At 44.4% G+C, this 279,690-nt stretch overlaps 5 protein-coding genes, 1 long non-coding RNA gene and 1 pseudogene across 25 annotated transcripts; 6 read left to right on the top strand and 1 right to left on the bottom strand.

Moving 5' to 3' along the window:
• Nucleotides 1-6,941: 6,941 nt before the first annotated feature.
• ABHD6 (abhydrolase domain containing 6, acylglycerol lipase) lies at nt 6,942-61,502 on the top strand. Of its 3 annotated transcripts, XM_007984771.3 has the most exons (10): nt 6,942-7,343; nt 18,747-18,810; nt 25,399-25,542; nt 36,360-36,516; nt 38,493-38,606; nt 40,124-40,256; nt 44,160-44,317; nt 54,662-54,716; nt 54,930-55,030; nt 60,365-61,502. In XM_007984771.3, the coding sequence occupies exons 3-10, from the start codon at nt 25,424-25,426 to the stop codon at nt 60,539-60,541; spliced, it is 1,014 nt and encodes a 337-aa protein (XP_007982962.2). In that variant the 5' UTR covers nt 6,942-7,343; nt 18,747-18,810; nt 25,399-25,423; the 3' UTR covers nt 60,542-61,502. The 3 variants fall into 3 exon arrangements, with proteins under 3 accessions (XP_007982962.2, XP_007982961.2, XP_007982966.2); XM_007984770.3 differs by lacking the exon at nt 18,747-18,810; XM_007984775.3 differs by lacking the exons at nt 6,942-7,343; nt 18,747-18,810; nt 25,399-25,542 and adding an exon at nt 27,254-27,448.
• An 11,370-nt stretch (nt 61,503-72,872) lies between these two features.
• On the top strand, nt 72,873-85,331 carry RPP14 (ribonuclease P/MRP subunit p14). Of its 6 annotated transcripts, none has more exons than XM_073009993.1 (7): nt 72,873-73,040; nt 74,778-74,868; nt 77,257-77,354; nt 77,460-77,544; nt 82,839-82,915; nt 83,244-83,322; nt 83,758-85,331. In XM_073009993.1, exons 3-7 carry the CDS (start codon nt 77,278-77,280, stop codon nt 83,812-83,814), a joined length of 375 nt encoding a protein of 124 aa, XP_072866094.1. In that variant the 5' UTR covers nt 72,873-73,040; nt 74,778-74,868; nt 77,257-77,277; the 3' UTR covers nt 83,815-85,331. The 6 variants fall into 6 exon arrangements, with proteins under 6 accessions (XP_072866094.1, XP_072866095.1, XP_072866093.1 ...); XM_038003733.2 differs by lacking the exon at nt 72,873-73,040 and adding an exon at nt 73,151-73,260; XM_038003734.2 differs by lacking the exon at nt 72,873-73,040 and adding an exon at nt 73,151-73,260 and having other exon boundaries at nt 77,238-77,354.
• On the top strand, nt 83,932-85,941 carry HTD2 (hydroxyacyl-thioester dehydratase type 2). The gene has a single exon (XM_073009991.1). It carries the CDS (start codon nt 83,932-83,934, stop codon nt 84,436-84,438), a length of 507 nt encoding a protein of 168 aa, XP_072866092.1. The 3' UTR covers nt 84,439-85,941.
• An 11,597-nt stretch (nt 85,942-97,538) lies between these two features.
• On the top strand, nt 97,539-103,075 carry LOC140709846 (uncharacterized). Its single transcript, XR_012090614.1, has 2 exons — nt 97,539-99,122; nt 101,565-103,075. It is a non-coding gene; the product is annotated as an uncharacterized lncRNA (long non-coding RNA).
• A 2,477-nt stretch (nt 103,076-105,552) lies between these two features.
• On the top strand, nt 105,553-202,269 carry PXK (PX domain containing serine/threonine kinase like). Of its 13 annotated transcripts, none has more exons than XM_038003728.2 (19): nt 105,553-105,751; nt 141,376-141,426; nt 144,930-144,977; nt 157,148-157,334; nt 165,107-165,184; nt 165,670-165,743; nt 166,293-166,367; nt 169,695-169,799; nt 170,355-170,456; nt 171,736-171,897; nt 172,301-172,418; nt 174,008-174,086; nt 178,671-178,719; nt 184,125-184,202; nt 184,730-184,816; nt 185,298-185,367; nt 188,107-188,166; nt 196,119-196,148; nt 200,997-202,269. In XM_038003728.2, exons 1-18 carry the CDS (start codon nt 105,650-105,652, stop codon nt 196,133-196,135), a joined length of 1,542 nt encoding a protein of 513 aa, XP_037859656.1. In that variant the 5' UTR covers nt 105,553-105,649; the 3' UTR covers nt 196,136-196,148; nt 200,997-202,269. The 13 variants fall into 13 exon arrangements, with proteins under 13 accessions (XP_037859656.1, XP_007982974.1, XP_007982973.1 ...); XM_007984783.3 differs by having other exon boundaries at nt 196,116-196,148; XM_007984782.3 differs by having other exon boundaries at nt 188,104-188,166.
• A 1,589-nt stretch (nt 202,270-203,858) lies between these two features.
• Nucleotides 203,859-210,309, bottom strand: PDHB (pyruvate dehydrogenase E1 subunit beta). Its single transcript, XM_007984787.3, has 10 exons — nt 210,191-210,309; nt 210,054-210,107; nt 208,041-208,148; nt 207,895-207,957; nt 207,757-207,792; nt 206,840-207,125; nt 206,328-206,438; nt 205,899-205,990; nt 204,679-204,820; nt 203,859-204,401 (listed from the first exon to the last, which is right to left on the bottom strand). The coding sequence occupies exons 1-10, from the start codon at nt 210,230-210,232 to the stop codon at nt 204,256-204,258; spliced, it is 1,080 nt and encodes a 359-aa protein (XP_007982978.1). The 5' UTR covers nt 210,233-210,309; the 3' UTR covers nt 203,859-204,255.
• A 27,808-nt stretch (nt 210,310-238,117) lies between these two features.
• On the top strand, nt 238,118-238,268 carry LOC119626123 (U2 spliceosomal RNA; annotated as a pseudogene).
• The last annotated feature ends 41,422 nt before the right edge of the window (nt 238,269-279,690 follow it).

Here is a 279,690-nt window from a genome sequence, read left to right as displayed (position 1 = left end):
ACATAAGTATGTAGTTTGAGAAATTTGCACAAGTGAATACACTTGGATAACTACCACCCCAGATAAAGATACAGAATAATTACGGGCACCTCAGATACCTGCCTCAAGCCCCCTTCCAGTCATTTTCCCCCAAAGGCAACCACTTCTAATTTTTAACATCTTAGAGTAGTTGTTCTGTTTTTGAACTTTATCGAGTGAGCTCATACAGTATCTGCTCTTTTGTGTCTGGCTTCTTTCACTAAGCTCGTATGTGGTGAATTATGATCTATGAGAATTCTGGGTGGTTTACAGAGAGCATCCTTCTTTGTACATGATGGTAGTGACGGCACGCCAGCATCTGGCACTGCCATAGCTCATTTGAGGGTCCCCACTAAACATGGAGCTTTCAGGTTCAGCTCCACAAAGTTACAGCTGGCCAAGTTTAGTCTCCCAATATTGTTTATGGGTACGATAAACATTTGTTCTCAGGACAACACTGCATTTCACATTTATTTGTTGCTCACTGTCCCCTACTCTTATTTTGATACATGTCAGCCCAACAACATATGAAAAAGTCTATTTTATCCAGAATAGAGATGAGTTGAGAAGGCTGCATCTGGTCTACCATATGCTGAGATACAATTTGGATTTTTTTTTTTTTTTTTTTTTTTTTTGAGATGAAGTCTTGCTCTGTCGCCAGGCTGGAGTGCAGTGGCACTATCTCGGCTCGCTGCAACCTCCGACTCCCTGGTTCAAGGGATTCTCCCACCTCAGCCTCCCGAGTAGCTGGGATCATAGGCACACACCACCATGTCCAGCTAATTTTTTGTATTTTTAGTAGAGATGGGGTTTCACCATGTTGGCCAGGATGGTCTCAATCTCCTGACCTCGTGATCTGCCCACCTCAGCCTCCCAAAGTGCTGGGATTACAGGTGTGAGCCACTGTGCCCAGCCTTCAATTCGGATTTTAAAAGTTTAAAGGTGGGATGGTTAAATTTCACCATAATGTTTTTGGCATATTCCAAATTATTGTAACAGTTTTGAATCTCAATTTTCTCCCTAGCTTTGTTTAATTTAAAATTTAATGAGAAGTCTGAATTTGTGTTCATCTCAATTTAAAAAAAAAATTTCAAGAAGAAAGAACTAGAACATTTTATTAGAAAATTGCTTCCAGGCAGGACATGGTGGTTCAGGCCTGTAATCCCAGTACTTTGGGAAGCTGAGGGAGGAGGATGGCTTGAGGCAAGCAGCTCAAGACCAGCCTGGGCAACATAATGAGATGAAGGAAAGAAAGAGAGAGAGAGAGAGAGAAAGAGAGAATGAGAGAGAGAGGAAGGAATGAAGGAAGGAACGAAGGGAGGGAGGGAGGGAGGGAGGGAGGAAGGAAGAAAAAAATTGCTTCCAGTCTCATTTTGTCAGATTAAACAAAATTGGGCCACTGTTGTTTAACCTTCTATGACTCCACCAAACTGTGATATTTCAAAGTCTAAATTACTTCATCTTCTCCATAAACAGATTATAAAATGTTTTGTTCAAAGCCTACTACAGTCAAGATTCTGTATGCAATTTTCTGCAACGGTCTCCAGGTCTATTTATGCTAGTAACTGTGAAACATTATTCCTTTGGTGTGATTATTCACAGTGAACCCAAAAGAGCTCTTGTACTTACCTCTTTTGTTTTAGTTTAATAATCAGACATAGAACTTTGCTAAAAATCAACACCATACCTCTTGGTCTCGAGATCTGTGTATCAGTCTTTCTCCTTTATTTGAAATGGGGCTCTCACCCATTAAAATCTTCTAGCATAATTTCTCAAAGATCACTGAATATGTTTCTTGAGATCACATTTAAATATCCTGTTAGTATCTTGGGCAGTAATTTCTCTTGATCTGGTAATTTGAACTAATTTAAATTTTTGTGTGCTCTTTCTCCGTCTTTTCTTCTTATCCTGAGCTCAGTTTCCCTCTTTGTGATATTTTTGCCTGATCAAATCGTTCTCCATGATCAAGATGATGTAAAATAGGAAACTGGTCGTTTGGCTTTCCCTCTGCCATCTGTTAACATTCCATATGCTCCGTTCCTTTTGCATTCATCTTTTTTATCCTAATTTGGATTTACATTAACCTTTTCTGTCTTTAGCAGTGAAGTCCCAATCATTCTGGGTGTTAGTATCCCTCACCTCTTATTAAAGGTCCAGGTTAATCTTTTGGAAATTTTCCATCGCCTTCTGTCTTAGTCCATTTTATGTTGCTATAAAGGAATACTTGAGATTGGGTAATTATTAAGAAATAAGATTAGGCCGGGCATGGTGGCTCACACCTGTAATCCCAACACTTTGGGAGGCCGAGGCAGGAGGATCACCTGAGGTCAGGAGTTTGAGACCAGCCTGGCCAACTGGTAAAACTCTGCCTCTACTAAAAATACAAAAATTAGGTGGGTGTGGTGACATGTGCCTGTAATCCCAGATACTCAGGAGGCTGAGACAGGAGCATTGCTTGAACCCAGGAGGCATAGGTAGCAGTGAGCCAGGACTGTGCCACTGCACTCCAGCCTGGGCAACAGAGCAAGACTCTGCCAAAAAGAAAGAGAGAGAGAGAGAGAGAGGGAGAGAGAGAGAGAGAGGAGGGGAGGAGAGGAGAGGAGAGGAGAGGAGAGGAGAGGAGAGGAGAGAAGGGGAGAAAAGGAAGGTTTATTTGGCTTATAATTCTGCTGGCTAGAAGGATCAAGACTGTCCATCTGGTGAGGGCCTCAGGATGTTTCCTTTCATACTGGACGTTGAAGTAGAGTGTGCATGTGTAGCGATCACACAGTAGAAGAGGAAGCAAGAGAGAGAGAGTGGGGAGTTGCCAGGCTATTTTTATATACCCACTAGCTCTCATGGGAAATAATAGCGTGAGAACTCATTTACTCACCACCCCTCCCTGTCAGAGAGCATTCATCTATTCATGAGTGATCTGTCCCTGCGACCCAAGCACCTGGCATTAAGCTCCACCTCCAATATTGGGGATCACATTTCTACATGAGATTTGTGGAGATCAACAAACCATATTCAGACTACAGCATCTTCCCACTTCTCTTCAGGTGCTTGGCAAGCCTGAGCTAATCAGAGTGCTGCAGGTGCAGTGATACTGCTCTCTCAAAGTCCTCCCTTTCCTTCCCATCCAGGACACTTTCCGGCCTAGTGCTATGCTCAACTGGCATTTTCAGCGAATGAATCAATATAGTAGGAATTACAATCTTAGAACTTCCTAATTAGTGAGTCCTTTCTATGATTATATACTACATATGACATGTGTTGACATATGTTGACTTGCTGCCTTGTGGTATGTCCTTATTACTTAACTCTTGCATGGATGTTCTTTTTTTCAGGTGTATATAATTTAGACTGTTCTCCTTAAAGGAAGGAGTAAAATTTTGTCTACCACAGCTTGGGTCCTATGCATAAGTAAATGCTTGTAAACATTTAATTCACAAATAAATGAATAAGCAATATTTTAAGGCATTTGGAAATAAGTATTTTTAGCCTAAAAATGTTATTTCATAAAATGCTGGGTACAAGTTTTTAAGGTGAGATTTTGTTGTATTCTCCTTATTTAATTCCATTACTTGTCATGGCAGCAGGTGGCTGAATGGTTAGAATATAGATTTTGTGCTCAGACATACAAAACTTTGTTTGAATTCTGGCAGTATCACTGACTAGCTGTGTGACCTTGGTGATATGGTTTGAATGTTTGTCCCCTCCAAATCTCATGTTGAAATGTGATTCCCAGTATTGGGGGTGGGCTTAATGGGGGTGTTTGGGTCAAGGCAGGTCCCTTGTGAATAGATTAATGCCCTTTGGTGGGGAGGGGTGGTGGGTGAGTGAGTTCTCATTCTATTATTTCCCAGAAGAGCTGGTTGTTAAAAAGAGCCTGGCAGGTGATTGGATCACAGGGGCAGATGCCTCATGAACTCCTGACTTCAGATGATCCTCCTGCCTCGGCCTCCCAAAGTGCTGGGATTACAGGTGTGAGCCACCGTGCCCAGCCTAAACTTATTTCTTAATAATTATCCAATCTGAGGTATTCCTGGGGAGATGAAAGTGGAAAAGGAGTTCACAACTCTGTGAGTTGAGAATTGCCTAAATAAATAAACGTATCCACATGTATAATGTGCTACAGGAGTGTTGACAATGGAAAAATTAATTTTTCCTGGATAGTCAGGTAAGGCTGCTAGGAGGTAGTGATGTTGGAGTTCCAGATTGGGCAGAGGGCTCAGTGGTTGGCTCAGAGTTGTCACACAGCAAATGCCTGAGGAATAGATGGTATGAATGACTCATACGCTCAGGGGCGCTGCCCAGCTGGTGTCTGTGTACACATGGTATCTTGTGTTTTTCACTTTTGTCCTACACACATTTCCATGTGCTGACATGGCTTTTGTGTGATTCCATCATAGCTTGTGTGTGATTCCCTGATTAAATAGCTTCTAATATTTCATTATTATAAATAGACTCTAAGTCCTTGAGGGCAAGAAGTGTGTCTCTGTTCATCCAGACAGTACCTAGTATATAGTAGGTTCTCAGTAATGTTTGATATATAAATGAATGAGTGAACTATTTTGACTGCTGGCCCTGCCATGTGCTGGCTGTGGGATCTTGAGTGAGTTCATTAACCCCTCTGCACCTCGGTGTGTCTGTAAAGTGGGTTAGTATATCTCACAGGTGAGCATATTTCACTACGTGTTGTGAGGACTAAGTGATTTGATGCCCTGTGGCTGAAGGTAGTAGGTGTGCATTAAACAATGGCACCCTTCAGCTCTGATAGCTGTGCTGCTGCATCTGGGAGACATGTACAGGCTTCATGGCAGAGTGAATCCTGGAGTGTTCCGCTGCAACTGCTGGCAGAAGAAAGGTTTCAAAACTCTTTCTTAATGCTAGGGTGAGACCTGTCCACTGATAAGGAGTTTCTATTTGGGATGACTAAAGGCACCATCTGGAAAGTACCAGGCCCCTGGGACTGCTCCCTGGCCTCCTACCTAGGCCCTGATTCCTCAGCATCACCGACTCAGGGAGGGGCCGGAGTTGAGTTCCCTTATCTCCTCTTGCCGCCTTCACTGTAAAACTGGAGCTAATAAGGCTTCTCTCCTGTCAGTCATCCAGTGGAGTGGAGATAAGTCACCCAGAATGTGAATCCCACGTGGGGCTCAAAAAGGTGTTTCTAAATATAAAACTCTGAGGGGAAAAAACCCCTCAGGATATAGAAATTCCAGACCCCCAGGGTCACGGGCTGTGAGTTAAATAAAAAACCCACCAAACTGATGAATTACCCATTTTTAAGGTTTTGGAGAGGGAAAATGAAAAGACTAAAGAGCAATTGTTTTAAACTTTATACCAGGTAAAGTGTATTGATGGCTTCTAGGCTGCGGCCTTCCATCAATTTCATTGTCTATTTAGTTGTTCATCCGCTGGACTCCTGTTTTGGTGAATGTTCCTGAGCCCAAGATGCTAATCCAATAGGCGGCCAGTAGTGACTGAAGGACATTTAATCCCCACATTTCGTGCTACCTCTATGGACCTGTTCTGGGGATGTTGGTGGACTGCTGGCTTGCAAAGGTTCTGCTTCGGCCATGAGGAGAGATAAAGCCAGAGAGGTGGGACTAAGCAACCCACTCTTTGGTGAGTAAATTGCCACTGAAATTTGGGGGCCATTCCCTGAAGTGAATCACATGCAGTCCTTGAAGTCTGAGTGATAAGGCAGCCAACAATTTAAAGGAAAATGCTCCAGCCCAAGTCAGGGGGACTGTCCCAAACTCCAGATGAATTCCAGCTGCCCTGCAGAGCAGGGTTTACAGGCATGGGGCTCACTAGTGGCTTCAGAGATGCCCTTTTGCCTCATCTCTGGGATTTCTTGACCGTGTCCTATTCTTAAAACCAAGAACCTGCCCCACTCAGCCAGGCTCCACCAGTGTTGAGGCCTTGGCAGGCTGAGGCCCAAAGGCTGCCTTTGTGGTGGATTTAAACGGCCAAGGGAATCCTGCTGGGCCCTGGCCCCTTAATGTCTGGAATGGCAGGCAGACAAGCAGGCCAAGCACTCAGTGCAGCAGGAAGACCTGGGTGCCACTGAGGCCCCTAACAGGTGTAGTAAATATCTGTTAAATGAACGAATATACGTTTTGATGAAAGAAGCCCACAGTGCAGTATGAGCCCAAAGAGGGCTTACTGAAGGCTTCCTGGAGGAAGTGGCAGCTAAACTGAGACATGAAAAACAGGGAAGAGTAGCCAGGCCAAGCTGGGGTTTAACTGTCCCTAAAAGAAAGAAATGACCATAGCAGGGGTTTAACTAGAGGTGCCCGAAGGCCTTTCCAGACGCCCATTTCTCCCGCATAGCTTTGGAGTCAGACGATCCTGAGTTGGAATTCCCAGTTCTGTCCTTACAGACTGACGTCCCGCACTACCCGACACCGGCGACTGTCTCCAAGCACCGAAAGCCAGGGGGGGAGCACGAGCGCCTACAGTGTTCCTTGGGGTGGAATCCTCGCAGTGTCTAGAGGATCTGGGGGCTCCTGCGCCCCCATTTCTTCCATTTCCTAGACTATCCAGGGCAAGTCCCTCACCTCCCTGAGCATCGGTATCTTCTGAGAAAAGAAGCCGACCCCAGTGCCTACCTCATAGGATTACGTGAGACAACCGATGTCAAGCAGTGTTGCTTTGCTGCCTGAGAACCCCCGCCTGTCCCTTTCTCTCTGATGCCTTTCGGGGCAGAGATCCAGAGACCCCCTGCCTGAGTCACTTTGGCGAGTTTAACGCCCAGCCGCGCCAGGCACACAGTAGGTGCTCCATAAGTAAAACAGTGCCGGGAAGAATTCGGGCCGGGGATGTGGAACTGTGTGTGGCTCTGCGGGCTCAGAGGCCCTCCCAGAGCCCCGCCACCGTGTGCGCTCGGGGGCGGGGCGCCGGGGGCGGGACCGGGCGCTCGGGCTCCACCCCCAGTACCTTGTTAGGCGATCCTGCTCTCGCCCTGGCTCTCGGGTGCTAGGAGACAGCTGCCGGCGTCGGGTTGTGCGGAACCCTAACTGTATCCTCCGAATTTAACTCTGTGAGCCCGCGCGCGGAGGAGCTGGGGATAAGCGCCCCGGAAGCGCCCCGGAGCCCCTAAACAGAGAGCGGCCGCTGGGGGACAGCGCGCGGCGCCGGGGCCGGGCCGGGCCGACTTTTCTGTCGGAGGACGCGAACCGGCACGCTGCGCCTTTAAGGAGTCCAGCTGGGCTGGGCGCCCGAGCTGGGAGCGGCGCGGGTAGGAGCGCCGCGGCAGGTCCGAGTCCGGGGCTAGAGACCGAGGACCGGGGTCCAGGCCCGGCGGCGGGACCCAGGCGGCTGAGGCCGGTCAGGTGAGCGGGGGCGGGTGGATGGGCGGTGGTGCGCCCCTAGGGGGATGGGGCGCCTTGATGGCCCCGTGACCTCTCCCCCAATGCCTCCCGGCAGCTGCGCATCGGGTGGAAAGAGTCGGGGATCTGCACCTGCCTTTCCACTCCGCTCCCCGCGCGGACGCTGCCCCCACCTCCCGCTGCCTGGATAGGTTTGAGATGCCCGAACCCCGGCGCCCCACGTCCAGGGTTCAGGCTGCCAGCCTCTTGAAGCCGGGGGACACAGTGAGGACGGGTCGGGACCTGCACCCTCTTTCTACTCCGCCTCCCCACCCCCTGCGCCCGCAGCAGCCCTTAGGCGCCTCTCGCAGTGCTGAGAGGATTTTGGGGCTCCTGCAGCCCCGTTTCCCCCATTTCCTGGAGAAGGACTGCAGCTCGCCCTCCCAGACAGCATCTTGCTCCGTGTCACGCGCCGCCTCCGCGCCGCCCCCCAGATCTCTCTCCGCTAATACTCCCCACCCCGAGCAGCCTTTCAGTTTCCCTTTCCCCAGCCTACCCCGGCTCCCGTGCCCTTGCGCCCTCTCCTTGTCGAAACCCTTGAGTCAGGGTGCTGTCCAGCCAGGTACTCGCCGGCAACCTGCGGTCCCCCGCCTACGGCGACACGGGCTTCCCCGCTGCCTTAGAAATGCGGATTGTGTAACGCCAGCTGCAGGGCAGTGCACGTGCAGGGTTTGCACCCCTGAGCCCACAGCGAGGCCGGCTGACAGAGTGAGGCATGGGGGAGTGGGGGAGGAAGAGGATGCCAGAGGGTCTAGATACTGTGCATGCAGGGAATATGTATTTTGAGCCTTTTGTGTGCCCCAGGAGCTGGGTGGTTAAGAAGAGGAAATAAAGGGGAGGTCTTACTCCAGCTGGGACCTGGAGGCCCGCATTTATCTCACCACCCCGCTCCCCGCTGCTCCTGCCTGCTCAGAAATCCCTAGTGGCTCCACCTGGCTAAGAGTTTAAAATAGTTTGTAATGAATAAGAGCTGACATAGAATAAGCAAATATTGTGTGCCAGACCCTGTCCTAAGCCCCTTAAAAGAATTACCTGCCATAGTTTCCCCAACGGCCCCTTGAGGTAGGTACCACCGCTGTGCCCATTCCTGAGAGTAGGAATATGAAGCTTCCAGAGGTGGTCCTTTCCCAGGACACGAAGTGAGTCTGGCCTCAGAATCACCCCCCTCCCCCCAACTTCCCCCACCCGGCCTCGAACCACTAGACTTTTTACCCAGTTTCAACAAATTCTTATCAAGAACATTGTTATAATATAGGAAATTATAAATAAGAGAAATTAATCACCTGTGTTTCCAGCACCAATTTATTTTTCTAAAATTTCGTTCTCAGACTAGCAAGGGCCGCTCAGCTTCTGGTAACAGTACCCACTTTAGAGGGTAGTGGCAATATTTAGATAAAATAATGCACAGGGCCCAGCATGCGTTAAGCACTCAGAAAGCAGCAGCTGTTATTATGAAGAGTGGTAATTGACCATTACCTTGAATTACTGGAAAAAAAATCATTAATAAATGGCTCACACTGACTCTGCAGAAGTTAACCATTTTTTGTGCTCAGAAAGGCCTATGAGACTTTCTCCATAAATTTTCATCTTTTTATTATTTTTATTATTTTGCTTTTTTCGACACATTCTGTGGCTTTCTTCAACTCTAAATTACCCATTGTCTTTGTAGTTAGAGACAGAATTGCCCTTCTGTTTTTTTTTTTTAGCTTTTAAAATGTATGACCTTTGAGTTCTGTGAGCATCTGCAAACCCTAGAGTAAAAGATGGGAATGCAGTTTGTGCAACTGGGAAGTAATTCTGAAACTTGATGTGAGAAAAACCTTGTCCTTAGAGCTGATCCTGGTTTGCAGTATGTGTTGGGTGAGGTCTATCCTGGGGGCAAGAGGTTAGACTCAAAGATTATCTTTGGGTTTAGAGGGAAGAGAGGCAAGCATGAGTGTTTTGACTGGGTGTTGTGGGCTCACACCTCAAAGTGGCCAGCACTTTGAGAGGCCAAGGCAAGAGGATAACCTGAACCCAGGAGTTCAAGACTAGCCTGGGCAACATGGCGAAACCCCATCTCTACCCAAAAAAAAAAAAAAAAAAAAAAAATTAGCTGGGAGTGGTGTTGTGCACCTGTAGTCCCAGCTACTTGGGAGCCTGAGGTGGGAGGATTGCTTGAGCCTGGGAGGTCGAGGTTGCAGTGAGCTGAGATTGCACCACTGCACTCCAGCCTAGGTGACAAAGTAAGACCCAGTCTCAGAAAATAAAAAAATAAATAAAGGATGAGTGTTTATCCTAGTAGGCTAGCAGGCAGCTAAGAGTGGAAATCAGCTTCACTATGTCATATTCTTTAAAAAAAAGTTTATTTTTTAGAGATGAAGTCTCACTATGTTTCCTACTCAAGCTGGCCTGGAACTCTTGGGCTCAAGTAATTCTCCCACCTCAGCCTCCCAAGTAGCTGGGACTACAAGTGTGCACCACCACACCCGGCACACTATGTCATACTTTTTATGAAACTCCTGGTGATTTTGGTGATTAGATCAATTATTACTGAGTGATGAGTGTTCAAAAGAAAAGAGGCAAGGACATCCCCATCAAAGCTAAGTGTTTGGAGGATGCCGGGAAGCTAGTTCTGCAAGTTGAAAAAAAAATCATTAAAAAATTTCTCGTATTTGAGTCTTAAATGTTTTTTTTTTTTTTTTAAGAGACAGAGTCTCACTCTGTTACCCACGCTGGAGTGCAGTGGAGCAATCATAGCTCACTGTAACTTTAAACGCCCGGGCTCAAGCAATCCTGCTACCTCAACCTCCTAAGTAACTGGGGCTACAGGTGTGCACCACCAAACCTGGGTAATTTATTTATTTATTTATTTTTAGATGAGTCTCACTCTGTCACCCAGGCTGGAGTACAGTGGTGTGATCTCAGCTCACCGCAACCTCCACCTCCTGGGTTCAAGCGATTCTCCTGCCTCAGCCTCCCGAGGAACTGGGATTACAGGCATGCACCAGCACGCCTGGCTAATTTTGTATTTTTAGTAGAGACAGGGTTTCTCCATGTTAGTCAGGCTGATCTCGAACTCCTGACCTCAGGTGATCCGCCTGCCTTGACCTCCCAAAGTGCTGGGATTGCAGATGTGAGCCACCGCGCCCGGCCAAACCTGGGTAAGTTTTAAATTTTTTTGTTGTTGTTGGTTGTCACAACTTGTAGGTAATATCAAGTGAATAGAGGCCAGGGACGCTGCTAAACATCCTACAATGCACAGGACAGTGCCGCAACAAAGAATTATATAGCCTCCAATGTCACTCGTGCCACAGTTGAGAAACTGAAACCAGACATGATTTTCACAACATTAAAGTCCTTTCTGACCTTGCATGTAGTTGTCTCTTCCAAGAAGGTCAAGGTATTCTCCTAAACCAGACTCTTAGAAACCCTCTGGATCCTATTTGACGCTTCCCAATCCTAGAGGCCACGTAGGGTGTTGCTGCCTGTGGTTGGATGGGTTTGGGGTCTGTCATGAGCTTTTGTGCGACTCTCTGGTACTGTGCCAAGGAAACTGCTGATTCAGGGGAGCAGGACCGCACTCAGGAGGTATGGGCAGAGGTTCTTACACTGCTGCGGGTTGGGATCCTCTTCTTTTTAAGTAATATATTAACAGCAACCTTTGCTTTGAGGCATTTTTCCAGAAGCTGTGGCTGTTTGGCTGTTGGCATCGGGTGTTTGCCTTGTGATATATCCAGAAAAGGATTCAGACCTTACATATGATGAAGTCTGGGGATGGTACTGGACTCTGAGAGTATAAAGATGGCAATGCAGACCCTGCCCAGAGACTACTCAGGCATCTCCCTAGGCCTGAGCAGTGGCCATGCAGGGTGGTGGAGGTATGGCAGGGCTGCCCAACTGCCTGTGAAGTCAGGCAAGATCCCAGCAGTGTGGAGTGACTGCTTAATATCTGCCTGTCACTGCTTTGAACAGTTTCCTTGCATCATCCCATTTCATCCCCACACTGAGGTAGAATTCTAAGAGGTTAGGTCCCTTGCTACAGTCATATGACAAGCATGTAACCAGAACAGAGTCACAGTGGTCAGTGGCAGAGCAGAAATTTGAACCCAGGTTGTTGAGCTGCAAAACTGAACTGTCAGAGGAGCATTTATAGAGAGGGGCAGTGCTTTAATAACCAAGACTTTTAGGATGGGCTGGAGCTCACCAGGCAAGAGGGAGAATAGGTGTGCTAGGGAGAGGGGAGCAGGTGTGCCAAAGTCCTAGAGGTGTGGGAGAGCACGGCGTGTCTGGGGGTTACAGATCGTTATGGGAAGGGATGGAGGGCAGGTGATAGGCAGTGATAGAAGAAGATGACTCTTGAGAGATGGGCAGGCACCAAATCCTAAGTGCCTTCAACATCATGCTAAGAGCCACTGCCAGCCACTGGTGAATTAGCAGAGAGGAAGAGAAAACTGTGTAACATTGAGCAGCTTGCTTAACTTCTCTAGGACCCAGCTGCCCATCCAAACTAAAACTTCTAAAACTATACTGCTCTGATGAATGTTTCTTTCATTGGTGGCCATATGAGCAGAGTGAAGGAATGGCCTGTGTTGACACTGGTAGGGCAGCCCTGTTGATTCATGACTTCTCTCCCTAAGTCTGTGTGATGGGTGCAGGGAGTGGTTTCTTATCAGTCAGTAGTTGGTTCTGTTTCGGCTTTCCAGCTTATCATTTGGCATTGACCAAGTCCGCCAGGGGCAAGGCACAATGGATGCTAAGTATTGTGGCAGAGGCAAAGATGTGGTCAGACTTCTTTTTGAGGGGCTTGCAGCGTAGTGGACAGTCCAGCCAGTGTTTTCATCGCAAGATACAAATCACAAGTGTCTTGAGAAGGAAGTATTCATACCAAATGTTCTGGGGCATGGAGGATGAAACAGAGGTTACTGGGGGATTGAGGAAAGGCTAAGTGAAGGAGATAACTTCTAGCTCCACCAGAAAGATTTTTTAAAGGATAACTGGGGGTAAACAGAGGCTGTCTTAATGTCTTACAGGTAGAGAGAGTGGAGAAAATAGAGGAAAAACACCAGAAAGCCAGTGCAGGTATAGTCATAAGGGAGTCAGATTATTAAGTGTATCTAGCATCTGATTCTCCACAGTTTCCATATTATGGATGGGAAGCAAAAGTTTTCTTTTCTTTTTTTTTTTTTTTTTTTTTTGAGACAGAGTCTCATTCTGTTGCCCAGGCTTGAGCGCAGTGGTGTGAACTCGGCTCACTGCAGCCTCTGCCTCCCAAGTTCAAGGGATTCTCATGCCTCAGCCTCCTTAGTAGCTGGGACTACAGGTGTGTGCCACCATGCCTGGCTAATTTTTTTGTATTTTTAGTTAGAGACAGGATTTCACCATATTGGCCAGGCTAGTCTCGAACCTCAAGTGATCCACCTGCCTCAGCCTCCCAAAGTGCTGGGATTACAGGCATGAGCCACTGCGCCTGACTGGGAAGCAGAAGTTTTCATAATAGGAAAATACTCATTAATGGACTAGCCATGTGCAAAATTAGGTCCTACTTCATCATCTCTCCCTCTGTTTTCAACCCTGATGGTCAGTTAGGCTCCAGGAGCATTCATATTTTGACTCTGGATCTCTCTCTGGTCGTCATATGTTTTGCAGATATGATACAAACCATGGAAAGTAAAATTGCAACTCTTAAGAGAGGCAATATCTCATGAAATCAAAGCCAGTGATGTTGGAGAACTGCTTGGATGACGTGTCAAAGCAATAATAGGATCTGGCAATGTGAGATCTGCCAACAATTGATGAAGAGAAGGGGTGAACACTCCTTTAGGGGAGAGACTTGAAAATCAAAGAATTGAGAGGCCCTCGAGAAATCAGTGAGGCCATAAGATATTTTTGCAAAAATGGCTTATGATAGCACAGTGATGACCAAACGTTAATTGGAAAGACTTATACTGTAAAACAGTTTACACGAGATCAAGTCTTTGTTCTAAGAATTTGCACAGGGCTGAGCATGGTGGCTCGCACCTGTAATCCCAGCACTTTGGGAGGGCAAGGCAAGAAGATTCTTGAGGCCAGGGGTTCGAGAACAGCCTGGGTAACATAGAGAGACCCCATCTCTACAAAAAGTGAAAAATTAGCTGGGCATGGTGGTGCATGCCTGTGGTCCCAGCTACTCATGAGGCTGAGGTGGAAGGATCACTTGGGCCCAGGAGGTCGAGGCTGCAGTGCGCTACTGCAATCTAACCGGGGCAACACAGCAAGACCCTGTCCCAAATTAAAAAAAAAAAAAGAAGCACAGAAGTGTAATTATAACCGAAATTTTGCTTAGTATTTACTATTGCTTTTAAAATAGATAGATTTGATTTTTGTTTTGTTTATTTGGATAAAGTACTAAACAAAACTGTATTTTACTCTTAGCTATGAAATTCTGAGTGTGGCTTTACCATATATCCTTTTTTCTGGTGTTCATCTTCTTGGGCTACTGAGGTCTCCGGGGAGGAGATTCTGGCTAGAAAGAAGATGTGGATCAGCTCACAAGGACCCTGAATGCTAGACTTTGTGCTGGGAGTGGGAAGTCTTGTCCTGCTAAAGCCTGCCAGTGTTTATTAACAGGGCTCCTTTTCTTGTTTAACATCAACTTTGTTCCTGCAGTTAGAAAGTACTGTAGACCAACTTCACCTCCTTTTTTTGTTTGTTTTTTGAGACGGAGTCTCGCTCTGTCACCCAGGCTGGAGTGCAATGTCTCCATCTCAGCTCATCGCAGCCTCCACCTCCCAGGTTCAAGTGATTCTCCTGCCTCAACCTCCTGAGTAGCTGAGATTACAGGTGCCCACCCCTACACCTGGCTAATTGTGGATTTCTAGTAGAGACAGGATTTCACCATGCTGGCTAGGCTGGTCTTGAGCTCCTAACCTCAGGTAATCCGCCCAGCTGGGCCTCCCAAAGTGCTGGGATTATAGCCATGAGCCACTGCACCTGGCCACTTCACCTCCTTTAGAAAGGCAAAACCCCAGGCTGGGCACGATGGCTCACGCCTGTAATCCCAGCACTTTGGGAGGCCGAGGCGGGTGGATCATTTGAGGCCAGGAGTTTGAGACCAGCCTGGCTAACATGGCGAAACCCTGTCTCTACTAAAAATACAAAAATTAGCCAGGCGTGGCGGTGCATGCCTGTAGTCCCAGCTACTTGGAGAGGAGGAGGCATGAGAATTGCTTGAACCCTGGAAGCAGAGGTCACAGTGAGCTGAGATGGTGCCACTGCACTGTAGCCCGGGCACCAGAGGGAGACCCTGTCTTGAAAGGAAGGAAGGAAGGGAGGGAGGGTAGGAGGGTAGGAGGGAGGGAGGGAGGGAGGGGCAAAAGCATCTTTGACCTCCCTGCTTTTCCTCTTATTTAAAAGTACAAGTTTGGCCAACAGAGAATGTTTTGGGTGCTGAGGTTCTATTTTTGCTGTCTGCTATATAGCACACCAATAGAGAGCTATTTTAATTCCTTTCAGCCATGTGGCAAATAGTCATGTACATGATGCTCTTTCTAGCACTTTACCGTTGAGGGGTGACCTGGCTGATGACAGTACATGTATTCATGCTAATTCAGTGAGAAATGTTCAGATCAAAGCCTGTTGTGGGCTCCACTAGAGCCTGAAGACTTTGGGCTCCTTGAAGGTAAAGGGTCAAGTGGCTTTTGGCTCCTGTTTTATCCAGCAGGAGACTGGCTTGTATTTCTGTAGGGTTGTCTTGTTTTAAACATGTTTTCAAGCAGGCGGTTATTCCAGACTATCACCACAGCCTACATCTTGACCAAAGAGGCTGATGTTGCCAGGTCAGTGCATGTGTGACATGTTTCATTGCCTTGCTTCTTGGCCAGTGTGATTTGTTAAAAGCTGTACCACAGGATACACAACCCCCCTGCCTTCCAACTGAGCCTCAGACTGATCTGCCTGCCTATCCCCCCTCTGCCTGTCACTTCTCTAGAGGATCAGGTAGCACTGCTTTCTGGTTCTCTCTGATCCTCCACCCACAGGACCAGCCTCACTGGGCTGACTTCTCTTTCCCACGGTGCTGCCCAGGTGGCCAAAGCAGGGAGGGACTGTGGGCTAGACTGGTTCTTGAATGAGAACCCCCATGAGGAACCAGTTGTCAGAGTTTTGGTGCAAAGCAAGAGAGAGTGAACCATCTAACCAGTACCTCTCCCAGAACCACAGAGGAGATAAGAATTTGTGGTTTATGGATGGTCATGTGTTTCCAGGATAGAACGATAAGAACGTTTATCATTAGAAAAATTTAAATTCCTATCTTCTATCTTAGACTACTGGACTTTGAGTCTTAAGGACTAAAGTTCCTGCCATGCAGGTATAACTTTTGGACAGTCACGTAGGCAGTAGTCCCCCAGTCATTGAATCATTGAATGTTAATAGAGTGGGCTGCTAGGCTGCGTAGCGTGTGTGGAGATGGAGGGAGTTTCATCCTCCATCCTTCCAGCATTCACATTTGTATTTCTTCCCTCATAATGCGAAACAGTTAATATTTGGTTGCTGTCTCTAATGGGCTTTTTTTTTTTTTTTTTTGAGACAGAGTCTTACTGTGTCACCCAGGCTGGAGTGCAGTGGCCTGATCTTGGCTCACTGCAACCTCCACCTCCCAGGTTCAAGGGATTCTAGATGGGACTACAGGCATGTACTACCACACCCGACTAATTTTTGTATTTTTAACAGAGATGGGGTCTTGCTACATTGCCCAGGCTTGTCTCGAACTCCTGGGCTCAAAGTGATCCTCCTGCTTCAGCCTTCCAAAGTGCTGGGATTACAAGTGTGCGCCACGGTGCCTGGCCTCTTGAACTACTGTAGAGTCTGGGACTGGCCAGTAGAACTTTTGTGATAAGGGAAATGTTCTATATTTCTGCCGTCCAATATGATAACCACAAACTAGTGGCTACTGAGCATTTGACATGTGGTTAGTGCAGCTGAGGATCCGAATTTTAAATTTTATTTAATTTCAATTTAATTTTAAGCAGCCACATGTGACTAGTGGCTACCATACTGAACAATACAGATGGACTACTTTATTTGAGGAGTTTATATTTTAGTATTTTTGTTTGTTTGTTTGTTTTTGAGACAGTCTTGCTCTGTCATCCAGGCTAGAGTACAATGGCACAGTCATGGCTCGTTGCAACCTCCACCTCCCAGTCAAGCTATCCTCGTGCCTCAGCCTCCTGAGTTGCTGGGACTACAGGCACACAGCACCACGCCTGGCTAATTTTTGTATTTTTAGTAGAGTTGGGGTTTCACCGTGTTGGCCAGGCTGGTCTCGAACTCCTGGCCTCAAGTGATCCACCCGCCTTGGCCTCCCAAAGTGCTGGGATTACAGGCGTGAGCCACAATGCCCAGCCTATATTGTAGTTTTTCATTAAATATGCACATAGTAGCACTTCAAAAGGGACAGAAGGTGTCAGTGAAAAGTCTCCCTCTCATCTCTGTCCCCAGTCCTGCCGTTTCCCAGTGCTAACTATAATCATGGCCAATTTCTTTTGTGTCCATTCAGAAGGATTTCCCACATACATAAGCATAACAAATATGTTTTCTCTCTCACTCTCTGTTTTTCAATATTAGAGGTATTACTCTTAACCACTGTCTTCTGTTCCATGCTTTTTTGAGTTAATGTACCTTGGAGGTCATTACCCATAGGAACAAATAGGACTGTCTCATTATTCAGATGGCTTATATTTAATTTCTATTTGTATTTAATGGCTACATGTATTTCTTTGCAAAGCTATATCATCATTTACTTAACTATAAGTTCACTATATGTGAGCATGTGAATTATTTCCAATCTTTTGCCATTATGAATACTATTATAATACTCTTACACAAACATTTTCACACATAATCAGGCATAAACACAGATAAATTCCTAGAAGATCATAGCCAGGCATGGTGGCTCACACCTGTAATCCTAGCACTTTGGGAAGCCAAGGCAGGCAGATCACCTGAGGCCGGGAGTTCGAAGACCAGCCTGACCAACATGGAGAAACCCTGTCTCTACTGAAAATACAAAATTAGCCGGGCGTGGTGGCGCATGCCTGTAATCCCAGCTACTCGGGAGGCTGAGGCAGGAGAATAGCTTGAACCCAGGAAGCGGAGGTTGCAGTGAGCCAAGATCGCGCCATTGCACTCCAGCCTGGGCAACAAGAGTGAAACTCCATCTCAAAAAAAAAAAAAAAAAAGAGATGATCATTAGGTCAAGGATATGTGCATTTTACATAGCCACAGATTTTGCCAAATTGCAATCTGTAGAGTTTGCTGATGAGAATGCAAATTGGTACATTATATGAGAGCATCTATTTTTCCATAGCCTCAATGGCACAGTCTGTATTAAACTTCTTGTTCTTTACCAGTACAATAAAGGAAGATCACCATCACCCTGTAGATTTAATTTGCATATCTCTTGTTATAAATAAGATTGAGCATCTTTTTATATGTTTAAGAGTCATTTGTATTTCCTTTGTGGTGAATTATCTGTTCAGATCATTTGCTCATTTTTCTATTAGGTTTTGCTGTTGTTGGTCTTGATTTGTGGGAGCCCTTTATACATTAAGGAAATTACTATGTTGACTCTATTATGTATTTACAAATTTTAATCTTATTTATTGTATCTCTTTCCAGGTGGAAATTTAAAAACTTTTTTATGCAACTAATACTCTTTTTGTTATGGCCTCTGAATGTTAGACATTACTTAGAAAGCCCTTTCCTATGGAGATATTTTTAAAATAGGATTCTCATGTTTCCTCCTAGAACTTTGATGGTTTTATTTTTTATATTTAACTCTTCAATTCATCTGAAACAATTCAGGGGTTTTGCTGATTTCATTTCCTTTGCTCATCTCATTTTCTGGCTGCTGGGCAGTTTGTAGTGCCTCCCTGCTTCTGCATGGCCCAGTTTTGGAGTGGTGCGGCTCCCCTGACAGTACCAGTGCCGACACTCTGGTAATAATATTATCCTCACTTGCCCATTGGTTGCTGCCTTGCTTCCATTCCTTTCTGAACACACTGTTCAGGTAAGCCCTAACCCCAATGGAGGAGAGCTTTAACTATCGTTCCATGCTGGACTACTCACCAGATTTCTTCTTTGACCTCTGTAAAGCCCTGCCCTTTGTGCACATTTGCCTTATTGCCTCACTGGGGTAGGTGACCTGAACAAGAGGCTATAAAGTATAAAGCCTTGTTTATACTACAAGAGACTTGTAGTATAAAGCCACAGGCTGTTTGTACTTTGCCTGTGCTGAGGAAGAGAGCACTCCACCTTCACTGAAGCCAGCAATTTGGCCGGCTGTTAGCACTTCATTCATATTCGCTAGTATGAGTTAATACTTTGTCATTTTATTTCTTGTGATTCCAGAATCTCATTTTCAGCTTCTGCCAGAGCCAGTAGCAATTGGGAAAGAAGGCTGTGCCTTTGAAGAGTGAGTATGGATTTTAACCACCATAGATTTACCCCAAAAGGCAGCTTTTAATGAGACTGGGACTACTATTGTAAGCCCCGCTCCCAAGCCCTCTGCAGGCCAAACTGTGCTGCATGATTTCTCTGATCAGTAGATCTGGTGGGAAGGGATTCGGCACCTGGTGGTTTTCAAAGCTCTGGTGCACACCCTAAAAACCCCCTACAAATAGTTCTGAAAAACTCTGCGGGGGAACCTGGCTCTGAATTTGAAGGGAGTCTGGAAGGCATGGGCTCATGGGCCCCAGTGCTTTCCTGGAAAGGGGACACTTGAACCGGCCCTGAGGGCAGAGAAGGGTTCATCAGGCAGCCCAGACGTGGGAGTGCTCCACACCAAGGGGTCAGCAGGGAGGAAGACAGAATGAAGCTGTATGGGGCTTGCATGGGGGCTGGGAGCTGGTTATTTGGAGTGCAGGCAAAGACGTGGGTGTCAGGACTGGGAAGTTCAGCTGGGACCCCATGGGGCGGTCAGAGTTCACATTTTATTTGGTGAATATGAGACCAGCACAGCCTGATCCCTGGTGTGAAATTGAGAAGATTCCTGTGGCAGCTGATGGTGGTGGGACTGTGGGGCATGAAAGAATAGCCTTTACAGAAACAGGAGGGAGAGGAAGGGAGGACCTGGACCCAGTGTGGTGACTGAGGGGAGCTGCGGTCCGACTCATACAAAGTCCTACACCTGGTGACAATTTTTCTTTTTACCTTACATTCCTAGTAAATGTTAAACCCAACTGGGATTGGGTTTTTAGGGATTAGTTTTTAGGGATGTAAGTCCCCTAAGGCTGTGCTGTCTAATATGGTAGTTCTTATCCACATGTAGCTGTTGAGCACTTGAAGTGTGGCTAGTGTGGCTGAAGAACTGAAGTTTGAATTTTCTTTGGCTTTAATCAATTTCAGTTTAAATTGCCATATATTGGGCAGTGCAGTTTGTTTAGACTTGGACAAGTTGACTCCAGTGCTGGTGCGTCTTCACCTTTGCCTAACAGGAGTGATGAGCAAGTAGGAGAATGAAACTTGCCTTGGCATCTAGGAGGTTAGACTGATGCAGTTACTGTCGGCAGAAATCAGTAAGTTGGCCAGGTGCAGCGGCTTGCGCCTGTAATCCCAGCACTTTGAGAGGCTGAGGCAGGGGGATCACTTGAGGTCAGGAGTTTGAGACCAGCCCAACATGGTGAAACCCTGTCTCTACTAAAAAGACAAAAATTAGCTAGGCATGGTGGCAGATGCCTGTAATCCCAGCTACTCAGGAGGCTGAGATAGGAGAAGCGCTTGAACCCAGGAGGTGGAGGTGGCAGTGAACCAAGATCATACCACTACATTCCAGCCTGGCTGACACAGCGAGACTCCATCTCAAAAAAAAAAAAAAAAAAAAAAAAAAAGACAGAAATCAGTAAGTCAGGAGAAGTGAGGTGAGATGTGTCTATGAGATTCTATGAAAGTGTTTTATGTTGTTTATTCTTGGATTTTACTTTATACCCTGAAGACTAAGATATCAGAACTCAAGATCCCAGTTTTCAAATCAGTGAGAACATTAAAAGAAAACTGTGAGATGTGCCTTACTCCTAACCCCAGATTAAACTTCATTTCCCTGATGCAATGTTTATCTGGATCCACTGACATGTCCCCCATCCAATTAATCTTTGCCACTGTGTTCAGACATAAGGGCCCCCAAATGCACAGCTTGGGTGTTAGGCAGTGGCAGTGGATCCTGAGCCTGGGATGTGAGAGTATGTTTTCCCTGGTGCCAGCATGGCCAGCTCTCCTTCCTGGCATTGCCTGCTTCACACTGTGCCGCAGTGTCTTTAACCCTGGGGTGCCTCACTTTACACGATAAATAGATAAAATGAAGTGTTTTTCTTTTTCAGTGTATTCAGTCAGGCGATAAACATGATCAAGCACCAAGTCTTTGCCAGGTGATGTTTTAGGTTCTGGGAACTCTAATAGGAAAGAAGATTCTTGTGGGGCCGAGCCAGATCCTACTCTTTAATTGCCTGGCATAATTCCAGAAATGTTTAAGTCACCGGAGTAAGAAAGAACAGACATGACTATTTGAATGTTCTCATTAACTAGGTGAGGAAGCCAAGGTCTCCCAGCTGACATGTGGAAGAGCCATGTTGGAGAGGGCCAGCTGCCACACTGGTGCCCCCGGCCTGGTGCCATCCATCGCACGAGTCTGCCATTCATGGACAACCATCACGATTTTTGCTAGATTCATGTATCACCTACTAAACATTTTTCTTTAAATTTACTCCTTTTGTTTTTTGAAACAGTCTCCCTCTGTCACCTAGGCTGGAGTGCAGTGGCACATTCTCAGCTCACTGAAACCTCAGCCTCCAGGCTCAAGTGATCCTCCCACCTCAGCCTCCTGAGTAGCTGAGACTACAGGCGCATGCCACCATGCCTGGCTAATTTTTGTATTTTTTTGTAGAGATGGGGTCTCTCCATGTTGCCCAGGCCAGTCTCAAACTCCTCTGCTCAAGCACTCCGCCTGCCTCAGCCTCCCAAAGTGCTGGAATTATAGGTATGAGCCACCGCGCCCAGCCTAGAGAGCTGTTAGAACCACCACACTGAGAGTTTCTCTTTGACCCAACCAGGACTGAAAAGAACTGAAAAGAGATGACTTTCCTAGTATATATGTTGTTATCCGATGCTGTGTACCCCTGAAACACTCTTTAGTACTCTCCTACTCACTAAAGTCATCTTGCAAACTCTCAGTTGTCCCATGCTTTGGGAAACTCAAGTTACACTTCTTAGTTGATCTCTGATTTTTGGCCATTGGCAGTTCCTGGTTCATAATGCTTCAGTTTTTTTCTGCCTCCAACCTCTCCCCTGGGTACACAGAGTATTCTAGAAATAAACACCAGCATGGCAGGGGAGCTGTCTTTTTAAAGGAAAGCTGAAGCAAGTCCTTTGTAAAATGAAGGATGTTGTAGAGGTAGGAATACATTGCCTACTCTTTATCTGTACAGAAAACTCAGAATTGTGGTTTCTTCAACTAAGGTCTGGATTTATTTGACCTTGTCAGGGAGAGTATGCAGGGTTTTCTGTAATAAGTCCAAACCTTGCTAAATTGATCATGTTCTACAAAAGCTGCTTAGGGAAGACTTTATTCTGCTGTTAAATAGAAGATGGAGCCAGATGCGGCCTTCGCTGAAACTGACTGGCATTTTGGCAGGCACCGACAGAGCAGAGAGGGGTTTTTTTGATGATCATGCCTTCATTTCGGGGCTATCATCTCCAGTGTCAGAGTCTATGATATATATGGCTTTGGGCATAAATTGTTCTAATTCCTAGTCCAAAGGACTCCCTGCTGCTCAGTAATCTGAATTCACAGTGGCTCCCAGCAGTTTTTAAGGACTTTGTATGATGTGAAAAAGTCTTCTCAAAGCTGACAGTTCCCATCTTTGTCAACTCATTCACAGCCCACGATGTTCCAACAGACCTGTACAGATTCCCTTCAGTCTGTGATTAACTCGCTTACTCCTTGATGGTGATGCCTTCTAGCAGGGTAAATTATAGCCAGTGTTAAATAGGTGACTCCTTCAGGGATTTTTGTAATTACTAAAAGAGGAAAGATGTCAGGTCTCTTACAGAATCATTGGGAATGGTTGTTCCTGAAAGAAATGAAACAGATGGAACCCATTTTGTAAATTTGCTTTTCACTGATTCATTTGTACCTTATTTGTGTCCTGCGCCATACTTGACACTGAGAAAGAACATACATGATTGTCCCTACCCTCAAGGAGTTCTGGTTCCAGAAGGAAAAACAGGCCAATGATTTAAGTGTGCTGGGAAAATTATTTACAGTGACTAAGAAACTGAGAGGGCAGTTGCATCAGAGACAAAGCCAGTGCTTATGCCCTGGGAAGGTGGCAGCTTTCATCACTGTAGACTCAGGACTGTACTCAAGTAGAGTATGTGTATGTAATGAAAAGAACCATCTAATCCACCTATGGGTGCATGTGTCTCCTTCTCCAGGCTGTGAGGTGCTTGCTAGGCGAAATCTCTTGAAGATGGAGAGCTCATATCTTCATGGAGAAATTAGGGATGATGAATGTAGACACCTAACAGCAAAGAGGTTACAGAGACTGAGGACCGGCCATTTGTGGGAAAAAAAAAAAATAGACAAAGTGGAGCTTGGTGCAAAGGTAGTGGATTGGAGTTAGAAACCTGTTTTGTAATCATGACTACCAGCTGGGTGGCCTTGGGCTAGTTAGCCTCTCAGAGCCTCAACTTCCTCAGCCTATAAAACAGATGAAACACCTGCCTTTCCTATGTGACAGGGTTGATGTGCTATATCGAAGGTTGGCAAATTAGAGCCTACAGGTCAAATTTGGCCTACAGTCTATTTCTGTGAAGTTTTATTGGAACACAGTCATACTCATTTGTTACATATCTTCAATGGCTGCTTTCTCATCCAGTGGCAGATTGAGTAGCTGTGATAGAGACTCTGTGTCCCACAGTGCTAAAATCATCACTGTCTGGCGCTTTACAGAAAAAGCATGCTGACCCTTGTGCTCAGTGGTTTCGGATGTTATACTGTGCTGCATTGAACTTGTTATCAAATTGAATTAAGTATCAGTCGATAGAGGCATATGGGAGAGATTGCTTCATTTCCCAGGAAATGTAAGGAAAGCCATGATTTGCTAGATGTTAATGCTTTTTCTTAAAGAAATCTGTATTATGTTTGGTGAATCCTGCACACTTAGCACAGATGGCTGGGAATCAAGGCAGAGAGTCACACCTGGCTTACAGGTCCTTCCAGGTGTTGTATTGGGGAGAATGATGGGACTTGAAATATATATTTATATACTTTATGATATATATGTGTGTATATACATATATGTGTGTATACACACACACAGATATATATATATATGTAAATAGATATGAGGTCTTGCCATGTTGACCAGGCTGGTCTTGAATGCCTGGCCTCAAGCTATCCTTCCACCTCTGCCTCCCAAAGCGTTGAGAGTACAGACATGAGCCACGGAACCCAGCCTGAAGTATTTTTCATTCCATGCTAGAATGAACTGTATTGTAAGCTCATAAGACAGGACAGGGCAGGGCCTCTGATACAGCTGGAATTCTAATGCCCCAATAATATGTCAGGTCCTAGTCTTGGTGCTGGGGACACCCAGTCCTTACTCTCATGCATCCCACATTCTAGCCTTTAGATGTGTAAGTCTTTAGGAAGACATCAGAAAGTACACTGAAAACTACCTTTTTGGCTTATTCCCCCCTAACTTTGTATTACGTATCTATTTTTAGAATTGATTATATATTTATAAAACAACTTAAAAGTTTTAAAAAGTGAAAAATAAGTCTCCTGTCTATTCCTTACACTTAGCTATCTAATTCCCCACCTTAGATGCAATCAGTTACTGGTTTCTTGTATCCATGTGTACATGTATATTTGTTCATTGATTTCTTTAAAAGTCTATCTTTTTTTTTTTTTTTTAAAGATTCTTACTCCGTTGCCTAGGCTGGAGTGCAGTGGTGCATTCATTGCTTACTACAGCTTCAAAGTCCTGGGCTCAAGTGATCCTCCTGCCTCAGCCTCCCAAAGTGCTGGATCACAGGCATGAGCTACCATGCCCAACCTGTCCTACTTTTTTATTTTTTTATTTGTTTTTGTTTTGTTTTGTTTTGAGATGGAGTCTTGCTCTTGTTGCCCAGGCTAGAGTGTAATGGCACAATCTCGGTTCACTGCAACCTCCGCCTCCTGGGTTCAAGCGATTCTCCTGATTCTCCTGCCTCAGCCTCCCGAGTAGCTGGGATTACAGGCGCCTGCCACCACACTTGGCTAGTTTTTGTATTTTTAGTAGAGATGGGGTTTCACCATGTTGGCCAGGCTAGTCTCAAACTCTTGACCTCAGGTGATCTGCCCAGCTCAGCCTCCCAAAGTGCTGGGATTACAGGCGTGAGCCACTGCGCCCAGCTTCTTTTTTATTTTTAAATACTGCAAGCCTAAAGAAAGATTGAAAGGATAATATTATGTAACCTTCACCTGGATTCCCCAGTGGTTAGCATTTTACCATATTTGCTTTGTTTCTCTCTTTTCCTCCCACCAACACACACACCAACACAAACACACACACACACACACACACACACTACTTTTTCTCTCCTGAACCTTTAAAAGTGAGTAGCAGATACCATCATACTTCACCCCTTACAACTTCAGCAGACAGCTCCTAAGAGGGAAGATATTCTCCTATGTACATACATAACCACAATTTCATCATCATACTCAAGAATTGTATCACTGATACAATGACGTTGTCTAATACCCAGCCCTTACGCAGATTTCCACATTTGTCCCAACAATGTCTTCTATAGTGTTTTTTACAAATCCAGGCTCCTCTGAAAAATTCCTCGTTACTTTTAGTTGTCACGTCCATTTGGTTTTTTTAAAGCACTTGCCTGCTTTGCTTTCCTCCTGTTCTTTACCCTCATTCCGAGAACTTCACTTTTCTTGTCCCCTTTGCTTCTTCGCCTCTTTTCCCTTGATACAGAGTTTTAATATCGTCATCCTCTTTGGCCCCTGCAGGAGTCAGCCAGCCTGAAAGAGCAGGATGGATGTTGATGTGGTTAACATGTTTGTGATTGCGGGCGGGACACTGGCCATCCCAATCCTGGCATTCGTGGCTTCATTTCTTCTGTGGCCTTCAGCGCTGATAAAAATCTACTATTGGTAAGCCAGTTTCATCATTGACATTTTCAAGAGTATCATAATATTGACAACTTCTCTGCTTGTCCTTTTTGTGGTTGTTGTCCTACATTTTATCAGGAAATAGATATAGAGAAAAGTTGAAAGGTACTCATCCTGTTTGGAATTTTGGGAGTGCTCTTGAAGAATGTTACCAGATCAGTTCTTTCAGGTTTGTTGGCTTATTTGTTTGCTTTTTGGAGACAGAGTTGTGCTCTGTTGCCCAGGCTGGAGTGCAGTGGGACGATCTCGGCTCACTGCAACCTCCACCTCCTGGGTTCAATCAATTTTCCTGCTTCAGCTTCTGAGTAGCTGGGATTTTTCAGGTGTGTGCCACCAAGCCCAGCTAATTTTTTTTGTATTTTTAGTACAGATGGGGTTTCACCACACTGGCCAGGCTGGTCTCAAATTCCTGGCCTCAAATGATCCACCCATCTCGCCCTCTCAAAGTGCTGGAATTACAGGCATGAGCCATCATGCCTGGCCCTTTCAGGTTTGTGATAGCATCTTTCTCTACCCACATTCCCAAAGTCAGTGATTCTATCTTCAAGCAAGTATTGTACATTTTTATGGGAACTCCTTTGATATCTTCTTGATCATTGGTTGTTTTTTGTTTTTTTGGTGTTTTGTTTTGTTTTTGAGACAGAGTCTCCCTCTGTCACCTAGGCTGGAGTGCAATGGTGTGACCTTGGCTCATTGCAACCCCTGCTTCCCAGGCTCAAGCGATTCTCCTGCGTCAGCCTCCCGAGTAGCTGGGACTACAGGCGCATGTCACCATGCCTGGCTAATTTTTGTATTTTTAGTAGAAACAGGCTTTCACCATGTTGGCCAAGCTGGTCTCGAACTCCTGACCTCAAGTGATCCTCCCACTTCATCCTCCCAAAGTGCTGGGATTACAGGTGTGAGCCACCATGCCTGGCCTTGATCATTGGATACTGACCCTGTGATGTCCTGACAGGTGCAGCGATGTTACTGAAAAATGAACAAGAAAGACCAGAACCATTGAGATGGCATGTGTAGGACAGAATACTTTTAGAGTTGTTCTAGAAGTGTTCATTAGTAAAGAAGTGACAGAAAGAAAAATAAATTTCCAAAATATGTCATTCTTGTACCACTATTATTCTTGTCCTGTCTGGATACCACCTGTCCTTATTTTGTATTTTCTTTAGAGTGAACCACCTTTAAAAAAAAAATCATTAAATCAAGAACTTAAAAAGTGATCTGAATATCACTCCCTTAAGTGGAAAGCTTGTCATAAATAGCAAATTAATATCAAAAAGTGCTTGACGGATGGCTCATGCTTGTAATCCCAGCATTTTGGGAGGCCGAGGCAGGCAGATCACCTGAGGTCGGGAGTTCGAGACCAGCCTGACCAACATGGAGAAACCCTGTCTCTACTAAAAATACAAAATTAGCCAGGCATGGTGGTGCATGCCTGTAATCCCAGCTATTCGGGAGGCTGAGGCAGGAGAATCGCTTGAACCTGGGAGGCAGAGGTTGTAGTGAGCTGAGATCGCGCCATTGCACTCCAGCCTCGGCAACAAGAGCAGAACTCTATCTCAAAAAATTTTATATATATATATATATATATATATATATATATATGTAAAAATAAACACAATGACATTAAACGGTCTTATTAAATTGTGTCTCCTTTTACTTTGTTACAAAGCATGAGCAGCGTGAAAGATGTAGCAGCCCTGAGCTGAGCCTTTCTCCTTGTTGGAACCAGAAGTTTAACAGTCAAAAAAGTGATTTTCTCATGATGTGCTTCATTGCCTTTTCATGCCACTGTCCAATTATCAAATGAAATTGCCCTTCCCACCCCCGTGGTGTACATCCTGTGATGAAGGGAGCACCAAAATAGACCTGGTTCCTCTCTGTGCTATAGGTAAGCCCATTGAGATCTAACTGGGACTTCGGGAAGTCGGAACTCACTTCTGTATGTAGAAGAATGCAGGGAGGGTGTTATACCCTTTATCTGCCCTCTTTTCTGGCTCCCTTTTGTTTCACTTGAGTGTGGAATTTTCCGCCTGCCAGCCAGGCTCTGATCCTTGAAAGGAAACTAATTGAATGGAAGGGAGCTTTTCATCTTTCACTCTTGCTCTCTGGGGGTGGGAGTGGGGAGTTGTGACCCTCTTCCGAGTCACCCGGGACCCACCTTCTGCATTGAGAAAGCGAGACTCACTCTGAAGCTGAAATGCCGTTGCCCTTGCAGTGCTGGTAGCAGGAGTTCTGTGCTTTGTGGGCTAAGGCTTCTGGATGACCCCTGACATGGAGAAGCCAGAGTTGCATGCCCCTTCTCATGGCCTTGTCGAGGCATCATGGACTGCCACACACAAAACGCTGTTTTTATTAACCACATGAAATTGAAGCAGAGAATGCAATTCACTGATGTGGCTCGTAACCATGGATATGGCCACATACAGAGGTGTGATTATATAAAGGTTATTCCACCCACCTCGTGTGGAAACCAGCCTCAATGCTGCATAGTCCCCCAACAGTTCCCTGGGCTGTCAAGGAGAAGGCTTTCAGAGCCAGGGTGTCAGGGTAATTTTGATGTTTCATTTGTAATGAGAAAAATAAGTTGATAGCAAATAATTTGCTTTTTTAATTAAGTTAAAATTCACGTAACATAAAAGTCACCATTTTAAAGTGTACAATTCAAGGCTGGGCATCGTGGCTCACACCTGTAATCCCAGCACTTTGGGAGGCTGAGGTGGGTGGATCACTTGAGGCCAGGAGTTCGAGACCAGCTGGCCAACATGGTGAAACCTGTCTCTACTAAAAATACAAAAAGTTAGCCAGGCGTGGTGGTGCGTGCCTGTAATTCCAGCTACCTGGGAGGCTGAGGCACAAGAATCACTTGAACCCAGGAAGCGGGGGTTGCATTGAGCCGAGATCGTGCCACTGCATTCCAACCTGGGTGACAGAGTGAGACTCTGTCTAAATAAATAAATAAATGAAATATAAATAAATAAATAAAGTGTACAATTCATTGGTTTTAATGTATTCAGAGTGTTGTACAACCATTACCACTGTCTAATTTCAAATATTTCCACCTCCCCAAAGGAGTCCCCATACCTAGTAGCTGTCACTCCCAGTTTCTCCCTCACTTCATCTTCTGGCAACCACTTACCTACTTCCTGTCTTTTTAGATGTGCCCATTACGGACATTTCACATCAATGGGGTTATATGATGTGTGACCTTTGTGTCTGGTTTCTCTCACTTAGCATAATGTTTTCAAGGTTCCTCCATGTTGTAGCATGCGTCACTCCTTCACTTTCTGTTGTGGTTGAATAATATTCCATTGTGCGTGTACACAGTTTGTGTATCCATTCATCTGTTGATGGACACTTGGGTTGTTTCCACCTTTCGGCTATTATGAATGATGCTGCATAGCAAATAATTTACTTTTATTAACAAATAATGCCACGAGAAAACCAGAGAGCCCCACAGTGCAGAGCATTCAGAGCCTCTTTAATTGGCAGTATGGATGCATGGGGTCTTAAAGCCTGCCCATGCCTGTCACCCAGCTCAGAGCTGTGGCTGAAAGACAAACACAATGCTCTTTATTTTGTGAACTCAGGCACACAGGCCAAGAAGAAAACCCAGCTGGTTGGGGAAGATGAAAATCCTAGAAAACCTTTCAGATCATGCCAGGTGGCATTGTGACATGGAGGATTATGGTTTTAGTAATAAAACCCATGATGCCATTGCAGAGAGCTGTCAGCAATCCTGCGAGGCACTTCCTCCGCATCACTGAAATGCACAGACTGTTTCCTCCAAATAGCCTCACCGCAAGTGACATTTACACGGTGGTTGTCATAGAATGAGCAGCTTCACCATGAGTCACTTATATCCCTTAGCCACAGCGACTCCTCCAAAGGCCTTCATTGGCTCGGCTGCCAGTAATGACCACCAGTGGGTTCACCTCACAGACCTAGGTAGGTCAGGTTAATTTTCAGGATTGCTACACAAACAGGATCAGCAGGCAGTAGAGATAGCTTGGCACCCACTCCCCGTTCCCTGCTGTCCTGCCATATGATCATAAGGGTTTGGTGAAGTCATCACATCATGCAAGCTCCTGGAGTTCCCTCTGGGATCGTCTCAGCTCCTCCGGGAATAAGAACAGGTGTCCCCAGTAGGCCACAGCAAGTCTTCAGAGCCGCTCTCTCTGGGTCTAAGTGTCCTTGGAGCATGGCCAGCACACTTCCACAGTACCATGGACTATGGCTGCTCCTGCAGGAGGTACCAAATGCTTCAACGTGAGTCAACAGAGAGCCACAACCAGGGATGCTGTGGCCACTGCGGATGACATCAGGTCTGATTTTCATTGTGTAATGAAAACATCAGGACTGTTCACAAGATGAAAAAGACAGATTTTCTAAGATTTTTGTTTTCCCAAAGAAACTCAGTTGTGAAATCAAGGTAAGAAATCATAGTGAACAGTTCACTTATATAAATACAAGAAAGAAAAGAGGGCCGGGTGTGGTGGCTCACACCTGTAATCCCAGCACTTTGGGAGGCCAAGGCGGGCGGATCACGAGGTCAGGAGATCGAGGTCATCCTGGCTAACACTGTGAAACCCCATCTCTACTAAAAAATACAAAACAAAATTAGCTGGGCGTGGTGGCAGGTACCTGTAGTCCCAGCTACTCGGGAGGCTGAGGCAGAAGAATGGCGTGAACCCGGGAGGCGGAGCTTGCAGTGAGTCGAGATCGCGCCACTGCACTCTAGCCTGGGCGACAGAGTGAGACTCCATCTCAGAAAAAAAAAAAGAAGAAGAAGAAGAAAAGAAAGAAAAGGGGATAAGAATTGGAAAAGAAGAAATAAAGCTGACATTGTTCATTGTTTGCAGATGACACAATTGTGTACACTGAAAGTCCAAAAAAATCTATACATAATTTGTTGGAATTAGTGAATTTGGAGCTGGGTGCTGCAGCTTATGCCTGTAATTTCAGCACTTTGGGAGGCAGAGGTGGCCAATTGCTTGAGCCCAGGAGTTTGAGACCAACCTAGGCTGCTCACTGCAACCTCTGCCTCCCAGGCTCAAGTGATCCTCCCACCTCAACTTCCAGAGTAACAGGGGCTACAGGTGCATGCCACCTTGCCAGCTAATTTTTGCAGGTTTTTATAGAGACAGGCTTGAACTCCTGGGCTCAAGCGATCCATCCGCCTCAGCCTCCCAAAGTGCTGGGATTACAGTTGTGAGCCACCATGCCTGGCCTGGTTTCTTTCTTTTTGTTGTGGTAAGATATACATAACTTAAAAAAATGAAAAATAAGCATTGGTGAGGATGTGGAGAGATTGGAACCCCCTATGCACTGCTGTTGGGAATGTAAAATAGTATAGTGACTATGCACAAATTTGTTGGCTCCCCAGAAAGTTATACATTTAACATATCATCCAGCAATTCCACTTATGAGTGTAAATCCCAAAGAATTGCAAGCAGGGTCTCAATGTGTGCACCAATGTCCATAGCAGCATTCTTTACAACAGCCAAAAGATAGAAATAACCTAAATGTCCAACAGACAAATGGATAAACAAAATGTGGTATATACATAATAGAATATTATTCAGCCTTAAAAGGGAATGACAATCTGATGCATGCTATTAATACAACATGGATGAACCTTCAGAACAGCTGTGCTAAGTGAAACTAACCAGACACAAAAGAACAAATTTTGTATGATTCCACTTTTACCCAGAATAGACAAACTCATAGAGAAAGTAGAATAGAGTTTGCCAGGGGACTAGGGGAAATAAGGAGTTAATGTTTAATGGGTACAGAGTTTCTATTTGGGATGATGAAAAGTTCTAGAAATGGACAGTGGTGGTAGTTTAGCAATGTTGTGTAATGCCATTGATTGTATACTTGTTAAAATGGTAAATGTTTATGTTATGTCTATTTTACCACAGTATAAAAAAATCTGTAAGTTCTTTTCTTCAGAGGTTCCTGTTAAGTAGAGAGAGATTTATAGGATGAGGACTCTGGACTCCAGGAGACTTTATTAAAGAGGAACCCCGGGGAGGTCCTCTTTGGAGCTTTTCTATTTAGGTCAATAGAGCCTTCAGTGACTTCTGTCCCTGAAACAGGAGCAGTTTGGTTCGTGTATTGAGATTGTAAAAGATCTTTCTCCTGAGACATTCACTCATCCCGCCTTAATTCTTCTCTTTGTTTCTGTTCTGTAAGGTTCTGCTTTTGTGAATTAGAGGTAATCTATTCCTATTATCTGTTATCACTAAACCAAAGAAGTTGTTTTTTTCCATCTGGGCCATGGGCCTTTCAGAACTTTTCAGCTGGCCTGGTATCTTAGAGTCATCTTCCTACTCTTCCGTTGAGGGGATCATTTGAAAATATTAGTTCTCTGGGCTGGGCATGGTGGCTCATGCCTGTGATCCCGGCACTTTGGGAGGCTGAGAGAGACAGACCATCTGAGGTCAGGAGTTCGAGACCAGCCTAGCCAACATGTCTCTACTAAAAGGATTTCTAGAGAAAACTTGTCTCTACTAAAAAAAATATGAAAATTAGAGGCCAGGCGCAAAGGCCCACTCCTATAATCCCACCACTTTGGAAGGCTGAGGTGGGTAGATCACAAGGTCAGGAGTTCGAGACCAGCCTGGCCAACATGGTGAAACCCCGTCTCTACTACAAATACAAAAATTAGCCAGGCGTGGTGGCATGCGCCTATAGTCCCAGCTACTTGGGAAGCTGAAGTGGGAGAATCACTTGAACTCAGAAGGTGGAGGTTGCAGTGAGCCAAGATAGTGCCACTGCATTCCAGCCTGGGCGACAGAGTGAGACTCCGTCTAAAAAATAAAAAAAATTTAAAAATTAAAAAAAATGAGCCAGGCCTGGTGGTGCATGCCTGCAATCCCAGCTATTCAGGAGGCTGAAGCCGGAGAATCACGTGAACCCAGGAGGTGGAGGTTGCAGCGAGCTAAGATCGCACCACTGCACTCCAACCTGGGCAACAAGAGTGAAACTACGTCTCAGAAAAAAAAAGAAAAGAAAAAATATTAGTTTTCCAACTCCTTGTTTGTGGAGCCTAGGTAAACTTGTCCAGTGGATGTACCAATTAAATGAAAAATATCAAGTAGTACCAAAGAGCTCCATCTGGTAATGAAGAAGCCCTCAATTCCTGAGTCTGGCAGTCTGGCTGCCTTCCAACCTTTTGTCTCTTCACTCTGGTTCAAGTCATACTTCACTCTCCCCCAGGCCCTTGCCTCTGCTGTCTCTACCTCCTGGCACACCTTCTCCAGCTTCCAGCTGATGTATGTTGAGTATCCAGTAGTCTGCTGAAGTTTCACCTTTTCCACCAGGTCCTTTCAGCTCTTCCGTGATCTCACACTGTGCTTTGTATGAGAGTTATAGAGAATTTGATGATTATAAAAACGTAACCCATTCGAGCCCCACTCCTGGTACCAAAAATAAAAAATAATAAATAATTTTAAAATAAAAAGGTAACACAGAGAAAATGTAAATTATCCATAACCCCTGGAATAATTTTCTTCAATACTTCTTTTGTTCTTCCCACCTCTCTCCCCCACCACTTCATCTGTGTATACTTAATAGTTTTTTTTTTTTTAACAGAATTGGAATCAACAGTATTAAAAATAAAATTGCATCCTGTTTTTTCACTTGACATCATGTCATAAATATTTTTCCATGTTATTGAACATTCTTTGAAAACTCCATTTTAAATAATAGCAGAATATGACATCACCTAGCTATATGGTAGTTTAATATATTTCCTATTCATGGACACTAAGGTTAGTACTGATTTTTTTGTAATTTAAACGACACATAACATGGCTGGAACATCTTTAAAAATATCCTTTTTCAAGGTTGCTACTTACTTCCTTGAGACAGATTATTCTTGGAACTATAATTACTGGGTCAACAAGGGGCATGAGGTTTCAAAGATTCTTGATATTTTATGCCAGATTGCTTTCTAGAAAGGCTGAACTGTGTAACTGGTTATATAAATGCATGTGCGTGTGCACGCGCACACACACACACACGCACACACGCCAGCTGCAGTGGCTCAGTGGCAGGATCACTTGAGTTCAAGACCAGCCCAGGCAACACAGGGAGACCCGGTCTCTACCAAAAAAATTTAAATTAAAAAATTAGCCAGGCATGGTATATGCACCTGTAACTTCAGCTATTCAGGAGACCGAAGTGGGAGGATCACTTGGACACAGGAGGACAGGGCTGCAGTGAACCGTGATTGTGTCACTGCACTCCAGCCTGGGTGACAGAGTAAGACCCCATCTCAATTAAAAAAACCCACCACTTTTCTAATTTAGAAGCTCATAAAGGGTATTCATTTTTTTCTTTATTAATTTTTTATTTCAAAAATTGGGGGGATACATAGTATGTATATATGGGGTACACGAGATGTTTTGATACAGGTATGCCATGTGAAATAAGCACATCATGGAGAATCCCCTCAAGCATTTATCCTTTGAGTTACAAACAATCCGGTTACACTCTTTAAGTTATTTAAAAATATACAAATAAGTTATTATTGACTATAGTCACCGTATTGTGCTATCAATAGGTCTTATTCATTCTTTCTATTTTTTTTTTGTACCCATTAACCATCCCCCTTACCCCCAACTACTCATCTCAGCCTCTGGTAACCATCCTTCTACTCTCTATGCCCATGAGTTCCGTTGTTTTGATTTTTAGATCCCATACATAAGTGAGAACATGTGATGTTTGTCTTTCTGTGCCTGGCTTACTTCACTTAATATAATGATCTCCAGTTCCATCCATGTTGGTGCACTATTCATATTTTTAATTACTAGTGAACTTGAACATGTTTTTTATGTTTGTTAGTCATTAATATCTTTTCTACTCTAAGGTACCTTTTCATTTATTTTGCCTAATGTTGAATTAGGATTTTAGCATGGTTGAGATCAATTTGTGAGCTTTTTATTTATTAAGGATATCAATCTCTAGCTGTCATATTCATTGCAAATGTTTCCCCTAATTTTTTCCTTTTAATTTTTGGCAAATGATGTATTTGGAAGGACAAAATCATCTTTACATAATATTAATAACTATCATGTACTGAATACTTACCATGTGCTGGGCATTGAACAAAACTTTGTACATGGATTACTTCATCGTTTAATCTTTGCCATATTCTTAGTGGAATGCAGCATTTCCTCATAAGATTATATAGTTAGTGTCTTATTCCATTTTGTGTTGCTACAGCAGAATGCCACAGACTAGGTAATTTATAAAGAAAAGAAATTTGTTTGGCTTATGGTTCTGGAGGTTGGGAAGCCCAAGAGAATGGTGCCAATATCTGGCAAGGGCCTTCCTGCTGTGTCATCCCATGGTGGAAGGTAGAAGGACAAGAGACTTATAAGAGTGAGCCAGAGGCAAGAGGGGGCCAGACTCACTTTTACCAGGAAACTACTCCCTCAATAATGGCATTAATCTATTTATGAAGGCAAAACTGTCAGGGCCTAATTACCTCTTAACAGTCTCACCTCACAATGGCAATTAAATTTAAACATGAGTTTTGGAGGGGACGTTCAAAGTCAGTAAGTGAATGAGAAGGGATGTGAATGGATGAACAAAGTCGTGTTATAATTTAGAATTTTGAAGTATGCTTGCCTTGTTGTAAGAAGAGCTTTTAAGCTAGCCAGTGCTATTATGTTCTTTACGTTTTGAGTGGCAATGCAGTCATTAAAAAGGTTTCAAAAGAAACCAACCAGGTGCGGTTTAACCAGCTGGACGCCTTTAACCCCAGCACTTTGGGAGGCCAAGGCGGGCAGATCACTTGAGGCCAGGAGTTTGAGACTGGCCTGGCCAACATGGCGAAACCCTGTCTCTACTAAAAATACAAAAATTAGGCAGGCATGATGGTGTGTACCTGTAACCCTAGATACTCCGCATACTGAGGCACAAGAATTGCTTGAACCTGGGAGGTGGAGGTTGCAGTGAGCTGAGATTGCCCCAGCCTGGGTGACAGAGCGAGACTCTATCCTGAAAAACAAATGAACAAACAAAAAACCTGACCGAACAAACAAAAAACCTGACCAAACAAACAAAAAAAACCATTATGTATGCTCCCACATTTTTTGTATGCAGATAAAAGTAAATATGAATATGTTATCTTCTCTCCCTCTCTGCTTATTTTACACAAAGAGTTAAGACCAGTCAGTTTAGGTTATTTGCTTTTGCAAGACTTGGCTACTTCTTTAGTGTGAAGTATCTTACAAAGTGCATCTCTGATTAAATTAATTATCTCTCATCTTGGAGGGATTCACCATGCAGAGAGTTCAATTTGTTTAGGTGGTAATTTCATATTGAAATCGATTTTGGGCCAAAGTCCAGCACTGCCAAGTCTTATGTAACCAGCAGAAGCTGAGCTTTCAACCAGCTGCCATATGTTATGAGGAACAAAGCCAGAGGACCAGTGCAGATGGTTCTCAAGAAATAAGTTATCACTCTCAAAGTCTCTAGAAAGACATATTATCAAAAGGTTATTATGTGTGGCATGCTTCTTAAGAAAACACCGCATTTCCCTTCCTAGAGTGATTAGTAAAATATATACCAAAATAGTTCATTTAAGGTGTTCTCTGGAATGGTTTGGCTTCGTATTCCTTGAGGGTGAAACTCAGGAGGACTCTAGAGACTGATGGAGGACAAGGGCTGGAGAAGTGTTTGTGTTATCACTAAGTAAGACTTATAGAGAGGATCTGTGCCCATCTTGAAGCCACTCATCTAGAGCTTACTGATTTTGGTTCGTCTTTATTTTCCACCCTCTCCAGGTACTGGCGGAGGACATTGGGCATGCAAGTCCGCTATGTTCACCATGAAGACTATCAGTTCTGTTATTCCTTCCGGGGCAGGCCTGGGCACAAACCCTCCATCCTCATGCTCCACGGATTCTCTGCCCACAAGGATATGTGGCTCAGTGTGGTCAAGGTGCAATTCTTGATTCTTCTCTCTCATAAGAAAAGGGAGTTGGGTGCAGTGGCTCATGCCTGTAATCCCACACTTTGGGAGGCTGAGGCAGGAGGATTGCTTGAGTCCAGGAGTTCAAAACCAGCCTGGACAACATAAAGAAATGCTGTCTCTACAAAAAATGAAAAATTAGCCAGGTGTGGTGGTGCGTGCCTGTAGTCCCGGCTACTCAGGAGGCTGAGGTGGGAAGATTGCTTGAGCCTGGGGGGTCAAGGCTTCAGTGAGCCATGATCATGCCACTGCACTTAGCCTGGGCAGCAGAATAAGACTCTGTCTCAAAACAAAAAAAAAAAGGGAAGAAGAAAAGCGTTTCCACTAGGACATGATGTCATCGACAATGGTAGAAAGCAAAGGGAACTCAGAACTGTGGTGGTTCAAGTCATATTAGAACTAATGCAGTGTGGTCTGGCACAGTGGCTCACACCTGTAATCCCAGCACTTTGGGGAGGCCAAGGTGGGCAGATGACTTGAGCCCAGGAGTTTGAGACCAGCCTGGGCAACACAGGGAGACTCCGTCTCTACAAAAAATACCAAAAAAATATTGGCCAGGCATGGTGGCATGCACCTGTAGTCCCAGCTACTTTGGAGGCTGAGGTGGGAGAATCACCTGAGCCTGGGAAGTCAAGGCTGCAGTGAACCAAGATTGTGCTATACCGCACTCCAGCCTGGGCAACAGGAGTGAGACCCTATCTCAAAACAAACTAACAAACTAATGCAATATATTACTCATTCTTTTGTCAGAAAAAAATTATTGAGTTGAATATTATATATAAAACCTATGGCTTAGAAATCTTTTTACCTCATGGATATTTCTTTGGGGAGGCTTCTGACACAGCTGCATCTCAGAACTGCTGTGAATTCAGAGTTGGGCTTTTAAAAGTCTTTTCTTGTACTCCCAAGTTTCTTCTCTTCCTTCCCCTCCATCTTCTTCCTTCACTCCTTCTTTTCCTTTCCTTCCTACTCCCTCTTCTGCATCTGCTTTTTTCTTTTCCTTTGCCATTTAGAGAAGCAGTCTTGATCTGGCAGCTTTCTGGAAGAGTTGTCCGAGTTCACTTTTTGTCTTGGTTTGCTTGGGTGTGGCAACTTGCTGCCCTTGGTAAGAGTGATCAGGTGTGAAGGTTGGGGCTGGCAGAAGTCTTGGGCAGGAAGCATCCCTGGCTCCCACCTCAAGCCAGACCATACCTGAGAGATCCCAAGTATCATCTACACCAGGAGGTAAAGACTCACACACCCTCTAGTTAGTTGTGTTCTTATTTCCAAATTCCACTGTGAGGACAGTCATCTTCATGCCTTGATGAACTTCCTGTCCCCTCCTCAGATTAGCATCTTTCTTATAACTGGATGTTTGTTTGTTGGTAACTTATGTTTCTCAGTTTCCTGGTTAAAAGTGGTACATATCTAAATGGAAGAAGGTGTTTTAGGATAATAATAATTTCGAGAATTAGACCTTAAAGTAAAAAGAAACCAAGCAAACCAGAATCAGGGTGATCAGACGTGGTTCTTGGGGGAAACATTGCTCCTGTTGGCTCTGGAGCTGGCTAGGATATGAGAGAACAGAACCATCCCTTGCATTTCCAAGTCAGCAGCTGCATGGCTGGAGTAAGTGTGGAAGGGGTGAGGGAAAGATGAGGTAGTACGTGTCAACTGGTGTGAAGAAAAAGCAAGAGACTTAAGCCTACTGCCCCGACTTTGTCCCCTTTTTACAGGCATCTCCTGAGCTTGCTTCCATTTATATATTAGTCTTTGTGGGCCTCTGCTCCTGATGAGGCTACTGGCAACGCTTATTCACATTACTGGAGTAAAACACTGAGTGGCCAAGACCCATACATCCCCAGGGATGACTGTCTGGGTCACTGTACATGGGGCAACCTCCCAAGAAAATGGGGAGACATGTTTTGCACACCACATACTGACTCTCCAGGTCTGTGTGTCCTCAGTTCCTTCCAAAGAACCTACACTTGGTCTGCGTGGACATGCCAGGACATGAGGGCACCACCCGCTCCTCCCTGGATGACCTGTCCATAGATGGGCAAGTCAAGAGGATACACCAGGTAAGCAGGAGGCTCTACCAAAGTTTGCCCGGACTGTCTCAGCCGCCATTGCATGTCCAAGTCTGGAGAGCAGGGAAGGGAGTCCCGTGCTACCTCATGACCAGTCTCTAGTACATTCTGTCTACAAGTGATGGCAAGCCAAATGGCAACCTGATGATATCTCCGGTTGGCAGCGGAGGGCCAGGGCTTATTACAGACTGTTCACCTCTAAGCCTATTGCAGTTGTTTGTAACTAAATACAATCTGAGCATTTTCTTAACTCTTTGAAAAGTGGTTTAGAATTTCTTAAAACCAGTTCCCTTCCTAGGGATCTCTTTTTCTGCTTACCAGCTATATGATAACAGTAATAGCCCCTCTGCCTAGCTGGGGAGGGTGTTCTTCACATTGTAACCTACTTTAGCATCTATTGCTAGCACCTATTTTAGAATCTATCTCTAGCCTTCTCTGGCTAAGCTTTCAAGATCATAGGAGTTTAAGAGCCATTTCAGAATGGGGTAGCCTGTAAGTTTCAGGTTGACCTTAAGTATTTTCCCCCAAATGAGGATATTTAATATCTGCCTCCTCCATTAAACTGTTTTTTAAATTAGGTCAGGAACCTTGTCTTTTTAGCTCTTTGCTGTGTTTTCAGCATCTAATCATAGTTTCCTGTACATAACAGATATCCAATAAATATTTTTTAGAATGGTGGGTAGTTGGGTGGATGGCTGATTGGATGATTGGATGGATAGATGGATGGATGGTTGGATGGATGGATGGCTGAATTGACAAATGAATGGGTAGTTATATGAATGGATGGTCAGATGGATGAGAAGGTCTTTAAATTAGGGCAGGAGCCCTCAAGCTACAGCCCATGAGCTATATTTAGCTTGTACTTATTCTTGTAAACTAAATTTTATTGGAACAAAGCCACACTCATTCTTTTATTTAATACATATTGCCTTTGACTGCTTTTGTCTGCAACAGCAGAGTTGAATAGTTGCAACAGATCATATGGCTCTCAAAGCAGAAAATATTTACTCTCTGGACCTTTATAGAAAACTTCATCAGCCTGGGCAATATGATGAAACCTCATCTCTACAAAAAAAAATAGCCAGATTGGTGGTACATGCCTGTAGTTCTAGCTACTCGAAAGACTGAGATGGGAGGATCACCTGAGCCCCAGAGGTCAAGGCTGCACTGAGCCATGATCACACCACTGCACTGCAATCTGGGTGACAGAGTGAGACCCTATCTCAGAAAAAAAGAAAAGAAGGAAGAGTTTGTTGACCCATTAATTAGCAGAATCCCTGTTGATTTTAAATTTATAAATGACCTCTCAATCTCTCGTGCCAGATAAAGAGAAGTCCATGCATGCCACAGGGCTCATCTTGTAACAGATCCAGTAGAGTTTCAGACTCTCTTTAAACAGTAGTCATTTTCAGTTGTCCATAGGAAGTCCAGGGGTCTTCTATGCTGTAATCACCATTGCCATTGTCTACAGCTGTATAACCAAGCCGCTTTCTCATTTCCCTTCCTAGTTTGTAGAATGCCTGAAGCTGAACAAAAAACCTTTCCACCTAGTAGGCACCTCCATGGGTGGCCAGGTGGCTGGGGTGTATGCTGCTTACTACCCATCGGATGTCTCCAGCCTGTGTCTTGTGTGTCCTGCTGGTAAGTTATAAGGCTGAAACATCCCTCCGCAGGGATGAATCCCTGAGGAAACAAGTAGCTAATGTCTGCTATGACTATTTTTTAGAATCATCTTTTTGATGTATGCTTGAGAGATATGCAGTGTTTACTGATAACTCTAACCAACCAATAGTTATATAATCATAATCATAACCAGACTGATTTTGAAAATATAGAGCCAGCCTTGTTACACCAAGAATTTGAGGTGGGGCCAGGCACAGTGGCTTATGCCTGTAAACCTTTAGAATAAAAAAAAAAAAAAAAACGGAATTTGAGGTGGTTGATTAAAATGTATATAGTGCTTTGCAGCACATACTTTGAAATATAATGTTACTATTAACATCCAACATTTATTGGGCTCTTACGACCTAAGCTGTTTATATGAATTTAATTCTTGCAGTAGCCCTGAGAGGTAAAGGTACTATAATTATGCCCCTCCCCTTTTTTGGTAAAAATTGAGAGATGTTTATTTATTATAATAAGATCTTTAAAAAATCAAACTTTAGTTCCTCTGTTATTACATGTACATATGTTAACGTGAAGTGTAACATGTTCTTAGATATTACCATTTGAAGTTGGATTTTTGAATTTATTTTTCTTCTGTAAGTCTTCAGACTTGTATTTATAATATATAATAGATAAAAATCATATTTTCTCTCTTTCTCCTCTATCTCCCTCTCTCCCTCTCTCTCTCTCTCTTTTTTTTTTTTTGAGACAGAGTCTGTTGCCCAGACTGGAGTGCAGTGGTGCAATCACAGCTCACTGCAGCCTTGACCTCCCAGGTTCAAGCAATTATTGTGCCTCAGCCACTCAAGTAGCTGAGATTACAGGCGTGTGCCACCATGCCCAGCTAACTTTTTGTATTTTCAGCAGAGGTGGGGTTTCGCAATGTTGGCCAGGCAAATTTGAATCCTGTTGGCCAGGATCCTGTTGGTCTGAATCACTTGAACTCCTGCCCTCAAGTGATCTGCCTGCCTCCACCTCCCAAAGTGCTGGGAATAGGCGTGAGCCACTGCACCTGGCCTCTCTCTCCCTCTCCCTCTGGTGCTTTATTGGGGTATTATTTATACATAGTAAATTGTCCAAATTAAATGCACATCTCAATGACATTTTACATATGCATTTACCATCCAGGTCAAGATATTATGCCTATTTTATAAATGGGAACATTGAGGCGCAAAGAAATTACATTAGTGCCAGAACCACAATTGGCACAGAGCCCAGGCTGCCTGACTCCAGAACCCAAGCTGTAATGTTTGGAAGTCCTTGCATATTTACTACCTCCTTTTTATGACTCATATCTTCTACTTCCTCTGTATGATTCAACTAGAATCCAGCCATGAATTGAACATTTAATGACTTTTACTGAAACTTAACTAAATTGACCTTTAAAATCCTTCTGCCACTCTGAAAGCTAATCATTTTTGATATGTTAAGGACATTGAAATTGAAGAGAAGACACTAAAGAGTCTTCTCTTCTCTTTTTTTCAAGTATCATATCTGAAATAATTTGATCTTATAATAATAAGTTTGAGAATTGAAGGAACAGCATCCATGGAAAGTTTTTAGATTTTAAATCACTTACAGGAGGTAAAATCTAACTGACTTTTTCAAGTATAGGTTCATTTGCTCAGAGAAAAAATTTACATCCGAATTTCAGTTGGAAATTTAAAATTAAGTTTGTATGTGAAAACTAAAAAGTAGAAATAAATTCAAGATTATATTCTACCAAGAGTTTTAAAATAAACTTTCTAAAAATGTTGAAATAATTGGCCGGGCGCGGTGGCTCAAGCCTGTAATCCCAGCACTTTGGGAGGCCAAGACGGGTGGATCACGAGGTCAGGAGATCGAGACCATCCTGGCTAACACGGTGAAACCCCGTCTCTACTAAAAAATACAAAAAAAACTAGCCGGGTGAGGTGGCGGGTGCCTGTAGTCCCAGCTACTCGGGAGGCTGAGGCAGGAGAATGGCGTGAACCCGGGAGGCGAAGCTTGCAGTGAGCTGAGATCCGGCCACTGCACTCCAGCCTGGGCGATAGAGCGAGACTCCGTCTCAAAAAAAAAAAAAAAAAAAAAGAAATAATTGTAAATTTACAGAAAAGTTGCAGAGATAGTATAGAGAGCCCCATATAACCTTTACTCAGTTTCCCCATTAATAACTCATATTACCACAGTAAATTTGTCACAACTAAGAAACCAACATTAGTATATTACTGGTAACTAAATTCCAGGCTTTATTTGGATTTCATTTAGTTTTTCAACTAATGTCCTTTTTCTGTTCTGGGATCCAGTCCAGGATACCAAGTGACATCTAACTTAGGTTTAGTTTTGAAGAGAGAGGAAATAGATAATGTCATCTGCTTCATGGCATCATGAAAGCCATACATCATACTCATGTTAGATTTAAAGGATTTGCTGGACATAGATTTATAAAGTGTGGATTTCTGCATCACGACGAATATTATTGATGCTACTGCCTTTCTTTGTAAAATCTAGCTCTTTGCTAGATTTTGCTGGGCGAGATAACTCACACCTGTAAACCCAACACTTTGGGAGGCTGAGTGGGGAGGATTGCTTGAGGCCAGGAGTTCAAGATCAGCCTAGGGGAGACCCCCATCTCTACAAAAATATAAAATTAAAAAAAAAATCTAACATGCACATGTATGTTTATTGCAGCACTATTTACAATAGCAAAGACTTGGAACCAACCCAAATGCCCATCAATGATAAACTGGATAAAGAAAATGTGGCACATATACACCATGGAATACTATGTAGCCATAAAAAAGAATGATTTCATGTCCTTTGCAAGGACGTGGATGAAGCTGGAAGCATCATTCTCAGCAGACTAACACAGGAACAGAAAACCAAACACCACATGTTCTCAATCATAAGTGGGAGTTGAACAATGAGAACACATGGACACAGAAAGGGGAACATCACACACCGGGGCCTGTCAGAGTGTGGGGGTCACAGGGAGGGAGAGCGTTAGGACAAATGCCGAATGCATGTGGGGCTTAAAACCTAGATGACAGGTTGATAGGTACAGCAAACCACCATGTCACATGTGTACCTATGTAACAGACCTGCATGTTCTGCACATGTATTCCAGAACAAAGTAAAAAAATAAAACTCATTATTTGGCTAAACTAAATGCCTAGAAATTTGTTCCATGCTGGAAGTAAAAATTAGTTTTGCCCTCTTGCATACATAGCATCAGCTTCTGTGGACTCTCATGTCATGCCCTGAGGTGATGGGAGATAATGAGCAATCTCAATTTTGCTCTCCAAGAGGAAGAGCAACTGTGGAGAAGGCAGCAGGATTGCTGCCCTAAAGCAAGGGACAGCTCGGAAGCCTCCCAGTCCTCCTGTGTTTTGTCATTGACCCCAAATAAGAGAGTACCATGTGGGTCCAGGCCAAGGGAAGGAGTGTCATTCATGCCAGCCCTATGTTTTCTTCCGGTCATGTATTTCCTCACATTTCCTGTCAACAATCAAATGTAATCAGGCAAGTTGTTTTCTAGGCTAACCCTCCTTAAATTCTATCATACATATGAATCCCCTGGCAGCTTATAAGAATGCAAATTCTGGGTCAAGAGGCCCAGGGAGGGGCAGGTCTGCATTTCTTGTGGGCTTTTGATGCTCCTGGTCCATGGACCACAGTGTGAGTAACCAGTCCCTGAAATATGTGGAAGGATTTTTTTGTGTGTTTCTCAGTGTGGTTTTGATTTGAGCAAGGATGGCAGTACCAACAAAAAAGAAATCTACTCATGAAATAAACCTGAAATATATTAACTCTGGACTGCTATCGGAAGTTCCCTATATAAAATGGGGATTGATAAGAAGGTGGATGTATCATCAAGCCATTTGGGTTTGAATCCCACAGGCCTGCAGTACTCAACTGACAATCAATTCGTACAACGGCTCAAAGAACTGCAGGACTCTGCCGCTGTGGAGAAGATTCCCTTGATCCCATCTACCCCAGAAGAGATGAGTGAAATGCTTCAGCTCTGCTCCTATGTCCGCTTCAAGGTGCCCCAGCAGGTAACGTGGTTGCAGCAGCGACACAACTACCCTCCCCAGAGGCCCGGGGGCGAGTACCAGCTCCCTGCACGTATTCCCTCCTTCACCTACTCATTGACTCCTTGTCCTCTTCTGTATGTATTTAACAAGTGTTTCTGCAGTGCCTGCAACACTTTGGGCACTGTGCTGGCACAGTGGTCAATACAGACAAGAAGGTCCCTGGTCAGACATGGTCCAGTGTGGGGAGGCAGACAATAACAAGTAAACAATGAATTACCAGTGGTCATGAGTTTTATAGCGGAAATGAAGATGGTGTAGTGATTGAATACAGGGAGGCAGGGGTGGCTTTGATAAGCCTCTTTGAGGGACAGCATATGCAGAGGTGGAAAAACATGCATATTCAAGACAAAGGAGGCTGGGGTAGCTGGAGCTCCAAGAATAAGAGAATGGTCAAGATGGAGTTAGAAAGGGAGGCAGGGGCTAAATCAGAGATACTCAATTAAAAAAAAAATCTTAGGACCCCTTATACTCTTTTTTTTTTTTTTTTTGAGTGGAGCCTTGCTCTGTTGCCCAGGCTAGAGTGCAGTGGCATGATCTCAGCAAACTGCAACCTCCATCTCCCAGGTTTAAGTGATTCTTCTGCCTCAGCCTCTTGAGTAGCTGGGATTACAGGTGCCCGCCACCATGCCTGGCTAATTTTTTATTTTTAGTAGAGATAGGGTTTCACCATGTTGGTCAGGCTGGTCTCAAACTCCTGACCTCGTGATCTGTCCACGTCGGCCTCCCAAAGTGCTGGGATTACAGGTGTGAGCCACCGTGCCTGGCTAGGACCCCTTATACTCTTTTTTTTTTTTTTTAAATATACTTTAAGTTGTAGGGTGCATGTGCACAGCATGCAGGTTTGATATGTAAGTATGCATGTGCCATGTTGGTGTGCTGCACCCATCAACTTGTCGTTTATATTAGGTATTTCTCCTAATGCTATCCCTCCCCCAGCCCCCCACGCCCTGACAGGCCTCATTGTGTGATGTTCCCTGCCCTGTATCCAAGTGTTCTCATTGTTCACTTCCCACCTATGAGTGAGAACATGCAGTGTTTGGTTTTCTGTCCTTGTGATAGTTTGCTGAGAATAATGGTTTCCAACTTCATCCATGTCCCTGCAAAGGACATGAACTCATCCTTTTTATGGCTACATAGTATTCCACGATATATATGTACCACATTTTCTTAATCCAGTCTATCACTGATGGACGTTTGGGTTGGTTCCAAGTCTTTGCTATTGTGAATAGTGCTGCAATAAACATACTTGTGCATGTGTCTTTATAGTAGCATGATTTATAATCCTTTGGGTATATACCTAATAATGGGATTGCTGGGTCAAATGGCATTTCTAATTCTAGATCCTTGAGGAATTGCCATGCTGTCTTCCACAATGGTTGAACTAATTTACACTCCCACCAACAGTGTAAAAGCATTCCTATTTCTCCACTTCCTCTCCAGCTTCTGTTGTTTCCTGACATTTTAATGATCCCCATTCTAACTGGTGTGAGATGGTATCTCATTGTGGTTTTGATTTGCATTTCTCTGATGACCAGTGATGAGGAGCATTTTTTCATGTGTCTGTTGGCTGCATAGATGTCCTCTTTTGAGAAGTGTCTGTTCATATCCTTTGCCTACTCTTTGATGGGGTTGTTTTTTCTTGTAAATTTGTTTAAGTTCTTTGTAGATTCTGGATATTAGCCCTTTGTCAGATGGGTAGATAGCAAACATTTTCTCCCATTCTGTAGGTTGCCTGTTCACTCTGATGGTAGTTTCTTTTGCTGTGCAGAAGCTCTTTAGTTTAATTAGATCCCATTTGTCTATTTTGGCTTTTGTTGCCATTGCTTTCGGTTTAGTCATGAAGTCCTTGCCCATGCCTATGTCCTGAATGGTATTGCCTCGGTTTTCTTCTAGGGTTTTTATGGTTTTAGGTCTGACATTTAAGTCTTTAATCCATCTTGAATTAATTTTTCTATAAAGTGTAAGGAAAGGATCCAGTTTCAGCTTTCTACATATGGCTAGCCAGTTTTCCCAGCACCATTTGTTAAATAGGGAATCCTTTCCCCATTTCTTGTTTTTGTCAGGTTTGTCAAAGATCAGATGGTTGTAGATCTGTGGTGTTATTTCTGAGGCCTCTGTTCTGTTCCATTTGTCTATATATCTGTTTTTGTACCAGTACCATGATGTTTTGGTTACTGTAGCCTTGTAGTGTAGTTTGAAGTCAGGTAGCATGATGCTTCCAGCTTTGTTCTTTTGGCTTAGGATTGTCTTGGCAATGCAGGCTCTTTTTTGGTTCCATATGAACTTTAAAGTTGTTTTTTCCAATTTTGTGAAGAAAGTCATTGGTAGCTTGATGGGGATGGCATTGAATCTATAAATCACCTTGGGCAGTATGGCCATTTTCACGATATTGATTCTTCCTATCCATGAGCATGGAATGTTCTTCCATTTGTTTGTGTCCTCTTTTATTTCATTGAGCAGTGGTTTGTAGTTCTCCTTGAAAAGGTCCTTCACATCCCTTGCAAGTTGGATTCCTAGGTATTTTATTCTCTTTGTAGCAACTGTGAATGGGAGTTCACTCATGATTTGACTCGCTGTCTGTTATTGATGTAAAGAATGCTTGTGATTTTTGCACACTGATTTTGTATCCTGAGACTTTGCTGAAGTTGCTTATCAGCTTAAGGAGATTTGGGGCTGAGATGATGGGGTTTTCTAAATATACAATCATGTCATCTGCAGACAGGGACAATTTGACTCCCTCTTTTTCTAATTGAATACCCTTTATTTATTTCTCTTGCCTGATTGCCCTAGCCAGAACTTCCAACACTAGGTTGAATGGGAGTGGTGAGAGAAGCCATCCTTGTCTTGTTCCAATTTTCAAAGGGAATGCTTCCAGTTTTTGCTCATTCAGTATGATATTGGCTGTGGGTTTGTCATAAATAGCTCTTATTATTTTGAGATGTGTTCCATCAATACCTAGTTTATTGAGAGTTTTTAGCATTAAGGGCTGTTGAATTTTGTCAAAGGCTTTTTCTGCGACTATTGTGATAATCATGTGGTTTTTGTCATTGGTTCTGTTTATGTGATGGATTACATTTATTGATTTGCATATGTTGAACCAGCCTTGCATCCCAGGGATGAAGCCAACTTGATCGTGGCAGATAAGCTTTTTGATGTGCTGCTGGATTCGGTTTGCCAGTATTTTACTGAGGATTTTCACATCGATGTTCATCAGGAATATTGGTCTAAAACTATCTTTTTTTGTTGTGCCTCTGACAGGCTTTGACATCAGAATGATGCTGGCCTCATAAAATGAGTTAGGGAAGATTCCCCCTTTTTCTATTGATTGGAAAAGTTTCAGAAGGAATGGTACCAGCTCCTCTTTGTACCTCTGGTAGAATTCGGCTGTGAATCCATCTGGTCCTGGACTTTTTTTGCTTGGTAGGCTATTAATTATTGCCTCAATTTCAGAGCCTGTTATTGGTCTATTCAGAGATTCACCTTCTTCCTGATTTAGTCTTGGGAGGGTGTATGTGTCCAGGAATTTATCCATTTCTTCTATATTCTCTAGTTTATTTGTGTGGAGGTGTTTATAGTATTCTCTGATGGTAGTTTGTATTTCTGTGGGATTGGTGGTGATATCCCCTTTATCATTTTTTACTGTGTCTATTTGATTCTTCTTTCTTCTTTATTAGTCTTGCTAGCAGTCTGTCAATTTTGTTGATCTTTTCAAAAAACCAGCTCCTGGATTCATTGATTTTTTGAAGGGTTTTTTGTGTCTCTATTTCCTTCAGTTCTGCTCTGATCTTAGTTATTTCTTGCCTTCTGCTAGCTTTTGAATTTGTTTCCTCTTGCTTCTCTAGTTCTTTTAATTGTGATGTTAGGGTGTCGATTTTAGATCTTTCTTGCTTTCTCTTGTGGGCATTTAGTGCTATAAATTTCCCTCTACACACTGCTTTAAATGTGTCCCAGAGATTCTGGTATGTTGTGTCTTTGTTCTCACTGGTTTCAAAGAGCATATTTATTTTTGCCTTCATTTTGTTATTTACCCAGTAGTCATTCGGGAGCAGGTTGTTCAGTTTCCATGTAGTTGTGTGGTTTTGAGTGAGTTTCTTAATCCTAAGCTCTAATTTGATTGCACTGTGGTCTGAGAGACAGTTTGTTGTGATTTCTGTTCTTTTACATTTGCTGAGGAGTGCTTCCAATTATGTGGTCAATTTTAGAATAAGTGTGATGTGATGCTGAGAAGAATGTATATTCTGTTGATTTGGGGTAGAGAGTTCTGTAGATGTCTATTAGGTCTGCTTGGTGCAGAGGTGAGTTCAAGTCCTGGATATTCTTGTTAACCTTCTGTCTCATTGATCTGTCTAATATTGACAGTGGGGTGTTAAAGTCTCCCATTATTATTGTATGGGAGTCTAAGTCTCTTTGTAGGTCTGTTAAGAACTTGCTTTATGAATCTGGATGCTCCTGTATTGGGTGCATATATATTTAGGATAGTTAGCTCTTCTTGTTTAATTGATCCCTTTACCATTATGTAATGGCCTTCTTCATCTCTTTTGATCTTTTTTGGTTTAAAGTCTGTTTTATCAGAGACTAGGATTGCAACCCTGCTTTTTTTTTTGCTTTCCATTTGTTTGGTAGATCTTCCTCCCTTTATTTTGAGCCTATGTGTGTCTCTGCGTATGAGATGGGTCTCCTGAATACAGCACACTGATGGGTCTTGTCCAATTTGCCAGTCTGTGTCTTTGTCCAATTTGCCAGTCTGTGTCTTTTAATTGGGGCATTTAGCCCATTTACATTTAAGGTTAATATTGTTATCTGTGAATTTGATCCTGTCATTATGATATTAGCTGGTTATTTTGCCCATTAATTGATGCAGTTTCTTCATAGTGTCGATGATCTTTATAATTTGGCATGTTTTTGCAGTGGCTGGTACCAGTTGTTCCTTTCCATGTTTAGTGCTTCCTTTAGGAGCTCTTGTAAGGCAGGCCTGGTGGTGACAAAATCTCTCAGCATTTGCTTGTCTGTAAAGGATTTTATTTCTCCTTCACTTATGAAGCTTAGTTTGGCTGGATATGAAATTCTGGGTTGAAAATTCTTTTCTTTAAGAATGTTGAATATTGGCCCCCACTCTCTTCTGCCTTGTAGGGTTTCTGCCAAGAGGTCTGCTGTTAGTCTGATGGGCTTCCCTTTGTGGGTAACCCGACCTTTCTCTCTGGCTGCCCTTAACATTTTTTCCTTCATTTCAACCTTGGTGACTCTGACAATTATGTGTCTTGGGGTTGCTCTTCTTGAGGAGTATCTTTGTAGTGTTCTCTGTATTTCCTGAATTTGAATGTTGGCCAGCCTTGCTAGGTTGGGGAAGTTCTCCTGGATTATATCCTTAAGAGAGTTTTCCAACTTGGTTCCATTCTTCCCATCTCTTTCAGGTACACCAATCAAACATAGATTTGGTCTTTTCACATAGTCCCATATTTCTTGGAGGTTTTGTTTGTTTCTTTTTATTATTTTTTTCTCTAACCTTGTCTTCTCACTTTATTTTATTAATTTGATCTTCAATCATGGATACCCTTTCTTTCACTTGATCAAATCGACTATTGAGGCTTGTGCGTGTGTCACGAAGTTCTCGTGCCATGGTTTTCAGCTCCATCAGGTCATTTAAGGTCTTCTTTACACTGTTTATTCTAGTTAGCCATTTGTCTAACCTTTTTTCAAGATTTTTAGCTTCCTTGTGATGGACTCAAACATGCTCCTTTAGCTCGGAGAACTTTGTTATTACTGACCTTCTGAAGCCTACTTCTGTCAACTCATCAAAATCATTCTCCATCTAGCTTTGTTCCATTGCTGGCAAGGAGCTGTGTTCCTTTGGAGGAGAAGAGGTGCTCTGGTTTTTAGAATTTTCAGCTTTTCTGCTCTGGTTTCTCCCCATATTTGTGGTTATATCTACCTTTGGTCTTTGATGTTGGTGACCTACAGGTGGGATTTTGGTGTAGATGTCCTTTTCGTTGATATTGATGCTATTCCTTTCTGTTTGTTAGTTTTCCTTCTAACAGTCAGGTCCCTCAGCTGCAGGTCTCTTGGAGTTTGCTGGAGGTCCACTCCAGACCCTGTTTGCCTGGGTATCACCAGTGGAGGCTGCAGAACAGCAAATATTGCTGTCTCATCCTTCCTCTGGAAGCTTCGTCTCAGAGGGGCACCCGGCTATATGAGGTGTCAGTTGGCCCCTACTGGGAGGTGTCTCCCAGGTAGGCTACACGGGGGTCAGGGACCCACTTGAGGAAGCAGTCTGTCCATTCTTGGAGCTCAAACGCCGTGCTGGAAGAACCACTGCTCTCTTCAGAGCTGTCAGACAGGGACATTTAAGTCTGCAGAAGTTGTCTGCTGCCTTTTGTTCAGCTAAGCCCTGCCCACACAAGTGGAGTCTAGAGGCAGCTGGCCTTGCTGAGCTGCAGTGGCCTTCGCCCAGTTCGAGTTTCCAGGCTGCTTTGTTTACCTACTTAAGCCTCAGCAATGGTGGACGCCCCTCCCCCAGCCAGGCTGCTGCCTTGCAGTTCAATCTCAGACTGCTATGCTAGCAGTGAGGAGGGCTCTGTGGGCCTGGAACCTGCCGAGCCAGGCACGGGAGAGAATATCCTTGTCTGCTGGTTGCTAAGACCTTGGGAAGTGCAGTATTTGGGCGGAAATGTCCCATTTTTCCAGGTACAGTCTGTCATGGCTTCCCTTGTCTAGGAAAGGGAAATACCCTGACCCCTTGTGCTTCCCGGATGAGGCAATGTCCTGCCCTGCTTTGGCTCACCCTCTGTGGGCTGCACCCACTGTCCAACCAGTCCCAGTGAGATGAACCAGGTATATCAGTTGGAAATGCAGAAATTACCCATCTTCTGCATCGATCATACTGGATGCTGCAGACCAGAGCTATTCCTATTTGGCCATCATGGAACTTATCTTCCTTATACTCTTAAAAATTATTGAGGAACCCAAAGAGTTTTTATTTATAGGGGTTATATTTATTATTAATATTTACCATATTAGAAATTAAAACTCAGGCCAGGTGTGGTGGTTCATGCCTGTAATTCCAGCACTTTGGGAGGCCAAGATGAGAGGCTTGCTTGAGACTAGGAGTTCAAGACTGGCCTGGTCAACATAGCAAGACCCCATCTCTATTTAAATACAAATAAAAGAAAATAAATGAAAACTCAGAAGATTCTAAAATGCAATAAATGTACAAGTACTCATTTCAGTAGCCAAGAACGAGGACATCATCCCACATTTTATAGGCTCTGAAAAACAGTGTACTTTTGAAAGAATGTAAGTGAAGAGGCAAGTAACATTGAGTATTAGGAAAGTAGTTTGACCTCCTGGACTCCCAAGAACCACTTTGAAAAATGCTGGACTAGATCCTGTAGGACCTTATAGGTTATGGAAAAGAGCCAGGGGTTTTTCTAAGTATAATAGGACCACTGAAGAATTGTAGGAGAGCCCAAATGGAATAGAGGAACCCATTTGGGAACTATTGTGCCTTGGAGATGATGGTGGTGTAGACTAGGGTGGTAGCAATGGAAACAAGGGATTTGAGAAAGAATGGACAGGATGTACAGGCAAATTGGAAATGGGGGCTGGGGAAAGGGAAGGAGTCACAGGTGACTTCCAGCACTTGAGGTCCTGGATGGATAAAGGTAGTTTTTTCCTGGCTGGGCATGGTGGCTGGCACTTTGGGAGGCCAAGGTGGGTGGATTGCATGAGTGCAGGAGTTCGAGACCAGCCTGGGCAACATGGCAAAACCCCATCTGTACAAAAAATTTTTTTTAAAAATTAGCCAAGCATGGTGGCGCATGCCTATAGTTCCAGCTACATGGGAGGCTGAGGTAAGAGGATCACCTGAGCCCAGGAGGCAGAGGCTGCAGGGAGCCAAGATCATGCCACTGCACTCCATCCTGGGCGACAGAGTGAGACCCTGTCTCAAAAAAACAAAACCAAAACCAAAAACAGAGGTAGTATATTCTGAAGAGGACAAGGGCAGATTTGGGGAATATACCAAGGGCTCCATTTTTCATGTGTTAAGTTCAGGTTGCCTGTGAGGCCTGCAAGTGCAGAGGTCAAGGTGTAGCTGAGGGAAGTCTGGCCTGAAGCTGTACCACTGGAGCCATCAGCAGATGCTAATATTGAAGGTTTGGGGCCTGAATGAGGTCATCTAGGGAAATGGCATGAAGAACCAAGAGAGGAGAGTCCATGGCTGAGGGTTCATAACCCCAAATTATCTCCGTCTGTTGTAGGAGCTGGGCCGTGCCTGGGGGTGGGTGGGTCCTCCTAAGACTCGAGAGAATGGGTCCCATTCGGAAGTTGTGAACATGGTTTGGTTAATAGATATAGCCTGTCCCTCAGGAAACACCCAGAATCTGATGCTGTGGCATGTTCCACCCCTGAAATCCCTTCTTAGCCATGAAGTTGCATTCCTTTCTCCCAGCACTGATCTCTTCCCAGAATAGAGTGGCCAAATGGTGTTTTAGAAAACTCCATGTTTTGGGTTGTCAGGGATATGAAAACACCGAGAGAAAAATAAATGGCAGCTCCAAAAGTCTTTCCTTCCTAGGAGAGAAGGAACACCTGCACACTCAGCCCATCATGTCATATTGTGTTGTGATTGCACGTCTGTGTCTTCCACTAAGGACTTTGTCTTAATTGCCTGTTCTATCCCCAGACTTTAGCACAGTGCTTGCATAAAGTAGGTCTTAGGTATAGATTGGATGGATTGATGGATGAGAGGATGCCTGGATAATGCAAGAATGGAAAATGGATGGGTGGGTAGATGCAGGATAGATTTTTGCATGAATTGATTCATGTGCCAGTGCACACACGATTTAGCTCTGCAGGATGGATAGATGGCTGAATGGTTGGATGGATGGATGGGAGGATATCTGGTTAATGCAGAGATGAAGGTTGGATGGATTGGTGAATGCAGGATAGATAGGTAGACAAATGCATATGTGGTTCAGGATGGATGGCTGGACTGAGCAAAGGTGGAAGATGGATGGATACAAGATGAATAGATATGTGGGTACAGGATGGATAGCTGAACAAAGAAAATGTCTGATGCTGAGCACAATGTTGTTACTCAATAAATTGTCATTGTCCTCATGTCCAGGCTGAATGAGTTAGAGTCTAGTGATGCTCCAGAGGGTTGGTTTAGTCCATAGCAGCCATGGCTGGGTCTTCCCCACTTTCAGTCAGTGCACAGGACTCCTGAGAGAGTGCATTTAAAGGGTTCAGACCTGTTTGCGGGTAGAGGAGAGAAGTAGAGGAGTACAGCCACTAATGTGAACCCTGTACTCTACCTCAGAAGCCTGAGGCAGGAGGAAGAGAAGGATTGCATTCCTTCCAGCCACCACTACCTTTTTGGGTCAGTAGCCCAGGTCCAGGATATGTGACCTGTCCACATTAGCTGCAGCCCTCACCAGCCCTCAGCAGGGAAGGCAAAGACAGTGTCAAATGATAAACAAAGGTTTGTTGAACCCTCCCCAGTGGGACTGTAGAACCCTCCCCAGAATCTTCTCAATAGTTTATTTCTTCGTTGTTTAATAGACCTATCATTCCCAGTGGCTTAATTTTTTTTAATGGAACTCATTCTGCATTTGGATATTACTGGCTAATTACTTGATATTGTGGTCATCCTCATTATGTCTTTTTTTTTTTTTTTTTTTTTTTTTTGAGATGGAGTCTCACTCTGTCACCCAGGCTGGAGTGCAGTGGCACAATCTCAGCTCACTGCAACCTCCACCTCCCGGGTTCAAGTGATTCTTCTGCCTCAGCCTCCCGAGTAGATGGGATTACAGACATGCACCACCACATCTGGCTAGTTTTTATCGTTTTAGTAGAGATGGGGGTTTCACCATGTTGGCCAGGCTGGTCTCAAACTCCTGACCTCAAGTGATTTGCCTGCCTTGGCCTCCTGAAGTGCTGGGATTACAGGTATGAGCCACCATGCCCGGCCTGTCCTGATTACGTCTTAAGTGAAGCAGAGAATCTCTCAAGCTAAAATTGCTGTCAGGTCATCTCAGGTGTCTTTAACATGCTGTAGGGCACCTCCGGCTTCACTATATTACCCAAGTTCCTTTATAATAATAATTAAAAAAGGAAAGCTTCTTGGAAGCCTAACTCCCCATTAGACTGTATGCTGCATCATGGGAATTCAGAGGACCAGGCTCTAAAGACCTTGACAGTGCAATAAATTGCTGGACCTCATTCCCATTCATTGTCGCAGAGCTGTGAGAGTCCTGAGGAAATGAGTCTTCCCTTGCTCTCTAACTTTGGGTTATTTGTCCTTAGATCCTGCAAGGCCTTGTTGATGTCCGCATCCCTCATAACAACTTCTACCGAAAGCGTAAGTAGCCCTACTTTCAGCTTGGAGCTTGTTACAGATGAAGCTCTGTGGATAGATGGCTTTTATTTCTTAAATCTCTAACACTTTGAATGTCTTCTTGGGCCCCTGAAGAGAGGAAGTGGTGGCCTGGACCTAGTGACTATCCCTTGATTCCGCGTTGATGCCACAGGCACAGTCCAGCACATGCTCACTTTGTTTTCCTTTTCTGGCAAGTGTTTTTGGAAATCGTCAGTGAGAAGTCCAGATACTCCCTCCATCAGAACATGGACAAGATCAAGGTTCCGACGCAAATCATCTGGGGGAAACAAGACCAGGTATGTAACGCATCCCTTCGGTGGTCTGTGCTGGTCACCAGGGCCTCTGAGGAAAAACGACCTTGAGGAAGAACAACTGATTATTTATGGAGTGAGCTGATTGCTGCTGTCAAGAAAGGGGGAAGGCACCTGTGTTGGGTGCCGGTGTTGACAGTGGGCAGGGTTCTGGGAGTTGAGAGAAACAACATTTGGTTTGGTAAAAGGAAAGGCAATTTTAAATCATTTTTTAAAAGCATTTTTATCAAAGCCATGTAGTCACGTGGTATAAAAAATCTTCAGGCCGGGCGTGGTGGCTCGTGCCTGTAATCCCAGTACTTTGGGAGGCCGAGGCAGAAGGATCACAAGATCAGGAGATCGAGACCATCCTGGCTAACATGGTGAAACCCCATCTCTACTAAAAAAATACAAAAAAATTAGCCGGGCGTGGTGGTGGGCACCTGTAATCCCAGCTACTCAGGAGGCTGAGGCAGGAGAATGGCGTGAACCCAGGAGGTGGAGCTTGCAGTGAGCCGAGATCACACCACTGCACTCCAGCCTGGGTGAGTAACTCTGACCTTGTAGTATAAAAGCAACCATGGGCAATATGTAAACAAATGGCATGGCTGCATTCCAGTGAACCTTTATTTATAAAAACAGGCAGCGAGCCATTGTGTGCCTACTCCTAAGCACACATATAGTGCATATATATGCATACCTATACATATCTAAGCTTTCAAACATACTAGATACACTGGCATCTAAGATGCATGTTTGAAAGCTTAGATATATATAGTTACGCATATAAGATCATATTTGTGTGTGTACATATATATGATATTCATATATATATATAAAAAAGAAGTACGTATCTTGGAAATCATTTCATGTCAGCCCAAACAGATTTATTTCTTCTATTTTAAAAAATATTTTATTTTGAAATAACTTCAAACTTATAGAAAATTTGAAAGAAAGCCAGGCATGGTGGCTTACACCTATAATGCCAGCACTTTGGGAGGCTAAGGCATGAGGATCGCTTGAGCCCAGGAGTTCGAGACCAACCTGGGCAACATAGTGAGATCCCATCTCTATGAAAAATAAATTTAAAAAAAAAGTAGCCAAGCATGGTGGTCTGCACCTGTAGTCTCAGGTGAGGCAGGAGGATCACTTGAGTCCAGGATATGGACGTGGCAGTGAGCCATGATTGCTTCACTGCACACCAGCCTGGGCCACAGTGCAGGATCCTATCTCAAAAACTAAAAATAAAATACAGAGTATACCTGCATACCCTTTACCTAAATGCATCAATTTTTAACTGGCAGGAGGTCACACTGTGGCCACAAAGACCCACAAGTGCATGAATGGCCCGGGCAGGAGAGAGTAGGGAGGAGCAGCCAGGCTGTGCCCATGGCATGTACACAGAGTAAGAGGTAATGGTGTCTTAGATGAACCAGGCATGGTAAGGATTCACAGCGTGGGTTTGTGGACGTGGAGAGGAGGGGATCTCATGTACTCTCTTCTGTAGCACCAAAGGACTGAAAGAAGCTTTGTTTGTGCCCTGGGCTATGCCAGCAGAGAGTCATTTGATCAGGAATCAGAGCCAGAGCAGTGAAGGCTTTCTGTTGTTCTAAAATCCCCAAAGGTGATTTGGGGCTCTCAGGAGCCAACAGGGAGAGGCTGTAACCCATCTTCCTGTGGAGACAGCACAGAAGCGAGGGCACTGGCCTTGGAGTCTGAAAGTCTGTGTTCCAGCCCTGTTTTTGTCCTTGGTCAGCCCATGACCTTGAGCAAGTAACTCAGCCCCTCTAAATTGAGGGTTTCTCTTCTAGTACTGGGGTTATTTTGAGGCTCAGATGAAATAATATGTATGCAAGTGATCTTCCAATTGCAAAAAAAAAAAAAAGATTAGGTTAGCTGGTATTAGATTAGATTGCTCATGCCCTTTGCCTCTGTTGGTAGCCTCAATGCATGGTCTAGAATTTTTTCCCAGACTTAGAAGTCCATTTTGTTCCAGAAAAAGAGCCTGACATTCTATGGGCTTGCTATAAATACGATCAGATCCTTCATGTGTTTTGTGGACTGTCCCTGGGACAGAGGCCAAACAGCAGAGGCTTCAGGGAGTCTTTTATTTCACAGCCTTTTGCCTCCCAAGCTCACTGGCTCTTTTCCTGCTCTGTCATCAACATTTGGTGTCACAGCACCTGCCCCTACCAGGCCAAATTCAGCCTTCTTCTTCTTTGGATCCCTGTAGGCTGGCTGTTATACTGCACAACTGCAGGGGGAGCCATGTGCATTGTCATTTATGTGAATGATGGATTTGGGCAGTATACGACCTGTACACCCAAACATGGCAGCCCTTCCTGAGAGGGTTTCTGCATGCTTCAGTTCAAGCATCACTCCTCTATGTTCAGTCCACCAAAGCGGGAGGGCCATCTAGAGACAGACAGGCTATTATTCTTTATGTCCCTTCTCCCTGCCAGCACCGTGCCTGATATGCAGGAGACCCAGAGTACTCAGTGAGTGTGCAAACAAGTGAGAAATTGAGCCAACAAACCAACTAGTGAAGGGATAAACCCACCACCTGACTGACTACACATTTAATCCAGTTAACAGGCATTTATTGAGCATCTGGTATGTGCCTAGCATTGTATTAGGCCCTGAGGATACAGTAGGGACCAAGACAGCCAGGATCCCTGCCCTCCAGCAGCTTATCATCTACCTACCCCTATAGTGCATAACAGGCCCGAGACAAGGGTGAGATGAGAGAGATGTGTCATGCAAGCGCAGGGTCAGATCCTATCTGTATTTATAATTTTTAGGTTTTGTTCATCGTGTGTCTTTTTCCATTAATGTTTTTTAAATATACTGCACCAAAATATTTTTCTCTTAATTTATGAGTTTTTTGGCACTCAAATTTTGTGCCTTAGGCGAGTGCCTCATTTGCCTCACCCTAGTTTTATCCCTGGTGTGAAGCAATGCAGGAAAAGGTTTTGATTTTTGTTTTTTGTGAGGGTTTGTTTGTTTGTTTGTTTTGAGACTGGTTCTTGCTCTGTCACCAAGGCTAGAATGCAGTGGCACAATCATAGCTCACTGCAGCCTCAACCTCCTGAGCTCAAGCAATGCTCCCACCTCAGCCTTTCAAGCAGCTGGGACTACAGGCATGCGCCACCATACCCGGCTAATTTTTAATTTTTTACAGAGATGAGGGCTTACTATGTTGCCCAGGCTGGTCTCGAACTCCTGGGTTCAAGAGATCTTCCCACCTCGGCCTCCCAGAGTGCTGAGATTATAGATGTGAGCCACCACACCCAGCCCAGGAAAAAATTTTGACCATTTATATGAATAGTCTATCTAGGAAATAGCTGATATGGTTCCCACAGATGTGTATATCTCATCAGGGGCTGTTCAGTAGTTGCACATACCTCTGGTTGGCCGTGGGGAATAATGGATTTGTAATGCTAACCAGCAAACAATGCCAAAGCCAGCAGCTCATATGGGTATTTTTGCCTGTGAGTTGTGGTTTCTGATCTCTCTGCAGGATAGACACTCAGTTTTGGTTGGGCATAGTGGTGCATACCTGTCATTCCAGCTACCTGGGGGGTGCTGAGGTGGGAGGATCACTTGAGCCCAGGAGGTCAAGGCTGCAGTGAGCCATGATCGTGCCACTGCACTCCAGCCTGGGCAACAGAGCGAGACCCTGTCTCAAAAAAAAACAAAAACAAAAAAAGACACTCAGTTGGGAGTTTCTACTTTTTCATGCTTTTTTCACTGGTTGACTACATCTCCGTTTCTTCTGGGTGTTTCCACAGTAGCTGGGTGTTATTCCTGCTCAGTGGGTTGCCATGGCAGCCTTAGCTGTGAGTGAGTGACAAGGCAGAGGTTTCCATTTCCTTGGCTGGAATTAGCTGTTAAGCTCCCCATTAGCTGTTCCTTTTCCTGGTCCAGGGACACCTTGCAGTGCTCTGTTCCTTGACTGAGGCATCCTCTTACCTTAACCCCCCAGTGGGCAGAAAATCTTGGTTTTAATAGTTTGAGTTGGTGAGAATAGCAAAGACACAGAAGACGCTTGAGTTTGGTGGGGCTTTTGCTTTTGCCATTAAGGATGGGGAGGAGGGGCCCTCTTGTCTGGGATGAATTGAAGGTAAAGGCAACTAAGAAAAGGAGAGTGAATGTGGATCCACTTCCAAGGGAGGATGTTGGGGAAAAAGATGGAGGTGGATTGGCATAGTAGCCGGGGACCCAGAGCAAAATGAGAGGAAATGAGTTGTTTGGAAAGGGTCAGCACTGGAAAAGGTCTGGCTTTCGTGTTGGAAAAGCATTCCCCATATCCACAGACGTTACAGCCAGGAAACACACAGCTCTGGGGATCCCCAGAGGACCTTCAAAGAGATAACTCCAGCTGGGTGCTGTGGCTCACGCCTGTAATCCTAGCACTTTGGGAGGCTGAGGCAGGTGGATCACCTGAGGTCAGGAGTTCGAGACCAGCCTGGCCAACGTGGCGAAACCCCATCTCTACTAAAAATATAAAAATTAGCCAGGGATGATGGCAGGCGCCTATAATCCCAGCTACTGGGGAGGCTGAGGCAGAAGAATCGCTTGAACCTGGGAGGTGGAGGTTGCAGTGAGCTGAGATCGCGCCACTTCACTCCAGCCTGGGCAAAAGAATGAAACTCCATTTCAAAAAAAAAAAAAAAAAGAGATGCCCCCAGCTTGTGAATAATAACCTTCCCCTCTTGCATCCTTCCCACAGCTTGGACTGCCCTAACCAGCCACAAGGCCAGCCTGATCAAGTCACTCACCTTAACACAGCCTGTGGCTCCCCATGGTCTGTGTGGCTGTAGGAGCAGTGCCCTCCTTTCTGCCCCTTCTCCCCACCATGCCACCCCCACTGCCCACGTGCTTGGTGTCTCAGCCGCCATGCTCCTTGGTGACCCTTGCACTCACCATGATCTCCCACCCTGTGCTGTTTCCACATCCATGAATGCTCCTCCCTTGTCCCCTCTCTGCTCTGCCAGGACTCAGGAATGAGGTCTTCCCTCGACCCTGCTCATCCCCTGTGCTCTCTGGCTTCCCCATCGTACATAACCTCCTCAAGGGCAAGGAACATGTGTTTTCTACCTCAGTATTGCTGACAGCAGCCCAACCCCTGGCACAGAGTTGCAGAATAAAACAGGAGGCATCATGGTTACTTCCATTCAGAAAGCCACAAGCCCCAACACCAAAGGGACTTGGTCCTAAAATTCACATCCTCCTGCCCCGCTGACCCCCGTCAGACCTTCGTGGAAGTTCTGTCCACGGAGTGCACATGTGGGTGTCTGAGTCTTTGTGTATCATCCAGCTCCCTTTCTTGCCCGGCAGGTGCTGGATGTGTCTGGGGCAGACATGTTGGCCAAGTCAATTGCCAACTGCCAGGTGGAGCTTCTGGAAAACTGTGGGCACTCGGTAGTGATGGAGAGACCCAGGAAGACAGCCAAGCTCATAATCGACTTTTTAGCTTCTGTGCACAACACAGACAACAACAAGAAGCTGGACTGAGGCCCTGACTGCAGCCTGCATTCTGCACACAGCACCCGCTCCCATCCCCCAAGTCTGACGCGGCCACCACTCTCAGGGATCCTGCCCCAAATGCGGTCGGAGCGCCAGTGACCCTGAGGAAGCCAGTTCCTTATCCCTGGTATCCACAGTTCCCCAGAGCTTTGGGGACCACGCGAAAACCTCCAAGATATTTTTCACAAAATAGAAACTCATATGGAACAAAATAAGAAACCCTAGCCATGAAATCTACCATGAAGTCTTCAAGTTCATGTCACTGACAAGCTTGTGCAAAGCAGCCACCTTGGACTGTAATTAAGTCAAGGATATTTTCTTTGAGACGTTCCTTATAGTTGGAGACTCAAGATATTTTTGTTGCTTCAGGTGTATTCCCTTGCATGGGCAGTGGCTTTTATAGGAGCATCAGTCCTCATTCGCCGAACCCTGTTGTTTAGGTCTAATTTAAATTTTACATAGAGACCCATGTATGACTGCAGCCCATTGGCTGCAAGACCAGGGAGGAAAGTGGCAAGCTGTAGAAAATGTTTACATGCATGGAGGGGCATTGCTCCAGCCGCTGGAGCAGCAGGGTACATGGGTGGGTGGTTCATTCAGCACCCACGAGTTAGGTATGTTCTCAGTGAACCCACAGCAGTCACAGAATGAGCACCTGGCAGGGTGGGTTTCCTAGGGATAATTTATTATTTTAAAAAATAGGCCTAATAAAGCAATAATGTTCCAGACATCTGTCTAAGTAATCAGACTCAGGTTCCACACACAAGCAACAACTCGTGGGCCTCTTTTTCTATTTCGGTGTGCTACTAAGAACCCTTGGATGTAACATACTAGTTTGTTAATGAATTCTGTGAATTCTGTGAAGAGTAATGTGATTAAAAATAAGTCTAAACAGCTGTAAAAGTGACCACAGTGACATGAAATAAATTTAATAAGTCTAGATCAGCAACATGCAGGTGGTTTCTGTTTCTGAACTCCTAATTAGGTGCAATGTTGGCACATTTTCTGTTAACTTTAAAATGTGGTTTTTTTTTTTTTTTTTTGAGATGGAGTCTCGCTCTGTCGCCCAGGCTGGAGTGCAGTGGTGTGATCTGGGCTCACTGCAAGCTCCGCCTCCCGGGTTCACGCCATTCTCCTGCCTCAGCCTCCTGAGTAGCTGGGACCACAGGCGCCCATCACCTCGCCCGGCTAGTTTTTTGTATTTTTTTTAGTAGAGACGAGGTTTCACCGTGTTAGCCAGGATGGTCTTGATCTCCTGACCTCGTGATCCACCCATCTCGGCCTCCCAAAGTGCTGGGATTACAGGCTTGAGCCACCGTGCCCGGCCTAAAATGTGTTTTTTAAGGCTGGGTGCAGTGGTTCACGCCTGTAATCCCAGCACTTTGGGAGGCTGAGGTGGGTGGATCACCTGAGGTCAGGAGTTCGAGACCAGCCTGGTCAACATAGTGAAACCCTATCTCTACTAAAAAAGAAAAAATACAAAAAATTAGGCGCGACGGCGGGTGCCTGTATTCCCAGCTACTCTGGAGGCTGAGGCAGGAGAATCGCTTGAACCCGGGAGGCAGAGGTTGCCATGAGCCGAGATTGTGCCATTGCACTTCAGCCTGGGCAACAAGCACAAAAGTCTATGTCAAAAAAAAAAAAGAAAAAATCATTCACTGGAAATTGTATATCAAAAACAAAAGGCAAGAGTCATCAAACTATTCTTTTTGACTCTCTTCTATAGGATTTAGGAGCCCTAAACTCCCCAGGAGCTTCACTCTTTCCAATTTTTTTTTTTTACAGAAAATCTACATCCAAGTCATTCTGGGAATAAGGTGAGATAAACTTTATAGTTTAAATTGGAATTCAGGACTGTGTTTGAATATTTTAGTTTACCAGAGAAGAATGGAACTTAGAGCTTAAAAACAAGAAGAAGATACGAAAATATGACATCAAGCTGGGATGCAGCTAAAGCAGTGCTCCAAGGGAAATTTATAGGCTTCAAAACGTATATTAGAAGGGAAGATGCTAGGTGGAGTAGCTCACACCTGTAGTTCCAGCACCTAGGAAGGCCAAGGCAGGAGGATTGCTTGAGCCCAGGAGTTTGAGACCAGCCTGGGCAGCATGGCAAGACCCCATCTCTTATAAAAAAAAAAAAAAAAAGAAAAGAAAAGAAAAGAAAGAAAAAAGGAAAGAAAAATCAATACATTGAGCTTCTATCTCAAGAAATGAGAAAATAAATAGTATCAAAGCCAGAGAAAAATAGAGGGAAGTAATATAGACAAAAACAAAAATCAATGAAGTAGAAAAGAAAGTAGATATTAGACATTTTATTTGTTCCCATTTCCTATATTCACCAAGAATTCTGAGTATAGTGGGAGAGGGGTTCAGTGTTGGTGGGCCTAGGTGATGAGAGACAGTTTCCTCAGGGTCACTGAAGAAGCCCCAGACCTGGGATAAGCACCTCAGGTCAGAAACCATAGTGGATACAGGAATTCTTATGCTCTGGGTTGAATACCAGCTAAAGATGACATCAAAAGCAGTCCCTGAACTGTGCCCACCATGGGGTCATTCAGGCAGGGTGTGTGCCATCCAGCCCAGCCCAGAAGGACAGTAGGCAGTTTCTGCAGCTGGACACAGCTTCCATCTCCTCTGCTGTCACCAGAAAGCACTTACGACAAGTTGTGAGCAGAGAGTATGAAGGAGTCCTTTTTAACGATAAGGTGGGTTTTCAGGTTCTTGCTTGGTTCTGCAATTCTGGCCATGCTCAGAAGAAAGACTCTTGTGTCTCAATTCCTGCCTCTGTGACCATAGCAAGCCTGCTGGTTACTGCCAGCTCTGAGTCCCCCATGCCACATCCCGCTGTGCTCTATGGTGTGTGCCTTTGATGACAGTCGGGAAGAAGAAAGTACTCATTCATCACAGCACCCCCTGAAAGACTGCCAGGAACTTCTGAAATAACAATGGAAAGCCCCAGGAATCACAGCTGCAGCTGGGCTCTCAATCCCACTGCCTGGAGTTGGGGCCTTCGGGGCTGCTGTGGGCAGACCCTTCTGGTCAGGTGTTGAAGAGGGACAAGTAACGGTGAGAACTCAGTTTGGAGTCAGTCTGGGCTCCTTGTCCTGGACAGAGGTAACACTAGGAGTGATTGATGTAACAAATGCATCAAACTGATGAGACTGCCTGTGTAAGCCTGTATCTTCCATTTGAGCCCCAGTGAATATTCCCCATCCTGGGGAACCTTGTTGCTTTGCCCAGAGGAAATTCTCAGAACCTATGTCAGGCCAGGCTGGAGGACTAAACTTTGTAAGTATATGCCAGGGGCTATTCTAAGTGTTTTCACGCAGCGCTGTACGTATGACACCATGCCAGTTTTACAGCAGAGGTACCGAGGCATGGAGCAGTGAAGAATCTTGCCCAAGGTCACATAGCTTACGAGGAAAGGGAAGCCTCTCAGTGTATAACTCAAGGCAATGTGTAAAAACAATGCTTTTACCTGTTCAGGCAGGAGCTCTCCCTCATAACTTACCAGTCCGCCTGGGGCCCCATTGGCTCACCTGGACCAGGCCAGTGTGTGGCAGCCTTAGCTGTAGATTGCTGGGGCCACACCTCCTGGCTTGAGCCCCCATTGAAGAAGGTGACCCGGTTGTTCATTTATCATAGTTAAGGACTTCCAACTGCCCAGCCTCCTGCTGGACAGGAAACAGAACTCACCTGGATTCCGACATCATTCTGCTAAGGACATACCCAGGGACAGCGTGCCCTCTCCACTCCTGCCTCTTTAATAACCAGGACTAGAGTGTCATCTACTTCGGAAGGGCTCATTCACCTTGCTGATACCCTCTCCCCGCCCCCAATACTCTGGAAATGAGTGTTGTTTGTTCCCAACAATATTCGGCTTTGGGAGAAGTCTCGGCTCAGTCTCGTTGCCTCTCTGGGGTCTGGCATGGAAAGCAGTCAAGAGATGTGGCCTGGCCGGACACAGTGGCTCACGCCTGTAATCCCAGAATTTTGGGAAGCTGAGGCGGCTAGATCACCTGAGGTTAGGAGTTTAAGACCAGCCTGGCCAACATGGCAAAACCCCTTCTTTACTAAAAATGCAAAAAATTTGCCAGGCATGGTGGTGCACACCTGTAGTCCCAGCTACTGGGGAGGCTGAGGCACAAGAATTGCTTGAACCCGGGAGGCGGAGGTTGCAGTGAGTCAAGATTGCGCCACTGCACTCCAACCTGGGCAGCACAGCAAGACTCTGTCTCAAGAAAAGAAAAGAAAAAAAGAAAGAAAAGAAAAAGAAAAAAATATGTGGCTGCTCCTAGCTGCCACTTCAGAAGCCAGCCCTGAGGCTCTGCGGGGGTCTGCCCAGGCACCTGTTAGAGGGATTGCTTACTGGCCAGGGGCTATACCTGCCTTCAAACAAATTTGGGGTCTAATATTTATAGATAAATGCTGCATTTAGGCCACCTTATTTACTTTCCAAGCCCTGGATATTGTTCTTAGGATCGTGGGTTGCTTAGGTAACTAACATTGTTCTAAAATGGTGGCTGTAGATTTTAACACGTGCAGGCCCCAGCCTGCTGCTTTGGAGGAGCTATCACCTTTCAGCTCTTCCAGCGTCACCCTTTTTTTTTTTTTTTTTTTTTTTTTTTTTTTTTTTTTTTTGAGGTGGAGTCTCGCTATATAGCCCAGGCTGGAGTGCAGTGGTGCGATCTGGGCTCACTGCAAGCTCCGCCTCCTGGGTTCACGCCATTCTCCTGCCTCAGCTTCCCGAGTAGCTGGGACTACAAGCACCTGCCACCTCACCCGGCTAATTTTTTGTATTTTTAGTAGAGATGGGGTTTCACCGTGTTAGCCAGGATGGTCTCGATCTCCTGACCTCGTGATCCGCCCACCTCGGCCTCCCAAAGTGCTGGGATTACAAGCGTGAGCCACCGCACCCGGCCCAGCATCACCCTTTAACCACAGACTGGACCTTCTCATCAGCCTTTTCTCCCTCCCCAACCCCAAATTGGGTGCTGTTCTTACAATTTCTCCATTTCCTGAAAGGAGACAAAAAAGTAGAGGGTTTTTTTGGAGGGACAGGGCTGGTCACAGATAGGGCAGTGAAGATATCCTCAAATTATCTGCCAAGTGACAGTCCTGGGGCTGGCTCTTCTGGTGTCCCCAGCTGCCCCAGGGCTCTGGGGCCCAGTATTTGCTCCCTGGGGCTGGTACCAACCAGGGTGTGGACTTGGGGTTGCCTGTGCTGGCAGTGAGAGGAGAGTCTTGTGACCCTCATCAGCCTAGTCTGGCAGAGGGAGAGGACAAGTGACTGCTCAGGTCTCCTTTCAGCAACAGGACAGTCCCTCTCTCTTGGCTCTTGGAGGAACCTTCCCTTCATTGGTTTCTGGATCTCTGGTCTTTAAATCCTCAAGGCAATGAACAGGCATCTGAGGCCACACCAGGAACTGCAGCAGCGGGTGGAAGAAGGAAGGGTTTGTAGGGGCAGTAAGAGGGTAACAATTCCAATGACCAAAGGCCAAAGCTGGCTGGGTTGGGGGCAGGTGACTTCCTGAAGGACAAAGCTGGCTGGGTTGGGGGCAGGTGACTTCCTGAAGGACAAGTGGAAAGGTGGCTGCCAAGACAGCCCCTCCCTAAAGCTCTCAGGCCAGACGTGATTCGAATTCAGAAGCGTTCCAACCTGGAAAGGTATCACAGTGTGTATTCCATGTATCATGTGATGCCCTCTGCAGGGTCTGGGGCCACCACACATGATCAAATAAATGCATTCGTATTTCTGCAATGCAGTGTATGTCTAGCCACAGTAAGTGGGACAAAAGCTGTAAGCCTCACCTTAGTTCAGATTAAGCATTGGCGCTGGGTGAAGATATTTGGTTTCCAGATTCTCTTTTTTTTTTTTTTTAGGATTGCAGATAAGGGATGGGAGCCTGCTTTCCAAGTCCAGCTCTCCTGCCTTAAGGTTGGGCTGAGGAAGCATTTTTTTCTTCCAACGTGGAAGGAGCAGCATACAGATAGGTCCACAGCTCCCTCTTGTGCCTAACTATATAAGTAGCAGGTCCTGATTTTTATTTAATAATTATTAGTGTTACCAAAATGATGCTCTGTCGCTTTAAAAGAAATCAAACAAAAAGATTGCTTAAAAAAGGAGAGTCTCCTACACCCTCTACATAGCCCCACCCTTCCCCCATCAGTCAGTCCATTGGGGTTCCTGTGCATTTGCACACATACATACAGGTAAGCAGTGTAAAACTGGTAGGTTTTGTGGATTATTTTTTTTTAAATAACACAAATGGGGTTATGCTAGACATTACTGTTACCCACTCCTCCTCCTGCTATTTTCCCTGGAGCTCTTCTAGGTCCCAACCCACAGAGCCCCAGGTTCCTATAACAGGGATACAGAGTCCTCCAGAGAAAGCAGGGTGCAAATCTCTTTGTAAGGACCTCTTTGAACCCCCAGGAGAGGAGCTCTGAATTTGAAGAAAGGATTTAAGGCCCCTTCAGAAACAGGCTGCTTCATTTCATGAGTGGTTATCCCCTCTCCCAAAATCTCCCTTCCTGGGGCCCTGGAGCCATTTTTTAGGAGAGAGGTTTCTAAGATCACTTCCAAGGAAAGTTTCCTCCATCATTTAAATACAGTTCAGAAATGCTGGGTGAGACCAAGTCAAAAAGCATGGCTCCAGCTATAACCTGCAGACAAGCAGGGGAATGACTGAAGGAGAAAAGATGTCCTCCAGTAGCTGCTGGCAGAGGGGTGGGTGCTGGGGCAGGGCCAGGCTGTCTCGCTGTTCCCTGGGTGATGGGGGTGGTTTTGATGGTCTAGGAAAGGGCTTCTAGTCTTCTTTTACCATTGTCTGGTGCACTGCCCCCAGTGTTCCTGCCCGAAAGGGGTGTACTTATGTCCTTCCCAGGTCCCCTTTACTGACTCCCGCATCCACCCCGACCTGCTGGGTTGGCTGCCGTGTTGAGCTACCCTCAGATGACTGGAGATGCCTGCAAGGCTATGCCTGTTCTCCTCTCACGTCCAAGTGTTGCCAGATAAAATACGGTTTGCCCAGTTAAATGTTAATTTCAGATAAACAACAAATACATTTTTAGTATAAAGATGTCCCACTCATTATTTATCTGAAACTCAAATTTAACTGGGCATTCTGTATTTTTGCTTGTTTTTGCAGAGGAAAAAAAAAAAGAAAAAACAGAGTGATGTGGCTCACAGCTCCCTCTTGTGCCTAACTATGTAAGTAGCAGGTCCTGATTTTTTATTTAATAATTAGTGTTACCAAAATGATGCTGTCACTTTAAAAGAAATCAAACAGTCGGGTGCAGTGGCTCACACCTAATCCTAGCACTTTGGAGGCTGAGGCAGGTGGATCACCTGAGGTCAGGAGTTCGAGACCAGCCTGGCCAACATGGTGAAACCCTGTCTCTACCGAAAATGCAAAATTAGGCCAGGCGCAGTGGCTCACGCCTGTAATCCCAAAATTTTGGGAGCCCGAGGCAGACAGATCATCTGAGGTTGGGAGTTCAAGACCAGCCTGACCAACATGGAGAAACCCTGTCTCTACTAAAAATACAAAATTGGCTACGCATGGTGGCACATGCCTGTAATCCCAGCTACTCTGGAGGCTGAGGCAGGAGAATTACTTGAACCCGGGAGGTGGAGGTAGAAGTGAGCAGAGATCGGGCCATTGCACTGCAGTCTGGGCAACAAGAGCGAAACTCTGACTCAGAACAAAACAAACAAATTAGCCGGGTGCAGTGGTGCATGCCTGTAATCCCAGTTACTTGGGAGGCTGAGGCAGGAGAATCGCTTGAACCTGGGAGGCGGAGGTTGCAGTGAGCCGAGATCGCACCATTGCACTCCAGCCTGGGCAACAAGAACGAAATTCTGTCTCAAAAAAAAAAAATCAAACAAAAAGATTGCTTAAAAAATGAGAGTCTCATGGCCGGGCGCGGTGGCTCAAGCCTGTAATCCCAGCACTTTGGGAGGCCGAGATGGGCGGATCACGAGGTCAGAAGATCGAGACCATCCTGGCTAACACGGTGAAACCCCGTCTCTACTAAAACTACAAAAAAACTAGCCGGGCCAGGTGGCGGGCGCCTGTAGTCCCAGCTACTCGGGAGGCTGAGGCAGGAGAATGGCGGGAACCCGGGAGGCAGAGCTTGCAGTGAGCTGAGATCCGGCCACTGCACTCCAGCCCCGGCAACAGAGCGAGACTCTGTCTCAAAAAAAAAAAAAAAAAAAGTCTCCTACACCCTCTGCACAGCCCCACCCTTCCCCTATCAGTCAGTCCACTGGGATTTCTGTGCATTTGCACACACACAAACGAGTAATAACTCCTGGGCTCAAGCAATCCTCCTGCCTCAGCCTCCAAAAGCACTGTGATTACAGACATGAGCCACTGTGCCTGGCCTATCCTCTATTTTTATTTGCTAAATCTGGCAACCCTATAGGTGGCGGCCAATGACAGGAGGAATGTGAAGGCTTGGCCCCCTTGCCTCAAAGCCTGGAAGCTTCCTTAGTATCATTTATGCTCCAGGACTCCCCATGGGATCCAGCTGAGGCTAGACTCAGCAGAATCTGTTACCAAAACACCAGCAGTTGCGTCTAGGTCCTGCCGCTCACCAAAGAGAAAGCTAATCACTGAAACAATGAATATTGCCAGGGAAGAAGGCTTTCTTTGCGTGCTACTGCTGTGGACATGGGAGATGAGTCTCAAATCCATCTCCCTGACTGACTAAAATTAGGAGTTTATACAGCAGAAATATAACTACATGCAGGAAAACAGGAATCAGGGAGGGATAAGGAAGGGGAGTTAGTCAACAGAAAGCAGGTCGTGGGAGACAGGCCATCGTGAAGGATGAAGGGTCTGGACTCATCCAAATGCAGTGATCTGGTGAGTTTCAGCTCCTTGATACTATCTGGGACGACTCATGGTTGGTTTACTGAGAAAGGAACTCAGATAAGACAAATGTAACTTTCTCAAATTTTAAGACTGAGAAGGTCAGTTTCACAGAGTGAGACCCTATCTCCAAAAAAAAAGAAAAAAAGACTGAGGCAGCCTTGTGTGTTTTGATCTGGAGCAATTTTAGATATGTTGTCAAGAGGGAAAAGCCTATCATATTTTTCAGGGGACACTTAAGAAACTCATACTAGTGGTTGCTCCTGGAGAGGGGAGAGGCTAACAGGGGAAGAGGTGGAAGTCACTTTTTAATATTTATCCCTTTATGTCATTTGAAATGTATGCTGTAAGCCTACAGTACCTATTCAAAAAATAAAATTTAGTCACGGTGAGGCAGCTCACACCTGTAATCCCAGCATTTTGGGGAGGCCAACGCAGAAGGATTGCTTGAGTCTAGGAGATCAAGACCAGCCTGAGGACATGGTGAGACCCTGTTTCTACAAAAACATTAAAAATTAGCTGGGCATGGTGGCATGTACTTGTAGTCCCAGTAACTTGGGAGGCTGGGGTGGGAGGATTGGCTGAGCCTGGGAGGTTGAGGCTGCAGTGACCCATGATCACATTATTGTACTACAGTCTGGGTGACAGTGACACACTGTCCAAAAAAAATTTTTTAATATAAAATTTAGTTGAAAAACAAAGGTTTTTTTTGTTTTGTTTTTTTGTTTTGTTTTGAGACAGAGTCTCACTCTGTCATCTCAGCTGGATTGCAGTGGCATGATCTCAGCTCACTGCAACCTCTGCCTCCTGGGCTCAAGCAATTCTTCTGCCTCAGCCTCCTGAGTAGGGTGCATACCACCACACCCAGCTAATTTTTGTATTCTTAATAGAGAGAGGGTTTCACCATGTTGGCCAGGTTGGTCTTGAACTCCTGACCTCAGGTGTTCCGCTTGCCTCGGCCTCCTAAAGTGCTGGATTACAGGCCTGAGTCACCACACAAAAAAACAAAAGGTTTCTGTCTTTATCATTCAAAGGTTTCTCTTTTATCCTCCACTCTGAATTAATAAGACAGCATGAGAGAATTCAGGCAACTGGGAAGACACTGCATTTTCAGCGTTTGTTGCAGCAGGGTGATAATTATCTATTGTTCCTTGAAGTTCAAAATGCAGGAACTGCTCTGGTTTTCCTGGGCTGCCTGGCAGGATACGTTTGCCAGGCAGCTGGCTTACAGGAACCCTCTCATATTACTGAGGGTTTCCTGGGGTGCCAGACACTTTACACCATCAACTCTTTTTCCCTCAACTCTGTGAGGTAGCTGCTAATAATCTCTCCATGTGACAGATGAGGGAGGTAGGTAAGTGGCAGACGATGAATTTGAAGCAAGTTCTGGCGGCTTCTGAAATCAAGCTGCTTTGAGAAAGAAAATGCCAGGTTCTGTGGGGTCTGTGTTTGCTTTCTCCATCTCTTCCCACATCTGGAACAAGCCCTGTCTCCTCTGAAGGAAGAAGAAAGTAGGAACCACAGAACTGGAGAGCATGGCCAAGGTCAAGGACTGAAGCTGCTGGAAACAACACAGTGGGATTTTGAGAAAAGAATTGAGGAAGGAGATCCCCGCTGACTCAACTGTCCTGTGCAAGGCAACCCTTTGCCCCCCAACCCAAGCAAAACCAGCCCATCCATTTATGAACAAATGCCTTCAGTAAATAGATGTTGGGTCACCATTGGGTACCAGGAACTGGGATGCAGTGGTGAGCAACACAGACAAGGCTCCATCCTTTTGGGGCTTACACTAAAGCTTCCCTTCCCACTGCAGCCCCTCAATTGGTGGTAATACAGTGCAGTGTGTAGAGCACTGGCTAGAATCAGACAGCCCATGCCACTGCTTATAACTGTGATCTTGAGCAAATAACTTAGCCTCTCTGTGCCTCAGTTTCTTTTTCTGTTGCCAGGCTAGAGTGCAGTGGTGTGATCTCAGCTTACCGCAACCTCTGCCTCCCAGGTTCAAGCCATTTTCCTGCTTCAGCCTTCTGAGTAACTGGGATTACAGGTGTGCACCACCGTGCCCGGCTAATTTTTGTATTTTTAGTAGAGATGGGGGTCTCACCATGTTGGCCAGGCTGGTCTTGAACTCCTGGCCTCAAGTGATCTGCCCGCCTTGGCCTCCCAAAGTGCCGGAATTACAGGCATGAGCCACTGCGCCTCAGTTTCTACCTTTGAAATGGAGATGATCATAGGAATAGCCATCTCAGGATTGTGTGAGGGTTCCATGAGACAACACATGTAAAATATTTTGCATAGTGCCTAGCACAAAGTCTTTACTTTGTGGGTCTTTTCAGGACGGCCTAGATAGAACACATACTATGTGCTGGGAGTCACAAGGGACACTGAGAGTGGGTACTATCTTTGGGGAGTGCTTGACATAGGAGATATTGAGGAGAGGAGATGCTAGATATAAATTTGTAGGCTGGGCATGGTGGCTGACGTCTGTAATCCCAGCACTTTTGCGAGGCAAGGTGGGTGGATTGCCTGAGGTCAGGAGTTTGAGACCTGCTTGACCAACATGGCGAAACCCCATCTCTACTAAAAATACAAAAATTAGGCCAGGCTTGGTGGCTCACGCCTGTAATCCCAACACTTTGGGAGGCCGAGGTGGGCGGATCACGAGGTCCAAGAGATCGAGACCATCCTGGCTAACATGGTGAAACCTCGTCTCTACTAAAAATACAAAAATTAGCTGGGCATGGTGGTGTATGCCTGTAGTCCCAGCTACTTGGGAGGCTGAGGCAGAAGAATCACTTGAAGGGAGGCAGAGGTTGCAGTGAGCCGAGATCGCACTACTGCACTCCAGCCTGGCGACAGAGCAAGACTCCATCTCAATAAATAAATAAATTATAATATAATAAAAAAATTGTGTAGAATGACTCGGGCACAGTTGCTCACGTCTGTAGTCCCAGCACTTTTGGAGGCCAAGGTGGGTAGATCACTTGAGGCCAGGAGTTTGAGACCAGCCTGGCCAACATGGTGAAACCCTGTCTCTACTAAAAATACAAAAATTAGCCAGGCATGGTGGAGCATACCTGTAGTCCCAGCTACTCAGGAGGCTGAGGTGGGAGAATCGCTTGAGTCCTAGAGGTGGAGGTTGCAGTGAGCCAGATTGCGCCAATGCACTCCAGCCTGGGCGACAGAGTGAAACTGTCTCAAAAAAAAACCCAAAAAAACAAAAAAAAACAATTGTTGAATTAATGAATGCATTAAGAACTGGATAACTATGAAGCACCGTCCAAGGCGGAATAAACACGCCTTAAACCGCACCCTTAGCAAACTGCACACACGGCTTTTCCGGAGTGGACACCAGAGGGCGCTGAGCTCGGCCACTCTCAGCTCCGGATCAGGATTCGCGCCTGGGTCTTTAAGACGACGCTGCGCGGTGACGTCATATCCGCCTGGGCGTCACGCTTCGTGGGGCGGGACGAGGAGAAGCCAAACGTAAAGACACCAGGAGTTTCTCGGCCCCAGGTTTGGCTGCTGCCGGGGAGCTCCAAGCCTTGGCTTGTTCTTGCAGTGAATAGGAGTCTGGGCAGGCGTCAGGCTAGTCCGACGGAGAGTGGGTAGGTGGAAGCCCTCCAAAGAGCGGTGGTGGTTCGGGAGCCGTCTTAGTTGGCCGCGCCCCGGGCGCATGCGCGGGGCGGGCGGCGCGGCTTGGGCCGCTAGTCCGTTCCAGCCCCGGGCGCTGCGTGCCTCCGTACGGTGCCGCGCAGGGTCTGGGCTGCAGAGGCGCGGGCGACTTTGGAACCGTGTCCTGAGCGCGCTCCGTGCGCCCGGCGCGAGGTGAGCGCTAAACGGTGGTTGTGGTGGCTCAAGCCTGTAATCCCAGCACTTTGGGAGGCCGAGACGGGCGGATCACGAGGTCAGGAGATCGAGACCATCCTGGTTAACATGGTGAAACCCCGTCTCTACTAAAAAATACAAAAAACTAGCTGGGCGAGGTGGCGGGCGCCTGTAGTCCCAGCTACTCGGGAGGCTGAGGCAGGAGAATGGCGTGAACCCGGGAGGCGGAGCTTGCAGTGAGCTGAGATCCGGCCACTGCACTCCAGCCTGGGTGACAGAGCGAGACTCCGTCTCAAAAAAAAAAAAAAAGAAAAATACTGAAAGCCACCCAAGTTCTCAACAGTAGGGAAATTGAGCTTTTAAAAGTGATTGATTTAGTCCCAAAACTGGACGTTGCACGTCCACTGTACACGACACAGTGTTTTAGGGCCTTGGGAAACATCAGTGAACAAGATAGCAAGATTCTTGGAGTGGACTTTCTGTTGGGATGGGGGGCGAGTACAGATAAAGATAAACGAGTTACATAATAGTCATAGAAAAAGGCAAATGCACGAAAAAGAAAGCAGGGACGGGGCATGGGGGGTATGCGTTGTTAGCCGAGAAGGGCAATGGGCCAAACCGATTGAGATTTGAGCTAAGCCAAGAAGGAGGCAAGGGTGTGAGCCTGGTGGCTGCCTGGAGGAAGAGATTTCCCAGCATGGGGAAAAGCTAGAGCCGAGGCCCAGGGGTGGGAGCGAGACTGGCGCATGCGAAAGAACTAGGCTAGGCCTGTATGGTGGCGGGGATTGAGCGGAGGGAGAATGGCAGGACAAGAGGTCAGAGGTGTTGAGGGTGCAGCCCTGCGGAACCTCCATGCAGATCCTTGCGGGCTGTTCTAAGGACTTTGGCCGTACTCCGGATAAAACGGGAAACATAGCAAGGTTTTGAGCAGAGGAATGTTGTAGTTTGAGTAGATGTTAATGGACGCACGGGCCACCGTAGAGTTGGAGAAGCGGGGAAGTAGGGGGAATCAAAGATTTATTACCAGTAGGTTAGATTAGGAGCATCCCTGTGCAGCCACTAAAAAAGGCTGACTTTAGCCCGGGCGCGGTGGCTCATGCATGTAATCCCAGTACTTTGAGGGCGCCGAGGTCGGCGGATCACTTGACGCCAGGAGTCGGAGACCAGCCTGGGCCAACATGCAAAACCCCATTTGTACTAAAAATGCGAAAGTTAGCCAGGCGCGATGACGTACGCCTGTAATCCCAGCTACTCGGAAGGCTGAGGCACAAGAATTGCTTCGACCCGAAGCATTCCAGCCTGGGCAACAGAGTGAGACTCCATCTCAAAACAAACAACAAGACTTTAAAGATGATGGTGACAGTGACTTCGTGAGCCCACATCTGTGGAGAGCGTGGTGAATATATTTAATACCAGTCTGTACAAAAGAATTTCCCAGTCATCCTCTCCTTTAATCTCAGAACAGCCTGCAGAGGGCAGTGCTGTCATTTGTAAGTTTTTTTTTTTTTTTATTGCAGAAAATACGTGACATAAGATTTATCGTAAGTGGCATTGAATACATTCACAACGCTGTGCAGCCGTCACCACTGTCCATCTCGTGGACGTTGTGTAAGTCTTCATTTTACTGGCATCTAAGCCCTGGGCGTAATTTCACTCCCCTACTTTAGGCAGCCAGCTCCATCAAGGCAGTAACACTAAAAAACATTTAGCCTGGGCGACAGAGCGAGACTCCGTCTCAAAAAAAAAAAAAAAAAAAAAAAAAAAAAAAAAAAAACATTTATGTGCCAAGCAGTGAAAGAAACAGATGAGGTTTCTTGTTTGCCCTGACCTTGTAGTTAGGGGACACTCTGGTGACTAGGAAAGAAGCATCAGGTAAGTATTGCCGCTGTCCTGAAACCAAGGATTCTTTTGAATATATAGGATTAACACTATCACTTTTCCCTCATTTGAATACCTACTTTGTGTCATAGTATTACAGTATTTTTTGTTTGTTTTGGAGACAGGGTGATGCTCTGTCACCCAGGCTGGAGTGCAGTGGTACAATCACAGTGCACTGTATCCTTAACCTCCCAGACTCAAACTATCCTCCCACCTCAGCCCCTGGAGTAGCTGGAACTACAGGCACACACTACCATGCCTGGCTAATTAAAAAAAATTTTTTTTTTGAGAGACAGGGTCTCACTATGTTTCCCAGGCTGTTCTCAAACTCCTGGCCTCCCAAACTGTTGAGATTACAGGCATGAGTACCACGCCAGGTCCCAAAGTATTAATGTTTGTTGAATGGATTGGTAGATGTAGCTCCTTGACCCTGACTTCTTTTCTCCAGAGGTCACCATCTGGGGGTGGTTGAAATTGGGTCTAACCCAGAGTGGTTTTGGAAATGCTGGTCTGTAGCTCTGTGACCTTGGATAAGTCTCTCCTTGATTGGGCCTCAGTTTCCTGGTCCCTGCAGTGGGGGATCCATATATTAAACAAATAGACAGTGTTAAGAGATTGCATAAGATGGGGATTTAATTTAGAGCAGGGTGTCAGAGAAGACCTCCATGAAGAGGTGACATTTAAACTGAAAGTTGAAGATGAATAGGACCTGTCCAGGGGAGAGCAAGGTTGGCGGGGAGCCAAGGAAAGGAACTGTCTGCAGAGAGATGAGCATGTTCTATGTTCTTGAAAGTTCAGACCTTTTAGAAGCTGCGTCGAGTGCCCATTCCAGGAATCCCTCTTCTCAACCCCTGTGCTGTTTAAGCTCAGTCGTTCACAGACAGTCTTGCACAGACCTGGCTTTCAGATTGAGAGCAGGCAGACCCAGGATGGGAGAAGATGGCAGAACGACCACCCCTCATTCTTCTCTTTGTGTTCTGTGTTGACTGAGAGTAAACAAGAGGATCTTCGTGTTTACTCCTCAAATCTTAAGATTTTACTCCTTAATGCCTTTTTCTTTGGATAAAGAGGCATCATAACTGGTCTTGAGCGAGCTCAGAGCGGTTGGAATCTCTGGGTACCCTTGGAAAGATGTTACCTACGTTTACTAAACCTCTGTGTCATCTTCTCAAAAATGGGAATAATAATATCGCTTACCTCAGGAGCATTTTGAAGACAAGCTAAGGCATGTGAAATGTTTAGCACAGAGCTGGGTGCTCATAAGGAAAATTGTTAGCCAAAATTATGTTATTATGTTTTAAGTAAGAGTATAGTAATTTGGCATATACAGAATATAGAAACTTCTTTTGTCTTCGTATCGGTAACCTTAGTTTGACCAGAATTAGATGAGTTACTGTGCCCAGAAGTCTTTTAAAAACCAAACAGGCGGCTGGGCACTGTGGCTCACGCCTGTAATCCCGTCACTTTGGGAGGCCAAGGCGGGCGTATCACAAGGTTAGGAGTTCAAGACCAGCCTGACCAATATGGTGAAACCCTGTCTCTACTAAAAATACAAAAAAGTTAGCCGGGCATGGTGGCACATGCCTGTAATCCCAGCTACTCGGGAGGCTGAGGCAGGAGAATTGCTTGAACCCGGGAGGCGGAGTTTGCAGTGAGCCAAGATTGCACCGCTGCACTCCAGCCTGGGTGACCAAGCGAAACTCCTCCAAAACAAAAAACAAAAACAACAGGAAGGCCAGACCTGATGGTCACATTTGTAATGCGAGCACTTTGGGAGGCTGAGGTGGGCAAATTGCTTGAGCCCAGGAGTTTGAAACTAGCCTGGGCAACATGGTGAAACCCTGTCTCTACAAAAATATAAAAATTTGCTGGATGTGGTGGCATGTGCCTAGAGTCCCAGCTACTCAGGAGACTGAGGCAGGAGGATCACCTGAGCCTGGAGAGCCTGAGGTGGAGGCTACAATGAACTGTGATTGCACCACTGCACTTCAGCCTAGATGACAGGGTGAGACCCTGCCTTCAAACAAACAAAAAAAACCCAAATAGGCCAAATTCTCATCAAAACTGTGAAAAATAGCATGTGCATTGGTCATTTCTAGCCCTCTTGACTTACTGTAGGTGTGATCAGCACTGGAAAAGATGCCTGCCCCTGCTGCCACATATGAAAGAGTAGTTTACAAAAACCCTTCCGAGTACCACTACATGAAAGTCTGCCTGTAAGTTTAGTTTCCTAAGTTCTATTTTAGATTACTTTTCTAACATCAATCTGAATAGAATGAAATTTAATATGATGTCTTTTTTTTTTTTCCATGTTTTTTTAGAGAATTTCAGGATTGTGGAGTTGGACTGAATGCTGCACAGTTCAAACAGCTGCTTATTTCGGCCGTGAAGGACCTGTTTGGGGAGGTATGGAATCACTTGGTAGATTGAACATTCCAAAGATCTTTGTAAGAAATACAGAAAGAGGCTGGGTGCAGTGGCTCACGCCTGTAATCCCAGCAATTTGGAGGCCTGTAATCCCAGCAATTTGATCACAAGGTCAAGAGGTCGAGACCATCCTGGCCAACATGGTGAAACCCCATCTGTACTAAAAATACAAAAATAAGCCGGGTGTGGTGGCACATGCCTGTAATCCCAGCTACTTGGGAGGCTGAGTCAGGAGAATCGCTTGAACCTGGGAGGCGGAGGTTGCAGTTAGCTGAGATTGCCCCACTGCACTCCAGCCAACAGAGCGAGACTCTTTGTCTCAAAAAAAAAGAAAGAAATACAGAAATACAGAAAGAATGCTTTTCAAACATTAAAAAAAAAATTTTTAATTATACAACTCTATTTTTAAATGTTTTATTCATGTATTGTAATAAACACATTTGTATTCCTTTTCTTCCTCCTTCATCGTCTCTACCCTGCTACCCTTCCCAGCCTGTGGTAATCACCAATCTACTTTCTATCCCCATGAGATCTACTTTTTTTTTTTTTTTTTTCTTTTTTTTTTTTCTTTTTTTTTGAGATAGAGTCTTGCTCTGTTGCCCAGGCTGGAGTGCAGTGGCACATTCTCGGCTCACTGCAGCCTCTGCCTCCCAGGTTCAAGGAATCTTCCTGCCTTAGCCTCCCCCCAGTAGCTGAGATTACAGGCATACGCTACCATGCCCAGCTAATTTTTATATTTTTTCTAGAGACAGGGTTTCGCCATGTTGGCCAGGTGGGTCTCGAACTCCTGACCTCAGGTGATCCACCCGCCTCGGGCTCCCAAAGTGCTGGGATTAGAGGCGTGAGACACTGCACCTGGCAAGATCTGCTTTTTTAGCTCTCATGTATGAGTGAGAACATGCAACAGTTGTCTTTCTGTGCCTGGCTTACTTCACTTAAAATGGCCTCCAGTTCTATTCATGGTGCTAGAAATGACAGAATTTCATTTTTTTTTTTTATGGCTGAGTAATATTCCATTGTAATACATACCACTTTTTTTTTTATCCATTGATGGACGCTTAAGTTCTATATTTTGGCTATTGGGAATAGTACTGCAATAAATGTGAGAGTGCATGTCTTTTTTTTTTTTTTTTCTCCCACCTTGGCCTCCTAAAGTGCTGGGATTACAGCATGAGCCACTACACCCAGCTGCACATGTCTTTTTGAATTGATTTCCTTTCCCTTGGATTTCTGCTTAGTAGTAGACTTGCTGGATTAAATAGTATTCTATTTTTAGAATTCTATTTTGTTTTTTGTTTTTGTTTTTGAGATGAAGTCTTGTTGTGATGCCCAGGATGGAGTGCAGTGGCATGGTCATGGCTCACTACAGCCTCAACCGCCCAAGCTCAAGTGATTCTCCCACCCCAGAATCCCTAGTAGCTGGGACCACAGGCAAATGTACCACCAAGCCAATTTTTTTACTTGTAGAGAAAAAGTCTCACTATGTTGCCCAGGCTCCTGGACTCAAGCAGTCCTCTTGCCTTGGCCTCCCAAAGTTCTGGGATTATAAACATGAGCCACTGCACCTGACCTATTTTTAGTTTTTTGGGAAACCTCCATGCTGTTCTCCATAGTGGTTGTACAGTTACATTCCTCCCAGTAGTGTATGAGGGTTCTCTTAGAGATTACTTTATTTTTTTATTTATTTGAGACGGAGTCTTGCTCTGTCGCCCAGGCTGGAGTGCAGTGGCACAACCTCCGCCCGCCCGGATTCAAGCGATTCTCCTGCCTTAACGTCCCGAGTAGCTGGGACTACAGGCGCCTGCCACCACGCCCAGCTAATTTTTGTATTCCCCTAGAGATTATTTTAAAACTGTGTTTGAAATTGCAGAAATAAACTTTCAGAGGTGATGAATTTTGTTGGGTTTATTCTAATATGCCTTCTGTTTTACAAGGAACACGGTAGACAAATGTTTGTTGTAGCACAGTGCTACTCAAAGTGTGGCCTAGACTGGCAACCTGCAAACTCTTTGCCCATCTTGAAGAGATAAGGAATTTGCAGCAGAACCAGTACACTACCACTTTTAATGAGAAAGTCTCCTTATGGGCCAGGCGCAGTGGCTCACTCCTGTAATCCCAGCTCTTGGGGAGGCTGAGGCGAGCGGATCACGTAAGGTCAGGAGTTTGAGACTAGCCTGGAAAACATGGTGAAACCCTGTCTTTACTAAAAATACAAAAATTAGCTGGGCGTCGTGGCACATGCCTGTAGTCCTAGCTACTTGGAAGCCTGATGGAAGAGAATTGCTTGAACCTGGGAGGCGGAGGTTGCAGTGAGCCCAGATCACGCCAGTGCATTCCAGCCTGGGTGACAGAGCAAGACTCTGTCTCAAAAAAAAAAAAAAAAAACCTCCTTATGAAAAAAAGATGAACTGAACTAAACACGGTGATTAATGATACTATTGGTTTACATTCTGATTCAACTCCTTATTTTGTCATAGACCAACACTTTAAGCAGATTTGAGAAAAGAAGTAGAGAAGTAGAGTTTTAGAAGTTGAGAGAATGGCCGGGTGCAGTGGCTCAAGCCTGTAATCCTAGCACTTTGGGAGACCGAGACGGGCGGATCACGAGGTCAGGAGATCAAGACCATCCTGGCTAACACGGTGAAAAACCGTCTCTACTAAAAAAAATACAAAAAACTAGCCGGGCGTGGTGGTGGGCGCCTGTAGTCCCAGCTACTCGGGAGGCTGAGGCAGGAGAATGGCATAAACCCGGGAGGCAGAGCTTGCAGTGAGCTGAGATCCGGCCGCTGCACTCCAGCCTGGGCGACAGAGTGAGACTCCGTCTCAACAACAACAAAAAAAAAAGTTGAGAGAAGACAGAGGATGCTCAGGAAATTATTTTCTGATTCATATCGTCTGTCAAATCAAAATATGCTAAGTACCTCATCAAAATTTAAAGCCTCTGCAAAAGACTCTTTAAGAGGATGAAAAGGCCAGGCGCGGTGGCTCACAGCTATAATCCCACCACTTCCAGAGGCCAAGTGGGTGGATCAGTTGAGCCCAGGAGCTCCAGACCAGCCTGGGTATCTGGTGAAACCTCGTCTCTACAAAAAAAATTTGAAAAATTGAGCCAGGTGTGGTGGTGTGCACCTATAGTCCCAACTAGTCAAGAGACTGGGGTGGGAGGATTGCTTGAGCCCAAGAGCTCAAGGTTGCAGTGAGTGGTGATCACACCACCATGGCTGGGGGTGGGGGTGGGAAAGGATGAAAAGATGAATTACATACTAGGGGAAAATATTTGTAAACCATGTATCCAACAAAGGACTATAGTGTTTAGAATATATAAATGACATTTGGCCTGATGCAGTGGCTCATGCCCATAATCCCAACACTTTGGGAGACCAAGACAGGAAGATTTCTTGAGGTCAGGAGTTCGAGGCTGTAGTGAACTATGATTGCACCACTGCATGCAGCCTGGGCAACAGAACAAGACCCTGTCTCAATAATAATAACACGCGGGTGTGGTGGCTCACGCCTGTAATCCCAGCACTGTGGGAGGCTGAGGTGGGTTGATCACCTGAGGTCAGGAGTTGGAGACCATCCTGGCCAACATGGCAAAACCCCGTCTATGCTAAAACTATAAAAACTAGCCAGGTGTGGTGGCACATGCCTGTAACCCCAGCTACTCGGGAGACTAAGGCAGGAGAATCACTTGAACCTGGGAGGCAGAGGTTGCAGTGAGCCAAGATCACACCACTGCACTCCAGCCAGGGTGACAGAGCGAGATTCTTGTCTCAAGAAAATAATAATAAAGAAGTATCAAAACTCATTTTTGATACTTTAACAAAACAAAACATTAACAAAAACATTAACAGACATTTTACTAAATTAACAAAAACATTAACAGACATTTTACTAAAGAGAATGTATGGTTGGCAAAGAAGCACATGGAAAGATGTTTAACATTAGCCATTAGGGAAATGCACATTAATGACACAATGAGATACCACTGTATACCTAGCAGAATGACTGAAATAAAAAATAACAACTTTAAATGCTAGCAAGAATGTGAAGAAACTGGATCATTCATACACTATAGTGAGTATATAAAATAGTGCAGCCACTCTGGAACATAGTTTGGCAGTGTCTTTTTTTTTTTTTTTTTTTTTTTTGGTAAAATTACATAGAGCCACACACAGGTATAAATATGAGTAGACATACAATTGGTAAAATCTGTGGGATTTTACATAGGGAAAATTACATAGAGCCACACACAGGTATAAATATGAGTAAATACACAGTTGGTAAAATCTGAATAACCTCTGGATTGTACCAATACCACTTTTCTAGTTTTACTACTGTAATGTAGTTACGCAAGACATTGACATTGCAGGAGGCTGGATGAAGAGTGCATGGAACCTCCCTGTACATTTTTTTAAAATTAATTTATTTATTTATTTTTGAGACGAAGTTTTGCTCTTGTTGCCCAGGCTGGAGTGCAATGGCACGATCTTGCCTCACCGCAACCTCCGCCTCCCAGGTTCAAGCAATTCTCCTGCCTCAGCCTCCCAAGTAGCTGGGATTACAGGCATGCGCCACCACACTGGGCTAATTTTGTATTTTTAGTAAAAATGGGGTTTCTCCGTGTTGATCAGGCTGGTGTCAAACTCCCAACCTCAGGTGATCCACCCCCCCTTGGCCTCCCAAAGTGCTGGGATTATAGGCATGAGCCACTGTGCCTGGCCAATCCCTGTACATTTCTTTGTGATCTCTTGTGAGTCTATAATTTTTCTAAATACAAAATTTAAAATATATATATATATATGTCTGTGTGTACCTGTGTGTCAGGTAGAAAACCTCATTCCTGGGGTTTATATAGCTGTGAACAAACAGACATGGCCTCTGCCACATGGACTGATGTCTTGGTTCTTGTAGTAGGAAAACATGTTAGACAATTAGTGACAAGAATAAAGGGAATTATAAAAGAGAAGGTGTGGGGTCCTGTACAAGAAAGAACATAACAAGCTGACTTTGTCTCAACTTGAAGATCAGTCAAGGAACAACTTAAATGAAGACTCAAAGGATGAGGGACATCAGCCATATGCAGAGGTGTAGGCAGAACATGCTAGGCAGAGGGAGCTGTAAGTAAGTAGGCAACTAAAGCGCCAGCACCATTAAATAAAATACTGCTTTTGTGGAGGAGAAAAGCTGAAAACTCAATGTTTGTCAAAAGTTGATAAGCATTCAAGAATAATGGTGAGAATAGCCTGCTAATAGCATTATTCCACATTCAGGTTGATGCCGCCTTACCTTTGGACATACTAACCTATGAAGAGAAGACCTTGTCAGCCATCTTGAGAATATGTAGCAGGTATGACAGAGAGTGGGACATTTATAGTATAACAGGGCAGAGAGAGACCGATGGAGAAATAGAGCAAAAATGCTCTTCTGAGAATGAGAATTTTTTTGTTGTGAACTCTGAGCAGCTTTTGGGAATTTAAACTGGAGTGAATATGAACATTCATCCACCAGAAACTTGTACTCTAGAGAGGGCAAAACTTAGGATTTGGTTACAGCTGTAGTTTCCCATTGATGGTTACAGTTGCAAAGTCAGAAGTGAATATTTTAGAAACCTTAGTTGAGGTTCATTTTGTTGTCTGCCTATGACAACAGTGTGTATTTTCTTGATATTTCTGCAGTGGCCTTGTCAAATTGTGGAGCTCTTTGACCCTGTTAGGATCCTATAAAGGCAAAAAATGTGCTTTCCGGGTGATTCAGGTAAAGACTATTCCCTCACATATTGCAAACAAGATTGAGTGGTGGGTCGACTGCTTCTTAATACACTAAACTCATTTTTGTGCTTGCATAAATGTAATATGATTAAAATGATCTAAGTAGGGGAAAATAAAGGACTTGTTTCCAAAAATGTGAGCCAGAGCACTTAGATTTTAAATTCTGTGGGAGATGTTTTGGGATAAAACTTGCAATCCTTAAGGCTTATTTTTCACTTAACGCTTAATGCCTTGTGTGTTACATATTAGTATGCTCTTTTTGAGCTGTGACTACTTGTCGTTGAAGGCTTCCTCTCAGGATGCTCTGTAAAATGCTCCTGCATCAGTTTTGTTAATCCTGTAAAACTGGGCATGTTTCCCCATTGCCCTGTGCTTCAGTGGAGTTTCTCCCGATGCTTTAACCTTTTTCTTTCTCTTGTAGGTTTCTCCATTTCTCCTTGCATTATCTGGTAATAGTAGGGAACTAGTATTGGATTGAATGAATAGTCTTCCATTTTGGAAACATTCCTCCACTCTCATATTTATTTTTTGGTGCCTGCATGTTTGAAGACTGAAGCAGGCTAAAAGCTCTTGATGAAATTTGTGGGTGCTGAAGATGTTCCCACTAATTTCCAGCCATCGCTTTTGGTGGGGTGGGCTTCGGAGGACAGTCTGCCTGAACCTGCCAGTGCTGACCCTGCAGCACTTTCAGCATATGCACATCAAAGTTGGAGACCGCGCTGAACTTAGGAGGGCCTTCACACAGACAGATGTGGCTACCTTCTCAGAATTAACGGGGGATGTCAATCCTTTGCATTTAAATGAAGACTTTGCAAAACACACCAAGTTTGGAAATACAATTGTACATGGAGTTTTGATCAATGGACTTATCTCAGCTCTCCTGGGAACTAAAATGCCAGGGCCAGGTTGTGTATTTCTTTCCCAGGAAATTAGCTTTCCAGCCCCTTTATATATTGGAGAAGTTGTTTTAGCTTCTGCAGAAGTGAAAAAGCTGAAGCGGTTCATTGCTATTATTGCAGTGTCATGTTCTGTAATAGAAAGTAGAAAGACTGTTATGGAAGGCTGGGTTAAAGTTATGGTTCCAGAAGCTCCGAAATCCTGAAATATGTGTTTACAGATGTAACCTCAAACACCAATGCTGTAGTTAAAGAGCCTCTGGGGAAATGGATTGCTGCTTTTCACCAAAGAATGGTTTATAGGCCCAGAAGCCCATCTTAGTTATGGGAAGGGAGCAGGTAGAGGGTTGTTCAAATGGCCACTTTCCAGTTTGGCCTTATGCTTCATGCAGACTTGAGTGTATGCAGGATTTTCATTATCTGCCTGGCTTTTTTGTTTTTTGCTTTTTAATTCAAGAAGTGGGCTGGGCCCGGTGGCTCATGCCTATAATCCTGGCACTTTGGGAGGCTGCGGCAGGTGGATCACGAGGTCAGGAGTCCAAGACCAGCCTGGCCAACATGGTAAAACCCCATCACTACCAAAAAAAAAAAAATACAACTATCTGTGCTTGGTGACTTGGCCCTGTAGACCCAGCTGCTCGAGAGGCTGAGGTGGGAGAATTGCTTGGGCCTGAGAGCTGGAGGCTATGGTGAGACTGAGATCGTACCACTGCACTGTAGTCTGAGAGACAGTGAGACCCTGTCTCAAAAAAGAAAAAAGTATTGGGAAGGTTATTTGAAGACTCTACTTTTAAATCAGGCATGACGGCTCACGCCTGTAATCCCGGCATTTTGGGAGGCCGAGGCAGGCGAATCACTTGAGGTCATGAGTTCAAGACCAGCCTGGCCAACATGTAAAACCCCATCTGTACTAAAAATACAAAAACTGGGTGTGGTGGCAGGCACCTGTAATCCCAGCTACTTGGGAGGCTGAAGCAGGAGAATCGCTTGAACGGTTGCAGTGAGCCAAAATCATACCATTGTACTCATCCTGGGTGACAGAGCAAAACTCCACCTCAGAAAAAAAAAAAAAGATTGTACTTTTAGGAATTCAGACCTAGATAGATTTGCATTTGGATAACAGAACCCTACCTATATCTTTGTAGAAGCAGCTTCTCACTGAATTTTAACTGTAACAATTATTGAAGGTGAAAATAGAAGTTGGGTCATCTTTGAACACCTACCTTTTATCAATGAATATTTTTAGGCCCTGTTCTTAAGTATCTGAGTCACAAGGTGGCACCTTGGGTCTACCTTCAGTGAGACTTGTGTTTCAGGGGAGGGGCGTATGTGCATGCTTGGTCTCAGTTATGTAAACTCTGATCTATAAAATAGTGGTAACACATGCCACATGGGATGGTTGGTGGAGATGATAGATGGAGTTAAGCACAGGGCCCAGCCTATCACCAGTAGCTTCTAATTACTGTTGCCCATTTCCCCTGCAACTGAGGTGAGAGGTTTTCCTGAGTTTGAAGCTGACTGGCCCACAGTTAAACATAACAGACCAGTCTTTCAGGGTGTCAACCAACCTCTATTAGTGTTCTTAAGTACAGTTCCTCTTTTAAAAGTTCAGATTATTCCTTGAAAATTTGGATCTACCTCTCATTATATGAATAATACATGCCTATGGTAAAAAAAAAATTGTAAGAAATAAAGAAATATTAAGAAGACTATGGAGGCCAAATTCTTAAGACTTTGGGGGCTGGGGGCCAGGGAGGTTATATTGAAGGGAAGATGTACCTAGCATGTTAGTACTAAATGGCCATCCCAACACAGCCAACACTTTTGTTTCCATTTTTTAATAACATTGAGATGTAATTCACATACCATAAAATTCACCTTTTTAAAGTGTACATTTCAGTGGTTTTCAGAATATCCACACAGTTGTACAACCATCACCAAATCAATTTTTTTTAGCAATTTTCATCCCCCAAAAGAAACCCCCATTAGCAGTCAATCCATTTATCTCCTCCAGTCCTAGGGAGTCACCAGTCTACTTTCTGTGTCTATGGATTTCCCTGTTCTGGACATTTCATATAAGTTCATACAATATATGGTCCTTTGGAACTGGCTTCTTCGATATAGCATGTTTTCAGGGTTCATCCATTTTACAGCATGTATCAGTACATTTTATTTTATGGCTGAATAATATTCCATTGTGTTTACCCATCCATCAGTTGATACTTGGATTATTTTTGCTTTTTGACTGTTTAATAGGAACATTATAGAAGAGGTTTTTATGTGCACAGGTTTTAAATTCCACGAGTGGAATTGCTGGATCGTGTAACTTTAATATAAAGAATTGTCAAATTGTTCTTCAAACTACTATTGGGCATGAGGTGGTATCTCATTGTAGTTATGATTTCCATGTATCTTATGTCAGCCAATACATTCAAAACAATCTATGACAGAATTTTTAATTTTTACCCAGAGAGCAGCTGAACAGATGACTAGAAATAATTATTCTAGGCCAGGCGTGGTGGTTCACGCCTGTAATCTCAGCACTTTGGGAGGCTGAGGCGGGCGGATCACAAGGTCAAGGTCAAGAGATTGAGACCATCCTGGCCATCGTGATGAAACCCCATCTCTACTAAGAATACAAAAAAATTACCTGGGCGTGGTGGTGCATGCCTGTAATCCCAGCTACTCGGAGGCTGAGTCAGGAGAACCACTTGAACTGGGAGGCGGAGGTTGCACTGATCACAGATCGTGCCACTGCTCTTTTTTTTTTTTTTTTTTTTTTTTTATTTTATTTTATTTTATTTATTTTTTTTTTGGGACGGAGTCTCGCTCTGTCGCCCAGGCTGGAGTGCAGTGGCGCAATCTCAGCTCACTGCAAGCTCCGCCTCCTGGGTTTACGCCATTCTCCTGCCTCAGCCTCCCAAGTAGCTGGGACTACAGGCGCCCACCACCTCGCCCGGCTAGTTTTTTATATTTTTTAGTAGAGACAGGGTTTCACCGTGTTAGCCAGGATGGTCTTGATCTCCTGACCTCGTGATCCGCCCGTCTCGGCCTCCCAAAGTGCTGGGATTACAGGCTTGAGCCACCGCGCCCGGCCAACTGCTCTTTATCCTGGGTGATGGAGTGAGACTCAGTCTCAAAAAAAAAAGAAAAAAGAAAAAAAAAATGGATTATTCTAGTCACTAGAGGGCAGTGCTGTGTATAAAGTTAGTACTTTAAAACTTTAATATTGTATTATACCATAACTCTTGTTTTCAAAGGTGGAAGACAAGACCAAAATCAATGTGAGGAGCAAGGATACTGTTCTCGTGAGTTTCAGAATGCGCAGTATATGCAGGCTGAGGTCCAGCTAAAGAAGATGTTTATAGGTGAATCACTAGACGTGCTGAAAATGTGTTCAAATGGCAAAACACAATGGGAAACATGAGGCAAAAATATATGGACTTGAGGCCAAAACTGCTTGCTCCTGCAGAACTCATTCCCTGGGATTTAGCAGCAGTCTTAAAGTTATGTCCATAACTGGAACGGGATGTGATCATTGATACATTTTTTCAGTGCCTGATGAGTTGATTTTCAGTGCCTGATGCGTTGATTTTCTACATTAATGCTAATCCTTGAAACAACTTTGTGAAGTTAACGTTATCCTGTTTTTAAGTAGGATAACTGTGACTTGCCCGAGGTTGTTCAGTGAATAAGCAGTACAGCTGGGATTCAAACTTGGACCTGCCTGGCTCCAAAGCCTTTCCTTTTTCCATCACTCTGTGGGTCTTAGGTTCCTGTAGGGGCCAAAGGGAAACTTCCCCTTTGCCCTCTGAAGGTTCACTCTGAAAAATCAACTGAGAAAAGGCAGATTAATTGGAGAAAAGGCATACCAATATATTAGCTTGCATGAAGGGGAGAGCCACAGAGTGATTATCCCCCCAAACCCCTACACAATAGGGTTTAGAAGTTTAAATACCACCTTAAGGTTACAGAAAGAGTGGACTCGGATCAGTGGCATGACAGTTTCCAGGAGCGGGAGAAGAGGAAGCCTGGCTAGCAAAGGTGGTCTTGTTACATAAATGAAGCTCCACAGGTGGCAACCCTCAAAAGAATAGATGATGAATGTGTTAGACCTTTTTTGTTATTGTTTGAGATGGAGTCTTGCTCTTATTGCCCAGGCAGGATTGCAATGGCGTGATCTTGGCTCACTGCAGCCTCTGCCTCCCAGGTTCAAGCAATTCTCTTGCCTCAGCCTCCCCAGTAGCTGGGATTACAGGCGCACGCCACCATGTCAAGCTAATTTTGCGTTTTTAGTAGAGACGGGGTTTCACCATGTTGGCCAGGCTGGCCTCAAACTCCTGACCTCAGGTGATCTGGCCTCCCAAAGTGCTGGTATTACAGGTGTGAGCCACCATGTCCCAGCATATTTCAGACCTTTAAAGTGTCAGACTAAGTTAATCTTCCCGAGATCCAGACAAGGGAAAGCCAGGCTGCATCAAGCAGATTCTCTGCAAATACAAGTTTCCCCCACAAAAGACAACTTTGCAAGGCTACTTCTGTTGGCTCTCTGAACAGCGATCTGAAAATATAACATATTTTGGGGAGAAATATTTTTATTTCCTTCATTGGCATTGCTGGAACTGGAGCACTGTCAGTTTCTGTAATAGCATCTTACATGGCATTAAAATAATGGGAATCATTCTATAGCAATCTTTTTGCTTTCGGAATGTTCTAGATCTTATTTCCTGCTAGAGTTGTAGCATTTTCCTAATACTGTTAGTTGAAAGTCTTCCACCCATGCATATCACCTACCCTTTTTTTAAGCCAACATTCAGTGATTATTTGTCTTCACCGAAGAATTGCTTAAAGGGTTAAAGATGAAAAATATAGGGAAGGGAAGGGATGTCAGATCTGAATGATAGTTGATTTATACTGTGTAAGTTTCAAAAGTAGCCCCAGGGCGCAGTGGCTCAACGCTGAGGAAAGCGAGAGACCCTCTCATGTTGTTTTATATTGTTTTATGCTCAGTACCTGTTTTAAGAAAAAAACAAAGAAGTAAAACCAAAGACAGGCAGCCCAGTGCCAGGCCCACAACCAGGCCTGGGCCTGCCTGGCCTAAACCCAGTAGTTAAAAATCAACTCATAACTTAAAAACCGATATTATTCATAGATTCCACGCATTGTATAAAAGAACATAGTGAAACTCCCGGTCCTGTTTTGTTTCTCTCTGACAACCGGTGCATGCAAACCCTGTCACGTACCCCTTGCTTGCTCAAATCAATCATGGCCCTTTCATGTGAAATCTTTAGTGTTGGCCGGGCACGGTGGCTCAAGCCTGTAATCCCAGCACTTTGGGAGGCCAAGACGGGTGGATCACTAGGTCAGGAGATCGAGACCATCCTGGCTAACACAGTGAAACCCCATCTCTACTAAAAAACACAAAAGACTAGCTGGGCGAGGTGGCGGGTGCCTGTAGTCCCAGCTACTCGGGAGGCTGAGGCAGGAGAATGGCGTAAACCCGGGAGGCGGAGCTTGCAGTGAGCTGAGATCCGGCCACTGCACTCCAGCCTGGGCGACAGAGCGAGACTCCGTCTCAAAAAAAAAAAAAAAAGAAATCTTTAGTGTTGTGAGCCCTTAAAAGGGACAGAAATTGTGCACTCGGAGTTTGGATTTTAAGGCAGTAGCTTGCTGATGCTCCCAGCTGAATAAAGCCCTTCCTTCTACAACTTGGTGTCTGAGAGGTTTTGTCTGCAGCTCGTCCCGCTACAGTTCTTGGTTCCCTGACCGGGAAGCGAGGTAACTGATGGACAGCTGAGGCAGCCTGTTAGGCGGCTTAGGCCTGCTCTGTGGAGCATCCCTGCGGAGGACTCTGGCCAGCCTGAGTGACGCGAACCAGAGTGCTCCCAGGTAGGCAGTTTTCCTGGTAGAACACCTCATCAGAGCAGTGCGTAGCAGGCCCCCACAGAGGATTAACACAGTAGCTGAACACCGGGAAGGAACTGGCACTTGGAGTCCGGACATCTGAAACTTGGTAAGACTGTAAGACTAGTCTTTGGAACTTGCCCCACTCCATTTGAGTGGAAGCGTGGCCTAATCACCCATGGTGTGCCTATATTGGCACTTTTGTTCTGGTTTTGTCTTGACTTAAATTGCCGGATACTTTGGTTTTGGTTTTGACTTGGCTTAAATTTCTTGGTACTCGGATTTTGAATTTCGTGGTATTCTGATTTTGGTTTGGTATAAACGATAAAAGTGTGTGTGTGTGTGTGCCCTCTTTACCCGTTCTATGTTTTGTGGTGAATGTGTGTGGTGTGAGTGTGGTATTTTGTCTTGAGAAAACATGGGTCAGGTGCAAAATAAGCCCACCCCACTGAGAACTATGTTGAAAACTTTCAAGAAAGGAAAAAAGGGAGGCAGAATTTACATAAAAAGAATGTTATATGGTAAATTCTTGTCCTGAAATAACTGGTTACTTTTTTTTAAAAAAGTTTGTGATAAGTCAGAAAGTTGAGACATGTCAAAAAAAAATTGCGAAAGTCGTAAAAGAAAAAAATGTTATAAAAAATTTTTATGCAAAAAATGTCGTATAATTTTAAAATAATATGGCCTCCTGAGTACTATTAGAAAAAAGAGTTTATGTGCAAAGTGTATTAAAAAAAATACCTTTAGTAAAAAGATTATAAAGAGGCATAAGAATGTGGATTTTTACCTACATTAAAAGGTCAAAAATTATTGTTTTGAAAGTTTAGGCAAATTTTAAAACATTAATTGTAAAGAAAATTCTGTGTGTAAACATAATAGCTAGAGTTTAAAAGGTATCCAGTTTTTCTGTGAACTGGACATTTATAATGCAACAGGTTTTTCTTAAAACATCAACCTGCTCTTTAACAAAAATTCTAAAAGGTTAAAAAGAGTCTATAAAATCTTACCTTATGGTCAAACATGAAAAATTGGATAAATATGTCTACAGGGTTTTATTAAAATTAATAGCACACTAATATAAAGGTAAATTTTAGCTTATCTGGTATAAAAATCATACAAAAAGCATTGTTAAACATAAAATGGTGGTTAGTTGTTTTTGGTCTAAAAACTAATAAAAAAAGGTGCTAAAGAAAACATTCATTTTACTAGAAGATCATAGAAGTTAAAGACTTAAAACAAACTTTGGCAATTAAGACAGCATACCAAGATGTAAATGCCTGGTTGAAATGGATCAAATATTCCATCTGCACGTTAAACAAAAGCAATTGTTATGCTTGTGCACATGGCAGGCCAGAGGCCCTGATTGTCACCCTTCCACTAGGGTGGTCCTCCAGTCAACCAGGCATGGGCTACATGGTAGCTCTTTTCCAGGATTCTACAGCCTGGAGTAATAAGTCATGCCAAGCTCTCTCTGCTATATCCCAAAGTCCCTGCAGATCAGTCCCCGAGGGCCATCCAGCTTCCATCTCCCAACACTAAGTTCACTTTGTGTCTCTCATGGCAAGGAGGAGACAGTATTCCTTGGAGACCTGAAGGGATGCAGTGAGCTTAAGAATTTTTAAGAGCTTATCAATCAGTCAGCCCTTGTGCATCCCTAAGCAGATGTGTGGTGGTATTGTGGTGGACCTTTACTGGGCACTCTGCCAAATAACTAGAGTGACACTTGTGCTTTAGTCCATTTGGCTATCCCTTTCACCCTGGCATTTCCTCAACCAGAAAATAATAATAATAATAATAAGACATCATAAAGTGAGAGAAGCCCCTTATAGGTCTTTCAACTCTCACATCTATTTAGATGCAATTGGAGAAACACCAGATCAATTTAACCTTGAAATTAACCACAAGAAATACCAGATCAATTTAAAGCTCGAAATCAAATAGTTACAGGATTTAAATCAATATTTTAGTAAATGACAGTCAATAAAAATATAAATTAGATAAACTACATCTATTACAACCAGCAGCAACAAGCTTTTCATGAGTTAAAAAAGAAAAACTCAACGTCGGCCCCAGCCCTGAGGCTACTTGACCTGACAAAACTCTTTACACTCTATAAGTCAAAAAAAAAAAAACAAATGGCAGTTGGAGTTTTAACCCACACTGTAGGGCCCTGGCCAAGGCCAGCAGCCCATCTCTCAAAACAGCTAGACAGGGTTTCCAAAGACTGGTCCCCATGTCCAAGGGCCCTGGCAGCAATGGCCCCATTAGCACAAGAAGCAGATAAGCTAACTCTTAGGCAAAACCTAAACATAAAGTCCCCTCATGCTGTGGTGATTTTAATAAATACCAAAGGACACCATTAGCTAATAAATGCTAGACTATCTAGATACCAAAGCTTGCTCTGTAAAAAATCCCTGCATAACCATTAAAGTTTACAACACTGTAAACCCGCCACCTTGCTCCTGGTATCAAAGAGCCCAGTTAAACATAACTGTGTAAAAGTATTGGACTCAGTTTATTCTAGTGGGCCTAACCTCTGAGACCATCCTTAAACATCTGTAGACTGGGAGCTGTACGTGGATGGGAGCAGCTTTGCTAACCCCTGCAAAGTGACTCTGAAAAAGACAAGCCCTGCTCCAGTCACACCCTGAAGCTGACTGATCCACGCACGGCTGAAGCATGAGGAAACTCATCATGGGATTCATTTTCCTTAAAATTTGGACTTGTACTGTAAGGACTTCAACTGACCTTCCTAAGACTGAGGGCTGTTCCTTCCTAAGACATCAAGTCTCTGAGGTAGGACAAAAGATTGCTACAGTCCTATTATTTTATAGTTATTATAAGTGTACCAGGACTCTAAAAGAAACTTGTTTGTATAATGATATTCTATCCAAGGTATGTAGCCCAGGAAATAACCAACCTGATGCGTGTTATAACTCATTTTAAGCCTCCCATGATCACAGTTTTTAAAATAAGACTAAGGACTGGTCCTTTTCTAAGTGACACAAGTAAAGTAATAGCTAGAACAGAAGAAAGAGGGATCCCCAAAAATGTAACCTTAAAATTTAACACAGGTACTGCTGTTAGTAATAAGCAGCATGGAATGGGATGCAGTTCTCTAGATTAAGAAAAAAGTTACACGGCAAAAAAATAAATACAGCTGTCAAGAATCAAATTTAGGTGAAATGTGTCAATACTGGTCTTGTGTCATTTGGGCTACTTAAAAAATATATATAAAAAATAAAAAAGATCCTGTTTGGCTCCAGAAAGGAAAAGTCAGCCCCTCCTGCATGAGTGGGAGCTGCAACCCTTTAGAATTGTTAATCACAAACCCCTCAGACCCTGAACCCATGTTTAAAAATTAGTTCCCAGCACTAGGAGGATTTAAAACTCTTATAATAAAAGTTATAATAATAAGAAGAACCTGCTTACTGCTCCCTTGTTTGCTATCTGTACTTCTTCAAATGATAAAAAGAGCTTCATTGCTACCTTAGTTCATCAAAATGCTTCAGCACAAGTATACTACATGAATCACTATCAATCTACTGCATAAAAAGACATAACTAGGAAAAATAAGAGTGAGAACTCCCACTAATAAAAAGTGAGAGTCTCAAAAGGGTGGAATGAGGAAAGAGAGAGATCCTCTCATATTGTTTTATATTGTTTTATACTCAGTACCTGTTCTAAGAAAAAAACAAAGAAGTAAAACCAAAGACAAGCAGCACGGTGCCAGGCCCAAAACCAGGCCTGGACCTGCCTGGCCTAAACCCAGTAGTTAAAAATCAACTCATAACTTAGAAACCGATATTATTCATAGATTCCAGGCATTGTATAAAAGAACATAGTGAAACTCCCGGTCCTGTTTTGTTTCTCTCTGACAACCGGTGCATGCAAACCCTGTCACGTACCCCTTGCTTGCTCAAATCAATCACGACCCTTTCATGTGAAATCTTTAGTGTTGTGAGCCCTTAAAAGGGACAGAAATTGTGCACTCAAGGGAGCTTGGATTTTAAGGCAGTAGCTTGGCGATGCTCCCAGCTGAATAAAGCTCTTCCTTCTACAACTTGGTGTCTGAGAGGTTTTGTCTGCAGCTCGTCCTGCTACAACTCCTGTAATCCCAGCACTTTGGGAGGCCGAGGCAGGTGGATCATGAGGTCAGGAGATAGAGATCATCCTGGCTAACACCGTGAAACCCCGTCTCTACTAAAAATACAAAAAATTAGCCGGGCGTGGTGGCAGGTGCTTATAATCCCAGCTACTCGGGAGGCTGAGGCAGGAGAATGGCGTGAACCCGGGAGGTGGAGCTTGCAGTGAGCCGAGATCGCGCAGCTGCACTCCAGCCTGGGCAACAGTGCATGACTCCGTCTCAAAAAAAAAAAAAAGTAGCTTCTCAATGTGAGCATTTCCACTGGTTTTTTTGTTTGTTTTCTGAGACAGAGTCTCACTCTGTCTCCCAGGCTTGAGTTGCAGTGGTGCAATCACTGTAGCACATCCTGGGCTTACACAATCCTGCCTCAGCCTTCTGTATAGCAGAGAACAGAGGCACACAGCACCACGTCTGGCTTATTTTTTGATTTTTTTGCAGAGATGAGGTTTCACTTTGTTGCCCAGGCTAGTCTCCAACTCCTGGGCTCAAGCAGTCCTCCCACCTTGGCTTCCCAAAAGTGCTGGGATTACAGGCATGAGCCACTGTGCTCGGCCTTCATGTTCACTTTCTTAAAATGTATGTATTTTTGTTGTAGAAATGTGGGTCTCACTGTGTTGCCCAGGTGGTCTTGAACTCCTGATCTCAAGCGATACTCCTGCCTTGGCCTCCCAAAATGCTGGAATGAGCCTCTGCATACAGATTTCCACATTTTTATGCTGCCTAAGAGTCATGGTCTTTGAAATCTATAAATCAATAAAGGTTGGAAACAGAGAAGTAGACAAGAAGTTATCAGTACTTCTCTTTAAATAATAACTTGTCATTTTTATCTAGAGTCAAGATTCTCAAACCACACATGCTTTGTTAAAGCTGGCTATCAGGAAAACTGGTTGCTTGGCTTTCTCATTCTGAGTCTATACAAACTGCTCAAAAGAATGACTCTTAATGAAAGCTTGAGTGATCCTCAAATTAGGAGATCCTCTCCCAGATAATTGAGAAGTGGCCTTGACTGTACCAGGTCACATGTGGAAGCGAGTACAAAATTAATGACTAAAATAGGCCAAGGCGGCCAGGCGCGGTGGCTCAAGCCTGTATTCCCAGCACTTTGGGAGGCCGAGACGGGCGGATCACGAGGTCAAGAGATCGAGACCATCCTGGCTAACACGGTGAAACCCTGTCTCTACTAAAAAAATACAAAAAACTAGCCGGGCGTGGTGGCGGGAGCCTATAGTCCCAGCTACTCGGGAGGCTGAGGTAGGAGAATGGCGTAAACCTGGGAAGCGGAACTTACAGTGAACTGAGATCTGGCCACTGCACTCCAGCCTGGGCAACAGAGCGAGACTCCGTCTCAAAAAAAAAAAAAAAAAAGTCCAAATTCTTCTAGCACTTTCTACATAGGGGTTTATGCAACTGCAAATTATGTGATGTTTAATTGTCACAGAGATACTCGTTTTAAGCACTTTTAGCCTAATGTACTGGAAAATTGCTTAATGGATTTTTATATTCTATTAGAAACATTTCCATATTGGTGAAATGCCACTTATTTCTTTTTCTGAGGAGCAAATCTTGAGTAGCAATGGGAAGAAAGCCTGGCAACAGCCACCATTTGTCTTGTGGACCTGACGTACATATTCACCTAGAAAAAGAAGAAATTGCTAAATGCACACTGATACCTCTTAGGCAACCACAGGTTTTCATTTTGTGCTGAACTATTAGTCATTTTTCCTTTATGTTTTTAGAGTATGATTCAGAGACCAATTTATTCCCAAAGAAAATTGCCATGACATCTATTAAGTTTTTATATTAAAACATTTTCTACCAAGGGATGACTGTCACTCTGAGCAACTGTGCCACTGTGAATGCCTCATGTATCAGCATAGCTTATTATCTAGCTCTGTCTGAGCAGAATGGGAGTGCTGCTGAATTAGTGTTGGTCCACAGGTATCTCCAGGGTCCCAGATGTTTCAACTCCTTTGTTCTTATCTTTGCTTTTATTTTGGGTTACAAACACAGCAGATAAATTAATTCTCAGCATCTTCAGAGAAATTATGGGTTGGAGCAGAATCACCAACTAGAAGAAACCATTTAAATTCAAAAATTGGGCTGGGCGCGATGTCTCACACCTATAATCCCAGCACTTTGGGAGGCCGAGGCGGGTGGATCATGAGGTCAGGAGATCGAGACCATCTGGCTAACACAGTGAAAACCCGTCTCTACTAAAAAATACAAAAAAAAAAACTAGCTGGGCGAGGTGGCGGGTGTCTGTAGTCCCAGCTACTCAGGAGGCTGAGGCAGGAAAATGGCGTGAACCCGAGAGGCGGAGCTTGCAGTGAGCTGGGATTGCGCCACTGCACTCTAGCCTAGGCGACAGAGTGAGACTCCATCTCAAAAAAAAAAAAAAAAAAAAAATTCAAAAATCGTAAGGAACCCAGAACCAATGTTAACAACACATAAATACAAGATTAATAGGAGGCCCCATAGTTAATCCCTAAGGTGGTTTTTAGCTATAAAGCAATTCAAATGACCTTCTTATAAACCCTGGGCAGCAGTCCCCTGTGATGTGGTGGAAAATATCAACACGTAAAGGAAATAAGAATGACTGTGGGTTGAGTTTTGTTGATTTTAGATCCAGATTATAAATATTTAAAGAAATAAAGGCCGGGCGCGGTGGCTCAAGCCTGTAATCCCAGCACTTTGGGAGGCCGAAACGGGCGGATCACGAGGTCAGGAGATCGAGACCATCCTGGCTAATATGGTGAAACCCCGTCTCTACTAAAAAATACAAAAAACTAGCAGGGCGAGGTGGCGGAGTAGTCCCAGCTACTCCGGAGGCTGAGGCAGGAGAATGGCGTAAACCCGGGAGGCGGAGCTTGCAGTGAGCTGAGATCCGGCCACTGCACTCCAGCCTGGGCGACAAAGCGAGACTCCGTCTCAAAAAAAAAAAAAAAAGAAATAAAAGCATTTTGAGTTGGGAGGCCATGCTACTTAGGAAATACTGAGTTTTTCACAAGCTTCTGTGATCTGATTTTGTAGAGTAGTTGCCAGGCCTAAGGAGCATCCTCACTAAAACTCATTATCTTCAGTCAATCTGGGCAAACATCAAGTTGTTAGACAAACAACCTGTGGGCCATCTAAACATTTGGCAACAGTGGGAAATATAAATATATATATACACATACATGTGTATATGTGTGTGTGTATGTGTGTGTGTGTGTGTGTGTATATATATATATATTTTTTTTTTTTTTGCTAGCCCTGAGTAGTTGTGTGTGTGGCAAAAGCTGAGGTTCCCTCATTCCTCATTAGCCTTAGGCAGCCTGAGACTATAGAAACAAAACCGATTTAAATTAGATCAGCTCCAGCCTTGGGGGCGTTTCCCTATGTTCAGCCCGAGCCATTTCTTTTCTTTTTTTTGAGACAGGGTCTGGCTCTGTCACCCGAGCTGGAGTGGAGTGGTGGGATCACAGCTTACTGCAGCCTTGACCTCCCTGTGCTCATGTGATCCTCTTACCTCAGCTTCCTGAGTAGCTGGGATCACAGGCACATGCCACCATGCCCAGCTAATTTTATGACTTTTTGTAGAGACGAGAATCTCACTGTGTTGCCTAGGCTGGTCTCAAACTCCTGGGCTCAAGCGATCTGCCTGTCTTGGCCTCCCAAAGTGCTGGGATTATAGGCGTGAGCCACCATGCCCAGCTAGGCCTTAGCCATTTCAAATGCCAAATGGATATTAAGGCTCTCCTGGGGTTTGAAACCCAGTTCCCCATGGATCATGGATCCAGTTTAAGTCCAGTATCCTCAGAGGATCACTAACAAGACACTGATTTGGGTAGATAAAAATAAATCATGAGGCTTACCACAATATTTATTTTAAGGGGCTCACTTCCCAGAAGAATTCACAGAGAAAGGGAAAGGCTAGACTGAGAGCTTGTCTCTGATTTCATTTCATCAAATACCTGATTTCTCACGTTCAGTTTCCTTTCCTTAATAAGGAAAACTAGATAGGGCTGTTATTTTATGATCTTTGCAACTCTGACCTTCAATTCTAATTCCTTTTCTGTTCTCTTCCTTTCCAGGGAGAAAACTATTTGAATACCTTTCCGTTGAACAACTTTTCTCTCCCTGTACGGTTCACCTGCTGATTTCCTTTATTTTTAATTTTTATATATTTTTTAGAGACAGTCTTGCTTGGTTGACCAGGCTGGAGGGCAGTAGCACAATCACGGGTCACTGCCACCTCAGCTGGGCTCAAGAGATCCTCCCACCTCAGCCTTCTGAGTAGCTAGGCCTACAGGCATGTATCACCACACTTAGCAAATTTTTAAAAATTTTGTAGAGACAGGGTCTCACTGTGTTGCCCCACCTGATCTTGAATTCCTGGCCTCAAGCCATCCTCCCGTCTCAGTCTCCCAAGGTGCTAGGATTATAAGTGTGAGCCACCATGCCCTGCCTCCTTTTTTTGTTTTGTTCACACATCTATTTGACAAATATTTACTGAGCACAAACTCTGTGCCAGGAACTGTCCCCAAAGAGACCCCGGAGTCCTAAAGAGACAAGCCCCCACACCCGACCCTGATTTCCTTTATAACATAAGAGCTAATACCCTGCATTCTCCCTACCAGCCTGTCTTCCAGGTCATTGCTTACGTGAGCTCATCCAGTCCTCGCAATGATCCCACAGGGTGGAGGCTATCATTATCTTCATTCTGCCGATGAGGAGCTGAAGCAAAGAGAGGTCAGGCTGCCAGTGAGCTGTGGAGCCGGTATGAACCCAAGAAGTCGCCTGGGAGCTTAGGCCCTTAACCATGACCAACACTCCAGCTTCTTCCTCAGGCTTATGAGGGTAGCTTTTTGCCTAGTTTTTGAATGTCACAATCTGTCTTTTTTTCTCTCCTTACCTATCTGCCTACCTTCCCCTCTCCCTCCCGACTTCCCCACTTATCTCCCTCTTCTCATTCTCATCACTCATTCACTACTTTTTGAATTATTTATTTATTTATTTATTTTTGAGATAGAGTCTTGCTCTGTCGCCCAGGGTGGAGTGCAGTGGCACGGTCTCGGCTCACTGCAACCTCCGCCTCCCGGGTTCAAGCGGTTCTTCTGCCTCAGCCTCCCAAGTAGCTGGGATTATAGGCACGTGCCACCACGCCTGGCTAATTTTTGTATTTTTAGTAGAGATGGGGTTTCACCATATTGGCCAGCAGGCTGGTCTCGAACTCCTGACCTTGTGATCTCCTTGCCTTGGCCTCCCAAAGTCCTGGGATTACAGGCATGAGCCACCGCACCAGGCCTTTTTTTTTTTTTTTTTTTTTTTTGAAACAGAGTTTTGCTCTTGTTACCCATACTGGAGTGCAGTAGCGTGATCTCGGCTCATGCAACCTCTGCCTCCCGGTTTCAAGCAATTCTTCTGCCTCAGCCTCCCGAGTAGCTGGGGTTACAGGCATGTGCCACTATGCCTTGCTAATTTTGTAATTTTAGTAGAGACAGGGTTTCTCCATGTAGGTCAGGCTAGTCTCGAACTCCCGACCTCAAGTGATCTGCCGCCTCGGCCTCCTAAAGTGCTGGGATTATAGGCTTGAGCCACCGCTCCCGACCCCCTGATTACTTTTATCTGCATGTTATTCATGTTCCCATCCCTGAAGCAGCGGAGCCCAGGCCAGATGTGTTTGTCAGTGGTCACTGTGATCTCAGAGGGGCTCCTCTGAAGGAAGTATCTGTTCCCTTGCAAACGTCCTTAACTGTCAGTTGCTGGTGTAACAGAGCTGGGAATAGAAGGGTGCGGAAGGGTTCCTTTCCCCACCTTTCCTGTTGAGCCATCTCCTCCCCAGCCCTTCACACATTCTACTCTCCAGTCCTGCAGCCTACATGGCTTTGCAGTGCCCAAGACTTCCATAAACCCCTGAACTAGCCTGTCACTGCACATCCACGTTGTTTTCTTTTCTTTCTTTCTTTTAGCAGGGGTGGGGAGTGGTGGGTACAGGTTCTCACTCTGTTGCCCAGGCTGGAGTACCGTTGTACCATCACGGCTCACTGCAGCTTCAACCTTCCTAGGCTCAAGCTATCCTTCCACCTCAGCCTCTTGAATAGCTGGGACTACAGGCATGCACCATCATGCCCGGCTAATTTTTTCTTTTTCTTTTTCTTTCTTTCTTTCTTTCTTTTTTTTTTTTTTTTTGAGCCAGAGTCTTGCTTTGTCGCCCAGGCTGGAGTGCAATGGCACAATCTTGGCTCACTACAACCTCCACCTCCCGAGTTCAAGCGATTCTCCTGCCTCAGCCTCCCGAGTAGCTGGGATAACATGGGTGCATCACCATACCTGGCCAATTTTTGTACTTTTAGTGGTTTTGCCATGTTGGCCAGGCTGGTCTTGAATTCCTGACCTTAAGTGATCCACCCATCTCAGCCTCCCAAAGTGCTGGTATTACAGGCGTGAGCCACCACGCCTGGCCTTTATTTTTTGTAGAGATAGGGTCTTGCTATGTTGCCCAGGCTGGTCTTGAACTTCTGGCCTCAAGCCATCCGCCTGCCTCAGCCTCCCAAAGTGCTGGCATTACAGGGGTGAGCCACTGAGCTCAGACTCACGGTTTTTCTCGTTCATGTAGGTAAGCAGCTTGATAGCAGATGACATCTGTCCTGTTTGTTTTAACTCCCCTGTGCCTGACGTAGTGTCTGGTATCTAGTGCTCTGCAAGGGGTTTGCTAAAAGATTGAGTGAAATGGGCCGGGTGCAGTGGCTCATGCCTATAATCCCAGCACTTTGGGAGGCCGAGACAGGCAAATCATGAGGTCAGGAGTTCGAGACCAGCCTGACCAACATGGTGAAACCCTGTCTCTACTAAAAATACAAAAATTAGCCAGGCGTGGTGGCAGGCACCTGTAATCCCAGCTACTCGGGAGGCTGAGGCAGGGGAATTGCCTGCATCACGGAGGTGGAGGTTGCAGTGAGCCGAGATCGTGCCACTGCACTCCAGCCTGGGCAACAGAGCAAGACTCCGTTTTGGGAAAAAAAAGATTGAGTGAAATGTTCTTTCTCCATATCCTGCTATCCAAATCTCACCCATCCTTAAAGGCCCCTCTCAAACCTCAGTTCTTCCTCAGTTGCCCCATAACCCAGTCTAGTGTCATGACTCTTTTCTTTCTTATCTTCTCATGGTACCCAGTGCCTCAATTTCAGGACTCAATACAGGCTGTCTTGGAGTCACTGTTTCTGTGACAAACTTTCCTATCCTCCTTAAAAATTATTGGATGAAAAGGAGTCTGCTTCTTTTCCATTTTGTCCTCTACAGGACCTGCAATATCGAAAGTCTTCATGTACCACTTACTGACTTTGAAAGAAAAAAATCACTACTGTGATCATTTATCAAAAACATAAGCATGAAGATTGTCATCCGCCAATCACATAATCTTAAAGAAAAAAATCTAATTTGTAAAAGTATGCAAAATGCATTTTTCAGAGCATGTGAAATTTCTTGTAAGGTATGAACTATGGACAAGTTGATTTCTCTTACAAAAGCATTTGGACTGTGTGTCTGGACAGACTACAGAGAAAATGGAGCTAAACCCCAGCGAAGCCTTCTTCCTGTTACCATCGTGACTTTATCTTATGGAAGCAGTTGTCAGAGCACTGGACTCCAGTTGTCTAACATTTTTCCCCCTAATCATACAAGTTAAATACAGAAAACCATACAGAAGAAATCATCATGATTCTGCTTCTTAGAGGCCCACTGTTCATATTTATTTATTTATTTATTTTTGAGACGGAGTCTCTCTCTGTCACCGAGACTGGAGTGCAGTGGTACGATATCGGCTTACTGCAACCTCCACCTCTTGGGTTTAAATGATTCTCCTGCCTCAACTTCCCGAGTAGCTGGGATTACAGGTGTGTGCCACCATGTTCTGGCTAATTTTTCTCTAAAAGTAGAGACAGGGTTTCACCATGCTGTCCAGGCTGGTCTGAGACTTCTGACCTCAAGTGATCTGCCCGCCTTGGCCTCTCAAAGTGCTGGGATTACAGGTGTGAACCTCTGCACTCAGCCCATATTTTGATATATTTCCTTCTGGTGTTTGTCCTATAGATATGTTGAGATTATACAGATGCTAAATTGCTTTTTCATTTACTATTATATCAAGAGCATTTCTCAAGATCACAAAATATTATTTAATCATGTGACTTTTTGTTTGTTTGTTTGTTTATTTATTGAGACAGGGTTTCACTCTGTTGCCCAGGCTGGAATGCAGTGACGCAATCTCGGCTCACTGCAGCCTCCACCTTCCGGGTTCAAGTGATCCTCCCACCTCAGCCTCCTGAGTGCCTGGGAGTACACGCATGCACCACTTAGCCTGGCCTGATTTTTAACATTGCAAAAAATTCATGATTGTACCAAGATTCGTCCAAAACCCAACTGTTAGTCATTTATCCTTGCATGCTATTTTTTTTTTTAACTGATCTTTGATTATTTTCTTAGGATACTCTCCTAGATGCAGAATTACTTGGTCATAGGATAAGAACATTTTCAAAGCCCTTAATACGTATTTGTTCTAGCTCCTAGTACTAGGCCTATTACATAATAGGTACTTAGCAAATAATTGTTGAATGAATGTATGAATGCCCTCCGAAAAGGTTGGGCCAATTTATACTCCCACCTGCAGTAAGAGAAAAGAGCCTTCTCTTGGTCAGTCCACATCACGATAGGAGTAATGATTATAGCTGAATTTTGGTTTCTGTGACTCTAGCAGAGAAATAATCTATTTGCCTTAAAACAAAGAAATGAAAGTAAAAAGTTGAATCCTCCCTAAATGACATATGGATTTGCTTTAATAGACTGCTGCTTTTAAACACACTGGCACAAAAATGAAATGCAGGGAGAGTTCTGATTATTTTAGGGCTGAATCATGAAGTTCCATAATTCCTTCTTCACATCTTGCTCTATTGGATCTTGGCCCATGGGACCAATCTGTCATGGCCACTTGACTCCATGGGGCTGCCCAACCATCCCATTAAGCTTGAGATCTGGAGAAGGGACCCTTTACACATGATGTGGGCCTTTCCTGGGATGTCAAATTTTGGTGGTGGTGGTGGTGCAATTACCAAGAAATTTTGTTCCCTTATCTAAAATGTAGAAATTTAGTGGAGGCAATTTAAGAGTTAGGAATCTTCCATTCTGTGAGCTGTAGGGGAAGGAGGAAACTAATTACTGACTTTGTTTTGTTTGTTTTTCTGGAGACGGTCTTGCTCTGTTGCCCAGGCTGGAGTGAAGTGGCATGATCATGGCTCACTGAGGCATCAACCTCCTGTGCTCAAAAAATTCTCCCACCTCAGCCTCCTGAGTAGTTGGGACCACAGGTGTGAGCCATCATGCCCAGCTATTTTTAAAATTTTTTTGTAGAGACAGGGTCTCACCATATTGCCCAGGCTAAACTCCTGGGCTCAAGTCATCCACTCTCCTCAGCCTCCCAAAGTGCTGGAATTACAAAGGTGAGCCATCACACCTGACCACGGTTTGAGGTATTTTTGTTTGTCTGTTTGGTTTTTTTTTTGGTTTGCTTTTTGTTGTTGTTGTCTTTTTTTTTTTTTTTTTTGAGACAGAGTCTCGCTCTGTCCCCCAGGCTGGAGTGCAGTGGCGTGATCTCGGCTCACTGCAAGCTCCACCTCCTGGGTTCATGCCATTCTCCTGCCTCAGTTTCCCGAGTAGCTGGGACTACAGGCGCCCGCCACCACACCCAGCTAATTTTGTTTTGTATTTTTAGTAGAGACGGGGTTTCACCTTGTTAGCCGGGATGGTCTCGATCTCCTGACCTCGTGATCTGCCTGCCTCGGCCTTCCAAAGTGCTGGGATTACAGGGATGAGCCACCGCGCCCAGCCTGTTTGTTTTCTGAGATGGAGTCTCACTCTGTCACCCAGGCTGGAGTGTAGTGGTATGATCTTGGCTCACTGCATCCTCCCCCTCCTGCGTTCAAGCAATTCTTCTGCCTCAGCCTCCAGAGTAGCTGGGTCTACAGGCGTGTGCCACCACGCCCAGCTAATTTTTATATTTTTAGTAGAGGGGGTTTTGCCATGTTGGCTAGGCTGGTCTCAAACTCCTGACCTCAGGTGATCCACCCGCCTTGGCCTCCCAAAGTGCTGGGATTGCAAGCATGAGCAATCATGCCTGACCACCGTTTGAGTTTTTATTATGTGCCAAGCCCCTTCCCGGTCTACTTCATTCCTTGTATTAACCTTTTCATACAAATAATATTATCTCCAGTTTGCAAATTGGGGAGTTGGAACTCAGAGAGGTTGGGTAACTTATTAAAGATCACACAGCTGGTAAATGCCAGAGCCATGGAGATGATGGTCCTCTGATTCTAAATTTAACTCTTCACTATCCTGGAGTGCTGCCCTAGGAAAGGTCAGTGTGGGTGAAATTTCTAGGTGTGCATGGAGATGGGGGGATGAGGTGGTGCCAGGATTATGGCTTCGGGTTCAGGCCTTCTGGTGTGGGCAGATTTAGGGCTGAGAAGTGGATCCCAAGATTCTCTGACTTGACTCTTGGTTTAAATTTCTTCTAGCCCATATGGTGGGATGAAAAACTCCCAAGTCTAAGGGATGTGGTTGAGCAGGCAGTAGGGGCCAAGAGTAGAGGCTAGGGGGTCTCTGGACCATTTTATAGGGTCTCCAGTTCTTAGAGCTTGGGTCTGAGGGTTCTGGGGTCCAAGACCTCCAATTATGGGGTCCAGCTCTTAGGTGTTCGGGCCTGAGGAGCCTCGTTCAAGAGTCCCTATGAAGTCTCAATCGGAAGGGCTTGTTTCAGAAAGTCTCTGGGTTTGCAGGGCTCAGACTGGGGGTCCCATCCTGAAGGCCCTTTTTCTGAGTTTTAGGGTCGTTGGGCCTGGGGGGGCGGGTGAGAGAGGTCCAGTTCTGAGGGTTTCAAGACGTACGGTCCCAGAAAAGCCCAGTTCTGAGAGGCCTGGTTTGGAAATCTCGCCCTGAAGATTCCTGGATCCCAGGGCTCAGGACCAGGCGTCCCTGGATCTGAGGATACTGGTGGTGATGGCTTAGGGTGGTGTTCACTGGTCCGAAGCCCGGAGCTAAGGGCACGGGGTCTTCGGTGCGGCTGCGAGGAGCTTGGAAGCCTGAGCCCATGGCAGCCGCAGGGCGGAGGGGCGGGCCAGCGGGGACAGTGCTGGCGGCCCCCACACGTACTCCGCTAGGTCGGCGCTAGGACTCCGGGGCGGCGGCAGCGGGGAGGGTGGCGCTAGGACCCCGCGGGCCAGGCGGCGCGTGGGGCGGTGCGTGTTGACAGCGGAACGGTGGAGCCGGGCGGGCGGCGGGAGTCGGCGCCTCAGGTTCCTGCCTCGCGTCCCTAGGCTGCGGCGGCCGGGCGTCCCGGGATGGCCTTCATGGAGAAGCCGCCAGCCGGCAAGGTGCTGCTGGACGACACGGTGCCGCTGACAGCAGCCATCGAGGCGAGCCAGAGCCTGCAGTCCCACACGGTGCGCGGCCCAGTGGGCGGGCGGGCGGCGGGGGGCGGCCCCGGGCCGCGAGGGGGCTGCGGGCTGCCTGGCGCGGGCCGGGCAGGGTCGTCTGACGGGGACCGGGCCACGGGGTGGGCGACCCTGGCCGAGAAGGCTGTGGCGCGCCGCTGGGTCTGGGTCAGGGCCCCCGGGGCCCAGGCGAACGCTGAGGCCCGGAGGGGCCGAGGCTGGGGACCGCAGCCCCCGGCGCCGCGGGGTGGAAGGAGCTTGGCGGCGACCAGGAAAGCGACTCCGAGTTGGGGGTGCGGGAGCCTCGGGCTCACCTTGGACCAGGGAAGCAGGAACGAGACCGCTCGGGACCATCCACTTCTGCCCGCTTCCAGCCTTTTCCTTTTTGAGGCCGTGGAATTTCCTCCCTGCAGCTGAGGGTCTGGGTGATGGGGATGAGGGTGTGCCGGGCCAAATGAAGTGTGACTTCAGAGCCTACTTGTTGGGACAGCAGAGTGCAAGTGGCTGGGGTCTACAGCCGCGTTTCCAGGTCAGCCACTTGGCCCTGGCCCCGGGAAGTGGTGGGGAAGTCCGCGGAGCTGTTAAGCAGGTGTACGAATGTGCTTCTCTAACTTGCTGTTTAGTGGGCAGTGGTAGCATTCATTTGAGTTTAAAATCCACTCGAGTAGCATAAAGGAGTAATAGGTCCTCATAGTAAACACTGGCAGAGTTCATTTCTGCTACATACACTGTATTTTATGGGGCTTTAAAACCGTGGTTGTTTTCATTTGCTTGTACCTTTTTTTTTGAAAGGCACACTATGCATTATAATTTCCAAGCAATAAATCCAGGAACCAGCAAGAAACCTGGAGCTCCAGCTAGTGGGACTTTTTTGGAAAAGTAATGAATGAGGAGAGAGATTCCTTCAATTGTGATGTTTTGTCAGGCCACCGAATCAGATTCAGACTCAGAGGCTTGTTTGTTTACCATTGCAGTGTGCTTGGGGGGTCATCATGTGGAGGCTAAAGCTCACAATAGCCTTCTGTTTCTCTTTTCCTTCAAGCTCTTCTGATGACTTCAAAGAGACCTTTCATTCTGTTGCATTAAAGTGAGACTTTTTTGAACCTCAGTTTCCTCTTCTGACAGCCATGCTTTGTAGGGCTTGAATTGTTCAAAACATTCACTTCCAGTTAAGAAAATTATTATCTTTTTAAAAAGTACTATTTATTTCACTCTGCGTATCTTTAATCCTATTCTGTAGACATGTGAGAAGGCACATATAGGACAGAATTTGTTAAACTTGCTATCATTTGTGCCTAAAGAGAGTATGGCTTAAGGGTTGAAATTTAGGATGAGGAGTCAAGAGTAATTCAGCTATTAAATTTGATTTTTGATTTGACTATTGGCAAGTAAGTCTTTTTTTTTTTTGTGAGAAGGAGTCTCGCTCAGTCGCCCAGGCTGGAGTGCAGTGGCCGGATCTCAGCTCACTGCAAGCTCCGCCTCCTGGGTTTACGCCATTCTCCTGCCTCAGCCTCCTGAGTAGCTGGGACTACAGGCGCCTGCCACCTCGCCCGGCTAGTTTTTTGTATTTTTTAGTAGAAACGGGGTTTCACCGTGTTAGGCAGGATGGTCTCGATCTCCTGACCTCGTGATCCACCCGTCTCGGCCTCCCAAAGTGCTGAGATTACAGGCTTGAGCCACCGCGCCCGGCCGCAAGTCTTATAACCTTTCAGGGAATAGAGTCGAGTCTTTTAGGTTTATTTTGTATTGAAAGTAAAGAGATAGATGTTTATAAATACAAGCATTCTGTGATTTCTACAGCCCCAGCCCATGTGCCTACCCACACCTTAATCTTGATTAGTTTGTCCTATAATTACTTCTTTCCTTTTTGTCTTCACCAGGCTACAAGAGGAGGGGCATTTCTCCCTCACTTTGGGGTCTCATTTCCTGGTTTTTGGTAGGATTTCAAATATGTTTATCAAATGACTAAATAATCCAACTTCAGCCTTACTATGCCTCTTTTTTTTGGTTTGTGTAAAAAGGTAATTGTGAACATTGAAAAAATAACTTAGAAATCAGTGCTTTAGCTAGGTGGCGAAAGATGTAATAGGATTCTGTTTTTATTGTAGCTCTTTTCTGTGTGTGTGTGTGTGTGTGTGTGTGTGTGTCTGTGTGTGTGTGTGTGTAGAGACAGCGTCTCACCATGTTGTCCAAGCTGGTCTGGAACGCCTGGGCTCAGGCCATTCTCCTGCCTCAACCCCACAAAGTGCTGGTATATAGACGTGAGCCACCACACCTGGCCCTGCAGATCTTTTCTTTAAAAAATAAAATAATTTAGGGTAGAAAATGGCAGTTCTTATAGTGATGACTGAACACAAAAGACAGTGACTCACAGGAGACCCATCGAGGCAGATGTGGTAGAGTAAAAAACTGTAGCATTCTCTTGCATAATATTTTGACTGTTCTGTGTTCTTGTCATTTTAGCTGTAAAGTTTGACTGAGAAATGTTGCATCAGCCCTGAACTTTATTGAGAAAATCGTATGCTGATGCAAACTTTTTGAACTATTAGTGTCTTATGAGTAAGTCTTTTTTAAAACAGGAACTGTTGGAAATTATTTTGGAAAGTAGTTGTTAAGAGTGGCATATAGAAGAGAAAGGCACTGGTTTGTCTTGGGAAGACTGAAGATGACTTTCCAGCTCGGTAGCTGAAGGGAGATGGTGTTCCAGAAGTCAGCTCTACTCTCCCTTTGAAATGCTGAATCTCTAGGAGGTTACTCCTTGTATGTAGACAGAAACATATGGAGATAGAGACAGACTTGGGGTTGGAAGAGGCAAGACCTTAATACAGGTCTGGGCTGATATTTGCTAGTCATGTGATATAGGCTGGGCAAGTCGCTTAAACCTTTTTGAAGTTTAGTTTTGTCATCTGTAAATGGGAGTAATAAGTGCCTGCCCTGCCTGCCTCTCAAGGTTGTTAGGAAGATCAAATGAAATCATCCTGATGAAGTATTTGTGAAGCGTATTCTTCCTCCCTCCATCTCTTCACTCCCTGACAACATTTGTGGAAAGGGTTGAACACATTAGAGAGCATTATTGCAAGTAAGCTCATTTCTGTCCATAGTTCCTTTCATTTATCAAGTTTAACCTTGGGAAACATATATATATGTGTGTGTGTGTATATATATACACATATATATATATATTTTAATACCGATGGGGTTCTTGCTGTGTTGCCCAGGCTGATCTTGAACTCCTGGCCTCAAGTGATCCTCCCACCTTGGCCTCCCAAAGTGCTGGGATTATAGGCGTGAGCCACTGCACCCAGCTGGGAAACAACCTATAACTGAAAATGATTTAGAATTTATGAACTTGGTAGGGAAAAATTCTGTGGTTTGGAAAACTGAGTCACCAGAAGGATGAAGGGAACACAAGGTCACCACCAGAAAGGCATATTTGGATGAGCTACTGGCAGAAAGGACGTGTGTTGGTAGGCGATTCTGTGCTTTGCTGATGCTGATGCATTTTTTTTTTTTTTTTTGAGACAGAGTCTCGCTCTGTCACCCAGGCTGGAGTGCAGTGGCCGGATCTCAGCTCACTGCAAGCTCCGCTTCCCAGGTTTACGCCATTCTCCTGCCTCAGCCTCCCGAGTAGCTGGGACTATAGGCACTCGCCACCTCGCCCGGCTAGTTTTTTGAAATTTTTTTCAAAAAAAATTTCAACGGGGTTGAAATTTTTTTTGAAAAAAACACGGGGTTTCACCGTGTTAGCCAGGATGGTCTCAATCTCCTGACCTTGTGATCCGCCCGTCTCGGCCTCTCAAAGTGCTGGGATTACAGGCTTGAGCCACCGCGCCCGGCCATGATGCATCATTTTTATGGAGCAAAATGAATTTAGCATTAAGAACTAGACCAGCCGTCTGCTGCAAGGAAATGAAGCTTCTATAAAATCCGAAAGGCTAGTATTTAGGGGGAGGATGCTTTCAGGTTAGGTTTGGAGGAAGGAGGATTTTCCAGACAAAAGGAATTCTGGTGAAAAGCCACACAGGTGAGTTGTGAGAAAATTTGGGAGGACCAAGAGAGGACAACGGAAAGATAAGTTCTTGGCTATATAAAAGGGAAAACTTTAAAGTCAGTAGACTAAAAAAATGCTTACCTAGCTGAAATAGAAACCAGAGGAAACAGATAGTTCTGGAAAGCGCTGTTATCAAATGTGCATATCCGATTTTTGCTGGTAGGTAGGCTATGTGTGATAGCTTTTCATCTCAGTTTTCTCCTTTTTTGGGGGGTTGGGGGATGGAGTCTCACTCTGTCACCAGGCTAGAGTGCAGTGCTGCAGTCTCAGCTCACTGCAGCTTCCACTTCCCGGGTTCAGGTGATCTCCTGCGTCAGCCTCCCAAGTAGCTGGGATTACAGGCATGCACCACCACGCCCGGCTAATTTTTATATTGTTAGTAGAGACGGGGTTTCACCACGTTGACCAGGTTGGTCTTGAACACCTGACCTCAGGTGATCCACCCGCCTCAGGCTCCTAAGGTGCGGGGTTTACAGGTTTGAGCCACCATGCCTGGCAGTTTTCTCTTTTTTAAATATTCTTCTGTGGAGTTCATCTGGATCAGGGACTATTTATCTTCCATTTGGACATTTTGTTTTTGAGAAACAGATAATTATAGTGATAGTTAAGGCACAACAGAGAACATTTTTAAAAAATCTGTGGGAAAGGTAATATTACATGTTAAAATCTTTACTGAAAATGGATCTCTCCTTGAACTTTTGATATTTGGAAACTGCATTCCTATATAACTTATTTATTCAGCGATGCGATATTCATTCAACAAAAATGTATTAAATACCTATGTGCTGGGCACACGCTAGAGCTAGAATGGTGAACCAGACAGCTCCTGCGTCCATGGAGCCTTTGTTATGTTGGATTCTGAGGTCTTTTTTATTTTTTCATTGTGAGACAGGGTCTTGCTCTGTCACCCAGGCTAGAGTGCAGGATCACAGCTCATGGCAACCTCAATCTCCTGGCTCAAGCAATCCTCCTGCCTCAGCCTCCTGAGCAGCTGGGACTATAGGCATGCACCACAATACCTGGCTAATTTTTTGATTTGTAGTAGAGATGGGGTTTTGCTATGTTGTCCAGGTTGGTCTCAAACTCCTGAGTTCAAGTGATCATCCTGCCTCGGCCTCCCAAAGTGCTGGGATTACAGGCGTGAGCCACTGCACCTGGCCTCAACTAGGATCTTTACCATTCATGAAACAGATTTTTTTTTTTTTTTTTTGAGATGGAGTCTTGCTCTGTTGCCCAGGCTGGAGTGCAGTGGCACGATCTTGGCTCACTGCAAGCTCTGCCTCCCGGGTTCAGGCAGTTCTCCTGCCTCAGCCTCCCAAGTAGCTGGGACTACAGGCGCCCGCCACCACGCCTGGCTAATTTTTTTGTATTTTTAGTAGAGACAGAGTTTCACCGTGTTAGCCAGGATGGTCTCAATCTCCTGACCTCGTGATCCACCCGCCTCAGCCTCCCAAAGTGCTGGGATTACAGGAATGAGCCACCGTTCCCAGCTGAAACAGATGGTTTTAGTGGCTTGGTTTATTGAACTTCAGCTTCTTATCAGTGACCTGACCCTTTTTATAGACTTTTAAACTCTATTTATTTATCACCAGAATAACTATTCAAATATAATGCAAAATTAGGAGACATTGTTGCTTTCAGATCCTGAAATTTTAAGGTAATCCAGTACTCAGTATCAGAATTTGAACTTCCTTTTAGAATGCTATTTATTTGAGCCAAAAAAAAAATATTCTTGGCCGGGCGCGGTGGCTCAAGCCTGTAATCCTAGCACTTTGGGAGGCCGAGACGGGCGGATCACAAGGTCAGGAGATCGAGACCATCCTGGCTAACCTGGTGAAACCCCGTCTCTACTAAAAAATACAAAAAACTAGCCCGGCGAGGTGGCGGGCGCCTGTAGTCCCAGCTACTCGGGAGGCTGAGGCAGGAGAATGGTGTGAACCCGGGAGGCGGAGCTTGCAGTGAGCTGAGATCTGGCCACTGCACTCCAGCCTGGGCGGCAGAGCCAGACTCCGTCTCAAAAAAAAAAAAAAAAAAAAAAAAATTCTTTTAAAGATGTTTGCATAGTGTGTGATAGTTAACTTGCAGCACTTCCCTTTTTTCTTTAGAATTCCAAGTTATACTGAATACTTAAAAATTTTTCTTAGCCAGGCATGGTGGCTCACACTTGTAATCCCAGCACTTTGGGAGGCTGAGGCAGGTGGATCATATGAGGTCAGGAGTTCGAGACCAGCCTGACCAACATGATAAAACTCAGTCTCTACTAAAAATACAAAATTAACTGGGCGTGGTGGCGCATGCCTGTAGTCCGACTACTTGGGAGGCTGAGGCAGGAGAATTGCTTTAACCCGGTAGGTGGAGGCTGCAGTGAGCCAAGATCACACCATTGCATTCAGTCTCAAAAAAAAAAAAAAAAAAAAATTCTTTAGGCCGGGCACAGTGGCTCATGCCCATAATCCTAGCACTTTGGGAGGCTGAGGCGGGTGGATCACCTGAGGTCAGCAGTTCCAGACCAGCCTGGCCAATATGGTGAGACTCTGTCTCTACTAAAAATACAAAAATTAGCCAGGTGTGGTGGGGTGTGCCTGTAGGCCCAGCTACTTGGGAGGCTGAGGCAGGAGAATTGTTTTAACCTGTGAGACAGCGGTTGCAGTGAGCCAAGACTGAGCCATTGTACTCCAGCCTGGGTGACAGAGCAACACTCCGTCTCAAAAAAATGTATATATTCTTTTAAAGATGTTTGCATAGTGTGTGGTAGTTAACTTGCAGCACTTCCTTTTTTTTTTTGAGCTGGAGTCTCGCTCCCCAGATGGGAGTGCAGTGGCGTGATCTCGACTCACTGCAACCTGTGCCTCCAGGGTTCAAGCAATCCTCCTGCTTCAGCCTCCCTAGTAGATGGGATTACAGGCACACCCACCACCACACCTGGCTAATTTTTGTATTTTTAGTAGAGATAGGGTTTCACCATGTTGTCCAGGCTGGTAACTCCTGACCTCAGGTGATCTGTCTGCCTTGGCCTCCCAAAGTTTTGGGATTACAGGCATGAGCCACTACACTCGGCCATCTTGCAGCACTTCCACACATTATAATAAAATATAAGAGCAGTTATTTGCTGGGCATCTATTCTATGTAGTTATGTATTTTTCCCCACTTGTCCTGGAAATCTGAGATGGATGCAGTCGGAAAACCCTGAGTTGAAAGCTTTTAGGTACTGGTAATTAGTTCATTTAGAGATTGTAAGTTGTCTCTGCCTATCGAAGATGTTGGTTTTGTTGTTGTTGTTGGGGTTTGTGGTCTTTTTGTTTTTGTTTTTGTTTTGAGATGTAGTCTTACTCTGTTGCCCAGGCTAGAGTATAGTAGTGTGATCTCGGCTCACTGCCATCTCCACCTTCCAGATTCAAGTGATTCTCCTGCCTTGCCTCTCAGGTAGCTGGTATTACAGGCGCCAGCCACCACGCCCGGCTAATTTTTGTATTTTTAGTAGAGATGGGGTTTTACGATGTTGGCCAGGCTGGTCTTGAACTCCTGACCTCAAGTGATCTGCCTACCTTAGCCTTCCAAAGTGCTGGGATTACAGGCATGAGCCACCGTGACTGGCCAGAAGTTGGTTTTTTTTTCAGCCTAATTTATGGGCTGGTGATACTCAATCCCCGTATATCACCTGTTTTGAGGACTATCCCATGAGAAAGGTTTCTCGTAATAGGAATATAAATCCGAGTACCTGACTATAATTACTAGGAAGAAATCTAAGATTCTGGGGCTGTGGTTTATTTTATGTGAAAAGTTACATGTTTTGCTTCCCTAGGGAACGGTGGAAAGAGCCACCTATGTATACTTAGCTTCCATGTGGATTGTGATCTTAAGATCGTTCAATACGTAGTTTTTTTTTTTTTTTTTTTTTTTTTTGAGACGGAGTTTCACTGTTGTTGCCCAGGCTGGAGTGCAATGGTGCGATCTCGGCTCACGGCAACCTCCACCTCCCAGGTTCAAGCGATTTTCCTGCCTCAGCCTCCCGAGTAGCTGGGATTACAGGCGACTGCCACCACGCCCGGCTGATTTTTTTTCTATTTCTAGTAGAGACGGGGTTTCACCCTGTTGGCCTGGCTGGTCTTAAACTCCTGACCTCAGGTGATCCACCTGCCTCGGCCTTCCAAAGTACTGGGATTACAGGCCCGAACCACTGTGCCCGGCCGATTTTTTTTTTTTTTAAAACAGGGTCTCAGCTGGGCTAGAGGGCAGTATGGAGCAATCGTGGCTCACTGTAGCCTTGACCGCTCCAGCTCAAACAGTCCTTCTGCCTCAGCCTCCTGAGTAGCTGGAACTACAGGCACGCATCACAACACCTGGCTAATTTTTAAATTTTCTGTCGAGACAGGGCCTCCCTATGTTGCCCAGGCTGGTCTCAAACTCTTGGCCTCAAGTGTTTCTCCCATCTTGGCCCCCCAAAGTGCTGGGATTACAAGTGTGAGCCTCTGCACCCAGCCTAGATTGTTGATTGAAAGTTTAAGGCCGGGTGTGGTGGCTCACGCCTGTAATTCCAGCACTTTGGAAGGCTGAGGTGGGTGGATCACCTGAGGTCAGGAGTTCAAGACCAGCCTGACCAACATGGAGAAACCCTGTCTCTACTAACGATACAAAGTTAGCTAGGTGTGGTGGCACATGCCTGTAATCCCAGCTACTCGGGAGGCTGAGGCAGGAGAATCCTTGAACCTGGGAGGTGGAGGTTGCGGTGAGCTGAGATCCCACCATTGCACTCCAGCCTAGGCAACAAGAGCAAAACTGTCTCAAAAAAAAAAAAAAAAAAAAAAAAAAAAGCGTTTAAATGGGTTTATTTGGAGCAAGTAAAATAAACCCCTCTGTTCCTCCTGCAGGGCAAGTAGTGCCCTGCAGTGGTTTCTTTTTAGGCTGCTAGAGATTATAGGAAATGAAGCTCTTTTATGTTCCAGCTTTTGGCACCCTGAGAAAGGGGGAGATGGATCCCATTTTAGAAGTCATAAGAGCTTAAGTGTTTGGGATACCAGAGGGGGAGTAAAAGGGTTTTTCCTTTGTTTTTTTCCTTAAACGAGAAGTCATTCTTATCAGTGCCTTCCTTTGCAAGCACCAAGGATGTACAGGGGGAAATTAAAGTTGACTCCTCTTCAGAAGAGATGACAGTGGCCCTTCATTTGTGGTTTCAAACTTTTGACTTAGGAGTATGGAACCAAGTGCTTTGTCTTTGGTAAATACTTGGACCTCAGGAGGAGGATAGTTTCTTCAGATTGACCATTTAGTCTCCAGCTCACCTTGCTGACAACCACATTTAGGGTAAGTAACCATTTTTAGCTGAAGTTAAAATATCAAGTGTTTTGAGCCAGGCATGGTGGCTCATGCCTGAAATCCCAGCACTGTGGGAGGCCGAGGCAGGCAGACCACTTGAGGTCAGGAGTTTGAGAACAGCCTGATCAACATGGTAAAGCCCCGTCTCTACTAAAAGTACAAAAATTAGCTGGGAATGGTAGCACACGCCTGTAATCCCAGCTACTTGGGAGGTTGAGGCAGCAAAATTGCTTGAACCCAGGGGATGGAGGTTGCAGTGAGCCGAGATCGTGCCACTGCACTGCAGCCTGGATGACAGAGTGAGACTCCATCTCAAAAACAAAACAAAACAAAACTTTGTATAATTCACATACCATATGAGTCACTCATTTATTTATTTATTTATTTTATTTAATTAATTAATTTATTTATTTTTTGAGACGGAGTCTCGCTCCGTCGCCCAGGCTGGAGTGCAGTGGCGCAATCTCGGCTCACTGCAAGCTCCGCCTCCCGGGTTCACGCCATTCTCCTGCCTCAGCCTCCTGAGTAGCTGGGACTACAGGCGCCCACCACTGCACCCGGCTAATTTTTTTTCTATTTTTTAGTAGAGACGGGGTTTCACCATGGTCTCGATCTCCTGACCTTGTGATCCGCCCACCTCGGCCTCCCAAAGTGCTGGGATTACAGGCGTGAGCCACCGCGCCCGGCCGAGTCACTCATTTAAAACATACAATTCAATGGCTTTTGGTATATTTATAGAGTTGTGTATTCATCACCACAATCAATCTTAGAACATTTTTTTTTTTTTTTTTGTGAGAAGGAGTCTCTCTTTGTTGCCTAGGCTGGAGTGCAGTGGTGTATGATCTTGGCTTACTGCAACTTCCGCCTCCTGGGCTCAAGTGATTCTCCTGCCTCAGTCTCCTGAGTAGGTGGGACTACAGGCATCCGCTACCACGCCTGGCTAATTTTTGTATTTTTAGTAGAGATGGGATTTCACCATGTTGGCCAGGCTGGTCTCAAACTCCTGACCTCAGGTGATCCAGCTGCCTCAGCCTCCCAAAGTGTGGGGATTACAGGCATGAGCCACAGCACCCAGCCAGAACATTTTCAGTACCCCAAAAAGAAGCCTTAGTCATCACCCTGTTTTATAACTCAGAATGTTATTACTTTTTTTTAAACCTACAAGGCTACTAAACTAATTTAATATAAACACCTGTTTACCAAACTCCAAGAAACAACCAAGTTTTATTGTTATCGAAATTGTTTCAGAATATATTCTAAGCACAAGTTCTTTAGCTCTTTGGGCCCAACTCCTTTAAGGATCTCATCAGAGGTACTGCTTCCCTATTCATAAATACCCATAAACATGTCTTTGTGACCTCTCAGAACCTCACTGACCTGAAGCCCATTCTTAGGCTTTGGGTCTTAGGGTAAGAATCACTGTTGGAAACACTTTTTTAGGCCAGGCATGGTGGCTGTTGTCTGTAATCCTAGCACTTTGAGAGGCTGAGGTGTGTGGTTGGCTTGAGTTCAAGACCAACTTGGGCAACATGGTGAAACCCCGTCTCTACTAAAAATACAAAGATTAACCAGGTGGGTGGTGCGTGCCTGTAGTCCCAGGCTATTCGGGAAGCTGAGGCACAAGAATCACTTGAACCTGGGAGGCAGAGGTTGCAGTGAGCTGAGATCGTGCCAATGCACTCCAGCCTGGGCGACAGAGTGAGACTCCGTCGCCAAAAAAAAAAAAAACCAAAAAAACAAAAAAAAGAAAGAAAGAAAGAAAAAGGAAAACGTTTTAAAACTGTAAACTTGGAGTATTACTTATTTTAGTTGGTGTTGGTGAAATATGTGCATCTGAAAAAAATGTACTATAATACCAAATGCCAAATGTACTATAATACCAAAATATCCTACTTTAAGAAAATCCTGTATTTAGAACAACAGATGAACTATGTCCTCTTAGTTTGAAAACAAGTTGCTTGGGTTGCAGCTTGCCTGGTGCATTTCAGTGTGTGCACAGATGACTTATTAGACAGTGGCCTGGGGAAGGGCAAAGGGCTCTGTGTGGGAGAGCAGGGTTCTGGAGCACTAACCATGGCTCCACCTGCTGTCACAGCACCTCTTTGTAATATTTAAACAAGGCTACACACATTTCTTTGATGTGTTCATCAGAAATAGATCATTTCTCCTCATAATTCAGTTGAGGATTTTTTGCTGGACTGGGGGGGAAGTCAATGGAGTGTTGGTATGGGAGAATCCTGGATCTCAAAATGTCTAAGAGCCACCTATAGTGGTGAAAAGGGAAGCAGTGTTGTTCTCAGTCATTCATTGCCTTCCTTTTGAGCCTGCCCTTCCGCCAGGTAACAAGTGATTCCTGGGCAGGGACTCATTGCACTTTAGTCCTGCACACGTTCCTCTTGGCAGAAGTAGAGAGAAATGAAGCCAGAAAGAAATGGGCCAGCTCACGCCAGACCTCTAGCATCAGACCAGCACCACAGCACCCTGCTGGTCTGCGAGAGCACAGGGAATGGCTAAGTGTCACACTGCCATGCTGTAGGCATCTATGCATATGACCATGTAGTCCACCATATTCACCAGCAGCCTGGCACTGGTTTATTCCACATTTCACAGGCACTTGTCAAGCTCCCGCTCTTTGATGAGCATTGTGGTCTCTAGGAGTGCAGTGGTGAGCAGTCGCTGCTCTAGGGGCTCTCATGCTGTTGAGGGTGGACAGGAAGGTCTGTGCATAGAGGACGCACCTCTGCTTCCCACTGTAGATGGTAAGGGGTGCAGGCAGCTTGTTCTACCTCTTTGAGGCTTGTTTTGTTTTTTTTCTCTAAATCCAGACTTTATTGTCTATGTATTGCTGTGTTGATTCAGTTTCAAACTAGCCCAGTCCCTGGCACATAGATAGTAAGCATGCAGCAAACATTTGCTGAATAAGTGAATTTGAGAATGAATGCCATTATTGGAGGTAAAGCTCTTGTGTACTACTACTGACCATTGTACCTGCCAAACGGGTTACGGGGTACTTCTGCTTCTTGTCTGCCAAACTGAATATAATTTTCCTTCCTCTGAAATTCCCATAGAGTATATGTGTCTCAAAGGTACACTCATTTTATATACCTATTATTTCTTACTACCTTGTTTTCTGTTTATAAACCCCCTCCCCCAATCCTACCCAGGTAAAACTGTATATAATTGGGAAGAGTAACAATGGCTTAATGACCTTGGACAAATTGCTGCTTGATTTCTCCAGCCTCAGTTTTTTCGTCTGTAATGTGAGGATAGAAAGAGTATGTTAGGACTACTATAAGGATTAACCGAGCTCATTCACATGGAGTATTCAGAACAAAGCCCAGCACATAAGTGTCATTTGTTTTGTTGTTTATTACTGTTGTATTTGCCAGAGCACTCGCTTACTATCTAGTGCTTTTTCGGCATTCAAATATATGTTTTGAATGGGAAAAGGAAAATTATTTATTTAAAAGTTTCTCTCACTGTCAACTGTGATTACTTTGCTAATAAGTGGCAAAAAACATCAGTGACACCTCAAAGAGCAGGTTTCCCCCTGTTTTTTCCTTTTTACCCTGGAGTAACACGTTTTGACAGCCATGCTTGGGAGATGCAGCTTAGGACCTCCTTACCAGGCTGCAGAGCTGGCTATTGGTGTTCAATGGTGATGGAAAAGGCAAGTGGTCAGCTGGGTGCGGTGGCTTATGCCTGTAATCCCAGCACTTTGGGAGGCCAAGATGGGCAGATCACCTGAGGCCAGGAGTTCGAGACCAGCCTGGCCAACATGGTGAAACCCCATCTCTACTAAAATCCACAGATAATTAGCCAGGTGTGGTGGCGGGCACCTGTAATCCCAGCTACTCGGGAGGCTGAGGCAGGAGAATTGCTAGAACCTGGGAGGCGGAGGCTGCAGTGAGTTGAGATCGCACCATTGCACTCCAGTCTGGGCAACAAGAGCAAAACTGTCTCAAAACAAAACAAAACAAAACAAAGCAAAAAACAAGTGGACAGGCCTCAGTGCTCAGCCATGAGCTCCCCAGACCTGAAGGGAGGCAGCCCCTAGCAAATGCCCATTTCAGCTCTTCCTCTCCCAGCTTTTGTTAATCCCTAAAGAGGTTCCAACATCAGTACACAGACATTTGATCTCAGGAACATTCACAGATACTTACCAAGAGTCTTCTGGGTGCCAGGCACTGTGCTGCCTGTTAAGATAAAAAGATGAATGAAGCAGGGAGCTGACATCCTAGTCAATATAGCAGCCACAAAAGCAAAGATGAAGCAAAGTACTATACTAAAGGGCCCCTCTGCCTGGGAGAGCAGGGCACAGGGGAGAGGCTGGTCACGTCCTCCCTGGGGCTTAGGGAACTCGGAGTGGTTAACAGAGGAGCCAGCATTTCAGAGAAAACGTTCTAAATCAGTATGCCTCAGCCTTTTCTAACTTGCAAACTCCTTTCATAGTAATAGGGAATGGTACAAAACTCTCTCTGGAAGTGATTTTAAATATAAAAAAAATTTTATTTAGATCAGTATATTACTAAAAATTATATCGTTTGGGATCTGAACTATATATATTTTAAAATCATGATCAGAGGAATACAACTTAAGGCCCTGAGAACATCTTCAGACAACTTGTAGAATTACCATTTTTATGATAATTCTCACTTGTATTTCTAACTTCTCACTAACATGTGTTTTGTCATTGGCATTGCTTGAGCCTACATTTAGTCAGTGGTTTATTATGGATGTGAATGAAATCATGTATATGACTAAGAGCAAAGTCAATTAAAATACTGTGTAATGGTAAAAACTGTGATAAACCTACTGAGTTATGAACATACTCATGACTTCCACAACTCATCCCATACTTACTGTGTGTCCATTTGGAAGCTCCTACTCTATTCTAGGTTAAAGGGAAAAAATATTTATTTATTTTATTTTTATTTTTATTTTTTTGAGATGGAGTCTCGCTCTGTCCCCCAGGCTGGAGTGCAGTGGCCGGATCTCAGCTCACTGCAAGCCCCGCCTCCCGGGTTTACGCCATTCTCCTGCCTCAGCCTCCCGAGTAGCTGGGACTACAGGCGCCTGCCATCTCTCCCGGCTAGTTTTTTGTATTTTTTTTCTTGAGACAGAGCCTTGCTCTGTCGCCCAGGCTGAAGTACAGTGGCACGATCTCCCCTCACTGCAAGCTCCGCCTCCTGGGTTCACGCCATTCTCCTTCCTCAGCCTCCCGAGTAGCTGGGACTACAGGCACCCGCCACCACGCCCGGCTAATTTTTTGTATTTTTAGTAGAGACGGGGTTTCACCGTGTTAGCCAGGATGGTCTCGATCTCCTGACCTCGTGATCTGCCCGCCTTGGCCTCGCAAAGTGCTGGGATTACAGGTGTGAGCCACCGCGCCCGGCAGTTTTTTGTATTTTTTAGTAGAGAGGGGGTTTCACCAGGTTAGCCAGGATGGTCTCGATCTCCTGACCTCGTGATCCGCCCGTCTTGACCTCCCAAAGTGCTGGGATTACAGGCTTGAGCCACCGCGCCCGGCCGAGGGAAAAAATATTTATGTTATTGTTTTATTGATATTTAAGTTATTATTTTTAAAAAGTAGAAACAAAAGCTTTATAGCCTTTAACACATAAATCCTGAAACACCTTCTGGGGCCCCTCGCTGTTCATCCTCTTACAAACTCTTAGTAACCCACCATAAGGATCTCAGTTTAAAAATCTGAAGAATGATTCTTCTCTAAGGCCAAGGTTGCATTTGTAGACTTCAGGAGTTCATTAGTTCATTCAGCAGATACTGCTGTGAGTATGCCCTGTGTTCCTGGCATGGCCTAGGCACTTGGGGTACAGGTCTAAGCAAGACAGACTTGGTTCCTGCCTTTGTTTGTTCATTCATTCCAACTGAGTTTATTGGGGAAGATTCTGGTGTGGAGTAAAAGACAGAAAATGAAGATTAGAGCCAATTGTGGGGCCTCCTAGATGCCAGGCTAAGGAATCTGAACAACAGTGAGGGGGTTTGGGTGGATGTGTGGCTCATAAAAGTGGCATTTTAGGAAGCTTAATTTACTGTCTGTGTGCAAGGTGCAGTGGAAAGGGTGAAGGAAGGAGAGAAGAGAGTCAAGGGTGCTAATGGAACAGTGAAGTTAGAGAGGCCACAGCTCAGGTCTATGGCAGGGAGAGGGAAGGAACACAATAGAGGAAGAGTCTGCCAAGTAGAGGCCACAAGGGAAACAGAGACACCAGGGAATGATTAGAGAAGTAGTACAAGGTAGATGAAGGGTAGCTGGTTTTCCCAGGAAGATGATGAGTCTTAAGTTTAGTTTTAGACACCTTGAGTAATACTGAAAGGGGAGTGTTACTTGTCATAATAGATGACATTGTTTAAGCATTCACTGTATGCCAAGCCAAGTGCTTTATAGTAATTCTATAATTATTTTTCTTTTTTCTTTCTTTTTTTTTTTTTTTCCCTTTCTGAGACAGAGTCTCACTCTGTCACCAGGCTGGAGTGCAGTAGTGTGCTCTTGGCTCATCGTAGCCTCAAACTTCTGGGCTCAAGCGATCCTCCCACTTCAGCCTCCTGAGTAGTTAGGACCACAGCCTCGCGCCACCACACCTGGCTAATTGTGTCCTTTTTTTGGGTGAGTGGGGTGGGGGGGGAGCAGAGTCTGGCTCTGTCATCCAGGCTGCAGTGCAGTGGCGCGATCTCGGCTCACTGCAACCTCCACCACCCAGATTCAAGCCATTCTCCTTCCTCAGCCTCCCGAGTAGCTGGGACTACAGGTGCGTGCCACCATGCCCGGCTAATTTTTTTGTATTTTTAGTAGAGATGGGGTTTCACCATGTTGGCCAAGGTGGTCTCGAACTCCTGACCTCAAGTGATCTGCCTGCCTCGGCTTCCCAAGGTGCTGGAATTACCACCATGCCTGGCCATGTTCATTTTTCATACAGACGAGGTCTCACTATGTTGCCCAGGCTGGTCTCGAACTCCTGGGCTCAAGGGATTAGATAATTATTTCTCTCTCTGTTTCTCTTTCTGGTCAACTTTGTTGAAGTAAAATTTACATACAATGAAATTCACCAATTTTAAGTCAACAATTTGATAAATCTTGACGAATATATATATGCACACCCACTTCCATCACACCAGTTGTTTCCTTGGTGCCCCTTTGCAGACCCTGCCCTCCTTCTGGTCCCTGGGAACTACTGATCTGTTTTCTGTTACCATTGTTTCATCCTTTCTATTAATAGAATATTATCTATAATATTCTATAAGAATAGTGGAATCTTATACAATAAAGTCTTTTTTTTTGTCTGGCTTCTTTCACTTAACATAAAGCTTTGAAATTCTTCTGTGATGTTATGTGTTTCTTTTTATTACTGAGTAGTATTCCATTGTATGGATTTAACATTAATTTGTTATCCATTCACCAGATATTTGGGTTATTTCCAGTTTGGGGCTATTATGAATGGAGCTACCATGAATATTTGGGTAAAGTCTTTGTGTAGATATATATTTTCATTTCTCCTAAGTGAATGCCTAGGAATGGAATTGCTGATTGGTAGGCTAAATGTATGTTTTAACTTTATAAGAAGTTGCCAAACTTTTCTAGATTTTTGTTTTACCTTCATGATAGTTTGAATTGCATGTGTTATTATCCCAATTTTTTAGTTGAAGAAAATGAGGTACAAAAAGGGCAAGAATGAAGGTTTCTATGAGGCTAGTGAACTTTGTTTTGTTTTGTTTTTTTGAGACTGAGTCTCACTCTGTTGCCCAGGCTGGAGTGCAGTGGTGCAAACTCGGCTCACTGCAACCTTCACCTCCCGGGTTCAAGTGATTTTCCTGCCTCCCAAGTAGCTGGGGCTATAGGCATGTGTGACCACGCCCGGCTAATTTTTGTGTTTTTTCAGTAGTGATAGGGTTTTGCTATGTTGGCCAGGCTGGTCTCGAACTCTGACCTCAAGTCATCCACCTACCTCTGCCTTCCAAAGTGCTGGGATTACAGGTGTGAGCCACCGTACCTGGCTGACTAGTGAACTTTGAATGAAAGAGGTAAGAGTTGGCAGCCATCCCTAAGCTGATCTGTTGTCAGGACCTACAGAGTAGTGGACCTGATTGATGGCTCCACTATGCATTGGTTGAAAGAGGATGAGCTAGTGGTTCCCTTCTGAACCACAGAACCAGATAATGATTTGTGTGACCATCTTCTCAGTTCTTCCATTCTGGCTACATAGGGATGGAGTTAATTCACTACATACAACAGAGGCCTTAGGGCAGTGCTGTCCAATGGAAATATAATGCTAGCCACATATGTAACTTTACATTTACTAGTAGCCACACTAACAAAGTAAAAAGAAACAGGTGAAATTAATTTAATTATATTTAACCCAGTATATCCAAAATATTATAATTTCAACATGCAATCATTGTAAAAATTATTACTATGCTACCTGCAGTGACTAATGCCTGTAATCTCAGCACTTTGGCAGGCTGAGGAGGGAGGATCGCTTGAGGTCAGGAGATCAAGACCAGCCTAAACAACATAGCAAGACCTAGTCTCTACAAAACTTAAAAAAAAAAAAAAAAAGTTAGGTGTGGTGGTGCACACCTGTAGTCTCAGCTACTCAGGTGGCTGAGTAGAAGAATCCCTTGAGCCCAGGCGGTGGAGGCTGCAGTGAGCTATGATTGCACCACTACACTCCAGCCTAGGTAACAGAGTGAGACCCTGTATTTTTTTTTAAATTAATATATTTTATATTCCTCTTGTCATAAAAGCATTTGAAATCTGGTGTGTATTTTACAATTACAGCATATCTCTATTGGGAGTAGCCACATATCAGGTGCTCAGTAGCCACATATTGCTTATAGCTGCTATACTGAGCAGCACAGATACAGACATTAAAAATAATATCTGCCAGGCACGGTAGCTCATGCCTATAGCCCCAGTTACTAGGGAGGCTGAGGTGGGAGGATCACTTGAGCCCAGGAGTTCAAGGCTGCAGTGAGCTATGATCACACCACTGCACTCCAGCCTAGGCAAGAGAACCAGACCCCATCTCCAAAAGAAATTAAAAATAAAATCCCAAATGTGTTGTTACAGAAAGAGATCCATCTTATATTAAGTGAGAGAAAAAGCAAGTCATAACACACTATGTTTAGTGTGCTTTAATTTTCTTTCTTTTTTTTTTTTTTTGAGATGGAGTCTCACTCTGTTGCCCAGGCTGGAGTGCAGTGGCGCGATCTCAGCTCACTGCAACCTCTGCCTCCCAGGTTCACGTGATTCTCCTGCCTCAGCCTCCTGAGTAGCTGGGATTACAGGCACGCACCGCCACGCCCAGCTAATTTTTGTATTTTTTTAGTAGAAACAGAGTTTCACCGTATTGGTCAGGCTGGTCTCAAACTCCTGACCTTGTGATTCACCCACCTCAGCCTCCCAAAGTGCTGGGATTACAGGTGTGAGCCACTGTGCCCAGCCAGTATGCTTTCATTTTCATCAATATCTATTTTTTTTTTTTTTTTGAGATGGAGTCTCACTGTCACCCAGGCTGGAGTGCAGTGATGCAATCTCGGCTCACGGCAACCTCTGCCTCCCGGGTTCAAGCAATTCTCCTGCCTCAGCCTCCAAAGTAGCTGGCATTACTGGCGCCTGCCACCACGCCTGGCTAATTTTTGTATTTTTAGTAGAGACGGGGTTTCACCATGTTGGCCAGGCTGGTCTCGAACTCCTGACCTCAGATGATCTGCCCTCCTCAGCCTCACAAAGTGCTGGGATTACAGACGTGAGCCACAGCACCTGGCCACATTTTCATAAATATCTGTGTTGGTGCCTGCAAATAAACAGTCTGTAACTGCGCACTATCTGATATTGTAGCCACTAGACTAATAAAATTAAGCTAAAAATTCAGTCCCTTCGTCACCCTATCCACATTCCAAGAGCTCAGTAGTCCCTTGTGCATAGTGGCTACCATATTGGATATCAAACCTTAGGTCACTGCTCTCTTCAAACTGCTGAACTGGTTGAGAAAGACTGAGCTTAATGTCTGGAACCTGCTGGCCCTGCAGCCATTGGGGTTTTATAACCATTGAGTCCCAGAGCCTCTGTGGTTTTTAAGAGTAACACACAGGAAGGAAGCTCATTGAGGTGCACCCGTTGTTAGTACCTTTGGGAGTTTAACAGGAGCACACTGTGAAAGCAAAACAGCTTCGTGGAGGACCCTGTTCTGTTTTTGTACAACTGAAATTAACTGCTATTCAAATTGCTGAGGACCATGTAAACCTGATGTCCACTTTAGGCATGTTGTTGTAAAAGTGTTCCTTTCTGCTGCTTCTTAACTGCCTAAAGTACATTTTGGGACTTGCTTAACACTCGGGAGAAAAAATAGTTTCTGATTTGTACATAACTTCTAGGTGGTGCTCAGATTACACTCAGCTCCAGCAGTTTGTGTCCATGTAGTAGGAGGCAGGCTGCAAAGTGTAGGGGTATTAAAACCAGGTGGTTGTGGTGTTCTGAGAGCTCTGTTGCTATAGTAGCTCATGTTCTCCAGGCCTGGGTTCTTGTCCTTACTCTGCCCTTCACCCTCTCAGCTTCCCCCTTACTTGATAGACTGGTTCTGCCTGCCCAGCTGCACTCTCTTCATCAAAATGAGACCTTGGAGCATGTGAAAGCATTGTGTCCAAGGGCATAGAAGGTAGGAACCTCTGTGCCCCTGGGTGAGACTGACCTGGGGCGGAGTTCTATTCTCATCACTTACTAGTCAAGTGCCCTTGTTTAAGGCATCTACCCTCTCTGAGCCTCAGGGTTCTTGTTGTATAAGAGATGTAGTGATGCCTCACTCCAAACATTGTTGGGAGATGGAGTAAACTGAGGGCTAGAAGGCAGAGAGTAAGTGCCTCATAAGCAGAGCAGTTATACCTCCTGCTCCGAAGATATGTCTGCATGGCATGTATACTGTGGTCACTTCCACAGTTGGTTATGAAATTGGAGCTAGTGTCTCAGGATGACACAGCAACATTCTCAGACTAAGTAGGATAGGTTTATGTGTATGTTATCCTTAGTGATGGTGATCGTTATTAAAACCAGTAGGGACTTGTAGCTTGACTTCAGCCTATAGTTTCAAGCTTCTCTCCCACTAAATGCTGTAGCAGCCCTGATACAAGTAGAAGAGTTCATTTACTTTACTTTCATCTTCTGTTTTCCCAGTTTCCCTAGCACAGAAAGTACTGATGAGTAGTAAAATGACCAAAAGGTCCCTTGTCAGAGGAAAAAAGGTACATTTATCATACCAGGCTCTTATCCAAGCTCAGATGATCTCAGTCTTTATCACTCAGGATTCCTTATTTATTTTATTTTATTTTATTTTATTTTTCCAAGAAAGGGTCTCACTCTATTGCCCAGGCTGGAGTGCAGTGGTGTAGTCACGGCTCACTGCAGCCTCCATCTCCCTGGGCTTAAATGATCCTTCTTGGGCTTAAGCGATCCACCCGACTCAGCCCCTCAAATAGCTGGGACTACAGGCGCACACCACCACAGCTGAATTGTGTGTGTGTGTGTGTGTGTGTGTCTGTGTGTGTGTGTGTGTCTGTGTGTCTGTGTGTGTGTGTGTGTTTTGTAGAGACAGGGTTTCACCATGTTGCCCAGGCCGGTCTTGAACTCCTGGGCTCATGCAGTCCGCCTGCCTCGGCCTCCCAAAGTGCTGGGATTACAGGTGTGAACCACTGTGCCCGGCCAGGATTTCTTATTTTAAATTACATGTGTAGCAAACTGAGAAACTTTTCCAAAAATTGTTTTCCCTGATTGTAAAAATAATTTATGCTCATGGAGGATAACCTGAAAAACACAGGGAAAAAAATTAGCCAAAAGTGGGCATAGAATCTAGGACAACAGAGGCTGGAGTCATGGTACTCCTTCTTAGAAATCAGAGACTGATAAAATTGTTTCTCATATTCAAAGAGAATGGCTGCTTTTTGTTTTTTCTGGGCGTTCTTCACAGTGCTGCCGCAGTCTCCTGTGCTTGCTGATTAGAACCCTGATATATTAACCTGCAGAAACTTTGTGTTTGCTATTTTCTTAGCAGGGAAGAAAACGAACAGTTACAAAGCTGGCCATTGTGCTGGCTGCTCTAAATATGCTGTCTTGTTTCATATTCGCCACGACCCTGAAGGCATGATTTTGTAGATGAGGAAACTGAAGCACAGAGAAGTTAGGCCGCAATGCTAGTAAGTGGTCTTTGGGCTTTGTTCCAGAACTCTGTGACGGGAAAGCGTGTGCCCTCCCCAGCTGGGGACTTGTGACTGTGCTATGGAGGAGGGATGGCACATTGTGGCTGATCATGACACAGTGACCAGCTCCTCTTTCAGGCTCCGGAAGGGCTCCCAGGTGGCCTGTCTTTGAGGCAATGGAAAAGGGGGAAGGTAGAGGAGACATGGCCTAGGAGGGAGCACTTCAGTCTCCAGCAGGTACTCAGGTCACTGCCGGCGAAGGGCGTGAAGGATGAGGAGCTAGCCACCTCAGATACCAGAGCTCAAAGAAAAAGCATAATTTCCAGCGGGTCAGAGTTTCTATGTTGTTGTCTCTTCCGGCCTGCTAAACATGTAGTGGGTAGTTCCCTGAAATTATGTTCACTTCATCCATTTGTACAGTTTTAGGGCATTGTGAGGATTATTGAACAAGTGAAGGTTTTATTTCGCTTAAAATTACTATTTAATTGAGCTTCAGATTAAAAAATTTTTTTTTCTTTACTTTGATGTGAGATGGAATTACTATGTTTCCATTTTAGCAAATTACGTAATTTGTGTGGGTGTCATTTAAGGGTCATTGTACTATAGAATGCTGCAGGAAGTGGCTATTTAAAAAGCCATATCCATTCTGTAGTCATGTTTGAGGTCAAAAGGATTTTGGAGTGCTTCTTTGCAGTGTTTTTCCTCCTTGAAACATCAGCTGTCTTTGAAGTCAGTGTGGAGACCAGCTCTCCTGGTAGGGAAGGAGACCATCCCACAGCTGAGAGTGTAGACTTCAAAAGGCCCGGAGAAGGGAGAAGAGAAGCATGCATGATCATGACGCTCATCTCACCGCAGGGATCAAAGTGTGTTTGCAATGTGTGGTTCGTCTCTTCTTTTGCTAAAGTTAAAGCACATGATTCTATGAATTTGATTTTTTTTTTTTTTGAGACGGAGTCTTTTTTTTTTTTTTTTTTTTGAGAGGGAGTCTGAGTCTGGCTCTGTGACCCAGGCTGGAGTGCAGTGGCCGGATCTCAGCTCACTGCAAGCTCCGCCTCCGGGGTTTACGCCATTCTCCTGCCTCAGCCTCCCGAGTAGCTGGGACTACAGGCGCCTGCCACCTCGCCCGGCTAGTTTTTTTGTATTTTTTAGTAGAGACGGGGTTTCACCATGTTAGCCAGGCTGGTCTCGATCTCCTGACCTCGTGATCCGCCCGTCTCGACCTCCCAAAGTGCTGGGAAGAGACGGAGTCTTGCTCTGTCACTCAGGCTGGAGTGCAGTGGCGCCATCTCAGCTCACTGCAAGCTCCGCCTCCCAGGTTCATGCCATTCTCCTGCCTCAGCCTCCCCAGCAGCTGGGACTACAGGCACATGCCACCATGCCCGGCTAATTTTTTTGTATTTTTAGTAGAGATGGAGTTTCACTGCGTTAGCCAGGATGGTCTCAATCTCCTGACCTCATGATCTGCCCGCCTTGGCCTCCCAAAGTGCTGGGTGATTACAGGTGTGAGCCACCATGCCTGTCCTCTATGAATTAGATTTTTAAATAAAATTTATTTCATGTGGCTGAAAAGAAGATGCATTTGGCTTTATTCACCTGCCAAAATTTAGGTTAATATAGTGATGATTCTTCAGATGCCTTTAAAAACCCTTAATGTTTTCATTTGTTTTGGGGCAGTTTTTGCATATTATTAGGTTGCACAAAAATTGAAACAAAACAAAGGTAAGTTCTAGCACCGAATCTGTAGATGAAACAACAATAAATAATGACTACTTAGCAGAGCAAGGAGTAATCACTAATTCTAAGTGAAATATTAAGGACTGTAAGTGGCCAGACAGGTGGCTAGTGAGCTAGGCAGAAGTCCTGCAAGCTGAATTCTATGAGAATTTCCTCAGAAATCTTGCTGTCCTCTAGGATGATGTGGACTGCTGCCTGTGGCTGCAGCTGTTGTGCCATGTGATTTTGAATAGGTAGAACAGCAAAAAGAGGAGCATAAGTAAGGGATATTTAGGATGTAAACAGTCTGACTACGTGTAGGAGGGTTTGCATGGGAAGAAAGGGTTAGGACAGTTTGGTCAGGTGGTAGAAGAATATGGAAGCTAGGCTGAGGAATTTGGATTTATCCTGTGGGCCAGTGGGAGCCACGGAAGGTCCCGGAGCAGAGAAGTAGCATGGTGGTAGATTCCAGCCAGATCACTTGTTTTCAACATTCTTTTCAGGCCTTCCCGTGAAGAGAAAGTGCCAGGGGAGAAGTGAGTTTGGGAGTGAACCTAGAAGGGTAGTGTAGCTGGTAGGCGCTGGAGACAAACAGGCCTGCCTCCTCTGCCAGATCCACCACTTTCTAGTCAAGGCATCCATCCTTCAGAGACTCATTTCCTCCAGCCGAGGGAAATGGTTCTTTTTTGCTCCCTTTAAACAGCATTGGCAGATAGTGTGAGTGGTGCCTACGGGAGCCACCACTACAGAGCCCAGTGAGAAGGATTTCTAGAGGCTCAGGTTAGATACCAACGATACCCCAAAAAGACAGATGAGCTGAGCCCTTAAGAGGAGGTGGGGAGATATGGGTGAGGGTAGAGGAGATTATGTATGAGGTTTGGTTGGTGGTTGCGTCATCTGTTTCCTTCGACTCATTCATGGTTTTTTATTTTTGTGGTGTAGAGCTGCCTCCGATTTTTTTTTTTTTTTTTTTTTTTTGAGACTGAGTCTCTCACTCTATCGCAGGCTAGAGTGCAGTGGCATGATCTCGGCTCACTGCAACCTCCACCTCCCGGGTTCAAGTGATTCTCCTGCTCCAGCCTCCCGAGTAGCTGGGATTACAGGCGCCCACCACTACGCCCAGCTAATTTTTTGTATTTTTAGTAGAGACGGAGTTTCACCATGTTGGCCAGGCTGTTCTCGAACTCCTGACCTTGCAGTTCGCCCACCTCAGCCTCCCAAAGTGCTGGGATTACAAGCATGAGCCACCACACCCAGCCCAATTTCTTTAAGAGGTTTTAGAACAATGGTTCTCACCCCTGGCTACACATTAGTACCAACTGAGGAACATTTAAGACCTGCTGGCTAGGTGTAGTGGCGGTGGCTCACGCTTGTAATCCCAACACTTTGGGAGACTGAGGCAGGTGGGATCACCTGAGGTCAGGAGTTCGAGACCATCCTGGCCAAGATGGTAAAACCCCGTCTCTACCAAAATTACAAAAATTAGCCGAGCATAGTGGTGTGCGCCTGTAATCTCAGCTACTCGGGAGGCTGAGGTACGAGAATCGCTTGAACCTGGGAGAGGCAGAGGTTACAGTGAGCCAAGATTGTGAACTTTACTCCAGCCTGGGCAACAAAGTGAGACTCTGTCTCAAAGAAAAGGAAAAAAAAAGAGAAAAAACAAAAGACCTGCTAATGCGTGTGCCCAGACCAGACAAATTAAATCAGAATCTGTGAGGGCACAAGCGTAGGTATCTTTTCAAGTTCTCTAGGTGATTCTAGAATGCAACAGGGTCGAGACCCTCTGCCTTAGGGGTAGAGAGATGGGAACACTGACAGGTATCTGCAAGACATCTCTGAACAGCTGCTGGTGTCTTTTTTTGTACTTTCAGTTTCATGGCACATCTGATAGCTGTGCCAAAAGGGAAGAGAGAATTACGTGGGCTAGGCTGGTTTGAAGGTTTGTGTAAGTTTTGGCTTGAGCTACTTAACACGTTTATTTCAAAGTAATTTGTCTTTGTAGCCTCACTAAAGTAATTTGGGGCTAGACAGGTTCAAAATAAGTTTTCCTAAAATTTCACCAAACCAAATTACATTTGAGTACCTGCTACTGTGCAGTGAAATCCCACATACCCTTTCAGAAACTCAGGAAAACAAATTGCCAGTGGGGATGCTTACTTGGAAAATGGCATGGCCAGTGTTGGGAGCATTAATCAATTCCGAAGTTGTGGGAATGACAGTCCCCACCTCTGCACCCTCAGGTAAGAGTCAGTGGGTCTACATCATTGGGGTGAACCAGCTCAGTCCATGGACTAGTGAGGACTCCCACCTTTCCAAGTTGCAGAAAGAGCCTGGCCTTAGGACTTCCCCGGGTCGCCAGCTGTGTATGGCAGGTTGGAGGGTCTTGGGAGTCAGCAGGACTTGGGTTCCAGTTCCCAGCCAGCTGCATCCTACCTATGCCACCTTGGGTAGCTCATTCGATCTCGCTGAGCTGAGATCTACTACCTAGGGTGGCTGTGAGGATTAATGAGAAGTATTGGGTTAGGGGCTTAGCAAAATTCGCAGCACATGATCAGTCCTCGTTTTAAGTTAATTCTTTCTTTTCCTCCCTCACTTAAGTCAGAAATCACGTGGTCTTAGTGCAAGTGCATTTCCAGTTTGAAAAACTTCAGCACTAGACCTCAGTGATTTGCCAGAATGCCCACATGCTGGGGCTTGACACAGCAGCCTCCCTGGCATGCCAAGATAGGGGGTGTTGTGTCAAGAGGAGGGGCAGAAAGGAGCGGGCCCTTTGGGGAAGTGGCAGCAGATGGCAGGGCTTGGTGGCAGGCTGAAATCCATCTAACTCAGGTCTGCCCTGCAGGGCTGTTAGCTCTCCTTTCCATGCCTGATGGGCCTTGGTGCTTTATCTTCTCTTTTATGCACTCTGTCGATACTGTTCCACATCAGAGAGGGATCCTGTTCCACATCAGAGAGGGCAGTAAAGATGGGAATGATTCACTGGAGGATCCCAGGCTGCTGACTCCAGCTCGGGAGGTGGAGGCCTGACTTCAAATGTCAAGTTTCTACTGGTCTGCAGGGCTCTCTTCTATTTGCTTTAATAAGAGCTACAGCCTGGTTGCAAGCAGTAGGCAGCTGTAGTTTTTTTTCTTTTTCTGAGACGGAGTCTCACTCTGTTGCCAAGGCTGGGGTGCAGTGGTGCAATCTCGGCTCATCACAACCTCCGCCTCCCGGGTTCAAGTGATCCTCCTGCCTAAGCCTCCCATGTAGCTGGGACTACAGGTGCGTGCCTCCATGCCTGGCTAATTTTTGTATTTTTAGTAGAGACGGGGTTTCACTGTGTTGGCCAGGCTCATCTTGAACTCCTGACCTTGTGATCCACCTTCCTTGGCCTCCCAAAGTGCTGAGATTAGAGGCGTGAGCCACTATGCCTGGCCTCTTTTTTTTTTTGTTCACAGCATTGGAAATTTGAGGTGAAAACATTTCCCTTTTGGTTAGGCTGGATGGTATATTAAGCAATCTAGAAAAATTCAGGCTGGGTGCAGTGGCTCACACCTGTAATCCCAGCACTTTGCGAGGCCAAGGCGGGCAGATCATGAGGTCAAGAGATAGAGACCATCCTGGCCAACATGGTAAAACCCCGTCTCTACTAAAAATACAAAAATTAGCCGGGCATGGTGGCACACGCCTGTAGTCCCAGCTACTTGGGAGGCTGAGGCAGGAGAAGCACTTGAACCCCGGAGGTGGAGGTTGCAGTGAGCCGAGGTTGTACCACTGCACTCCAGCCTGGGCTGCGAGACTCTGTCTCAAAAAAAAAGCAAAAACAAAAACTAAGACATAAACACACACATTAGCCTAGGCCTACACAGTGTCAAGATCATCAGTATGTCTCTCTTCCACCTCCACATCCTATCCCACTGGAAGGTCTTCTGGGGCAATAACACACATGGAGCTCTCCTATGATAGTAATGCCTTCTGGATACCTCCTGAAGGACCTGTCTGAGGGTGTTTTACAGTTACCTTTCTTTTCTAAGTAGAAGGAGTATACTCTGAAATAACTATAAAAAGCAGTAGGTTTATTTACACCAGCATACTACAAACACATGAGTAATCCATTACGCTATAGTATTAAGACATCTGTGATGTCACTAGGCAATAGAAATGTTTTTAGCTCCATTATAATCTTATTGGACCTTGCCCAGCTGTTGTGATTCACACCTGTAATCCTAGCACTTCAGGAGGTTGAGATGGGTGGATCACTTTGAGGTAAGGAGTTCCAGACCAGCCTAGCAAACATGGTGAAACCCCATCTCTACTAATAATACAAAAATTAGCCAGGCTTAGTGGTGGGCACCTGTAATCCCAGCTACTTGGGAAGCTGAAGGAGGAGAGTTGTATGAACCCGAGAAGCAGAGGTTGCAATGAAGTGAGATCATGCCACTGCACTGACAAAGTGAGACTCTGTCTCAAAAAAAAAAAAAAAACCCTAATCTTATTGGACCATCATCATATTTGTGGTCTGTTGTGACTGGAATGTCATTATGCAGTGCATGACTATATATACTTTGTGGAATAATTGAATCAAGCCAACGAACATATTATCACCTCATGTAGTAATCATTTCTTTGTGGTGAGAACATTTAAGATCCACTGTTTTAGCCATTTTGAAATACGCATTATTATTGACTACAATCACCATGGTGTGCAGTAGATCACCACAACGTATTCTTTGTGTCTTACTAGAAACCTTCGACCAACATCATCTCTTTCTTGGTCCACTCCCACTCCCATCCTGTGGTAACCACCATCCTACTCTACTTCTGGAGGCTCATTCTTAATGTTCCTTTACAGGGGAAACACAATGGGTGGTGCCTTGGGGCTACCAGTAACTAAGCGCACCCTGTAGGTAGACATGCACATGTTACAAATGGTATTGCATGTGGGATAGCAGTGGGCCATGGTCCAGGGCAGATGACAGCAGAAGTAACTCCCACTCCATCCTGTATCCCAAGCCTCCATGGGCTGATGTGACCTGTTCTACTCACCTGATCCCCAGTTTCTCAACCTCGGTACTTTGACATTTGGGGTCAGATATTCTTTGTTGTGGGGGTCTCCTGTGCCTTGCAGGACATTTAGCAGCATTCCTGGCCGCTACCTATTAGGTAGCACTCCTGTCCCCTGTGACAACCTAAAATGTTTCCAGACATTGCCAGATGTCTGCTGAGCAAAATCACCCCCTTTTTTAAGAACACTGACCTAAACATAGTGTCTTGGCAGAAACATTAACTAGGATATCATTTTGGGATGTCACAGCCTGACATCAGGACACAGGCATTGTCTTTTTGCTGCTGCTTCTCATATGCCAAATGCTTACCCCAAACATTATTGTGTTTTATAGCCAAGTTTATTTTTTAATCTAAATTATATCTATACACAGGAAAGGAATGGAACGCAGTACCTTTTTTTGGTCAGAATGCATTTTTCTGTTGAGAATCATTTCCCCAGCACGAACAAAGCACGGGTTTGGAATATGATAGATGCTTAATCCATACCCACAATTGGCAGCAACATCTTCATAAAAACACATGTCCAAACTTTAAACTCAAAGCTATGTAGTTTATGTGTGTTTATATAAAGGAGACCAGCAAATGCTTACTTAGTAACTTCTAAGTGCCCAACATTGAGCTGGAATTTTAAACATTAAATTATTCCTCTGATGGCCAGGCGCAGTGGCTCATGCCTGGAATCCCAGCACTTTCGGAGGCCGAGGTGGGTAGATCACGAGGTCAGGAGATCGAGAACATCCTGACCAACATGATGAAACCCCCTCTCTACTGAAAATACAAAAATTAGCCAGGCATGGTGGCGTTGCCTGTAAATCCCAGCTACTCGGGAAGCTGAGGTGGGAGAATTGCTTGATGCAGGGAGTCAGAGGTTGCAGTGAGCCAAGATCGTGCCACTGCACTCCAGCCTGGTGACAGAGTGAGACTGTCTCAAAAAAAAAAAAAAAAAAAAAAAATTATGCCTCTGATACATGAAGCAATGGATGCGCAAAGCGATTTTTGTGATTTAACATTTTTTTCCCTCTAAACATAAAAAAAACTTGTTTATGTGTACTTGTTTGGAGTTACCCAATTATACATGCTAATTTACATTTCTATAAGAATGTAAAAGCCGAGAAAATGTGTCAGTAAAACAAACCTAAGACGACAAGAATATTTAAATGCTAAAGGACTGATCTCCAAATGTAAGACTGTCAGTTGTTTTCAGCATTTTATCTTTATGTACTCAGAAATAATTGCATTAGCATATTGCTTAAGAGATTTGCCTGAGGCTGGGCATGGTAGCTCATGCCTGTAATCCCAGCACTTTGGGAGGCTGAGACAGAAGAATTGCTGGAGGCCAGGAGTTCGAGACCAACCTGAGCAACATACTGAGACCCTGTTTCTACAAAAAATTTAAAAATTAGCTGGAGATGGTGGAGCGCACCTGTAGTCCCAACCACTCAGAAGGCTGAGGTGTGAGGACTACTTGAGCCTAGGAAGTCGAAGCTGTGTGCCATTGTACTCTAGCCTGGATGACAGAGCAACACCTTATCTCTGAAAAAAAAAAAAAAAAAAAAGAGAGAGAGAGATTCGTCACACTACACAAGTCAGTTTTGAAATGTTTTATAACCCCATATAAAACCATGCCAGGTACATAATAATTGAGCGGACATTGTTGAACGTTGAATGTATTATCCTTAACATAATCCAGAAGAGGCAGAAGTTCCTGCTTATTTGGAATTTATCAGCCTTTGCCAAATAAACAGCATATAAATGAATGATAGTGTAATACAATCAATTTTAAAATGTAGTTACCAGGTTAACATCTCATTTGGCTTTATTTTCTAAATAACCTATTTAAATAAGTGGAATTAATTCAGTAGAAAGAATTGGTTGAGTAGTGACTGTGAGTAGAGCCTACATGATACCACCCAAAGTTAGTAAAACAGGCTGGGCACAGTGGCTCATACCTGTAATCCCAGCCCCAGGCTGGGCACAGTGGCTCATACCTATAACCCCACCTGTAATCCCAGGGTGAGCAGATCACTTGAGTCCAGAAATTTGAGACCAGCGTGGGCAACGTGGTGAAATGTTGTCTCTACAAAAAATACAAAAATTAGCCGAGGTTGGTGGTGCATGCCTGTGGTCCGAGCTACTTGGGAGGCTGAGGCAGGAGGATTGCTTGAACCCAGCAGGTGGAGGTTACAGTGAGCTGAGATTGCACCATTGTACTCCAACCTAGGCAACAAAGTGAGACCTCGACTGAAAAAAAAGTTAATAAAACAGTTCTGAACATTTGAGGAAAACAATAACATTCTTTATGATTTAATTTATACTTTCATCATAATGTCCAGTGTGTATAAACTGGAGGCTGCTCTAGGTCTGTGTTTCATGCTTACTTAGTAATAATTACCTGGGGAAGCTTTTAAAACTTCTCATTTTGGCCGGGCGCGGTGGCTCACGCCTGTAATTCTAGCACTTTGGGAGGCCGAGGTGGGCGGATCACCTGAGGTCAGGAGTTCGAGACCAGCCTGGCCAAGGTGGCGAAACCCCGTCTCTACTAAAAATACAAAAATTAGCCAGATGTGTTGGCACACACCTGTGATCCCAGCTACTTGAGAGGCTGAGGCAGGAGAATCACTTGAACCTGGCAGGCGGAGGTTGCAGTGAGCTGAGATTGTACCACTGCACTCCAGCCTGGGTGACAGAGCAAGACTCTGTCTCAAAAAAAAAAAAAAAATAATAATAATGCAGTGAGATCCCATTTACCCTTTACTCAATTTTCTCCAATGGTAACATCTTGCAAACCTATAGTACAATATTATAACCAGGATATTGACGGTGATACAATCACGATAGAGAACACTGTCATTATTACAAGCATTCCTCACTTTGCCCTTCTGTAGCCATACCGCTTCCCTCTCACACCCATCTCACTACCCTAGCCTTAACTCCAGGTAACCATTAATCTATTCTCCATCTCTATAATTTTGTCACTTCAAGGATGTTATACAAATAGAATTGTACAAGATTTTTTTTTCCACTCAGTATGATTCTCTGGAAATCCATCCAAGTTATTGTGTGTATTAATAGTTCATTTCTTTTTTTGGTTGAGTAGTATTCCATGGTATGGATATAGCAGAATTTAACCACCTATTGAAGGACTTCTGTCTTGTTTCCACTTTGAGGCTTTTACTAATAAAGCTGCTATGAACATTTGTGTATAAATTCTTACGAGAATGTAAGTTTTCATTTCTTTGGAATAAATGTCTAGGAATACAATTGCTGGATTGTATGGTAGTTGCGTATATAGTTTTTAAAGAAACTTCCAAACAGTTCTGGAGTAGCTGTATCATTTTATAGTCCCATCTGCAATGTATGAGTGATCCAGTTTTTCTTTTTTTTTTTTTTTTTTTTTTTTTGAGGCGGAGTCTCGCTCTGTCGCCCAGGCTGGAGTGCAGTGGCCAGATCTCGGCTCACTGCAAGCTCCGCCTCCCGGGTTTACGCCTTTCTCCTGCCTCAGCCTCCCGAGTAGCTGGGACTACAGGCGCCCGCCACCGCGCCCAGCTAGTTTTTTGTATTTTTTAGTAGAGACGGGGTTTCACTGTGTTAGCCAGGATGGTCTCGATCTCCTGACCTCGTGATCCGCCCGTCTCGGCCTCCCAAAGTGCTGGGATTACAGGCTTGAGCCACCGCGCCCGGCCTCGTGATCCAGTTTTTCTGTATCCTAGCCAGGATTTGGTGTTTTTACTGTTTTTTATTTAAACCATTCTGATAGGTGTATAATGGCCTTAATTTGCATTTCCCTGAGGGCTGGTAATGTTGACTATATTTTCATGTATGCCATCTGTATATCCTCTTCAGTGAAATGTATTCTTAACATTTGCCCGTTTTCTAATTGGATTTTTAAAAAATGTTTGTTCTTTCATAGAAAAATGTTTTTAATTTTGATGAAGTCCAATTTTTCCCTTGCATAGATCATGCTTTTGCTGTCAAGAACTCGTTGCCTAAACCTGCATCCCAGATTTTTCTCCTATTTTTTTCTAAAAGTCTTACAGTTTTACATTTTACATTTAAGTACGTAATTCATTTTGGTAGTACAATGTGTGAATACAATGCATGAATCTTAGGTTGAGGTTCATTTCATTGCTGAGTGTCCAATTGCTCTGACGCATGAAAGTAATATAACACATGAATCTTAGGTTGAGGTTCATTTTATTGCTGAGTGTCCAATTGCTCTAGCACCATTTGTTGAAAAGGCTATCATTCCTCTATTGAATTGCCTTTGCACTTTCATCAAAAATTTAATTAGGCATACTTATATGGAATTGTTTCTGGATTCTCTGTTCTCTCCCAGTGACATATATGTTTATGCCTCCACCAATGCTACACGGTCTTGATTGCTATTATTATTGATTTAATTATTATTGATTACTGTATTGATATAATAGTCTTGACATCGGGTAGATTCCTCATACTTTATTTATTTATTTATTTAGAGACAAGGTCTTGCTCTCTTGCCCAGGCAAGTGCAGTGGCATGATCCTGGCTCACTGCAGCTTCAGCCTCCCAGGCTCAAGCAATTCTCCTTCCTCAGCTTCCTAAGTAGCTGGGACTACAAGTGCATACCACCATGCCTGGCTAATTAATTTTTTAATTTTTTGTAGAGATGGAGTTTCACCATGTTGCACAGGTTAGTTGAACTCCTGAGCTCAAGCGATCCTTCCGCCTTGGCCTCACAAAATGCTGGGATTATAGTCATGAGCTGCTGACTGGGCCCCATCTACATTTTAGAACAATTTTGCATATATTTGGGAAAAAAATCTTTTAATAGGATTTGTTTTAAACATGTATATCAATTTAGGAATAACTGAAATCTTTATTTCTATTAGTTTATTCAGAGCTTTGATTTCCATTATCAGTGGTTTGTAGTTTTTGACGTACAAGTACTATGCATGTTTTAGATTCCTCCCAAGGTTTTTTTTTTTTGAGTAATTGTAAATGGTATTGTATTTCTAATTTATACCTATATATGTTCGTTTCTAGTACATAGATACATTGATATTTGTATACTTGTATTCTGTAGCCTTGTTGAACTCAATTAATTAATTAATTAATGACAGGGTCTCTCTCTTTTGCCAAGGCTGGAGTGCGGGGGCCAACATGGCTCACTACAGCCATGACCTTCCTGCTCAAGTATTCCCTCTGCTTCCTGAGTAGCTGGGACTACAGGCATGTGCCACCATGCCTAGCTAATTTTTTTATTTTTGTAGAGAGGAGGTCTTGCTGTTTTGCCTGGGCTAGTCTTAAACTCCTGGACTCAAGCAGTTCCCCCGCCTCAGCCTGCTAAAGTGCTGGGATTACAGACATGAGCCACTGAGTCTGGCCTATGAATTTATTAATTCCAATTTTTTTGTAGATCCCTTGGGATTTTCTACATAGACTATCATGTTGTCTAAAAATAGGAACAGTTTTATTTCTTCCTTTTTATCTATATGCCTTTTATTTCTTTTCCTATTTTTATTACACTGGCTAGATCTTCCAGTAGTTTGTTGAGTAGGAGAACACACTGCCTTGCCTTGTTCCTGATCTTAGGGGAAAATATTGAGTCTTCCACCATTAAGTATGTCAGCTGTAGGTTTTTTGTAGAACCTTTTCATCAACTTAAGAAGGTGTCCTCTATTCCTATTTTTCTAAAAGTTTTTATCATGAAAGGATGTTGAGTTTTGTCAGATGCTTTTTCTGCATCATTTAATATGATCATGTGATTTTTCTTGATTAGCCTGTTAATATGGCGGATTACATCGATCAGTTTCCGAATAGTGAACCAGCCTTGAGTCCCTAGAATAAGCCCCAGTTGGTCATAGTATATAATTCTTTTTATAAATTGCTGAATTCAATTTGCTAATATTTTGGTAAGGATTTTTGAGCCTATGTTTGTGAATGGTATTGATCTGTAGTTCTCTTTTTTTTCTCTGTCTTTGGTTTTGGGATCTGGGTAATACTAGCTTCATCAAGTGAATTGGGAAGTGTTCCTTCCTCTTCTGTGTTTTAGAAGAGTTTGTAAAGAATTGGTGTTGATTCTTCTTAAGACACTGAGTAGAATTCTCCAGTGAAACCACTGGGCCTTGATACATATTTGGGGGGAGTTTTTTAGTTATGAATTTAATTATAAATCATTATAAAGATCAAATTATATATTTCATATTGGGTGAGTTTTGTGGTATTTAGTGTTCCTGAGGAAGTGGTCCATTTCATCTAAGTTGTCAAATTTATATATGTAGAATCGTTCATAGCATTCCCTTATCCATTTGGTATCTGCACAGTCTGTAGTGGTATCCTAATTCATTCTTGATATTAATAATACGTATAATACGTATCTTATCTTTTTTTGTCCATTTTGTCCATTTTTGTCCATTTTATTGGTCTCTTCAAATAATCAGCTTTTTATTTCTTGATTTTTCTCTATTTCTTTGTTTTCAATTTTATTGATTTCTGCTCTTTATTTTTTTTCTTCTGCTTGCTTTGAGTTTATTATGCTCTTCTTTTTCTAGGTTCTTGAGGTGGAGTTTAGGTTTTGATAGTTTTTCTCTTTCCTAATATAAGCATTTAGTGCTTAAATTTCCCTCTCAGTGGTATGTTAGCTGACGTGTCCCACAAATTTTGATATGCTGTATTTTCTTTCAGTTCAACATATATATTTTTTAATTTCCCTTGAGATTTTGTCTTTAAAACATAGATTATTTAGAAGTGTGTTGTTGAGTTCCCAACTATTGTGGAGATTTTCCTGTTACCAATCTTACTGATTTCTAGTTTGTATGATTTTGGTTCTTTTAAATTTTTTGAGATTTATGGCTCAGGATATGATCTGTGTATTGGTCTATGATATGCATAATGACTTGGAAAGAATGTGTATTCTGCTATTATTGGATGGAGTGTTCTATAAATGCTTATTAAATCCTGTTGGGTGATGGTATTGTTAAGTTCTTCTATATCCTAGTTGGTGTTCTGTTTAGTTGTTCTATCAATTCCTGACAGAGGAATATTGAAGTCTTCAACTATAATTTTGGATTAGTCTGTCACTTCTTTCAGTTTTATCAGTTTTTTGCCTCACATATTTTACAGCTCTGTTGTTTGATGCATATACATTTAGGATTGCTATGTCTTCCTGGTAGATTACCCTTTTATTTTTATGTAATGTCCCTTTCTGTCTCTCTGGTAATTTTCCTTGCTCTGAAGTCTACTTTATCTGATTTTTTAAAACTTATTTTTGATTCCCTGATTTGGGGATTTTATAACTGAGGCTATTTTTCCCTTCTTTTTTTAAGGAATATATTATTCGAGTGCAAAGAGGAATTTCTGTGGAAAACAGCTGGCAGGTAAGCATTTTTTTTTTTTTTTTGTCAATTAGGAAAATATCTAAATGTGTGACTAAAAGCCTGGCTTGGGGCATCTACAAATCTGGAAAAATCAGAACATGCATAAATATAAATCATGTTTCTTTTAGCTATAAACCTTTAGCTTTAAGACAAGTATGATAAGAGTCTTTCCTGTCCCCAGTTGTTTGGTTAAATTGTGTATGATTGATATTAGCATGGAGGGTATCTAGGAATTTGTTCCCCAGCTCAACCCAGAGCAAAAAGTATCTTCAAATTACTTGTTTTGTTTCTAGAAATTCACACCTTCTCCCCTATAGCTATGGTCTGAGTTCAGTCTACCAGGTAGAAAGGTGAGATTGAGTCCTGGCTATTGTACAGTTTTGGCCACTACATTTTATGGATCTCAGGTCCACTCATGGGCAGCTTCTTGGGGAGGGTCATCTTGGGGCCCCCGGCTCTGCTTTCTTCAGTGGTGGCCTCAGAGAGAAAAGAATTCCTGGACGGATCGAGAAGTCCTTCCCATACGAATTGACTTACAGAGGGTAGCTGAATTCTGCATGGGGGCCCTTTCTTTCCTGTTTTAGTAATTACAGTTACCACCTCCACCTCCCTGCAACCCTTCTTCTCTCCCAAAAATCTTACCTTCTCCTTCACAGCCCAGCTCAAACCTTACCTTTCCACCTTAAGTAACTTCTTACACACAGTTGTCCACACTGGTCTTTTCTTTGCCTGAAATTTCAAACTACTGTTTGTTTGAATAATAATTATATTTAACATCTATCGAGCATGTATTAAGTGTTCAGCACTGGTTTAAGCACATTCACTTAACCTTTTAAAAATGTGCTATGTGGTAGTATTGTCCTCATTTTACATTTGTAAAGTAAGTAACTGTCTGAGGTCACAGTTAGATCATTGGCAGAATAGAGTTGGAATTTGCTCATTCTCTGTGGTTAACCACTCTATGATCTTTTGCTTCTTGGCTTTATCAGGGATGACCTTATATTTAACTTTTTGATGTATATTTGGCAAACAGGGCCAACAATAGTGTCCTCCCAGAAAGATCAACCCTTGGTGCCGTTTTCTAGATCCATTCCATTAGAAACCCAGGGGTACTCAACAAAAATGTAGACTCTTGGGCCCCATCCTAGACCTACTGATCAAATTTTCAATGGGTGGGGTTGTAAGGGCGGAGAGGTGTGATACCTTTCTTTACCCATGGTAAAGGTTGTGGCCAACACTTCTATAACAAAAGACAGATTAACAAGGGGGAAAACATAACAAACTTATTTAATAAAAGCTTTCTGTTTTTTTTTTTTTTTTTGAGACGGAGTCTCTCTCTGTCGCCCAGTGGCATGATCTCAGCTCACTGCATGCTCCATCTCCTGGGTTCACGCCATTCTCCTGCCTCAACCTCCCGAGTAGCTGGGACTACAGGTGCCCACCACCACGCCCAGCTAATTTTTTTGTATTTTTGGTGGAGACGGGGTTTCACCGTGTTAGCCAGGATGGTCTCGATCTCCTGACCTCGTGATCTGCCCGCCTCAGCCTCCCAAAGTGTTGGGATTATAGGCGTGAGCCACCACGCCCGGTCAATCAAAGTTTTATGTGACACAGGAACTTCCAGAAATGAAGACCCAAAGACCCAGGGAAAACTGTCTGTTTTTATGCTTGATTTGATGAAGACTGGATAGCCATGTAGAATGTGATTGAACAAACAATTTCTTTATGTTTTTATTTTTATTTTTATTTTTTTGAGATAGGGTTTTGTTCTCTTGCCCAGACTGAAGTGCAGTGGCGTGATCACAGCTCACTGCAGCCTCAATCTCCTGGGCTCAAGCAATCCTCCCACTTCAGCCTCCTGAGTAGCTGGAACTATAGGCAGGTGCCACTACGCCCAACTAAAGTTTTTGTATTTTTTTATAGAGACGGGGTTTGGCCATGTTGCCCAGGCTGGTCTTGAACTCCTGAGCTCAAGCAATGCTCCCACCTTAGCCTCCCAAAGTTCTGGGATTGTAGGCATGAGCCACCATGCCTGGCCTTGTCTGTTCTTCTTTTTTTTATTTTTATTTTTATAGAAACGGGATCTTGCTATGTTGCCCAGACTGATCTTTAACTCCTAGGCTCAAGGGATCCTCCTGCCTTGGCCTCCCAAAGTGCTGGGATTATAGGTATGAGCCATTGTGCCTGGCCCTGTCTATTCTTCTTGGTCTGTCCGTGTAGCCTTCCTTCCTCCCGGGTATGGGGCAGGATCCCTTTAGAATGAGAGTCCTCCGGAGAGAAGGGAGAGAGCAACCTTTCTAGGTTTTATGGCTTACTTTGTGAGAGGTAGAGGAGCTAGGGACAGGAGGGCAGAAGACTACAAAGAAGAACTCATTTGTGAGCCCTTCTTTTTTTTTTTTTTTTTGAGACAGAGTCTCATTCTGTTGCCCAGGCTGGGATGCAGTAGAGTGATCTCTGCTCACTGCAATCTCTGCCTCCCAGGCCCAAGTGATTCTCCTGCCTCAGCCTCCTGAGTAGCTGAGACTACAGGTGCTCACCACCATGCCCGGCTGATTTTTATATTTTTAGTAGAGATATGTTTTGCCATGTTGGCCAGGCTGGTCTCGAACCCCTGGACTCAGGTGATCCACCTGCCTTAGCCTCCCAAAGTGCTGAGATTACAGTTGCAAGCCACTGTGCCCAGCCCATTTCTGAGACCTTCTAATCTCCTTTAGTTCAAAGTACTTAGCATGCCAAAGTACCATACTTTGGGATATCATTTTCTGAGCCCCAGTAGGGTTCTAGATGATATCCAGGTAATACTTTTCTGCACATTAACATTTGAAAATCACCAATAAAGGTTAAAGTCAAACTATTTCAAACCAAAATTATTTTCTTGATCAGGGCCTGTAGAGCTAGTCAAATGTGACTATAGCCTAATCAATGGCATCAATACAACTGAGAAAGAATGTGTAGACAATGGAAGGTGGACTGTTTGTCAAGAGGGGAACCCTGGGGAATCACCTTGGGTGAGGTGTGGGCAGCTCTGCCTGCAATGCAGTCCAGTCTCCAGGGTGGTGGGAACTCACCTGGTGGAAGTTTGACCCAGGACAAAGGTGAAATGGCCTCAGAACTATCCATTTCCTCTTGCTTTGATTCCATGCTCAGTAAAACTTTTTTTTTTTTTTTAAAGTCATTCATCTTTCTAGGCGCCTGGTTAATAAGAAAGACATGTGAAGGACTGTTTGCCCTGAAAACAAATATTCTCACTTATCTCTTGGCATCTTGTGAATTTGACAGGCATTAACCAGTTTCCCATGGCCCAGCCAATGCCTGGCACTGCTAAGTCTGTTTTCTAGGCTTGTCAGGTTAAACAGTTAAGCACCAGGTATAAGCCCTGCTACCCTTAGCACAAGTGCCTGAGCTCTAGAATGCCAATATTACTAATACTAATACATATTAAATAAATAAATGAAAAGAGATAGTCTTTGCTGAATCAAAACCCTACTTCTTGTCTCTTACAGATTGTTAGAAGATACAGTGACTTTGATTTGCTTAACAACAGCTTACAGGTAAATGTTTTGACATTCTAATTACACACATTGATTACTTGGGGTGTCTAAAAAAGTGGTGGAGTCCAGGCGCAGTGGCTCACGCCTATAATCCCAGCACTTGGGGAGGCTGAGGCGGGTGGATCATCTGAGGTCAGGAGTTCAAGACCACCTGACCAACATGGAGAAACTCCATCTCTACTAAAAATACAGAATTAGCCAGGCGTGGTGGTGCATGCCTGCAATCCCAGCTACTTGGGAGCCTGAGGCAGGAGAATCACTTGAACCTGGGAGGCAGAGGTTGTGGTGAGCCGAGATCACGCCATTGCACTCCAGCCTGGGCAATAAGAGTGAAACTCCATCTCAAAAAAAAGCTGGTTGGAAATGGCAATATCAGAAACAAGAAATTAGCACATTTCCCTGTCAAAGAAAATAAATTCATACTTTACTCAGATGATGTGTGGCTCTAAAAATAAACTTTTGGGAATCAACATGTGATTTATAATTAATAGTCACCTTGCAACCAAGTACTATTGTGCCAGACTGTATCCTTACTACAGTCATAGGAGGCTGATGTAATATCTTCTTTTAAAAGATGAGGAATGATTACGTGGATTGCTAGCGTTATTCACTTAGGTGGAACTGGGACTCTGACTCTCTTCATTGAACTAGGCTACATAGTCAGCTCTGCAGATCAACATGCAGCAGTAACTGGGAGACTCAACCTTTTCCTGTTTAACTTTTTCTCCTAAATACGTAGTTAGAAATCTCTTTGTTTTAAATGTTCCTAACTTGAGGGCCATAATGGGAAGAAGCATGAGCTGCAAGGTCTTCATCTAGAGACACACCCAGTGTTGTAACGGTTGAAGGGTCCAAGAGGGGCTTTAGCACCTTAGGAAGTCTTGCCAATAGCAGCCGTGTCTTCATCTGGCAGGCTGGACTTCAAGTGCCTTGGATTACTGAAGACTATTGTGCTCTTGTGTGTCATACCTCAGGTTTGATTGGTAACATAAAATGCTTTAACCCTGAGGAAGAGTGCTTGGCTTATGATGTAAAGGACTCAGCCTGGAGGGAAAGGACTGCTCCCGTCATTGGTGAGCTAGCCATCATCGCTCATTCTGAATGACCTCAGATCTTGCCCACAAAGGTCAGGAGGACTGTGCACTAGGAGGAAGCATAATACTTCTTTTCCTTCAGAAGGCCATGTTTTGTTGGTCGGACTTCAGAAAATAAGCATTTGGGCCAGATGTGGCGGCTCTCTCCTGTAATCCCAGCACTTTGGGAGGCTAAGGCAGGTGGATCACCTGAGGTCAGGCGTTTGAGACCAGCCTGGCCAACATAGTGAAACCCCATCTCTACTAAAAATACAAAAATTAGCTGGGTGCAGTGATGGGTGCCTGTAATCCCAGCTACTCAGGGAGCTGAGGCAGGAGAACTGCTTGAACCCAGGAAGGGGAGGTTGCAGTAAGCCGAGATTGCGCCATATTGCACTGCATCCTGGGTGATAGAGCAAGACTCTGTCTCAAAAAAACAAACAAAAAAGGAAATAAGCATTTGTAAAGCCCAAACTTTAACATTATTTATAATTCTGCTGAAAGCATGAATGCCTTATTTTCCTTTTGAAGGAAGTGGCCTGAGTATCTGCAGACGTTTATGTAATTGCCATACTTGTCATGCATTTGACACATATTGTCTTTTTGTGTTTTAATTTTAGTATGACCCATTTGAGTCTTCAGATAGAATATTGGCAGAGATCAAATTTTCATTGATGGGTTTAATTGGTTTTATTTATGGATTTTAATCGGATCTTCTTTGCACTCAGACAAGAGCTGGGCCTATGATGACATTGTAGATAAGACATCAATGTTCAGTTTATTCCAGCAGTGGATTTTCTCCTCAAACTCTCCTATCCCCAGTGCAGTGGCCCATGTGACATTTCCACAGTGGTGTAAGCATTTGGAAATTAACAGTGGGCCTACGAACTGTTTCTGCCTTTATGCTCAAGCGAACCTTTGCTTGTGCATAAAGGGGGAGTGATCTTTGTACAGTGTCATTCAGCCAGGCTGAGTAAGAATTATGGGAGAAATATTTTTGAAATTGAAATTGCCTAGACTTAGCCTCTAAGAACAGAGGGTAGGGAGGAGAGATTTATCTCTCGTTTACTCATACTTTGGGGTGATAAAGTTTCTCCATGACTCTTCACTTAATGGCCTTTTTAATATAGTGAATTTTATTTTTGCTTCAGTGTAATTTTACCTTTCAAAATGGGTACTTTCAATGTGCATCTTATTTCAAATGCAAATATCCCCATGTATTGATGTTGGCTTGTGTTGGGCAGAATATGGCCAGACATCATTTCAGTGGGAGGTTTTTCTGGATTCAAGTAAACAAACAGAAGAAAGCACACACAGCTTTTTGGCAACGAAATAATTTAAAACAATATCCAAAAACGGACCAAAAAGACTCTAAAACCTCAGAATAAAACTGTGACCATGATTTTCAGTGTCCAATTACCCTTTTGACAGATAAATGAGTTCCTGCTAAAGAAAAAGAAATATAATACACATATGCAGAGTTGTCTGAGTCCAATAGGAACATGTCTAAGTGAAAAAAAGCATAATGCAAAATTATACGTGCCATATAATATAATTACATGAAATGTTTGGAAAATAGGATTGCAAGTAAATATGCCAGAACGTTAATGGTGATCCCCAGGTGGCAGAATTACAGGTTATGTTGTTTTCTGTTTATTTGTGTTTGTTTGTTTTCTTTAATGTTCTGTACTTTCCAAGTTCTCCACAAACAAGCACATGTAGGCTATGTAAGTGGGAAAAAAGCTGCATTTTCTTTTCTTTTCTTTTTTTTTTTTTTTTTTTTTGAGACAGAGTCTCACTGTGTTGCCCAGTCTGGAGTGCAGTGTCTCCACCTCCTGGGTTCACCTCATTCTCCTGCCTCAGCCTTCCAAGTAGCTGGGACAACAGGCGCCCACCACCGTGCCCGGCTAATTTTTTGTATTTTTAGTAGAGACGGAGTTTCACCGTGTTAGCCAGGATGGTCTCGATCTCCTGACCTCGTGATCTGCCCGCCTCGGCCTCCCAAAGTGCTGGGATTATAGGCGTGAGTCACCGCGCCTGGCAAAAGCTGCATTTTCTAAACTTTTTTTTTTTTTGAGACAGAGTCTCGCCTTGTCACCCAAACCGGAGGGCAATGGTGTGATCCTGGCTCACTGCAATCTCTGCCTCTTGGGTTCCAGTGATTTCTCCTGCCATAGACTCCCAAGTAGCTGAGCTTACAGGCACGTGCCACCATGCCCAGCTAGTTTTTGTATTTTTAGTAGAGACGGGGTTTCACTATGTTGGCCAGGCTGACAGACTTTTTATAGTGAGCATATTTTGTGGAAACAATGAAGAAAAATCACCACCTTATTTTAAATGCAACATCAAATTAGCAGCCATCTAGGGAGACAGCATACAACCAAGAGAAAGAAGCAGGCTGTTGATATGTTGGGAACTGGGCAGAGAGAAAGAACTCAGTCTCTGTTCCTTAGACTTGAGAAGGAACCCAGGCCCCTTACAGCGTTGAGACCTTGAGTCCATCATTTCTTCTGTTGGGTTTCACTTTCGCCGCTGAAATAAAGGGGTTGAACTAGATGACTTATGAGGTCTCTTATAGCACAAATGTTTTGTAATTAGAATTTTACTGCCCACTGTTGACCCTGGAGAGACTTTACTGTACTCCAGGGGACAGCAGGGTGTTGAGACAAATTGAGGGTCTGTTGAAAGCTTAGAACTCCCTAGGATACTGACTGGAATATGGTTGAAGGCAATTTGCAGATTATTAAGATCTGATGTTGGAAGTAAGGAGCAATGAACAGATTGAGGTTGAAAGTTTTTTGCTGGGCGCGGTGGCTCACGCCTGTAATCCCAGCACTTTGGGAGGCCGAGGCGGGTGGATCACGAGGTCAGGAGATCGAGACCATCCTGGCTAACACGGTGAAACCCCATCTCTAATAAAAATACAAAAAATTATTAGAATGTGGTGGCGGGCGCCTGTAGTCCCAGCTACTTGGGAGGCTGAGGCAGGAGAATGGTGTGAACCCAGGAGGCGGAGCTTGCAGTGAACTGAGATTGCACACTGCACTCCAGCCTGGGCGACAGAGTGAGACTCTATCTCAAAAAAAAAAAAAAATTAAGTTTTTCCTCCAGATAAAAGCTAATTTTCTTGAAACTGTAATATAGTTTGTCATATAATTTTGGACTCTATATCCCAATTTGGGAATCATTTCCCGCTTTCCATTTTCTTTCTTTCTTCTTCTTCTTTTTTTTTTTTTTAAGACAGTGTCACTCTGTTGCCCAGGCTGGAATGCAGTGAGCTGAGATCATGATCACTGCAACCTCCACCTCCCGGGTACAAGCGATTCTCCTGCCTCAGCCTCCCAAATTGCTGGAATTACAGGCACCCACCATCGTGCCTGGCTAATTTTTTTTGTATCTTCAGTAGAGATGGGGGTTTCATCATGTTGGCCAGATTGGTCTCGAACTCCTGACCTCAGGTGATCTACCCACCTCGGCCTCCCAAAATGCTGGGACTATAGTTGTGAGCCACGGCGCCTGGCCTCCCCTTTCCATTTTCACTCGCAGTTGTGCGTGGAACTCTGGGGACTCCTCTGCTGGCTGCCTTGTTCTCTTTTCCTTCTATAAGGAACTCAAGAAGGGAATCCATAGGGCATGTTAAAGAGGAAGGTAGTGAAAGTGAGATGATGAGGCATCCTGGCTTGAAGTCATCAGTGTGGAGGTGTCTAGGAAATCAGTGGCTTAGAGACTTTATTATTCTGTGTGTAGTATTTTTTTCCCTCCCTTCTAATTAACCATTGGAGTTCTAAATTTTCTATTCTGTAGTTGGTAAGCAGTGTAGGAATTCTAGGAGAAAGCTGAAAGAGAAAGTGTCTCTTGAATAATCTTTTTTAAGAGACGGGGTTTTAAAATAACACACATGTTGCGTAGTTTGAGTACCTTTAGGAATTTTTTTTTTGTGAGATTTTAAACTTAGGGCAGGAAAACCACCTCTGGTCTGTCTGACATAGCAGGGACATTATAATTGCAGCTATTGGCAAAAGAGCTCTTTGTTTCACCTGACGGTTTGAAAGAACTGATGGGATGTTTGGGCAGAGTAATACATTTAAAAAAGTGAAATGAAACTTGACAAAATAGATTGGTTGAAGCTTGGAAGCCACGAAGTTCAAAACAGATACTTTATGAAATTCATTCTTACATCCCCACAATGAAAGAAAAGGAGCCAGAATATTGGGATTTGAATCCAGTGATGTCAGATGTGACTCCTTTCTGAGTGATGTGGATTCAGCTGGGGCTGCTGCTATGTGGTAGTGCAGGCAAATCTGTCGATACTGGGTAATGGAATTTTTAAAATTCTTGCTCCATATACAATCAGTTTGATAAACAAAAGCAATTTTCTTTCTGTAATTGAAAAAATGTAGTCAATGAACACTGTAAACATTTCACAGTAGAGAAATAAAAATTAATGAACCAACCCACTTCTAGAAATGGTTATTGTTAAGCAGTTGGTGTGAGTCCTCTAGACATTTTTCTTTTGTGCCTGTGTAACCATATCCTGGGCTAAAACAGCAGGTTCTCAGATGACACTGTTGTGTTCAACATTGTTTGGTTGTAATGTTGGTGAGAAAAAAATAAATCTATCCACGACCAAGGCCACTGTCTGAATGGAGTTTGCACGTTCTCTCTATGTCTATATGGATTTTCTCTGGGTACTCCAGTTTCTTCCCACATCCCAAAGACGTACAGGTTAGGTGAACCGGCTTGTCTGCATAGTCCCCATGTGAGTGTGGGTGTGTGTGAGTGCACCCTGACATGGGATGGACTCCGGCTACCTGAGACCCTAAACTGGAAACATAAACAGGAGTTTGAGACCAGCCTGCTCAACATGGTAAAACCCCACCTCTACTAAAAATACAAAAATTAGCTGGGTTTGGTGGCAGGCACCTGTAATCCCAGTTACTCGGGAGGCTGAGGCAGGAGAATTGCTTGAACCCAGGAGGCGGATGTTGCAGTGAGCCGAGATTGTGCCATTGCACTCCAGCATGGGTGACAAGAGCGAAACTCTGTCTCAAAAAATAAAATAAAATAAATACAATTAATTAATTAGCCTATGGTAAAATTAGTCTTGTTATTCATTTTGCTTAAAGTCCCAGTCTGTAAGACCCTATAGACAACATTAAGTGCTAACTTAGCTTACACACACATAAATAAGATGATATTCTGCAACTTCATAAAATAGTTTCAGGAAAGATATATCAGTTGTGTTTTAGGTAATATATTACCCTTTATTTATTTATTTATTTTTTGGAGACAGAGTCTCACTCCATTACCCAGGCTGGAGTGCGGTGGCGCCATCATGGCTCACTGCAACCTCTGCCTCCTGGGTTCAAGCAATTCTTGTGCCTCAGCCTCCTAAGGAGCTGCTGAAATTACAGTCGTGCACCACCATACCTGACTAGTTTTTGTATTTTTAGTAGAGATGGGGTTTTGCTATGTTGGTTAGGCTGGTATCTAACTCCTGACCTCAGGTAATCCACTCGCCTCAGCCTCCCAAAGTGCTGGGATTACAGGCATGAGCCACTGTGCCCGGCCTACCCTTCCTTTAATTCTTTATGCCCTTGAACCAAAAAATTAAGTGATTGGCTTGGATGTGCAATAGCTGGGTTATGTACTTTCTTCATACGTATGCATTTTATTCAGCTAAAGAAAAAACCACTATTAGATAAAGCCTAACTGTATAAATGAGGCAGATGACGTGAAATTTGATTATCTTATTTGGAAATGAATTATGCTGTGATAGAAATTTTACTCTGTATATGCTCTGATATATTTTCATAATTATGTTTGAGAAATTGGGAATTTAGAATTATCCGCCAACCTTTTCATCTTCTCCAGTGTCAAGTTCAGGGTCTTCATTTGGCTGCATCAATGTTGTTTGAAAAATACAGAATGGAACAATCTCAGTTAGGTTTGCCCAATTTAATGGTTTAGGTTATATCCTTTTCTGAATTCAAGATGCCCTTCTCTTTAGACCTTACCCTCAATCAATACACATGCCACTGGACTGCTCTAATATAAGCACAAGTCTAGAATAGCACTACTCTTTGAAAGTGACTTTGCTCATTAAATTAAAATGCCTATCTCATGCTTTGCATTTTATGTTTAAAAAATAAACTCACAGTCCCAGCTACTTGAGAGGCAGGCTGAGGTGGGAGGATTACTTGCAACCAGGAGTTCAAGTACATAGTGAGACCCTATCTCTCTCTAAAGAAAAAAAAAGAAAAGAAAGAAAAGACTAAACATTTTAAATAATGTGGAAAATGATAGTAGATTGAGTACCTGTATTTACTTTTTCTCCCTCCCCAAACCAGTCTAGAATAACAGTGGATTGTTTATATACACAAACATACCCTTTCAAGGACAAACAGAACAGGAGAAGAAAAAAACACAATAAAACACTTTAAGCTGAAAATCCAGTGGGTGAGAGCTAACTGATTAAGCAGATGTAGGAAGGCAGAATTCAGAGATGGGAAGCAGATAATCTCATTGGGTCTCAATTTACATCACAGAACTCCTGGAAGGTTCCAGTATTGGCAGTACCAGGTGCTGTCCCCAGAGTGGGGTGAAGGTCAAGCAGTTGCAAGTCTGTTTAAGAAGCAGTCACATCCCCAAATCTCCCATGTCCGTGAAAATTATTCCTGCCCTCCTCCCTCTAGCAAAAAGACGTAAGTTTATTTTCTGGAGAGGGTCAAACAGTCTTTAGGCTGGCGAATGCAGGCATATTTGAAAACATGTACCGAATATACATGAAGACCCCACTCTCTCCCTAGCTTCCTTCTTCGTCTCAACTGCCAGAATTCTGGCAGTCAGGCTTCAGACTTTTCAGGCAGGAGATTAGAAGATTATTTTAGGGAAATCTGTCCAGCCTAAGAGGAAAGAACTAAAGGTTTGTCCAGTAAAACAGCTGTGTAGGGTCATCTGGTAAAATAAAGCCCACAGTAGATAAACCCCAGGACACTCACCCAGAGGTTCCAGTCAACTTTTGATGCTCCACTCTTGAATATGGGCTGATAACCAAGGGTCACCAGACTCCTACAGGACTCATTTTTGTTTCCTATTTAAATGTTTTCATTGGATTTGGACTTCGTTTTTCTTACTTTTTTTTTTTTTGTTGTTGCCCAGGCTGGAGTGCAGTGGTGTGATCTCGGCTCATCGCAACCTCTGCCTCCCGGGTTCAAGCGATTCTCCTGCCTCAGCCTCCCGAGTAGCTGGGATTACAGGCATGCACCACCACGCTCAGCTAATTTTTTGTATTTTTAGTAGAGACGGAGTTTCTCCATGTTGATCAGGCTGGTCTCAAACTCCCGACCTCAGGTGATCCGCCTGCCTCAGCCTCCCAGAGTGCTGGGATTACAGGCATGAGCCACCACACCCTGCCAGACTTCATTTTTTTAAGGATTATGTAGACATAACTAGTCTGATCAGATATTAGCTTATATATTTTGGTAGCTCTTTATTATTATTATTACTATTTGAGACAGTCTTGCTCCGTCACCCAGGCTGGAGTGCAGTGGTGCAAGCTTGGCTCACTGCAGCCTCCACCTCCTGGGTTCAAGCGATTCTCCTGCCTCAGCCTCCTGAGTAGCTGGGATTACAGGCGCCCACTACCATGCTTGCCTAATTTTTGTATGTTTAGTAGAGATGGAGTTTCACCATGTTGCCCAGGCTGGGTTTGAACTCCTGACCTCAGGCGATCCACCCACCTCAGCCTCCCATAGTGCTGGAGTTACAGGCGTGAGCCATTGCTTCTGGTAGCCCTTTATTTTTATACCTAAGAACTAGTTTACTTTTTCTCAATGTTCAATATTTACCATTGGTAAAAATTTGCCACGTTCTTCCTCATCTGTTTCTGAAGCGTTAGAGTTTCACCTGCTTGGTGTAAGTTACTCTTTCATTGTCCTCCTGTGGATATGTTTTGTAGGACTCTCTGCTTTTTCTAAATTTCACTGCTCACATCCCACAACATTATCGTCCCATAATTCTGGCAAAAAGGAGACCTGGGATACCTCTGAAGTGTGGCCCTTAAATCCCAGTTCCTGTTCCTACCTGACTCCCACCAAGAAAGACTTTTAACACAAAGTGACCAAAACAAATAGGAAAAAAAAAAGGAATCATCAGGAAGCAGAAGGTATGCAGTGAGAAGAATGCTTTAGACACTTGAGAAAGATTATCTTTTGTCTTCTCAGAGAGATAAGAAATGGTATTACATTCAGGGTGCTATTAAGGAAGAAAAAGAATAGAAAAGAGTACATACAAATACAAAATAACAGTAGACAACTATTTAGAAGGGCTGAAAGATAAAAGAAATGCTCTTTAAAAAAAAGAAAAGCGAAATACAAAAATTAGTTGGGCATGGTGGTGCACATCTGTAGTGCCAGCTACAGGTGTGCACCACCTGTAGAGGCTGAGGTGATAGGATTGCTTAAGCTCAGGAGGTTGAGGCTATAGTGAGTGGTGACCATGCCACTGCACTCTGGCCTGGGTGACAGGGTGAGAACCTGTCTCAAAAACAAAACAAAACAGAAAAGAGAGCAGAAAATTAAAAAGATAAAATTACAGAAGCAGTCCAGGAAGTCCAACATTGAAAAACTAGGAGTTTCAGTAAAAGAAAGCAGAAGGCATGGAGGGGAAGAAATAATGACCTAACAATACAATAAAATGCCAAAGAACTTAAGGAGATTAGTTTTTAGTTTGAAAGGACTGACTGCTCAGCATGAGGGATGAAAACAGACACATGAAAGTCACAAACTGAGGTCATAGAGAAGATCCTGAAAGCTTCTGGGAAAATAGCAACAAAAAATGGATCAAGAATCATTATGACTAGCTGTGTGTGGTGGTGTGCAGCTGTAGTCCCAGCTACTTGTAAGGCTGGGGTGACAGGATCTCTTGAGCTCAGGAATCTGAGGTGACAGTGGGCTGTGATCACGCCACCACACTCCAGCCTGGGTGCAAAGCAAGACCCTATCTCTTAAAAAAAAAAAAAAAAAAAAAGGCATCAATATGCTTGAACCTTTAACAGCAGCACTATAAACTAGAAGACACCCAAATATTTATTTAAAATTCTGAAGAAAGGCTGGGCGCAGTGGCTCACGCCTGTAATCCCAATACTTTGAGAGGCCAAGGCAGGCAGATCACCTGATGTCAGGAGTTTGAGACCAGCCTGGCCAATATGGTAAAACCCCATCTCAACTAAAAATACAAAAATTAGCTGGGTGCGGTGGCACATGCCTATAATCCCAGCTGCTTGGAGGCTGAGGCAGGAGAACCGCTTGAACCCAGGAGGCAGAGATTGCAGTGAGCTAAGATCGCGTCACTGCACTCCAGCCTGGGCGACAGAGGGAATCTCCGTCTCAAAGTAAGTAAATAAATAAATAAATAAAAGTAAAACTCTGAAGAAAACGTATTCCCAACTTAAAATTCCACATCAACACTAGCTATAAATCAAGTATAAGGGAAGGATAAAGACATCCTTATATATGCAAGGTTTCAAAAAAATGTATCTCTTGTTCTCCTTTTTAAAGCCAACAGAGAGCTTGGCGCGGTGGCTCACGCCTGTAATCCCAGCACTTTGGGAGGCCGAGGCGGGCGGATCACGAGGTCAGGAGATTGAGACCATCCTGACTAACACAGTGAAACCCCATCTCTACTAAAGATACAAAAAAATTAGCCGGGCGTTATGGTGGGCGCCTGTAGTCCCAGCTACTTGGGAGGCTGAGGCAGGAGAATGGCGTGAACCCGGGAGGCAGAGTTTGCAGTGAGCCAAAATCGCGCCACTGCACTCCAGCCTGCGCCATAGAGCGAGACTCCGACTCCAAAAAAAAAAAAAAAGCCAACAGAGGGTACACTCTGCCAAAAACAAGGGAATTATGTACAAAAAACGAAGGTAGGGGATACAAAATGGGGTTTAGTACGACAAAGGCAAAAGCATCTGTAGGATGAGGATGAAAGGAGGTCCCCGGATGCCAGCTTTGCAGCAGTGTAGGGAACGCCAGTCCTGCTTGGAGCGGATTGTTGGACTCTGGAAGATACTCTTCAAAAGATAAAACTGACACAGCTGTGTATCTGAGTGTGTTGAAAGAAGGCTTGGATGGAGACTTTCAAGTTGAATAAAAAACCGAAAAAGACTACACGTTGCTGTAAAGGAAAAGTAAGCATGGCTCTAGCTCAGTTGTGAATATTATGTACTTAAGGTAAACATTAATATTGTACCAAATAAAATTATAATGATGTCAGGAGGATTAGGGACAGGATGTGTGAGATGAGGTCAGGATTGTGAAAGAGAACTTAATTCTCATCTTCCATAATGGGAAATCTACAGATAATGCCTAAAAATGAAAACTCAAGCCATGACAGTATGAGCATTCCCCATTGTCAAAAGATCAGCTGAGAGGCTCGAATGTGGCTGTCTTAGGGGAGCAGAGAATGGCTCTGTCACCTGGTAGCAGGAGTGAGGGGTGTCATGGGACTGCCAGTTATAATTTAAGAAAGTGAGTTACTCTTGAAATTATGTTTTTATATAACTTTAGTAAAAATAAAAGCACATTAAAAAATAAAGTTTTAAAATTACTATGCTTGGCCAGGTGTGGTGGCTCATACCTGTAATCCCAGCACTTTTGGAGGCCGAAGCTGGTGGATCACTTGAGGTCAAGAGTTTGAGATCAGCCTGGCCAACACAGTGAAACCCCATCTCTCCTAAAAATACAAAAATTATCTGGGCATGGTGTCGCATGCCTGTAGTCCCAGCTACTCAGGAGGCGGAGGCAGGAGAATCTCTTGAAGCCAGGAGGTGGAGGTTTCAGTGAGCCAAGACGGCACCACTGCACTCCAACCTGGGCGACAGAGTGAGACTCCATCTCAAAAATAAAATAACTATGCTTAATACAGTATTTTATCAATTCTAAATGCAGTTTTTCACAATTTTTGTATCACTGAAATTAGGATGCATCTAAAATCTACATTGTCTTAGGTTTAATGAAATATGATAGGTCAAGATTTTTGTATTGATTCTTATTTGTGGATGACATGAGTGTAACTTTTTTTTTTTTTTTTTTTTTTAAGATTGCAGGCTTAAGTCTGCCTCTTCCTCCCAAAAAATTGATTGGTAACATGGATCGTGAATTCATAGCTGAGAGGCAGAAAGGTCTTCAGAACTATCTCAACGTGATCACCACAAATCATATCTTGTCTAATTGTGAGCTGGTTAAGAAGTTTTTAGATCCAAACAACTATTCTGCAAACTACACTGGTAAGCAAAGGAATCTGTGAGCTGTGGTCACATGGCTAAAGAGGCATTGTCCCTTGCTGGAGATAACATATGTGGGAGAAACGCTTTCTCAAAATGGGGATATATGTACATCTGTTATAGTGTATTATGAATTTACTAAGATTTTCTTGATTGTAGTTTACTGTAGATGTGTAAGAAGAAAATAATTTACTTTCAAAATGTTTGTAAAGTCTGCACAGAAAAATATGGAAGATAAATTATTGTATGTGTGCTTATACTCTTGCCTTTGTTGTCTTCCCTGACAGAACAGAGAGTGAGTACTCTACAATAGGCCAGACGCGATGGCTCACGCCTGTAATCCCAGCACTTTGAGAGGGCAAGGCAGGTGGAGTGCCTGAGGTCAGGAGTTCGAGACCAGCCTGGCCAACATGGTGAAACCCTGTCTCTACTAAAAATACAAAAATTAGCCAGGCATGGTGGCACATGCCTGTAATCCTAGCTACTCGGGAGGCTGAGGCAGGATAATCGCTTGAACCCGGGAGGCGGAGGTTGCAGTGAGCTGAGATAGTGCCACTGCACTCTAGCCTAGGCAACAGAGCAAGACTCCGTCTTAAAAAATAATAATAATAATAATAATTAATCCACAGGAACGTGTATAGTAATTTTTTATATTACTTTTGACCTCTAATCAACACCTTGTACATACAATAATCTTAATTTGATTAGTATTTGGCTCTGTTTTTGTATTTACAATATGTTGTGTGTTTCTGTTTTTTCTGGGAATTTACTTTAAACACAGTCAGAAGGTCCTTTCTGTGTCTTCCTATTTGCTCCCTGAGACCCACTCAGTGCAAAGCATAGGAGGTCATTCTCTTCCAGATCTTTCCTGGATCAGGGCAGCCACTAAGGCACTGTGGTTGAAAGGGCTTCTCTTCCAGTACCGATTACACTCAAAGCTGGCATCAATAACCTAATCCTGATGTCAGCAGAATGAGAAACTAAATATTTAATACATTCTGCTGTCACTTTGAAAAGAACAATAGAAACCGTTGTTTCACCTGATTTATTACAGAGAAACCATGCTTTAGTGACTTCCTGAGTGGAACTATGGATATTGTTAATTTACTTGCTAAGAGAATACACCATATCAGATATTTGAGTCCTTAAAACATTGCTTTTGAAGTAATTAGAGAGAGGCACTTTTATTCCTATTTCACTTTTATTTATTTATTCATACCCATTCATTCACCAAAATAGCCCTGTTTCAGAGAGGGAAACAGATGTCTACTTGGCAGGCACCAAGTTTTTCTCCACAGTAGAATCACCTGGGGAGCATTAAAAAAATTTCTCATGCCCAGGCTGCGTGCATGCTGATTAAATCAGAGTCTCTGTGGGTGGAGCTTGTAGTCTGTGAAGCTTCCCAAGTGATTCCAATATGGAGCCAAGTTTGAAAACCACAGCCCTTGAGGCTTGTGACTCACAGTGTGGTTCTCTGATCAGCAGCATTGACATCACTGGGGGCTTGTCGAAGGTGCAGAATTCAATCCTCATCCCAGACTTCCTGAATCAGGATCTGATTTTAACAAGGTCCCCAGGTGATTTGCATGCACATTAAACCGTGAGAAGCCTTGCGCTAGGATGTACCTGCCATTTCCTAACTGAAGTGCTGTGCAGGGCTAAGGAAGATGCCTTTCTAGAGTGTAACCAAGAGAAGAAAAGTTTATTTCAAACTCACACTTACTGTAAGTTACCAAATGGAGCACTGAATTGTTACAAGGATTCCATTCTTGCCTCCACTTGTTTTTTTGTTCAGGGAAGAGAAAAGATAGCACAGATAGGACTGGGGCTCTAGGGACAGCTTGAATTCTGTCAAAGTAGCATCTTTTGTGGCTTTCATTTCTCAATGTTTCACCTTGATTGCTCCCAAAATTGTCAGACAGCAGGCCATCTGGACTGACTTGTCAAATCAGCCCTAACCCAGGCCCACTCAGTGGTTTATCTCCCTCATTCCCTGCGAGTGCCTGCTAATGTTCTTCTGAGGGCAAGCATGAAGGTGTAGTGTATGTATAATGATGCCATTTGTTCAACAAATGTGATGTGTGCTGGGTGTTGGGGATGCAGGCACAAATAAATGTGTTCCTTGCTCTCAGGGAGCTGGCACCAGAAGTGCATCGAGTCCCATGGGGTCAGAACTAAAAGGGATCTTGGAGCAGATGTATCATGTCTAACCCTCTCTTTTCATAAATGAGTTCAACTAAGGCCCCCAGAGAGGGAGGGCCCTAGCCAGGATTGCACATTTGTGTGACTTTAGTCTGGTCTGAGTGTTTTAAGTTAAAATGCTTTGTGGCTCCTAGAAGGTTGTCTATTCTGACAGTTGTCGATTCTCTGCTTTTTTCTATACCTGCCCCACATGCTGTTATTGTCTTTGATCTCCACTCCCCCTTCCCACCCCCAGGCCTCCAGCATGGTAGAGGATCAGGAGTCCAAAGCAGATGTGGGCAGGGGTATAAAAAGACCATCAGAAACTCCTGCCAAAACCTGTGCTGGCCGCTGTTCAGAGGGCATAATCGTGGAATGAAACAATAGGTGATGGATGCTGTTTTCAGAGAGACATTGGTTTATATCCCCCTTTGAATGAAATTTCAGAGTTTGTCTAGCCTCGAGGCTGACGCACCAGCCACCTCAGGAAAAGGAAACATAGGCCACCACCTCTATGCCAGCTTGACTGGACCATTCCTGAGATTCACAGCATGGCCCACGAAGCATCCCCTGCATGCCTCTCACCTTGTGGCACTTCTCTAAGCAGGGCCACTTTCCCCTTGTTTGTTTTTTGAGCAAGGGTCTCACTCTGTTACCCAGGCTGGAGTGCAGTGGTGCTATCCCAGCTCTGTGCACCCATTACCTTCTGGGTTCAAGTGATCCTTGCACCCCAGCCTCCTGAGTAGCTGGGATTACAAGTGCACACCACCATGCCCAGCTAATTTTTAAATTGTTTGTAGAGAGGGGGTTTTGCTATGTTGACTAGGCTGGTCTCATACTCTTAAGCTCAAACAATCTGCCCTCCTCAGCCTCCCAAAGTGCTGGGATTACAGGCATCAGCCACTGTGCCTGGCCCACTTTTCCCTTTTAATATGGATAATGTCTCCACTTCTTCTCATTTTCCACATGGTCTGCAGTCACCACCCAGCTTCATTTCAGCAGGATTTGAGTTCTGTGTTCAAGTGGTGGCCAGAATCAGCAGAGCACTTTTCCTGGTCCTTGCTCTGACAGAGGGTGAGGGTGCCTTGTTAGAGGGGGACTGTGATGGCATTCTACTCCCAGAGGATGGTTAACCAGGAGCTCTCAGGACATTGGCAGCTTCCTCCTCTCTTACCTGGGTCCCCAGCCTGGGACTGCTGGGACTTTCTTTCTTTTCCAGGTTTTCTCCAGAAGAGCCAATCCTCAGAAAGGAAATGTAGGCCCTTGTTCTTCTGTGAGGGAGTTGTGAGGTGTTCATTTGAATTAGAAAGTCTAATTGACAGTCAGCTGTTGTACAGGGAAAACAGATATCTCCTGGTCATGAGATGTTTGTCTCACACATATATCTCCCTTACAATTTTTTTTTTTTTTTTTTTTTGAGACAGAGTCTCACTCTGTTGGCCAGGCTGGAGTGCTGTGGCACAGTCTCGGTTCACTGCAACCTCAGCCTCCCAGTTCAAGTGATTCTCCCGCCTCAGCCTCCCGAGTAGCTGGGATTACAGGCACTTGCTACGATACCCAGCTAATTTTTTGTATTTTTAGTAGAGATGGGGTTTCACCATGTTGGCCAGGCTGGTCTCGAACTCCTGACCTTGTGATCTGCCCACCTCGGCCTCCCAAAGCGCTGGGGTTACAGGCATGAGCCACTGCGCCCAGCCTACAATATTCATCTTTTTAACAAGGTACTTCTATCATTTAAAAGCCTCACTGCACTGTAGCCATCTTCCCACCTCAGTCCTCATAACCTCTTGGAGTAAGGGGGTTTTAATGTCCATGCAAAAGTCATTTGGACCAGAAATCAAGAGGCCTGTATCCTGGTCCCAGCTTTGTCATTAGCAGCATTTCCTCTCTGTGGGCCCACATCTTGACCTATAAAACAAGAGGCTGGGGAACAGGGAATGGACCAGGGAGTGCTGAAGTTACCTTTTAGGCCTAAAGCCCCAGGAATCCCTTGAAAATGTAGGACAGTAGTAGACTCAGGATATAAAAAGGGAGAGAGGGGGGAAAGAGGACTATATTTAGAACAACAGCGGGGTATTTGGTGAGGTTGCAGGCCTTTCTGCAGTGCAACCTGCTATAGTGGACTGGGGGTCTGATCCCCAGCTCCAGTCCTAGAGGAGTCAGTGTTTGTTCCCTGCTCACAGTGGGGGTGCCTGGTACAACTGAGCTCTGTAGGAAGCACAGGATGGACTTGAAGGCTGTGTTCTCCATTTCCTGTCTCCAGTTTGTTTATCAGCACTTTCTGAGCATGCAGTTTTTCCACACGTGTCAGTCAGTTCCTGTGTCAGAACTAGAGAGCAGATGCCTTCCTTCTCATGGATTTCATGTTCTAATGGGAGAGAGTTTCCACATCTGCTGAACATGATTGAACCCTTGGTTCCTGCTTCATCAGATACTTACTGAGTATCTACTGTGTGCCAGGTGCTATGTATACAGCAAGGAGGAAAGAATAATTCCCCCACTTCCTACTGCATGACAGTTACACCGGGAGATTGACAGATGATGGCTGTGGCAGAGTAAATGTTAGGGAGCACCTTGGGGAAGGGGGCGGGGGCACGGATGATCCACACCTAAAGATGAAGGAAGGCTTCCCAGAAGAGGTCATTCCTACACTGAGACTTGAGGGGTGAGTAGAAGGTACCCTGGCTGAGAGGCAGTGGCCAGTGCTCTGGGCAGAGCAGCTTGAGAAGATATATCCTGGCTTTACCCAGATATACCCTTCCAACCACAGCATACAGTCTAGGTGGAATAGAGTAGTCCTAATAGAGGACATTCACAGGGTAACCCCGTAAGAGAGGGACACAGAGAGCACTGAGAGTGTACAGAGGAAAGAAAGAGGGAGGGAGAGAGAGAGTCCTGGCTAATGGAGCAGAACATCTGGGCTGAGTCTGGGCCAGATGGAAAATGCTGAGGGAATGGGGACAGGCCAGTGTTTAGGGGCCATGGTAGGCAAATCTCAGTGTGCAGAGAGATCCCACACACTGTGGGAGATAAAGCCAGAAAGGTAGGTTAAAGCCAGAGGTTGGTTGAACACTAGGTTTATAAGTTTGGTCTTGATTTGGCAAGGAAGTGGGGAACCAGTAAAGGCTTCTAAGCAAAGGAGTAGATGTTTAGAATTGAAGTGTGTTGCCCGAGTCTGGGGAAGGAGGGGATTATTATTTGGCACATGATAGTCATGCAGTTTATTTGACAGTAAATCACAGTTCAGTGGGAAGAAATTGTCCTTTCTCCAATTCCCTAACCCCTAAGTGAAAAAGGCTATTTCACAGTCCTCAGTTTATCAGTAAGAAATCCAGTGTGTTCCATCTGTTCACAGCTATTTCCCCTATTCCTAAAACAATGTATAGCACATAGTAGCATACAGTAGATATTGCTGAATAATGATTATGTGGGGAATTCCGTGTCACTGTCAGTCTTTTAGAATGACATTGTACACATTAGAGAATTATTTTTCATGCTCCTTCTCAAAGTTGATGTGAATGATTTTCACTTAATTTCCTTTTAAGTTTCTTTATGTTCGAGTTACTTTGGAAATACTAAAAACACTTTATATTAACATGAATTATAGAAGAGGTACAAAGTCCCAGTGTTGATAATGAAAGTCTGTGTGTTTCTGCTGCACCCAGATCTTCCAGATGGTTTGTCACACTGGGGTAGTTAGAACAAATGTGAATGGAGCCAGTTTTGTATTTGGTCATCACATGTTTTCTTCTGAGTTGATGCTATTGACACTTTACATATTGAGTCAGTAAACAAATAGCTAGTAAATTGTTTTTTTCCCTGATCTCTTAACTCAAAATGTACTATAAAACATATCCAAATGATATTGTTTGCCAAGCTCTTGACATGTGAATTCCAAACAAGGTCATTTTGACATATGGAGAGCATTTCTACTGAATCCCTCATGCCTCACCAGTCTGCCTGGAATGTAATTAATGCTAGGCAGAAGTGAAATTCCACAGTGCATTTGGAGGATTGCTGTTTGCTTTCAAGGATCTGGAGTGGCTTCATTCACTCACTGCAATGAGAGGAAATGGCAAATTACAGATGTTGCTTTTTACAGGAAATGTAAATTTTGATAATTTCTTAATGCAGTGAATTTTAAAGAACTTCCTTTCTCATTGTCTTCTTAAAAGGGGGAAACATTTTCATGATAAATGAACACAAAAAGAGGATGGATTTTTTTTTTTCCCCAGTAAACAGGCACTCGGTGACTTTCCACAATAGAACCATGTTGTTGCTGTACGCTGGCTTTTGTTTCTAGTATATATTTAAGGCTAATCACTTTTTTGTTGATGAAAGCTATAATTCCAGATGGGATAAATAGTACTTGGAGCAACATTAAATACTGTTCTCAGCTGACTTTAGAACATGTTTTGAGTTTTGGGCTTGGGCTGTGGTCTGGTGCATACATTGAATTCTTGGCTTAGACCAGCTAGATTACATATCTTAGATTTTCCAGTTTTGAAAAATATACATTTTCACATTAATAATTTTTAAAATAAACTTTACATTTTAGAATAATTTTAGATTTACATAGAAATTGCAGTGGGCTGGTGCAGTGATTCATGCTTGTATTCCCAGTACTTTGGGAGGTCGAGATGGGTGGCTTTCTTGAGCCGAGAGTTTGAGACCGGCCTGGGTGAGATGGCAAATACCTTGTCACTAAAAAACAAAACAAAACAAAAATAACCCACATACCAGAAATTAGCCAGGCCTCGGACAGGCGTGGTGGCTTACACCCGTAATCCTAGCACTTTGAGAGGCTGAGGCGGGCCATCACCTGAGATCGGGAGTTCGAGACCAGCCTGACCAACATGGAGAAACCCGCATCTCTACTAAAAATACAAAATTAGCCCGGCATGGTGGCGCATGCCTATAATCTTAACTACTCGGGAGGCTGAGGCAGGAGAATTGCTTGAACCCAGGAGGTGGAGGTTGCGGTGAGCCGAGATCTCACCATTGCACTCCAGCCTGGGCAACAAGAGTGAAACTCCGCCTCAAAAAAAAAAAAACAGTTTAGCCAGGCGTGATGGCCCATGCTTGTAGTCCCAGCTATTCGGGAGGCTGAGGTGGGAGGATCACTTGAACCCAGGAGGTTAAGGTTGCAGTGAGCCGTGACTGTGCCACTGCGTTCCAGCCTGGGCAACAGAGTGAGACCCTATCTCAAAAAACAAACAAAACTAAACAAAAGAAGTTGCAGTGATAGTATAGAAAATTGCCATCTACTTCTCATCCAGTTTCTCCTAATGTTAATATTCTATACAACCATGGCACATTTATCAAAACTAGAAGTGAATATTAGTAATGTTACTATTAACTATGGGCTTTATTCAGATTTTACCAGTTTTTCTGCTAATGTACTTTTTCTATTCCAGGGTCCAATCTAGAATCCCACATTGCATTTAGTTTGTGTTTATTTTATTTATTTATTGGTAATTACGTTTTTTAAAAAGGTTATAGACTATAAGGATTTCACTTACAAGAATAACATCTTCAGCATATGGCCCTTTCCTGATATGTCTGACTAATGGGTTTCTAAAATGTCTTTGCAGAGATTGCCTTACAACAGGTTTCCATGTTCTTCCGATCAGAACCAAAGTGGGAGGTGGTGGAACCTTTGAAAGACATAGGTGAGACATTGGCACGCTCATTCTGTTAAAAAGACAGATCACAGAACTGGATCCTTAGTCATGCTTTCTGATGCGTATCCCAAGAACATGCTTAAATGCAGGTGACTTCTTTTTCTTTTTGCATCCCAACTGCTTGAGGATACAGCTGTTAACCTTTAATACTTAATGAACCTTGGTTAAAGCCTCATCAAAGGATTTGGATGGTAATAGCTTTCAGAAACACCATTCCTTCTTCATCTATTTTTTTCACTAAATCTAAACTGAAGTGCTATTTTCCTGCCATTTCCGTGAAATTTTTCTTCATTTACCGTTTCTTTTTAAGTATAGCCTTTGCTATGTCAATGTTATTAAATGGTTCTTTTACTTGTGCCTATGTAACTGCGAATAATATTGCCAAACTTAATTTTTCTTGATTACTTAGTCAGTGAAACATCAATTGTTGCAAAAAGTGTGCAGCTCTAAGCACGTTTTTGCTTTTATGGCAGGTTGGAGAATAAGGAAGAAATATTTCTTGATGAAGATTAAAAATCAGCCAAAGGAACGGCTAGTGTTAAGCTGGGTAAGCTAGCTTTTTGCTTCAGTCTCGTTCAGTGACTTTAGATGGGTTAATGAAAGCAGATTTGACAAGGGAATTATAAAATTGTACTGTGCTCTTAAGTGATGATGTAAAGGCTTCCTTGGTCCTTTTCAAAGAAAAGTCATTTTAAATCGTTTTCCTGTGCATTTGGTTATATAAATTCTATTATATTTGGTCAACTAGTAAACATTTGGAAAGAAATAGGAACAGTTTAAAATGATTCTGGAATCTCTTTAGGGTTTACAGTTTTGGAGTTTACTCCAAAAAAAAAACGACTTGTGTCATTACTTTATCTCTTTGACTTTGAGAGTTTTAGTGATACATTTGGTTAATGGTATTAGATAAGATGACAGTTAAGTCTGGTATTTTTTACACACTGCTTTTCCAGAAAGGTCTTGAGGCAGTCAGACTTATTGTGGTTTTCATCTTTGGTTTCCAGTCATATTTTGGATAATAAAATTAAAGGGAAAGACAAGGAATTTTTCTTTTGGTGACCAAGCAGTACCCTGATATTCCTTTTCATGTTTTCAGGCTGACCTTGGCCCAGACAAGTATTTGTCAGATAAAGATTTTCAGTGTCTGATCAAACTTCTGCCTTCCTGTCTGGTGAGTATGTCTTTCTAGTATTCTCAGTGCTGATGACAGAGTCACAGTATTTTTTCTGGGTGAACATGGACAGAAGAGCTGGAAAAGAGAATGGGGAAATACAGTGGATTTCAGTTCAGTCTGAAATTGTATAGGGCTAATCTCATAGATCATAGGCCATTTGAAATGGCATTCGTGACATCTACACAACCCATGAAACGTAGTAATTTAAACATAGACTCTGTATTTTAAACAAAGATCAGAGTAGGGAAGCAGCCACTTCTCCCAGCCTCATTCTTGGTGAAGGTGTTTGTATCAGTGGAACTGAAAGATACTCTTCCTAGCCTGAGAAAACAGAACTAATAAGGATTTAGATAAGCTGGGTGAAGAAAAGGCAAAATCGCCATTTTTCTATCTGAGTTGCTACCCTCACAGGCTAACCAGTTGACCTTTAGGAATACACAGTATAATTTATGCTATTACACAGCTCTAATCCAGGGCCTTCAGTGCAAAGAACCACATTGATATATTTCAAAATATGTGCAGAATGTCTTCAGCAAAGACTAATCTGGCCAGGAAATTGAGTTAACATTGACATTCTTTATCTTGTCTGCATGAAGATGTAGTTCCCTGGAATGAATCACTAGCGAACTGAACACAATTACGCTGACTTGTGCACTTGGTTTGACAAGTTTGTTTTTGGCCATATAATGTCTTGTCAAGCTAGCAAAACCAAGCTATTAATGAGGTGCAATGTGAAGCCAAAAGACACTTTGGTCTTAGAGCTTGATTGGTTGTGTGACACAGGCTGTCAGGAGCTAGTTCTAAATTTCTTTCTTTTTTTTTTTTTTCAAGATGGAGTCTCTCTCTGTCACCCAGGCTGGAGTGCGGTGGTGCAGTCTCAGCTCACTGCAACCTCCACCTCCTGGGTTCAAGCGATTCTCCTGCCTCAGCCTCCTGAGTAGCTGGGATTACAGGTGCGTGCCACCACACCCAGCTAATTTTTGTATTTTTAGTAGAGACAGGGTGTCACCATGTTGGCCAGGCTGGTCTCGAACTCCTGACCTCATGATCCGCCTGCCTCAGCCTCCCAAAGTGCTGGGATTACAAGTGTGAGCCACAGCACCTGGCCCTAAATTTCTTTTACTAGATGTGCTTCTTTTAAAAAAGATAGCACATATAAATGGTTCTTATTAATTGTAGCAAAGTCAGAAGACAGATAAGCAAAAACAAGAAAATAAAACTTACCTGTAATCCCAATCAACCAGAAGTATGAACCTGTCATGCGCGTCCGTGTGAAGAGACCACCAAACAGGCTTTGTGTGAGCAACATGGCTGTTTATTTCACCTGGGTGCAGGCGGGCTGAGTCCGAAAAGAGAGTCAGCAAAGGGAGATAAGGGTGGGGCCGTTTTATGGAATTTGGGCAGGTAAAGGAAAATTACAGTCAAAGGGGGGTTGTTCTCTGGCGGGCAGGAGTGGGGGTCACAAGGTGCTCAGTCGGGGAGCTTTTTGAGCTGGGATGAGCCAGGAAAAGGAATTTCACAAGATAATATCCTCGCTTAATGCAAGGACCGGCCATTTTCACTTCTTTTGTGGTGGAATGTCATCCGTTAAGGCGAGGCAGGGCATTTGCACTTCTTTTGTGATTCTTCAGTTACTTCAGGCCATCTGGGCCTATACCTGCAAGTCACAGGGGATGCAATGGTTTGGCTTGGGCTCAGAGGCCTGACAGAACCAAAATGTTCAGTTGTTACTTTTTAAGAATTTTTGTGATAAAAAAAGTAAATTATATATGTAGTGCTTTAAAACTTGATTTTTTTTCATTAATGGTGTACCATGAGCATCTTTAGTTGTCAAACCATGAGCATCTTTGGTTGTCAATAAATATAGCATCATTATTATGGGCTGTATAGAATTATCATTGGCTATACCTTAGTTTACTCAATCTTCCATTGACATTTAGATCACCTCCAGCTTTTTGCTCTTATTTTTTAAAAAAGAAAAAAGCCATAGTGAACAATTTTTGCTAAACATTATACCCATCCTTAATTTCTTAAGATAAATACCTATAATTAATAACCAGTGTGTAAGGAGATAATTGTGAGACTACATATTCTGTTCTTTATCAAGCCCACTAGCATTTTAGCATTTAATGTGATTTTCTAACTGTATTATTTATTCTGTATTTATTTATTAGTTGGCATTCTACTCTAAAGAGCTTCTCTTCTCCCTGTTTAAAAAATTTGTATGAGTATGTACTCAAGGATTTTTATTCTACCCATTGTGTTTCTTTTTGGGGTGTTGAAAATGTTCTATAATTAGATTGTATGATAGTTACATAACTGAATATACTGAAAATCATTGACTTGTACAGTTTAAATGTGTGAATAGTAATGGCATGTGAATTATATCTCAACAAAGCTGTTAAAAAGTCAGCAGCAACCATTCTGATGTGATGATCAGGAGAACTTCATGATCAATTACTGCATTTTCCTGGGTATACCTTTCTACCCCCCAACTTACTGCATGCCAGCCTCCAAAATCCCTGCATAGCTCAGCTCCCACGGGTTTAAATTTTCATGATACTCCTTTGAGCGAATGAGCATTGTAATACCTGTCTAGACCCAGTTTGTTTCATGTAACCAGAATTCCAGGGAAAAAGCACTTTCCTTTCACACATTAAATAGTTTGTCTTTTCTCCACCCTAGTTGCTTAATGTCAGTTTCCTCATCTGAGGAGGACACTGTGAATCTTTATGTTGCAAAATTCTATAGAAGGGTAGGAAGATTCATGCCAGCTACTGTGGAAAGGGCTGAGATTCCAGAAGATGCTACTTTTGCCTGATTTCTGGCTATCATGCTTCTTGGCTTGGCACCCAAACAGCAGTGCGGAATGTTAGGCAAAGCTGTGAGCGAAGACACATTGATCCTGGTCTCCATTTGGCAGTTCTGAGATTTGGCTATATTCTTTACTGACTTACAGAGACAGGATATTAACACTGTTATCCTCAAAACTTGGACATTCTGTCTTCCACCACACTTTTGCCTGAGCTGTGAGAGTGCACACACCAAAGAGGACCCCTTCACTTGTAGAGTTTACCACATCCATTATCTGTTTCCTGTTTTCCTTTGTTCCTACAGTTTATGTCCCTTCCTCCATCTGAAGAAGGAGGAACTAGCTGGTCACTGAATGACTTGAAAATGCCATGTGTTCAGGGAATATCACTACATTCATATGCAACTGCACCACCACAGTAGTACTTGACTCTGCATAACCAGATTCTGGATTTAGAAGGACCTAGATCCTGATACAAATCAATGTGATTGATTTCTTTTTTGTTTTGACAGCACCCTTACATCTATCGAGTTACCTTTGCCACAGCTAATGAATCCTCAGCGTTGCTAATTAGGATGTTTAATGAGAAGGGAACGTTGAAGGATCTGATCTACAAGGTACCTGTGCAAGTTCATGGTCATAAGGAATTCTTAAGTTCCTTTAGAACCTGTTATTGATACTTAGTCTCTAAGACTCCAGAGGCTAGGCCCTGAGGATTTGATGTTAGTTTCAATTTTATTTGGAATTTATTTTTATTCATGCAATAAAAACTCTACCTAGTTTGGTTAAAGAGCATTCCTTTTCCCACGTGAGGAAAGGTTGAACATTTAATAATTATGTCCATTACATTGCAAGCTGCTCTCTTAGGTCAGTTTTTAAGTTTGTGTTTTGCACTTAACAAAGCAGTACTGAAGAATTCGAACAATATGCAAGACTTTGGGGTCTGCTAAGGGTAAGACCAGGCACATCTTCACTGGGCTAGAGAAGGGATGGAATCTGGGTCAGCCTCTTTCTATCAACAACACAGACTGTTGTATTTTAAAAACTCACATCTTGCAGCTGGCCATCTCTGGCACCCCTAGCCTCTGTAGAATCCTGCCTGGTCAGGGAGTCTGTGTGCAGATATTGGCCCCTCTGCTGCTTTCTTATGTGTTCTTTGTTCTTTTCCAAAGGCAAAACCAAAAGACCCATTTCTAAAGAAGTACTGCAACCCTAAGAAGATTCAGGGCCTGGAACTCCAGCAAATAAAAACATATGGACGGCAAATATTAGAGGTAAGAGGTACTTTTGTTTAAGTTGCATTCAAATTTCATCCAAAATTGCATTATTCACCTGGAAAAGTTCTTAAGTCATATCCAAAATCACTTAAATTGTCTGATTACTTATAAACTGATTGCATTGTCATATTTTGCCTCAACAAGCAAATATTTGAGACTAAGGCAACAGTCACTTAGGTCTACAAAATTCTTAAAGCTTTAGCTATTGCAATTTAGTGTCTGAGTTTTAAGAACTTTACTGTGTGGATACCAACTTTTGTATTATCTTTGGTTGCTTTTTATCCCTGTGCCAAAATTTTTTATTTTGTTATGTCGTATACATAGCCATATGGCTCGCTTGCAGAAGTATAACCAACAGTAAGAAGCCTTTCCAACATCACCCTCTAGATCAGTATTCTCCAAGCTCCTGGGATTATGCAACCTTATCAGTAATAACCAATTTAATATCCCAATGTTATGTCTATTTAACTATAAATTATATGTGTGTACTACTACACACATACATGTATGTGTATGTGTGTATATATATTATATTTTTTTGGATGGAGAGAGCATACTAGTAATATATTTTGTATATTATAAGTTAAAAAAATAATATTTTTAAAAACAACTAAGAAGAGAAGTTGTAATATTTTCTTCTAGTCCTTAGTGAGTTACTCTGGGCACCCCAGTTGGCTATCACTGCTCTAGTTCACCAGGACATTGCAGGGCTATATCTAGGCATCTCTCTTACTGGGTAAGCCACTGATTATTTACATGGCAGCTAAAAGATTTACTGCTTTTTCTGGGATCCTGTTTTGTGTTCCTATTAATAAACAGCTAAATATATTTGGAGGAGAGACTGAACTAGAGATGTTTTCTAGTTCAACCCCTTTTTCTGAATTACTGGCAGAAGCACTTATATGATAGCCTCACTCATCTATGCAGGAGGATCAAGACTTTGCCCTGAAGAGAGCTGGCCGATTGGAATCAGAAAGTGCTTAAAGCAGAGCCTTTTGGCGTCAGAGTTTTTAATTCCAAGCATATGCAGGCTGATTCTCTATTCTTTTGGGGAAAGAAAGAACTGATGTTGCATCTCACAGCCTCAAAACTGGAAAGTATTCAGCTTCACTTCCTTTTCCAAACAAATGGGTAGAGGTGCCATTTTTCTTCAGGAATCATCCCAGTGACCTGTTTGGTTTTGCTTCAAAATATATTGACTAAAAAACAAAGTTTAACTTGTCTTATATCTGAATGAGTTGGGGGGAAAATGTAACTTTCCCATATGCTTTAATAGGTACTGAAGTTTCTTCATGACAAGGGATTCCCTTATGGGCATCTACACGCCTCCAACGTGATGCTCGATGGGGACACTTGCCGGCTGCTAGACCTTGAGAATTCCTTATTGGGCCTGCCTGCCTTCTACCGATCTTATTTTTCACAATTCAGGAAAATCAATGTAAGTTGCTAAAGTATTGAAATAGCACGTTCAGTTTTAGGTGTCAGTTATCCCCATGATCTGCTCATGTAGGAAATATGCACCAAGTAGTGAAAGGTACAGTTGGGACAGTCCTTGCCCATCAGCCCTCAGAGCATTGCTGAATCTCTGGGAGGCTGAGTTGAAATGGCAGTTGGGTAAGGAGGGAGGTGGACTCACTAATTGGAAAACTGTGGAGGGTCGGACCAAGACCTTTGGGATACCTCATGAGGTTTTACAAAAGGCTTTGGAGTTGTATTTACATTACCAATGAGGAGCAGGGCTGTCCCTGGGCTTTGTTTCTCAGAGGAGGCTTGGGGCAGGAGCATGGGGGTCCACAAAGCCAAAGTGAAGGGTGAATGCACTGCTGCTGTTTCTTCCACAGACATTGGAAAGTGTGGATGTCCACTGCTTTGGCCACTTACTGTATGAAATGACTTATGGACGACCACCAGACTCGGTGCCTGTGGACTCCTTCCCTCCTGCCCCGTCCATGGCTGTGGGTCAGTATGGGGTTGGGAAGGGTCTTCTAGGCCCTGGTAGTGTGCAGAGCCACTCATCCCCTTTCCAGAGTCCAGGAAAGACCCAGAGGAAGTTGCTGTCCTCCACAGCCAGAAATTCTTACCCAATTTAAAAGTAGACCAAATTTGAGTAGTTTATTTAAATACACTTCTGTGAAAATTCAGGTGGCTTGTCCATTTGTCAGGCTATCTGAAATTTCTGGGAACTTTTCGTAAAATGCTTTAGAGCTTTGGAAGCAGGAGAATGTAAAGAGACGTATGGCCTGCATGAGTGTGATGCAGAAGCCAGAGCCAGGCAACTTGAAGCCAGTTTCGAGGACTCAGGCAGGCGTCAGACGTCAGATCAAGGCTGAAGTGAGACTTGTAAGAAACAAGATAGGCCAGGCATGGTGGCTCACACCTGTAATCCCAGCACTTTGGAAGGCTGAGGCGGGTGGATCATATGAGGTCAGGAGTTCAAGACCAGCCTGGCCAACATAATGAAATCCCATCTCTACTAAAAATACAAAAATTAGTTGGGCATGGAGGTATATGCCTGTAATCCCAGCTTTTTGGGAGACTGAGGCACGAGAATTGCTTGAACCCTCCTCTTGGGAGGTGGAGGTTGCAGTGAGCTGAGATTGTGCCAGTGCACTCCAGCCTGGGCGACACAGCAAGACTCTGCCTCGAACAAAAACAAAACAAAACAAGCAAGCCATAGACCGGAAGCCTAGTAGATGGAAGCCTAGTAGATAAGAGCCTAGCAGGCCCAGACCTAGGGCAGGCAGGCAGGAATGCGGACACCCAGACAAATTGGATCCAGGAGCTCTTACAGCATTGCTTGCGGGGGCCAAGGGGAGCTGGAGGACAAGTGAGAGCACCTTTAGGAAGGAGGGATGCAGGAACTGGTACAGACTCATCCAGGACCCTTTCATCCCCTCCACAGCCAGGCTGCCACTCACAGCTGGAGCAGAGAGAGGGGAAGGCAGGGTAGCTCTTGGACCCCTGTGCCTTGGAGATACGCAAGTCCACCCTTCACCAAGCGTTACTGTGTCAAAAGAGGCAATTCAAGAGAACAGGCCCTGGGACTATTGTGTTGAATTTGAACCTCTGAAGCTGAATAGTGACCTGTGGGTAGAAAAATCTGGCTGCTCCTGTTAATAGCATCCAAGATGTTGGATGATGAGATATCAACAATTGGCATTTTGTGTGCTGGTTTTGATGAAAAGCAGGCAAGCAGCAAAATGTCTTTCAAGTTCAGAATTTTACTTCTGTGTAGTGTTTACATCTCTTTCAAGAGAACAAACACTTTTATGAATGGTATCTTGAATCCTTCCTCCAATTATCTTTGAAATATGTTTAGCTTTCTGTCAGCATGTAGTTGCTAAACCATTTCTTTTGAGTCATCGGTAATGCCAGTGTTGCCAGCATTCCCCCACCCCACGTATGCCATCTGTCTGTGTGTGAAGAGTTTTGACACTGTCCTGATCAGCCCGCAGACAGTTATTGCAAAGTGGTGTCAAACTTTTCATCAGCAAGTGGATTTGCCAGCGTGTTCTGTGGAACTAAAATGTGTATCTGTTCATTTCAAGTGGCCGTGTTGGAGTCTACGCTGTCTTGTGAAGCCTGTAAAAATGGCATGCCTACCGTCTCCCGGCTCTTACAGATGCCGTAAGTCAATCATATGCGTTGGTTGTAATCTTGATAACTATGTTGAACACCAGACCACTGTGTCCAAGCACCTGGTACTGTAGTAAAGACTCTTGCGGTCCCTGCAGAGTTGGCGTGGCCTGCTTGCTGATGGGCACTTGCAGCATGATGTCTTGACCCTTTGTTTGTGACCTCTCTGCTCTCCTGGTCTGATGGCTGTCCTTTAACATCTGTGTCATTTTCACGTGTATCTCCTCACTCAATGTTAGCATTGTGTGTACGTACATTAGCATTGGGTGTGTGTACATGTCGCAGCCCCCAGCTTAGGAAATACTGAAGGAGAGCCCTCTCAAGTGGCTCTGTTCTGACCCTGCATCAGCAAACCAGTTGGCCCCCAGCTGTGCATAGTTCACAAGTCACAGGGCCTTGAAGGGTCTGCCCTCCAGGAGGAGGGTAACGTGTCTCTGAGCACCCATGCTTTTGCTTGTGAATTTACTGACTGGGTACTATTTATTAAACTCTAGCACATACCAGGCACTGTTCTAAGGTCTTGGAGCTCAGAAAACATTTTCTCTGAAACTGGGTTATGCATAGATAACCAGGGCAGCTGAAATAGTGCTTTGGGACCTTCCCTTCAGTTGCATTTTCTGTTCTTTCATGGAAAGGCAGCAGAGTGGTTAAGAAGGGTGTGCTTGGGGTCAGACAGACCTGAAGGTGGATTCCAGCTTCACCACTTCTACCTGGGTGACCTTGGACAAGTTTTTTAACCTTTGGAAGTAGAGTTTTGTGAACTGTGAAATGGGAATGATAATAACAGTTCCCACCTCAGAAGGTAGTTGGGAGGATTTAATAAGGTGATTCCCAGTAGGGACCCGGCACTTAATATGTGTTCATTAAGTGTTAGTTATGCTTACTGCTGAACCAGCTGATCTTTTTTGAACATCACACACCATGCAGTGTATCTGGTGCTTTGTCTGCATCAGCTTATTGTATAACAGATATACTCTGGAAACAATAATATGGGGAAACAAGGCAGGGGGGACGGCTTGAAATGCATGCAGCCAGAGTTCAGAGAAGGCAGAGATAACTTCAGGTTCCTGGTTCATTCTTTCCACACAAATGTTTACAGAGGGCCTTTTGGAGGCCAGCTGCTGTCTTCCAAATGTAATGAAAAGAGGAAACCAAGCCCCTGCACCGTGGATGTGACATTCTACTGTTCCACAGACACTGAAGCATCTGTTGCCAAACCAACAACCATTAATAATAATGTAATAATGTGGGCTGGGCAGTGGCTTACACCTGTAATCCCAGCACTTTGGGAGGCTGAGGCAGGTGGATCACTTGAGGTCAGGAGTTCGAGACCATCCTGGCCAATGTGTGGTAAAACCCTGTCTCTACTAAGAAAATATAAAAAATTAGCTGGGCGTGGTGGCACACTCCTGATATCCCAGCTGCTCGGGAGACTGAGGCAGAAGAATCACTTGAACTGGGGAGGCAGAGGTTGCAGTGAGCCAAGATCTCACCACTGCACTCCAGCCTGGGCGACAGAGCGAGACTCCATCTCAAAACAAAACAAACAATGTGCATGTGGAAAAACAGACCCAGTTTGGAAAACAACTTTCACACAAACTTTTCTAGCAAAATGCACTTGTACTTAGGAAATAGCCTATATACAGGTTAATTTACTCGAGTTTGCGTTTACATTCCCCATTCCAAAGTTCTTACATCTTTCTCCAGTCTTCCAGTCCTTAAGTGAATCCAAACATTTTTTCTTCACCTAAGTCTTTCTACCATGTGGGCTTCAGCCGTGAAAAGAGCTCTTGGACAGGTGTAAACCATGTTCAATTAAAATGTGTCCTCTGGAAGTAAACAGATGTGTGGCTGAGGGAGAGACAGGGCCCTGAGGAGCCCTGTGGGGAAAGCTAATCCTGTCATTTCTGCTTGTGATGAAGTTCCCATCTTTAAAAAAGAGTAATGTAGCTGGTCGCGGTGGCTCACACCTGTAATCCCAGCAGTTTGGGAGGCTGAGGCGGGTAGATCACTTGAGCTCAGGAGTTGAAGACCAGCTTGGCCAACATGGCAAAACCCTATCTCTACAAAAAATACAACAACAACAAAATTAGCTAGGCATGGTGCTGTGCACCACGTAATAATCCCAGCTACTTGGAAGGCTGAGGTGGTAGAATCGCTTGAGCCTAGGAATTTGAGGTTGCAGTGAGCCGTGAATGCGCACTGCACTCCAGCCTAGATGACAGAGTGAGACCCTGTCTCAAACATAAAACAAAGTGAGGGGTGGACATGGTGGCTCACGCTTATAATCCCAGCACTTTAGGAGGCCAAGGTGGGCGGATCACGAGGTCAGGAGATCGAGACCATCCTGGCTAACACGGTGAAACCCTGTCTCTACTAAAAATACAAAAAATTAGCCAGGCGTGGTGACCGGCGTCTGTAGTCCCAGCTACCCGGGAGGCGGAGCTTGCTCTGGAGCGTGCCACTGCACTCCAGCCTGGGCGACAGAGCGAGACTCCGTCTCAAAAAAATAAAATAAAAAAAATAATAAAACAAAGTGGGGGTGCAGGATATTCAGCCAGACATACTGGCACATGCCTATAGTTCTAGCTACTCAGGAGGCCAAGGTGGGAGGATTGATTGAGCCCAGGACTTCCAGGGCAGCCTGAACAACATAACAAAACTCCATCTGTTTAAAAAGTAAGGGAGGGGCAGGAGGCATATTCAAAGAAAGACTCACTTATAGCTGTTTGGGTGCTACCCAAGCAACCATTTCTATTCTTTGACCTGTTTTACCCAGCAGTTCAGAGTTGTTCATGCTTTCCCGCTTTCCCTCTTTCCCTCTTTCCCTCTCTCCCTCTCTCCCTCTCTCCCTCTCTCCCTCTCTGCATCTCTCCCTCTCTCCCTCTCTCCTCTCTCCTCCCCTCCCCTCCCCTCCCTTCCCCTCCCCTCCCCTCTACTCCCCTCCCCTTTTTTCTTTCCCTCCCACTCCCCCTTCCCTTCCTTCTCCCCCTCCTTCTTTTTGAGAGTCTTGCTGTGTTATGCAGGTTGGTCTTAAACTCCTGAGCTCAAAGGGTCCTCCCACCTCTAGCTCTGGAGTAGCTGGGACTACAGGCGCATACCACTGTGCCCAGTCACCCAGTTCATGCTATTGTTTTTTTCTCTTCTTTTCATTTTTTTTTTTTTAAGATAAAGTCTCGTTCTGTTGCCCAGGCTGGAGTGCAGTGGCGTGATCTTGGCTCACTGCAACCTCCGCCTCCTAGGTTCAAGTGATTCTCTTGCCTCAGCTTCCCGAGTAGCTGGAACTACAGGTGCACACCACCATGCCTGGCTAATTTTTGTATTTTTAGTAGAAACAGGGTTTCACCATGTTGTCCAGGCTGATCTTGAACTCCTGACCTCAGGTGATCCGCCTGCCTCAGCCTCCCAAAGTACTGAGATTACAGGTGTGAGCCACTGTACCTGGCTCATGCTATTGTTTTTAATAATATACTTTTTTTTTGGTCACATGGGTAATTTTTAAATCATTTTTTATTATTTTTATTTTTAACTTTTAGGTTTGTGGGTACATGCAAAAGTTTGCTACATAGGTAAACACATGTCATGGGGGTTTGTTGTACATACTTCATCATCCAGCTATTAAGCCCAGTACACAATAGTTATTATTTCTTCTCCTCTCCCCACCCCTCCCCCTAAGTAGACCCAGTGTCTGTTTAAATTTACTTTTTTGTAATAACATACCTTTTATTTATTTTTTTTTGAGACGGAGTCTTGCTCTGTTGCCCAAGCTGGAGTGCAGTGGTGCAATCTTGGCTCACTGCAGCCTCTGCCTCCTGGGTTCCAGGGATTCTCCTGCCTTAGCCTCCCAAGTAGCTGGGACTATAGGCATGCACCACCACACCCGGCTAATTTTTGTATTTTTAGTAGAGATGGGGTTTCACCACACTGCCCACTCTGGTCTCGAACTCCTGACCTCAAGTGATCCCCCTGCCTCAGCCTCACAGAGTGCTGGGATTACAAGACATGAACCACCATGCCTGGCCAGTAACATATTTTTGAAGAGAGAATTGATTTACTTCAAAAGCTACTGCTTTTTAAAATGAAGTATGAGAAACACTTAGAAGAAAATTACTTTCCTGTTAAGATTCCAATCAGGACAGTTCCTTTCTACTTGAACATTTTTATGTTACTGAACTCTAGAATAAATTTTATCCTCTTCTGAGGCAAGAAAAATAGCAGAAAACTATTCTATTTAGAAATATCTACTGCATATATTATTTGCGATATTTTTGCAAATTAGCATTCGCAAAAGTAATTTCTTAAAAATGCAATATTGCCCATAGCAGGGAAACCCCCTGTAATACACAGCTGTCCCAGATACCCTAGTAACACAGTAGGAAGGGGGTCACAATGGGTAACTTGCAAACCCCTTTGCATTTGTTAGTGAACATGGAATGGTGGATGGGGCCGGGGGCTGGAGGATGTGGTGCAGGGAAGGGAGACCTCATGGGCTAAAGGTGTCTTAATCTGCTTTAATCCTAGTCTGAGAGTGCACCTGGTTCAAGAAAGATTTTTGTTTGTTTCTTTTCTTTACAGATTATTCAGCGATGTTTTACTAACCACTTCTGAAAAACCACAGTTTAAGGTAAAGACAATTATATTGTTTTTTGGTTTGTGACATAACTAAGTTGACTTTGAAAGTTAGCTGTATTTTTAGCCAAAAAAAGAAAAGATATATAATAGGGAAAATTTGGAAACAATCTAAATGTCCTACAATTAGGGGCTAGGTTAATAATTTATGGTACATCTATTTGATAATATAATTAAAAGTGAAATTGATAAAGACATTGTTGTAATATGGAAAATGATTTAGATTTGTTCTTAGGTATAAAAAAATAAGATATGTGTAAAACAACATACCTATCTAGAAACAAGCCTGGAAGGAGGTCTTCTCCTGGGAAGCAGTGGTGTTATGTGTCATGGAAAGAGAGTGAGCTTTGGAACCCAAAAAAACAGAATGATATCTTACTTTGTTCTTATAATATTAGCTGTAGATAACAGCTAATATTATAAGAACAAAGTAAGATATCATTCTGTTTTTTTGATATCTAAAAGTAAGATATCTACAGCAGGGTTTTTCAGCCACGGCATTTGACATTTTGGGCCAGATGATTCTTTGTTGTGGGGGTTGCCTGTGCATGGTAGGATGTGAAGCAGCATCCCTGACCTCACCACTAGATTCCAGCAATACTCCTTGCCCCCTTTCCCGCACTGTGACAACCAAAAATGTCTCCAGACATTGCTAAATGTCTCCTGGGGGGTGGTATACAAAATTGCTCCCAGTTGAGAGCTACTGACCTGTGGGCAAGCACTTAATCTTTGAGTCTGCACGTACTCATGTGTAAAATTGGTGAGTAATATATGTCTGTTGTCATTAGACAACTGAAGCCATCTACAGAAACTCCTTGTTTGGGCCATGGCTCTTGGCAGTGCTTACTGTGAGTGCAATTTGGGTGGGAGGATAAAAGGTAATTCTCCCTCTCCTTTCTATATTCCAATAGAACATGTAATACTGTTAGGATGAAAATAAATTTAGAAAACAAAAGAAAAGAAAGAAAGAAAACCAAGGGTTAGAAGATTGTGTCAGTGCGAGTGGTGCCTTCCTCTGTTCTGTTTTGAAAGTTAGAGGAATTCTGACAGTAATAGCTTCTTTGGATCTGCAGTAGGAGAGAAAAAACATTTAAATTATTATCTTCTTCACTGAAACATCTTAGGAAATTTCTTCAGCCTTGTCAATAAATATATTCTCCTCCAACCCTGACAGTCCGGCCTCTAGGATTCAGGAATTAGTATTAGACCTCGCACTTCCCCTAAGCCAGAGAGCCTATGCAGCAAAGATAGTAAGATTTTAAAATCCAACATTAATTATTGTATGTACACTGACTTTCTGGAAAGATACACAGGAGACTGGTAACATTGGTTTCCTCCATGGATGTAGGTAGGAGACTTTTCACTGTGTATGTGCCCTTTTATACCTTTGGGATTTTAAACTATGTGACTGTATTACCTACTTACAGCTTTTTTTTTTTTTTTTTTTGAAATTTTTACAGAATAATGAAGACAAAAAGTTCAACATGATCTGGGGATCTTATTTTCCAGGACTGGACTGCTCATGGTTTAAAAAGCTAATAAATTAAGAAATGGCACAGGCGCGGTGGCTCATGCCTGTAATCCCAGCACTTTGGGAGGCTGAGGCAGGTGGATCATTTGAGGTCAGGAGTTCCAGACCAGTCTGGCCAACATGGCAAAACCCCATGTCTACTAAAAATACAAAAATTAGCCAGCCTTAGTGGCAGGTGCCTGTAATCTCAGCTATTTGGGAGGCTAAAGCAGGAGAATTGCTTGGACCCGGGAGGCAGAGGTTGCAGTGAACTGAGATCACACTACTACACTCCAGCCTGGGTGACAAAGTGAGACTCTGTCTCAAAAAAAAGAAATGATGGAGGCAGAGGTTGCGGTGAGCTGAGATCATGCCAGTGCACTCCAGCCTGGGGAACAGAGTGAGACTCTGTCTCAAAAAAAAACAAGAAAGAAATGATAGGCTCAGAAATAAACTGGGCTGTTGTTAAGAATGTCTCACAACAGGGAAAGCTGGAAAGTTTAATCTTGTAAAATTCAGAACATAAATCTCTCACAAAGAAAATATCTTTGAAGTTATAAAATAATAACTGGTTGAATTCGTGTATGTTCCAATAAGCTTTATATAATTATAAAAAAATTTTGTTTTTCTTTTGAGACAGAGTCTCACTCTTGTCGCCCAGGCTGGAGTACAATGGCGTGATCTCGGCTCACTTCAACCTCCACCTCCCAGGTTCAAGCAATTCTGCTTCAGCCTCCCGAGCAGCTGGGATTACAAGCATGTGCCACCACGCCTGGCTAATTTTTGTATTTTTAGTAGAGACGGGGTTTCATCATGTTGGTCAGGCTGGTCTTGAACTCCTGACCTCAGGTGATCCAACCACCTTGGCCTCCCAAAGTACTGGGATTATAGGCATAAGCCACTGTACCCAGCCAATTTTTTTAATTTTTAATTTTAATGTTAATTTTTTTTTTTTTTTGAGGTAGGTGATTTTTTGTTGCCAGGCTGGAGTGTAGTGGTGCAATGACAGGGCTTAGTGCAGCCTCAATCTCCTGGGCTCAGGTGATCCTCCTGCCTCAGCCTGTTGAGTAGCTGGGACAACAGGCATATGCCACCACACCCTGCTCATTTTTTAATTTTTTGTAGAGACAGGGTCTCACTATGTTGCCCAGGCTAGTCTTGAACTCTTGGCCCCAAGTGGCCTCCCAAAGTGCTGGGATTACAGGTGCGAGCCACTGTGCCTGACCTAATTTTAAAATTTTTAATTTTTATAAAAAATACAATATAAAATTTACTCTCTGAACCATTTTTAAGTGTACAGTTTAGTGGTGTTAACCATCTTCACATTGTTGTATAACAGATCTCTAGAACTTGCAACCTGAAACTATACCTGTAGAATAATAACTCCCCATTTCTCCCTCCCCACAGCTCCTGGCAATCACTATTGTACTTTGTTTCTATGATCTTGACTACTCTAGAAACCTTATATAAGTATTTATCCTGGCCGGGCGCGGTGGCTCAAGCCTGTAATCCCAGCACTTTGGGAGGCCGAGACGGGCGGATCACGAGGTCAGGAGATCGAGACCATCCTGGCTAATACAGTGAAACCCCGTCTCTACTAAAAAATACAAAAAAATAGCCGGGTGAGGTGGCGGGCACCTGTAGTCTCAGCTATAGGGAGGCTGAGGCAGGAGAATGGCACAAACCCGGGAGACGGAGCTTGCAGTGAGCTGTGATCCGGCCACTGCACTCCAGCCTGGGCAAAAGCGCGAGACTCCCTCTCAAAAAAAAAAAAAAAAAAAAAGTATTTATCCTTTGTGAATCATTTATTTCACTTAGCATAATGTCCTCAATGGTCATCTATATTGTAGCATGTGACAATATTTCCTTTTTTTTAAGGCTGAATAATATTCCATTTTACGTATATGCCACACTTTGTTTATCCATTCATCTGTTGATGAACATTTAGGCTGCTTTTACCTCTTGTCTATCATGAATAATGCTACAGTTTACATGAGTGTGCAAATATCTTTTTGAGATCCTGCTTTTGATTCTTTTGGATATATACCCAGAAGTGGAATTCCTCATGTGGTAGTTCCATTTTGTAGTTTTTTGAGGCACCTCCATACTGTTTTCCATAGCAGCTCTACTACTCTACATTTCTACCAGCAGTGTACAAGGGTTTCAGTCGCTCCACATTCTCACCAATACTTATCTTATTATTTTAATAGTGGCTATCTTAATGGGTATAAGGTGATGTCTCATTGTGGTTTTGATTTACATTTCTCTAATGACTAAAGACATTGAGTATCTTTTCATGTTTGTCGGCCATTTGTATATTTTCTTTAGAGAAATGTCTATGTCTTTTGCCTCTTTTTTTTTTCTTTTTCTTTTGAGACGGAGTCTCGCTCTGTCGCCCAGGCTGGAGTGCAGTGGCCGGATCTCAGCTCACTGCAAGCTCCCGCCTCCCGGGTTTATGCCATTCTCCTGCCTCAGCCTCCCGAGTAGCTGGGACTACAGGCGCCCACCACCTCGCCCGGCTAGTTTTTTGTATTTTTTAGTAGAGACGGGGTTTCACCGAGTTAGCCAGGATGGTCTCGATCTCATGACCTCGTGATCCGCCCATCTCGGCCTCCCAAAGTGCTGGGATTACAGGCTTGAGCCACCGCGCCCGGCCTTTTTGCCTCTTTTTAATTGGGTTACTTACATTTTGTTGTTGAGTTGTTGGAGTTCCTTTATATATTCTGGATGTTAACCCCTTATGAGACCTATGATTTGCAAATACTATGTCCCATTCCTTGAGTTGTCTTTTTACTCCGTTGTTCTTTGTTGCACCAATGTTTTATTTATTTATTTCTTTTTCTTTTTTTTCTTTTGGAGATAGGGTCTTGCTCTGTTGTTTAGGCTGGAGTGCAGCAGCACAATCTCAGCTCACTGCAACCTCCACCCTTCCAGGTTTAAGCGATTTTCCTGCCTTAGCCTCCCAAGTAGATTACAGGCATGCACCACCACACCTGGCTAATTTTTGTATGTTTAGTAGAGATGGGGTTTTGCCATGTTGGCCAGACTGGTCTCGAACTTCTGACCTCAAGTGATCCACCCACCTCGGCCTCCCAAAGTGTTGGGATTACAGGCGTGAGCCACCGTGCCCAGCTGCACCAAAGTTTTAAATTGATGAAGTTTAATTATTTTTTCTTTTATTGCCTGGGCTTTTAGTGGCATATCCAAGAAATCACTGCCAAATCCAGTGTCATGAAGCTTTTCCCCTGTGTCTTTTCTTTTAGGAGTTTTATAGTTTTAGGTCTTCCATTTAGGTTTTGAATCCATTTTGAGTTAATTTTTGTTTATGGTGTAAGATAAGGGTCCAACTTCATTCTTTTGTATGTGGATATCCAATTTTCCCAGCACCATTATTGAATATACTGTCCTTTCCCCCATTGTATGTTCTTGGAACCCTTGTCAAAGATTATTTGACCATATCCACAAGGGTTTATTTCTGGGCTCTCTCTTCTTTTCCATTGGTCTGTGTATCTGCCTGCATGTCAGTACCACACTGTTTTAATTATTGTAGCTATGTAATAGGTTTCAAAATCAGGAAACATGAGGCCTTCAACTTTGTTTTTCTTTTTCAGATTGTTTTGGCAATTTACAGCCCTTGAGAATCATTTGAATTACTTGAAACATATCATGTTTATTTATGTTTTAATTTATGTGTTCATTGCTAAAAAATGCTAGAGAAGTGAGTGTGTTAGGGATACCAGAAGTGGCTGGGGTAGGATTTGAATGGACAGCTTTAACTGATTTTATTCCAAATGGCTCTTGATAACCACCTGCTCCTTCATTTACTCCAGGACTTGGGAGTATCTCCAGCCACCTGTTTCAATGGATGATGTACTTTTCTCTCCTTTCAGATCCCTACAAAGTTAAAAGAGGCATTGAGAATTGCCAAAGAATGTATAGAGAAGAGACTCATTGAAGAACAGAAACAGGTAAATTGATAACAGTTCCTCTTTACCTTTTAGTGTCCCCATCTTCTGCCGTGGTTTTTATAGTGATTGACATTTGACTGTTCACTCCACAAATATTTTAAGCATACTTACTTTCAGCCAGACTTTAGGCTGAATGCTGCCCCGCAGAGCTGAATACTTGACAGTTCTGCCCTCAGTCCTGCTTAGTCTACGTGGGAAACAAACATGTCCAGGAAGGGCAGTCTGGGTTTCTGATCAGGGCATGCTGGCTGGTGGTAGTTGGGGGCATGCATGGTCCATGCTATCTCACCACATTCTTCTTCTGTAAAAGAGGGGAAGGCAGGAAGGCATCAGGGGCATGAGAAAGGACCTCTTCCTCTGACATACTCCTCTACCTGGCATCCAGACCTGAGCCAGGAAGTAGACAGCCTGAGCAAGGAAAGTTTTTTTATCCCAATAAAATGTGGTTTGCCAAAACATGTTGGAGAAGATTTTCATTAGGAAGCTGCCTTCTGTGGAATATGCTTATATCTTATGGTCTCTTAAAGATTCACCAGCATCGAAGACTGACAAGAGCTCAGTCACACCATGGATCTGAGGAGGAAAGAAAGAAAAGAAAGATTTTAGCTCGAAAGGTAAGTCTGGTGTCTCTCTGCATTTCCTCCATGAGTTCTTGAGTACATGTGAAGAAAGCTCTAGGTTAATGGTGCCCATTTAATGACAGATGGCTGTGCTATATCTCCTTGAAAGCTAAGACTATTTCCATATGACTGGGGTGCAGCTTTTTTTGGAAAAGAAAAAAAAGAGCCATATGATAATCAGCAGAGAAATGGCCCATGTAGTTTCCTAGCTTGCTGGGCAGATCATGGCATAATGTATGTAATTGGAGGAAACAATTGGCCTGAGCTAGTAAAGTCAGCATTTGTTGTTTTATTTCCCCCTTTAGTTTTGACTGGGGCTTCTTCACTGTATTAAGTTATGGGGCTGAGTATGACCTTGTCTGTAGCTAGTTTAATGGTATGCCTGAAAAATTATATTTTTATTCTGACTTCCAGCTTCACTGTGTTTATTCTTTGCTTTCCTCTCCCCCCTCCCCCTTTTCTTTTATTCTTAAAGAAGTCAAAACGATCTGCTCTTGAAAATAGTGAGGAGCATTCAGCGAAGTACAACAACTCCAATAATTCAGGTAACTGGCTATAGATGATAATGGGACCCAGGACCCAGAGGTCAGGGTCAGTAGTCTCTAGTTGGTCAAGAGGTCTTGAGTTTGCTGGCCAGAAACTGGGCAATGTAGTAATGACTACAGAGAACAAAATAACTCTGTCTCTAATGAAGGATTGCAACAGCATTCGTAGGCTTACAGCACTCAAATGCTAGAAGGGACTTCTGAGGTAATTGGGTAGCTCACCTTCTTCACTGATGGCAGAATTTGATCAACTAAAGACACAGGAGCATTAGCCATGGGAGGAAAACAGACCTGACTTAAAATGTAAGGCCTCCTGTTTTTTAGTAGAGCCTGCATGAACAGAAATGACCTTAAATCCTGCCTGCTGCTCTGGACCCCATGTGATGGGAGGATGTGCCTTCCTGTGTGAATTAAGGAAAGGACTTGACGGTGTGTGGGGATGGCGAGATGGTACAAAGAGCACCATCCTGAGTTGGCAGTCCTTGCTGCCACTCGCAGCTGTCCCTCACCCAGCTCTGCTGGCTTTGGGCCATAATGTCCCATCTTTGGAAATCAGAGCCAGATTGAATGATCCCTGGGGGCCTTCCAGTTTTTCTAATTTATGAATCTGTAAAGTAGAGCCCACATAGAGAAGGGAAGGTTTCACCCTAGTGACCAAGCAGTTTTGGCTTAGCCCTGGAGGGCCATGGGAAGGGGAGATTTTTGGGTTGGGGAATACCTGCTTATATTTTAGGCAGAGGAAGGACAGAGCAGAGAGGGGGAATTTGAAGGTGCAAAAGAGACGGTGACTGGCAGGGGTGCCAGGGGGGTAGAAAGCCAAGGGTTAGCATCCAAAGCCCAGCTATCAGTGTCAGCTTTGAGGAAACCCATGCAGCTCTTCCTAGCAGTAGGATTTGGTGGGGGCAGGTGAAGAGGCAGAGATGTTTAAAAGTAGAAGGGAGGAAATTGCGGGTATTCACAGGTCATGCCTCAGTCTTCTCAGTGAAGTCAGGGAGGAGAATGTCTGCCTGGGGCGTGAGGAGAAAAGTGTACAAGATGATTAGGCTGCAGCCCTGAGGTCTGGATGAGCCACAGCTGGAGAATGCAAGTGGCGTGGCCAGAGCTGGAGATTGGAAGCCCTGAATAGAGAAAGTCCATAGACTCCAGAAGGAGAGTGAGAGTCACATTGACACCACTGCAGAGTCCAGACTGGAGAAGGGCTCAGGGAGAGCTGCAAAGGAGAGGAAGGAGGGGAGGTCCCAAAGAGGACCAGTGCAGGCTCCTCGGGGGTGAATGCTGTTGTGGCTGGCAGGTAATTTCAGAATTGGAAGCCTATTTTCTCCATGGTTGATGGGAGGGTCATGGACCAGTCATGGTCATTACTATGCTGAGACTCATGACTCCAAACCAGTCATTCTGTCCAGTGGCTAATTTTTTATAGAGCAGAGAAAGCCTGACAGTATGCTCTCTACCTTCTAAGACCCTGCCTGCCTGCAAAGCTGTGTCACGTGCAGCCAGGTGGGACTCAAGGACTTCAGGATACCCCAGTGCCCTCAGGAGTTTAGGAAAATGAAGTAGCAGTTGATGGATATATACAGATAATTCCCAAACCCTACTGGAATCAGGCAGTCAAGCTTTTCCCCATTAAAGTTCATTAGCACTACAAACAGTATAAAGACAGCATGCATTGAGTTTTACCCCCTTTTTCAGTGAACACCCTCATATTTTATAGGGAACTGAGGGAATATTGCAAGTAGAAAAGTATTAAGCTGGAGGGAGGTGTGATGTGATCAGGACATTTCTCATGATGACCAGTGTCCATGAGGCACCAACATGTCCTGTGGGTAGTGAGTGAAGTGATGGCTGGGGCCTTAACCACACCAGCTCTGGTTGCTTCTTGGGCATGTGATGACAGCCCTCCCTTTGGGTGTGTGTGCCTATCAGCTCAGAAAGCACCTGACTAGGGAGATTTGGTTAACCTCTCCATAGGATCTCTATGTGTGGGAGGGGGCTTTCTGTGTCCACAGAAAGGCTTATGTAGGAACCTCTGCTCATTGGGCCACTTCATGTCAGCTCAGGAAGATATTTTCTCGGGATCACCAAGTAATAGGGAGATACTGAGAACTTGGGAATATTTACAATATAATAAGGTTACTAGATCCAGAAAAAGCATGCAACAGGTGGGATTTTGCACATTGTTTTAGTGTGAATAAGGGTATTTACTGATTCTAGATAAGAAAAGGCCTGTGAAATCCATGAACTGAATAGACCCTATCTAGTTGACTCTTCTTGCTGATAAAATGGAAGTTCTGCAGAATATGTTACTGGGTAGATGCTGTAGGGAGCTCTCCCTTCCTTTGGAAGCCCCCAGCAGGCTGCTCTGCACCTCTCTGTCCCCTGTACCACTTGTGGCCTGTCATTGGTCATTACTCAGGAGTGGAGATTGGGTTAGGAAGAGATATTGCAGCCAATTGCATAAGCTGTTGATTGTACAAAGTTTCAAACCAGGCAGGCTTTGGGGAGCAGTGGGAGGCAAGGAGCTTTTAGTAGCTTGGGGAAGGAGGTGGACCTTGCACCAGAGTAAAAGCCTGTCATTGGGTCCAGTCTCTTGAATTTTTTGTCCCTCATCATCTTGTTTCACAAGGCTCACACACTAAGCCAAGTATAGATTCTCAGACAACAGTGGGTCCCAGCCTGGGCCAAATTCCAAATGTCTTTCGTTGGTCCCCATGAGGGTTTCTCTGTGTTTTATCTTAGCAGGATCTGGGGCCAGCTCACCTCTCACGTCCCCGTCATCGCCAACTCCACCCTCTACATCAGGTTAGTGATGGAGTAAAGTGACATGCCACCTTCCTGTCTGCCAACAGGAGGAGCAGGCTTTGCCTCTTCCTGCCTTGGCCCAACAATTTCAGGGGTCAGATAGCAGCAGCTTTCACAATAGAGATCAGTGGGAGTGCAAATAAGCAGTGTCATTTGGGAGAGCTGAGGGGCTAGATTTCCAAGCTCAGTTTTCACAGGGAATGGACCAGTTTCAGGGCCACTAGCCACCCCCTGGCTCCAGCTTGCTGTCTTTGCTGAAAAGTTTCATGCAGAGCTCCTCAGATTGGAGCCTGTCTTGGTACATGCTCAGCTGAACAACACAAACACACTGTGGCCCAGGGGTCCCGTCCTGCCAGGCCTCTCTCCTCAGGGAGCCCGTCCATAGGGTCAGTTTTGTCACAGAGCACAACTGGTAAGATGTCTAGGTGGAGGAGTGAAAGAGTCACTGTGTTTCTGATTTTATGGCAACGATTTGACTCTGTTTTGCTCTGTAATGTATTTAATTATCTGAATATTTTTCTGTTATTAGCCTTTGTTTCTCCTTTGTAAATTAGATACAAGTTTTGATTGAAAAATGTAAAAAGAATTTATCTTGGAGACTGCTTATAAAAATAATCCCTGATTTTGTGGAGTAGCCCCATGATATCTTTCTTTTATTTTTGAGCCAAGATGTCTCTCCTAAAGTCTTTTGCAAGCCCAGTAAAAACAGTTGGGACGCCAGTATCTCCTTTTGCTTCTTAAATGAACCAGTTGTTTTAGATGTGCGAGGAGCTGCTTCTGCCACTCAGAGTTTGCTGGCTGTGCTTGGGAGGGTTCCTACAGCTGTGTGAAGGGAGAGTCACTGGCAGGGGATTGGTATATGAGTTGATCCTGTATTCATTGTTAATACCTAACACAGCACCCAGGAGCTGCCAAGAGCATTCCTCAACTCCACTCAAATGCTTCTAACTGACCCTCCTAAGAAAATGAGAGCAAGCAAACACAAGGGGACTAGTGTGAATGACTTACTTCTGGCTGAGGGTGGTTACTGGTGCCTTACTGCTGAATGTTCTAGGGCCAGGGCCTGTTTTGGGTAGCAGAGTTCCTGGTCCATGGAAGGATATTCTTGTCCTTATCTTACTTTGTCAGGTTTCCCAAGAAAGCCCCCAAATGTTGATCAAGACAGAAAATAGGCCTTTTTTGTCTGTTGTGGAGATAAACTGTTTAGTCCCATTAGAAATGTGTGGTGATCTATTGCCCAGACTATATTGAGCCATTTCCTAGAAGATAGGATGTTAATTTAACACCACTTGGGCATATTAAGAAAATTGGAGAAAATTAATAATGAGAATCCATAAATCTTCCTTTAACAAGCAAGGCGCTTGAGGCACCTGTTTCAGGGTTCACAGCCCTTCTCTGTGTGGTTAGATCTGCCCCTGCTCAGTTGACGGTTGGTTCTTATCTCTAAATGCCTTTGGGAATTTACAATCTATTTGGACTTTTGGGGGGAATTCTCTAATTTATCTGTGTTTAAATGGGGGCTGTCTCATACAGTAGCAAGTCTGCATGAGATAAGGTAACTTTTAGAATAAGAGAAAAAAAGAGGAATCTTGTGTAATTAGAGTCAATGTTGGGAAAACTTGGAGGTGAGTGGGAGGGGCATTCCTGTGAATTTGATAGCACCCAGCCTGAAGGGGAGTGTTGAGGATTTAGAAGGAAAACACATGTGAGGCCCCAGCACAATGCCTGGCAGAGTGAGAGTGCCTGGCAGAGATGAGAGGTTCCCAGCAAATATTGGCTCCTCCTTTCTTTTATCTCCTTAATGTTTTGTTGATGAAACTGACTCAGCCTGCAATCTGACCTCTGCTGGGCATTTCCTGTAATGCATCCCATGAAAATGGTAACTAATATTTAGCATTTGCCTGGCAACCTAGCATTTCAGGCCCTAAGCATTTCAACCCAAGGGAGTTTATTCATTCAAGATGTAGTCAAGGTGCATTTACTGAGAACCTATGGTTTGCTAAGGACTGTGCTTGGCCCTGGGTTACAGAAATGGCTAGACAAGGCCCTAGCTCTTGTGGAGTCACATTTCCAGTGCCTCTCAGAAGCTCCAAAACAGTAGACACTGTTTAGGAAAAAACTCACACTCAAAAGTGTTTTTTCTTATTCTGTCACTCAACACAATAATAATCAACACAGACAGACTTCTGTGACCAAATGTCGGCATGGGGGAGTGGTTCTGTCCACCACCAAGCAAGCAATCAGTTTGCTGTGGATACCAGCTGGGTATCTACCTGAAGATAGCGTCAGACTCCACAGGTTGAGGCTCAGTCCCCAAAACGACCTGCTCTTTCTGACACCATTTGCAAGGATGGGACTCCAGAACTTTTGACCAACCAGCTTCAAGTAGGAGTTCCCACAGCCCCCTCTTTAGTTTCTGTTAATTTGCTGGAGCAGCTCACAGAATGCAGGGAAGCATGTTTACTGGTTTATTATAAAGGATGTTACAAAGGATACAGATGAAAAGATGCATAGGGCGAAGTGTGGGGGAAGGAGCTTCCATGCCTTCCCTGGGCACATCACCCTTCAGGAACCTCCGCATGTTCAGCTATCTGGAAGCTCTCCAAACCCTGCTCTCTTGGGCCTTTTATGGAGATGTCATCAGATAGGCATGATTGACAACCATATAGAAATGTTGTTATAGAACCCAATTTGTGTCCGTTCACCCAGTGCAATAAAACCAGATCCCCACACCAAGGCTGTTTCAGTGATAGAAAGGAAGGCATTTATTGCAAAGTGCTGTGCAAGGAGGACCAGGCAGTGAAATGCTCAAAAATCTGACCTTCCAGGTGGCTTACAGGCAAGGATTTTTAACAGTGGGGTAAATTTCAGGAAAACAGAAGCTACAGGCAAAATTACAAATCAGTACACCGAGGTTGCACATTGGTTTAAGTTTAAAAGGGCGGGACATCTTGGGGGTAGGGGGTGCTCACAGGTAGATTCAGAGATCTAACTTGCAGTTGATCTTAGTTGCAGAAGCTCTAAGAATTTTGGGGTCAGTAGAAAAATGCTAACTTGCTAGGGGGAGTGACTTTCTCCAAGCCTCTCAGGAAGAAACTTAGAACAAAGGACGGTGGGATCCATAATGGGTACAGTTTAGTCTTCTTTTCCTCCTAATCTGGGATCTTTGTGGTGAGGGTCTTCAGTGGGGGCCTGAGCCTTTGAAAGACAACTCAGGGACATATGTTACGATCTTATCTTTAGTTTCTATAGGGCAAGGGAACTTCTCTGGAGCTTTAACTTCTTTGGCTATTGTTCTTCAGCCACTTATTACCTTCTTGTTTACCAAGTCACTTAATTACCTCTAGGGCTAGCTGGATGCCTGAAATTTTTCTTAAAGGAACATTTGGATTTTCCCTTATTTCCATGCCTTGAGGTTTACAGGTCCCTAAAAGTTGGGGGTGGTCCCAGTTCCATCTCAGTGTGATTGGACAAAAAGGGTATGATATAACCCCAGCAAGGCCTGTTTGTTCAGATTCTGCTTGGCCTCTCTGTACAACTTTCCTTCTTCTAGGGTATGGGGCATGTGTAGGAGATGCTTGGCAAATCTTCGATTTACATAGGCTTGCTCTGCCTTCAAGGCCTCTGCGGAGTGACAGCAGGACTCTGTGCCTAGGGATTACACCAGTTTTGTTTTTGAGACACAGTCTTGGTCTGTTGCCCAGGCTGGAATGCAGTTATGCGATCTTGGCTCACTGCAACTTCCACCTCCTGGGTTCAAGCGATTTTTTATGCCTCAGTCTCCCGAGTAGCTGGGATTATAGGCACCACCACGTCTGGCTAATTTTTTTGTATTTTTGGTAGATATGGGGTTTCACTATGTTGGCCCAGCTGGTCTTGAACTCCTGACCTCAAAGTGATCCACCTGCCTCGGCCTCCAGAGTGCTGCGATTACAGGCTTGAGCCATTGTGCCCAGCCAGGATTGCAACTTTTGGCTGGCCAGCCCCTGCTTAGGCTGTTCTTCCTTGCAGAACTGGAGGTCGGCCTTCTTCTGGGCTCAAGTGATCCTCCTGCCTCAGCCTCCTGAGAGACTGGGACTATAGGCGTGCACCACCACATCAAGCTAATTTTTAAATTTTTGTAGAGACAGGGGTCTCACCATGTTGCCCAGGCTGGTCTCAAACTCCTGGGCACAAGTGCTTCTCTCACCTCAGCCTTCCAAATTGCTGGGATTATAGATGTGAGCCACAGCACCTGGCCTCACAGTTCTTTCTAATCAAGCACACTCTAAATCCTAAATCCACTGTGAACTCTGGCCTTTGGCAGTTTGCTCAGCAATAGATCAGCTTAGGTAAGTTGAATTCAGCAGCAGTGCCTTTCTTCACTAAAGCATCAGTTGTAAGCACATTTATGGCAGCTAAAGGTGGTCTTAATCTCAGTTTCTAAGTGAAGGAGTCTTACTCTTATGAGCCCTTTCCAGCAATTGTGTAAGGGCTGGGGCCCCTCCCTTTTCTTACTGCAGCTTCTTCTCTGGGGGCTCCTTCTTGAGATCCTTACCAAGTTGATGGGAGAAATATCCTTTCTCGAAGTCTGCTGGCAGTTGCATTGGGTGGGGTGGGATTCTCTAAGACTCTTTTGCTGAGACCCCTGTTTTTTCAGTAAAAACATTCCTAACACTGTCTTTTCTGCAAAAGGTTGTTTTCTGCCTCAGGAAGGTCCCTCTTTCCAGGACTTTACAATTCTTTATCCTGGTTTATTTCATGGTAATATCACCAACTAGTGTTTATCCTCTATTCAGAGAATTGATAGGTTGTAAAGGACCCAATTTACACACACGCAAAGATTCCCTCCCACCCTCCTTTGGGAGCAGACAGGCCTATTGCCTTGCTATCTGTTTTTTTGAGACAAGGTCTCTCTCTGTCACCTTGGCTGGAGTGCAGTGGTGCAATCACGGCTCACTGTAGCCTTAACCTCCCACCTCAGCCTCCCGAGTGGAACTACAGGCATGCGCCGCCACCCTTGGCTGATTTTTGTCTTTTTTGTAGAGACGGGTTTTGCCATGTTGCCCAGGCTGGTCTTGAGCTTTGGGGCTCAAGTGATCTGCCCGCCTTGGCCTCCCATAATGGTGGGATCACGGCCCTTTTTCTAAAAAAATGGGTTTGTAAAAGAGTATTTTGGGAGGCCGGGCGCGGTGGCTCAAGCCTGTAATCCTAGCACTTTGGGAGGCCGAGACGGGCGGATCACGAGGTCAGGAGATCGAGACCATCCTGGCTAACATGGTGAAACCCCGTCTCTACTAAAAAATACAAAAAACTAGCCGGGCGCGGTGGCGGGCGCCTGTAGTCCCAGCTACTCCGGAGGCTGAGGCAGGAGAATGGCGTAAACCAGGGAGGCGGAGCTTGCAGTGAGCTGAGATCGGCCACTGCACTCCAGCCTGGGTGACAGAGCGAGACTCCGTCTCAAAAAAAAAAAAAAAAAAAAAAAAAAAGAGTATTTTGGGAAAGCTAAGTAAGCAGAGGACCCTACATTGTTATTTAAAATAATTATATCTAATATATTTGGAACACTTATTTTGTGCCAGGCACTGTTGCGTTATAAGTCATTTGTTTCAGTTAATCATCGTGAATACCTTCTTTTCCAGTGTGAGTGGACTCCACCTTAGCTCCATTTTACAGTTGAAGAAACTGATGCTCTAGTAGGGTTAAGAGACTTTGACCAAGGTCACACAAGTTAGGGGGGTGCTAGAGCCAGGAGTGTAACTTGTTCTGTTGTTGTTCATTTACCCCATTGATATACTGAGTGCCTGCTTTCTGAGGGTGCACTGCAAGGCCCGTACTCTTAAATACTGTGTTCGGCTGGCGTGAAAAGAACCCTGAATGTTGAGTCAGTAAACCAGAGCTTGAGTCCTACCTAGCTCTGCCACATTCCCACTATGACCTTGGACAAATAATTTCTGTTCTTTGAGGCTGTCTTTTAAAAGAAGTCTCACTCTTTATTAGATAGGTGGCATACATGGCGAGGCTTTATAAGCAGTAAAGCACTATCAGGTATAAACTGGCAGCTAAAGGTGGTCTTAATCTCGGTTTCTAAGTGAAGGGGTCTTACTCTTATGAACCCTTTCCAGCAATTGTGTGCCTGCTTTTTTTTTTAAAAAAAAGAATGTCCTGCAATCGGATAATTCTAGCTGTTCTTACTTGTAGTTTATATTTTAAGCAATAATTTTGAGGTGAGAGAGCTGGCAGTTTGTAGAAAACCCAGTTTGCAAGAATGAGTGGAGAGAAAGGGAAGTTTCAAATCTGCAGAGAAAGAGGTGTGGGAGCCCTCCGAAGGTTTGCTTAAAATTCAACTCGCAAAACAGATTAATAAGAGAAAAGGCATATGAGTTTATTATTTAATGTCTATACACAGGAGCCTTCAGAATGAAGACCCAAAGGTACAGGGAAAATTGTCCATTTTTATGCTTAGGTTCAACAAAGTATGGACAGCTGTGTGGAAATATGATTGGAGGAAGAGGCTATGATCTAATGCTAATAGGCTGAGTGGGGAAACCCAGCAAGGCTGTCTATCTAGATTGTTCTCAGCCTGTCTGAGCAGCATTCCTTCCTTCTGGGTGTGGGCAGGACCCTCTCTGGAATGGGGGTCTTATGACCTATAGTCAGACAAGGTAGGTCAGGCAATTTCTTTTCTTTTTTGATACGGAGTTTCGCTCTTGTTGCCCAGGCTGGAGTGCAATGGCGCGATCTCGGCTCACTGCAGCCTCTGCCTCCCGGGTTCAAGTAATTCTCCTGCCTCAGCCTCCCAGGTAGCTGGGACTACAGGCATCCATCACCACGCCCAGCTACTTTTTTGTATTTTTAGTAGATACAGGGTTTCACCACGTTGGCCAGGCTGGTCTCGAACTTCTGGCCTCAGGTGATCCGCCCACCTTGGCCTCCCAAAGTGCTGGGATTACCGGCGTGAGCCACCATGCCCAGCCAAGTGATTTCTTTATGAACAGTTTTTACACAGAAAGGTGGAGGGAGAGTAATATTTTTAGGTATGATAGCGGGCTTTGGGGAAAAGGGTTTCTGTTTCTACGACCCACCTTGGAGAAAGAGGGATTCTAGTTTCTCTGGCTAGCCTTGGGGGACAGTGGGATTGAGAAGGCTGGAGGGCCTCTTTTCCCAGTTTCCCAACCCCTTTCCAGGAGAAGGCTGTGGGGCAGAGTTGGTTCATTAGGAACTCTGAGATTTACCAAAGCATGATCCTTCACATTTAGCTGGGGATCTAGTCAGTTTAAAAGAAGACAAGAAAAACATTTGCCTTGCTTTCCTTTTTAAAACGGCTTTATAGCCTTAAGTAAGTTTCACTGCCCAATTCAGCCTCTAGGGAGGGGGCTCACAGGGCCTCAGGGAGGGGCCCAGTGCTCCCACCTTGACGATGCCTGCCCAGGATCTCTAGCCTTAGGCCTGCTCACACTCCTCCCAACTTTAAAGAGACAAATCTATTGTAGACTCTAGAAGACTTGCTTGGAAAAAAGTGGTGGGTTTTCATTTTTCCCCCCTCTTGATCAACCGTCCTTGTTTAATAATAGAACTAAGTACATTCCTCATATCCATTCTGCTCTTCAGAATTAAAACTTTCATGGCTCTTCTGAAGTGAGCATCGTGCTTGCAAATAAATAAAAATAGTATCTAACTGGCTGAGAGGACAAAGAACATGAAGAAGAAAGCAACTCATTAGGTGGCTCAAAAAGCGACTCATTGGTTATTCTATAAATACGTTTGCCATGTTTTAAAAGCCTCACAATTGTGTTTACAAACCAGTGCCTTTTGTGGTTAATTTGAGTATATCCTAGTTTCACAGTGAGAATAATCAGCTTGTGACTCAGACTAATATTTTACTGTCTGTTACTATTTGATTAAATGACACTAAAATCTGAATAATGACTTGTGTCCCCTCTTTCTCTTTCTCTCTTTGCTGTTTTCAGTAGAGCATGCACCATTTTGAACGTGAATTTTCGGTAAAGTAAACTATGCTGATTTCTCTAACTTTAAAGATGCTCTGTTTCTGTGTGTGATATAGGACCCAAAGTGTCTCGATTTTTGAAGTGATTAACAAGTGGGAAAGCAGATTTGAGACTATTTCCTTATCTGAATATTTAAATGAAATACAGCATCTTTAAAAAAGCACCCAGTGACTTCATCTATATTCATTTCATTTTCATCATGACTTTCAAAATCTTCATTTTCACTCTGATTTCAGTTTTAAAATACAGCTCTAAAACCTGCAAATCAACTGCATGGCATTTTGGTATATTTTAATTTTGGAAACCATAACTCTCAAAAGTCCTGTTGCTCCAAAAATGTTGGTTCCCTAGTTACTCTGATGAAAAGGAAAGAGGGTTAGGCAGTTGAGTTCTTGGTTACAGGGAGACAACTTACTGGCTTTTATAACTGAGGTAGGGAAAGAGAGTTCTTTTGTAAGCATCCTTTATAATTCTCGAGCTGTGACAGGAGTACAGCCTCCTCACCTGCCTGAGGCCAAAGGAGAAGGTGGTTCTCCTGAGAGCTGGGGGCTGCCTGCTTCGGTTCTCTCCCGAGAGTGGCTGGTAAGTCTGGTGTTACCCTAGTGTGGTCTCGTGGCCACTTGGCCTCCCCTCCTGTATGTGACCACAGAGGAGCTTGGAATTAGAGAGACCTGTAGATTACCCACTGCTGGCTGCTAACATGGGCCTAAGAGTCAGTGGGGAGGAGAGCCGGGCGCAGTGGCTCACGCCTGTAATCCCAGCACTTTGGGAGGCTGAGGCGGGTGGATCACAAGGTCAGGAGTTCAAGACCAGCCTGGCCAACCTGGTGAAACCCCAGTGAAACCCCGTCTGTACTAAAAATATAAAAATTAGCTGGGCATGGTGGCACATGCCTGCAATCCCAGCTACTCCGGAGGCTGAGGCAGAGAATCGCTTTAACCCGGGAGGTGGAGCTTGCAGTGAACCAAGATCGTGCCACTGCACTCCAGCCTGGGTGACAGAGCGAGACTACATCTTAAAAAAAAAGAAAAGGAGTCAAGGGGGGAACCCTCAGACATCCTGTCCACAAGGCTGTTGAGGGTGTTTGTGGCCTGGCATTCCTCCCTAGATCTGACCTACGCTCTCCCTGCAGCATTCTCTGCCCTCTGCCGGGGCCTCTGCTGGATTGCCAGGTTCCCATGTGGTTTGGTGGAGAGGATTTGGGGGTGGCTGGAGTAAGCAGTTGGCTCTCAGGGATTTTGTCTAAGAGAAGGTGAGATGGGAGAAATCGGGACTGACTTGGTCATAACTGAAGGTAAGCCGTTTGCAGCATCCCCCATCCTGGGCGCGAATTCAAGTATCATCAGTCTAACATGGAATCGGTCTGCTCTTGTATGTGGCCTGGAGATAAGGGTATTGGAGGTCTCTTGGCAGGAGGGACTTATTCACATTTTAGGGATGGAGAGAGCACAGGCAGCAGGCAGTTGTTCCCAGGTTTGTCACAGGCCAAATGGTCAACTTTAATTTGGCCCTCGTTGCCCCTGCCCCCTCTTCCCTCCATTGTTAGCCATGTGTTGTAAGTCAAGCCCCAATGGACCTTTTCAGGAAGCTTGTGGACCATGGAAAGGGCCAAAAGGAAAAGCCAAAAACAATCAATGGGGCAGATTGAGTGAGACCGAGTCCCAGGTCTATGTTCTTGCCTCCTCCAGTTTCCACCTTCTGACCTCTAGACCTCCTCTCCCCTCCAGAGTGTTCCAAACTGGCAAGCTGGGTTCTGGCCTTCCTTGCCCTGGTTGTACATAAGAGCCACCACAGTTGTTGCAGGCCCAGTAGGGAAAAGCGGATGACCTGCTGGGACATCAAGCCCCACTGGACTGCTCCAGCCTGCTGAGGCCACATCAGGGAGATCCTGCTGCCTGTCCTTTCGTTCCATCTGCTTTACAGGCACAGGTTACGCCAGAGCCCTTAGGACAGTGTATTTATTGACACCACTTACATTTTCAAAGAGACTCATTTAAAGTGACAACAGTTTCAGCCTTCACTTGGACAGTGGAAAAACCATGTACTGAAAATCCATGTACCTCCAACTCCCAAACTCTGTGGTGGTGCATTTGCACTTCTAATTTTGAGGGCTTGGTAATGAGGCGAAAACCAAGGGTTGGTTCTCTGTGAGGCCAAGCAGTTTTGTTCTGTGCCAAGATGGTAGCCCCTACCCCTGAGCCCAGCCCTGATGCCCGTCTCCAGCCTCCCAGAATCCTTGCCTGGAGGACTATCAGTCTCTAGATGGCCAGTGCTGGGCCTTTAGTAGAACTCCCAAGTACTGCCGCAGCCGAGAGCCCGTCCTTAACTGCACAGTGATTCTTCTGCAGGGAGTCAAAGCACAAACCTGGGAGGCAGAAATCCTGGAGCTCCTTCTGTTACACTACGTGGCCCTGAATATCAAGTCCAGATTCCACTGCCCTTTTCTGGCCATTGGGTGGGAGGGTGCTGGGGAAGGGCATTGGCACCTACTCACCCCCAGGTGGGCAGAGCTCACTCCTTCGGGCCCACTTGGTGTTGCAGTCAAGAGACTCAGTTCCAAAAACCTTCAGCAGAGGTCTCCCCTCCTCCTGGTATTTCACTGGTTGCTCTCCAGAAGTCCTCTTCAGAGGAATGCTTATCACACACGCTTATTCTCCACTTTCCCACTTCAGCAGTTACTTCAGGTTTAAAGTCCTTTTTATCTCTGTAACCCTCTGACATAAAGCCAGGGACATTTTCCCACAATCCACCTTAGCATAAAACATAACAATTTCATTCATCAGTTGTTATTGTGTAGAACCAATGAACATGTTGGTCATTTGTCTGTATTTAATCTTTATTTGTATTGCTATATTTGAGCATTCCAAGATTGCAGAGCATGAGCGTGTGTGTTTGTGTGATTCTTTAATTTCAGCTGCCTTAGGTTTGAGTAAAAGATGTAAAGAAAGGTAAGTGATTTTCTATTGTAAGACTTTAACCGATACCTGTTACACTTGGTGAAAAGGATGTACTTAACTTGAGTATTGTATTGGTGATTCTGAGCCAGTCATCCATACAAACTTAAGTAGGGTAGCTTCACCTGTTACCTGTTATCACAACTCAGTAGCAGTGTAGGGGAAACCACCTGGCAGAATGTCTCCCTGGGGTAGCCCTGGGAGGGACAGAGACAACATCTAACAGGCAGAGTCTCAGAGAGCTGCAAGGTCACAGGAGACAAGGCAACTAACTGTGACACAGGAACATTCTTTTTTTTTTTTTTTTTTTGAGATGGAGTCTTGCTCTGTAGCCCAGGCTGGAGTGCAGTGGCCGGATCTCAGCTCACTGCAAGCTCTGCCTCCCGGGTTTACGCCATTCTCCTGCCTCAGCCTCCGGAGTAGCTGGGACTACAGGCGCCCGCCACCTCGCCCGGCTAGTTTTTTGTATTTTTAGTAGAGACAGGGTTTCACCGTGTTAGCCAGGATGGTCTCGATCTCCTGACCTCGTGATCCGCCCGTCTCGGCCTCCCAAAGTGCTGGGATTACAGGCTTGAGCCACCGCGCCCGGCTAGGAACATTCTTTAAGGCAAGGCTTTTTCTGTACTCCGTGTTTATTCTGTCCTGAGAGAACCATTCATTGATTCCAAAACATAAAATTCGAGTTGCAAATGTCCATGTGCCTGGAAGCTGAGGGAAGGAAGTTTTAGACACCTGCCCAGTTTCCTTCTCCTTGCTCACTGCAGTACAACACGACATTCTAGTTTCTCCCGATGCTTCGTCAAAGACACATTTAGTGCAGTTCTGTCCTGTTCCTTGGTTGGGCCACAATGGAGAGAACAGTACTTGAGAAAGATTTCTCTGTAAGAATACCATTGCAGAGAGACCCCTCTGCCCCCTGCTTTGCATTGCTAACAGTTATTAGCATTTTATATTTCTTTAATGCAACCTATCAGGAAATTATTATTTGAGACAGACTCCTCTGGGAAATGAATAACCCAGGAGGCACTGATTCCTTGCTGAGAATGCTGAGTGGTTTGTCATTTTACATAAAATCACATCCTTCAAATATTGTGTGTGTTGGAGCAACGAAAGAACTGTTCATCCCTTATGAGTAACTGACATTCAGGAAGGCCAACTCCATCATGCAGATGTCTGTCTTTAATTGCTAGCTCAGAAGTAGACAGAGCTTCCTGGGACCTGGCTAAAGTAACTGATAGATGGAACTCTTCTTTGGGGACTATTACTAATATTTGCAAATGGGGTCAGAGCCTCATCTGTGCAGAGAATGTCACCATATATGGTTTCATATAATCTGTAATTATTTGTTTCAACAGCCTTTAACATGACTATTGTTTGAAAAAAATGGCAACTTTTAATTCCCCTTTGATGCTTCTAGCTTTGTTTAGTATTTTTTTTTTTTTTTTGAGACGGAGTCTGGCTCTGTCACCCAGGCTGGAGTGCAGTGGCCGGATCTCTGCTCACCGCAAGCTCCTCCTCCCGGGTTTACGCCATTCTCCTGCCTCAGCCTCCGGAGTAGCTGGGACTACAGGCGCCCGCCACCTCGCCCGGCTAGTTTTTTGTACTTTTTAGTAGAGACGGGGTTTCACCGTGTTAGCCAGGATGGTCTCGATCTCCTGACCTCGTGATCCGCCCGTCTCGGCCTCCCAAAGTGCTGGGATTACAGGCTTGAGCCACCGCGCCCGGCCCTTTGTTTAGTATTTTAAGAACTCATACAGTACTAGGTATCTTGGTCCCTCTGAGGAAAACATGTGAACTCTCACCAGTCCGTTGTGCTCAGGACTGAGCAGTAGCATGTGTGCAGGGCAGCTGCGGAGGTGAATACTGATTGCCCCTTCTTCCTACACAGGGATATCTGCATTACCTCCACCTCCTCCACCTCCACCACCACCAGCAGCTCCCTTGCCTCCTGCGAGCACCGAGGCACCTGCCCAGCTCTCGTCTCAGGCTGTGAATGGCGTGAGCCGAGGGGCCTTGCTCAGCTCTATCCAGAATTTCCAAAAAGGAACTTTGAGGAAAGCCAAAACCTGTGATCACAGTGCTCCGAAGATCGGCTGAAGCTTCCTGTTTACACTTGGAGGGAAAAGTTCTTTTTTATTCCTACTCACCCCTACCCCCCAAACTACCCTCTTCCTGGGAAAATAATTGCTGAGCCAGTACAGCCACAAACAGTACTATTTTGCAGATGCTCATGTAAGCAGCTTTTCAAGAGGGAAATAATTCTTTAAGCAGAATAAAGTTAGGCTGGCATTGCTCCCTTAAGATTTTGCTCCTTTATTAACCCTGTAAAGGAGTCTTGTTTATCCTCTAATGGGCATGCTTCAGGGGCAGCAGCATATTGAAATATTTTCACCAACTAAAGGAAATAGACAGAAAAACAATGATAATATTCAATCACAGCAGTACATGGCCTTTGTGTTGCAAGCCCTTCTACCCCATCAGACAGCTCCTAGAAACATTCCTCTTACAGTTCATTTCTCTAAAGCATTTTCTGATTCTTAGGTAACTCCAACTTTTGCTACTTTTATCTTAGACATTAACACTATAGCCCAAAGCATAGTTACTTTGCTGAATCAGAAAGCAACTGAGTTCTTCGTTTTCCCCTCAAATAGAATGGGGAACATTCACAACATTCTCTTAAGTTCTAACAGGAACACCATTGTGGTTATAGAACTCAGGGCTGCTAAAGCAACTACTCTAGACCCATAGTTCTTTTTAGTTAGAATGTATTGAAACAGACAAAAATATTAACATCAGAAAAAGCTATGGCCTATTAGAGGATCTTCTTAATCCTCAGCAATTACGTTTGGGGTTTGAGGGGGGCAGGTAATTGTTACAACAGAAGTAAATTTGGCATCTATTAAAATCAATTAAGATGTTTGAAAGATTTATTTAAATATATCAATATAGCATCTTTTTAATGTTACTCATTTATTAGATCCTTTATCCTGATTTGCTTAAACCTTTCAATTGCACTTTAAAGGATTTTAAATAATCCATTTAAAAATTCAAGTACACACATCAGTGTTGGTTACTATGCAGAGAGAATATCATTGTGTATAGTTTCATGTAATCTGTGATAAATGTCAGCTGTATTTTTTATTAAAATGATGTCAAGAAAACGTGTTGTCTGTAGCTTGATGAGATATTTCAAATGATAACTTTTTGTAGCATCTCTTGTTAAGAATAGATTCACAGTCTGAGGTTTCCTTCCTGCCTATCCTGTCTCTATTCTTTTGTGTCTCACTTTTCCTCTAAGAACTAAAAATCCTGTCTTGCTACTTAAATTAGGTACCACCTATATGCTTCTGTAACTAATTTAAACCCAGCTTTTCCATCTCAGCTTCTGAAGAGGGCAGTATTTGACAGAATATCTGATCTTTGGCAATGGGAAAAACACCTGACATAAACTTTGCCATAATTTTAAAAAGAATGCTATTAGAATTAGGCATTTAGAGAGTCAGTGGAGAAGTTCCTGTTTCAAGTGTGATGCAACCTAGGTGATGACCTGATGGAGGCTTGAGGCCTGAGTCCTTCTGAAGTCAGTTTTGCTATTTTGGATAGTTCAGATATATGAATACAAACAGGTAATTCTTGTACAGTATCAGCTTATTTTTTACATGGCACTAATTTCTTTTGTTGTTATTTTTAAGACAGGGTTTTGCTCTTTCACCCAGGCTGGAGTGCAGTGACCCAATCACAGGTCACTGCAGGGCTCCAGCGCCCCTCCTATAGGCACACCACCAGATACCTGCTTTTTTTTGTTTTTTTTGTAGGCAGTGTTTTTACAGTGTTGCCCCAGCCTGGTCTCAAACCCCTGGGCTCAAGCAATCCCTGCCTCAGCCTCCCAAAGTGCTGGGATTATAGGCATGCGCTACTGTGCCTGGTGGCACTAATTTCTTAATAGAATTTCAAGTTTTCTCCCCACATTGACTTTTTTTCTATCTTATCTTTGTAGAGATGGGGGTTCGCCATGTTCCCCAGGCTGGTCTTGAACTCCTACACTCAAGGGATCCACCCACCTTGGCCTCCCGAAGTGCTAGGATTACACGTGTGAGCCACCACCACACCCAGCCAATTCTTTTTTTTTTTTTTTTTTTTTTTTTTTTGAGACAGAGTCTTGCTCTGTTGCCCAGACTGGAGTGCAGTGGCGCCATCTCGGCTCACTGCAAACTCCACCTCCCGGGTTCAAGCAATTCTCCTGCCTCAGTCTCCCAAGCAGCTGGGACTACAGGCGCGTGCCACCATGCCTGGCTTTAGTAAAGATGGGGTTTCACCATGTTAGGATGGTCTCGATCTCCTGACTTCATGATCCGCCCGCCTTGGCCTCCCAAAGTGCTGGGATTACAGGCATGAGCCACCACACCCGGCCCAGTCAATTCTTTTAATATAAAAATGTAATAGTCATGGCCAGGTGTGGTGGCTCATGCCTGTAATCCCAGCACTTTGGGAGGCCGAGGCAGATGGATCACCTGAGGTCAGGAGTTCAAGACCAGCCTGGCCAACATGGTGAAACCCCACCTCTACTAAAAATACCAGAATTAGCCAGATGTGGTGGCTAATTTCCTACTCCTGAGGCTGAGGCAGGAGAATCACTTGAACCTGGGAGGCAGAAGTTGCAGTGAGCCGAGACTGTGCCACCACACTCCAGCTTGGGAAGCAAAGCCAAACCTTGTCTCAAAAAAAAAAAAAAAAAAAAAACCAGTCATAGTGAGGAATTAATTCCTTTATTCCTTATCAAAACAAACTAACAGTAAATGTATACTATATGCTTTAATTTTATACATATAAGTTATCTTGTTTGGATATATCTTTCATCAGGACTCTGCCACATCCATACTTTGTCCTTGTGGTGAGACAGGGTAAAATGTTATATAATTTGTTATTCAAAGAACATGGCAACTGTAACAGACAAAAGGAAGCATCGCATCTAGGGCAGGAGAGTGGAGAGTTTTCCCCACACAAACACATGTAAACTTCCCTGTACAAAAACACCTGCTGTTGCTTTAGAAATCGTTTTCCTTTATGAGTAGTCAGGTCTTGCAGTACAAGTGCAGTGCCAGCAAGTATTTCAAATAAATTTCAACGACTTGATACTCAAGTCCAAACTAAATATTTAATGTTTTCTTTATTGCAAATATGATGTCTTTGACCTGAGGTATAGAGTTGTCTTCTAGAATCTTTGCATAAGGCATAGGGACGTCAGCACCAGTGACACGAACAGCAGGAGCATCCAGGAAATTGAACGCAGGACCTAGAAGGAAGGCTCAACTGAGAGAGAGCAAATGCCAGCTGGGCACTACCACCTTGGCACAGAGGTGTGGCTCACCAGGAAGAGAAAACATAAGGAATGCTAATTATGGGGACCTGCTTTCTGGATTTGCTTTTAAAATATTTGCCTGAGGAGAAATGCCAAATTTACAAGTTTAAAGTTCAACTCCTAGCTTTCAATCTCTTTATCCTGTATGTATTCGGGTACATGATGTTTACTACAGCTTGACTGTATTCTAGAACCAGTTTCTTTGAAATACCTTCCATGATCCTGGCACAGATTTCAGCTCCTACTCCAAACTGTGGCCAGCCTCCTTCCACAGTTACGAGATGATTTGTCTTCATGACACTGGCTTCTATGGTTTCCATGTCCATTGGTCTGATGGTACGCATATTTATCACCTAAACAGGTAATATAATCAAGTTTACAGAGCTATTGAAGCACAAATAGAGCCTTATCCCCATAATACCATTTCCTTTTTTGTTTCCTGTTAATCGTTGTATCTAGGAAAATCTAATCTGCCTATGAATAGGTACATGAATGTACAAACTGTAAAAGGAAAAATTTTAATTAAAACAAAGATCTGTATGTCCACCACAAGCAGCTCTGTGCAGTTATAGGATTCATTCATCTTCCTTCACTTTTTTATTTCTTTTGAGATGGAGTTTTGCTCTTGCTGTCCAGGCTGGAGTGTAGTGGCATGATCTTGGCTCACTGCCACCTCTGCCTTCCCAGTTCAAGCCATTCTCCTGCCTCAGCCTCTGGAGTAGCTGGGATTACAGGCATAGACCACCACACCCAGCTAATTTTTGTATTTTTAGTAGAGATGGGGTTTCACCATGTTGGCCAGGCTGGTCTCGAACTCCTGACCTCAGGTGATCCACCACGCCCAGCCAATCCTCCTTCACTTTAAATTCCCTCATCAAAATGAGTAACAGTTAACAGCTGAGTGCCTATCATGTACCAAGCACTACACTAAGTGTAATTCTCACAACTGCCCTATCATGAGACAGCATTATCCCCATTTTATAGCTGACGAAACAGATTTAGAGTATGTAACTTGCCCAAGTATAACTAGCACATGACACGTTTCTAAAAGATCCAGAACCTCAGAAGGGTGAGGTGGGAGCATCACTTGGGCCCAGGAATTAGAGGTTACAGTGAGCTAGGATTCAGCCACTGCACTTCAGCCTGAGCAACAGAACAAAACCCTGTCTTTCTCTCTCGGGGGGATCACTGAGAACCAGAAGAGGTTCAGAGAGCTCCCCGTCTCTCAAAAACAAGATCCAGAACCTAAGTGACCTGAGTGGTAAAAAGCTAAGTATGTGAACTGCAGGCAGGTTTCCAGCTTTAAGCAGAGACACAAATGAGTGACAAAGCAAGGTTTTACATCTAATTAATCTGTTACAGAACTCTTCTGGGTCTTAAATCTAAAAGGAGCCTTTCTAATTCTTTAAGAACAAGTAAATGACCACTCACCTCACATTCAACTCCCTCTTTAGATAGCACTGCTGCAGCTTCTAAGCAGTGGCCCACAGGTCTCGAATGGGAAACCACAGTTATATGTGTTCCTGAAAACAGAGTGGTCACAGATGAGAGATCAGATTGAAACTGAAGATGCTACACCACTGTGCAGCCAGCTGTGGCTCTTGTTCATTCATAAAGTCTTCAACTCAACTTCATTCCAGGGAGCTGAGGAATGTGGCAGCCTTCCTAGAAATGAAACACAAACCTACCAGACTAAGATCTAGAAAAGCACAACTGAATGAGAAATTGGGGCATCACACATTCTTAACTTGAGCTCATTCTATAATTTTTCAAAGTAAATGACAATAACTTGTAGGTTAAATTTTACCAAAATTGAGGGACTGGATTAAAAATACTGTTTATGTATCTTAGTTCTCTTACCTTGCCTTTCTATTTTGGCTTTTCCAATAGGAATCAGAAAATCTTTTGACTGAGCTTCCGGAGGAAATTCAAAAGGAACCCCATACATCAATTCATTCTCTAGCACCACGACTGAAAAACATAAATATTTAAACAAAAGTAACTAATCACATGCAGAATGACTAAAACTATACAAAGCAGTATCATTCATCTTATGAGAAGTTTCACTGCGCTGATTAGCCTTATTTCTACCACGACCAGCAGCCTTGAGAGCAGTTTAGGTACTTAAATTTGTAGTTTGGTCAATATAATTTTATCTATTAAAACCAGTATTGTGGGTGTGCAGTAAATGTCTCCCTTACCTAGCTGGCCCCCTTATAGTTGGAAATAGGAAAAGCAGCACATTCTTGCCTAACTAAAGGAGGCAAGCCTAACTAAGCCTAACTAAAAGACTTTAATGGTTTCCTCTGTGCAAATATATCATTTTAGTTTTTCAATTTTCAAAAAACAAACCAAAGGGTCCCTGTGCTGACCTGGATTGTTATCCCGAATGGCTGATTTAATAAGTCCTTTAGCATCCTCTGAATTCCAGGGACTGACCACCTTTAAGCCTGGGCAGTGCCCATACCAGGCAGCAAAGCACTGTGAGTGCTGGGCAGCTACACCTGCTGAGGCACCATTGGGCCCCCTGAAGACTATAGGCACAGGCTGAAGGCCACCAGACATGTAGTAGGTCTTGGCAGCTGAGTTTATAACCTGGTCAATGGCTTGCATGGAGAAATTGAAGGTCATAAATTCACAAATGGGCCGCAACCCAGCCTGTAAAATCAAAAATGTGGATGTTAAAAAGACCAGAAACAGCAATAAAGACTAGCCAACAATCACTCCAAATCTTCCAACATTCAAATAATGTTTTTATTTTTTATAAACAGGGTCTCACTGTCACCCAGGCTGGAGTGCAGTGGCGCACATCATAGCTCAATGCAGCCTGTAACTCCTAGGCTCAAGTAATCCTCCTGCCTCAGCATGCAGAGTAGCTGGGACTACAGGCAAGCACCACCACATCTACCTACTTGGAATTGTTTTGTTTTTTTCCCAAATGTTTTTAAAAGGTGATGTTAAATATGTTTGGGGATGGGCACATTGGCTCACGCCTGTAATCCCAGCACTTTGGGAGGCCAAGGCAGGCAGATCACTTGAGGCCAGGAGTTTGAGACCAGCCTGGCCAACATGGTAGAACCCCATCTCTACTAAAAACACAAAAATTAGCCGGGCATGGTGGCGCGACCTGTAATCCCAGTCACTATGGAGGCTAAGGCAGGAGAATCGCTTGAACCTGGAAGCTGAGATCATGCCAGTGCACTCCAGGCTGGGCGACAGAGTGAGACTCCGTCTCAAAAGAAAACAAGAAATGTCTTTGGATAAGCTTCCCATAAAGAGTATTACATACCATAGCTGCACCTACAGCAATTCCAGCAAAGCCCATCTATAAAGTAAAATATAAACATAAGTGAAAATCCATAAAAATGAAGACAGTGGACACTAACAGACATGCCCTCCAGGGTCTGCTTCCCCCTGGAAGGCTTACCTCTGATATGGGAGTGTCAATAATCCTCTTGTCTCCATATTTCTTCCACAGCCCTCGACTAACCTACAATTAAGATTTGATCCCTTAAGTGTATCTGGGGGTAACAGTGACCTCAATTTTGCATAACTTTCATATATTTCAGTTACCTTGTATGCCCCATCGTACTGGGCAACTTCTTCTCCAAGCAGAAATACCTTCTCATCTCTTTCCAGCTCCTCATCCATACCCTGATTTATAGCATCACGAACTGTCACCTGTCACAGGTATGCAAAACCAGTCAATGAGAATTGAGATTCAACTAAGATTTTCTTCCTTTATATTTACCTAGGCTGCCCAGAGCATACAATATAAAAACACTAGAACAAGTTTCTCTTTAAAAACTCAAAGAATTCTAAAAGTAACATTTCTATCACACATAGTTGGTCTTTGACTGTATGTGTTAGTGTACTGAGCACGCACTAGGTGCCAAACACTTTGCATCCAGAATGTAGGAGTTGCTATTTTAATATAATGAATGGTAAAATCCAGTTTTAAAAAAAAGGAAGGGCCGGGCGCGGTGGCTCACGCCTGTAATCCCAGCACTTTGGGAGGCCGAGGCGGGCGGATCACAAGGTCAGGAGATCGAGACCATGGTGAAACCCCGTCTCTACTAAAAATAGAAAAAATTAGCCGGGCGCAGTGGCGGGCGCCTGTAGTCCCAGCTAGTCGGCAGGCTGAGGCAGGAGAATGGCGTGAACCCGGGAGGCGGAGCTTGCAGTGAGCCGAGATTGCGCCACTGCACTCCAGCCTGGGCGACAGAGCGAGACTCCGTCTCAAAAAAAAAAAAAAAAAGGGAAGGAGAGGAGAATTAACATACAATCCATCAATTCCACTTCTATGTATATGCCCCAAATAACTGAAAGCAGGGATTCAAGCATATACTTGCACATCAATGTTCACAGCAGCATTATTCACAATAGACAAAACAAGGCCAGGCCCGGTGGCTCACACCTGTAATCCCAGCACTTTGGGAAGCCAAGACAGGTTTGGATCAACGTGGTGAAACCTGGCCTCCACTAAAAATAAAAAAATTAGCCAGGTGTGGTGGCGGGCGCCTGTAATCCCAGCTACTCAGGAGGCTAGGGCAGAACTGCTTGAACCCAGGAGGCGGAGGTTGCAGCGAGCCGAGATAGTGCCATTGCACTCCAGCCTGGATAACAAGAGCAAAACTCCGTCTCAAACAAACAAAAAAAAGAAAATGTCGGGCTGGGCGAGGTGGCTCATGCTTGTAATCCTAGAACTTTGGGAGGCCAAGGCAGGCAGATCACTTGAGGCCAGGAGTTCAAGACCAGCCTGGGCAATATGGTGAGACCCTGTCTCTACTAAAAATACAAAAATCAGCTGGGTGTGGTGGCGCCCGCCTGTAATCACAGGTACTCAGGAGTGTGAGGCGCGAGAATCCCTTGAGCCCAGGAGGTGGAGGTTGCAGTGAGCTCAGATCGCGCCACTGCACTCCAGCCTGAGTGACAGAGCAAGACTATCTCAAAAATACATACATATATATATTATTCAGCCTTAGGAAGGAATCAAACTCTGACGCATGCTACAACATGGATGAACCCTGAGGACATTACGCTCAGATAAGCCAGACACAAAAGGACAAATTATGCCACTTATATAAAACTCTAGAATAGGTAACCTCATAGAGACAGAAAAGTACAACAGGGGTTACCACGGGTTTGGTTAAGGGAAATAAAGAGTTACCGAGTAACGGACAGTTTCTGTTTGGGATGATTAAAAAGTTCTGGAAATGGATGGTGGTTAATGGTTGTACAACATGGTGAATGTACTTAATGCCACTGAATTATACACTTCTAAAAAGTACATTTTAAGTTAGGTCTATTTTGCTGCAATTTAAAGAAAAAAAAAACATGGAGTGAGGGAAGAAACGCCTAATCTTAGTTTTCCCCCATTGCCCAGCCAGCTGTGAGGTAGTGACTCGCCGGGGTGATAAGCGCCAGGCGGCGACAGAGGCAGCAGGAGCTCCAGGGAGGATGCTGGCTCCGCAAACCCAAGGCCCACGGCGCCGGCCGGCCACGGCGCAGGCGCGACTCCGGCCCCCTTCCCGAGAGAAGGGGGCCCCTCCCCGCCCTCGTCCGACAAGCGCCCGCGCCTGTTACCTGCAGCGCAGCCGGGGCGGTCCAGTGAAAGCGCCTCTTCAGCAGCCCGGAGACCTGGCAGGGAAAGAGGAAGATGATGGCGGGACGCAGGGTGGACACGGGTGGCGTGGGAATACAGGCCGCGCGCTGCTGCCTACCTCTCGAAGGGGTCTCCGCACCAAGCCAGATACCGCCGCCATCTTGATCGTGTCCTCTATCCGTTGCCAAATGACAACACAGAGGGGCCGGCAGACGTGAGAAAGCCCCGCCTCCCCCGGCGCGGGCCAATGGCAAGGCGCGGCGCCTGCGTGACTCGGCACCCCCCCCCTCCGCCCACCGGGTGAAGGGCCGCGGGGCCGGGCCGAGGTGGCTGTGTGGGTGGCACTGCCCCTCTGCCTGGAGCCGCCTCAAATCAACTTTATTGACAGTAGGCGGTGACCGACTTGCGGGGTGCACGCTGGGCACACGTGCCTGGTCGGTGTTACTTGAAGCGTGGGGACTAGAAGTCAGACACTGAGGAGCATGATCTCTGGAAGCTGGAGAGACCTTAAGAGTTAGGCCAACCTGTTGTGGGTGCTGGAATCCTTTGGGCACCAAGAAGTGCTTGCACACGCTGTAGTGATGGGGAACTTAACACTTTATGAGTGAGCCTAGTCTTCCCTGGACAGTGCTGTCTGTTAATTCCTTATAATGCAGACCACAGCTTTCATTGATTGCATTAAGCACCTACTGTGAGCCAAGCATTGAGATCTGTGCCGTATAGCTCATTCTCACAGTACCCCACTTGGGTAATTAGTGTTATTATTTTCTCCATTTTGAAGATGGGTAAACTGAAGCAGAAATTGATTAAATGAGCTGATATTTAGGACTGACTCTAAAGCATGGTCTTTTCCCACTGCTTCCTGAAGCAGAGGTTGGGGTCCTGTTTGGAGGAAGGTTACAACAACTTTAGAGAAGGCCCTATGGGGAGATGCCTAACACTTGACCATAGGGACAACCTCTGGAAGCTCATTAGTCTTAGTTTGGCCCTTGGGGGTCAGATGGGACAATTGGAGACCCAGTCTCCACCCATCCCCAAGACATTCCAAACATTCCCTTCTGTGGATCACAGCTGCAGGCTGCCAAATTAGGAATTTGCAACTTCCAAATTAGGGTTTTGTGGGCTGTGATGAGGAGTCTGGGTTTATAATCTAAGGTCTCTGGGACCCAGTGCAGTAGTGCATCTAGGGCCATCCTTAATTGATCAGTAGGTTGCTGATGGGGAATGGGAAGGGGTGGAGGCAAAGGCATAGCAGGCGGATGCTGGGAAGTCTGTGGCGGCGACAGAGTCAGACTAGGAGGCAACTTCCAGATGGAGAGGAGGGGGACAGTTTTGAGTTCTATTTGGGCTAGAATCAATAGGAATGCTGTAAGTGCTAGGGAAGAGCTGAGGAAAATTTTGGATTTTTGTCGTTGTTGGATGGATAGATGGGAAAAGGGAGGAGCCTGGGGCAGTGTAATTGCGAGGAGCTGGGGAAGTAAGAGTCTATTTTTGTTTTTTGAGATGGAGTCTCTCACTGTCACCCAGGCTGAAGTGCAGTCGTGCCATCTCAGCTCACTGCAACCTCTGCCTCCCAGGTTCAAGTTATTCTCCTGCTTCAGCCTCCCGAGTAGCTGGGATTACAGGCACCTGCCACCATGCCCGGCTAATTTTTTTATTTTTAGTAGAGATGAGTTTTCACTATGTTGGCCAGGCTGGTGTTGAACTGTCGACCTCAAGTGATCCACCTGCCTCAGCCTCCCAAAGTGCTGGGATTACAGGCATGAGCCACTGCAGCCAGCCTTTATTCTTTAGATGACTGGGACATACCCAGTTTGGTTGGAGCCTAGGGCCTAGTCAGGACTAGAGATAGAAATTTGGGGACAGCTGCATGGAGATGACCTTTACTCTCTGGGACTCTGTCTCATCTGTAAAATGGACGGATGATCTTCAAGATGTGGAATCAACGCCTTCTGAGTCTCCCTCACCCACCACCATCATCTAGTCCCATCAGTCCCTGCCAGGAAGCCTGAGGAATGGCCAGCACTTCCCAGACTGCCACAGCATCCCTGAGAAACTCCTGAACGTGAGATTTCAGCCCCCCAAAATTTGTGGGTGGTGCTCAGAATGAAAAAGTGAATCAGTCCTTCCCACCTTTCCCACCACCCAGCACCAAAAGATTTCAGGATCAGATTTGTCAAGCAAAAGATGTTACAGGAAAGGAGTCCCTATCGAGATCCCAAGAGAGAGTTCTTGGATCTCACACAAGAAAGAATTTATCCCGGCCCGCGGGATCGTCGAAGCAGGCCCTGGAGGAGGGAGTGGGAATTTGGGGAACAAGAGACACGAGAAATGGAGACAAGACAGTGCTCTGATCAAGTCTCGTTTAATGGCAGTAATGCAGTGCCTTATATACACTTGGAGAGGAAGGGGTTGGGCCAAGGCGGAAATGATCTCATTTCAGAGGGCGCGGCCAGGCAGGTTTCGGTTTCAACGGTAGGTCATCATGTTGCGCCTGCGCTAGGAAGTAACCATTTTGCTACGAAGTAACAATTTTCGCGCGCGCCGGAAAGATGGGTGAAGAAGAAGCAGGAAGAGCGCCATCTTGTGTGAGGTATTTAATACAGGGAAAAGACAAATCTGGGAAGGAGGTGAGAGGTGGAAATGAATAGAGCTCAGGCATCTAATCGTCAATAATTACTCGCTATGGCCGGGGCGCGCAGCTCCGGACAAGAATTCAGGGCGAGTCCACAGTGCAAAGCAAAAGCAAGTTTATTAAGAAAGTAAAGGAATAAAAGAATGGCTACTGCATAGACAGAGCAGCCCTGAGGGCTATTGGTTGCCCATTTTTATGATTATTTCTAGATTTTATACTGAATGAGGGGTGGATTATTCATGCCTCCCCTTTTTAGACCATATAGGGTAACTTTTTGATGTTGCCATGGCATTTGTAAACTGTCATGGCGCTGGTGGGAGTGTAGCAGTGAGGACAACCAGAGGTCACTCTCATTGCCATCTTGGTTTGGGTGGGTTTTGGCCAGTTTCTTTCCTGTAACCTGTTTTATCAGCAAGGTCTCTAGGACCTGTATCTTGTGCTGACCTCCTGTCTCCTCCTGTGACAGAGAATGCTTGACTGTCTGGGAATGCAGCCCAGTAGGTCTCAGCCTGATTTTACCCAGTTCCTATTCAAGATGGAGTTGCTCTGGTTCACATTCCTCTGACATTTGCCTCATCCGTATTATAAGAGAAACTTTAATCCTAAAAGTTTCAGAGGGACAAAGATCCATCTTCTGTAACTTCTTCAGGCCGAATAGGGGTGGTGATATTCCTGCCTACCTATTAGGGTCTCTTATATTCAGGGTAGAGAGGAGCTCAGTCAGAAAACATCAGTATGGTGAGGGCCATACTGGTAAGGGTCATAACTCCAAGTTCCAACAAAAGGTGATATCTGGAAGATTAATAAGTATTCAGTTTAAGAAAACATTCAGTAAGCTTATCCTGCACTCCTACACAAAGAGTACAATAGGAATATATTCCACAAGAGTAAAGCAAAATGAGTAAAATTATCCCAAGTAAGCTAAATTAGAAGGTTTTCCATGAACTGGGCAACTGTTGGAACCAAGCTGATGTGGGGTTGCTAGCTGATTCCAGGGTGTCCAGAATTAGAATATTGATTCAGATTTTTACATTACCCATCTTTCACGTGCGTCCATGTGAAGAGACCACCAAACAGGCTTTGTGTGAGCAATAAAGCTTTTTAATCACCTGAGTGAAGGCCGGCTGAGTCCATAAAGAGAGTCAGTGAAGGGAGATAGGGGTGGGGCCATTTTATAGGATTTGGGTAGTTAGTGGAAAATTACAGTCAAAGGGGGTTGTTCTCTGGCTGGCAGGGGTGGGGGCCACAAGGTGCTCAGTGGGGGACCTTTTGAGCCAGGATGAGCCAGGAGAAAGAATTTCACTAGTAATGTCATCAATTAAGGCAGGAACCGGCCATTTTCACTTCTTTTGTCATTCTTCACTTGCTTCAGGCCATCTGGATGAATACGTACAGGTTTGGGCTCAGAGGCCTGACACCATCACTCTTGTTTGTTTTGAGTAGCAGTCAGAGATCCCTGGTTGGTTCATGGGAATAAGCAGGGTTAGCCTAAATTGCAGAAACAAACTTAAAAACAACTGATGAGACTAGAATCTAATAACAAGTGTACCATAGTTCTTGAAACATAATATTTCTCTCTCCAGTTTCCCATTTTTACTAAAGATAAATCTTGGTAAGACTGGTTTGCTTTATTGTACTTGGCCTGATTATTTGTATAAAGTGCAGCAAGAACAATTATTTTTCACATAAGTACTCTTTTATTTATTTATTTATTTATTTATTTATTTATTTATTGAGATGGAATCTCACTCGGTCACCCAGGCTGGAGTGCAGTGGTGCAATCTCAGCTCACTACAATCTCTGCCTCCTGGGCTCAAGCAATTCTCCTGCCTCAGCCTCCCAAGTAGCTGGGATTACAGGTGCCCACCACCGTGCCCTACTAATATTTGTGTATTTTTAGTACAGACAGGATTTCACCTTGTTGGCCAGGCTGGTCTCAAACTCCTGACCTCAAGTGATCTGCCCACCTTGGCCTCCAGAAGTGCTGGGATTACAGGTGTGAGCCACTGCACCCAGCCACATAAGCTCTTTTTAAATTGGCATTTGTGGAACTCTGTTCCAGAGAGGGAATCTTAGATAAGACTCCTAGAACGGAGCCCTGCCATGGGTTTGTACCCTCAGATACCTATGAGCTGGGTAAATTCCTCTCTTCTTGAGGTTCCAAGATAACTTGGAGTTCCTGGGCCTGTTAGAAAGTGACATTCTTGGCCGGGCGCGGTGGCTCAAGCCTGTAATCCCAGCACTTTAGGAGGCTGAGACGGGCGGATCACGAGGTCAGGAGATCGAGACCATCCTGGCTAACACGGTGAAACCCTGTCTCTACTGAAAAACACACACAAAAAAACTAGCCGGGTGAGGTGGCAGGAGCCTGTAGTCCCAGCTACTCGGGAGGCTGAGGCAGGAGAATGGCGTGAACCCGGGAGGCGGAGCTTGCAGTGAGCCGAGATCCGGTCACTGCACTCCAGCCTGGGCGACAGCGCGAGACTCCATTTCAAAAAAAAAAAAAAAGTGACATTCTTTACTTATCACAGGTCACAAACCCTGTACAAGGACTGTGTAGGCAAGGTATGAGGCCAGTTCCCTAAGGGGCTTCTACTGGCTCTATAAGTCAAGTTTAATTCCTTAAAAGAAAACATGCCATTCCAGTCAAAGCCTTGATAAAATAACCAGTTTCTCCAATTGTGTCCTGTTGCAAAAGAAAATGTATACTTATTTGCACTTATGCAAATAACTATATTGCATAAATTAGGAATACTCAATTAGTTTGACCATGTGTAAGATTTTCATAAACCTTTTATTAACTCTTTACTTTTTTTGTGAAAGAGCAGATTAGTGTTCTAAGAAAAACCTGTTGTACTTTTATTCCAATGCTTAATTTATGGAAAAACTGAATAATACCCCTTTAACTTTAGCCAATATGTTCACATGAAGAATTTCTTTTTACAAGATTCATTTTTTATAAACTTTTCATAACTTGCTCAAACCTTTAGCTTTATCCTGTTTAACTTAAAACAATCCCTTTACCCTTTAGGCAAGAAAAATCCACATTCCTGGGACTTCTTATAATCTTTTACCAAAAATACATTTCACTTTCCCTACACGCCTTACATGTGGAAGAACTGTTTCTTTAGTAGTCTCAAATACATGTTACAATGTTAACTCTTAGCAACTTTTACTTTTGGTGAAAACCTTGGTAAGTAAGGGGTTTGGGTCCAGGGTTTCCACACTGTAGTCCCTTCAGTGGTCACCAGAAAGATGTTATAGGAAAGGTGTCCTCGTCCAGACTCCAAGAGAGGGTTCTTGGAACTTGCACAGAAAGAATTCAGGGCGAGTCCACAGTGCAAAACAAAAGCAAGTTTAGTAAGAAAGTAAATGAATAATAGAATGGCTACTCCATAGACAAAGCAGCCTCAAGGGCTACTGGTTGCCCATTTTTACAGGTATTTCTTGATTACATGCTAATTGAGGGGTGGATTATTCATGCTTCCCCTTTTTAGACCATATAGGGTAACTTCCTGATGTTGCCATGGTATTTGTAAACTGTCATGGCGCTGGTGGGAGTGTAGCAGTGAGGATGACCAGAGGACACGCTCATCTCTGTCTTGCTTTTGGTGGGTTTTGGCCAGCTTCCTTCTTGCAAACTGTTTTATCAGCAAGGTCTTTATGACCTGTATCTTGTGCTGACCTCCTATCTCATTCTGTAACTAACAATGCCTTAACTTTCTGGGAATGCAGCCCAGTGTTACCAGGGGGTCCTTGTTCTTAGAGCTCCCAAGATGGGCCAGGCACGGTGGCTCAAGCCTGTAATCCCAGCTCTCAGGGAGGCAGAGGCGGGAGGATAGCTTGAGCCCAGGAGTTCGAGACCTGCCTGGGTAATATAGTGAGACCCTGTTCTCCACAAAAAGGAAAAAAAAAAAAAAAGACAAAAAAAAAAGAGCTCCCAAGATGGTAGTGGGCCACTTCCAAGATGGCGGTAAGGGAGCAGACCACCCCTCATATGGTCTTATGCCCAATTTCTGCCTCCAAAGAAAGAAGAAGTAAAAACTAAAAGGCAGAAATGAAATCCACAGGCAGACAGCCCAGCGCCACACCCTGGGCCTGGTAGTTAAAGATCGACCCCTGACCTAACAGGTTATGTTGTCTATAGATTACAGACATTATGTAGAAATTCAGTGTGAAAATCCCTATCTTGTTTTGTTCCAATCTCATTACCAGTGCACGCAGCCCCCAGTCACCTACCCCCTGCTTGCTCAATCGATCACGACCCTGTAATGCACACCCTTAGAGTTGTGAGCCCTTAAAAGGGACAGGAATTGCCAGGCACGGTGGCTCAAGCCTGTAATCCCAGCACTTTGGGAGGCCGAGACGGGTGGATCACAAGGTCAGGAGATCGAGACCATCCTGGCTAACACGGTGAAACCCCATCTCTACTAAAAAAAAAATACAAAAAACTAGCTGGGCAAGGTGGCGGGTGCCTGTAGTCCCAGCTACTTGGGAGGCTGAGGCAGGAGAATGGCGTGAACCCGGGAGACGGAGCTTGCAGTGAGCTGAGGTCTGGCCACTGCACTCCAGTCTGGGCGACAGAGCAAGACTCCGTCTCAAAAAAAAAAAAAAAAAAAAAAAAGGGACAGGAATTGCTCACTCGGGGAGCTCGGCTCTTGAGACAGAAGTCTTGCCGATGTTCCGGGCCGAATAAACCCCTTCCTTCTTTAACTCGGAGTCTGAGGAGTTTTGTCTGTGGCTTCTCCTGCTACATTTCTTGGTTCCTTGATCAGTAAGCGAGGTGATTGGCAGATGGTGGAGGCAGCTCCTTAGGTGGCTTAAGCCTGCCCTGTGGAACATCCCTGTGGGGGACTCTGACCAGCCGGAGCGATGCAGATCCTGAGAGTGCTCCTGGTAGGCATTTGCTCCAGTGAGACGCCTCGCCAGAGCAGTGTGTGGCAGGCCCCCACGGAGGATCCAAGTAGTGGCTGAACACCAGGAAGGAATGGGCACTTGGAGTCTGGACATCCAAAATTTGGTAAGACTAGTCTTTGAAACTTGCCCACTCTGTTTGAGTGGAAGCGTGGCCTGATCACCCATCTTGTGCCTTTATTGGCAGTTTGGTTTTGGTTTTCATTTTGACTTGGTTTGAATTGCTTGACAGGACTGGTCTTGGAAACTTGCCCACTCCATTTGAGTGGAAGTGTGGCCTGATCACCCATGGTGTGCCTGTACCGGCACTTTGGTTTTTGTTTTTGACTTGACTTGGCCTGCTTGATACTTTGGTTTTGGTTTTGACCTGGCTTGGATTTCTGGATGTTCTGATTTTGGTTTTGATTTTGTTTTGGTGCAAACTGCAAAAGTGTGTGTGTGTCCTTTTTACCCATTCTTTGTTTTGTGGTGTGCATGTGGTGTGAGCATGGTGTTTTGTCTCGAAGAAGCATAGTTCAGGCACAAATAAGCCCACCCTACTAGGAACTATGTTGAAAAATTTCAAAAAAGAATTTAAAGGAGACTATGGAGTACTATGACACTAGGAAAACTTAAAACTTTGTGTAAGATAGACTGGCCAGCATTAAAGGTAGATTTGCCATTAGAAGGAAGCCTGGGCCAGGTGCAGTGGCTCACGCCTGTAATCCCAGCACTTTGGGAGGCCGAGGCGGGTGGATCACGAAGTCAGGAGATCGAGACCATCCTGGCTAACACAGTGAAACCCCGTCTCTGCTAAAAATTCAAAAAATTAGCCAGGCATGATGGCGGGCGCCTATGGTCCAAGCTACTCGGGAGGCTGAGGCAGAAGAATGGCATGAACCTGGGAGGCAGAGCTTGCAGTGAGCCGAGATCACACCACATCATTGATGAACTGAATGTGCTAGTACCAGAAATTCCAGGAAAAACAAGAAATTTGTTCTCGCAATTAGCTGAGCATGTAGCCCAGTCTCTCAATGTCACTTCATGTTATGTATGTGGAGGAACTGTAATAGGAGATCAATGGCCATGGGAAGCCCAAGAATTAGTACCTACAGACCCAGTTCCTGATGAATTCCCAGCTCAAAAGAATCACCCTGATAATTTCTGGGTCCTAAAAGCCTCAATTATTGGACAATATGGCATAGCTAAAGAAAGAAAAGAATTCAGTCACCCTATAGGATGACCTAGTTGTCTGGGACAGAAACTATATAATGGTACCACAAAAACAGTCATGTGGTGGAGTTCAAATCAAACAGAGGAATCCATTTAGTAAATTCCCAAAGTTGCAAACCGTGTGGACCCACCCGGAGTCTCACTGGGACTGGACAGCCCCCACTGGATTATATTGGATATGTAGGCATAGAGCTTATGCCAAATTACCTGACCAGTGGGCAGGTAGTTGTGTTATTGGCACTATTAAACCATCTTTCTTCCTACTGCCCATAAAAACAGGCGAACTTCTGGGTTTCCCTGTCTATGCTTCCTGCAAAAAGAGAAGCATAGCTATAGGAAATTGGAAAGACCATGAATGGCCCCCTGAGAGAATCATACAATATTGTGGGCCTGCTACTTGGGCACAAGATGGCTCATGGGGATCCCGGACCCCCATTTACATGATCAACTGAATCATACCGTTGCAAGCTGTCTTAGAAATAATCACTAATAGGCTGGGTGCGGTGGCTCACGCCTGTAATCCCAGCACTTTGAGAGGCTGAGGCGGGCAGATCACAAGGTCAGGAGATCGACACCACGGTGAAACCCTGTCTCTACTAAAAATACAAAAAATTAGCCGGGCGCGGTGGCGGGTGCCTGTAGTCCCAGCTACTCGGGAGGCTGAGGCAGGAGAATGGCGTGAACCCGGGAGGCGGAGCTTGCAATGAGCTAAGATCCTGCTACTGCACTCCAGCCTGGGCGACAGAGCAAGACTCTGTCTCCAAAAAAAAAAAAAAGAAAGAAATAATCACTAATAAAACCGGCGGAGCCTTGACTATTCTGGTCCGGCAAGAAACTCAGATGAGAAATGCTATCTATCAAAATAGATTAGCTCTCGACTACTTGCTAGCAGCTGAAGGAGGGGTCTGTGGAAAATTTAACCTTACTAATTGCCATCTACACATACATGATCAAGGGCAAGTAGTTGAATAAATAGTTAGAAATATGACAAAACTGGCATGTGTGCCCATGCAAGTGTGGCATGGATTTGATCCTGGGGCTATGTTTGGAAAATGGTTCCCAGTGCTAGGAGGATTTAAAATTCTTATAATAGGAGTTATAATAATAATAGGAACCTGCCTACTGCTCCCTTGTTTGCTACCTGCAGTTCTTCAAATGATAAAAAACTTCATCACTACCTTAGTTCACCAAAATGCCTCAGCACAAGTGTACTATATGAATCACGATCCATCTGTCTTGGAAGAAGACATGGGTAGCGAAAATGAAAATGAGAACTCCCACAAATCAAAAGAGTGAAACTCTCAAAAGGGGGGAATAAGGGAGGAGACCACCCCTCATATCGTCTTATGCCCAATTTCTGCCTCCAAAAAAAGAAGAAGTAAAAGCTAAAAAGCAGAAATAAAATCCACAGGCAGACAGCCCAGCTCCATACCTGGGCCTGGTAGTTAGAGATCGACCCCTGACCTAATAGGTTATGTTATCTATAGATTACAGACATTGTAGAGAAATGCACTGTGAAAATCCATATCGTTTTGTTCCAATCTAATTACTGGTGCATGTAGCCCCCAGTCACGTACCCCCTGCTTGCTTAATCGATCACAACCCTCTCACACGCACCCCCTTAGAGTTGTGTGCCCTTAAAAGGGACAGGAATTGCTCACTTGGGGAGCTCGGCTCTTGAGACAGAAGTCTTGCCGATGCCCCCGGCCGAATAAACCCCTTCCTTCTTTAACTTGGTGTCTGAGGAGTTTTGTCTGCCACTCGTCCTGCTACAGCGGCAAGCCTCTTGTTCTCTGACCTGGGGTTCTTGGCCTCAGGGATTCCAAGAAATGGAATCTTGGGCCATGCAGTGAGTGTTACAGCTCTATTAGAAGCCGTGGATCATGGAAGAGAACCGTGGAACCCAGCAACTAGTGTTCAGCTCAATTAGGATGAACCCGGGCACTTAGCCGTGAAGGAACAATGGCAAGCCGCTAGCCCGATCAGGAGTGGCAATGGGCACCTCACTGGATCAGTAGCACAGCGGACACCCTGTCGGATTCGGAGGGGTGGAAGTCAGCGGCGGGTCTGCGAGGGCAGCAAACAGCAGTGGTGAACGGTGAGCGAAAGCTCAGCTCGAGCTGTAACAAACACGGATCAGAAGAGTGTGCAGTTGCAAGATTTAATAGAGTGAAAACAGAGATCCCATAAAATGGGAGGGGACCCAAAGGGGGTTGCCATTGCTGGCTGGAATGCCTGAGTTTATATCCCAATTATTGTCCCTCCCCCTGTGCTCTCAGGTAACAGATGATTGGCTGTTTCTTTACCTCCTGTTTTTGCCTAATTAGCATTTTAGTGAGCTTTCTTTACTACCTGATTTGTCGAGTGTGAGCTAAGTTGCAAGTCCCGTGTTTAAAGGTGGATGCGGTCACCTTCCCAGCTAGGCTTAGGGATTTTTAGTCGGCCTAGGAAATCCAGCTAGTCCTGTATCTCACCAGTACGTCTCAGCCTCATTTTACCCAGCTCCTATTCAATATGGAGTTGCTCTGGTTCACATGCCTTTGACAGAGACATCAAGATGAAGGAATGATAGCCCAAAGAGAAGCCAGGATCTGGACTGTGGTCTAAACAAAGGACAGTATTCTTGAGCTATATTTAATACAGAGATCCAGAAAAGCCAGGAACACTGAGTCTGTGTAGCTAGTCTAGAAGGCAATGTGAGTCATAAGCCCCAGCTGAGAATGTTCTTTTGAAATAATGACTGTAGATACTCATTAGTACACATGCCTTCCTTTCAAACTCAAACTGACCAGTTTGGAAAGGCTGGGTGGAATTTTCTGTTTGAAAGTTTGTGGGGAAAAGAAAGATCAGACTGTTACTGTGTCTATATAGAAAGAAGTAGACATAAGAGACTTCATTTTGTTCTGTATTTGAGATGCTGTTAATCTGTGACCCTACCCTCAACCTTGTCCTTGCAAGAGACATGTGCTGTGGTGACTCAAGGTTTAATGGATTTTGGGCTGTGCAGGGTGTGCTTTGTTAAACAAGTGACTGAAGGCAGTATGCTTGTGAAAAGTCATCACCATTCTCTTAATCTCTAGCACCCAGGGACACGTACACTGCCAAAGGTCACAGGGACCTCTGCCTAGGAAAGCTAGGTATTGTCCAAGGTTTCTCCCCACGTGATAGTCTGAAATATGGCCTCGTGGGAAGGGAAAGACCTGATCGTCCCCCAGCCTGACACCCGTGAAGGGTCTGTGCTGAGGAGGACTAGTATAAGAGGAAAGAAGGCCTCTTGGCAGTTGAGATAGAGAAAAGCATCTGTCTCCTGCCCGTCCCTGGGCAATGGAACATCTCGGTGTAAAACCTGATTGTATGTTCTGTTTACTGAGAAAGGAGAAAACCGCCTTAGGGCTGAAGGTGGGACTTGCTAGCGGCAATGCTTCTCTTCATGCACTAAAAAGGTTTATGGAGATGTTTTCATATGCATATCAAGGCACAGCACTTTTCCTTAAACTTATTCATGTCACAGAAATCTTTTTTCATATGTCTTACTGCTGACCTTCTCCCTACGATGATCCTATTATCCTGCCACTTCCCTTTTTCTAAGATGGTAAAGATAATGATCAATAAATACTGAGGAAACTCAGAGACCGGTGCCGGCGCAGGTCCTCTGTATGCTGAGCACCGGTCCCCTGGGCCCACTTTTTCTTTCTCTATACTTTGTTTCTGTGTCTCATTTCTTTTCTCAAGTCTCTCGTTCCACCTAACGAGAAACGCCCACAGGTGTGGAGGGGCAGGCCACCCCTTCAAAAGTTGTTAACAAAGAAAGTCAAACTGTAAAATATTTAAAGAAGTTTATTCTGAACCTTGTAATTTGGTGACGTTGGCCCATGACACAGCCTCAGGAGGTCCTGAGAACATGGGTTCAAGGTAGTTGGGTTACCATTTGATTTTATACGTTTTAGGGAGACAGATATTACAGGCAAAGACCTAAATCAACACATGTAAGGTATACATTGGTTGAGCCAGGAAAGGTGGGACATCTCCAAGTTGGGGGTGGGATGCTTCCAGGTAATAGATGGATGCAAAGATTTTCTGATTGGCAGTTGGTTGAAAGAATTAAGCTTTTCCTGAAGAATTGAAGTCAGCATAAAGAAATGCTTGAGTTAAGAGGGGTTGTAGAAGCCAAGGTTTTTGTTAGGTAGATGAACCCTTTGAATAGCAGGCTTCAGAGTAAATAGATGGTAAATGTCTCTTATCAGACCTTAAAAGGTGTCAGACTCTTAGTTGAATTTCTCCTGGATCAGGGAAAGACCTGGAAAAGGAAGGGATTCTCTACAGAATGCAAATTTTCCTAAGACAAAGCTTTGCAGGGCCATTCCAAAATATGTCAAAGAAATATATTGTAGGGTAAAATACTTGTATTTCCTTTAGACCCTGTTATCTGTCATGTGATGCTATGCCAGAGTTGGGTTGGAATTTGGGATCTTATTGCTATAAAGAGTCTGTTTTGTCAGTCTTAAGATCTCTCTTTTAATGTTAATGTTGGTCAGTTGCACCTAAATTCCAAAGGAAGAAAAGTATACTGAGGTTATCCTACCTCCCTTCCCATCTAGTGACCTGAACTTGTTTTTTAGGTTGTCTTGGGGATCTCCTTGGGGAAAGGGGTGAGGGTCCATTCAGTTGATTGGGGGGCTTAGTATTTTATTTTTAGTTTAGAGTAAAAAACACAAAAGGTCAAAGTAGTGAATTTTAAATCCATAATCTTTTCAAAATGACTGCATCTCTATGCTCACTAGATTTTTCTAAAAGAGGTTTCAAGGTGTAAATTGGCCAACTAGGCTTCTCTCAGAACTAAATCTTTGCAGGGTTACACAGAATATTTGTCCTTGAGAACACTTTGGGTTCTCTGTCCATGTCAGAAAGTCCTTCATTCAAGGTTTTTGGGCCGGGTGCGGTGGCTCATGCCTGTAATCCCAGCACTTTGGAAAGCCAAGGCAGGAGGATGGCTTGAGGCCAGGAGTTTGAGAGCAGCCTGGGCAACATAGTGAGACTTCATCTCTATTAAAAATAATAATCATCAGATTTTCTGTGTACCTTTACCCAATTATAATATATAGCCATAGTTGTCAAAACCCAGTAACTTGACATTGGTACAACTATACTATTAACTCTAGGAGAGACTTTATTCAGATTTCATCAGTTTGTAAATGTATTTGTGTGTGTGTGTGTGTGTGTGTGTGTAGTACTATAGAGTTTTATCACATATACATTTTCATGTAGCTACCACCACAATCAGATTACAGAATTGTTCTCTTGCCACAAAGAAACTTCCTTGTTACCTCACAGTCACGTCTTCCCCAACTCCTAACTCCTGGCTACCACTGATCTATTCTCAAGTACTATAATTTGTTATTTCAAGAACGTTCAATATGTATGATTTCAAGAATCATACAATATATAGCTCTTTGAGACTGGCTCTTGTCATCAGCTGACATGCCCTCGAGATCCGTTCAAATTATGTATCAAGCCTGGCACGATGGCTCACGCCTGTAATCCCAGCACTTTGGGAGGCCAAGGCGGGCGGATCACAAGGTCAGGAGATCGAGACCATCCTGCCCAACACAGTGAAAACCCATCTGTACTAAAAATAGAAAAAAATTAGCTGGGTGTGGTGGCAAGCACCTGTAGTCCCAGATACTCATGAGGTTGAGGCAGGAGAACGGCGTGAATCCGGGACACGGAGCTTGCAGTGAGCCGAGATCGCGCCACCGCACTCTAGCCTGGGTGACAGAGCGAGACTCCGTCTCAAAACAAAACAAAACAAAACAAAAAAACAAAAAAACAAAACTATGTATCAAATTTTTTTCCTTTTTTTTTTTTTTTTTATGAAACAGAGTTTCACTCTGTTGCCCGGGCTGGAGTTCTATGGCACCATCTTGGCTCACTGCAATCTCCGCTTCCCAGGTTCAAGCTATTCTCCTGCCTCAGTCGCCCGAATAGCTGGGACTATAGCCACATGCCACCACACTGGCCTAATTTCTGTAGTTTTAGTAGAGACGGGGTTTCGCCATGTTGGCCAGGCTGGTCTCAAACTCCTGACCTCAAGTGATCCACCTGCCTCTGCCTCCCAAAGTGCTGTAATTACAGTCGTGAGCCACCGTGCCTGGCCAATTTTTTTTTTTTTTTTTTATTGCTAAATAGTATGGCTGCATTAATTTACCCTTTCACTCATTGAAGGACATTTGGGCTGTATCCAGTTTTGGCTATTGCCAATAACGCTGTTATCAACATTGATTGTAGGAAAACAGCCTGCTGCATGGCAAGAGTAACACCATTTTGAAGCAAAACTGCCATGATGACTGATGTCTGCATACGAACTCGCTCCCATTCCCACAACAAGGTCAAGAAACAATGCCCATAGCATCCAACTCCTCATACAGAAACAATGCTTGTACATAGGTAACCCCTCATAAAGATGCTGATCTAACTTCCCCAGTGGTCCCTAGTTATTTCACAAGAGGGTCTGAGACGTGACCAACTGCACGTTTTATCAAAAACAGCTTGCTAATTAATATTTTCTGGAAAGCAGGTGGGTGTGGGCATCCACCATCTCTTGGCTGCCAGAGACGCCACTTCTGTAAGTCCTTATTAAATGTTTCCTTCTGAGAAACTGGATTTTTCACCCTCTGTCTTCAGCCTTTCACCTCCCTTTGTCTTTGGGAGTTTACATAGACCTGCTCACCACAGAACATTGACTTACAGGTTTAGGGGTGAGCATCAGTTTTCATTTCTGCAGGAAATCGTAGATTGTATAATTGTATGGTAATTGTATGATTGTAATGGTATGTGTATTTTTAAATTTTCAGAACCTGCCAAACTGTTTTTCCAGAGTGGCTGTGTCATTTAATGTTATGTCCCCAATGTATGAGAATCTGGATCCTTTCTAGCACTTGGTAATATTATTATTATTATTATTATTTGAGACAGGTTTTTTGTGTTTTTTTTTTGAGTCGGAGTCTCGCTCTGTCGCCCAGGCTGGAGTGCAGTGGCGCGATCTCGGCTCACTTCATCCTCCGCTTCCTGGGTTCACGCCATTCTCCTGCCTCAGCCTCCCGAGTAGCTGGGACTACAGGTGCTGCCACCATGCCTGGCTAATTTTTTTTGTATTTTTAATAGAGATGGGGTTTCACCGTGTCACCGTGTTAGCCAGGATGATCTCAATCTCCTGACCTCATGATCTGCCCGCCTCGGCCTCCCCAAGTGCTGGGATTACAGGCGTGAGCCACTGCACCTGAGGAGACAGGGTTTTACTATGTCACCCAGGCTGGAGTGCAGTGGCACAATCACAGATAATTGCAGCCTTGCTGTCTGGGCTTACACGATCCTCCCACCTTAGCTTCTCAAATAGCTGAGACCACAGGTGTGCACCACCACACCTGGCTAATTTTATTTTATTTTTGTAGAGATAGGGGTCTTGTCATGTTGCTTGTGCTGGTCTCAAACTCCTGGCCTCAAATGATCCTTGCACCTTGGCCTCCCAAAGTGCTGGGATTATAGGCATGAGCTATTACCACTGTACCCAGCCCGATCATCTTTTCATGTGCTGACTTGCCATCCATCTTTGGTGACAGGTCATCCTTTGTGGTGAAAGTGTGTGTTTATGTCTTTTGACCATACTCTAATTAGATTGTGTTTTAAAATTGTGATAAAATTTGCATAAAACTTACCGTTTTTAGTTGTGCAGTTCTGTGGCACTAAGCACATTCACACTGTTTAGCCACACCACCATCCCTCTCCAGAACTGTTTTATCTTCCCCAGCTAAAATTCTACCAAGAAACAATAACTTCCTTCTCCCCTCCCACCACTGTTGGGAAAAAGCTGAGTGTTGGGAGGAAAACTGAGGCAGGGCTTGCATAATGTCCTTTGGAATGTGTCTAGACTTGCTGGCTCCTTGCGTCTAGCCCTCCTAGGCTCCTGTTCCCATTACCTCAAGTAGCAGAACATGTTCCATATAAATGCTAAACCGTCGCAGCTGTAAATCATGTGTTTAATGCAACGTGCTCTTTTGACCTCCACATTCTCAGCACCTGTTTCTTTGTTGCTTACCAATAAATACCGTGGGCTCCCAGAGCTCGGGGCCTTCGCGGCCTCCATACAATAACAATGGCTCCCTGGTGTCCTATCTTTATTTCTTACTGTCTTTTTCTCAATCCTTTGACTCTGCTGGACTTTGTCACTCCCACGACCTGGTATTGAGTCTGATCACACCAACATTCCTGGCTGCTTAATGTGGGGCGACAAAGACCCCAGTGAAGGAATGCCAGAGTGAAAGTGGAGAATGCATCATCAAAGGACACCCGAGGACATCTAAAAGAAGCTCGGTGGGAGGCCAGGTGCTTTGGCTCACACCTGTAATCCCAGCACTTTGGGAGACTGAGGTGGGCAGATCACGAGGTCAGGAGATTGAGACCATCCTGGCTAACACGGTGAAACCCCATCTCTACTAAAAATACAAGAAAATTTTCCAGGCGTGGTGGCGGGCGCCTGTAGTCCCAGCTACTCGGGAGGCTGAGGCAGGAGAATGGCGTAAACCGGCAGGCGGAGCTTGCAGTGAGCTGAGATCCGGCCACTGCACTCCAGCCTGGGCGACAGAGCGAGACTCCGTCTCAAAAAATAAAAAATGCTTAATAATTGGTCTGCTTGAATGTGCGAGCTGCTTGCACTCAGCCAAGTCTTAAAGTACTCACAGAATCAAAAAACTATCTTTTTTTTTTTTTTTTTTGAGACGGAGTCTCGCTCTGTCGCCCAGGCTGGAGTGCAGTGGCCGGATCTCAGCTCACTGCAAACTCCGCCTCCTGGGTTTACACCATTCTCCTGCCTCAGCCTCCCGAGTAGCTGGAACTACAGGCGCCCGCCACGTCCCCTGGCTAGTTTTTTGTATTTTTAGTAGAGACGGGGTTTCACTGTGTTAGCCAGGATGGTCTCGATCTCCTGACCTCGTGATCCGCCCGTCTCGGCTCCCAAAGTGCTGAGATTACAGGCTTGAGCCACCGTACCCGGCCTTCAAAAAACTATCTTAATCCTGACTCAAAAGGTTACCTACACACTTGGAAATGAATTTGCGTTAAGAACTGTTTATGGAAATGCATCTTGATGGGGCAGTTGGGTTGTTATGAAATACTCAGGGACCCAGCCCAGCTCTAGAATTTACCTCTGAGTGCAAAGGAAATGTTGGGCATGCTGGTAAAGGACCACTAGAATCCAGCAGCCCGGACCCCTTTCTTTGTGGTCAAGAAAGACGGAAAATGGGTGAGGACTGCTACATCGGTGAACGTAACTAATCTGATAAGCAGAGGTCCGTGGGTGGTTACGCACCCTGGAGAGGAATAAGCATTAGGACCATAGAGGACGCTCTAGGACTAATGCTCATCTGAAAGTGACTGGGGATGCTGGCATCCCTATGTTCTTTTTTTTTCAGATGGGAAATGTTCCCCCCGAGGCAAAAACATCCCTAAGGTGTATTCTGGAGAATTCGCCCAGAGTGTATGTACCTTTTTCCCTCTCAGACTTGAAGCAAATTAAAATAGACCAGGTAAATTCTCAGATAACCCTGATGGCTATATTGATGTTTCACAAGGGTTAGGACAATCCTTTGATCTGACATGGAGAGATATGTTATTGCTAGATCAGACACTAACCCGCCATAACTGCAGCCCGAGAGTTTGGCGATCTCTGGTATCTCAGTCAGGTCAATGATAGGATGACCACAGAGGAAAGAGAACAATTCCCCACAGGCCAGCAGGCAGTTCCCAGTGCAGACCTTCACTGGGATGCAGAATCAGAACATGGAGATTGGTGCCGCAGACATTTGTTAACTTGCGTGCTAGGACTAAGGAAAACTAGGAAGAAGGCTATGAATTATTCAATGACGTCCACTATAACACAGGGAAAGGAAGAAAATCCTACTGCCTTTCTGGAGAGACAAAGAGAGGCATTGAGGAAGCATACCTCTCTGTCACCTGACTCTATTGAAGGCAACTAATCTTGATGAGTTTATCAGTCAGTTGCAGATATTAGAAAAAACTTCAAAAGTCCACCCTAGGCCCGGAGCAAAACTTAGAAACCCTAATGAACTTGGCAACCTTGGTTTTTCTATAACGGAGATCAGGAGGAGCAGGCTGAATGGGACAAATGGGATTTAAAAAAAAAAAAAAAAAAGGCCACCGCTTTAGTCATGACTCTTAGGCAAGCAGACTTTGGAGGCTCTGGAAAAGGGAAAGGCTGGGAAGATCAAATGCCTAATAGGGCTTGCTTCCAGTGCGGTCTGCAAGGACACTTTAAGAAAGATTGTCTGAATAGAAATAAGCTACCCCCTCATCTTTGCCCCTTGTGTCAAGGAAATCACTGGAAGGCACACTGCCCCAGGGAACAAAGGTCCTCTGAGTCCGAAACCACTAACCAGATGATCCAGCAGCAGGACTGAGGGTGCCCAGGGCAAGCGCCAGCCCATGCCATCACCCTCCCCAGGTATGCTTGACCCCTGAGGGCCAGGAGGTTAACTGTCTCCTGGACACTGGCACAGCCTTCTCAGTCTTACTCTCCTGTCCTGGACAACTGTCCTCCAAATCTGTCACTATCCGAGGGGTGCTAGGAGAGCCAGTCACTAGATACTTCTCCCAGCACTAAGTTGTGACTGGGGAACTTTACTCTTTTCACATGCTTTTCTAATTATGCCTGAAAGCCCCACTCCTTTGTTAGGGAGAGACATCCCTAGCAAAAGCAGGGGCCATTATACACTAGAATTAGAAGGAAAAAGGGTAAATTTATATACAGACTCTAAGTATGCTTACCTAGTCCCCCATGCCCACGCAGCAATATGGAGAGAAAGGGAATTCCTAAACTCCGAGGGAACACCTGTCAAACATCAGGAAGCCATTAGGCCCCCAAATTCTCCTTACCTCTGAATATACTTGCTCCGATCCCTGCCTAAAGATAATTTTATGGGAAGAGGATTTGCTTGTGTGTCTCCAGGTGACAATCAGGTGCCTGTGTGGGCGCCCACCAAACATCTGAAGATCTATCATGAACCACAGCATCTAGTGGACCCACCTGTACAGTGTGAATTGAAAGTTTGAAAAGCCTCAATCTGGCCAGGTGCAGTGGCTCACGCCTGTCATCCCGGCACTTTGGGAGGCCGAGGTGGGTGGATCACAAGGTCAGGAGATCGAGACCATCCTGGCTAACACGGTGAAACCCCGTCTCTACTAAAAAATACAAAAAGTTAGTTGGGTGTGGTGGTGAGCGCCTGTAGTCCCAGCTACAGGGACTGAGGCTGAGGCAGGAGAATGGCGTGAACTGGGAGGCGGAGCTTGCAGTGAACCAAGGTTGCGCCACTGCACTCTAGCCTGGGCTACAGAGCAAGACTCCATCTCAATAAAATAAAATAAAATAAAAAGCCTCAATTTGCTTTCTCCATGCCTTCTGTTAATCAGAAAAGGCCTGTTTCTCATTATCAGTGGAAAGTTTTACCTCGTGGTAATTAACCAAAGAGGCAGAAAGTGAGTTAACAAATGCTTCAGCAACTGCATGCCTCCCGGCTACAACCACAAAAAGGTTTTGCTTCTGTTTCAGTAGATTTACTAATGTGGGGATGACGGTATGCTTGCGTTTTTGCAGGAGATGAACGAACCGTGTGGATGCCCTCAAGATGTGCACGACCATGGAACGGGAGACTGGAGGGACCCATGGATCCCAACCATGGACCGGGTTCCCCCAGTATGAGCCATGAGCCAGTTGAATCTGAATGCCAAGATGGAACGAAGAGCGACCAGAGTCACCATGCGTAATGGACCAATGCTTTCTGATTCAGCTCCTCTCTACCCTGAATACAAGAAACCCTAATAGTTAGGCAGGAGTATCATCACCCCTATTCAGCATGAAGAAGTTACGGAAGATGGACCTTCATCCTTTTGCAACCTCTAAGATTAAGCGTCCTCTTGTAAAAGGGAAAGGGGAGGTATGTGGGAAGCATACAAACCAGAGTAACTCCAGTTTGAATGAGGGCTAAGAAAAATGAAGCTGGATCACTTTTAAGGGCTGCACAGCCTACAATTGCCTTGCTCAATTTAAAGAGGCCAGCTCTTATGCTAGTAATAATGATAGTAATAACGATACCTTCTCTTTTACAAAAAAGAGAAGGGGGGCAGGTTGGGAAAAAGCTGAGTGTTGGGAGGCAAACTGAGGCAGGGCTTGCATAATATCCTTTGGAACGTGTCTAGACTTGCTGGCTCCTTGCTTCTAGCCCTCCTAGGCTCCTGTTCCCATTATCTCAAGAAGCAGAATATGTTCCATATAAATGCTAAACCATCGCAGCTGTAAATCATGTGTTTAATGCAACATGCTCTTTTGACCTCCACATTCTCAGCACCTGTTTTTTTGTTGGATTACCAGTAAATACTGTGGGCTCCCAGAGCGCGGGGCCTTCACAGCCTCCATACAATAGCAATGGCCCCCTAGTGTCCTATCTTTTTCTCTTTTTCTCAATCCTTTGACTCCGCTGGACTTTGTCACCCCCACGACCTGGTGTTGGGTCTGTTCACCCCAACACTCCACCCCTTGGCAATCACTATTCTGCTCTCTATGAATTTGACTAAGTACCTCATGTAAGTGGCATCATCCAAAATTTGTCTTTTTTTGTGTCTGGCTTATTTCACTTGGCATGTCAAGGTTCACCCATGTTGTAGTACACGTTAGAATTTCATTTATTTCTAAGGCTGTATAGTATTTCACTGTATGCCTACACCACATTTTGCTGATCCATTTGTTTGTTGATGGACATTTGGGTTGCCCCCACCTTTTGGATTTGTGACTAATGCTGCTATAAATATTGGTGTACAAATATCTGTCTGAATGCCTGCTTTTACTTCTTTTGGGTATACAGCATACCTTGGAGATATTGCAGGTATGGTTCCACATCACCACAATAACACAAATATTGCAATAAAGCAAGTCACACAAATTGTTTTGTTTCCCAGCACATATAAAAGTTATGTTTACACTATTTTGCAGTCTATTGTGCAATAGGATTATATCTAAAAATGTGCATACCTTAATTTAAAAATACTTTATTACGAAAAAATGTTAACCATCATCTGAGCCTCAGTGAGTTGTAATCATTTTGCTGGCCGAGGGCCTGGCCTTGATGTTGGTGGCTGCTGACAGATCAGGGTGATGGTTGCTGAAGGTTGGAGTGGTTGGTGGCAATTTCTTAAAATAAGACAACAGTGAAGTTTGCCATGTCAAATGACTATTCACAAAGGTTTCTCTGTAGCACATGATGCCATTTGATAGTATTTTACCCCCAACAGACCTTCTTGCAAAATTGGTCAGTCTCCTCCAATCTTGTCACTGCTTTATCAACTAAGTTTATGAAATATTCTAAATCCTTCGTTGTCATTTCTTTTTTAAAATTTTTTCAAAAAGTTTTTAGTAGAGATGACATCTTACTATGTTGCCCAGGCCTGTCTCGAACTCCTGGGCTCAAGTGATCCACCTGCCTTGGCCTCTCAGAGTGCTAGGATTGTAGATGAGCCATTGTGCCCAGCCCTTTGTTGTCATTTCAACAATGTTCACAGTCGTCTACATCAGGAGTAGATTCCATCTCAAGAAACCACTTTCTTAAGAAGCAACTCCTCATCCATTCAAGTTTGATCATGAGATTGCAGCAATTCAGTCACATCTTCAGGTTCCACTTCTAATTCTAGTTCTCTTGCTGTTTCCACATCTGTAGTTCCTTCCTCCACCGAAGTCTTGGACCCCTCAAAGTCATTCGTGTAGGTGAGAATCAACTTCTTCCAAACTTCTGTTCATGTTAATATTTTGACCTCCTCCCATGAATCACAAAGGTTGTGAATGGCATCTACACTGGTGAATTCTTTCTGAAAGGTTTTCAATTTACAAGATCCATCAGAGGAATCACTCTCTATGGCAGCTGAAGCCTTATGAAGTGCATTTCTTCTTTTTTTTTTTGAGTCTCATTCTGTCACCCTGGCTGGAGTGCAGTGGCATGATCACAGCTCACTGCAGTCTCAACCTCCTGGGCTCAAGCAATCCTCCAGCCTGAGCTTCCTCAGGTGTATGCCACCTCAGGACCACAGACATGCACTACAACACCTGGCTTATTTTTAAATGTTTTGTAGAGATGGGGTCTCGCCATGTTGCCCAGGCTGGTCTCAAACTCCTGGGCCCAAGCGATCCTCCTCGGCCTTCCAAAGTTCTGGGGTTATAGGCGTGAGCCACCTCACCCAGCATGAAGTGTATTTCTTAAATAATAAAACTTGAAAGTTGAAATTACTTCTTGAATGGCTGCAGAATGGCTGTAGGGTTAGCAGGCATGAAAACAACACATTAATGTTTTTGTATGTCTTACACATCTCCAGTGATTGTGTGCACTGTCAATAAGCACTAATCTTTTGAAAGGGATCTTTTTTCTGAGCAGTAGGTCTCAACAGTAGGCTTAAGATATTCAGTAAACCATGCTGTAAATGGATGTGCTGTCATCCAGGCTTTGTCTGTTTATTAAAGCACAGGCAGAGTGGAATTTTTTAAGGGCTCTAGGATTTTAGGAATGGTAAATGAGCATTGGCTTCAACTGAAAGTCACCAGCAGCATTAGCCCCTAACAGAGGAGTCAGCCTGGGCTGGACATGGTGGCTCATGCCTGTAATCCCAGCACTTTGGCAGGCTGAGGCAGGAAGATTACTTGAGCCCAGATGAGACCAGCCTGGGCAATGTAGGGAGACCCTGATTCTACAAAAACATTTTTAAAAATTAGCTGGGCATGTGGTTCCATCTACATGGGAGGCTGAGGCAGGAGGATAACACTTGAGCCCAGGAGGTCAAGGATGCAGTGAGCCATGACTGTGCCACTGCACTCCAGCCTGGGCAACAGAGTGAGACCCTGTTTCAAAAACAAACAAGTCGGCCTGTCCTTTGAAGCTCTGAAACCAAGCGTTGATTTCTCCTCTCTAGCTATGATAGTCCTAGATGGCATCTTCTTTCCAACAGAAGCCTGTTTCATCCACATGGGAAATCTATTGTTTAGTGTAGCCACCTTCATCAATGATCTTAGCTAGATCTTCTGGGGAACTTGCTGCTGCTTCTCTATTAGCACTTGCTACTTCACCTTGCACTTTTATGTTATGGAGACGGCTTTTTTCCTTAAACCTCATGAACCAACCTCTGCTAGCTTTCAACTTTTCTTCTGCAGCTTCCTCACTCTCTGAACCTTCATGGAACTGAAGAATTGCTCTGGATTAGGCTTTGGCTTAAGGGAATATTGTGGCTGGTTTGATCTATCCAGACCATGCAAACTTTCTCCACATTTGCAAAAGGCTGTTTTTGCTTTCTTGTCATTTGTGTGTTCACTGGAGTAGCACTTTTAATTTCCTTCAAGAGCTTTTCCTATCATTTATAACTTGGTTGTTTGATGCAAGGGACCTATCTTTCACCCTATCTTGGCTTTTGACATGCTTTCCTTACTAAACTTAATTATTTCTAGGTTTTGATTTAAAATGAGAAATGTGTGACTCTTCCTATCCCTTGAACACTTTTGAGACTATTTTAGGGTTAGTATTTGGCTTAGTTTTTTTTCTTTCTTTTTTTCTTGGAGACAGGGTCTTGCTTTGTTGCCCAGCCTGGAGTACAGTAGCACAATCATGGCTCACTGTGGCCTTGACCTCCCAGGCTCACACAATCCTCCCACCTCAGCCTCCCAAAGTGCTGGGATTACAGGTGTGAGCCACCACACCTTGCCTAAGTTCAATATTGTTGTGTCTCAAGAAATAGAAAGGCCCGAGGAAAGGGAGAGAGAGATGGGGTGGACTGGTTGAGGTAACTGGTCAGTGGAAAAGTCAGAACACACACAACAAAACCTTTCAATTTCTCCACATCCTCAACAACACTTACTATTTTCTGTTTTGTTCCTTTATGTGTTTTAAATTTTTAAAAAATTAATTATTTATTTTTTGAGATGGAGTCTCACTCTGTTGCCCAGGCTGTAGGACAATGGTGTGATCTTGGCTCACTGCAGCCTCCGCCTCCCAGGTTCAAGCAATTCTCATGCCTCAGCGCCCCCACTCCCCCCCAAATAACTGGGACCACAGGCATGCGCCACCATGCCCGGCTAGTTTTTGTATTTTTGATAGAGATGGGGTTTCGCTATGTTGGCCAGGTTGGTCTTGAATTCCTGGCCTCAAGTGATCTACCTGCCTTGACCTCCCAAAGTGCTGGGATTTACAGACATGAGCCACCATGCCCGGCCATGTATATGTGTGTTTTAGATAATAGCCATCGTAGTGTGTTTGCAGTGATATCTCATTGTAATTTTGATTTTCGTGTCCCTAATGATTAGTGATACTGAGTATTTTTTCACGTGCTTATCGGCCATTTGCGTATCTTCCTTGGAGAAATGTCTATTCAAGTCCTTTGTCCATTTTTAAATAGTTTTTTTTCTGTTATGAATTGTAGAAGTTCTCTCCATATATATTCTAGATATTAATTGTTTATCAGATATAATTATTTTCTCTTACTCCTTGGGTTGCATTTTTACTCTGTTGATATTGTCCTTTGTTGCACACATTTTTAAATTTTGGTAAAGTCCAATTTAACTATTTTTTTGTTTTATTGCCTGTGTTTTTGGTGTCATATGTGAGAAATTATTAAGTTAGATGTCATGGAGCTGGTCCCGTATGTTCTCTTCCCAGGGTTTTATAATATTAGCTCCTATATTTAGGTCTATGATACATTTTGAGTTGATTTTTGTATATAGTTGGCCCTTGAACTTGAAGAATCAGGGGCATTGATCCTCCTTGCGGTCAAAAATCCATGTGTCATTTTTTACTCCCCCAAAGTTTAACTACAAATAGCTTACTGTTGACTAGAAATTTTACAATAACACAATTAACACATTTTGTATGTTATATCTATTGTATACTACTTTTTTTTTTTTTTTTTTAATCAGAGTCTTGCTCTGTCACCCAGGGTGGAGTATAGTGGTACAATCTGGGCTCACTGCAACCTCTGCTGCCCAGGTTCAAGCAATTCTCCCACCTCAGCCTCCCAAGTAGCTGGGATTACAGGCATGCACCATCATGCCTGGCTAATTTTTGTATTTTTAGTAGAGACAGGGTTTCACCATGTTGGCCAGGCTGGTCTTGAACTCCCATCCTCAGGTGATCCACCCACCTCGGCCTCCCAAAGTGCTGGGAGTACAGGTGTGAGCCACTGTGCCCAAGCTATATTCTTAATAAAGTAAATTAGAGTAAAGAAAATGCTATTTAAAAATCATAAGAGAAAATACATTCACTGTTCATTAAGTGGAAGTGTGTCATCACAAAGGTCTTCATCCTCTTCACTTCCTGTTGAGTAGGCTGAGGAGGAGGAGGAGGAAGAGGAAGGTTGTTTTTGCTGTTTCAGGAGTGGCAGAGGCAGAGGAGGTGGAAGGGGAGGCAGGAGAAGTGGACACACTCAGTGAAACTACAGAAATGCAATGTAATTTATTTCTGACTTTTTTGTTCATTTCTCTAAAAATATTTCTATATGATACCAATCCCTCTTCTACCGTTTGCTGTAGTTTTTGTGCCCATATCATGGGAGGGTCCACGTAAAAGAAGTAAAAAGCAGTCATGAATAATGAGAAACCTTCTGTCAGACTGTCTAATGTTAATTTCTTTTCTAGTAATTATTCTATTATGTCTTCTTCCTCATGATCTGGCACTGGTTCAGAAGCACTCATCTCCATCAAGCTGTCTTCTATTAATTCCTCTGGCATGACATCTATTAGCTCTTTAATTTCCCCAAGATCCATATCTTGAAACCCTCCACCCAGACCCTCCCCACCTTTTTTGTTTTGGGCTTGATGGCTTTCACAGCTTTTAATTTTTATTTATTTATTTATTTATTTAGGCTTTCACAGTTTTTTCCATAACAATGATGGCATGTTCAATGGTGTGATCCTTCCTGACTTTCATGATAGTCTCTCTGTCTGGGTTTTCTTCCATAGCACTGACAATCCTTTCCATAGACTATTGTGTGTAATGAGCCTTGCAGGTCCTTATGATCCCCTGATCTAGAGGCTGAATTATAGACCTTATGCTTGGGGACAAGTAGACAACTCCAAGTGTTGATCTCATGGTGTTCTGGGTGGCCAGGGGCATTGACCAATATTAAGAGAACTTTAAAAGGCAGTTCCTTACTATCAATTTACTTCCTGAGTTCAGGGATAAAGCATCGATGAGACGCATCCAGAAAAAGGGTTCTTGTTGTCTTGGCCTTATTGTTGTACAAACAAAAGCCCAGCAGCTGGTGTTTATCTTTTCTGTTCAAGGCTCAGAGGTTAGCAGCTTTACGGATAAAGGCAGTCATGATCACAAACCTGACTGCATTTGCACAAAGCAGTAGAGTTAGCCAATCCCTTCCTACCTTAATTCCTGGTGCTCCCTTCCCTTCCTTACTAATAAATGTTCTTTTTGGCATTTTATTTTCCAGAAGAGGGCACTTTCATCTGCATAAAAACATGCTCAGGCAGATATCCTTTCTCATCAGTTCTTTTTTTTTTTTTTTTTTTTTTAAGACAGAGTCTCGCTGTTACTAAGGCTGGAATGCAGTGGTGCCATCTTGGCTCGCTGCAACTTCTGCCTCCCAGGTTCAAACAATTCTTGTGCCTCAGTCTTCCAAGTAGCTGGAATAACAGGCATTTGCCACCAAGTTCAGCTAATTTCTTGTGTTTTTAGTAGAAATGGGATTTCACTATGTTGGCCAGGCTGGTCTTGAACTCCTGACTTCAGGTGATCTGTCCACCTCTGCCTCCGAAAGTGCTGGGATTACAGGCATAAGCCACCACAACCGGCCTCAGTGATTTTCTTAATGGCATCTGGGAGCTTATCTGCTGCATCTTGGTCAACAGAAGCTGCTTTTCCTGTTACCTTGACTTTGTTTTTTTCTTTTTTGGAGACAGGATCTCACTCTGTTGCCCAGGCTGGAGTGCAGTGGTACAATCACAGCTCACTACAGCCTCTAACTCCTCAAACAATCCTCCCACCTTGGCCTCCCAAAGTGCTCAGATAGTAGGTGTGAGCTACTGTGCCTGGTCTTATCCTTTTTGATGTTATTGTAAATTGAATTGTTTTCTTAATGTTCATTTTAGATTGTCTATTATCAATGTATAGAAATAAAACTGGTTTTTGTGTGTTGATTTTGTATCCTGCACCTTTGCTAAATTTGTTCATTCATTCTAACAGAATCACTTCTTGGCCTTTTGGCTAAGATCAAATGCAGTTCTAATAGGGGTGTGTGTGTGTGTAATCTTTAGGGTTTTCTACATAAAAGATCTTGTCATGTGAGGAAAAAAGGCAATTTACTCCTTCATTTCCAGTTAGATGCCTTTTATTTCTTTTTCTTACCCAATTGCTTTGGCTAGGACTTCCAATACTATGTTGAATAGAAGTGGTAAAAGCTGCCATCTTGTCCTATTGCCAGGCTGGAATGCAGTGGTGCCGTCTTAACTCACTGCAGCCTCTGTCTTTTGGGCTTAAGCAATCCTCCAACCTCAGCCTTCCAAGGAGCTGGAACCAGGCACATGCCACCATGTCTGGCTAATTTTTGTTTATTTTGTGGAGGTGGGGTTTCGCCATGTTGTCCTGGCTGGTCTCAAACTCCTGAACTCGAGCAATCTGCCAACCTCAGCTTCCCAAAGTGCTGAGATTACATACATGAGCTATTGCACCCAGCCTAACTTTTAAGGAATTGTCAAACTGTCTTCTGGAGCAGCTACACTATTTTGTATTCTCCCCAACAATGTATAAGAGTTCCAGTTGCTCCACAACTGGAATGTCTGTTCAAATCTTTTGCCCATTTTTAAATCAGTCATTTGTTTTCTTTTTTTTTTTTTTTTTTTTTTTTTTTTGAGACGGAGTCTTGCTCTGTAGCCCGGGCTGGAGTGCAGTGGCCGGATCTCAGCTCACTGCAAGCTCCGCCTCCCGGGTTCCCGCCATTCTCCTGCCTCAGCCTCCGGAGTAGCTGGGACTACAGGCGCCCGCCACCTCGCCCGGCTAGTTTTTTGTATTTTTAGTAGAGACGGGGTTTCACCGTGTTAGCCAGGATGGTCTTGATCTCCTGACCTCGTGATCCACCCATCTCGGCCTCCCTAAGTGCTGGGATTACAGGCTTGAGCCACCGCGCCCGGCCATGAGCCACCGCGCCCGGCCTGTTTTCTTACAGTTTCTTAAAATTGATGTCTATCTATCTATTCTGGATACAAGTTCTATGTTGAATATGTGATTTGCAAATATTTAATCCCAGTGTGAGATGTCTTTTCATTCTCTTAACAGTGCTTTTTGCGAAGAAAAAAATATTTGGTATTTGGTATTATCATTTGTTTGTTTTTGATTTTTGCCTCTCTAGTAGGTGTGTAGTGATATCTCATGGTGGTTTTGAGTTGTGCTTCACTAATGGCTAATGATATTGGGCATCTCTTACTGTGCTTATTGGCCATTTGTATATCATCTTTGGAGAAATGTCTGTTCAAATCTTTTGCACATTTTTAAATTAGTCATTTGTTTTCTTTTTTAAAATTTTTATTATTATTACTATTTTTTGAGATGGAGTCTCCCTCTGTCACCTAGGCGGGAGTGCAGTGGCGCTATCTCAGCTCACTGCAAGCTCCGCCTCCTGGGTTCACGCCATTCTCCTGCCTCAGCCTCCTGAGTAGCTGGGACTACAGGTGCCTGCCACCGCGCCCAGCTAATTTTTTGTATTTTTAGTTAAGACGGCGTTTCACCGTGTTAGCCAGGATGGTCTCGATCTCCTGACATCGTGATCTGCCTGCCTTGGCCTCCCAAAGTGCTGGGATTAGTCATTTGTTTTCTTATAGCTTCTTACAATTGATATCTATCTTTCTGTTCTGGATATAAGTTCTTTTTTTTTTTTTTTTTGAGACAGAGTTTCACTCTTTTTGCCCAGGCTGGAGTGCAATGGCGCGATCTTGGCTCACCGCAACTTCCACCTCCCGGGTTCAAGCAATTCTCCTGCCTCAGCCTCCCGAGTAGCTGGGATTACAGGCATGTGCCACCACCCCGGCTAATTTTGTATTTTTAGTAGAGATGGGGTTTCTCCATGTTGGTCAGGCTAGTCTTGAACTCCCGACCTCAGGTGATCCACCTGCCTCGGCCTCCCAAAGTGCTGGGATTACAAGCGTGAGCCACTGCACCCGGCTCTGGATATAAGTTCTATGTTGAATATGTGATTTGCAAATATTTTCTCCCAGTGAGAGATGTCTTTTCATTCTCTTAACAGTGGCTTTTGCAAAGAAAAAAGTTTAAATTTTGATGAAACTCAATTTATCACTTTTTTTTTTTTAATGGATCATGTATTGGTGTCATTATCTACAAACTCCTTGCTTACTGTCAGGTTGCAAAGTTTTCTTTTATGTTTTTTTCTGAAGTTTTATAGTTTTACGTTTAGATCTATGGTCCACTTTGAGTTAATTTTTGTTTAAAGCGTCAGGTTTAGATCTGAGTTTTTTTGGCATCTGGTTGTCCAGTTGTTTCAACATCATTTGGTGAAAAGACTATCTTTTCTTCATTGAATTGCCTTTGGACCCTTGTCAAAAATCAATTGGCCATTTTGAGTGGATCTATTTTTGGACTTTTTGTTCTGATCCATTGATCTGTGTGCTTATCTCTTCTTCAATATTATTCAGTCATTACTGTAGTTATATAGTACTTTTGATAATTAGGTAGTGTGAGTCTTCCAAACTTGCTTTTTTTTTTTTTTTTTTTTTTTTTTTTTGAGATAGAGTCTCACTCTGTTGCCCAGGCTGGAGTGCAATGGTACGATGTCAGCTCACTACAACCTCTGCCTCCCAGGTTCAAGCACCTCAGCCACCCAAGTAGCTGGGATTACAGGTGTGTGCCAGCAAGCCCAGATAATTTTTGTATTTTTAGTACAGATGGGGTTTCACTATGTTGGCCAGGCTGGTCTCGAGCTCTTGGCTTCAAGTAATCTGCCCGCCTTGGCCTCGGGGATTACAGTTGTCAGCCACCACACCTGGCCTGCTTTTATTTTTCAAAATTGTTTTAGAATCAGCTTATCTGCATCTACAAAAAAAAATTCTTGATAGAATATCTATTAGAATAGTGTTAAATCTATAGAACATTTCAGGGAAATTGTCATCCTAACTATACTGAATGTTACCATCCACAAGTGCAGCCTGTTTCTCCATTTGCTTAGGTGTTTTTTGATTTCTTTCATCAGTGTTTTATAGTTTTCAGTATATTGATCCTGGATATTTTATTAGATTTATGCCTAAGTATTTTGTTTTTTAGGATTTGTCAATGCTGTTTCAAAAAAATTTCAATTGAATTCAGATCAGAATCCAATCAGTTACTGCTAGTGTTTTGAAATACAATTGATTTTCACATGTTGACATTATGTCCTGCAGTCTTGCTGAACTCATTTATTATTTTTAGGAGCTTTTCTATACATTCCATGGAATCGTCTGCATAGACGATTATGTTGTCTGTGAAAAACACAATTTCTTTCCTTCTAAAATGCATGTCTTTTGTTTGTTTTTCTTGTCTTATTGCTGGTCTTCTAGTACAATTGAATAGGAGTGGTGAGAATGAATAACCTTGTCTTGTTCCTGATCTCAGAGGGAAAGTGTTCAATCTTTCAACATTAAGAATGATGTTTGTTTTTGTTTTTTTTTGTAGATGCCCTTATTCAGGCTAAGGAAGCTCTCTTCTGTTCCCAGTTTGCCAAGTCCTTTAACCAGAATGACCATTGAATTTTGTGAGATACTTTGTCTACATCAGTTTATTTGATTGATTTTTTTCTTTAGAATTTTTTTTTTTTTTTTCCAGACAGTCTTGCTTTGTGGCCCAGGCTGGAGTGCAGTGGCGTGATCTTGGCTCCCTGCAACCTCTGCCTCCTGGGTTCAAGCAATTCTTCTGCCTCAGCCTCCCAAGTAGCTTGGACAACAGGCACCCACCACCACACCTGGCTAATTTTTGTATTTTTAGTAGAGATGGGGTTTCACCATGTTGTCCAGGCTGGTCTCAAACTCCTGATTTTGTGATCCACCTGCCTCAGCCTCCCAAAGTGCTGGGATTACAAGCATGAGTCACCACGCCTGGCCTCTTCTTTAGATTGTTAACATGGTGGATTTTACATTAATTGATTTTCAAATATTGAACCATCCTTGAATTCTTGGTATAAACCTGGCTTGATTATGGTAAGATATGCACACATGCATGTATATTGGTGGATTTAATTTGTTAATATTTTGCTGAGATTCATGTCTATGTTCAAGAAAGATCTTTGGTTTGTAATTTTCTTTCCTTGTCTGATTTTGACATCAAGGTAATGTTGGGCTCACAAAATGAACTGGGAAGTGTTCTCTCCTCTTCTGTTTTCTGAATGAGATTGTGTAGAATTGGTGTTATTTCTTCTTTAAATATTTGATAGAATTTGTGAGTGAAACTACCTGGAGATGTCTTTTTCAGGTGCTTTTAGCTACAAATTCAAGTTCTTCACCAAATATAGAACTATTCAGGATATCTATTTGTTCTTGGGAAAATTGGGGTCATTTGTATCTATCAAGGAATTGGTCCACTTCATCTAAGTTACCAAGCTTTTACGCCTTGGTTTCTCGTAATATTCACTTATGAGCCTTTTAAATTGTCAAGGAGGGAGTCTGTAGTGATATTCCTTCTTTCATTCCTGAATTTAGTAGTTTCTGTCTTTTGTCTCTATTTCATTGTCAGTCTGGCTAAATAATGTTGGTGTTTCTTATTTTAGCAGGTAACCTTGAAGCTGAAGTTCAGGTCAGAAATTTCAACCAGCTTTGTGTAAGCTGTGGTTCCAAGTAAAATTTTGAAAGTATTTGCAGGGCTATTCAGATCAGTCCCACCTGTGTGCCCCCAAGTCTGGCCAAACTGTAATTGGCTTCTACTAAATTGAGGTCATTCAGTGACCTGGGCGGAGACCTGCCTGCAACAGAGTTCACGAAACCTGTGGTATTCTGTTTGGGGTGAGATCCATATGTGCAAGCACCGGGTGAACCCCATGAGTTCATACACAACTATCTGGGATGTCTCTCTTGATCTCCCCCATCTTTGTGATCTTCCCAGTACTTTCTGATCACATTGGCTGCAACTACAGATCCTTTCAGAAGGCATAGAGCGGCTAAGGACTCTGAAAAGTAAATTGTAGTCAGTGGACTGGGGAAAGAGATGAGAATTCAAAGCTGTGGGGAAAAGAAAGAGAGATCAGACTGTTACTGTGTCTATATGGAAAGAAGTACACATAAGAGACTCCATTTTGTTCTGTATTTGAGATGCTGTTAATCTGTGACCCTAACCCCAACCACCTTGTCCTTGCAAGAGACATGTGCTGTGGTGACTCAAGGTTTAACGGATTTTGGGCTGTGTAGGGTGTGCTTTAATAAACAAGTGACTGAAGGCAGTATGCTTGTGAAAAGTCATCATCATTCTCTTAATCTCAACTACCCAGGGACATGTACACTGCCAAAGGTCGCAGGGACCTCTGCCTAGGAAAGCTAGGTATTGTCCAAGGTTTCTCCCCACGTGATAGTCTGAAATATGGCCTCGTGGGAAGGGAAAGACCTGATCATCCCCCAGCCTGACACCCGTGAAGGGTCTGTGCTGAGGAGGACTAGTATAAGAGGAAAGAAGCCTCTTGGCAGTTGAGATAGAGAAAAGCATCTGTCTCCTGCCCGTCCCTGGGCAATGGAACATCTCAGTGTAAAACCTGATTGTATGTTCTGTTTACTGAGAAAGGAGAAAACCGCCTTAGGGCTGAAGGTGGGACTTGCTAGCTCAATGTTGCTCTTTATGCACTAAAAAGGTTTATGGAGATGTTTGCATATGCATATCAAGGCACAGCACTTTTCCTTAAACTTATTCATGTCACAGAGATCTTTATTCATGTGTCTTACTGATGACCTCCCTACCATGATCCTATTATCCTGCCACTTCCCTTTTTCTAAGATGGTAAAGATAATGATCAATAAATACTGAGGGAACTCAGAGACTGGTGCCGGTGCGGGTCCTCTGTATGGTGAGCACCGGTCCCCTGGGCCCACTTTTTCTTTCTCTATACTTCATTTCTGTGTCTCATTTCTTTTCTCAAGTCTCTCGTTCCACCTAGCGGGAAACGCCCACTCATAGGGCTGTGATGAGGGCTCAGTGAGTTAATGTTTGTAAAGCTGCTCACTCGGTGTCTGCCACATAGTAAGTGCTGTATAAATGTTAATTGATTAATTAATTTTTGAACCCCTTCAAAAGCCCCACCCGGGCACGGTGGCTCACACCTGTAATCCCAGCACTTTGGGAGGCCGAGGCAAGTGGATCACTTGAGGTGAGGAGTTCAAGACCAGCCTGGCCAACATGGTGAAACCCTGACTCTATTAAAAATACAAAAATTAGCTGGGTTACTGGGCGCGGTGGCGCACGTACAGCAATCCCAGCTACTCGGGAGGCTTAGCCAGGAGAATTGCTTGAACTGAGGAGGCAGAGGCTGCAGTGAGCCGAGACTGCCTCACTGCACTCCATAGCGAAACTCTGTCTCCAACAACAACAACAAAAAGTTCTGTCAAAATGGTGGGAAGTTTACATATTTTTTTCCCCTTCGGTATTGCCCAGCCTGGACTCAAAGACAGCTACTGGAAACTCAGAAGCCATGCGGTAGGTCCAGATGGGAAGTGTTCCAGGAGAAGACTTCTCTTTCTCATCTGGGGTGTGTGTGTGTGTGTGTGTGTGTGTATGTGTGTGCGCTCCTGCATTCGCTAGGGAGCGGCAGAGAGAATCCCATTTTGATTTTTGCTTTCTTTTTTCTATTCTCCTCTGCCCCTGCCAGGAGGCCATACCTTGGAGTTGGTGGCAGCAGCGAGTGGGCAGGCACATAACATTGAGGAGGGTTATTTGTCATTAACCAGAGGAGCTGTGGTCCAAAAGCGCGTGCACGAGGGAGTGGGTAATCCCCGTTGCCTTTTTCTGTGTTCTCTATTGGTTCCAGATTCAGTTCCGTGGGGAAAGTGTGCACCAGGACAGGGAGACTAAAGCCCCACTGTGGCCTGAATTTTGCCCCCTCCCCACACAGCCAAATTTATACATTGAAATGGAAACAAATTCAATTGGGCTACTATCACCACATTCATACAGTTATAGACAGAGGATGTGTTTACCTTCCCTGGAGTCAGACCCTAGACTTTGGCTTGGATATTAGCCTTGAAAACACACATATGCTCTGTGCTTTGTATTTTCATTACAAATACATCTTGGAGGACTTTACTTCAGTGCCAGTAGATTTCACTCATTCATCTTCACAGCTTTATAGTATTCCAGAGTGTGGCTGTATCATTAAGGGAGGAGACCATCCCTCATATTGTCTTATGCCCAGTTTCTGCCTCCAAAGAAAGAAAAAGTAAAAACTAAAAGGCAGAGATGAAATTCACAAGCAGACAGCCCTGTGCCACACCCTGGGCCTGGTAGTTAAAGATCGGCCTCTGGGCCGGGCGTGGTGGCTCACGCCTGTAATCCCAGCACTTTGGGAGGCCGAAGCAGGCGGATCACAAGGTCAGGAGATCGAGACCATGGTGAAACCCCGTCTCTACTAAAAAATAGAAAAAAATTAGCCGGGCGCAGTGGCGGGCGCCTGTAGTCCCGGCTACTCGGGAGGCTGAGGCAGGAGAATGGCGTGAACCCGGGAGGCGGAGCTTGTAGTGAGCCGAGATTGCGCCACTGCACTCCAGCCTGGGCGACAGAGCAAGACTCCGTCTCAAAAAAAAAAAAAAAAAAAAAAAAAAAAAAAAAAAAAAAAAAAAAAAAGATCGGCCTCTGACTTAATTGGTTATGTTATCTATAGATTACAGATACTTTATAGAAAAGCACTGTGAAAATCCCTATCCTGTTTTCTTCCGATCTAATTACCAGTGCATGCAGTCCCCAGTCACGTACCCCCGTTTGCTCAATCTATCACGACCCTCTCACGTGCACCCGCTTAGAGTTGTGAGCCCTTAAAAGGGATAGGAATTGCTCACTCGGGGAGCTCGGCTCTTGAGACAGGAGTCTTGCCAATGCCCCTGCCGAATAAACCCCTTCCTTCTTTAACTCAGTGTCTGAGGAGTTTTGTCTGTGGCTTGTCCTACTACATTATAACTCATTTAACTGATGTCCTACTTTTGTTTTCTGAGACAGAGTCTTGCTGTGTTGTCCAGGCTGGAGTGCAGTGGCGTGATCTCGGCTCACTGCAACTTCTGCCTCCCGGATTCAAGCAGTTCTCTCTGCCTCAGCCTCCCCAGTAGCTGGGATTACAGGCACCCACCACCACATCCAGCTAATTTTTTTTTTTTGTAATTTTAGTAAAGACGGGATTTCACTGTGTTAGCCAGGATGGTCTAGATCTCCTGACTGTGTGATCTACCCGCCTCGGCCTCCCAAAGTGCTGGGATTACAGGTGTGAACCATCACGCCTGGCCTAAGTTTTGTATTTTTTAGTAGAGACAGGGCTTTGCCATGTTGGCCAGGCTGGTCTTGAACTCCTGAACTCATGTGATCTGCCCGCCTTGGCCTCCAAAGTGCTGGGATTACAGGTGTGAGCCACCACATCCGGCCCTGATGTCATATTAATCATCATTCTGGTTGCTTCTAGTCTTTACTAATACAAACATGGTACAATAAGATGACTTGTCCATATGTTTTCATATGCATATAAATATCTGTGAATAATTTCTAGAGGAAGAATATCAAGGTCAAAGTAACTACTGCATATGCATTTTAAATTGTGTTCAATATTGTCACATTGCCTTGCAAATTTGCCCTCCCATAAGCAATACCTGAGAGTGCCTATTTCTCCACGCCCTTGCCAATATACTTCATGTGCACATGTTCCCACTTTGAGTTACCTCCATTACATTTCCACTGGCAGAACAGGCATCCCACTTCTACCACTTACTAGCTGTGTGACTTTGAGCTCATTGCTTGTGACTATTTTGGTAATAATAGTAGTGTTCATCTCATAGGGCTAACACATGATGAGGGCTCAGTGAGTTAATGTTTGTAAAGCTGCTCACTCGGTGTCTGCCACATAGTAAGTGCTGTATAAATGTTAATTGATTAATTAATTTTAAAACATGAATTAAGGTCTCCCAAGAGGAACTCACCAAAAAAAGCAGAACTCAAGTCAGGGTAAAATGCCTGCTTTGTAGAGGGGTTGAGCTGATCAGGTTAAATTTGATAACATATTGTAAGTATTTTAAGCCAGGTGCAGTGACTCATTCCTGTAATCCCAGCTACTTGGGAGGTGGAGGTGGGAGGATTATTTGAGTCCAGGAGTTCGAGACTAGCCTGGGCAACATAGTGAGATCCCATCTCTTTAAAAAAAAAAGCATTTTGCACAGTTCCTGGCACACAGTGAATGCTCAGCAAATGTTTTTATTTTTGTTGGGGTTTCCTTGGTTTTCTTTGTGGGCCCTTCCACAGCAAGTGGCTGTGAACTGTTACCCAAGGCTGATGCATCTGGGGCTGCCGCTACCCTGCAGGAGGGAACTCTTCTCCTCTAGGAATAGTCACACATGGGCAGGGTCAGGCCCTATGGAGCAGCCTTCTGGTGGTGGAGAAGGCACACATGGCTTATAGGGAATTGCTCTCCCTGGCACCCACTGTGGTAGCAACAGAACCAAGGCAATGGAAAAACAGGGCCTCTGAGGGGCATAGGAGTTCCCTAGCTTTCTCTCCCCAAGGACTGGAGTAAGGTCTGGGCTTATGCACAGTTGCTAGAAAGATCTGAGACCCCAGAGTCACATTGGATGTGGCTAACAGAGCAGGTGGTGACTCAGTTGGTTTACTTTGAAAAATAAGAGATGGGACTTAGGGCCCTGGCTGGGTGGAGGGTGAGTCTGGCCAAACATGATTCAGTACATGGTTAAAAACCAAGTAGTTGCTGGGCATGGTGGCTCAAGCCTATAATCCCAGCACTTTGGGAGGCCGAGGCGGGCGGATCACGAGGTCAGGAGATCAAGACCATCCTGGCTAACACAGTGAAGCCCCGTCTCTACTAAAAAAATACAAAAAATTAGCCAGGCGTGGTGGGCGGGCACCTGTAGTCCCAGCTACTCGGGAGGCTGAGCCAGGAGAATGGCGTGAACCTGGGAGGCGGAGCTTGCAGTGAGCCAAGATCGTGCCACTGCACTCCAGCCTGGGTGACAAAGCGAGACTCCTTCTCAAAAAAAAAAAAAAACAAAAACCAAGTAGTTAGAGTTGTTAACTAGATCTGTAAACATATCTATATCTCATATTATATGTACCATATTGTGGATGTTAGTATGTGTGTATATATGTAATATACTATGATGTTGTTATTTATAATAAATATATTTTGGTCTTCGACCCACTTCCTGGCACAGAGCTCTGAAAACCCTGGTAATTTCCTGAGCGATAGAGGTGCTAGGTGTATCTTTTGTTCTAATATTTGGTCTTTGACCCCAGTTCGTTCCACAGAGCTCCTAATCCCTTGGAATTTCCTGGGTGATAGGAGCATCTTTTGTCCTAACGAGGTGACTCTTGGTGGGTTCCTGGATGGGGACCAGTCACCAGAAAGACCAAACCATGATGAGAAGTTTGGAGCTTTTAGCTCCACTCCCCATCTTCTGGGAAGGTGAGTGGGCTGGAGATTGAGTTAATAATTGATCATGCCCATATGATGATGCCTTTACAAAACCGTGGGCTTTGGAGAGCTTTCAGGTTGTTGAATGGGTGGAAGTGCTGGGGTATGGGTCACCCAACACTTTGCCCCATGTACCTCTTCATCTGGCTGTTCATCTCCATCCTTTGTGATATCCTTTATAATAAACAGGTAAACATAAGTGTTTTCTGAGTTCTATAAGCCACCCTAGCAAAGTGTCAAACCTGAAGAAGGGAATCCCGATTTGTAGTTGGTCAGAAGTACAAGTGACAACCTGGGACTTACAACCAGCATCTGAAGTGGGGGCAGCCTTGTGGGACTGAGCCCTTAACCTGTGGGGTTTGCACTAACTCTAATTGGTGTCAAAATTGAATTAATTGTAGGACACCCAATTGGTGTCTGCCAGATAATTGATGTGTGGGAAAAAACTCACACATCTGATGTCAGAAGTAAACTGAGGGTGTGAGTATGTAGAGAAAAAAAGAGTTGCTTTTTCCTATGATACATATACATATGTGTGATAGATAGCATATGTAATTAATATACACATGTGTAACGTGTTATATACATGTTCTATATGTTGAATATACATGTGCATAGAGAACAAGAAAGACGTAGCGTAGAATCTCTACTTTTTCTTTTTTTTTGAGCCAGAATTTCACTCTTATTGACCAGGCTGGAGTGCAGTGGCGTGATCTTGGTTCACCACAACCTCTGCCTCCCGGGTTCAAGCGATTCTCCTGCCTCAGCCTCCCGAGTAGCTGGGATTACAGGCACCTGCTACCACACCCGGAGAATTTTGTAATTTTAGTAGAGATGTGGTTTCACCATGTTGGTCAGGCTGGTCTTGAATTCCCAACGTCAGGTGATCCACCCGTCTCAGCCTCCCAAAGTTCGGGATTACAGGTGTGAACCACTGCGCCCAGCCAAATCTCTCTTTTTTTTTTTATTTAAATTTTTACCACATATTGAATTATATTGTACATTTATGTTATACTATGTGATGAAACATATACATGTTAACACATATTATGTGTAGTGTAGTATATTAATATATGTATATTATACTGCATATACATATTATATGATACAAATTTAGAGATACAGTTAACATCTCTTCTTGGTTTTTACCACATACTTACATTTTATATTTTATATATTTTTTATATATATATATTATTTATTTATTTTGAGACAGAGTCTCACTCTGTCAAACCCCTGCCACCCAGGTTCAAGTGATTCTCCTGCCTCAGCCTCCCGAGTAGCTGGGATTACAGGCATCTGTCACCATGCCCGGCTAATTTTTGTATTTTTAGTAGAGACGGGGTTTCACCATCTTGGCCAGGCTGGTCTTGAACTCCTGACCTCGTGATCCACCTGCCTTGGCCTCCCAAAGTTCTGGGATTACGGGCGTGAGCCACTGTGCCCGGCCCTATTTTATATTATTTTAATATTTTGTACTTATGTATTCTGACATCAGAAAATTGCCAACCCTATTACAAGATAGGCTATGAGAAAGGGTGGCTATTTGCAGGCATGAAGCCATTTTCTAGGAGCAGCCGGGGTAGGGTTAAGGGTTAAGTGTCATGGCCGCCTAGGCCTCCTCCAGTGCAGTGGTCTGCTTGTAACTGTTGTCTGGAGGCCCTGCCGCTTTCCTGCCGGGTGTGATGATCCCTTTTACTCTGCGCCTTGCCAGGAGGCATAGAGAAGTTGAGAGAGGTATGGAAAAGGAGAAAGAGGGCTGGCTTGGGAAAAGACTGAGAAGAAATCAAAGGTGCTGAGTTTCCTGTGGGACCTAGGAGTGAATGAAGGGAAGTGTGAGAGTGACCACAGCATTTCTTGAGCAGGTACTCTGAGCTTGGCGCTGCGCCAGGTATTTTATGCCCTTCTCATTTAATTTAACCCTCACTCACAACGCCTCTCAGAGGTAGTTACTATTACTTATTAATAAACTTATTTGGATAGGTGACATACACATAGTATACAGTTGAAAGGGTCCAAAGATTTTACTGTGAAAGGTGAGTCTAAGAGAAGTCAGACAAACGAATATAGGGAGAAAGCAAATACAAACATGCTAACAAACATGCTAACCACGTGAAATCTAGGTGCTGAGTATGCGGGAATTTGTTGCACTATTCTCTCAACTTTTCTATTTGAAAGTTTTTCATAATAAAAGTTGAGGGGAGGGGAAAGCGAGTTTCTTCCTTGTCCCCATCTTCTTTATGTAGTTCCCCTCCCAGGAGGCCAGCACGGATACCGGTTTCCTGCTCATACTGATACTCAGTTTCTATGCGCGTGCACGCATGCATACACACGCAGGCACACACATGGGTGGGTCCATTTGGTTGCTTCTGGTACCTTATTGATAGAATTTCATTTTTGATAGCTTTAGAGGTGTAGCTTTTTAGGAAAGGGAATTCCTGAAGGTGAATCGCTGCATTCTCTTTCCCAGGGGAAGGTGACGATTTTGCTGCCCAGGCTCACCCCTAGAGGGCGCCCTCTTCGCTTGACTGGCAGCTGCCAGGGCAGAAGGTGCACAAACCACGGTCGGGGCTGCTCCCATGTGACTCATGAGATGCGCAGCCTTCCAAAAGTATACACACTTCTGTTTTCTGGCCTTAGCCACATTTCTTGTGGATTGCAGTACTCAGACACAAAACCCACATTTTGGCTTTGCAGAGGCAAAAGCTGACAGAGGGACAGGTTGTCCAGAAAGCTTCGCCCACACTCTGTACTGTGAACTTCTAGAGGATGAATAAAACACCCGTTTCCAGGCACAAAAGAGACACTGCTTAGTGTCCGAAACATTTTGATGCTGATTACTTGACTAGATTTTAAAAAAATTTTGACTAAAGGAAAGTCGTTTTATTAAGTACGTTAGAACTGACTTATAACATTGGCGCTAATGTCGCTCTGAACGGTTACACCAGTCTTATGTTTTGTTCTTATATTTAGGTAGACAAGATTTCACCATATTATCTCTGCATCTGTGTAAAAAGGAACTATATTATAATAGTATATTCCTTTTTAAAAGTAACTAAGTCAATGCCAATAGATAAATGATTAGTTTGAATTAACCACACAGAAATGTTATTTTATTTTTTAAATTTATTTTGAGATAGGGTCTCACTCTCTCCCCACCCACCCCAGGCTGGAATGTAGTGGCACAATTTTGGCTCACTGCAGCCTTGACCTCCTGGACTCAGGTGATCCTCCCACCTCAGCCTCCCAAGTAGCTGGGACCACAGGCACGTGCCACAACTCCTGGCTAATTTTTTCTATTTTTTTTTTTTTTTTGTAGATAACAGGGGTTTTGCCATGTTGCCCAGGCTGATCTCCTGGGCTCAAGCGATCCACCTGCCTTGGCCTCCCAAAATGCTGGGATTACAGGCATGAGCCACTGTGCCCAGCCAGAAATGTTATTTTATTAATGTTGAATATGTACAGTAACTTGAAGTAGACTATTATTCTGTTTTCATGCTGCTATGAAGACATACCTGAGACTGGGTAATTTATAAGGAAAAGAGGTTTAATTAACTCACAATTCCAAATGGCTAGAGAGGCCTCAGGAAACTCATAATCATGGTGGCAGGTGAAAGAAGTGACTGCTGAGCAAAGGGGTAAGACCCTTATAAAACCATCAGATCTCGTGAGAACTCACTATCACGAGAACAGCAAGAGGGTAACTGCTTCTGATTCAATTATCTCCACCTGGTCCCTCCCATGACATGTGGGGATTATGGGAACTACAATTCAAAATGAGATTTGTGTGGGGACACAGCCAAACCATATCAAGACTATTTTTGCCATTTACTTATTTAAAATTTTTTTGTTTTATATATATTTTTTGAGACAGGGTCTCAATCTGTCACCTAGGCTGGAATGCCGTGGAATGATGTTGGCTCACTGCAACCTCTGCCTCCCAGGCTCAAGCAGTCCTGCCTCAGCCTCCTAAGTAGCTGGGACTACTGGGGCATGCCACCATGCCTGGCTAACGTTTGTATTTTTTGTACAGACAAGATCTCCCTATGTTGCCCAGGCTGGTCTCAAACTCCTGTGCTCAAGTGATATGCCTGCCTTGGCCTCCCCGAGTGCTTGAATTATAGGCATGAGCTACCATGCCTGGCCCCTTCCTTCCTTCCTTCCTTCCTTCCTTCCTTCCTTCCTTCCTTCCTTCCTTCCTTCCTTCCTCCCTCCCTCCCTCCCTCCCTCCTTTCTTTCTCTTTCTTTCTTTCTTTCTTTCTTTCTTTCTTTCTTTCTTTCTTTCTTTCTTTCTTTCTTTCTTTCTCTCTCTCTCTCTCTCTTTCTTTCTTTCTTTCTCTCTCTCTCTCTTTCTTTCTCTTTCTTTCTTTCTCTCTTTCTTTTCTTTTCTTCCTTTCTTTCTTTTTACCTTTGCCATTTAGAATGTAGATATAAATATCTATTTTCAGAATTTTGAGGCTCTTTGAAAAAAATGTATGTATTGGCTTAAAACAGCATAAATATAACAACATAGCATAGATTTTCTTAAAAACTGATTTTAAGAAAATCAGTTTTGCTACTTAGAGGAATCTGCAAACACAGTCACAAAAACAATGAGTGATAAGATGATTCATGGCAACTATTTATGATAATATTCATAACAGCAAAAAATGGAAATCACCTAAATATTCATGGGTTAGGATCTGGATTAAAAAATACCTGGCATAGTCATGAAATAGAATATTATGAAGCTGTCAAAAGAATAAGGGGACTTTCTGTATATGAAAGGCATATCCATCTTTCCATTTCACCAGAATCTCTGCAAATGTTTATAAAGGGAAATCTAAGAAACCAGGTGATGCTTGAACCACAATTTTTAAAAACACTTTCTTTTTTTTTTTTTTTGAGACGGAGTCTTGCTCTGTCACCAGGCTGGAGTGTGGTGGTGTGATCTTGGCTCACTGAAACCTCCGCAACCCGTGTTCAAGTGATTCTCTTGCCTCAGCCTCCAGAGTAGCTAGGATTACAGGCATGCACCACCACGCCCAGCTAATTTTTATATTTTTAGTAGAGATGAGGTTTTTCACTATGTTGGTCAGAATGGTCTTGATCTCTTGACCTCGTGATCCGCCTGCCTCGGCCTCCCAAAGTGCTGGGATTACAGGTGTAAGCCACTGAGCCTGGTTTAAAAAATCTTTCTATTTTGATTTAATTATTGATTTAATTATAGATTCACAGGAAGTTACCAAGAGAGTACAGAGAGGTCCTGTGTGCCCTTCACCTAGTTTCTCCAATGGTTGCAGCTCAGGTAACTATCGCACAATATCAAAACAAGGAAATTGATATTGGTACAGTGTGTGGATAGTCCTACGCTATTTTGTTGCACGTATGGAATTGGGCAACTACCACAATAAAGATACAGAACTAGCCAGGTGCTGTGGCTCACGCACTTTGGGAGGCTGGGGTGGGTGGATCATGTGAGGCCAGGAGCTCAAGACCAGCCTGACCAACATGGTGAAACCCTGTCTCTACTGAAAACACAAACAATTAGCTGGGCATGGTGGCTTGCGCCTGTAATTCAAGCTACTTGGGAGGCTGAGGTAGGAGAATCGCTTGAAGTGGGGAGGCAGAGGTTGCAGTGAGCAGAGCTCACGCCATTGCACTCCAGCCTGGGCAACAGAGCAAGACTTTGTCTCAAAAAAAAAAAAAAAAAAATGGTAGCAGGGTGTGATGGGCCACACCAGTAATCCCAGCTACTTGGGTGACTGAGGCATGAGAATTGCTTGAACCTGGGAGGCAGAGGATGGAATGAGTTAAGATTGCACCACTGCACCCCAGCTTGGGAGATAGAGTGAGACTCTGTCTCAAAACAATAATAATAATTATAATTATAATAATTTGTATGTGTCAGATGAAGCAAAAAAGAGAGGTCAAAACTAACCTTTTGTTGGAAAACTACAACATGTTGAACAGGCCACCTGTTGTACTCTTGGCCTCTGTCCCTAGCTTGTTCTCTGTCCCAAGGCTCCCTAGAAAGCCTTGGCTCATTCTGGAATGTTCTACTCCCACATTCCCAATAATAAAGGCATTTAGGGTTCATAGAGAGCCATTTCAGAACCATCCCACGGAGGGATCGCTGTACCTACACACCCACCCTCAGTCCCCCAACTCTGAGCCTCACATAAAAATGATGTTTTAATTCATCTGTCATCCTCCCCTGCCTCCATCTAGGGCTTTACTTGTTAGAGCACAAGGGTGAGGTCACACTCACCTGCATTAGGAATGCAGGCTCCAGAGTCATGCTGCCCTTTCTCTTGTTCTTGGGCAAGTATCAACTCCTCAACCTGAATTTCCTCACTTACACATTTGAGGTGATAGGTAACAACAGTACCAGCCAACAAGGTCACTCAGTTATTCTGAAAATAGTTATAGAGCATCTACTATGGGCCAGCTGAGAATACAGTGGGGAAGAAAGACAAGGCCCTGCTCTCAGGAAGCACCACAAAAAGAGAAAATAGAGGTACACAGCTCAGCCCAGTCTTCAGCACATGGCCAGCCTTTAAAAAATGTTAGTTGTCGGCCGGGCGCGGTGGCTCAAGCCTGTAATCCCAGCACTTTGGGAGGCCGAGACGGGCGGATCACGAGGTCAGGAGATCGAGACCATCCTGGCTAACACAGTGAAACCCCGTCTCTACTAAAAACACAAAAAACTAGCCGGGCGAGGTGGCAGGCGCCTGTAGTCCCCGCTACTCGGGAGGCTGAGGCAGGAGAATGGCGTAAACCCGGGAGGCGGAGCTTGCAGTGAGCTGAGATCCGGCCACTGCACTCCAGCCCGGGCGACAGAGCAAGACTCCGTCTCAAAAAAAAAAAAAAAAAAAAAAAATGTTAGTTGTTTTTATTTTTATTGTATATATATTTTTTATTGAGATTGAGTCTTACTCTGTCACCTAGACTGGGGTGCAGTGGCAGGATCTCAGCTCACTGCAACCCCCGCCTCCTGGGTTTAAGTGATCATCCTTCTTCAGTCTCCCGAGTAGGTGGGACTATAGGCGCACACCACCACGACTGGCTAATTTTTGTATTTTCAGTAGAGACGGGTTTTCACCATGTTGGCCAGGCTGGTCTCGAACTCTTGACCTCAAGTGATCCACCTGCTTTGTCCTCCCAAAATGCTGGGATTATAGGCATGAACCACTGCATCTGGCCTGCTTTTATTATAAATATAGTCACACACAATACTTATTTATGGAATGAAATGGAATATGAACCCAGTATCACACATTTGGTCTAGTATATTCTTATTCATTATCATCAGACATTAATTATGGTTAGTTGCTAAGAGCTGTGCTGGTGTCTCATGCCACCATGAAAGTTAGCTCTATTGCCCACCAAGAGCACTCATTTGATGTTTAAAATCTGGGATTATTTTCTGAATTTAGTATCTTGAACATCAGACTCAGTAAGGGTCTCTTGCTGTAAACATACAACCTTTTTTTTTTTTTTTTTTTGAGACAGAGTTTTGCTCTGTCGCCAGGGCTGGAGTGCAGTGGCCGGGTCTCAGCTCACTGCAAGCTCCGCCTCCCAGGTTTACGCCATTCTCCTGCCTCAGCCTCCCGTGTAGCTGGGACTACAGGTGCCCGCCACCTCGCCCAGCTAGTTTTTTGTATTTTTTAGTAGAGACGGGGTTTCACCGTGTTAGCCAGGATGGTCTCGATCTCCTGACCTCGTGATCCACCCGTCTCGGCCTCCCAAAATGCTGGGATTACAGGCTTGAGCCACCGCGCCCGGCCGTAAACATACAACTTTGAAGAAAGAGTCTTTATGTAAACTTACAAAAAAGTATCTTGGCCGGGTGCAGTGGCTTACGCCTGGTGGCTCACGCCTGTAATCCCAGCACTTTGGGAGGCCAAGGCAGGCAGATTACGAGGTCAGGAGATCGAGACCATCCTGGCTAACAGGGTGAAACCCTATCTCTACTAAAAATACAAAAAATTAGCCAGGCGTGGTGGCGGACACCTGTAGTCCGAGCTGCTCGGAAGGCTGAGGCAGGAGAATGGCATGAACCCAGGAGGCAGAACTTGCAGTGAGCTGAGATCCGGCCACTGCACTCCAGCCTGGGTGACAGAGTGAGACTCTGTTGCAAAACAAAAACAAAAACAAAAACAAAAAAGTATCTTCCTGTTTGTTTGAAGGTAAATATATTATCAAAAGACTCCTACACCATAAAGAACAATTTCATTGCTTAGAAAAGACAATACATTTCATAAATAATCAGAAATATGAAATTTAGCAGGGGAAAAGCCCCTTAGAGGAAATTAATTTTTTAAATTGTTAAAAATGCCTAAAAGGTGGCTAAAAAAAATAAAAAATGAATAGGGCAGCTGAATAAATGCAAAAACTCTCAAAAGAGGTCTGAATTCGAGGCAAACTGTTCATTATGCAAATTAGTCAACAGGTGAACTGGTCACCTGGCAAGGTTATCATTAGAATACCTGGCTCTGGGGCCGGGCGCGGTGGCTCACGCTTGTAACCCTAGCACTTTGGGAGGCCGAGGCAGGTGGATCATCTGAGGTCAGGAGTTTGAGAACAGCCTGACAAACATGATGAAACCCTGTCTCTACTAAAAATACAAAATTAGCTAGGCGTGGTGGTGCATGCCTATAATCCCAGCTACTCAGGAGGCTGAGACAGGAGACTCGCTTGAACCCAGGAGATGGAATTTGCAGTGAGCTGAGATTGTGTAACTGCACTCCAGCCTGGGCAACAAGAGCCAAACTCCATCTCAAAAAAAAAAAAAAAAAAAGAATATGTGGCTCTGGTCACAGTAGTCTGTTCCTGGGGCAGAACCAACATGGCAGTCGTGGGCAGTTTGGGCATGTTGGGGGAAAAAAAACCAAATTTTTCTTCAACCTTCCTAAGTTCTCAGTTGGAACAGACCCCTGTAACAAAAGACAGATTAACAAAAGAAAAGAAAAGCAAACAGGAGTTTATTAATGTATATATTTTATATATGTTAGAGGAACCCCTGCTTACCAGGCCTCTGGTTTAATAACACATGACCAGAGTGACTCCCTCTTGAAGTGAGTAATTGGGCACACATAACACACTTAAAAGATTAATATTTAGGATCTGAAAATAGCCACACCCTAAGCTGACCACCAATTATAATTACAGAATATTTATGGCCTTACAGAGCAGCTCCCACCAAGCTTGCAGAATGTCCAGATGTCCTAAGCATGGAGCCCATGTACTTAAAGATAATGACAATGAGCAGGCTTCGATTGAAGGATTAATGGTCATTAACAATACTAATAGCCACTACCTTTAGCGAGCACATCTGCACATTTCAAGTTTAATTATAGTCCTTATAGTTTCTTATAAGTAGAGATGCTAACCGAGGATGGCATGTTCCTCCTCCTGCTTTTCTGAGGATGCTCTACTTGACTCTGTAACAGGGTAGTTTCCAATAAACTTGCTTCTTTCACTGTGGTCTGTGGCTCTCCTTGAATTTTTTTTTTTTTTTTTGAGATGGAGTTTTGCTCTTGTTGCCCAGGCTGGAGTACAATGGCTGATCTTGGCTCACCACAACCTCTGCCTCCCAGGTTCAAGCGATTCTCCTGCCTCAGCCTCCCGAGTAGCTGGGATTACAGGCACGCGCAACCACGCCTGGCTAATTTTGTATTTTTAGTAGAGACGGGGTTTCTCCCTGTTGGTCAGGAGGTCTCGAACTCTCAACCTCAAGTGATCCACCCGCCTTGGCCTCCCAAAGTGCTGGGATTACAGGCGTGAGCCACCGTGCCCAGCTTGCCCAGAATTCTTTCCTGCACTAGATCCAAGAACCTGTTCTTGGGGTCTGGATCAGGACCCTCTTTTCCAGCAACATATATACATGGGGGATACCCAGGAAGTGCGTTGTTCTCCAGGAACTCCAGCTTATATAGCATCTCCAACAAAGAACAGCGAATGTTTAGAGAAGTGACAAGATGGGAAAAGGACTTGAGTCTCCAGGGGCAGCAACTTGTGGGAAGGCAAGTAATTGGCACATAAAGGCCAGTGAGTGAAGCTTGTTCATGTTGATTCCTCTGGTGTCATCTCCAGGGGCCCAGGAGGGTCTCGAGTTGTCTTCAGTGGTTAACCTTTGTCCTCCTTTTTTTTTTTTTTTTTGAGACAGAGTCTCGTTCTGTTGCCCAGGCTGGAGTGTAGTGGCATGATCTCAGCTCACTGCAACCTCTGCCTCAAGTGATCCTCCTGCCTCAGCCTCCCGAGTAGCTGGGATTACAGGGGTCCGCCGCCACGCCCAGCTAATTTTTTTGTATTTTTAGTAGAGACAGGGTTTCACCATGTTGGCCAGGCTGGTCTCGAAATCCTGATGTCAGGTGATCCACCCGCCTGGGTCTCCCAAAGTGCTGGGATTAGAGGCGTGAGCCACCGTGCCCAGTCCCAAGCTTTGTCCTCCTTGGTAGAAAGGGGTACAGGATACCTCTTGTCTTTGTAATCTATGTCCTGCTTTTAGGCAAGTAGAGGAAGGGCAGAGAGCTTTTCTGCATCTGCGTCTTCTCAATTGCCTTCAGCTCAACAGTGCTTATAACAAAGAGGCGTACTTAGGGGGTCATATTCCGATCTCCCTCAGACGTTGCAGGTGGAGTGTCCTGATGGCAGGGTGTGGGTCACATCTCTGCTCTCAGGAGGCAGGGAGAGGGGATCTGGGGCCTCCTTGACTTCCTCAGGGGAGGTTGGGGTGTGCTGTCCACCATGACACACACAACCACAGACGCAAGTTCCTTGGCAGTAACCAGCACATGTTCATTACAGTGAATGAACAGACCAGAGAAGGTAGCTTGGATCTCAGCAGCAGCTCATGGACCACCCAGTGCTGGGACATTGTAGAGGTTCCCTAACCTCTCCTAAGCTTGAGTTTACTTATGCAGAAAATGCCAGAGTGGACTTGGAGGGTAGCTACAGGCCCTGTGAGCACTAAGATTTCCTGAGACTTCGCTGCTGTCCATGCCCCTCCCCTGTTTTGACCTTTCCAACAGACTGGAGGCTAGAATGAAGATAAGGAGTACCATTTTTTGTTAGGCACTTGGAGACGGCCCAGACTTTGCTATAGCAAAGGTTAATGTTCTGTCATCTCAAAGATCCATTTCCCCAGGCTCTCGGAATGTAAATGTTAAGGTGATGAAAATAGCGAAGTCTAGGTTCTGGCTCATTTGAGTCAGAACCCCTCACCCCTCACGGTACAACGCTGGAGCACAGGGCCTCCTCTGTGGCCTGAACCTTCATAAACTTGGGTTTAGGCTGTCAGCACTGATTTAAAGAGATTTGCTTTGTTCAGTTTGCTTCTGGGAAAGAACTGACATTCACAGCAGGGTTTGGGGGTTAAGAATGAAACCTGAGCTGACTGCTTCCCCCCCGGGTGTGTGCAGAGTGAGTCAGATGTTTGCACAGAAGGCTGCGGTGTCAAATCCACAAATTCGCAGGCCTTATGCCTTTACCACTTCAAACCGGAAAGGTGTTGCAACGTAACAGTTTTAATTGCTAAACCCTAGCTGCAAACCCAAATCTCTGGATTTAATAAGAATTGGGTGTGAGAGACTGTGAACAGTGGCAGTTTTCTGCCAGGTGGGTTTATTTTTTCCTTAATTCCCTCATTTGCTTCCTCCTTGGTGCCCAAGCCCACACCAAAGGCCTCTGGCCGATCGCTGCCTGCACGCCCTCCTCTTGGTGATGGGCCTGTGGTCTCTCCTCTAGGTTTACCTTCTTTCCTGCTCCTGGTTGAGATTTGCAGACCTTTGTGTCCACTGTGGTCTCCTTGGAACAAGCAACTGGAAATTCTTCACACCAGCTATGGCTGGTAGGCATTTCAGGCCACAACTCAGGTATATGAAAAATAAAGCTTTCTTTTCTAGAACTTGACTCTGAGTCTAGGTCTTTGCTGTGCCAGACTGGTATAAAACCTCTAACCATGGTCTTTCAAGGGCACATACCCACTTCCCCAGCAACACGTACTCACTGAGTTGCCCACAGTCCTGGAGGTTGAAGTAAGGCCATGATTAGGGAGGGAAATGAATCTGGCTCTGGGTCATTGGCCCACATAGTTGGTCAAGGGATCTGTTGGTCCTGCTAAGTGGTCCCTTTGGCTTCAGGGTCCTCTGCTGCTTTCCTGCCATCCTGGGGCCCTTTCTGAAGTTACAGTAACGGCTGGTTGTATCACCTTCCACAGGCTTCCAAACTCTGGACAGTATTCCCAGAGTCAGCTGCCTTCTGAATTGGGAGAAAGAGAGAAAGGAAAATACAAGAAGACCCAACCATGTGGATTAACACCCTACAGCATGATCCAGGCCCACAGCCAGCTCTGTGTTTCCAGGTGGGAGATTATAGACATCTACTTTTTCTTTTTCTTTTTTTTTTGAGATGGAGTCTCGCTCTGTCACCCAGGCTGGAGTGTAGGGGTGTGATCTCGGCTCACTGCAAGCTCCGCCTCCCGGGTTCACGCCATTCTCCTGCCTCAGCCTCCTGAGTAGCTGGGACTACAGGCGTCCACCACCACACTCAGCTAATTTTTTTTTGTATTTTTAGTAGAGACAGGATTTCACCGTGTTAGCCAGGATGGTCTCAATCTCCTGACCTTGTAATCCGCCCACCTCGGCCTCCCAAAGTGCTGGGATTACAGGCATGAGCCACCACGCCCAGCCAGACATCTACTTTTTCAAAAGGAATAATAAAAGGATAAATAATAATATTTTCTAACATCTGTTAGATACAAACTGGACCTGGAAGAGTAGCCTTTGTACTGAGTACTACTATTATTTCCATTTCACGGATCAGAAAACTAAGGCTCAGTGATATAAGAAGCTTGCTCAAGGTGACACTGCGGTGATAGAAGAGATTTTAATACAGACCTATAACCCTGAGAGGGGATTTTTTTTTTTCTTTTTCTTCTTTTTTTTAGGCAGAGTCTTGCTCTGTCACCCAGGCTGGCTAGAGTGCAGTGGCAGGATCTCAGCTCACTGCAACCTCTGCCTCCCAGGTTCAAGCAATTCTCCTGCCTCAGCCTCCCAACTAGCTGGGACTACAGGAATGCACCACCATGCCCGGCTATTTTTTGTATTTTTAGTAGGGATGGGGTTTCACCATGTTGGCCAGGCTGGTCTTGAACTCCTGACCTCAAGTGATCTCCCAAAGTGCTGGGATTACAGGCGGGAGGCCACTGTGCCCGGCCTGTGAGGGGATCTTTAAACTACATTTTAATGATTATTCTCATCTTGAACTGGAGTTTGTACTCTAGTATGGCCCCTCTCTCAGTGGGACTAGAAAACACAGCGCCCAGCAGCTACCCTGGCTGCCAGGCTCACGCTGTGAGCTCCATCAATACTTGCTGACTGATTGATTGTACATCTCCCATGTGATTTTGCATTTTCACATACATTTGTGTCTGGTTCAGATGTGCCAGAAAAAGTGAGAGATTGCTGATAGCGTTGTTTTCTCTAAAAAATAGAAGAAGTCCTTCTAGTTTTGCTTAAAAAAAATTGCTTGCTGATATTCCTTCGACTCTTCCTTCATTTTGCCTTTCCAGTTAGTTCCCAGTCTGATGCACTCAGGGTGAAACCCCCTGCAGGGGTCTGACAAGACACACAGACTTGGGTTTTAAACCCCAGCTCTAATGCTTGCTGCTCATGTGACCTGAACTGGTCACATACCTCCTTGAGCATCTGTTTCCTCCTCCATAAAACAGGAGCAATGATGTAACCAACTTTAGGGATATTGTGAATGTATGCAGTAGGTGCTCAGTGGCTAGTTCCTTTCTCTGATAATTAAATCACCCTCATCTGAGTATTTCGTCAATTTGAACATTAAACTTAAGGTCCTTCTGAAAACTCTTTAAGAATGCCATCCCTGGCCGGGCGCGATGGCTCAAGCCTGTAATCCCAGCACTTTGGGAGGCCGAGACGGGCGGATCACGAGGTCAGGAGATCGAGACCATTCTGGCTAACACGGTGAATCCCCGTCTCTGCTAAAAAAACAAAAAACTAGCCGGGCGAGGTGGCGGGCACCTGTAGTCCCAGCTACTCGGGAGGCTGAGGCAGGAGAATGGCATAAACCCAGGAGGCGGAGCTTGCAGTGAGCTGAGATCTGGCCACTGCACTCCAGCCTGGGCGACAGAGCGAGACTCCGTCTCAGAAAAAAAAAAAAAAAAAGAATGCCATCCCTTTGGATGGATTTAGGAATTCATGTTTACTGATACAGCTTAGAGCCGATGTATCAGTAAGATGTTTGCAGTTGCAAGGAAGAGAAAATACTGACCCAAACTAGCATAAACAATAAGAAAAGACATTATTCAAAGGTATGAAGGTTGATTCACTGGCTCAATGGTGGCAGTTAAGACTCAGTCTTGAACTCCTGGGCCTGAGACCCTGCCACCTCAGCCTCCCAAAGTGCTGGGATTACAGGTGTGAGCCACTGCTCCCAGCCTGACCCAGACTTTTCCATCTGTTTTCCAGTTTCCTCTAGAGTAGGGTGCATATGCTCATGGCCACAGGGTAACTGGAGCCACAGGTGAACACATGGTGTTTAGACACAACAACACAGAGAGAGAGAACAGGGGCCTTGATTTCAGTGTTCCCTTTTCAGGAGTCAGGAATTCCTTCCCAGAAACCTCCCATCAGATATATCCTCAGGTTTTAATGGGCAGAACTGGGTCACATACTACAGTCTAATGGTACCACTAAGAGGGAATAAAACCAGTTAGGATTTATCTCTGAGCTAGGGATGAAGCGACCATTTTCTAAGTCATGTTGTGGGGGATGGCCCCTTGAACAAAATCCAGGTTCTATCAGCAAAGAAAAATGGAGAGGATTATTTTGATTGCCTCTTCTTCATTCCATTAGTGAGGGAGGGATTCCTAGCTAGGATTATGGGCGTGACTGAAGAGTACACTGGCCAGGTGAGATTGAGACAGTTTACTCATCACATATACTCACAGCCCAGGGAAGGCGGACACAGGACCACCTGGGGGTTGCACCCAGGAACAGAGAAAACAATCAGGGGCTCTGGGAGGCAGGCTTTGTAGTTTTAAGAGGCTGAAGTGCTCTTTAGTCCCTACAGGAGGAAGTGATTGGCTTTTGGAAGAATTCTGTGGGCTGGCAGGAAGTGAAACCTGTTACTCAGTGATAAGCAGGAACTGTGCCTTGTCCCTTAAATAAGGAAGGTTATTTGGCCAGGGGACCATATCTACAGGAACATAGTGGGGAAGAGAACTTGTTCTTAGGCCATCTGAGGCCTTTTCATTTTACCAGATGTCAAGACAACACATAATATTGAACTTTAATTTTAGGTCTTACATACACAGGCAGGGATGGATGTGGGCTACATATGCACAACCTCCTTTCCTGCTTTCCTTTATCCATCTATCCATTCATCCATCCATCCATTCATCCATCCATCTATCCAACCATCCATCCATCTATCCAACCATCCATCCATCCATCCATCCATCCGTCCATCCATCCATCCATCCATCCATCCATCCATCCATCCATTCATCCATCTATTCAACCATCTATCTATCCATCCATCCATCCATCCATCTACCAACGCACCTATCTATTCTGTAGAGATTCCACAAATGATTGATTGAGGCAGCCTAAACATTCTCATTACATCTCTTGTTTTTCATGAGTCCAGTTCATGGTTGTTTGTGGGTAGAACATTGGAATCAGCCCTTCTGACCTGTGGCCAACTCTTCACCGTTTTCAACTCTGCACTAGTCCATCGGTCAGCTCATTGACCCTAGCATGTGCTTTTCTCTGTTCTGCTTCTGATTTTGCTGGAACCATCACTTTCTTCTTTGCCTGTCTGAATTCTATCTGTCTTTGAGCCAAGTCCCTCATCATCCATACACACTTTCACTCCCCTTCCGGAATTCTGAATCTTCTTGTCAGTCCAAAGCCTTTGTGGCAGCTGCTATATGCAAACACGTAACCATGCACTACTGTGTGTCCTGCATCCCCTGGGGATTGTTCTTTCCTGTTTTGCTGCGATTTCTCATTTTATTGGTATGTTTTCTCTCCAACCTCAACACTAGCTCTCTGAGGGTCAGGGGTCTATCCCGCACACCCCACTACCCCCTTCATTGCATGGGAGTGGGGAAAGGACAGCACAGCACCTTCTTATGCTCCTAAACCTCCATAGACATTTTCTGACTTAATTTGAATCATCAAATGAACATTTATCTAGCATCTAGTACATAGAAGGCACACAATAAAAAAAGTGTTGAAATGATGAATAAAACACCTCAATGGCCATAAACATCATTTTTTTTTTTTTTTTTTTTTTTGAGACAGAGTCTTGCTCTGTAGCCCGGGCTGGACTGCAGTGGCCGGATCTCAGCTCACTGCAAGCTCCGCCTCCCGGGTTTACGACATTCTCCTGCCTCAGCCTCCCGAGTAGCTGGGACTACAGGCGCCCGCCACCTCGCCCGGCTAGTTTTTTGTATTTTTAGTAGAGACGGGGTTTCACCGTGTTAGCCAGGATGGTCTCGATCTCCTGACCTCGTGATCCACCCGTCTCGGCCTCCCAAAGTGCTGGGATTACAGGCTTGAGCCACCGCGCCCGGCCCATTTTTTTGTTTTTTGTTTTTTGAGATGTAGTCTCGCTCTGTCACCCAGGCTGGTATGCTGTGGTACGATCTTGGCTCACTGAAACCTCCGCCTCCCGGGTTCAAGCGATTCTCCTGCCTCAGCCTCTTGAGTAGCTGGGATTACAGGTGCCTGCCACTATGTCTGGCTACTTTTTGTACTGTTAGTAGAGGTGGGGTTTCACCATCTTGGCTAGGCTGGTCTTGAACTCCTGACCTCGTGATCCACCCACCTCAGCCTCCCAAAGTGCTGGGATTACAGGTGTGAGCCATCGCGCTGGGCCTAATGTTTTTTTAAATTGATTAATTTTAAAACTTAGTCCAGATCTAAGCAATAGTATCTGTGACATCATTGGCATGATGTGCTAGTTATTTTCATGTATCTAATTAAAAATACACAATTAAGATAGCAAATGGTTATCTATACACACGAAATTCTTTCTTTCTTTCTTTCTTTCTTTTCTCTTTTTGAGATGGAATTTCGCTCTTGTTGCCCAGGTTGGAGTGCAGTGGTGTGATCTCGTCTTTCTGCAACCTCCACCTCCCGGATTCAAGGGATTCTCCTGCCTCAGTTTCCTGAGTGGCTGGGATTACAAGCATGCACCACCACGTCCAGCTAATTTTTTTTTGTATTTTTAGTAGAGACATCCATGTTGGTCAGGATGGTCTCAAACTCCCAACCTCAGGTGATCCGTCCATCTCGGCCTCCCAAAGTGCTGGGTTTATAGGCATGAGCCACCGTGCCCGGCCAATTCTTTCTTTTTTAAACATGATATGTAATGGTTGTATATATTCTGGGGCTACAGGTGAGGTTTTGGTACATGTATACAATGTGGAATGATCAAATTAGGGTAATTGGGATATCCATCACCTCAAGCACTTTTCTTTGTGTTGGAAACATTGTAATTCTTCTCTTCTAGCTATTTTGAGATACACAATAAATTATTGTTAACTATAATTTCCCTACTGCACTATCAAATACTAGAATGTATTCCTTCCATCTAACCGTATTTTTGTAACTATTAATCAAGCTCTCTCCATCCTCGCTAACTTCCCAGACTCTGGTAACCACCATTCTACTCTCTACCTCCATGAGACCCACGTTTTTAGCTCCCACATATGAATAAGAATATATGGTATTTGTCTTTCTGTGCCTGGCTTATATGAACATAATAACCTCCTCCAGTTCCATCCATGGTGCTGCAAATGACAGGATTTCATTCTTTTTAATGGTGAAGAATATTTCATTGTGTATATATACCATATTTTCTTTATGAAGTTCATTCATCCATTGATGGGCACACAGCTTGATTCCATATCTTGGCTGTTGTAAATAGTGCTGCCATAAACATAGGAGTGCAGATATCTCTGACATGCTGATTTCCTTTGTTTTGGGTATATACCCTGCAGTGGGATTGCCAGATCATATGGTAGTTCTATTTTTAGTTTTTTGAGGAACTTCCATACTGTTCTCCATAGTGGCTGTAACTAATTTACTTTCCCACCAACAGTATACAACTGTTCCCCCTTTCCTACATCCTTGCCAGCATTTGTTATTTTTTGTTTTTTTTGATAACAGACATTTTAATTGGGGTGAGGTCATATTTAATTGTGATTTTGATCTGCATATCCCTGATGATTAGTGATGTCAAGCATTTTCTCATGTGCCTGTTGGCCATTTGTATGTCTTCTTTTGAGAAATGTCTATTCATATATTTTGCCCATTTTTATGGGATTATTTGTTTGTTTGTTTGTTTTACTATTGAGTTGTTTGAGTTCCTTATATATTCTGGCTATTAATCCCTTGTTGGATGGTGATATGGTTTGGCTATGTCCCCACCCAAATGTCAACTTGGATTATATCTCCCAGAATTCCCACATGTTGTGGGAGGGACCCAGGAGGAGGTAATCATTACCTGGGGACAGGAGGTAATAATTACCTCCTTCTGGGTCCCGTGCTATTCTTGTGATTGTGAATGAGTCTCACAAGATCTGATGGGTTTATCAGGGGTTTCTGCCTTTGCTTCTTCCTCATTTTCTCTTGCCGCTGCCATGTAAGAAGAACTTTTCACCTCCTGCCATGATTCTGAGGCCTCCCCAGACATGTGGAACTATAAGTCCATTGAAACTTTTTTGTCCCCAGTTTTGGGTATGTCTTTATTAGCATCATGAAAATGAACTAATACAGATGGTATCTCAGTCTGTGCAGTGTTGCTATAAAGGAATACCTGAAGCTGGGTTGTTTATAAAGAAAAGAGGTTTCTTTGGTTCATGGTTCGGCAGTCTATACAAGAAGCATGGCACCAGCATGTTTCCAGTGAGGCCTTCAGGCTGCTTCTACCCATGGCAGAAGGCAAAAGGGAGCTGGCATTGCCAGAGAGAGGAAGTAAGAGAGAGGGGAGGCAGGTGCCAAGCTCTTTCTAAACAACCAGCTCCCACAGGAGCTAATAGAGAGCACACTCCTTACTGTGAGGTCAACACTAAGCCATTCATCAGGGATCTGCCCCTATAACCCATTGGAAGTGGACCCTCCAGTTAGGCTCTGCCTCCAACATGGGTCAATTTCAACATGAGGTTTTTGAGGGTCAAATATCCAAACTGTAGCAGATGGATACTTTGCAAATATTTTCTCCCATTCTGAAGGTTGTCTCTTTACTTTGTTAATTTTTTGCTTCTGTTGCCTGTGCTTTTGAGGTCTTACCCAAAAAAATCTTTGTTCAGACCACTGTCCTGTAGTGTTTCCCCAATGTTTCCTTCCAGTAGTTTCAGAGTTGTAGGCCTTACATTTAAGTCTTTAATCCATTTTGAGTTGATTTTTGTATATGATGAAAGATGGGGATCTAATTTTATTTTTCTGCATACTGATATCCAATTTTCCCAGCACCATTTATTAGAGGCAGCCCTTTCCCCAATGTATGTTCTTGGTGCCTCTGTGGAAATCAGTTGACTGTAAATGCATGGATTTATTTCTGGGTTCTCGATTTTGTTCCACTGGTCTATGTGTCTGTTTTTATGCCAGTGGAATGCTGTTTTGGTTACTAGAGCTTTGTAGTATAATTTGAAATCAAGTAGTGTGATGCTTCCAACTTTTTTTTTTGCTTAGGATTGCTTCAGCTATTTGAGGTATTTTGTGGTTCCACATTATTTTAGGATTCTTTTTTCTTTCTTTCTTTCTTTTTTTTTGGAGATGGAGTTTTGCTCTTGTTGCTCTGGCTGAAGTGCAGTGGCACGATCTCAGCTCACTGTAACCTCTGCCTCCCAGGTTTAAGCAATTCTCTTGCCTCAGCCTCCTGAGTAGCTGGGATTACAGGCATGTGCCACCACGCCTGGCTAATTTTGTATTTTTAGTAGAGATGGGGTTTCTCCATGTTGGTCAGGCTGGTCTCAAACTCTCGAACTCAGGTGATCCTCTCGTCTCGGCCTCCCAAAGTGTTGGGATTATAGGCTTGAGCCACTGTGCCTACCCAGGATTTTTTTTTCTAATTCTGTGAAGAACGTCATTGTTATTTTGATAGACATTGCATTGAATCTGTAGATCACTTTGGGTACTATAAACATTTTAATAATATTAATTTTTCCAATCTGTGAACATGGGATATCTTTCCATTTTTTGTGTCCTCTTAAATTTCTTTCATCACTGTTTTATAGTTTTCTTTGTGCAGATCTTCCTTTTTTTTGAGACAGGGTTTCATTCCAGTGCCCAGGCTGGACTGCAGTGCCATGATCATGACTCACTGCAACCTCGACCTCCTGGGCATAGGTATCTTCTTATCCCAGCCTCCCAAGTAGCTGGGACTTCAGCTAATTTTTTGTACTTTTTGTAGAAATGGGGTTTCCCCATGTTGCTCAGGCTGGTCTCAAACTCCTGAACACAAGTAATATGCCCACCTCGGCCTCCCAAAGTGCTGTGACTATAAGCATGAGCTGCCATGCCTGGCCTTGTTTCTTTGTTTAAATTTTTTCCTGGGTATTTTTTTTTTTTTTTGTAGCTATTATAAATAAAATTGCTTTCTTGATTTCTTTTTCAGATTGATCACTGTTAGTATATAGAAGCACTACTGATTTTTGCATGTCGGTTTTGTATTCTGCAATTTTACTAAATTTATTGATCAATTCTAAGGTTTTTTTATGGAGTCTTTAGGCTTTTGTAAATATAAGATCATGTTATTTGCAAACAAGGATTATTTGACTTTTTCCTTTTCAATTTGAATGTCCTTGATGTATTTCTCTTGCTTAATTGCTCTGCTTAGGACTTCTAGTACTATGTTGAATAAAAGTGGCGAAAGTGGGCATCCTTGTCTTTTTCCAGATCTTAGTGGAAAGGCTTTAAATTTTTCCCTGTTCAGTATTATATTAGCTGTAGGCTTGTCATATATACCTTTTATTGTGTCAAGGTATGTTCCTTCTATACCCAATTTGTTGAGGGTTTTTATCATGAAGGAATATTGACTTTTGTCTTTTTTTTTTCAGCATCTATGGAAATGCTAATATTGGTTTTGTCCTTGATTCTGATGATGTATGTACCATGTTTATTGATTTGCATATGCTGAACCATCCTTGTATCCCTGGAGTGAATCCCACTTGATTAGGTGAATAATCTTTTTAATATGTTGTTGAATTCTGTTTGCTAGTGTTTTGTTGAGGAACTAAAGTTGTTTCATGTGCCACACTTTGAAAACTCTAATCTGGCACTATTCATATTTATATGTTTTATGATTAAAAAACCAGTTATGGCCGAGGCAGGCTGATCATGAGGTCAGGAGTTTAAGACTAGCCTGACCAATATGGTGAAACCCCTTCTCTACTAAAAATAGGAAAATTAGCTGGGCATGGTGGCGGGAGCCTGTAGTCCCAGCTACTCAGGAGGTTGAGGCAGAAGAATCGCTTGAACCCCCGAGGCGGAAGTTGCAGTGAGCCGAGATCATGCCACTGCACTCCAGCCTGGGTGACACAGCAAGATTCTGTCTCAAAAAACAAACAAACAATCAAAAAACAGTTATAACACAAAAGACTATTATTGTTTGTCTCCTGTTGTATGGTTCCACTTATTTAAAAATTTTAGTAAGGGCAAAACTCTAAACTCTAGGGACAGAAAGCAGATCAATGGTTGTCTGGGGCTGAGGATGGGAGTAAGGACTGACCATAATAAGGGACTGACTTTGAACAAGAGAAGTTTTTAGAGCAAAGCAAGGATTCTAAAACTGGATAGTGGTCTGTCCTGTTGGCTCATGCCTGTCATCCCAGCACTTCTGGAGGCTGAGGCGGGTGGATCACCTGAGGTCGGGAGTTCAAGACCAGCCAGGCCAACATGGTGAAGCCCTGTCTCTACTAAAAATACAAAAATTAGCCAGGCATGGTGGTGGGTGCCTGTAATCCCAGCTACTCAAGAGGCTGAGGCAGGAGAATCTGTTGAACCCAGGAACCAGAGGCTGCAGTCAGCCAATATCGTGACATTACACTCCAGTCTGGGCAATAAGAGCGAAACTCCATCTCAAACAAACAAACAAACAAACAAACAAATAAGTGAATGGTGGTGATGGTTGCACAACTGCATACATTTAGAAAAAATCATCAAACTATATTTACAATGAATATATTGTATGGCTTGCAAATTATATCTCAAAGAGGAAGAAGGAGGACGAGGAGAAAAGAAAAAAAAAAATAAAGAAAGTAAAGGAAAGATTAGCCAAGAAGGGATATGAGGGGGCTCCTGGAGTACTGGTGCTGTTCTTTGTCTTTATCTGCATGTTGGTTACCAGGATATGTTTACTTTGTGAAAATTCATTGAGTTGTTTTTGCTCTGTGTATATTTCTATATGGATGTTATACCGCAGTCGCAAAATTATACTTAAAAAAAAAATTCAGTCAAAATGGGGATGCTGTTTCTTCCTCGTTATTACCTAGGTATTTAATGATATTTAAGTTATTGCTTTCCTGTTTATTACTGTGTATAATTACATCACTCTGCCAACTTAGTTTTACAATGTTAGGAGTTTAGGTTTTGTGCGTCTTAATTCAGAAAGGATTATAAAAAGATATATTTAATTAATCACACAAGTGCTATAAGAACGTCAGTGGAAGCCATTGTTCCTTAATTATTCACAGCAATTATCAAGGTGGACAATATCTCAACTTGCCACCAAAATAAATGGATGTTTTAAGAGATCTTGTTGGAACAATCAAATCATCAGTCTCAAAAAGTCCCCTCTCTCTTAGCCCAGTTCTCCTGCTGCCTGCCAGGGTTTCACTTCTATATTTATCTCTTCAAATCAGCAGGGCAGCAATTAGTTATTATAATAAGAGCTACCAATTTATTGTGTGCCAACTTCATGCCAGGCACTGCATTGTCAGAATTTTTCATACTTTAATTATTTCATTTTAGTGTCATAACAGCCCTGCCAAGAAGTTGTTTATTCCATTTTACAGTTGAGGAAACTGAGGCTGAGAGGCTTTTGAGTGGGTCCGAGCCCTGGTTGCTGGTAAGTGACATAGCCAGAGAGCAAACTGGGGTCCCACCCAGTCATCTTGGGACCTGACGTCAGTAACAGGAGATAAGTGACATGTGTAAGGCAATTCTGAATCCCAAAACATGGCTCTTCATGCAGTTGCTATAGTTACTGCTCGACATGATGCTGTGTCTATCTCTCTCTCTTTTTTTTTTTTTCTGAGATGACAATGGATCCACTGTTAACTATTGAGGTGTTGAGCCTTCCAACCCCTGTATTGCCCCAAAACCCTAGGGACATTTTAATAGGGTTAAAATAGCGTTCTTGCCTTGTAATCACACTTTACATTTCAGAAGCTCCTAGAACATTCACAGATCCAGTATTATGGCAACTTTACAAATATTATTAATTGCAGGTTATATAAAACATAGGAGTTCTATAAAGGTAATTATATGGAGGAAAAAATACCTTTTTCCTTCTGTAGCAAAAGACAGATTAACAGGATAAAAACTTACACATTTATGTAATACAAGTTTTGTGTGTGGAGGACTTCATAAGGAACTAAATAAGGGCTTATGACTAGTTTCAGGGGAAGGTCAAAGAGTCCTTCCTGCATCTGCTCTTTCTCAAATTCTTTCAACTTAAAAATATCCAGTATACCAAGTTGCCATATTTTGGGGGAGCATATCCTGATCCCTGTCGTAACCATATTTCAGACAGTCATGCAGAACTCCTTGACAAGGCAACGTATTTGAGATGGGGCAGGGGCAGTGGGTTGGTGCCCCCTTATTGGGTTGAGATTGAGAGTAGGCATCCAGGTAGGAAAAAGTGTGGAAAGAGAGGCCCGAGGACCCAGAGAGCTCCAGCCTGGGAGGGACTGGACAGAAAAGGCAGAAGCGAGACTTTGCAAGTGATTACGCCCTTGCTAAACAACTAAACACATGCAGAGGAAATGGCTTGGATTAGGAACAGGGCAAGAGGACAAACCAAGGCCTGAAATGTGTTACAGACAAGTGTTTGGGGGGACGGAGTTGTAAGGGTGAGACTTCAGAATCTGGAGTTGTTTTATGAGCTCTTTTCACACCAGCCGGTGATGCTATGGCTAGGCAGCTTTATTCCCATTTGACATAAAAGGGGTCTCAAAGCCAGTAAACTTTTCAGAGGTGCCACGCTGAGACACTCCTGGGGCTGAAGACAGGAGCCAGAGCTTCTGATTCCTGGGCTAATTTAAGATCCGTTGTCTATAATTACGAGTCATAATGGTGAAGAAGATGGTGACATCCAAGGACAACCGCAGGGCCTCTCTCCTGACACTGGTGAGAACCAGATTCCTTTCCCTGGTTCTGTAGCTCCCAGCAGAGTTTTGGAAGCTGATGAAAGAGAAGGTTGGAAATAACAGGCAATTAGAAACCTTATTAAAAAAAGGAAAAACACTCTCATCAAACTTGCCAAAGCGTCTTAATGGCTGGATGTGGAGGAGGCATTGGAAACTGCTGGCTGCAAGGGTCACTTGTGCCAGAGGGTGGCCTGGAAGCTGAGGCAAGTGTGCAGAGGGGCTGGGGCCAGTTCCCAGGGACAGAGAGTGTAAGGGGGCTGTTGAGGAATTTATTTCTGAGTTGATGCACCCAGTGAGTAAAAAGCTAAAGAAGGCCATTTACAAGTCCTAAGAAAATCACAGTTGGTGAAACTGGTGGCACAAGGACCAAAGTAAAAGAAAGGGACACACACACACACACACCCCATACACTGAAGAGACAGAGCCCACCACCAAGAGAGGCAGAGTAGACTGCATTTCCCCACTGGCCAGTTCCTGGACTCCTCAGAATATGCCACAACGGGTAGTTGGAAGGAGATCAGCGGAGATGAGGGTTCAGATAATCGATGCAACTCACTGCTTTAGGGTTCCTCCCCTCTTGCAGTCCCTAGGGACCACCCCCAGCATGGCAAGGCTTGTGGGAGGTAATTGGAATGGGCATGTGTGAGCTGAGTGCAGGTTTGGCCCTCAGGTGACCTGCTTGGACTCTGATAGCAGTTGAGCTGCCCCCCGCTTTGGGTGCCTCCTTGCCCACTGCACTCTCACAGTTCTCCTCCATCCGGGGCTGAAGCATGAACTCCTACCTTGCTCCCTCACAGGGCTTCCCATTTTATTTTAATTAATGAATTGATTAATTAATTATTTTTTGAGTTGGGGTCTTACTCTGTTTCCCAGGCTGGAATGCACTGATGCAATCGTAGCTCACTGCAGCATCAACCACCTCAAGCAATCCTCCTACCTCGCGGCTAAGTAGCTGCGACTATAGGTGCACATCGCCATGGCCTGCTAATTTTTGTATTTTTTTGTAGGGATGGGGGGATCTCACTATGTTTCTCAGGCTGGTCTCGCACTCATGGGCTCAAGTGATCCATCCTCCTGCTTTGGCCTCCCAAAGTACTGGGATTACAGGTGTGAGCTACTGTGCCTGCCTAGGGCCTTCCATTCTGAAGCTAAAGAGGTTGTTTTGGAAAACCTTTTAAAGGGACCCAGACTGGTTTATTTTTGCATTCCTACCCCAGAATAATCCGAAAGCTCCCTGAGACTGGAGCTGGGGGAAGAGGGGCTCTAACTGACAGAGGCAAGGCAAGGCATGGAGGGAGGTGGGAAGGGGAACTCCACATTGCACGCAATCAGTCAAGAGCTTCAGCCTGCTCTTGCTCCTTGGGCTGTGTTACCTTTTGTAGTTCCTTTTCCCATCTTGTTTACTTTTTCTCTTCATTGTTCTTTCATTTCTCTTCTCTGTAAACCCGACTGACCCTCTCCTGAGGGCCAAGATTGTCCCAGGTGAAGAGAGATTCTGAATGGAGTCTGAGACACAGTTCTCTGTGTCAGGAGATCACAGTCCAGTTGGTACAGACTGTTTCAAAACAGAGGGAGTGTTTACATGCTGAGCAGGAGCCAGCAGGGGGCTGGTTTGGGACCCCTGGCTTAGGGGGCGAGCAGACCTAAAGTAGAGGTGGAGGCCAGGGAGACCTCTCAAAGGAGAGGGGAGTGGTGCTGGTTCCTGATAGGGTGGCCAGGTAAAATACTGGATACTTGTATCTAATGCAATATTTGGGACATACTTATGTGAAAAAATTATTCATTGTTTATCTGAAATTCAAATTTAACAGAGCATCCTGTATTTTCATTTGCTAAATCTGGCAAACCAAGTTGCTGATGAATAAACTGGAGTTAGCTGAGTGAATCGGGGGAAAAAAAAGGGAAGGGCATGACTTGAGAGGGAACAGCATGAGTGAACATCTGGAGGTCAGAGATCCCGTAATTCATCTAAGGAAACGAACATTGTCCACGTGCTGGAGTATGGAGTGCAAGCGGGAGACAGTGCAGAGAATGCACCAAACTGTAACATAGCTGTTGAGAACGTGCTAAGTGGCGGGTACCAGGTGAAGTACTAGGGTGCAGTTATGAGCTAAGGGGACACAGCCTCTGTCCTCAGGAAGCTCACAGTCCAGCTGAGAAGCAGGGAGGTGGAGAGAGGGAAGGATAGGCACTGTGGAAGTTATAGCTGGGGGAACTCAGCCTCGCTGGGAGGTCAGGGAAGACCTCCCTGAGGAGGCGACAATATGCTAAAGGATGAGGAGACAGGCACGCTAAGGGGTGGGGAAAGAGAGATCTAGGTCAGGGGAACAGCATAATGGAAGGCCCTGAAGTGAGAAAATTAGCAGTGGGTCCAGGACCTAAAATGTGGCCAGAGAGGCTGGGCCCAGAGAGAGAGGAGAGGGGAGAAGGAAGGACCAGTGGTCAGGGACCAGACCACACTGTGGGGAGTTTGAACTGGACCCTGAAGGCAATGGGTGCCACTGAGGGAGTATAAAGCAGGCCGGGTGACACGCAGCTTCGTGCTCTTAAAGCTGACTTATGCTGGAGAGAGGAGGACGGATGGGCAACATAGGGGTCTGAGGGAATAGGGGACACCAGGAGGGGGCTACTGCAGAGGTCCGAGATGGACATATTGGTGGCTTGGCCTCACTTGATGTGGTGGAGATGAAGAGGGAGAAGGAGAAATGAATCCAGGCTGCACTGAGGGGGAAGACTTGGCAGGGCTGGGTTCTCTGGCACTGGGAAGTGAGGGGGAGGGAGGAGCAGGCATGACTCAAAGCTTCTGGTCTGGGCAGATGGGAGGACGGAGGCGCCATTTGCCGAGCTGAGCTGGAGACTTGGGAGGTTTGGGGGTGGTGAGGAGAGTTCAGGTTTGCACATGCTGAGGGTGAGGAGGCTGGCAGTGGACCCTGGTTCGATGGGCTGTGAGGAGGAGGAAACTGCAGGGAGCCGGCAGAACCATGTTCCAGTCTCTCCTCCCACACTTAGTCATGTGGCCTGGATCAATAACTTCACCTCTGTGTGCCTTCGCCTTCTCATCTATCCCATGGGCCGTGGGGGTGCTCTGCCCTCCGAGCTGTGGTGAGGGTGTGGTGGCAGCCTCCTGCTTCAAGCCTTGTGGTGCCCTCCCGCACTGTAGTAGGGTTTATCTGTGGGACCGTAATAATATGTGTGTCGCTTTTGAGGTTGAGTTACAGAAGACATTGTGGCTTCTATCTTGCTGTCTCTTGGGTCACTTGCTCTGGGGGACATCCACTGCCATGTTGTCAGGAGAGACTCTCATGACAAGGAATGAATGCCTTGTGCTGAACGCCACATGAGGGAGTTTGGAAGGGAAGTCTCCAGGCTTCAGATGACTGCAGCCCCTACTGCCAATTAGACTGCAAGCTCCTGAGGGATCCTGAGCTGCTTCCAAGTCCCTGACCCACAGAAACGGAGGGGAAAGCGCTTGGAAGTTGTTTTAAGACCCTACCTTTTGGGATTATTTGTTATGTGGCAAAAGGTAACTGATACAGTGGGTAAAAGCACCTGGCACAGTACCTTGTACAGAATTGGGGCTATAGAATAGACAAGATCTATAGCTCTGGATTCAGGACAGAGGGCTGGCCCAGAGACATGGATTTGGAAGCCTTTGGCTCAGACACAGTAAAGGAACCCATGGAGATGGCTGAGTCATTCCATGGAGAGGGGTACATGGAGAGGAGGGGATGGTGTTGGACAGAAACTTGGGCATAAGTGTTGGGGTAAAGCAAGAGGAGCATCTTTGTAAGTCTAAGAGGAGGAGCTACAGAAGAAGGAGGAGAATGAAGAGAACACTCATCCTAGAAGCCAAGGGAAGGGGCTGTCCCCTGGCAGACGTCACTGCAGAGGCCTTGCTGTGGAGAAGACTGAGTCACGTAGGTCAGAGGAGGCTCTTTGGGATTTAGTATCAAGGAAGATTCTGGTGACCTATTTAGATGGAGAGGTGGGCCCTGAGGTCAGATTGAATGTTACGAGTTGGGGTTTAGGAGAAGTGGGGGACACAGCAAAGGAAGAGAGGGAGGGGGACACTGTGTCAAAGGAGAAGTCTGAAAATTCTTGAGTCAGACAGAGACCTGAGGCTGTTTATCTGCTGATGGGCGTGGGAGATGGGGACCGGAGAGAGGGAGGGATGGAAGATCTGAGCCTGGAGAGGCTAAAGGGCGGGAGAAGGAATGGACCAGAGCCCAGGGAGGGGATCACCTGAACAGGAGGTGGAATCCCCCAGCCATCTCATGAGGGGAGGGTAGCGCAATGCTGGTCAATCCAAAAGAGGGCAGAGGAGAGGTCCAGGGGGCTCCCACTGAAGGGGAAAGGTTTTCCTGACAAGTAGGAGGTGAGGTCAGCTAGGCAGTGAGAGTTGGGAGAAGAAGAAGGGAGAGAGGCAGGGGACTCAGAACTCCAGGCTTCATTCCTACCAATCAGTTGTGTCAACTGCTGGTCCCCCTTTGCCCTCCCAGCACCGTGCTGGGCTTGGTTCTTTCCTGTAACAGGTGTAGCTGCAATAATAAACAGCCTCCTCCAGGTCAGCCTGGCCCGGGGCAGACCAGGATCAGTGTCTTTACCACAGGAGCCTGGATACTTGGTGGCCACCTGGAAAAGAGAGGTGCAGAGGGTCAGGGGCAGCTGTAAACCAGAAGCCAGCCTTCCCCAGCAGGCTTGCAACCCTGAGCTCTATGGAGGCAAACAGCTTCCAATATAAACCCTTTCCACCCCCAATCCTCCAAACTAAGAGATCCAGATGGTTTGCGGGAGAATCCTATAGAACATTCAAATTCTATAGAAAATCCCAGTCTAGTGAATAGACACTCATTCCTTAAGGTATGTTATGAGCTCAAGTAACTTTGATAGCAAAGCCAGACGAGGAGAGAATAAGAATGGAAAATAGTAGCGTAATCTCAGTCATCCACATGGATACAAAAACCCTAATGAAATATTAGCAAATGGAATCTAGCAGTATATTGAAAAAATAATACATCATGATGTGTGAAATTCCTTGAATAAAAATATATTGACTTAAAAAAATACATCATCAAGGCGAGTTTATCCCGGGAACACGTCGATGGTTTAATATAATAAAATCCATGGTTGTAATTCATTACATTGCAATGGGGGGAATCTCACATTGATAAAATTCAGCACCCATTCATAGTAAAGAAGAATAGTGCTTCCTTACCCTGATAAAGAATACCTATCAAAAAAATCCACAACAAACACTATAGTTAACGATGATATGTTAGAAGCAGTCAAGAACAGGATAGAAATGCCCATTACCATCACTGCTCTTCAACATTGTGTGGGAGAATTTAGTCAGCACAGTACTGCAAGAAAAAGGAAAAAAAGGACGGGAAGATACTACACTGTTACGACTTGCAGATTCTATGATTATTTGCACAGCAAATTCAAGAGAACCTACAAACTTATTAGAACTGAAAGAGTTCAATTTTGCTGAATATAAGATTATGTAAAACCCAACTGCATTTCAATAGCCATCTATCGATTATAAAATACAAAAGTGAAAGTACAATTAGCAATAGTTATAAAAATTTTAAGATAGGAAGGACTAGGTCTGACAAAATCACCAACAACAAAATTAATCCATCAGTTTCTATATGTGGAAATAGAAGCCCTGAGAGGGGAAATAACTCTTCCAAGGACACCCAGTAAGTCAGAGGCAATTCTGGGTTATCAGTGGCACCAAATTCTGGAGATCTGAGTATTGGGTAATTTTGGTATTGTCCTTCTATTAAAACAACAACAACAACAAAACCCAGCGGGGTGGGGCGGGGCGGGGCGGGGGGCCAAAAAAACCACAAAAAAACCCCAAAATTCATTGTATTTTTCTGATTATAAATTCAATATTCATGAAAATTCAGAAGAATGTTAAGAAGCAATGCCATTAACATCCCCATACTATTATCTTGAACACGATGATCCTTCAACATTTTTGTCTGTATATATGTTTTTAAAAATAAAATCAGGATATCATGTATACTAGTTTGTGTACTGATCATTTTGGTCATTTTCACACACATTTCCCTGTATTCTCACCTAGTCTTTGTGAATTTGATCATGTAGCACTCGGGTATGTTGATGAAGCATATGTCATTTATTTAACCTATCAATTTGAGCTTTGGAGAAGAATCAAGTATCAGATACAACTGTGATGATCATGCTGATATAATTTCAACCCCAGAGCTAGCTCACACACATGCAGACGTGAAACCCAAGTAAGTTTCTAAGGCCAGTGGTTATTCTGGTGGAGAAGGTTAAACCCAGCATCAGGTAACTGGTCCCAACGGAAGGGGACAGAGGCCTGGCTAGTAGGAAGCGAATGGGACTTGGAATAAGTGGACGGATGGAGGCCAATTAGCCCTGAGGCGTTAGGAGCTGCCCATCCTCTGCAGTCTTGGCTTCCTTCCTGGTGAAGTGGGGACAATACCGGCGCCAGTCTCATCTAGGGCCGAGCTCCTCCAGGCCCCAGAGCCTTTGCACGGGTCATTTCGTCTGCTGAAGGTGGCTCTGCCCTTCTCTCCACCTGGCTGTCCGTGTTGCTGAGCCTCTGGGCCCAGCTGTCCTTTGCTGTCCTGCCCACCAGGACGGAGGGGTGGCCGCGGGGGCTTCTTCACAGACCTCATCGCAGGGTTGTCTCCCCAGTGCAGGGCAGGCAGGAGGGGCTCCGACCGCAGGTCCG

Source organism: Chlorocebus sabaeus, chromosome 22, assembly GCF_047675955.1.
Source record: "Chlorocebus sabaeus isolate Y175 chromosome 22, mChlSab1.0.hap1, whole genome shotgun sequence".
Lineage (NCBI taxonomy): Eukaryota > Metazoa > Chordata > Mammalia > Primates > Cercopithecidae > Chlorocebus > Chlorocebus sabaeus.
The sequence above is the reverse complement of the archived record's forward strand: the minus strand, read 5'-3'. Positions and strand labels throughout refer to the sequence as shown.

Coding starts and splice junctions, on each gene's coding strand:
- HTD2 (XM_073009991.1), top strand. CDS start 83,932: ATGTTCCCACTAATTTCCAGCCATCGCTTTTGGTGGGGTGGGCTTCGG.
- RPP14 (XM_073009992.1), top strand. CDS start 73,109: ATGCGCGGGGCGGGCGGCGCGGCTTGGGCCGCTAGTCCGTTCCAGCCC. Junction 77,545..82,838: donor TGAAGGACCTGTTTGGGGAG/GTATGGAATCAC, acceptor TTCCACATTCAG/GTTGATGCCGCCTTACCTTT. Junction 83,323..83,757: donor GTGCTTTCCGGGTGATTCAG/GTAAAGACTATT, acceptor TTTCTCTTGTAG/GTTTCTCCATTTCTCCTTGC.
- ABHD6 (XM_007984770.3), top strand. CDS start 25,424: ATGGATGTTGATGTGGTTAACATGTTTGTGATTGCGGGCGGGACACTG. Junction 36,517..38,492: donor TGTGGCTCAGTGTGGTCAAG/GTGCAATTCTTG, acceptor GTGTGTCCTCAG/TTCCTTCCAAAGAACCTACA. Junction 40,257..44,159: donor GTGTCTTGTGTGTCCTGCTG/GTAAGTTATAAG, acceptor TGAATCCCACAG/GCCTGCAGTACTCAACTGAC.
- PXK (XM_038003730.2), top strand. CDS start 105,650: ATGGCCTTCATGGAGAAGCCGCCAGCCGGCAAGGTGCTGCTGGACGAC. Junction 157,335..165,106: donor CTATTCTGCAAACTACACTG/GTAAGCAAAGGA, acceptor ATGTCTTTGCAG/AGATTGCCTTACAACAGGTT. Junction 170,457..171,735: donor ATGGACGGCAAATATTAGAG/GTAAGAGGTACT, acceptor ATGCTTTAATAG/GTACTGAAGTTTCTTCATGA.
- PDHB (XM_007984787.3), bottom strand. CDS start 210,232: ATGGCGGCGGTATCTGGCTTGGTGCGGAGACCCCTTCGAGAG. Junction 207,793..207,894: donor TTGACACTCCCATATCAGAG/GTAAGCCTTCCA, acceptor TTTACTTTATAG/ATGGGCTTTGCTGGAATTGC. Junction 204,402..204,678: donor CTGTGCCAGGATCATGGAAG/GTATTTCAAAGA, acceptor CCTTCCTTCTAG/GTCCTGCGTTCAATTTCCTG.